This window comes from Vanessa cardui, chromosome 1 (assembly GCF_905220365.1).
Source record: "Vanessa cardui chromosome 1, ilVanCard2.1, whole genome shotgun sequence".
NCBI lineage: Eukaryota > Metazoa > Arthropoda > Insecta > Lepidoptera > Nymphalidae > Vanessa > Vanessa cardui.
The window spans coordinates 7351729-7632373 of NC_061123.1; the positions used below are offsets into that span (position 1 = coordinate 7351729).

Consider the following 280645-nt stretch of genomic DNA (forward strand, 5'->3'; position numbering starts at 1 on the left):
AAAACATGCGATCGCAGGCGGGTGCAACGCGTTATTGCGAAACCCACGCTTGTCAAATGGGTTGACCCGCCAAAATTAATCACTGAACCGTATTACGAAACCGCAAAAACGAAATCTTTGCAAAGTTTCAATATGATCTAACAATATATTGTATCATAATGTGAAGCACCAAAATTTTATACATTATTGTCCATTCATGTTAATCTCTCGTTCAATTTTATTAACAAGCAACAATGAACGAGTATAAAAAACTCGTTCAGAATGAATGTATACTGAATAGCCGCAGTTTAATTATTCAATATCTCAACGACGCATTTGGAATACGGTAATGTAACGTTTATGGAAATTTTACAGAATGAATGAATGAATGAACGTTACTGATAACGAATGTAGTATAATAATCATGCAGCACGGAATTAGAAGCGGCACGAAGCGAGGCTATCCTGGGGAGGCCGACTCAACCAGCACTGCACGGAAGTAGCTAACTGCCTGCACCTCCATTCCTATGTAAATAACTCTGGCACATCCGTCGCCAGATAATGCTGGTGCAATTTGCATGTCTCGTTGCTCTTTGTGGATGTTAAACCTTCACCTTGTATTACAATGACCTGTAAAATGGATATCGTTCACAGACCAGCACTATATAAATGATGAACTGATATTAATTGACAATAGATCCGTAATAAAATAATTATTATCAAAGATAAATACCGCAGATGATGAAGATATATTTATATATCAAATAAAATGATATAAAATACTTAAAGGTCCCGGGAATTCAAGTCAGTAGATTTTCCGGATAGATAATTACAAGTTAATAATCTACTATTTCTTTTAATGGCGGTGAAACATTAAACCAGATCTCGTGTCCCTCTTAGCGACTACATAGAAACCATTATAGGTTTTTTCCCCTTAATAAAATAGGCTGTGCATCCGGTGATCTTTTTATTTACAGAACTGGATTCCTTATAAATACAAAGACACTGTAACATTTTAGCATTTAATAAGTATATTAATTATAAATACAAACTTGTGTGTTTTAAAAAATAAAAATCATTGTTACTTGTAACATTAATTTTGATTATATACGTTTTGGTTATTTGTATAACTTAGAGTAAGCAAGAATATTAACTGTGACAATATTAACTGTATATACGTACACAATAATACTGATTATTTTGATAGAAACAGTGACAATCATTGCATTAACAAGAGCCTCGAGCGGTGAAGATAAAGGTATAACAGCAAGCAAGCCGGCTCCGCAAATTAAATCCTTCCTCCAACGGTCAACATATCTGCCGATTCTAAAATAAACACCTACAAACATTTAAATTTGATACTGTCTGGAAATAAAAATTAAACATACATACGTCTGCACGTATTAATAGAAAACATACACCAAATGCATCACTCACAAGAGCTGAGATGGCCGCGTGGTTCGAACGCGTTATCTTAACCGATAAAACCTGCATGAGTCTTTTTTCATAGAAATTCTACCACATGTATATTCCAGCAACCCATATTCCACCACATGGAATATGGAAACCTTCTCCTCGAAAGGGACAGGAGAAGCCCCAGCAGTGGGCTAAGGCCTATTTACAGGCTGCTGTTTAAATGCATCACTTGTCTGAGCATATTTAATGAAATAAAAAAACGAATATATATATTTGCCACTTAACGCCTCATGTTAAAAATCATTAATAGATAGAATAATATCGAGCCAGACAGTAGTCGCAAATGATAAGTGACATCTGACATGTCACTGGTAAAAACCAACATTACAACATTGGTGAAATAATCTGAGCCTTTTTGGCCAAATGAAAGCTAAAAAAAAATATGTTCTCTTGAAAATATCACACCGTGAGTGCCCATTGGTCAGCCCAGCGTCGAAAAGCGCACGTTTTCTCAGCTTCCTGTTACACAAAAGTCGTTCTTTTCCACCATGAATTATCTTCCAAGCATTTATAAATATATAATTAGATGGTTAAAAGTGTAGTAGAATTAGTGTTTGATGACTTGTATGCATTTTTTAAAAGTTGTGTAAAGAAAAATATAGGTATATAATATATATAGGAACATATTTTAAAAACAATATAAATCTCTATTGTCGGTAAAAGCTAGAAAATTACAAGTATTAAAATGTTACATTTCTATATTCTGTTACCGAAAGATTTAAATATTAGTTATAAATAATTCTTTGAACTTTACTTCTCAATCCTTTGATATTTGATAGACGGATAATTTTGTACATCATAAAAATAAACATAATAATATACCCACGATATTAAACCTTGCCTACTTCCAACTTTACCTTTTTAATTTTTAACTGTATTAAGGGTTAATTCTATCAGACCCGCAGAGTGGAGCGATTTCGAGCTAAGCCGCCGTGAAAATGATTCATTAGCCTCTATACGGGCCAGGATTACTTAGATGTACCATTAAAAACTAATAACGAAAATCAAATACTACGAGCTCAAATAAAACTGGAAATAATTACAATTTACGATTGAGAGGTAAATTGTAAAATATTTAAGACCTTATATTTTAATAATTGTAAATGACAAATGTTATTTAAAAAGTAAGTATAAAACTATTAAGAATAGTATTTATAATAAGTTAGCATTACATTGAAATTAGTTATTTGTTAATAGCCTTAAATCTGTTAGCTTGGTATAAATTGTATTTTCATTTTCAAAGGCTTAAACTATCTAACAGAACTTCATTGCCATTCAAACAGATTTATGTTCAGCTTTACTTGATCCTTAGACTCGACGTCACTAGCAAGCTTCGCTAGTCACATGTCGTTGGTTAAACGCCATAATATTGAACTGTCAATATACCATTTTCTATCGAGAAATTACTTGTCTAACTATTAAACATAAATCAATAATATTTCCAAAGCAACGGTACATTTAACTTGAAGTCTGTCGATATAAAATATCCTATTGAAAATGGGTTCTTTTTCAAGCTGATAGATAGTATCACATACTCGTAGTGGTTACCGATATATCACGGCACCGACACTATTCCTTGCGCTTTAAAAGTATTTTCTGTAGCTGGTTATTGAATCAATCATAGTTAAAACATAATATTTGCAGCAGTCAGATGTTACAAATGCAAAAAACGTTTTGAAATTAACAAAGTGTACTAAATACTAGCTATATGATTATAACACGTCATAGCTGCCTAAATCGTAACTACTATTTGACCATAAATAGCTCTCAGCTCATATTAATTATTCGTTGTATTGTGAAATGATATATCCAATTAATGAAATGAACCGTATCTATGTCTATTAATGCAATGACATCGTGTTTTAAATATTGGTCGAATTACTTCTAAAATTGTAACAATTATTTGGAAATACTTCGAAATACCTATTTATGCATTGATTCGGAGTACTGTAGAACATAAATTATGTCTTCTAAATTGTGTGAATGAAAATGTCCGAAAGTCCGATTTATGTCATTGATCGCAATGTCTCTATTCGGGCTGTGCCAGTAGTGCTGTCCTCAAACACTTGTAAAACATGGAACAGAATTCCAATGACCGATACCGAACCCCAGATAACTGAAATATCTTCAAGCATTGCCCTGAATAATGTCGGCCTTGTTTACATTACCCGGCCTAAACTATCGCTAACAATGTAACTACTTACGTGATGAGATTTATAACGAGAGCCTTTAAATATCCTTTGTTTACGTCTTAGCTTTTGACCATATTTATATTAAAAAAGTTACACATTACAGATGATGGACTTCCATGGAGGTGATGATCGAGATAATATTGAAAGATGGTTTGTTTGTGTGTGTCAGCTTACTACAAAAAACTTACATATTTCACGAGCTCCATGGATACACATAAGTATAACAGTATTCTTTTTTTTAATTAACTATAATATGCGAAATTTATTTGTAAATGTTAACAGAACAAAATAGTCTTAATTGTTTTATCAAATTGGGTGTAACTGTATCAAAAAACAACACACATTTTTTAAAAAGAATACTAAAAACACTTTTGCTAAAAATTAGAGCATAAATAAATAAGATTTTGAAATGAAATCAACTGATTATTTATTTATTATGTTTTTCTTAGTTTAAATCGTAACATATAATTATGTAATCGATATTATTAGTATCAATTACTCCGGCATCGCGATAAACGTAGTCGTGAATTTTAATTCATCCAATTACCTAACTTTCGGGAAAGGTCTCTCATTACGCCGTAGGTACTTGAAATTGTTGATAATTGAATTTAATGGACGAATTAAGTAAGCGTGTTGGTATTCAACTTGTACCAGATTAATGGGGAGTAGATACGGATTGTTGTCAGTTCTATCTTATACCGACATGTCGAGGTCAGATTGACCGACTCTTAGCTTGTCTGGCGTAAACATTTTAAGGTATGTGTTTTGTTATGCTATTTTCCCGCTCCGACTTCAATAATACATAAATATTTTACTCAACTGTGGATATTAATAAAATTTACAATTATTATTTTTCATGGGTTATAAAACTATTTTTTTTTTATTTAAGTTAAATTTCGAATACGAACAAAATCCAATGATCGAATAAAGTACTATAGCACCTGAATAATTGTACCTCGATATTCGTTACAAAGTGATGTTCTCCAAGTCTGATCATAAGTTGTTTAATAACTCCCTCTGCTATCAAACTTTTACCTACACTTAATAGATTTGCTATCGTATAATCATCCTAAAATGTTTGTGTTTGTAAAGTGTTATTGAGTCAAAAGTTTAATAATTTATTGCTAAGCAATTATTATATTGCTTACTCTTGACTCGGCGGAACCAATCAATATATCATGTACTATATTTGAAATGTATAAAGTATTTCATTCGTGGTAATGTTTTCAAATTACGTTAAAACGATTTCGTCTATATAAAAAGATACCCCAACAATACATCGAAGTATCTCTCATAAAGGACTAAACCCGTTTTATTAACCATTTTAAAGCTTTCGTATAAAAGCGAGAAATGAAAAGTATTTTAGGTAAATTGAATATTATACTAAAATGTTTTAACGTTTACTAAATAACAATGATATTACTGGTTTACTTTGAAATATTTAAATAACAATTTATTTTTTTTTTTTTTTTTTGAGCTGAATTATTCAGTTCTTATACGAGTATATTATAGTTGTGAATATTTTATATTTTTTGGACTTTTTAAAGGGGAGATGTGAGACTGATATAATTATTTATCTATTCGTAAATTCATGTTATTTAAAAAAAAAAAAATAATAGGAATCCGAGAACGAATCCGAAATAGTCAAAAGCATAAAAATCTTGGAACGCGGGTTCAAATTCCGTTTTTAAGCACCTCTGTCAAAGCTACGCTCTGTTTTCATGTACTTATGTTAGATTTATAATTCATCTCGTGGTTGACGGTAAAGTAAAACATCGTTAGAACCCTTCACGATTATGTCTGACAAATTTCTGCCACAATAATGTATAATCGCCCGACAGTACGGAGTTTCCTTCATCCTTAACAACAGAAAATACCTTTTTCTATGTTACTATAGAGACTATTCAAATTCAAATATATATAAAATTTACAAATCGACCGGCGTTTAAGGGTAACATTCGTACATCAAATATTTCCAATTTGGCACATTTGGTCCCCAAACATTAATAAACATTAACGTTCTAAGTTTAAAACAGCAATTGAAATAAATAAAAAAACTTTTTTGATCATTGAGTTTGTTCGATTTTGTTAAAAATGTTGTTGTAACAGTAAAAAACCAACTCGCCATGAACTTGCAAGGGCGGCTGCCGCCCGCCCAGTTCCCAACAAGCCGCCCAACGCGACGCACGTGTACAGGATACAGGATCCAATATCACCACGTGACTAGTCGTATGAGCAGTGAGTGAGAAGTGTAGAATATTTTTAATATATCGAGTAAAATAATAATCATATCAATAAGAAAGTAGCACAAACTTTAATTGTCTCTATAGTAATAAGTGCTTCTTAATTTAAACACATATCAATTTCATTTGATAACACTTAAATTAATCGAGTAATTCCGTAACAGTTACCTAACTTATAAACGTAAGAATTGTAAACAATAATAAAAGTACCTAAATACAGGAGGATGCAATTAGTGAATGTTTTCATTAAATAAACACTGGGGTAAGTTGTTTGGAATTTTATAATTATGTTTATACTTCTTTGTACATTTGCTATATTGTCATTAACAATTATACATCATTACTAATTCGCAGATGAGTTTGGCGAAATAATCTGTGCTTTTTGGCACAAATAAAAGCCAAGAAAAGTCATTAACAATGTTAATGCCAGTTGGGCGTTTTTTAAACGCACGTGAATTAATTATTACTCAGCTGAAAGCAGTACATTGACATCTAGAATTAAGTTTATGTTAACATTTAAGAAAAGTTTCAAAATACGCGCATTTCTTATTTACAATACTTAGTAATAATTAAGAACCAAACGAGTGAGACCAACGAACTGAGAAGCTACTTTAGCTTAAAAACTTTTTTAATACATACATACATGTGTTTTGGAGTTTACAGAATACATATATTTTTAATAATTAAGCAAACGCTAGGATAACATCATAAAGAGAAAAAAAAATGCTGATTTTTTGTATGTTTGTCCTCTGTGTGTTCCTAGACCATTCAACCGATTGTAATAAAACTTTGGTGAGTTGTGCGTGTACGAGAAGGTTCCTGACTCAAGCAAAAACAATATACTTTATTGTACGTTTGCCCTTCAAATATTGAACGTTTTATTACCCTTATTCTATTCTGAGTCAGCACGAGTAATGTATATAAAGAGTAACTAGTTGAAACTTCGAACAAACTCAATACAGCGTACAAACACTATAGTGATTAAATATTGCGACTATCGACGTTGTACAAATAAACAAAAAAAAATGTATTAGTTATTTCAATGTGATTTTACTCCTGTAATATGAGCACCTTTTTCTTTTTGCTTTCTAGAAATTAATTTAATAATTGTAAAGCATAGTTCTTTGTATAAGTAATTAATTTATAAAAGTACTCAAATATTGGTTGTCTTGTAATCAAAATGTTTTGGTAAATTATATGCTCGTGTAGACTAATTGGTTGTTGACCTGCCCTCTATGTGACTTTTCATAAATTCAACTTAAATAATTGTTTTTTGAATAATTAAAGAGTAATAAAATGTTCTATTCCGTGACACAATTTATTTTTGTGCCAAATTTTATTCGTTCGAATTACGTAGAAAATATAGTAACATACAAATTTTGGTATTAATAGCAGAATATATAAGCGTCATTAGCGCAATGGTTCGGCCGCCTAGCGATCTAAAAATTCGTAGATTCGATCCCGACCCCTTGTGTAAATGTCGTCCCTAACACAAGATTTAAGCTTAAATGGGGTAAAAGGGTGTATTAGAAATTTCATAATTAAATAGGCATTGCCACTTCAAAAAAGAGAAATAATCATTAGTATGGATAAATGGATAAACTACAATTTTTTTTTTATTTTGAGAAAATAAATTTTTGTAGCAAAAACATCATTTGCAATGGAGATTAGAAAAAAAAAATCAAAACAATTTCTTTTAGAATTTTATTGTATTGTGAACATTTGCATAGGAAGTTCGTGTGAAAGGTTGATGCAGTTTGCAAGTTTCTCTTCGCGAACTTTGAGGCCAATCGCCAACATACAACAAACTCACTTTCCCTCTTCTTACTCACTTCAATTACTCTGCGCTGTCTGTACAATAGCACATTAGTCGAGAAATATTAATAATACAATGTACTTGCTTTTAGTAATTATGATATTTATACTGACGGATGGGATATTGAGATTAACTCTAGCTGTAAAACAGTAGTAGATAAAATGATGTGAAATGATAAAATAATTAAAATTGTTATTTTTTTTAATAATTACAATAAAATAAATTTTAATTTAATATTATTTAATTAAAAATATAATCGCTTAATGGAAATATAATATAGATTTTTCGGATCTGGTCATACGATCTCCTACAAATAATTTGAATCCGTTATTTAGCCGCGGTCATCTATGTCACCGCGCTATCCACACTTTGGCGAGGTCGGTCATCATAGCTCAAGAGGCGTGGGAATACAAACAACAGCGTTCTCGTTAGCTGCCTCTTGTGTTACCCTCAACCATGAAACCTTGCGAACAGCTACTTACCAAAAAACACCTCTAATACCCAGAAATACGGCTGCAGTGTGTAAACTCTTTCTGATTGCTTGTTTCCGTAACGTTAGACAGGAATATGACTTGACGAAATACGAAAGCCGAATATTGACTCTCAAATATAAATAAAATGTTAATTACTGACTTGTTTTGCTAAATGGACGCGGTTCATTACATCAAAGTCACGTTGGATGGAAATAATATAGTATGCTTTAAAATAATCAACTAATTTTATAATCATTTAAATGTCTAAGTAAAAATAATATGGTAAAGGTAGATCTCCGTTTTTATATTTATAAAACGAAATGGATTTATTTTTACTCATTATAATGAAACATAAAGTCTTGTTTAAGAAATAACATTTTTCTTCATCTAATGATATCGTCACAAAACCAAGTACCATAATTGTTTAAATACGTTTGGATAACTTTTAATAACATTTATTAATATTTTATGATTGTTACCTGGACTCTCACTTTTGAGAATAATAGTATTTAATTGTTTTCTCCTAAAAGGGAGAGGAGGCCTTAATTCAGCATTGGGAAATTTACAGGCTGTTGTTTTTGTTGTTGTTGTCGTAGTTCAATCAAACATATTCTCCTTTCTCTGTCTTTATTTTGTTTCTTTGTTACAGACGAACTTTTTTCAATAAAACCAGTTTGATTATTTGGACAAAAACTAGATATTTTTATACATATTTTACATTGAGTGATAATCTTTTCTAAATTTTCTGGGATATTATAAACGTAAAACATGTGTCGCGTGAGTTGTATCAGGTAACAGTATATAAATAAAAATCAGAGATTTTAGTTGGTTATTAATAAAAGAATATGCTTATGATATTTTTAGGATTTCAGTATTATTTATAAATAGAACACAAATTCTGTACAGTATATACTGCGAATTTGTTTTATGAAAGGTATTCATTTAGAGCTTCCTTTTACTTTTTTATAGATCTATTAAGTACACTCAGATTTTACAAACTAAGCATAGATCGTAAAATTTTAGTATTAAATTTCACAATATCGTGAGCGCTCTAGGTCCGTAGTATGATAATAAAATAACATTGCCGAATATCGCTTTCGTGCGTTTATGAAAACATGAATTTAAATATTGTTATATAAATGACTTATTGAGTTTTTATTAAATAATAAAATGTAATATCAATTTTGATTTATCCGATACACTAACGAACAAAAGCTAGACTAATAAAACAACAGCTTTTCTTTTTCTGTTAAGGAGAAGGTTTTAAGATTATTCCACCATCCATCCAAACCGGTGGATTTAAGGTGGCATTTCATGCGATTTTTGTATGTGTATTATGTAATCATTTCTTTTATCGCTAATATATCGCCTTGGCCGAACTAAAATGTTATGTCCCTTGTTATTTATATTGGCTGACAAACCCTTCATATCAAAACACAACACTATTAAGTATTGCTGCCTTTTGATTGAATATCTGATGAGTAGGTAGCTAGAACGATGGGCTTGGACAAATACCATGCCACCAACCCGCGATGTTTTATTTGCACCAACGATTTTCAAAAGATCGGTCGTAGATCTTTGACTTGTAAATCGGTAATTACTAGTAATTACTTTTTTTAATAAACGTCATTAAATGTTGTAATATGTTTGATTTCAAGGAAAGTCGTAATATTCATTTGAAACTTTAATTAAATTTCTTGTAAACGTATTTGGCGTATTAAGCGAAAATGAAATGTTATTTAAATGATTATTATTATTATATATTCTAAAAAAATTGAAAGAATACGAGAAATACAAGAACTAATCTAAACGAGTCGTCTTGGTTCCAGTATTAATATTTCTCGTTCCCTATTCTAATAGCTGCACCGGCCGTGTCCATTTCCGTTCAGTAACAGTTTCCTTCCATCGCCCTAAGCACAGCCCCTTGCGTAAAGTACGTTGCGAGCCTCGCTACAAATTATATATGCATGAGTTTTAGTTTTGTAAGGACTAAAAAGCAACAATACAAAACCGGTTCCCAAGCGTAGCCGACTAGCCGACCACCGGATGAGAAAGACTTATTTCTGTTTCTTTTCGGTTCAGTGATCTGATCTACAGTATCGTTTATCTCCTTAGTTAGAGTGAGACGGAGAATTGTTGTGTTTAAATACGAAGAAATCCGACTAAGCCCGAAGCGCTCACGCCGGCTGACTGCGTCTACGATACAAGTCGTGACGTTTTTGTCTTATGACGCGAATTCATTGATATTTAAAGACTTGTATTTAGGTATGATAACCTAAAACTGTGTGTTTCGCGTCGTTGTCAAATTATTAACATCGTATTAACCATATCTACGTCTGAATAGATTACGTGGATTATGAAAGGACAAACTCACTCATCGTGAGGATCAAAAAACATATTTAAAAACATTATCAGTGCACATTAATTTCAATGATATGAATGAAGCTTGACCATACACTGCGTTACTTGTAAATGTTAGTAGTTAGTGTAGAGTTAGAAAAAAAAATATATCTGTTGGAACCAGTTTACGTTTGAAAGTGGGTGACTGTCAGAAAGTGGGAATAAGGCTGTGCTGTGTGTCGCTGCCGCAATCGGTGAATGTTGCACGACTTACAACGTAGCATTGAACGTGAAGGTAAAGTCAGATTGTATTAATTATGTAAGCTTCGGGCTTTAGAATTAACATTATTTTAAAAAATATCTCCCAAAACGCACCTACGTAACACATACAAAATAAATATTTACATATTGTTTATATACCAACGAATTATTAAATGATTACAATTCCTATTTTAAGAATTCACAATTTTTAGATTCAATAAATTTCGAGTGAAAGTATTTCCTTGAAATAAACTTTATATTTGAACACATTACATATTCCATTTACATCAATTCAATAGTATTAAAATAAATGAGAGAAGAAATAGTAATTAATTATTGAGGCTTTCAGTTGTAAAGACATAGTTCTATGTGAGAGCTCCCCCAAGAAAGTTTTGAAAGTTAAATGATACTATAAAGATCTGAACACATTTAAACAAAACATTAAGATCACAAAACCTCCTCCAACTTTGCGACAGGCTTAACAAGGGAAACAAACATTAAAATTATTTCTCTATAATGTAGAGTTAATGCTCTCGTTTCCTTCTGTTTGAAAGTTATTTAATTAAACTGTATTCCAATATCAGGGTATATATTAAATGGAGAAAATATTTAAAATTTTCAACGGACGAATTCATTGACTTGTGGATTGATACATAATATATTAAGAAAGGTCATGTTTTAAGTATAAGTTAGTTCACGCTTCATATTATCAACAGCTATTGATTAAAGCCGGTTCAAACTTTTAACCAGAGCAAGTTCGGACTGAGCCTGGTGAAAATCTTTCAGATTCGTGGATAAATAGATTCTGGTCCTTAGGTATGGACAATGGCAAGCTTTTAATTGAAGACTATTCGATTATTTCGTACATGTACCTTAGGTAAAATATATTCTAGTCTAAAGTCAAGATACTTACTGATTATTTAATCTTTGTGAATACAAATGTATTCAGTAAGATAAACCCTTCATTTAAATTTTCGGACGTTATGATTTGAAATAGCTCGCCAAAATTATTTATCCATTTTCCATAGATACATATAATTGGATCTCAGTTAGTTCATAAGTCAATTAATAAAATAAATATTCGATTTCTGTAGATAAACATTAATATTCATTAATTTACTAATATTTTTTATAATTATTAAATATAATATTACAATTCATTATTATTTGCGTTACACCTGACCTTTACATAGTGGTACAGCTCGAAAAGCTTTGTAGTGTTGCCACTGATGGATAACGTAATTTAAAAAAATAAAAATAAATTACATAAAACCTCACACACATGATAAAATCTATTCCAACCTCAGTTTTGTCTTTAAATCTACTTAAATTTGGAATGTTATTTTATGAATGAATGTGTCGCAACGCAACAATTTTGTAATACCCAATGTATTAGGCATATGGTAAGCTTTATCGCCGGTAGGACTTTGTATATCCATCTGAGTGGTTACCTCACACTCATAATTTATTCCGCTGTTGCTGGGTTTCAGATTGAAGGGTGAGTGAGCCGGAGTAAATACAAACGTAAGGGATATCCGTGATGGAGGCGCATTGAAGGTGTAAGGATTTATTTTTACCTTTTGCTCGCTTGCTTCCTAAAGTACAAAAGAGCATATCTCTATATGATTTTCATATTAATAAAGATCAAAATTAGTTTGAATTTAAATTAATTTGCTTTTATGTTTCATATTTTGGAATCGCTTCAATAGAAATGGAGCTACTGGTAGTGTTTCTAGTGGTCTCTCACATAGACATATAGTCTCATTGTTATCACTTTTTTTCAAAGCTATATTTTAAGAAATATGACTAGAAAATCAAAACATTGGATATTCAAAGTTTAAAGTAGAATTATATAGTTACTACCTTTTTTAAATAAATAAAATAAAAGTGCTGTTTCTAGACAACATAGAGATGCCACAGAAGCAGACGTAGTCCTTATTGTTTTTATGTGTTACAAATTTACATCTTATAGATCAATTTACGCTTTGTGTGCTACAATCATATTAAATTTGCAGTTGGTAATAGTCTAGTTTAAAAAGAAGTGTGGGAGACATAATAAATATATACGTTTATTAAAACGAATTACACAAATGTTGTTTTTCTTGTGAATAATTTTTTTTGTTGTTTCAATTTGAAACTAGGTAGCTTCAACTGTAATTTAAATATAATTGTGCACATGCGATGTCGGGTAAAGTAGCCAGTCCATATTTTCAACGAATTTTATGCGTGCATCGGCCATTTTGAATGTTAGTGTGTAATGACTCTGAATAACAAAGGATTTTTATTTGACACTGTTTTTAACGTTACATTTATATTTTTGTGCCAGTTTTATAACACATGCAAAAACAATTTTATTTGTCACGAGCAAATAAAATAGGAAAATCTGACTGTGAAATTTTATTACACGCGTGAGTAAATTGAGATTAGGTATTTTTTTTATAAATTCTATTTTTAAATCTTTCCTTCCGAAATATTTGAGTGACATTTGAATGTATTAAAAAAAACAAGTGACAAGAGATGAACAAGAAGTATTTTAAATCGAGTACTAGATTACTCGAGTACTCGATAGTACGACGTAATTTTAATTCTGTTTACTAGAACATCATTGTGTACCTTAAATAACATTGACATTAAATTCATATAAATATTAAAATACTGTTTCTCAGACATTTAATTTCGTTAGAAAATCGAGTTTTATCGAGTTGGCACATCACTGGTTACGTGATCGCGGCAGTAGAATGGTGAAGATGGGCTGTGACCCATGACCTCTTACCTACTAAACCATGCCTTCTTGACATTTGAAGTCATATCCATCTCGAACAACTCTCACTGTAATTATCTTTAATATTTATTTATATTATTATATGCTTGATCAAAACATTCGTTTATCGTTTCAGCTAGCGTGTTGTTGCCTTATTACGTAATCGTTTTAAACTAACACATACTCGTAGGTACGTAATAGGTACTGAGAACTCGACTTGTGTAATGTGCTAATATAATTCTGTCAACGAGATATCGATTAAAAACTCAACCATACAGAAATTGCTTTTTAATAAGGAAAAATTCCATTAATAATATAAGAAAGTATTTAATAACCCACTTGTTGTTTGTATATATATGTAATAAACTCCTACTTGTTCAATTTATGGAACATACAATAGTATGTTCGACAAGTGTTTACCTTTTTCCTTAGAATCGGATTCAAAGTTTTTCCGAAGGATGTATTTTTTTTTGGAAGTTCGTTCTTCTAAAATCTTTAGTCTATTCAGAAAATATATCTAAATAATTTAATGGTACACGTTATTGAAAACACACTTTTAGTTTCAATGAAATCGAATAATTTTATTAATTTATAAAAATAAAAAAAAAAGAATACATTATTTTAGAAATATTGATTGATATTTCATATGAAGGGCAGATCAAATTAAACTACTGTTTTGGCTCAAATTATGTTTTTCATTCCGTTTCATAGAAAACTTTTTAATGAAAATAGGTTATATTTACGCGGAAGTCCACGTTATATATAAATATTATCTTATTTTGTATTAGCATGCGTGAAGCTGTTGCTCACATGTTGTCATGTTGTGTGTGACGACTAAGAGTGAAGTATATTTTATTAAAAATTAATTAATTTAACGTGAAGGGTGCGCCTTCGTGAGTAAACAGATCGATACACCTAAATGGCTAAAATAATTATTTAAGTCTTTAAAATATACAAGTATAATTATAAATGTTTCATTTTAGCTGTTTTAATCTTGTTGTTTAAAATTGGTTTCGTGCAAACCTTTACGCTGACCTTTAGGGTCTTAATGTCTGGGAAATGCAACAGTTATAAACGAAAAATAAATACTTTTTAACTTTTTTATGAAATCATGATATATTTAAAGAAAGCTTACAATCACTGCACACTATTATATATACATATTCTATGTGTATTATAATGTAAACTCGTATACTGTGTATATGTAAAACTACAGCCCCTAAATTCACTTACTAATATTTTATAAATATATAACCTTGCATGTTTCTCCTTCCCTACCTAGCTAGCTGACCTAGTGATCATTTTACCGAACACTCGACGACATTTTTCCTAATGCGATTATTTCAGTTGACGTTTTTGACATCTACAAATCCCTTATACGACGTTTTCATTTTTTTATATATACACGCGTTATAGGTTTGACAGCATTCGTAAAATAAGAGCCTCGAATAAAAATACTTTATCGATATTTTATGTTAAACATATAGGTAAGCATGGTTAGACTAACGTCTGTGAAGTTAGCACCTCACGAATAAACTTCGGTTCTATTGGTATACAGCATAGTTCTACAATTTTTGATAAGTTTAACAATGGTTCCGTCGATTAAACTATAAGAAAAGCGCTTTGAAAAACAGAGCTACTTCGCTTATAGAAAATAGCATCTCAAAGAATTTCAAAAAAATTACTTAATAGTAGTCGAAATATGTCAAGTATATTGAAAAAAAAATTGTCAACGACTGGTCTTTAGCAATAGGTATGTTTTTTTTTAATTGTTCAGTATGAAATATATCCATACTGACAAGATGTCGCCTGCACTTTGTGATTTGAACAAGACTATTTATCGGAAGCCGAAAAAAAAATAAAAATATTTTTTGGTATGTCGTCTAAGAAATGTACGTTTTTGCCACATCTTAACCTTAAACCGTATACAAAGGTCGTGTACGTAATCCAGATGTCAGTATAATTCAGGCATATCCGGGGCAAATCTCGAGCTGTACAATGCCCTTATCGTCGCGATCTGACCTCGCGGGAAAGCGTTTACGTGATAATATTATAATAACGAAGCGAAAATGCACAGAGCATGCAGTTACCGCGCTACGTGGACATGTTAGCACATAGCAACTGTGGCATAACGAAGCCAGGAGGTTTCAATGTTACTGATTTTAGATACCAAGCACCAACCAAGCCTGTGCGCATTCTGTTCAGATTTTTTTATAGATATTACTCATTCGGAAGTGGCTTAAATTAACAGTAAACGTAATCAAAATAAAATAACAGGTTAGCGTGAATTATCGCGTAATTGGGTAAAAAGCGTTATATATACTTTTTTATTCTATTTTTGAAAGGTTTTTTTTTCTTATCAATTCTTTATCTGATCAAATGTCACTAGATGAAATATGTCACCTAAATATAGTTAACTTTTGTAAAATAATGTATAATTAGAGATGATTCATAATAATTTTATTTTTATATTCATAGTAGGCTTAGAAACTTTTATTGCCTTCTGATAGTAGATAGTATTTTTATGTATGATGTTTAAATTGATTATTAACTATATAAATGTAAGTAGTCTATATAAATTACTTCAATTAATAGCATGTTCCATAAAGGATGTTGACTATTTGCTAGGCGTAACTCTGAACGAGATTGTTCGAAGCAAATTCCTATCCTAATAGCAGGATAATTATGTAAGTATAGAACTATGTTAAACATATTACAAGGTACTGACACCTGGTTTAATTGTTCTCTACAACTATTTGTTGGTGTAATTTAATCCGCTGGAATTTTTTTCACACGTAATTTTCTGAATGAATTCTGGTTACGGCGGAGGAAATCAAAGTCTAGCCAAGTGCGCATGAAATATGAGAGTGCATAAGTAAGTGGGCAAACACGGCTGCATTCTCTATTCCGTCACACTCTTTATCTGACGAGTTGGCAATCTGACCGGATCAGTGATATCGCAGACGCAGGACTTACGACTTTATGTACTTTGAGCGTGGTACGGAGTGTAATACTCTTTTATATTCAAACACCTACGTGCTATTGAGAATTTCTTGACATGATCTTAAAATGTGTTTGTATGATTCGGGATTTGAAACCAATACCTATTTGCAATTATTAATAGCACCTATAAAAACTGTGACACCTAGGGGTCATCCTCCTCCTGGGAGCCAGTCGTCAAGGCCTCCTCTCCCTTTGTGGAGAAGGTTTGGAACATATTCCACCACGCTGTTCCAATGCGGGTTGGTGGAATACACATGTGGCAGAATTTCTATGAAATTTGTCATGCAGGTTTCCTCACGATGTTTTCCTTCACCGCTGAGCACGAGATGAATTATAAAGACAAATTAAGCACATTAATCAGCGGTGCTTGCCTGGGTTTGAACCCGCAACCATCGGTTAAGATGCACGCATTCTAACCACTGGGCCATCTCGACTCTTAATCATCAATCAGCCAAACGTATACTCAAATACTAAACAAGAGCAAGGCAGCAGGTACCCACGTAGGCCATTAAAATTATCTAACATTACGTTCTTAAAAAATAAGATTATGAAACGTTTAAAAATAAATATATAAATAGTGTAAAAAAACGCAATTAAGTACAAGTAATTACTGGTAAATGGAAGTCACTATAGACATAATAAAAGCAGTTGAACTTGGTCGGCGTTGGGTTGCACCTTTCTAATGAGCGCCGTATATATTTAGATTACATTAACCATGAGTTTTTTTTAATTAGGATTTATTTATAATGTTCCCCTTTAAAAAAAATAAAGATAAATGTTTTTATAAAACCATATCACCTAATCTAAAGATGAAGAGCTTTTGTATCGGAATTTTTTTAAACTGTTTGTATAAAGAAGTTCAGAAACGTTATTTTCGTATTTTGTACAGTTTTTAAAGGTTATGACATTTTTAATGAACATAGATATTATTATCCACGAATTTTTGAACATATGGTTATTCTTTTGATTGTGTATTATCGATCGATCTTTATCGGCGTCGATATTATTAACTATTGCGTTTATTTGAACTAGTTTAATTTCAACGATACAATGTCCATTGTTTGTTTAACAGGTGGTGAAGGTATATATTGGTATATTTCCAATGTACATTGTAACATAATGAAACAACAATTTGTTGACGGAGTAATATGACTGTTGACATCGGATAGTATGCTTCAAGATGACTATTAACATGTCAAAACGTCATTTTTGTCGCTATTGTTGTTCCAGATTATTCTGGATTATTCTTCGTATATCATTTAGTTACGAACTACCTATTATAGACTTATGTCTATAAAAGGTAGTTCGTAACGTAACTACATGATATACGAAGATTTTAATCATATGACGAAACAAGATGACGAAAGCTGCAACATTCAGAAAATTTTCCAAGAAATTTTTAATACGTTTTATATTAAAATCGTTACTATATTATAATCCTACTTAAATAATATATTTTAAAATGTTATTTTAATTTTGGTACCAGTTAAGAGTAAGCCATTATTCAATGTGATTTTAAATAATATTCGATTGTATTAAAATATAAATCTTATTTATTAATACATAACAATTATGTGGGAATAATATTTATTTTTCTTTATAAAATTAGACAAAGTTCTAGAGTGAGAATAACTGAGTTACATTATACCTCTTTGTTATTTTACTTAAAGTAGGTAAAGTATTCTTTCATATTAAGGATGCCAAATAAATTAGTTTAATATCGCCTAAAACCATTACTAATGTTTCCGGAGGCCACAAAAGTGTCTCACTGAATTCCCAATTGGATATAATAAGTCTCAAGCATAAATTATATTAGAAATAATACTTTACAATCGTACGAGAATGAATTCGAAGCGAATTATTACAAGGTTATTTAATTATTTTCTTAAATCTCATATTCGTATATCTTTAAAATTAATTTATAAATAGGAAAAGATTTCATCAAAACAGTTCAGTTTTTCATATCCATTCGTGAAAGGCTTTTCTTTATTTTTTGTTTCATAACTGTTGATGAGTTTAAGTGTTATCGTAACATATCAATTCATATGTAATGAAGTAAGTAAGATCCCGTAAATGTCTGGGCCGGACTAAGGCTTCCCTCTCTCCCTTCGAGAAGAAGGTTTGTAGCTGATGGTCCAAAAAATACCAGTTTGTGAATACATATGGCAGAAATTCATTGAAATTGAAGCAAGCATCCACACGATGTTTTTCTTCTTATAAATGATGAATTATGAACAGAAAATAAAGCAATGAAACTTTAGTAGGTTTGAACCCGCAATCATTGGTTAAGAAGCTCTCTTATCATTGCGCTACATGGGCTTAAGCACACATATGTTTTCCTCAAATTTTCAATTCTGATTATGAACGAGTTTCGAACACTGGGCGAACGGTAATTGATATTATTAATTAAATAAAAAGTTTTTATAAAATATTCATTTACATCCTAAGGTTGGCTGGTAGAGAATGCAGTAGCATTAAGCCCGCCTTTTGTTAATACTTTTGTATTGTACAATAAAGCATTAAAATAAAATAAAATTTATATGTATGGTTTTATACCAGTAATGTAATTGAGTAATATATTGTACAATTTGTCAATTGAGGTCGAACAAAGGTTTTTTTTTTAATAAAATACATACGTTACTGAAACTAAATGAAATATGTACACTTAATTTGATTAAAATTGCGTGCAATATTTACTTAGCGAATTAATAGTAGGTATTAAACTAAGGGATTTACTAACGTATACTACTCTAGATTTTGCAAACTTTTAAACAGGTTTCAGAAGCTAAGCAGTACACTTTATAATACTTAGGAAACTTCGTAAATCCTCGAGAAGAAACTGCACTAAAAATTTCTTTGACTATTTTGATTTTATTTAGAAAATAGTTGTTCAGCCACATGAATAAATAAATCGTTGAAAGTTGTTTCTATACTATTTAAAATAATTATTGCAACATGAAATAAAATATCAGATGATAATAAAGGAGCTTTCTCAATATTCCCGTTTATTGCTTTTTTGTCATTGGAGGGCTGTGGAAGCTTATTAATATTTTGTTAAAGATTTTATCTAAATTAGCACATCTCCATTAGGTTTTTTAAAAACACGGGATTATTCGCTTTATATACCAAATATACTGTACAGCCCACAGTATCTGGCACAAAAACTGCTACCAGGCTATAATTGGTAAAAAATTAAAACATACAGAGATTCCATTTTTAATCTTTCCTTATTGAAATGAATACAAACAAAGGGTTTTTTCCTTTTGTTTCATATAAAACTACTAGAGACCAGTCGTATATAGTCTTTTGTACTATAACATAAAAAAGGACATTAAAATGTAAGTAAAAGAAATATTTATACAGAATGTTGTATAAAGTATCCAAATGATATATTTCTGCATGTGTTCACAAAAGAAACAAGAGATTTGTTCATTCTGCCATGACATTGAATAGACGTAGACTGATGTCAATTCGTGTCAATAAAATAGGTCAATCATTTACGATGTTTGTGTTATTTATACAAGCCAATGTACAAACGTTAATGGGGATACTTGACTACGCATTCATATTGTCGTGACCATTTTAACATTGATTGTCGAAAACAAATGAGGTACCGCGTTACACCAACGCAGGTTATAAGATTATAGTTGTTGTTTTTTTCTACATGTAGGCAGATCTGTATGTAAATTTAAATAATTGCAAATCATATACAAGTACTTACATTTGTTGAAGGTTAATTATATATAATAACCAAAATTAAGGATTTTCTGTCAGATTATAATTGTATTTTAAATCAAAGCTTTTTTGCTTTCATAAGAGTGAATATCGAATTCGATTTGATAGCAAATTTCTATATAAAACTTTACTGGTGCACAAAATATCCAAAGAGAATTCCTTTCTTCTTGTAGCCTAATTGTAATAAATCCAAATAATGTCTGCTACCTTAGCATTACTCTCGTTTTGGCCAATCGACTGAGATTATGCTAAAGTCGTTGGCGGTCGAGCGCCGTATGTCAAATGGAACAAAGGCGCTCGCGTGACACCGCTCCGCTCAAGAAAATAGCACCCGAATGTTACTCACTGAGATTTATTTCGGGTACTAAAGTACCTACATCGATACTTTAGCAAAAAACCTCCACATTACGTAATAAAGATATAGTCTCTTACAACAATAGAAACAGACTGTAAATTTCCACTGCTGGGCTAAAGGCCTCCTCTCCCTTTGAGGAGAAGGTTTGGAACATATTCCACCACGCTGTTCCAATGCGGGTTGGTGGAATACACATGTGGCAGAATTTCTATGAAATTTGTCACATGCAGGTTTCCTCACGATGTTTTCCTTCACCGCTGAGCACGAGATGAATTATAAAGACAAATTAAGCAAATGAATCAGCGGTGCTTTGCGGGTTCAAACCCAGGGGTTTGAACCCGCAATAATCGGTTAAGATGCACGCGTTCTAACCACTGGGCCATCTCGACTCTCTATATTCTCTTACAACAATATAAACAGCCTGTAAATTAAACTCCCAGCAGCTATGGACTCCTCTCCGTTTGAGGGAAGGCTTGGAACATATTCTACCCCGCTATTCCAATCCGGGTTGGCGGATTAAACACGTGGCAGAATTTCTAAGAAGTTAAACACAAGGTTTCCTCAAGATGTTTTCCTTACAAACGCAAATTAGGCACATGAATATTCAGTGGTGTTGGCCTGGGTTTGAACCCGCAATCATCCGTTAAGTTGCACGCGTTCTAACCACTGGCCATCTGGGCTCCTTCCCTAATGCTCTAAACTGGTACTCGAAACAACGAAGCAAAAAATTATAATATTGAAAATACTTGCGATTTTCTATATTTAACGAAAAGATTAAAATCTAGCTAAATATACACGAGCGCTGTGATTTATAATTTCTTATTAAAAATAACAACCATGCCTTTTTAACCTCATTATAAAAATCTAGATATACTTTATTTAAATAGAGTAATCGATTACATTTCACCTTTGGTTGACCGAATGGCGTGTTTATAAAAGGAAATTTTAAAGTTTCACCTTAACTGACATTTCATGGTGTAATAAATTCTATGAGTCAACCATAAATACGTTTACCTGAACAAAATAGCAAATTAGGACTTACAAAAAAAAACTAGAATAATAAGTAACTTATGGAGTCTCATATAAGCGTAGTTAGAAGTAAAAAGCTCTAGGTCTACAGTCGGCGACTGCAAAATGTCGTTTAAAGAAAGTAGTCTCATCCAATTAAAAGTAAGCTAGATTGTTCCCTGAGTTTTTTTGTCGTTTTTCTAATTGTCTTCTCGTCCTTTACTTTTTACATTTGTAATACGTTTTCTGTGTGAAATCGTGACGGAATATATAGTCGACATGTTATTTTCGATCAGAACATACAACAGACGCAATAAAATGTATTCATGATTTCTGATTTTCGTTTCAACTTACTCGTAAAATTAACGTATAAATAACACCAGACACATCCCGTTAACAGACAAAAATTCGCGTATCATTTTTGTGTATCATGAGGTTTTTAATCTCATAGCGTTAATCACAAATATTTATAAAACTGTCCTAGTGCGAGACGGATTCGAATACTGAAATTTCCATGTCATTCTTAAGTTTGAAATTTTTATTGACTCTTATTGTTACGTATTTATCATAAGCATAAACACACACGGTTCCAAAACGCCATACAAATCTGCTAATAATTCCTTGTCTACGAGACCTAATTAACAAAGCAAAAAAATAATTGAGATAGTTGATATCATGCATATGTTATGATATATAACGCTTCAAAAGACCGTAGTATAAGGTTATAGAGTATTCAATAGCGGTAATCACCGCAAGCGATCCCTCTGATACCCATCAGTAGTCAATGCGACGTGTTAAGGTGGCATTACACGGCAGCGGAGTGGAGTATGCAAATGAAGTACTCGTAGAATTTGAGTTACAGACACCGAACAGTGCGACGATATCGGTGTAGAGAGCACCAAAAGGGTTACCGAGATTCACCTGTCTCTAATCTAGAACGTACTTAATACTATATCATATATTTGAATTATTCATATAATATCAGTATACGTAATTATACGTGATCTCGATTTAATTAATCAAAGACTGGTTTTTATAAGAAAATAGAGACGTTAAATTTATCGCAGTAAATTAATATCGATTTGTGTATAAATTGCTAGTTTAACTTGTTAATTTGTATTAAAAGCGTTTTCTTTGTAAATTTCACTTAATATCGATTAAATCTATGATAATTCGGTGATGCTATAAGATAAGCAAAATAAATGCTCGTAAATGTATCGCTAGGTAAAGGGCTGAGTGAGGATTAATTTGGAGAAGGTTTTGGGTTTTATTCAACCTCACATTCAAAGTTCAAGCGCATATTGATAGACGCACATATTGCAGCGAAAAATACTCAAAAAATACCTGCATATACCGAAATTCTGCCACTCGCGTACACAGGAAAGAGGCCCTTTGTCTAGCAGTGGAAATGTTGTACTTTTCCATAACATACACACCCCCATTCAATGAGCTGGGTACTTGGGAGTACATGTGTACGTTTGTGTACGACTACCGACCGCTGTCGACCGCATGACAAAACGGTATCCTTGGTTTTTGTTACGATATATGCATACGATAGCTGTACCGCTAGCGGTACGTATCTGTACGACCGAAAATAAATCATATCGTACTCCACTATTAAGATTGACGTTCCAATATGTGCGCATCGAATCAAATTGGAAGCGCTCATCTACGTTACCCAACCAAAAATAAGGATTAGTCAAGGGCTTATATCGAATGCAGAGCTTATATTCATTGAAATATACTCATGTTTGAGTTAGACTGAGTTAAGTTTTTTGTTTTCGAGACATCAAATAATGACATGTTTAATTTATTATAGGCCAGCTTTTATATAGCTCCGCGGTGGCATTTGACGTTTTGTTATACATTGAATAAATATGTACGTAAATTAAACTAACTGAACGGCACCTTGGAGTAGGTAGGTACTTTACAATGACACTTTTATTATTGAAATTTGTAATTTTCACTCGTTCTGAAGATCATTCCAAATCAAACAAACATTAAAAATAATGGTTGTTTGTAGCTATATTGACAAGCAAATTATTGTAAATCACAGATACACGTAGTATGTGGCCGTGGGTTAATTTTTTATATTTGTAAAGATATTTAAAATTAAGTCGTAAAGATGAAATGAGTAACGTGTTCTAAATCAAAAATAATATGGGTATGTTTTATTAATGTATTTATATAACTACTGAAGACCAAACGGTGGTAGCTGTGCATCAAACTATATCTGCAGACAGAAACCGTTAAAGCTCGCGCAGTCGTGCCAAATCTCTTCATTAAACTGGTCGGCCGGCGCGCCCGCTAGCGGTTATCCCGTTGTTTACATTAGTGCACTCCATCCACAAGGTTCATTATCTATGGCATTGTATTACCATGACATCGAACTTGCCAATTCGGCTCGAGTTTGAACAGCCTAAAGTATTCTACAATCTAGATACGTTCGTTTTGCTTTCTAGTTAATTTATATGGATGCTACGAACCGTAACATCTAAAGTCTACCGTTGAAACTTTTAACGGATAGTATAAATATTTTATTTTATTTTTGAACTGGCGACCCGCCCCGGCTTCGCACGGTTTACAATACCGATACTGATTATACTGCAGAATGTCTCACAATGTTCACAGTTTTTCAGTAATTCTCTACTATATTGTTATACATAAAAACCTTCCTCTTTAATCAATCTATTTATTGATAAAACCGCTTCAAATCCGTTATTATTTTAAAGATCTAAGCATATATAGGGACAGACAGACTTAAACTAATCTTGGAGTTAAATATATCTAAGTCTGTGCAATGGATTACTTATTTATGTAGATTTATAGTGTTGGTTTATTACTATCAAATAAACAATAGTACTGATACGCATTATTAGCTTTACATTTATTCGTGTTTAAACTCTTGCTACTGTGATTGTTATCACAATATCAGCACCGCGTCACGTATAAGCGTATATTTAATAATAGAATGAGTATTATTAACACACGTCTTGCCTTTAAAACAATTTACCTATTCTCAACAGGTTAGGAGGTAAACTGCCTTGCATATGTATTCATATGCTCCGTTCGACGCCATTGTTTTAAAACGAATTACTATCCAGAACATAAAATTAAATACTCATCCGTAGGCTGGATGGATGCCTCGTGCTTATTTGGATGCGTGTGAGGACTCACTCGCCGTCAGAGAGCCGGCGCCGTGGGGCGAATGCCAATGTGTAAATTATATTTAGCGTCCATTGCGATTACTGCTTGTTGAATTAAATAGAAACTGTGTCAGAGTGTCGACCCGACGACGAGCCGTTGTTCATAACACTTTACTACGCTAACAAAGTATACAATATAATGAGACTAAACCTGCTCCACTCATAATAAGACACAAACACTTGCAAAACAGAAGGCAAACAGAGTCAATTTACAATAACTATGTAAATATGCAGATGTTGTGCATAAACAAGATGTTTCATCCGAACTCAGCCGTTATATAAAAGTGAGACTAGTGCTGTAGCGTACAACACATAAACACGAAAGAGTGCTTGTCTGAATTTATAGGTCATTTATTTACTTTATTTGGCTATGCGTAGTTTGTACGAATTTTATAAAACAAACAGGACTAATTGAGCTCAAAGTGAATAATGATTGTCTAGCATTCCTTAGCGTTGTCGTGTGTTAATAACTACTTATTTAAATATTTAGTTTAAATAGGCAGAATATATAAATATACAAATGTATTTAACGAATATAACTTAGTATTTAAAATGTTGAATAAGAGTACTACTGAGTTTATTGCCAGTTTTTCTTCTTGATATTCCGAACGTGTTGTAGCTTCACTTATTTAATTTTTTTTTTTGTAAAATTACGACTCAAAGACCTTGTAAAAGCCTATTTTAATAAAGTATGTTTAGATTTTTTTAAATAATTCAATTAATAATTACGGAAAATAATTATACTTTTATTTAGTAGTAGTATGAGAGTATATATCAAGCAAAGCTCTGTGAAAACAAAAGGCACATAATTAATTATGTAATCAAGCGTGAGACTAAGATATTAAAACTGTTACTGGAACTAAGTAGCGTAGCTGTTCATGGAATATTTAACAAGACATTTATTTATAACATCGAAATAGTCCATAAAATTTAACAAGTAATTCGTTTCCATATAAATAAGTATACTGCTCGCTAAATAGGAGCTAATTTCAGTATGCATTGCAATGACCTTTGAAATGATTTTTTAAACAATTATACATGAGCACTCGCGAGGGATTTTGTACGTTGATGACACTGGGACACAAACCTTCACGCAAGTGTCAGACAATGTGTCAACGCAATTGGCTGAATGGGTTAGGAACAGTGACACATAAAGTAACATGCGTTGTGTACAAAATGCATATGGATTTTTCAATGTTTGTCGTGCTCTATCTGCCTTGTAAGTGTCTAAATAAGTTAGTCGATTTGTTTTGACATTTATTGTATCGTATATGGTATGCTCAGATTCAGTGCGATCGAAGTTTTCTTTGACGTTATTTTGTTTTACTTGTGGAAAGGTGAAAGGGTAACTATTTGTGGAAATCTATTTGGAAGGCAGCGCTTAGCCTTATATTGCCTGAGTACAGTTAAAGGGTAAGCTGGTGTAATTACTCAAATGACAACATCTTAGCTGCTACTGGTTACCGCTTTGACGACGTAAGAAGTTGTTTACGCGTCTTTCTGATGTTAAGAGATAATTACGATAGAGACTGTCTCTATTGTAAATATCATTTGACATCAGAAAGCCATATGTCAAAATCGCTTAATATAAGACCGTAGGTCTGGAGTTCCTGCGATTAAACCATCAAATCGGGCTCATGAAAGGTTATTGGGATGTTTTTCTAAAATTTCTAAGTCACAACTACAAGTCTTGAGGATGGAAGTCCGTACACTTCCGTGCCTCGGACGCACCTAAAGCCATTGGTTAGCACCTGATTTTTTTCTGGATCGTGGAAGTTGCTTTCCTATCGGATTATGGAGTGTTAAATTCAAACGCCTACGTAGTCGCGGGTTCAGCTAGTGTGATACAAATATCTAACACATCAACTTACATGCAGTTCTATTCTTAAAAACATATGGTGACACATCATAATATATAAACTGCAGAAATTGTATGATACTTTCGTATTTCAGTGCATCGTTTATTTTGGCATTTAACTATTATCGCAGTTGAAACGCAGTCGCATTTGTTATTCGAGTTGGCAGACGTCCATTTGTAACTATCAGACAAACCATCCAGTATTCGTAGTATCCGTACCATTGAGTGTGAGCCACTGGCACTCGATACCGGAGTAATGCTCTCCATGCTAACTACCAATACTGATTAATCTTCAAGCTTATACGAGTATTTGTAATGTGCCTCATTGGTTCCGTAGCTTACGTATGCGGTTGCAGATTTTAAGTCTCGATTGGAGTCAAGGGTCGGGTGAATAAAGTTATAAAGGTTTCCAGTCACGAAATTCAGCAACATTGTTGCTTGGCATTAGGAAGCTGGCAGTGTCACACTTCTAAGATTCTATGTATAACATGCTAATTGTCGTTAGGGGTTTCGCTTGCGTTTTAGGGTTTAGCCGTCGGGTGTTGAGCCTTCCTTCATTTTCAGACTCGCTTCAAACCAAATTTAATTTATTAGTTTCACCGTGAGTAATAGACAAATAGTACTTCCAAATTAGAGAAATAGTTTGTTAAGCGCCCATACTTCTCTTCGTTTTGTATATATTTCCTGTGTGATCGGACTATGAATATAATTAAATATAAGAAATATTTCACTTAGAATAATACCGCTTGTGTATATATATATAGATCTATTTAAATAATTATTTGTTTTTTATTATAATTTCTTCGAAACAATTTTAACAATATTAGATTAAAACAATCGAAATTTGGCCAAATAATTCAACGAAGACTTGATAAGTATTTCTCGGTTTGTTGTTGTAGTTGTTGTAGTTTGTTAGTGTGCAACTAATAAGGTAATGCACATGTGTGAAAATATATTGTTACTTAGTTGCAACTCCACTATAATAATTAAAGCTATCTTTAGCAGAGGATGCTCGCTAGTTGTACGAATTAACGACTTTCGTGTAACCCGATAAATATTAAATACTGTTTTGTTTGTAACACGTTATACAATCAGATCATTGACCGAAGAACTTTGTTATACTCTTACTTTAAAAATATTATATTAATGTATTCAGATTCGTTAAGTATTCAAATATCCTCAAACGCTTCTTATTCTATTAATTCATTTATTTTATAATAAATTGTAAATTTTTGATTGACGTTGATTAAATAAACGTTAACATTATAATATAAATTTATTAAATTTGGTTTTTAATTATTCGAAAAAAAACCGATACTATCTAAATACATTATGTAAAACTTGGGTAATCCTATATCGGTAATCACTTTAATATAAATTAATCTAGATGTTTTAGGATTATTTTATTTATTACTCCATTTTGGTGACATAAGTTACGGAAACCCAGTGTCTTAGAATCTCTGAATTAGAGAAATGTTTTACGTAGCCCAAGAAACGTGGGACAAAAGAGGCTCTTGACCCATTTTGAACTTTCTTTTGCACGAATTTAAAACCTTAAAAATCTAGAACGCGGTACCTAGCATTTGCTTTATAAATACCTATTTATTATGAGTAAAATGCAATATTTTCTATTAAAATTGCGAAAACTTATTTGATAACAGCCAAATTTTGTTTGATTATTTTACTTAACTACTGTTATTGTAGTAACCTTCATTTCTCATTAAAGTAAGTAGAAGTTAATAAAAAATGTTGGTAGAAGCGAGGTTACTATAAAAGTTTTTTATAGATCCTTTTGCATATTTATTTCAGTATGTATTTGAGATTAGCTACTTAATATAGTTAATTAAGATAAGTCTCGTAATTATCTCCAAGTAAAGACAACTGATTCATTAATTTGTTTCAATCTGAGATTAAAGGCAATTTTGTTACTCCACTTAAATAAGAAAATAAATAATATATCTTTTTATAAATTACAAAAGAAATAACAACTAATCTCATAAATTAACTCGCAATGTTTTATTTGTGAGATCACAATATAAATTATATTTCTGTGCTTGTTTTTGTTTTGATACGTAAAAACACTTAACCCATATATGTACTTTTTGTAAAAATAATTTGTTTAAACAATACACACAAATACTACCCCACACGTATAAACAAGCCTTAAGTCAATTCCTTCAGGTAAAATAATACCGGTTATACACGTGTCAAGAAAGACTGCCGCGTGCAGGGGGGGCGGTGCGCGGGCGACAGGACGTGCGCACCGCATGCTGATGTACAGAAAGAGACAGAGATAGAACTAGTAGTTATAACTTTATAAATCAAATATAAACTATAGCTAATGCCCTTAGAGTTTATATTCTATTTTATTATTGTCCTTTATGGCAGGAATTGTAATTTCGTATCTTTGTTCTCTATTGTATAAATTGCACTTCAGTTAGCGCACGAAATAACAAAAGTAGAAGTTATTCTACGTTTGGAGGTCAAAATGTTTTCGTTTTCTGTTACATATTCAAAATTCGAGAGTAATGTTACATGTTACAGTCGCCATTGAGTAAGCTTAACCTTACTTTCGAAATTGGTCTTCACACGCATGCCTAATTGAACACATGCATTACAACCTTTTAAATGTCTATTAATTACTTGTACAATTTTTCGAGCTTAGACGTAATGCGAACATGATTCTCACAAATACGGACAAACGCCTGCTTCAGTGCAACTACCCTATCTGGCACAACAAACTATCCTGTAAATACGCGGGTTTAACGTCCGTGCGTGGAACACGGCCAAGTAATAAAACTTCATGTTTATTGTGTCTGCTCCGTGCTGTTTATATATCAACTCGGTAATAACTTATAGGTAGGCTACACAGCCTTCTGTGGACCGGTTATGTCAGTATAAATGTCGCAACAGAACAAAATAGAGTGTAAATAAATAGGACCACAATATGTAACGCGGGAAGGGTCGACGAAATTCAATTAAAATATGTTTTTCAATATCATATCCCTCATAGGACGAGGGCCGGAGTGGCCGCAAGTGGGTTGTTATTGTTGCACGTAATGAAGCCATTGTTCTATGAGGCGAGGTGTCATCGGAGACACATTGTCTGTCAGGCGAGCGTTTTTTTATTTCAATCTATTGTCATAAAAGTTGACAAAAACATGAGATTCTAAATTGTAAGTTTTGTCAGTCCAGATTACGGTCTGCGTAAGTGGAGCAAAATACAATATTGTTAGAATTAAATTATAATACACAACCAAACAACTTTTAGTTCGAAATTTTCATCATCTAGTTATCATTCCAAATGGCGGTATAATATTCAGAATACTAATGTATTAACATAAATATGTTGTTCTGTATTCGTTAATGTTAATTTTATGAAGAAGATTAAATATTTGCATATAAACAACAGAATATCTTGTTTAGATAGCGGCAGGAACTGATTCTGCCGCCCACGCTCATAAGACCTTTATCTGCTAGCAAAATTGTCAATAATAAATTTAAATTTCTATTTATAAAATATCGTACGATAATTTTAATTTGCCGCGTTTGAGTAGTTTGCTTTGAGTGTTCATATTTTGACATTTTACCTTTCTGTTTTGCTGATGAACTATTTAAATTCTATTGAATGTCAAGCTACACTTGGACCATTTTCCTTTATGCTTTGTTCAATATTATATTAAAATTATTTATCACAAAGCCTATTAAAAGTATTTTCAAACAAAAAGCGCTTTACGAATTAAATACCGTAATCAATACAAAAACATGTTGAAAATAATATGAAAGTATTTATATTAAAGCGGCTGTGATACGTCTATCTGTTTTGTTTATGAAATGAGAAAAGCAATATCATTGAACTCAATTCGACCCTGATTGTACCGGAGCAACAACGAAGCCCATTTATATGCTGCGTGGAGAAAGTAAACACCGGCTTTAGTCTTACGGCGAACAACTATTGATACCATAATGGGAGTAACGGGAAGAAACTTATACAAAGAAACACGTCCTAATATAGATATCGTATTATCATAATGGCTGGTATTAGGAAAATCGTAATGTTATTGAAGATACTTTTTGTGAGTTATCATTCGAAATTCGAATGTTGTTTATAATGTAACCTTCATTACGATAACCTTTTTTTCAAATTTGAGCTCTCATAGTACCAATTTTTTGTCAGTTATTAAAGTTTCGACTGTAATTATGAATAATCTACAGTGAGAATAATAAATTCAAGGTTTTTTTTGAATAGCATAATTGTATAAGCTTGAGGTCAGATCTTTTTGTAGCAATGTTGTTTGAGATATAATCATAGTATAATTGTTAAACAAATATTTAATCGCTATAGCTATTTCGGATAATTAACTGTACCTATTTTGTTATAAACGAAATATGGCGAAAGAAATCAATTTTGTATTTATAAAAATCGTAGTCACCATTTTCAATATTTATGAATCGTTAAAACAGATGTTTTTTTTTACCTAAGACAATTAATATACACTGGAACTGGGCCCTATATTGGGGCACATTTGTGACGTACAAATATGTAAAAGTATCTGGATACTGACCCAACTCAATGGGTGGCCGGTTTATCAATTAAGAAGATTGTGTACAATAAAGACACATATTTGTGTGTTTAAAAGAGATAATGATTACCGCGTGCCTTGCACTTGAACAAACACGATATCCGTTTGAACTCAATGGCTAAACATCCAACCGCGACAATAACTCAGTACATTTGCCATGAATAAAGATTAAGTCTGTGACCATAAACAGAGCTAGTTGAACAATACAACAAAAGTCATCAAAATAAATATTAAAATTATTATGGAGTTTCTTCACGAAGATAAAATGAGACTACAGAATAGAGAGAATAGAGATCACATATCTCACTAATAAAACTATGAGTAGCCATCCTGGGGTCCATTACGTAGCGTTAACACCAGCTACTATACTCTTAGCCATACTCTTGGCCGCTCTTTTAAAAGTAAAATCCAATATATATCTTATTGGTCCAACTCTAAATTTAAACTCAAGTCCTCGCAATCAGTACCATATAGGCTAACCACAAGACCAACGAAGCAGCTAATATAAATAATATGAGCTGAAGTAATAAATATCGCCAGTATTTACGAAGTATCAAATACCTTCAGAACGTTGCTCCGTGAAAATGATATCGGGTTTATGTTCACGCAATTCATTACGCGCTCCGAGCGTTACCTAGCGTGCGTATACGAATTACGTGGCAACATTTAATTACTCTTCGTTGTGTAATAGCATCTAATGGTAAAGAACGATGCCAAGCTGAACCACGATTAATTACCGCTTACCCTTGCCGCGTCGTGATCTAAATAAGTCTGGCAATATAGATCATATTGTAACTCACACACAGCTTTTGAACTTAGCCTTGTATTTCAAATATTGTTCGGAATAATTGTATTGTTATTCTGATACACGTACTGGCTTGTAGCTTTAGCTTGAAACTTAATAGTGAAATTAGTTTATCTACTTAACAAATTTTCTAAAGTATTTTATGTTTTAAGTACAATGAGTTAATTTAAAGTTGCACCGTTTTTGTAGACAAGGGATCGCAGTTTTAAATTGTAGAAAACAAAATGGCCCTTTCAGGTCGACGTTTAGTTAAGCTAATAGCCGAGTCGCGTAGGTATCATGCTCGGCGCTCGCAATTTGTTCGAAACTGGTAATGCAAAACACTTGTAAATTTAAAAACACGTTTAGAAACTCTACGATTATTTGTAGGTATATATATTTTGCACCTAATACTGTGATCTGAAAACATATTCCCTAATACAATATGATTTATTGATAAAAAACCTGTCTAATTAGGTGACACCCACTCATATTCAACTCAAATAAAATCTATCGCTATACTAATGCAATATTATTTTTGCGTTTCAGTTTAACGGTTGAACCGCCAATCAGCAATTATTTCTGTATTTTGGGTTTGATGGTCGGATGAGTGAGCCAGTGTATTACAGGGACTAGAGACAATTAAGTTCCCATGGTTGGTGATACATTGAGGATGTGAGGAATTGTTAATATTTCTTACAACCTCTATCTATGGGCGGTGGTGACCACTTACTATCAAGTGGTTAATTTAGCCGTCCGCATTCCAATAACATAAAAAAATTCGAAATCAATTTAATTGCACAGAATATTTTATCAACATTTTCGTTATCGTACGAGATATAAAACCTTAACTGGTTTTGAATTTTATAAATAAATACTCAGCGGCGATAAAACTTGAGTACCTTTTATCATTAAGGACCAAGGCTCTCTTAAAGGTCTCGAAGAAAATATTCCTGTAGATATCATAATAATTTTTATTACTACGATTAATATTGGTATGTCAAATAAAAATCATACAAAATAATACGTACGAACGGTAATAAATTATATATATCAATCAATATGACTGCTTTAGTTTTCCGCACTAGTGTCTATTGCGTTTAAAAAGTTGGAATGCGAGCAAGTGATGCAATAGCAGTACATTCTTTATAATTATAATTCTGATGATAGAGATGTAAGATACGAATATCGAAGCGAATATTAAATAAAAATATATCTGATATTGAGTCAAGTTTTTAATGTTTTTCTATTTTATTTATCTATTGCTTGCATCGTTCGCGTGTAATTTCAGTTTCCACGTGGAGCTGAAACTAAAACATATCTTCCGGGAATCGTTTTACTTCCCGGAAAAAGTAACGGATATGATTCTTTACGAAGACCTTATCAATATGTCCATATTTGAAAAAGACCTAGCGGTAAAATACTTAGCTTAGTCCATTGAGTGGGTTAAATTAATTTGAAACAGATATACACAAGCCATCATAAGTTTTAGTTAATTATTAGGTATATTGTTTATATAGAATTATTGGATACGCTTGTTAAGTTGTTGTTTATTGTCATTTGATATATTTATTCATTATTTGTATGATTTATTTATGAGAGTCCAATATCTAATCTATCCAACAGATAGATGAGTGGGGGCGGACTGACAATATTGGTAAAATGTAGACAATAAATCATAGACAAAACATAAATCTATACTTTATCTGTCTATCTATCCGTCTGTTGCTGCTGTTTGAAGGCCAAATGAATAGATTTTAATTAAATTTGGTATATAATAAGTATAAATTCTAAGAAATGACATTCATACTACTTTTCTATGCCTAAAACTGACAGTGATACAGTCCACAAGAACGAAAAAAAACGTCAATCTGTTGCCCATGAACTCTATCTGGTTTTATTAGTCGATGGAATGATTATTGGATAATGACAGCCAAGGGCGATGTGTTTTGTGCAATATCATGTTTTCTGGGCAGTTATCTAATATTTCTGGAGAATGGCTGCCGTGACCCAAAGTGGTCAGACTGACACCAATTATTTTGTTATACATAAATATAATAACAGATGAACAAATTTGGGTAATTATCAGTAGTAATATATGTATATGTAAAATTTTTAGCAATTATTTTTTTGTTTGTGTACAAATAATAGTTGTATTCAGAAAAGGTCACCTCATAACACAACAAAAAAATTGCGAAAACCCGGTCGACTCGTCAAGATTAAATCTTACATACATGTACGAATGCGTATTTATTTATCTCCACACATCACATAATATAATAATACCGAATACTTTATATGAATCACGTAACAGTCATATATTGCAGTATTATATTAAAACATTGTCATCGTGTGCTATATTATGTTCTTATATCCCGCTAAAATATTGACTAAGTAAAATATAATGTTTGATGAAATAGTGTGGAAATTTATATATCTATAATTATGGAAATTTAGTCGGAGAGGACACCGTTGACCCTGGCGCTTTATTGACGATATAGTTATAATGAAACTTGTTGCAGAGCATTTGCATATTCGGAAAACAGTAAATAGAAATAGTGACAAGCTTATAAGTCACAAGAACGAATTTAAAAAATAAAATTTTAATAATAATTTTTTATCTGTGGAAAGATAAACTTTCAAATATTTTTCATTAATTCGTAGTCCTTCCTTTCAACGTAACCTATTACTATAACATAACCCTTATATATAAATTGAGCCATTTATTAAATATATTGAGAGAAAACCTCGATCGCAGTCCTCGAGTATTATACTTGTATCATTACATCACAAATATTACTTAATGATCAAACATACAACATAAACAACAGCTATGTACGAATTATGCGGATATGAAACATGGGTATGAATTGAATGCTACCCATGGTAACTGTACACCTGCGCATGCGACGCCAAGCGGTCTTCTGACAGCAATTAGTCTCATGTCATGAATTCCACGCAGTATAACGGCCGTGATTTAACATATCTAGCAATTACATCTGAGGACGGGCCCGCGACGAGGGATGTATAATTGCAAGCTTAGTTGATATGAAGATAGCCCACAATGAGGAAGACTGCCGTTGACTGCTAAGTCCCATAAACCGTACGAGTACAACACTAACAATAGAATTATTGCCTCAGACTACGTATATATTTTATTAATATTATTCAACGTATTCCGTATTTATGACTTTATTTATATTATTCTATAGAATTTCACTGTTAGAATTGATTTGATGTAGTTTATTTATATTTCTTTTATTTTAGCTCTAGGTTTCTTACTCATCTTCCTCGCAATAACCACTATGCCGATTAAATGAAGAATTTAATTTTAATCAGCACGATAGTTTAACTCGTGTGAGAATGTGATTAAGTCTATTCTTCTAACCGACGTGATCGTAATTAATCTTATAAGAACCTCTACATGACCAGACTGCTATCATTATTTCGTCATCACAGATTAAAAATAGTCAGCCAGTATTAAAAAAAAAAAAAAACAAAGTTTCAAACGCTGTTTTAATATTAAATATAATTTAAAAATCCAATGTACAAGATCGGAGGTTTTTTAGTGATTGTTTTAGCAGGAAAATCAATAACGTAAATAAAACATGGACGGTGTTTGCCTTCGTTTATAACAGGCAAAGATAAACATAGCAACAGCCAAGACCGTCGTACCAGTAGAATATTACATCGTTGCAACCTGCGCTTTAGATGGAGAAAATTCTATAAAGGATAATATAATTTCAACTTTATTTTCAATAGGATAAAGCTCAAATTATTTAGATATCTCCTGTTTATATTTCTCATATAAGGAAAAAAATAATACCATATTGGAACTTATGCAAGACTAATGAATACGCGAACTTGTTGTCACTATTACTTTTCTTTCTTTCTTGGAATTTTAAGGCTTTATGCTTGTTTACCTTTGTCCTTATTACATTTTTATGAGTATAATCTTTTATTTAAAAATGTATATAATTCTTGTTTTTAATTTAATTATGCGAGTCATATTGTAAATAATTCTTTCTCATAGTTCTCACTGTATTACTTTCAGTCGTGTTAATAAGAACGCACTTCGTATCTCACGCGTGAAATGATGAAAACCGAGTTGAGATGATACGCCATTGTGATACTTATAAGCGTGTGAGTTCTAGACAAAATTTATCGAAAAACAACCTTTATAGTTATTTAAATAATAATACGGTAAGTAATCATATTAATATTACATCAAATTCTATCTGAGATTATCGATAATATAAAAGATAAAGAAACACGCAAACGCTCCGCGTTATATAAGACCATAGATTTATGATTGCACAATCGATTCGTAAGTCGAATGAAATATGAAATTTGTTTTTAGAGTATAAACATTTCAAACAAGGAAGCAGAGCTTGCGAAAGTTAAGCCGGTAAATATCGTTTCTTTTTAGTGCTGATTGCGCGCCTCAGACACCTGCGCAGCTCGGCGTCAAATGAGACGCCTACAATAGCTCTTAGCTAATTATAATTCGTTTTGTCCGAAATTATCATAGAATTTGTCTTCTATATTCATGAATTACATTGTGATATTCAATACGATTTATATTTGATTGTACTCACTCTCGATATCGATTTTCTGAAACTTCTCCGATTTCAACATCCCATTATTTACTACCTATACTATTGTAGTTCTAAATAATATAGTAGTAATTGAAAAATATAAACTATTTTTTATTCTAGCTGATATAAAATTTATTATACAAAGAAATCTACAAAAAATCTTTAAATTATTTCAAATGTTTGTGACACAATATCAATTTTGAATTGATCCGATATGTAATATATTTTTTTAAAAACATCACTTGCCCACAGATTAAATAATACTATTGATAGTCGTAATAATTCTGCATGGTTTCCAAAAAGTATCGTCTCTTTTTAAAAGTAATCCTAAGTAATAACAATTAAAAACCACCGAAAATAATAATGACTTGATTGGAAGGAATGATGGTCCAAATTCGATTCGTCGAGTCGTAATGTGAATTTGACATTAAGCGTAATTACTACGATAAAAGTCGTTGGAACTGTGACCAGACGCAGAAGTAATTACATTCCTACTGGCTTTGAATTTTAATCGTTTGTAGGTTGTACTGTGGTCGCTTTCTTAGCACTTCCTATTTCAATTCATACCTTGTTTACCATATTTTTCCATTTGAATGTAAACACCAGCATGTTTATTAATATTAAAACATCAAAGGTATGAAAAAGTAACGTACATATATTAAATGTAAAAATAAACATTGTACTAAGTAAATTTCACATAAAATCCTATGACGTAAATGATTTCTCGTGTTACTTTTTATAAACGAAAATTAACGTATAAGTCCCTTTAAATGGTTACGAGTATTTATCAAAGATATAATTTAACAAATTATGTTCTGGGATGCTCCGCTCGTTTTCACCAGAATTGAGCGTGTCTGCTTCTCCCCCTTGGGTCGTAATATGATACGTATATAGTACAGTCACATTATATGTGACTGTACAGTATCACACTAACCTAACTCAATATATATTCTATCAAAGATAAAAAAAAATCATACTAGTTATGACTGAAATTAGAACGCTTAAACAAATAAACAATCTCTTAAGCTTATTATAATAACATAAACAAAAGAATGATTCCTTTTAAACAATCCATTGCCTTACTTTTATCAAGTCTTTCATAAGTATTTTGGGTTGGTTTCATTGTATTATTATTTAATGTATTACTGAGAACATTTTGGTTTCGGTTCAATAATTCCGGGTTTGAAACTCGGACAAGTACCATCAACATAAAACCACGTAGTGTAATATAGTCCAAAGCTCTTCGTCAAAAGAAGAGACTTTCGACCAGCCGTGAGAAGCTTTTGGACTGATGCTGATAATAATGTGTTGTAAAACTTGTCTGCCGTGCCGTTTATTTCCCCATGTTAAGTCCTGCTGGAATTGCGTTGGATATTCGCCTATTATTTGGCATTTGCCTTTGATATTCTCACGACTCTCATGAACTCCAGTTTAACATACATTTGATAGTTTCATCTGTCAGGTATTCATAGTAACGTGCATAGTATCAGTAATACTGGATATTATGCTAACTATGCCAACTAATCTACTACCGTCGCAACCCGATACGTAAATCCTTCTAGTAAATTCGAAACGCTTGCATCTTAATACAGTATTAGATAGCTCAGTTTAGCCAGGATTCTATCTATTGTTCTGCTTTTGGCACAATACATTGAATAGCATCCTACATACATTAATAATATTATTTTATTTTAGTTCCAAATAGATTGTACGACTAAATATATGTTTTTAGTCATAAGACTGACATGGCTGCAAATCCGGGGAACCGACTAAATCCCGGGTTAGGTCGAAATAGTCGTGATATTTTTTGTATTAAGCATGCCTGAAATTTTTCAAAGAGGCCTTTTTAGCTATAAAGTATCAACTCAATATGATACTTTACTCACTCATTATATGTACTTATATCAATATTCTCAATCGAAAATGAACTTGAAAATGATATATAGAAGTAGTAAACTGTGAGTTCTGTGTAATACTCTATGTATATATAGAATACTGTACTATGTATATTGTATATACATATAAATTGCATAAACATAGTACATTTTATTTTATTTTCAAAGCGCGATATTTGATACAAGCTAGATTTTCTAATTTTTTATATTGCATATAAGCAAATTTCATACCAAAAAATTGGATCAAATTTTGTTACCGAAAAAATAACAACAACGTAAAGTTAAAATTTTTGCTTTTAGTTATTACATATTATAATTTGAGATGCGATGCGGCTGGCGCACCTTAGTCGCACTTCCTCTACAGGCAGGTGCAAATAATACTGTATGTGTTAGACGCTCTCCCATTGGTCGAACCGAGTTGACTCGGGATGCGCAGGCGTCGATTTACGGCGGAGAATAACGCAGCTGCATCTCGTCTGTACTGTTACATCGCCTCCTGCTAAGGAAGTCACTGTTTAAATAATCTGCAAAAAAGAACTTACTAAAAGTTTCCTTGTATTAAAATAAATTGTATTCCACATTATATAAAAAATAAAATGTCATCACAATTTTTGTCTACGTTCGTTAGTAGATCTCGAAATACTTCATCACTGTAATCTAATTTGGGTCAAGATGTCTGTCTATCTGTCTGTCTGTCTCATGTTGGTTGAGGGTATAATATAATAGTCACTAATTAATATTGTATCATTGTTGTATGTCTGTTCGTTCACGAGTGTGTCGTGGTGGCGTGACCAGTAACATGACAGCGGCGACGGTCGAGACACCGGCGGAGCCTGGCACCGAGCCGTTGCCGCCGGCGAGCCGTTTCCGTCACGCGATACTTCACACTGTAATAACAATGTATCTAATAATATACAACACAACAGCGACCCGACTTCGACGATAAACTTGTTTATTTTTGTGAAGTTATTCGCCGTTGACATTGCACTACATATGTATGTGCTTTAATCAATCACACTAATTCTGTGTAAACTGTATAGCGCTTTCTCTCATTGCCTGTCTTCAGCCAGCTTACACTTGCTGGAAATATTTATTAATATCACCTTTTACCTGTAAGCAACCTTTAAGCAAATTGCGTAAAGATAATTATATCGTTCTTTTAAATATTTTTCCATATCGTATAAATGCCTGATCTGATTCGTAAAGGACAAATTTTTATTGCGTAAAAAGATTAAAATGTGGACATAATTTATGTATAACTATTTACCTTTAGTATTTAAAATGGACATTACCAGCAGTAGTTTTTACTTAAATATGGAACAAACAAACAAGAATTCTTTACAAATATCAGTATAATAATAATGAGTTGAGCATACGAGTATATTAGTATTTTTAATATTTTACTTTCAAAGACTCTAGCTGGGGATTATTAAATTAATTTTATATATTTATTTTTTTATTTCGTTTGCAATCTGTGCTTTATAATACGGTCTATTTTCATGATAACCTCATTTGTCTAGCTAACGACTATCATTCATTCTTTTGAATTAATTTTCGGAATGGCTCGCTCACTATGATAAATGTTAATAGCTCTTATATTTATGATTAATTCTAACTGTAAAATTCATATTTTACTAACGGTTTACCTTTAAAAATTTTATAAATATATAAAAAACAAAGTTAAGTATTGCAAATGAAAATATTTTATTCAAGTAGGCTCTTAATATCACTTTTAAATAGTCATTTAACGAGATTAAATTAAATTTAAGGTTATGTTAAGTTATTTTTTATTATAATTTTATGTCATGTTGGTAGGCGGGCTGTCAAATGGGCCACCCAGTGGTAAAGGGGTCATCACGGCGCATAGGCGTTGGTACAGTAAGAAATAATAAGCGTTCTGATATCAACACTATTGGTAACAACCAATCTTGGGGCTGGCTCTAATGCCTTAAATTCAATCATTCACTATTCAAACACTATTCACAACACTACTAATTATTGCTGTTCAGCGTTATAATATGGTAGTAGGTGGTACCTAACGAAGTCGCTCAAAGACTTACTACCAAGAAAAAATGTTATTTTTTTGTGAAAATTAAAAAACATACATTATTAATTACAATTATTATTCAATTTCTCTTGCATATAATATGAACAATACTAATTACATGCCTTCTATTATCTATGCATATTCTATATCGAGTATATTTTATTTAAATAGATTAAAATGTATTAATTGGCAACACTAAAAGTGGTTTATTATAACTGTAACAATAATTGTGACCCTCAAGTCAAGGCACCAAATTCAATGTCAAACTATTAGTTGATTGGTATAAATGAATTATAATCAAAGTTATTAACGTCAATACATTTATTTCTGCATTTTTATCTCGTTTACGAATAAAAAATGAATAATGGTAAGGTAAAGTAGAGAACGACGACCTCCGTGGTCGAGTGGTATGTACACCGGTTTTCATGGTTACGCCACTCCGAGGTCCTGGGTTCGATTCCCGGCCGAGTCGATGTAGATTACCATTAGTTTTCTATATTGTCCTGGGTCTGGGTGTTTGCGGTTCCGTCGTTACTTCTGATTTTTCATAACACAAGTGCTTTAGCTAGTTAAATTGGGATACTTAAATTGGGAGTAATGTATGTGATGTTGTCTCATATTTATTATTTATTAAGGTATTATTTACTTGAAGATTAACTAGAGACTTTTTATAAAAAAAAATTTCAGTAATACTGAAAAAAATATCTTTAAGGAAAAAGGGAAGGTCGAAATGCAATCTTGTGGTAAAACAATAAAAAACCCCAATAACCGTTAAATAAAAAATATTGAGTTACGTAAGCGTTATCTGACCCAGACTCGGTTCATTCGACACAACTTGCAACTTTTTTCTTTAACATCAAGAACCGTGAAATTCAATTAGCGATTACGGCGTGCGATCAAACGAAAACGACAGTTGCTTGAAATGATATGCAACTTAATATTTTTATACACTGTACAGAAAACTCGATCAAATAAATGCTGAACGAATACTTTCCTCAGCCTTCTGTTTTCACCTTAAAAAAAAAACAAGTGATACTACCAAAGTTAAACTATTAACTCGAATATAAAATCGTTACACTCATTTATTGATATTCAAAATAAAATTTACTAGCGGTATGGAAAAGTACATAAATATAAATACCTAAAAAGGACCGATGAAAGAAATCTAAGCATATTATTTAAAAATAAAAATCATAACCTTTTATAATTTTCAACATTTTAATAATATTCTTTATATTTATTCAATTTTGTTTTACGAGATATACAAATGTAAATCTACCAACTGTTCGAATAAATTTTACCGAAAAGAAAGTCGTATACAATTAGAGTATATTCAAAATATTAATTTATTCAAAAGATCCTTAATATTGCGATAGAAATTCGTTTCGTTTTTAATCTGTATTCCGTTTTTTATAATTAAATTTTAAAAGGGGTTAATTTGATAAAATGTAAATTATTGCATTAAAGTTTGGTTGCCCATATTTTATTTTATATCGAATATTTTTTAGGATAAATATTAAAAAGGTGGTTAGTCATATTTTAAAGTAGCGACACGCCCCGGCTTCGCACGTCTAAAACTGTCAGTGTTTCTATACTGTGCATTTATATAAATCTTCCTCTTGAATCAATCTATCTATTTAAAGAAACTGCATCAAAATCTTTTGTGTTATTTACATGTAAGATCTAAGCATACATGGACAGACAGCGGTGAGCGATGTTCTTTTATACTATGTAATTATTCATTGGCAACTCCATAAATAAATAGTAGTAGTAGTCAAACCGTTGTATATCTACTGATTGAAAACCACCTGATTTTACTCTTTTGATAACATTCAATAAACGTTTTGTCGTTAGTTTACATATTTAATATTCAAAGAATAAATTATGAATGCATATTCAAATAACCAACCTGAATTTCAAGGAGATATTATCAAAGAGAGCTTAATATTTCGGCGTAGTAGTTTTGTTTATTGAGGTTTTAATTATCATACTAAATATTACTACATAGTAATTCGACTTATTCCTAGTGCCATTTGATCTAGTGACTGGTATCTATGGTTGCAGATATCAGGCACGATTCCTGGCTTGGACAATAAAGTAATTGGGTAATTCCATTTAGAAATTCGCGGAAAAAGTAAATGGGGGGTAAAAGGAAGGGAGGATGTTTGCCCAGGACTTTAAGCCGTTGGTGCTGCGCTTGACTACCCGGTCGTGTCGTGTGGTCTGTAGGGCTATAAAAGTTAGATAGAGATCTATGCACTTTAATATGGCGTGCCTAGATGTCTAGAGATTGCGCCCGTTGTAAAAAATATGATACGGAAGTCATTTATGTAGTAATACATAAAAGTAATTAAAAAAAATACATATATTTTTTTTATTGTTGGTAATAAAAGCGACTACTGAGACGATAGATTCTTTATTCAAAACGGACGAAATGAATAAAAATAAAATTAGATTTATAAAGAACACAAACTACATTAAATAACATAATTTAATATATAGATAAACATATGGAATAAATCTATTTGTTTTTAACTACAAGAATTTTGAAAAAATAAGTAAACACAACAGAAGCCAACTAAGGTACAAATTAAAAAATCCTAAACTTTTACTCGATTCGATGAAATACATATGTCTTATATTAAAAATAATACAACCAAAAATGTTTTAGAAGAATATTTTTCATTAAAAATTAAAATCATATTATCCTTGAAAACGAGCTTACGTTGCGGAAACAGTGTCATAATCATAAATAAAAAAACAAATTTGCTTAATTTTATGTTATTGCTGATTAAACTTCTTGTAAATCTAAAAACAAAAAAAGCAATAAAGTCTCCAAACATTACTAACAAGTCAAGCAACTTATAAATCCAATAAGCAATTTAATACGTGTAATTATTTTCACGAAATATTCGTAAAAAAACTTATAATAAAAAAAGTTAATTAAGATCTCTGATATAATTAATATTTTTACTGAAGTACCTTATTTGTTTGGCACAATCGATTGAATATTTAAACGAATTCTAAAGGATTCAATTTAAATGACACAATTAAATGTGATATTTCCTTTCATGTTTAAACTTAAGCCGTCGGTATTATGTAAGTAGTCGTACTGTTGCAATATCAACGATCTGGTTATGAGCAAACTGATAAAAATGTCGCGAGTGTGTCAGGAAAACGTAAAACAGTTCTCACGTTAAAAACTTTTGTTTTATTTCTTTCACAATTGCAACTGGCAGTATGCGTTTTCATGCTCAAACATTTACGTATTTTATATACAAATTTTTGAATACATAACTTTATTTGCTGTTTCTCTTGTGCACTCTAAAGTAAACTAATTTGAATGAACCAAAATTATTGCTATCTCTTTCTAATGTAAGGGATTACATTGATGAACTCTTTTGCTCTCAGCGATATGACTTTGTACAGCATTCTTTCTTTTGTCTCATGTTTTGGTGTAAAATAAAGTGTAACTATATTTCGAAATGCATATAAACACTGTGTCAAACGCTTTCACAATATATTTGACTAACAAACAAGAGGCTAACATTGAAATAATGCTTTTAGTTGTTACGGTAACATACAAAACTGGGTGATAAACATCGGTAAATGAATAATTGTGTTGTGGGCGGCGGAGGTGGCACCTGCTCATTCATGCCCACCGTGGCGGGACAACTCACCCACGCGAGACAACGTCAATATAATCATTTGAACTGTATTAGATTTGCCCGAGTAGGCGTAGTGCTTAACGAAGTCGCAACTAATTCTATTATTCTTTTTAATTTTTGTATTATACGACCTTATTACACTCAAAAATTGCAATAGTTACAATCACTTCCATTTCCTTAGAAACGTACCATAATACAATAATAGGCTTTTTATATTGTTTTCATAGTAATTTTACGAGAATAAAAAGGTTTGAAGTTCGTTCCGGATGTTTTTCTGACTATTGGCTAAACCATTGAAAGCTACATTCATTTTTTTTTATGATAAATTTGTAGGTCGCCGTAACGGCTATAAAATATTGGTGCACAATAATTATTGTTGAATTCCGAAAAGTATTTGTTCTGCGTAACAAAAACATATTATTTTTATCACGTAAAGAGACAATAGTCGGAATAAAACTTTAATGCCATAATGTGATCATGCCAACTATTCCACACACCTGCGAGATAACCGCGAAACGCAACATAATAAAAAATGAATCATTTAATAAAACTTATCTTAATGTGTGACATAATTTATAAGGTATGGATTGATTGAAGCTATCTTGTTGGTCTAACTAGCGAAAAACACTAATTAATTCAAGTAAAGATTCAATTAGCATAAAAAATCTCTTTGTTGACAAACGAAAACATCGTAAATAAACTTTCTTAACGCTGGAACAATTTGTAAAATCTAAAACAATGAGGACTTCCTCTCTTAATAGTGTATCTTAATACATCTCTTCTACACTAAAATTCTGCTTATGTAGGTCACCCCTACCACGAAAGTGAATCGTAAGCGTAGTAAGTAACAATTTCTCTATGTTTATATTAATAATAATAAAATAATAATTACTATTATATATTTATTTGCACCCAATGAAATCATGTGCACAATTTGTCTCCAGTATTATCTTAATATAGGGTTTTTTACATTAGCAACTCTGGTAGTAGGAACTCCAAAACGAATACGTATAAAAATTGTTATGTCAGAGTCAGTGGCTCCGTATATTCTTTGTATACTCTTTCCTAATACTAATACCAATAAAAAAGCAACACTTAGCATTGTTGTATAACTGTTTGAATGAGTGAGCCAGTAACTACTGGCACAAGGGACATTAGATTTCAGATGCTTAGATTGTCAAAAAAATTGTCAATGTACATATATGGATAGAGGTGACCACTTACCATGAGATTGCTCATTTGCTCTACGGTATAAAATATAGATTATATTTGAGTCTAGTTGTCTCGTAAGCAAGGCAGGTGCAATTTGGTTCAATACAATAGTAAAAAATTGAGAGCGCACTTAAACTCCATTATAAGAAATAAAATACACTTTTGTTCTTTTTACCATACAAGGTTTTATAAATTCACCTTCACCTCGACTTGATGAATATTAAATCGGATTAGTGAGTACACCAGACTGCTAAGTGTTTGTCGAAAACAATACTTAGAATCGTTCTCGTACTTGAGATAAAAGATTTAAGAGTAATAATGAGCTAAGAGGATGAAAGCTGTTTGTTGAACAATCTGTCAAGAGACGTAGTGTCGAGACTAATCCGAGTTTATTTGACTTGTTCTCATGAAAGGTATCTCGTTGATAAATTTTCCTCTAGACGCGACAATATTATAAACTTGTTCTATATAAATATATAATGTACATTACGATACTTTTTGAATTTAAAAAACGAAACATTTCGACAACCGTCTTTAGGGTTTTTAAAAAAAAAAGAAATGTTTAGTGCCTTTAATGTGTATTTCCAGGGTAACTCCTTCCCTAATGAGAGTATTCAGAACGTAATAATGACTCGAAATTTCATTTGACATGCCAGCGTGTTCTCACGATACTTTTTGTTGAACGTTAATTATTATTATTATAAATGTTCTTGGTCTGATGTACCACACCAAAAATATACATTTATAATTACGTTGATCATATATTTTCATAGGAATTTTCCTAATTATGCCAGTTGAATCTCTTGCACAGCTCTTTATTTGAATTGATTGATGTATTTCAAATTTCAAGTATTTAATTAAATAGAAGGCTTTTATGTTAAAAGCCGCCTCTGTATACGATTGAAGTAGAATGCTCCAAGGCTAGCAGCTGACATCAGCCGCTAAAGTATTGCATTCATAGATCATATTAAGGAAAATATTTATTCACCGACTACTGAACCTATTTATTATAGACGAGTTGACGGCAATCGCTCAGAATAAATAATTAAAATATGATAATATATAAAATTATACTTTTTAAAATCCAGCTTTATAGATATTAACATATATCTATGTATATATTTTAACTTTTGTTTCAACAAGTTTTTGTCATTGGTAACATATGATGTTTATTATATGAAAGTAACTACTGATAACCACCAACGCCACCACTGAGTATAATTTATGTATCAAGCTTGAACCCTAAGGCATACAATATCTACGGTTGAAATATAGTCGAAACTGTACTCATTGGGACGGAAATAATTAGTTCGAAATGTGACAAAACCAATGTGTGTTCTTACTTTGTGTTACTAATTTTTGTTGTGAGTCTAGAAGTATCAATAAAATATATTGTGAAGAAACCAGATACCATTCCAACCAGATAAAATTCGTTAACACGTATATCGACAAAGCTTCTATGAAATAGCTTGTCAGTATAAGCTTTAAGCCTTAAAATAACGACATCAAACTTACTAATTATGTAACGTTAGCAATAAACTTCTCATATATATAAATACTTTTTGATAATTATGTTGTTTAAAAATTAATATGAATATTTGATTTTATGAACACCGAAACGTAGATTAGGAATTGCGAAATCATATCGTGTCACAGGCACTTCGGTTCCAAATGAGAAATCAAGAGAGGATGGAGGTCGCACCCAAATGTCAGCATTAGCATTCTCATTGTTATGTTCCAAGAATCAAACCATCCATTTGTCTGCGAAAGAGCACAGAACAAAATGTTTTTGAGACAAAAAGTTTTCACATTAAATACAACAATCAACTTTACAAAACTTCATCGGTCGTTTTGTTTAAATTTAAAACAAATACACTAAAACAATTGTCATCTATCACATCACAACAATTGACATTTATCAAAAACGTTTTAATTTTAGATAATTACCATCAAAATGAACACTAAAAAAGGAGTTTGTCTAGGACAAACTCCTTTTTTAGTGTTGTATGATGTTTAATATTTACTTTTTAAAGAATAAGTCATACAAAATATAATATTAAAATATCACTCTTATGTAATTAACGGATAAATACAAATATAAAAATAAATACAACAACGAGAGTACAGGTAATACAAAAAACAAACTGCACCATATTTACGCAAAGCTTTTCTCAAAACTATGAAAAATAGAAAATAATACAACACAAATGAGCATACAACGGTGAGGATAACTAGAATCAAATATTAATTTTCATATTCGTTTCGTATTTTAAAAGAACATTTGGGAAAACAAAATCATTATAATACCCTATTTTATTTTTTAATTCGTTTAAAAACCGTCCATATAAAGTTATTAATTTCGGGATATTTACCATGTTTTTTATTTTTGTTCGGTGGAGCTCGATATTTCGACATTATCTACGAATGTCTTATTCACGAGACTGAAGTTTGCGGGTAGATGTTGATAATGTTAGAAGTGTCCATATCGAACTACCTCCTTTCTCGTACGTTTGCTGCGTAAACACCGTAGATAATGTCGAAATATCGAGCAAAACATGGTAAATATCCCGAAATTAATAACTTTAGTAATAAAAATAACCATTTTAATTTAAAATCTTACATCCATATAAAGTCTCTTAATATTCCACTGTCGTTCTAAGGTCTACTCTCATTTGTTCAGGAGAAGTTTTTAGAACAAGAAGATGCTGTGGTGTTTGCTCAGCCGTAGCCGACTTACCTGATGATTCGAGTCTAGACTCAGAACCATCAGGTCAGTCGGCCATCACTGTATATGTACAGCATTTCATATAATTTATCAATAAAATCTACATAAACAACATGTTTCTCTAAAATCTACATAAACGAGTTCTCTTTTAAATGTGATTTGGACAAAAATGTAACTTTCATTATTTAGCATAATTAAAAACGTTATATTTAACTAAATATAATTATCACATTAGGTAAAAAAGATATAGGTAGGTAATTACAGTCAGTACATTATATCTTAACAGCGCGTACCGTGGCAGCAAACCAAATTACCAGCAAAAGCATTCCCAAGGATGGTTTAGCGTCACACAAGCGGCCTTCCGTAAAAGCTTGCCAAATCCTTTTTAGTTATAAAACACACTGCGCCGACTCCAAATAAATGGAATAGGGCCAAACGAATGATGATAATGATTGTACATTATACGCATACATTATTTATTATAGATATAGATGAAATGAGAATATAAATTAATTTAAAAAAACTACACCAATTAATTAGGAAAGAACGATTTTTCAGGCGCAGTAAGTGAATTAAAAATACCTAAATGAAGTTCGAGGAATTAAAGCTAATGAGTTTTCCTTGAGGTTCTTGAGGTGATGTTGCCTAGTCGAGCGATATTTTAATCGTACTTCTAATTAGAGGCGCGAGCTGAAAGCAGCTGCCGTTGCCACCTGCATTTTGTACTATCGGGGGACCACTGAACTCCACTGACCTTTCCGTGTATGTAACTCCATCTGACATTGCACTACAACAGCTGATGCATTTTATAAGCATAAGCCAGATAAAACAGATGGGATGGAATGAATGTCGGCCTCAATTTGCCAGTACTTTTAAAATGAAACCATCGTAACAACAGATATAGTATTTTTGTCGTAAAATATTTTACTTCCTTTGTGATATATACTACTAGCAGTTCCCGCGACTTCGTTCGCTTTTGAATTTATCAAATAAAAATATTCTTCATTTCGCAGATTTTTTATAATTTATTAATTCTGTAAGACCCAAAGTGATTTCACGGTAGCATGCGTAAGCGATCCCGTGGCGTCCGCCGAAAGACGGAGAGGGTACCGCTGGTTTTTTAGTGGGTAAACCCGGTGTGCTTGGGCGCACTCGGCGTTCAGGGCTCCGGGGAGTCCCACACACCCCCCCACTTTCCATCACGTGGGGGAAGCGCGCAAAGCGTTTTTCCAGCGTAATAAAAAAAAAAAAAAAAAAAAGACCCAAAGTGATGGCGAAGTGGTGGCATATGCGAGGGCAGCGCCCAATACTCGACAATATTTGGTCATTGCAGCGTGACTTTATTAGTATTATATACCTATATAATTCTAAAATCGAAGTAGCCTAAGTTACTCCTTAATACATCAGCTATCTGCCAGTGAAAGTCCCGTCAAAATCAGTACAGCCGTTCCAGAGATTAGCCGGAAATATTATTTTGGTATTTGTACCTTGTATTCATACATACACATGCATTTGGTAAAAAAAAATAACTTTAATATTGCCAGCATACACTCCAATTTTATTACATATATAGGTATAGAAGACATAGTTGTCGATGGGCGATGGCTACTACAGAGAGAGAATCGAATATCGAATTCACAGTTATTAAAACCTTTTAAGATTCACATTTTACGTTTTATTTAATAAAATTTTAAGCAATATATATTTGATTAATATTTACGATATGTTTTAATTAATATTAACGTTTTCTATTACTAAAAACAAATTGTAAATTAAAAATTCGTACGTATATATTTGTGCATTTAATTTCGCACAATTTGAATATAGTTCTTAATTTGCTTTACATTAGGAATTAAGTTACACTATAAAGGTTTGAACTGGTAAAACTCTCGATATGACATTGGCGCTTTTAGATCTGAGTTCAAATTTCGTTTAAAAAAAATATTAACGTTTATAATATAAATTGCTAAACGTTTGTACACTGTTACGTACAATTGAAGGTTTAATTACCATAATCATTTAAAACCTATTTGTGAATATTATAAATGAGTTGAATTTTTCTCCATGACTGATGACATGCGTAATGCAATACGCGATTAATGAGTGTACCTGATGTCGCAATGACATACACGCGTATTACACATCTAATAGAAACGCTCATGAGTATAAAATATGCTGCATTTATTTAAAATACATTCACGTTTATTTCCCGTAGTTATCTCCCCTAGGCACGACCGTACTCATCCCATCCTTAACTCTCGCGAGGCTTGGATACAGAGACATCCTAATTTGTATCCTATTTTGACGTAGCCCTTTGATCTAGAATATTCTCCGAGTAAACGAGCTTTAGATAAAAATACGTTTTTACTGCATTTTATATTGTGTCATCTCATATATATTATTACCTTGTTTAAATGACTCGCTCTTTAAGCTTGTACTTATATATTGTATGAAATATTAAAATACTAAGGTTATTAATCGGTATAAAAAAAACAAAAAGCGCATGCAGCTCGGTAGGTAGTCGGGGCGGAAGTGAATCCACTTTGCTGTGGAAAGGTTTTATTTTCGAATAATTGTATCTCCACAGATGCGTTGCGCTTTTTTATGTCTTTTCTGTCATTTAATTTTACATCATTTTAATATGACTACACGTTTTATAACAGTAGAAACACTGACATACTGACCGGCAAAACACATACCTACTAAGTATGAGCGGTACATTTGTAATAGCGCTCAGTACTAACATTATGATGATGGCGTAATGACGGTACGAGAGCTCTAGTTACTATTTGCATAAAAGTACTATGCACGCCGCATTAATTGATTTATAATATGTGACTAGGTAAATATCTCATAATGCTATGGCTATGTAACAGAAAAATCTAGACTGATTATAAGTAGACTCAAAGGTCTTATAGGAAATCGAGACGCATGCATATAAATATAATACAATATTAAACGTATATTACATTTCCTTCAAAATATTATAATATACACATAAAGATTGTGTGATTAAATTTAAAAACATCAAGGAAAATTTGTTTTTTGAACGAAGTTTATTCTTCACGGCTTACAGTCGAGTGAACTGACAGAATTAAGGAAGAAGGAAAAGATATGATTCTCTTTTTCGCTGTCTCTTTCTTTTACATGGAATACAAATATTTTGTATTTGTATTAATTCAGACGGGATTTTTGTAAATTTTATTTCTTGTCATTTAATTATTCTCAAGCGTATTTAATTTATTTCAATTTGTTTGTTATTTAATACACGATATATAGCGAAAGCAACTTCAGAAATCCCACGACAATTCTGATTTTTTTCTGTATTGCTTTAAACAAAATTAAAGGTGAAATACGAACGCTGTTTATTGAAAACCGTGAAGTATTTTCCGGTGGCAGCATAATAAGTTCTCAGTATCGATAATGCCGTAAATCAGTCACTGAAATGCATAATATCGTTCAAATAGAAGCATCTAGTTAAACGAGCGCCTGAAACGTGGTTACAAGAATAGCTATGCAGTTATGTTCAAGGGCGTCAAAAATTTACCGCCTCGACGCTGACGCCCACGTACCGATGCCAGACGCCGATTTAGAACTACTTTAAACAACAAGAACTAATCATTTCATATTCTAAGCACTACTTTGATCTTGAAGGACAACATTACCTGAAATTTGTAAACAATTATTATTAGTATTGGCAATTTTTATGCCAGAACCTTACATTATTATATACAATATCATAAAAGTTCCAGAAGGCACTGCTTAGAAGTGAACGCATCTTAAATACTATCATATAAGTCATAAAATACATTTTATATCATGTCATGAAGTCGTAAGAGCATAGTATAAATAAATTACAATACTCGCTCCGTATTCATACATAAATGCTCTTTTACTCACAGACAGAAATTGATTATGCAATTTTAATATCATATGATACTTTATTTCTATTTCTTGATGTTGAATCGAATAATAATAATGCTTATTTTGACGATTGAGTAAAATTTATTTTTTTTAATACGTCATATTTTGCTGGAGTACAACAATAGCCTATGTCAGGATCGAACCAATGACTGTCACATATCTACGGACCAGTATGGGAATTACGTGGAGTTATTCTTATAAAATGAGATATATGTAAAACATAGTATTTATCAAAAACGCTGTTGCGTAATGGTTAGTTCGTGTTTTGTAAAAAAAATACTAATTTGGTAAATGGAGATTGATATTATTGTTTGTTCGAAATTGTAATTGATATATACAAAACTACTAACGTGTTTTAAAAAAAAACGTGTTCTAAATTAAATTGTTCAAAATCGTTCAACTTTAAAAGATTAGTATGTTATGGTGTTCATAACCAGTTTTACGCATCAGGTCTTCGTAAAACGAGTTACAGCAGATCACACTTATTACGTGGGCTTTTTATATTTGAATCCTTTATTACATTCAAACAAATGCACAGTGTTAATGCCTATTTCATTTAAATTGAATATGTTATGCGTATATATACTATTTTATTTACTTTGATTATAAATAAAGTATATAAAATATTATATATAGATAATTATCTATTATTTATTATTTAATAATCTTATTAGATTTACTCCATGTTTGAATGTAATAGTAGAAACTTGTGTTTGACGTGGGTAGGACTTATTCTGGAATCCAATACTTGTATGGTATACTGTTCTGCATATCTCCTGTAAAAAAAATTATATGTAAAATTCTATAATACATTCAACATTAGTCCACGTGGCTCATTTTTATTCTGCCCCGTATCATGCCCTACAAATGAATGTGTGTCTACTTAGCGTATCTCAGCGCCTGTTCACGATCTCAGCTTATAATAGGGAGAAAGTCCCTTTCGTTCGGTCATTGTACTCTGTTGCACCATAAATTGATTACGTTATGCTAGCGGGTTATGGAAATCGTCAACTATTATACTAAAATATATAGTTCGAAAATAGAATAGGTATATATCGAGTTAAATTTACTTTTAAGACAGACGGTTAGTGGATCGTGGTCGATAACCGTGCGTCTGCACCGCTTTTATTTCTGCGGCGCCTAACCTATAAAAAGATCGTGAACGCGTTCGTCTACCGCTATGTCTCCACCCATCCTATCTATCTCATTTTCTTTATTGGAACATCACATTTATTTATATTTTGTGTTCAGTCGAGTCATCGGAGCACTTCGAAATAATGGACGCAGTCCGTTTAACTGGCACACTTATATACTTGATGTGGATAGTTAAACATTTATTGATATATTAATTGTTGGAAGAGCACTTTTAGTATAATCCTAGTATTGAAGTAGAAAAGCACACCTACATCCGACGCAAGCTTTTAGGAACACGATTGCTAGCACAGCTTTGAATATTAAACAAGACTAGCGCTAACACGATGGCTGGAATGCAACGGATCATTCTATTCAGCTTAAGGTATACGCGTTGAGTGCCTAATGCTTTGAGTCTAACCACAAACGGATGTATCTGAATACAGACAATCAATAACATTACTCGGATGAAGACTCCTCTGGATCGATAGCCGTACTGTAATAACACCGAAATAGAATCTCGCGAAAACATATTTTTGTTATTTGTTTCGCATTAACTGCTAATTCGAAGAATTCAACGATTACTGTTCCGTTTATTTTCGTTCCGCATAGTTTATCAATTATGCGCGCACGAATAGAAGTGCTACCATAATCATTCTCCTTTTCTGAGAAATTGATTTTATTGATTTATTTTAGAAAAGAAATCGAGCCAAGGAAAAAATGCAATGAACTGGTAAGGCGTCAATTTCATCTATAAATATTGTCACAGTGAGAGCTATTAATTCAACGCATTTTGTTGAAGATCTTATCTATCTCCTGCTCGTAATTACACCGGCTCACTCGCTCTCCAAATCTTAACACAAAAACACAAATTATTACGATAACATACAATAACAGAAAAAAAGAAATTCCAACTGTGAAAAATAACCATACTTTATCCATAACGTAGCATTTAACACAACATAAGGCTCTCATTAAGGAACCGTTTTACAATTTGCAATAACGAAAGGAAACACAAGACGGGAAACTTTATTGGCCTACCGAAAAGAGAACTTCATAAGATATTTACGCAACGCGTCCGGCCGTAAAACCCTTTGCATGCTAAACAAAGCTTAGACTTTCATGGATTCAAATAACGATTTAGCCGTTAGACTTATTGCCCTACGTAGTGTTTATTTCAAAGTCTGGTACTAGTTTTACGTTAATTTGCAACGGATCGTACACATATTACAAAAAAAATATATATTAATATTCTATTAAAATTTTTATTTAATTCATCAAATCAAAATATACATTTTTCAAGTAGGCTTTATAAAAATCATTCTAATATAACTGAATTAAGTGGCGCTACCACCGGTTAGGAATGTAAATTCTACTGAGAAGAATGGGTAAGAAATTCAGTAGTAACTATTTTTAAAGGTAAGTGTTATGGTATAACATCTTTGATAAATAAGAATTATTACACAATTAAATACTGTATCAATTACAAAAAATGCGTTTTATATATAGAATAAAAAATAATTTAATCGTATGTAAATAAATGTTAAAATACAGATACACTTTTGTATGTAATTCTACGTTCCGACCCGGCGTTACCTATACATTTAATTTAATCTTGTAACATGACAATTCAAAAGTGCTTTTAAAAGCATTCTTGAATAAATAATATTGTTATGTCGATTTTAACATAAACTGCAAGGTTATTAAGACTAGCCTATCAATGTAGTAAAAGGACTTTTAAATGAAGGGGTTGGGTAAGACAGTGCGTGGCTCGCTAAATGGCGCCGTCTGGACGCTTCAGAGTGACTCATGGGGCTCTCCATGTCGGGCTCCCCTTTCGATTTATATTATATACATATATACAAACCCCATTATTAATTCCCTTACATTCGGATAGCCTTATAACATACATAGAATTACTCATAAATAAATTTAAAAATAACAAATAGTACTTTAAACGGTAGTTTATTTATGATATCATAAACTTTGACAATAGGTAGGCTATCTGCCATCTTCCTACTATTTTCTTTTTTAGAATAGCAATCAATATTATATACTATTATTAATTCGGATGAGATTCAATTATTGCTGTATTACAAATCTTCTTTTAATATATTGTCAAGTAGTCATAAATTACATATATAAAAAAGTAATTCTTTAGGCAGATCACGAAAACAATACAATACAAGACAACAAATTTTACTACTCTAATTATTACATAAAAATGTTTTAGTATAACATCTTTGATAAATATAGGTGAGTGTATATTGTTACTGCATTTTAATATACAACAATATGTTTATATAAGATTTTAAATTAACATATTTCTTTTTCTTAAAACAATTATTAAAAACGGAACATTTACCATATTTTTTATTTCTGATATTATCTATGATTGTCTTGTTCCCGTGAACGGTATGTTTTTGAAATAACTAATATACATAATTCAATTTAGTACATTCGTATGTTGTACTTCAAATATGATATTAAACAGTATGACGTTTATGAATATGTAGTGGACTGCCGGGAGCACTCGCGTGACGCGCCCCTGCCTCCACACACGCGAACAGATTTGAATTCTCAATTTATTAAAACGTCAATCCACTCTAACATCATGTGTTAATTTTGACCTTCAATTTGAACATTTGTATTAAATATTTAAAAAAAAGAACATTACAAACTATAACCTCGTCGTGATACGTTCCGCTCGATATATTTATATCGATCACAATCAGATACGGATTATTGTTTATGGTCACACTGTCTGTCTTTAAAAAGATATTTAAAAAAAAAATATCTTGCTAAAATATTTATTACAAAGTTGGTCTATTTAAGTATTGTCTATGGTCTACTTAACTAAATACATAGTAGTTAAATGATAAGACAAATCTTAATGTTATCTTTGTGAACAAAACGATAAACATAAAAAATGTGGTTCTTTTTATTTCATATTTATTAGAGCATGACATCGCAACAAGAAGAATCGTAACGTTAGAGAATTACAATGGATACTTTTTATGACAATAAATAAATGATTTTTATCTATGTTATCCCGTTAGTACTGGGTTGCATATTTATTTAATCAAAAATATCAAAATATATTTTATTCAAGTAAATTTTACAGAGTTACGCTACCGGTACGGAATGCGAACTACTGTGAAGAATCGACGAAAAATTCAGCATTTACTCTTATCTAACATTTGAAAAACAAGTTCAAATTAAATAATTACCTAATAAAAATCTTCTTTACTGAAACTCTTAGTGAAAACTAATTTATCTACAACAATTACTACACGTCATGGCTTGGCGTCAGTCATATGTAAGTAGTTACTGGAATAATTGTTTACTCGAAATTCTAATTGTTATATATAAAGCTATTAACGTGCTTTACAAGTGTAGAAATTATAGTAAAAAAAATGTTCACATTATAATAGCTTCTAACAACGAAACGCCCACGCGAGGCACGACATTTCCGAGAGATAATTTACTTTTATAAAAAAAAATGATTCAAAAGTCCCAAGTTTTGTAACCGTAATATTTTAGTTTAAAAATTGTAATTTTATGCATTAAATTTACTATAAATTCGGAATAGAGTAATATGAAAAAAAAGCATATAAAAATAAGTTATTGACGGCATCATCCTTTGAATGAATGGATTAATTATTTCTAATATTGATGTTGCCATTTTTGCCGGTTTCGGTCAAGGAGGCCACTCATAGCTAAGTAGATAGAAGATATTGTAGTATCCTAGTTTGTTCACAAAAACGGGTGCAAGGGTATATTTATTCCCTGACTCTCACAAACCGACATAACGGGAGATCGTTCAGGTGCAGAACGAACCACTATGTGTGCTTCACCGAATAACGTGTCAATACTACTGACTTAAGTAATTGTTAATGAGCCGAGATGGCCCAATCGTTAGAACGAGTGCATCTTAACCGATGATTGCGGGTTCAATCCCAGGCAAGCACCGCTGATTCAAGTGCTTAATTTGTCTTTATAATTCATCTCGTGCTCAGCGGTGAAGGAAAATATCGTGAGGAAACCTGCATGTGACAAATTTCATAGAAATTCTGCCACACGTGTATTCCACCAACCCGCATTGGAACAGCGTGGTGGAATATGTTCTAAACCTTCTCCTCAAAGGGAGAGGAGGCCTTTAGCCCAGCAGTGGGAATTTACAGGCTGTTGCTTGTTGCAATTGCTAAAGTTCTTGATAAAAACAATTCAATATTTTTTCTGATCAAGTTTGGGATTTGAACCTAATTTCAAAGCCGCCATAGCGGAACGGAATTTCGAACCACTGGGTCTCCAATCTCATAACCTCGCCACTAAACCAACCAGGCCGCTAAATACCAAGGTATATGACGTATACTAAAAACTTAACTCTTACTATCATATCCGAGAAACCAATGATAATTTGCCTTCACTCTAGTATACAATTGATTATGGTAATACATGTTATCAATATTTATATGTAAAATGTACTTCGATACAATACTCGTTAACCTTAAAGTTCTGAACGCATTTTTGTCCCTACTTATACTATAAATGTATGATATAATTTCAATATAAATGACAAATAATATTAATGAGTTTGGAAATTGTAATATTAGCTTTTTATTAGCTTTCAAATATAAAATAGTAGTCCATGTAGTACCGTCATTTAATAAAATATTGATTATACCAAAAATTTGTGAACCCGCCTAGTTGATCTACCAATTCTACCATCGAATACTATACCTACTAAAGTCTTGGATTCAAATCGCTAGTCTGAGTTAAACAGAAATTCAGTTTTTCTGTCTGCCTGTCTGAATTTTTTTAGTAGCAAAGAGAAATTCAAAATTGGCAGTATTGAAAAGGACGTAAACTAGTCTAGTCTGCGCTGCGAATGGCTACAGAAGCCAAAATCAGCTAGACAGCGCCACATTTTTAATGCAAATTTGTAAAAATATTTCTTTCAATGTCATCATGATCACAATTTTTGTCTGATAATATTACCTTATTAGTATTGTAATCATATAGTACATTATTTATTATACATATAATATCATAAAAAAAAACAATAATTAAACATACTCGCAAAATTCACATTTAAAAAACCTAGGCTGTTTTTCAAATATACTTTTAGAGCTTTCATAATTTTAATTCTATATTTACGCATTTATATTAAAAGCATTCGCTTGTCTGTTAACTGATATGCTAAAGGCTTAATACCATTACATAAAAAATGCGAAGTCCCTGATGCAGCTTTTAAAACGTTGATTTAAAAAAAAAATCTTTTCCCGTACATTTTTATTCTATGCATACATTAAATGAGAGGAACTCCGACTTGATTAAAATAATTAAATTAACTAAAACGATGAAAGTTCATTAGAAACATTATAGTATCTTAATTAAAATCGGCATTGATAAGAAATATCATTTTACTTTTTAATAAAAATATAAGATATCAAAACGTAATTAAAAACATTATTTCATATATTGGAGTGAATTCCGTTACGTCAGATAGCGTTCGTTCTTAGAAAAACGTTTTCTCGACGAATAAATCGTAATATTAAATTAACTAGTTACTACAATAGTATTGTTTTCAGCTTCTTTGGGGATGAGTGTTTATAATTCATCTCGTGCTCGGCGGTTAAGGAAAACATCGTGAGGAAACCTGCATGTGTCTAATTTCAACGAAATTCTGCCACATATGCCAAACATTCTGCCAAACTCTCTCCTTAATGGAAGAGGAGGCCTTAGCCCAACAGTGGGTAATTTACAGGCTGTCACAGGGTTCAATAAAGATCATAAAATATCTGATACGTAATAAATAGTAGGTATTAATCATTAAGAAACTGTGTGTCGGTATGGCATTCGTTGCTGTGAAAACTTTATAATTTTGACAGAATATTTGGTAGACTTCACTCTTAATCCGTTATCAGTCTGCTCTTTAACCACTTTATATATTCATGATCTACTTAGTTACTTTTAAACTGCATAAGCGGCGCGATGGAGATTTGCATGTCGTTGAATTTTGCTACGAAAAAAGTTAAACCGCCAAAGGCAGATTCTTATTATAATTTTACTACTTTAAAACATCCTAGAAACTTTATCATTTTTTTTAGTAAGCATACTTGATTAAAGTGCTTTATTTTTTATACATATGAGTTTATTATAATAATAAATAAATAATTTTGGTGCTATTTCTTTTTGGTTATAGCATTAAGTTTTCTTTTTTTTTTGAACGTTTCAACTAAAGGATCAAGCTCGTAACCGGAGGGCTCTAGTGAGAGCGAGATAAACGGAATTAAGATATTACCCGCATCAGAACGAAATGTCTATTTCCCTTGAGGCCACTAAATCAAACGCTTCATGGACTACACTGTTGCTGATTTTGTGATTTTGTTTATATCTCAATTCTTGGTTATATAATATGCATGCACCAACTATCAAATTAAATTCGTATTCAACAACAAAACACCAATTACAAACCAATATACTCTTTAGTGTATAGTGGTTTTTTTTACGTTATTTATCGAGATATGATCAACATTTTTCTCAAAGATAAAAGACTTCAGTTCCAATCAGCTTGGAATGGAGAAATCGAAAACACGTTTTCGAATCAATCATAATCGAGAATCGGCTATAGTAAACTGATCTTTAGGAAGATGGACGAGCGAATGGACTATGTGATGTCAAGTTGTCGCCTGACCCAATAGGTGATACCGACAAAATTGAAAAACAACTCAATGATATGAATACAAATTAAATCAAAACACTCTTTATTTGTACATATATACATATAGACACATACTTTATTTACGTTAAAAAAGATTTGCTTATCTGCCTTATCCTTAAAACAACAACAACAACAATAGCCTGTAAATTCCCACTGCTGGGCTAAAGGCCTCCTCACCCTTTAAGGAGAAAGTTTGGAACATATTCCACCACGCTGTTTAAATGCGGGTTGGTGGAATACACATGTGGCAATCATCAGTTAAGATGCACCCGTTCTAACCACTGGGCCATCTCTGCTTAAAACAGCGATATCACGAAATATAACCGAAAAAATCTACCCCTGTAAAATAAAGATGTCGACAAATTAAATTAATTAATAAATGAAAACCGGAACAATAATACCTACTTATTTTATGAGGAACACTTATATCGTATATGTAAAGTATATCGTATTTATTTTTTATCGTAACCTTCAAGTAATAGCCCAAGTGCCTTTTAAATTTTTTTATTAAATCACTAATTGTATTCGTAGTAGGCGAATGAATACTGTCCGTTGCTAAACAGGCTATGATTAAGATATTAATGTTAAAGTAATTAAAATCTCTTTTGGAAATATTTAATTATTATTTAATTACCGCATTAACTAGTGAACACATTAACATAGTTGATATCACAATAGAATGTTACGTTTAATTAGATACTTAAAAAACTAATATAATGTTAATTTTGACGACCTCCGCGGTCGAGTGGGGTGTACACCGGTTTTCATGGTAACGCCATTCCGAGGTCCCGGGTTCGATTCCCGGCCGAGTCAATGTAGATTATCATTAGATTTCTATGTTTTCTTGGGTCTGGGTGTTTGGGGTACCGTCGTTACTTCTGATTATCCATAACACAAGTGCTTTAGCTACTTACATTGGGATCAGAGTAATGTATGTAATGTTGTCTCATATTTATATTTATATTTAATTTATTGGTAACAATTTTTACAAAATTTTGACGTCTGTTTATTCTTTGCGTCGTGACTTAGTAAGAAAATAAATTCGAAGTATACACCTGAGTTACAGGCAATTTAGAGCCAGCTATAAAATACGGCTGGCTTTAGCTGACGAAGGATGAATTCGTACATTTGGAGGTCATTCCCTTAAGGCGGCCGCTGTAAACTTCTTATATTATATTTCATAATGCAGAGTATTACGACGATAGTGCTTTTAGTTGAGTTACGATTCGTTTAACGGCGATATCGCACCTGTGATATGGACATTAAAATTGTTATGTCCGGGTGTAAGGTATTCGCTCACGATCCAAGGACTCGAGAATCCAGTCACAAGGACATACAAACATACATTTATACATGGTTTTAATATGAAATCAAAAAACGGTAGGCGTAAATAGTTATTATGTTTTTTTTTTTTAAATCGTAAACTGACTTGTGTAGAAATAACGTTCGAATAACGAGTAAAAGAGCTCCCCGGAGATCTGATTGGGTGTAAAATAAAACATTTCGACGAAACTGTTTCACACGTATAAGAAACGTTTGAGTCTACTAGTAAAATAAACCTAAAACTTAACGATGAATGATACACATAGTTTTGTTTAACTCAGATGCTAAATTTAACTGCTCTAGTTTATTGATCGAAAAATGATACAGCTATTAGTTTCAATTGCGTAAATCGGTGCTATGGAATGAAAACAAAATTCACCTTGATTTTGTTAAGGCATGTAAATTAATACCGTAGTTTGGCTTAAGCCGTTTATTAAAATTAAACTCGGGCTGGCGTGGAACTAGGAAGATTAATGATCCCTTGAATACGAAGTTATGTAAAGCGCAAATGGAGTGGGGCTCGTCGAGCCCCATCTTGGCATCATTCCAAAATCACTTGTCTCTCTTTATTTCGCTTTCGCAACTTAAGCTCTAGTTAATGCTGAGTAATTGACAACTATCAACTGCCACTCTTATGTCAATGAACATTACATTAAGAATCTCAAATAATTTGAATCCTCACAAATCAAACTAAATTCATTTATTGTTACAGATCATTGTTCCAGCGACTCACGATGGCCAATGGTAAGTTGGTAACAATTTCAATTTAGAACTCAAGAAATTCCTTACGTGTTAACAATGTATTACAAGCCCCAAAGAATTTATCATTGGACAATTTTGTACACTGTTCGTAACGTGACAAGAAGAAAGGGAAAAATCAAACAAAACACTGTATCATCAGCGAGAGACGATGCGACGTGCGATTCACAATACACTTGCCCCAAGACAAGTTGGTTAGTTCGTAAGTCTCAAGTTAAATTGTTCCTTTGGGAGCAGGGCAAATAGGAAACAAGCAAAAACAATAAAAATAGTTCCGAGCATTTGTCGACCGGGACGAATAGCGGACAAATTACGTGAGGAAATTAGACATTCCGGGACATTGTAGTTCAAATAAATGAGAGCCCACCGCCCTCTTGATCGCACAATTTGTGTCGCTACGGTCATTGGACAAGCTGACTTCATTCAATCTTAAAGTACCAATGTTATATTACCTTAAATAATAATATTCATTTTATAACAATTGTTATACAAGTAATAATTCACAGGCACATTAATTGTGTAATAAAAAAGTACGTTTATTATTTTATTACATCTTTATAAATTAAGACGGCTCAGTGCCCACTTAACTGAATTGCGGGTACAAACCCGAGTAAGCACCACTGAGTTTTAATGTGCTTAATTTGTATTTAATTTCCATCTCGTACTTGACGTTGAACGAAAATATTGTGAGGAAACCTGCATGTCCAACGGCGGTATTTTTAAACACAATCATAATGTTCTTAATCTCACAAAACATCGTTCTATTGTGGCGTTTTGTCAACGTATTAAGTATTTATGAAGTTAATGTATTCTAGGTTTACAAAATCCAGTTATTAAAGTAGTGCTCCAGTAAATACACTCGTATAAATTTATTAGTAGCTGCCAGCCCGTATTGGATTAGAACGTTTCAACTACGCTTACAGCTGCCAAAAAGATACCGAGCTGTTTGAGATAAATCGAATTAAACATTTTTAATAAATTGATATGAAAAATCTATATAAATAACTTGAAAATCATATCAACCTGTATTTATTAGATCATATAATATATTACAGTTGAGATTGTACAGTAGGTAGAATACGAATCTTTGAGGGTTGCTAGATCAAACTCGGGAAATCACCACAACAGAATTTACATGTACTTAATTGGTGTTTATACATCACCTCAAGCCCTGCGCCGAAAGAATACATCAGATGAATACCTCCTAAAAAAGACGAAGCCTCTTTAGACCAAAAGGGAGATATTGACGGGCTGATGCAAAAGCATCAGACAAAAGTCTTATGTAACTAAATCACCAGATTTTAGTTGCTTGTGATTCAATGTGTCAAATAACTGGAAGATGTAAAAGATAACGTTAATAATCGGCCTCAAAAGACTCGTTTCTGTTTCCTGTTTTATAAATTTGTCTAATTTCTAAACTGGTCGACTCAAGCACCGTTCATGCGCTCAATAAAAGGCAAACACTTCGTTCAATTACAGACACGAGTGCTGTCGACGGTAATAACCGAAAGTACGCTTAATCTCTTATTATGAAAGAGAATTTACTTATTATTATAATTACTACTATTAATAATAGTACGTCATTAATTTTCGTTTGCCAAAACTCTAATCTTTTATTTTATTTTAGCATGCTGAAAATTTATATATTTCAAAATATTAACTAACTAAGCAAAATAGACAAAAAAAAAAAAACATTCGTTGAAAATAAAATACATGTAGGTTACCATTAACACAATTAAAAGTAACTTCAATGTAATATAATAACATTTTAATTCATTAATAACATTTTGTTTTACAAATAGAATATTTTTATATGTTAATGTAAGGTACGCTGTTATGATAGTAACTCGACGCAGTTTCATTTCCAGAATTTTCTAATAAATCTAGAAAGTTCTCAAGGTTATAATTACAAACGTATACCCTAGAATAGAATTACAACCTGAACATGATTGTGAAAATCGACACATAATTCCCATCGCACGCCTATATATCATGATTTTTCCGGCTTAAGTCGAGCGTACCCGGCACGCATGATCGCCCATAATGAAAACTATCTGATAGTCTACAGCTCCTCGCTTCGCACATCAATAACAATCCGCCGGATCTTTCGCAGTCTGCAAAGGCTTCGCCAACAATTTGTCCCGGATCCTACCCACTGGATATTTTTCACAATACACTCTAAACACATGATTACGTAACTCAAAACGTTTGCGATATCATGAATACTTTGTTGCTTTGTTATAAAACGCGCGAGTATACATCGTTTGTTCCGTAAATATTCGACGGACCATTTTGTTATCTCAAATATTAAATACACATCACCGCAGGTTTTATAACATTTCAAAGTATCTTCAGCGTTGACTCTGTGGTTTTATTATTCGTGAATGACACTTGAAAAGTATTTGTTTAGAAAATGTCCTTTGATATCTGCAATAGTTTTCGATTACGGAAACCTGCGGTCTCTCCCGTTCAGGTCACGACTCCACTCCAAATCTAAAATTGATTACGAAAAAACACTTTGCTACCGACCGGTCTCGCAAAAAACGAAACGATCTGCCATTAAATATAATTTATTCATGGTCATTATTATTCTATTCGTATCTAGAAATAATTGTCGAAATGGTATAAAATAATATTGCAAAAACATTAAATAAGTATTATCATGATTTTAGATAAAAATTGTAAAATCGGACTAGTTTTTGCGTTACCAAATATAAATGAATTCAAGTGTAATCGCAATCTAATGAACGATATTTTTAGTTTAATTGCTATATTAAACATTATTAAAATATTTAGGAAATGCTTTATTTCATACGCAATTTATTAAAATCGTAAGCTTTAATATTTAATATAACCATTACCAACATAACCGAAAAAAAAAAAACAGAAAATGTTGCCACATGTAAAAAAAGTCTCGTTATTCAGGATATAACAGTAAAGATTGAAACCACGAGACCACATTTCTCTCTAAATAATACCAATAACCTTAGATGTTACGGTACAATGATATTTTCCGCATCCGTATTTTGTGGTTGTAAATACAAAACACATACTATAGACATCGAAGAAAATGTCAAGGAAATCATGCGCATCGTTAACTAGGATGAGCTTTGTTCAATACCTTTCATTCGCCATCTTTTTGAAATGCCACGTTATTGTGAAAGTATATATGTACATTCATGTTAAACATAAAGTTTAATTTATTTATTATCAGAACATACTTTTGACGAGTAATTTGATTGTAACATATTTCGAAGTTCTTTTTAGTTATTAATTAAAATATTCACAAGTTACAAATTTTCGTAATGAGTATTTTATTATACTTAAGAATTTTAGAAAGACGGTGTCTGTACTTTAAGTATTCACGAAAAAAGCTACTTGTTTATTCGAATCCCCTCCCTTTGTGTCTAATGTAATTAGTTCATTACTTTGTCTCGTCTGCTCAAAGTACTGTTCACTCAAAGTATCCGTTCAGATTCATGTATCATTGCTTTTTCTTTTATCTCTTAACGAAAAGTGCGTATACTTCAACAAAATGATTAATACTGTGAAGAAAAAAAACTAGGCAGAAAAAAATGATTTTGAAGAGACCGCAAAACGCTTAGAATATGTTATTTTTGTCGTTGTTCAAATTTGTTAAACAAAACATTACATGGACTAAATTTAAACAAAAAGAAATCCTGATTTTCTTAAGCTGATATAGGTGCACACAAATAATTCTTCATTTTTACAGTTACCAATACTGTTTTATACATTTCAGCTAATACCTATAATAAGTCTAAAAATAATGTCATAGTCTATGATGTGTCAGAAATATCAGTCATATTGACAGATCGTATTGTGCCTGACGTGAGCGATGAGGCTTTAGAAACGTTGTTATTGCAAGTTGTCCTTAACTTTTCAACGACAGAATAATCCGCCTACCTATCAATTAATTTAAAAGTTGTTTCCTATCAATGCCTTATTCGCGGTGTTAACCTACCTAGTCAATCAAGCGGCATTGTTCTACGTACTTTATTAACGCTTGCTTGTAAATATCGTTAAGTCATTCGTCATCGTATCGTATTGAATTATTCGTGTGATCTCAAATCTAGAGTACTCTCGTCGAACCGGACTCATCGTTGACATCCAATTAGCCCAATGCCCCTATACCTCTTCCCCCACTTCTATACCCCTCTAGCCCGCACTCCTGGACCCATCTATCTTTATCCGACAGGATTGCCCCGCACCTAAGCCCTCGAAGCGTATGAGTATTGATAGCGATTGAGCCCCATATTTGTCGCTAGCACACGTTCAATAAAACTGCGAACGTGTGTTCCACATTAACACCCTGAACATTTAAAATAACTACTCCTCCTTTGAAATGAAAAGATCATAAATTTTTTCAACCAAATATCAATATGTCATAAATTATTATGGCCATATTTTCGGTTTTACGGCGTTCAATCTAAATCCAGTGCCAAACGAACTATATTTCATGCTCAAATTTTGGAACGTAAAATCAATCACCAAATCAAATTGACTATACTTCAACGATAGCGTTGTTTTGGAAGGTATGATGAAGTTCGTCGAATAAAATAATTTTTATTATTCCTCAAGCTTAACTACGAGCCGTCATTTGAAAAAAAGATTGCTACGATTTAGTTTGTTCAATAAGCAGTTCTCGACTGTCAAGGTCATGGCTATTCTGAGAGTATCTTTTAACACCGTCTCTGACTCAGTTGGTTTGTGATTCAGCGACGGTATATTACGCTGATTGTTCATAGATCATTATTTGATGCATTATTCGAATCCTTTGATTCACATGATTGAAAAACATCGCGGAAAACAATATATTCTTATATTTTTTTTATCGATCAAACTATTGTAATTTTAGTAAAACTTTGAATTAATGTCTGATTCTTAAACACGATTCTTTACTGTTCCACGGGTGAACCCAACAAAATATCTAATAATACCATAAACATTAGGTATAAAATTTTATATTGAAAATTATATTATACATTATGTTCTATATTATACCTAGTAACTAATTAAAACAAGATGCAGACGTATCTTATCGTACGTTATTATAATACTTATTAATTGATATCAACAAACAGTAAACATTAACAATTCGTTTCAATCTCTAAGTTCTAAGACTAGACAGTTTAACTGATGTTTTGAATAGAGCCCTAAAGAGGCCGTGGCCCCGAAGTTGACATTCAGTGTAGCTGCAATAGAGTGTTATGCAAAAGCGGTTATGATGCAAACGGAGTGGTGGCTTCTTCATTCGGCGGAGTGTGCCATCGCCATGCCATTCACGTAGCCGGCCGCGGGCTCACGCGCTCAGCGGCTAAGCTTACAGAGATTAAGTAAACGAAAATAGAGCGCTGCTACATGTCAAAAGCCGTCTGATGCTTCGTATTGCATTACATTTTAGTCTCCATGTGTTTGTCTTAAGAAAATTCGAAGATTTTATTTCATTCCAATGAAAACAAGTTTTTATATTTTATTTATTTAACCTATTAAAACACATGTAAAGATATTTTTGAGGTTATTTATGAGAATAAGTATTATATACCATTCTCAAACATAAAGTGTAAGTACAAATATTAATTAATACTAAATTAATATCACTTAAATATCTATATTTAAACCAAAATCTTAATTTATATAAAATCACTTTTAAGGATTTAACAGAATTGTCTTATCTATCGGTTGACTGATCACGAAAATCTTGATACGCCATGAAAAGTAAATTCAACATTGAGTAATGGCTAACGCGGTCGGCTAGGAGACCAATATAAACCTGATTTTCCACAAAGAGCTATAATGTAAACTGTACACTGCTATTACAACTCTTTTAGAATGTACAGTAGCCTACAAAATATGGCACATACCTAAATATATGTAGTATAAACAATCGTGCGTCGGTCTTACGTTTTCAGAGGACACTACCATTAATAATAGTTAAGCAGTGATTATTCGATGGACAGTCAGCCTTCCGTCTAAAGCGAAACCGGGAGTATTGGCGAGGAAGGGCGAGGATGCGTTCTCGGTAACAAATGACACGGTCTTTAGGAAAGCCAAAAGCCCGTCTTGGCGAACTGTTCATATTCCATCATTAATTTTACGGGTCATTTTTTATTCCCTTTCATTAAACGATTTATTCAGATAACCGGTAATAGTTTTGCGAAACTAAATATAAGCTATGTAATGGAGGATTTTTCTCTACATTTTAAATTATGTATTACAAATATATTTGAACGTGTCTACTTCTTATTCGTCTAAATCACTATTTTCTTTTTTGGAAAAATCGTAAAATGTTATATTTTAGTACGTATAATGAAATATTAAAAAAGTATAAGAAATTAGAAAATAATTTAAAGTAACTTCATATACTTTCTCTAGTTTTCACCTGCGTTTTAGCTAGGGTAGTAGTCTGTTATAGTTAGAAAAAATAATGATAATAAATCCTTCTTTGGCTTTAAAGCTTGCTTTACACCAAATATTATTAACTAGCTGTGCCCCCGACCTTGTACGCGTTTTAATTTAACAAAAAAAATATTATTGTAGCCTAAGTTGCTCCCTATTATATCAGTTATCTACCAGTGAAAGTCCCGTCAAAGTCGGTCCCGCCGTTTCAGATTAGCCGGAACAAACAGGCAGTCAGACCGACAAATAATTAAAATTTTATTTTGCATATGCATTGGGTAAAAAAGGGCTATTTTAACATTACAAACAGACACTCCAATTCTACTATATGTATAGATTTTGATTCAGTGTGAAAACGTAACAGACAGAATTATTTTTGCATTTACAATATTGATATTGACCATCCTAAGTACGAAACGTTACGTCTACCCTTGAAGACAAATAGATGCGTTTAAATAAACAATCCAAACAAATTTCACATAAATAAACAGTACCGGAGAACGACAGTTCCCTGAACAATATCCACTTATGAATTACAAATATGGACTCACAATAAAATATTGGTCTAAGACCCGTTACAGGCTCTGTAATTATTATAATTTATTCTGTTCACATTTCTTAAGAGCTTTGGCACACAAACTCGTATAGCTCGTTGCGTAACGAAAACTGTAAATTTATTCGTTTTTTGATAAACAAGTTTGTGAGAGATATAACAAAATTAAAATCTAAGTAGGCTCAAGTAATTGTAAAGCTCTTACTTGTTTCGAAAATTGTTAAATAAATTATATCGAGAGGCATCCGCTTAAATTCTCAGATTATAAATTAAATGATGAGGAACGTCTATATATTTTTTGAATATTTTACGAATATATTCAGCGTACAAATTAACCATAAAGAATTCATCACCGTATACTTAAAGAGCATGAGCGTAGAAAGAGGGAGAGGAAGAGGACGACCTAAGAAGACTTGGAATCAGAGTGTGAGGAAGTTTATGAGAAAGATGGATCAGATGAGAAATAATAGATAATAATGAGACGAAAAGACTTGCCGCGCTGACACCAAATTGTTTGTAACCCTAGCAGGAAGATGAAGAAGATAGTTAATCAACTTTCGAGCATCTTATATTTTAATAAACATTAAATTATAATAATAATCAGCATAATGGTAAAGCTTCCGCTTAAATAGCTTACAATCTTACAAAAGATTAAGAATGACGGAAATTCAAATAATAATTTTTCGCAACTTCTATTTCAAACGCAAGTATCAAGGTCGTTAATTTCACTTGTTGGCTTCTATCTGATTCGAGTCGTCAAACTGCAAGTAATCGTGACCTTGCCAGGATATCAATGAAAGAAAACTTAACATACAACGCCTTCCGCTTAAATGAAACAATAATTTCACTATCAAACAGTAGAAAACAGTAATCAATCACTCCTATAGTTTGGCGCGGAATTGTGTCCGTGCACAAAGGAATCTTTTCTTTTATATCCGTTCTCTGATTGATGGTTTTTCTTTCTTCGTGACGATTTTAAAACATTATACGCCATATCGTATTACATTGCTATACTTTAATTCCAACAAGGCATATGTAAAAATAGAACACTCACTATAAATTATTATTTCTTAACCAATGTTCATATAATCATAAATCGTGGTTATTTGGTATTTGTACAGTAAAGGAACTTTGTTTATAATTTTCTTATTTTCTTAAGAGCTATAATTCTTATAGAAAAGAATGGTAATGTGGAAAAAAATGTCACAAGCCCTTTCTGTGAGCAACATAATGATAAATGACTCACAAAAATTTCACTAAATAAGGAATAAGGCCGTCAGTCGTGACCGAGTGACGAGTCCCTAGGAAATTTGGAATCCATTTGCCAGGTACGTGCGTGAACCGTTTGGTTGCATCTATAATATAATATCAATTATTTTCTGGAGATAAGTGGCTGTGTACGTAACTTCATTAAAGTACACACGAAATTATAATCAATATCGTAGAAGGGAATAATGTACATTATTTTAAATATTCTGGATCCTCACTTACTTTGTACTCGTTCATTCAATTTATAAATAATATTAAATTTTAATTTAATTCGCAGCTAATTAAAAGTAAGTACACAGTAATGTAAAAACATCTCAAATCACTCAATTTAAGCACATATATATGGAAGGGTTAAAGAAATATTAGTAATGCCTCAAACGAATAGCCATTATTTTTTTCAATATGCTATAACAATCAAATATTATAAGAAAATGCAGTGATATAGTGCACCTTCTAATATTAAGCTAACGGATTATTTTGTGCGGTGATCCGGAGAGAGGAAGTCGGCGCGACACGCTCCACGCTCACCTGTTTATACACACATACATTTTATTTACACAGACAAAACTTAACTAAATAACGTTCAATACGATTCACAAAATTAAATAATTAAAATTTTCAAGTTTTCATTCAATGTGCGATTCGAATCGTACAACTGAATCCATTCAGTCACTTGACACACATTAAATGCCACCAATGGATAACAATAATAACGTTAGTATATGTAAATTTTATTATACGCACACATAGTAATAAATTCGTTTTATAATATGTATATTTTTCTTATACCTCCGTGCTGCGTCTGATGTCCGGTCGTGTAGAGTTGCCGTCTCATCGGACGAACGCAACGAGGGAATAGATAGATGCATCTGTGTTTACAGATTTACATTTAACCTACACTATAATTTCGAACAGATGACTCGTTTTACGATTGACTGCACAGACCGAAACATGGTCAGAAGGATATCATTTGTATTTACTGCTCTTGTTTGAGATTATCGAATAAAGTTCATACAAATATTGTATACAAAATATATGCCTCGCATATTTATTATTATTGAATGTTATCCAGTTCTTAGTCATAACAGATGATACGTACACTCGTAATTTAGAATATCCCAACAATAACTTATTTTGTAGTAACAGATATACTGTTATACTAAAACCTAACGCTCCAATTATTTTCACGGAAACAAATGACAACCGTTATTTCTAAAATGAAATTGTTGTCAGGCCTATTAACTATTTAATAGTCTCGTCCTAATAACTTTTGAATTTAACGCTTAAGACGTAATAGACTGAGGAATACGGGGATCGTCAGGTACTGAGTACAAGCCACTTTGTCGAACGAATAATTCTACAAAGCCCGTACCGGCCTGTGTTCACGTAGTGTTAGTCACGAAACAAAGTTATAGATGTACATATATTTAAGCTCATTATTTATTTAGATATTATTATAGCAACAAGTCAAAAAAACTTTAAAGGACAAGGTCGGATACCTCTTGTGTCTTGTGCTGTTCTCAGCAATAGATTTTTTAAATATAAAATTCTTTAAGTATGTAATAATAATGTATTTTATTTACAAATATATCAGTAAATGCTCTAAACTTACTATGTAGTTTTATACAGGAAAAGGGTGCTGGTTCGTCTTCTAAGTAGCTGCATTTCGGCTTAAATTAAAGTTTTTTAAACAAAATCACTTGAAAGTGACCGTGTGAATCTACTCGTTTTTATTTTTATTACATCTATAGATAGTCGTGAAGTACCCACACTAAAAGCGATACTTATGAAAGACCTAAAACACTGCTTCAACTTAAATGTTTAAGAAAAATATAAAATCTACAGAAACGACATTCTTTCACGTAAGTTCTAAACATCAATTACTTTTAAGGGGAGAATGTATCAATTCTATAGCAGCAAAAAACTTACGCATACAGCATTCTTGGTCTTGGAAGTACAAAGATTTTAAGGTACAGTTATTTTATTAATTGAACTGTACCATGAGTATACTCTTAACATCTCAAAAATTCCAAATGTAAAATTTATAAGGTAACGTTATATGTAATTATCAACATATTAATTATCTAATAAATTTCTTCAGTACATAAAATGTCGAAATTTATCAGTAAGCATCTTATAAACACTTGAAAGCGCCTCTTGTTATGAGATCAAAATTGTTGTTACTCAAATTATTACATAATTAAGTCCTATCAGACGATCAGACTAATTCTAGCATGTCAAAAATTAAGTGCACGTAATAAGTATTTTTTGTTACACATTATCTCATAACTCAATGTAAGAGATCGCATAATAAGCAATCCAGTTAGAAAACACTTACGTATGTAGGGATTATATAGAATATTAAAATTATGTATGTATTATGTATTAAAACTAAATAATTTTGTACATTATGTGCGTAACGCGTGTAAGATAAATATTTGTAATGTTTTAATTTTCCTTGTTATATTATCTGTACATAATACTTCAAATTTATATAACATTAATTTTACATATAAAATGCTATCATTATGTAAAACTATTTTAACAACCGGATTAGAAATTATTACATTAATAAAAGTTAATCCGACTTTTTATACGACGATCGATCGATCGATCTTTTTAGACGATATTTAAATTTGTCTGTTATAAGATTTGATGTTGTGTAAAAAATTTACCTATATACATGATATATATATATATATTAATTGAACTGTACCATGAGTATACTCTTAACATCTCAAAAATTCCAAATGTAAAATTTATAAGGTAACGTTATATGTAATTAATATATATATATATATATATATATATATATATATATATATATATATATATATATATATATATATATATATTAATTATCTATATATATCTATATATATATATATATATATATATATATATATATATATATATATATATATGATATTTATAAATAAGATATATAAATTATAGATTTTGTTAGCGTTTATTACAAACCTGAATTTAGATAGCTAACGCTAGCAAAAAAAAATCTATAATTAATTTCATTTCGTTCGTAATTTTAAATTAAATAAATAAATAAACATAAGTAAATTGAGTAGTCACAAATGTTTATACATGTAAGTAGCCAGTTTCCCGATGATTACGACACTTGCGTTGTTAAAGTTTATTGTCACAGTGTGTGAGGCTATGGCGTAAGAGGAGACGTTCTAACTCGTCCGATGCATAAGCTATCAAACGGACTTCGCTGTGCACGGGTCGACGTTCGATTGAGTAACAAATTACAACAATTTGTTACACAATAACCATCAAATTAAAATCCGATACATTTTAAAAGGGCGTAACTATAAGAATAATAATACAATACGCACTATTACGTGACTTTGTTACATCGCATAGGATTATCGTTCCTAGAACCATAGAAACTTGTTGCAATGTAAACGTGGCAAAATGTAAACCGGCTTTATCGCAAAAACCCATCTTGACCATTGAATGATACATTCACCTGTCATAGAACATTTTACAAATTCCATACATCATTTAAAACTTGAACGCAGGCTGCATCTCGTGTGCCGCAAGAAACGGAGTTATGTGAATTGTAGTAAGCAAATGTAATATAGAACTTGCATTAAGAAAACATCAAGATGTAACTGTACGAGTGCATTGAAACTCAGAGTATGATATCATTTAAATAAATTATGACATAAAATTCATAATTCACCTTTGATATGTAAAACCAATTTAATTGCAACGACGCGAAACGTATGAGTTTTAATTTACGTGAACGTGTTAATCAAGAATGCTTTGGTATTTATTGACTAGTTTGATATCGCCGACGTCATTAATATTCAATATCAATGTAGCGTGAAATAATTTGAAGCATTTTCCAGGGGCTATCAATCTGGGCCGTTAATGAGATTCGGGCGGGCCGCGACCGGAGCCCGAGCCGGGCGACTGCGTCGACCAATTTGTGCCCCATTGCACCTCGCTAATTAAATGTTGCAAGCTTTAACATTATCCATAATACTCAATACTCTAAGGTATTACACGATAACGTTCCTGTATACCAGTATCGTTGTACATAAGTGACAATGTCAGTATTATTATGATAAATATTCTTTTGATTAAAATTACCAGTAACGACATGAGTAATCTGCTTGAAATTATATTAACGATCGCTCAAATAACTTTTAAATCAATGACTCATATTATTTAAACAACCAATGATTATTAAACGCAACTCATATTATGAATCTGAATTAATAACTGTTATCATTCCGAAAGGACTTGAAAGATGTGTATGAAAATGAGATTAATGATATTCTTTTAACGTGATAGTGTATAATTATATCTTTCGTAAAAAAACTAAAAGTGAGTAATGAGTGATATTTGAAGTCTATACTTATCATATCACATGTAACTGAATTCTGATGACTCATTTGCAAACAATAGACCCACCGGAAGCGATTGTTATGTGTTCTGTAACTTTCTCCAAAACATTGTTTCTGTCGCTTATTACGTGTATGCGTAGATAAGTTTTCTGTATATAAATATGTATATAGTGTTTGTTTCCTTTTACTTTTGGTTGACGAACGGATACAGACTGTTTCGCGCAATGATAATTATTAATACCTGTACAAAAGTAAAATAACAATTTACATTAACACTGTAAATTCAATTATTTTATACTAGTATATCCTAAAAAGTATATGCGGTGTGCGATTTAAATATCGCAACTTCCGATATCACTGATCAATATCTAAATTATGACCAAATATATTCGAAAGCAAAAATTAATAACTATTTTATAAATCGAACTGCATTATAAATATACATTTTATCTATTATTTTATTTGACACACAAAACAGTTAATGCCACAACCTCACATACCAACGTACGTGTACAACGTTTGCTCACCGGTGTCAGCCTACAGCGAGATCAAATTGATATGCTGCTGTTTACAAACTTAAGTACTAAGCAGTGAAAAATGTAAAACACAGAGCAACTTTTATGGTAGGAAGATATTTTCATATAATTAAAACATATCATCAATCCGTTATTTACAGTTACAGAATACTATATATAAAAAACATTCTTTCTATTCTGACGTCACAATCGATATATGTAAGATTATTTAACCAGTGATTGCAGACATAAGTTTCAATCTGAATATTTCCTGCGCCTCTGACGTCTCAATTGCTGCTCTTTTGTAATCAACAATTGTGCCAGCCGGAGAAAAGCTTCCGACACACTCAATAACAATCAGATCAAATTCCTAGTTATTTTAGTCTTGTTATGATTACGATGATTACGAAAACGATCTCCTTGAATGACATTGATATATATTTTTATTTTCGCACGCTATGTTGAATAATAATTGGCGTGTTAAAGTCATTGTGAACTTCCTCCATTGTTTAAAGTTTACAAAGAACTGAAACTAAAATATGTTTATACTACCGAGTAAAATTTTGGTATGATTATAAAGCAGCCAGTGATGGACCCATCGCTAGAATAAACCCTCCTTTTCGCATATGTATACACACGATATTTTCCTTCACAAGCGAACATGAAATGAATTTCAAATACAAATTAAACAAATGAACAAATGTAAACCCTTGAGGCTCGCTTGGCTTCGTACCTATCACCTTCGGTTGTCAGTGTTCTAACCACTAGGCCATAAAGGTTTCACGTATTCCCACGGCACACATTATTCTAAAACTATTTACCATAATTATATTAATTTTCTTTAAAACAATAACGAGTACCCGCTTACTAATACATATTTAAAACGATATTAATTAGGCGCATATTATTACATTATTAAAATTTTGAAACATGCAAGCTAAGTGACCTACATCATACGATCGTAGCACAGATTTTAAACGGTCATCTAGGCCGGCCTATTGTCTGTAAAGAATCCACGGTACAATTTATCTAAGTATCGCAATGTACACCGACGATTGCACGCCTAATAGGATACCGCTTCACAACATACATTAAAAGTGCATTAAATTCCATTTAACCGCGTACAAAGCAAGGCTTGTTAAGTGATTGAAATATGGCTCTCGTGTTTCATGCCATACTGCCATAGCCATGTGAAAATTTAAATCCTTACCTGAAGAATCGCTACACGGTTAGGTCATAATATTATTATAAGGAATATATATTCAATTGTAATTTTAATTATTTATAATTTAGCGTTCCTATACCACATATTCGATTGAATAAGTGATTAGGAATCACTAAGTTGGTAAGTTATTCCGTCTACCGAAAAGATTCCTAGCCCAAATAAGTATGAACTTTTCTTTTCCTATTTGTCGTTCAATATTTTTAAATGTAAGTAGTACATTTAAACGTTATTCTACTAGATACCGACACAGTTCGCTTTTTTCTTATAAAAGTTCTATTTACAGATTTTTTGTAGTATTTATCAATATTTGTGTAGATAAAATTAATAATGTCATTTATTTTAATGATTTGTGAAACTTTAAGTTATTTTAATTTATAATTTATTTAAAAAAAAATTCTCTTAGTCACTTTTGTTATGTCATACGTTTTATCTCAACCAAATTGAAATAACTTTTTATTCATTTGTACCTGAACATTTCTAAAGAATTCTTTGTTTCCATTCCATTGTTTTTCTGTATCTATTTAAAGTATTATTACGTTTGTATTGCATATTTTTAGATATTGTTATATCAAAACCTTTTCAAATATTCTATCCAAAGTTTGTCTAGACAAATAAATAAAGATAAAAAAGACTGATAGAATAATTTAATAGTTGATAAATCTGCTTTATTCGATGCATTTTAACATCCTACAAGAAGAACCGTCAATCAACAATAATTACTATTTTGAATCAAATATATACGTAACAAAAACAGATATATAATTTGTATGATATGTATAATAATGAGTAACATACGCTATATAAAAAAACATGTTTATTTAACCACCGAGATAGTTTAAATAAAGAAATCAATCCGCAATACTTTCACATTCATTTTTTTTTCTGTTTATCTTGCTGTCACTAACGCGAGCGCGCCCCGAGGATTGCTACGGGCGGCTCTTGAACAACATAATGGCTCAGCGAGTAGAAAATATGTCTATCAAAAACAATTGCTTTACATCTAATGATATTCTAAATAATTATGAATGTCACGGCTGGCAACAAAGGCGGCTGATAGGTCACGCAACGGAGATATCGATCATGGCCACACGTGCCTCTGAGAGTCGTCGATCCGACTAACTAACACTTTTAAACCTTTGCCCGCTATGATTAATTTAGAAAACAAACCTCGTGCAATGTTGTTAATCATTAAATCAATAGTTTCAGCAGGTATTACTTTCAACGCTTTTATTTCTTATGAGTATATCGACAGTATTATTATTAAAGATATACCCATTTCGAATACGAAGAAAGACTATTTATGTAATCATCAATGATCAGTTAAGTCGTACAATAAATCAATTATGTACACTTACATCGTTCTATATAATTTTTATTTATAGAAAATATTGTATCAGGTCAAAAAACTCATGGGGATAGAGAGTTGGAAGATTTATAGGAATGCCGAGAACCGGTTCCCACTTCCGATGGCAGAGCCGGCCATCTTCGACTACTAACTCAATGCGTCACTAGTAAATCCCGAACTGTAAATGTATCTCGATTATTTTCCTTTTATAACCTACTTACAACATTACACGACGAATATCCTCAAAGTTATATATTAATATATTTAGACATCATATTGGGAAATAAAGTTTGCGTTCGTCCGTTGTTACATAAATAGAATATCTGTTTTTGGTTATTAATAATTCTAAGAATATATAATTATTAATCACACTATATGAAATATATAAATTTAATATTCATATGTAATTTAATTAGGTAAAACTTTGAATATTATAATTAATAATTATTAATTATTGTCGATTTAAATGACATAGATGTAAACCTGGTTTATTTAGACATCATATGGTTAAAAAAAACTGTAAAAGTGACAAAATGTTGTTCATAGCTAGAGATATCAGTAGCTACACACAACTGAAAGTACTAGCAAGTTGCACGCTATTAACGGATGCCGTCGATCGTGGATATTTTGGTCCCGGAAAGTAGACGCATAAAGTGAAGTACGAACCCGCCTCTAGTCGCAGGCAATAATGCTCATAAGGAAACGCTAAGAACATCGCCTCAGCTCAAACGTTCCACGAACAAATACATTGTTTATATTACTTAGTTAAATTAAACAAACTTCTAGTACCCGCCGCTTAAGCCGCTGGCGAAATCTCATACGCTTACTTGCTAAATAAACAAGGTTAAATATTTGTTACAATAGCGTTTTCTATTTCAATCTAGACAAACTATCGAACACAAAAGGGAAACAATCTTTTATGTGTCTTTTAAAGATATTTGATTTTATATTGACTGAACTGCGAACACTACGACCGGTTTGTTTAATTTAATATCTGTTATTGAATTATTAATATTAACCTATTCATATAAACATTGTGTAACATTTTAAATTAACAAATATATATTTATAGAATTTCGTAATTTTTTATTATGAATTGTCACAAATGTTCTTTGATAAATATTGTTGTATATTATCAATAAGATATTCAATATGTAGCTTTAAAAATAAAATTACATTAATAATAATTGTCAATGCTGAAACTAGAACGATTTTAACCAACATGTGCGCAGCGTGAATGGACATAACTGATTCTCAAGGTCCACTTAGGGCCAATATCGTTGACATGCCCTGAAGACGGTCATTGGCGGTGATGGCTCGATAGGGCTCACAGGAAAGGCGTGATAGGCAATCAAATAATTGAGGTTAAACGGTGTACAGCTGCTCTATGATTTCCATACCGTTCCCATTCTTAACACACAAGTTACACGTTAGCCGACTTGCTTTTTTAAGAAGTAGAAATGAAATAAGTGTTACTCCATAACAAATTACGAAACAAACACTTAATCAAAATATGCGATTTAAAAATAATATATATTGATTTCAATATTTTCTTTTAAATTCTTTGATAATAATTATTATAATGTTCTCAAAAATTAGTCGGTATTATATATATTATTTTAAGTAGGTTCATACGATGTTCATACACTGAAATATAACACTTCTAAACATTTTACCAATTGAAATGATAAAATGAACTATATGACTATTAAGAAATATTATTTGATGCTGGGCTTAAATTTCGCTTACTCATCTGCGTCGGCCATTTTAAAACACGTAATATCCGTTAATTAAATCGTAAAAACAGCTTTTTCATTTAACTTTCGTTCGGTTTATGTCATCATAATACCTCGGATGTGTTTGTTACATTTATGGTGTTACTTTTATATAGTTATTGTTTAAAATAATTAATTGAAATAGACCGCTTTGCGTAATGACAGGAAATGTACTCTCAAATATATATGGATAAGATGCAAATAATAAAGTATTCGATAGTTTTCAAATATAGAACTTTAGTAAAAGTCAAATTATGAGTGACAAATGTGTTTTTTTATGACACCTATGTTTTAATCACACCATTCATTGAATTATATTAAACATATAGTCATAAGAATAACTATTAGTGTGTTATTTAAGAGTAAGGGTGATGGCATGATTTTTTTTAAATTATTAATAAGACGTATACTTTTTTCCCATTCCATTTTATTAGTCGCATAAAAAACTAGATTGTTTTTAATCCTGTTATGTTCTGTGTAACCTACTTCTAAATCAGAAATTGTTTATTTATGGTGAAAGGTCGCGATTGGGTCACCTAATTATATACGAGTAACGAATTATTTTCGGCCAGTCAAATCGAAGAAAATAAGCTGAGACCGAAACTACAGTTAGTCTATGGAAGCTTTATTTCATTTTATCATAAAAAAATCATGTAATATAAATTAAATCAAGCAATTGTCATCATCGTAATATAATATGTGTTATTATATATTGAAAAAACATTATTTCATTCGCGTATTTAAGTGATTTGTAAGAAACATTTTGCTTTTTAATATATAGCTATTTTCCAACTTAAGTCTATATGAGGTTTGGCACAACAACATATAAAAAAAAGTCTCAACTAAAAGAAAGCAAAGATGATTACATACGTAAAAACATATATATAATATTAAGATGAATTAATTATCAAGAAAAACTATTTATTAATTTGCTAATCAAAATTAATATTAATAGTGTCTATATTTTTCCAAGGCTGAATGTTAATATTTTCGTTCTGATGTCTCTAAATTGGATTTTTGGCTTTTAAAGACGTCTATCGTATATCCATAGGTATTTATGAACTAATTTTGACGAATATTTCTTTTAGATATATAAGAACAAATTATGATATCGGCAAAAAAAATTGTTACGACGGACATTGTAAATAAAATTGCATACAGCTAGGTTATAATCGTTTGAAACAGCAATACTATTTATAACGTAATTTTAGCATAACGGTGTTATAAAAGAATATTGTAATAGACTAATTATTGTACCAGTTGCGAAATAATGAATCGCCTGTACACTTGTACAAGCGGTTTTAATTAATTCGTTTCTATTTACTTAGGTATTCGCATTTAAATGAAGTTCAAATACGTTTATATATAACAATGCAATACGTTTCTGTTCTTTTAGCATTGTAAGTAAATTATTTCAGTACGGTTTTATTGCTTTCCAAGCATCAGTATTTCTGTAATTCCAGTGACGCATCTCATTACGGACATCCGCCGTTTGACGCCCGATTCCCGGCACAAATGTTGCAAAAGACAACAAAAACGACATCGCTACAGCTTCGCCTTTAAGTATTGTTTGTTTTTTAGCATTGTTGTTTGTGAAAATGTATATAAATACAAATCCTTGCATCTGCGACTTTCCGTTAATATTTAATACGGAGTTGAGATTGAAGACCGGGACTCATTTGATAGAATTATATACATATAGACTATAATACTAAAATCATTTTAGTCATATCAATATAAACGAACAGACAAGATACGACTAGCTAATAATAAATATATATGAGTTGCTATTTCCTCTCAATGGAAAGAGAGACAGTTATAACCAATATTTAAATATTTGCATCACATTTAAACTATTCAAAGGTTAGGTATACTTGAAATGTTGTAAAATGTTTAATATTTTCTTCCTTCCTTTCGTTTTGTTGAGTTGGCTAAATTTCTTTAGGTTAAAAAGCCAAATTAATTAAGATAAATTGCCTTTAATTTTTAGTAATTTAAAGTCCGTAGATCTCAGTTAAATATAATCTACTCACGAAAAATCATTTGTTTTAGCGGTTAATTTGTTTTTCTTGCACACATTTGAAAACTACGCACAGCAAAGGGCTCAGAACGCATAACAGTTCACAAGTTTAAATGGAAACAAAAGTAAACTCTATTGCTTCAATGTCACAATAGAACAGAAAATCAGACGCGGCTGAAAATAATTTTATTACCAACTTTATGTGATTTAGGTATGAATAGCTTTTTGTAATTTTCGAGTGCTGCCAACTTACAAACTGAACTATTATTGACAATTGCTCGACTAAAACCCCAACACTTATAAGTCCCATCCATAGATTGCCGCCAGGACTATGGGATTGGCACTTTTATAAGCTAGCCACAAGACCAACGAACATTTTACATAAAAATATTGTTACACTTAAATAAAATATTTTTAGAAACAAAACTGGAATACGAAAGCGGCACGCCTAATGTGTTTCGCCATCTTCTCGAGTAAGTGTTGATTCAACCACAGACGGAACTTACGAAAAACGATCAATCACATCTAATGCTCGTACAGGCAGACGTACATGCATAAGAGTATAACGCCCAATATAGAGCAAGGCTTTTCTGTTGTTGAACGAATGTTTGCGAACAGTTTATTAGACGTCTTGTCCATTGTTTTTGGAACGATAAAATAGTTCAACTAATTAACAGCACATCGCGAAACATTGTTGTTCTCATAAACGAAATCATTTAACTACTTAAAGAGCGTTTTAAAAAATAGCAGACGGTAACTTTTCTAGTCAAACATTCCAATTCCTAATAGCTGTTAGGTACAAAACCCTATTTAAGTTCTTCAATATATCGTGCGAAATCTTTCCATGGTCTATCGGATTGGTTGGAGGGATTGTGAGACGTGGGAATAAACTTGGTCATTGTCCTGATATCTCGTCCTAACTGATTAGTACCTAACACTGTGTTTTTAGTGACACAATGCAATTCCCAAGAAGTATTTAAATATCTTATGTTGCTTGTGAGAAATTGCGTTTTGCTTCTTGTGACGCTTTATTGTATGCGATCTCACGGCCATCTTTTATTTAACATTTATATTCACATAAGATTGATTTTGTTATTTGTTTAAATATAGCCTTGTTATTAATTAAGCCTTGTAATAAGCGGAAACAGGATATATATTCACACGTCTGCATATCTTTAATTAATTAAAATAGTAAATACTTTTTGTTTTTTTTTTAATTCGCTGTACAATTTTCCCACTTGTTTTATTCTTTTTCTATCGAGATAAGTAGTGAAAAGGTCGAACGAAACATTAAAGAAAACATCCTAGACAGGAACAAACAAACAAACTCATTATTACATTTATGTATCTAAACTTAAAATGAAGGTTAAGTACAAATAATTGTTATTAGTAATTAATTAACGATCGACATAATATACGAACGTGCGTTATTTCTCCCTCTAATTAAGTAAGAGAGGCGACAACCGCCCGGTCAGTGCAGGTCAAAGCGATTTAATTGTTTGTGATAAGAGCACCGCACTTCGCGTGGGAAGATTCAGCAAAGCTTGACGTCATCAAGACGCTAATTGTCACGTCTTGCACACGTCCGGACCCGCATTGAACACATTTATCTCTTAATTAATCAGTTACGATTAAATTTCCAAAGATATTTAATTAGTATATACAATTTTGCAAGTGAAAAACCCTAAAAATTAGTTTTAACGAATATATTTGGTGTTGTTTTTCAAGACCGATATTGGATAGAGTCGTCACAGGTATTATAGAGTACAAGTGGCTGTGTATGCAAAGATGCAATCTATATTTCCTCATTTTCTTAATCCGGCGGCAATCCAAAATTACTGGAGGGATTTCAAACGCCGGGCAGACTGCAAACGTGCACTGTCAAAAACTTCCAAATTCCTTGTTGCTACAGATAATAATTACTTGGCACAAAACTTATGTTTAATAATCATAATGAAAAAAATCAGAACATTTTCTATTATATTTCATTTCATATTGCAAACATACACATTTAGGTACATAGTAAACGCAGATCATTGAAAAAAATATTTTTCGTTGACTAATGATTATATCTGTCACAGATACAAAAGAACATACTACGATTGTCTTGACAATAGTACATTACACCTTTTATCCACGTATAACTTTCGTTTTTATTTCGAGTATTGTCAGCAACGATACCTATGTAAATAGAATTCGGATCTTGTAATACGAACTGTGATTGTGATACATATATCAGTCTGACCGACCGGTAGGCACGGGTCACTGCGACAACGAGTCACTTCCTGCGGCCAGCGAACATCAGCCAACAAGGACACGCCAGCTGCTGTGAAAATACGAACCGCAAAAGGCATTTCTACCATCGAATAAACAAATAATGCGGAACAAATTCGTATTAACGTCATTAATAAATACATGTTTGTTATGTTCGAAATGCTTTTATTCAGTCATATAGACTGAAATGAATGTTTATTTGTTTTGTAACTTCCTGGTAACTGATGAATATTTTATGATATTCGTAATCAGTAAAGACTAAATATGTGTGTATGTGTGCTCTTACTCTGTTAATATCTAGTTATTATATCTGTTCCATTTTTACCAAGGAAATATTTATTAGCACACTTTTATTAGCTTTACATGTTTGTATCTATGTAACGGAATCTTTCAATGTGATTTTCATAATCTTTAACTCGTCTGTTGAACTTGAAAATTAGTAGTATAAACTATTGAGCGATGATAATAAAATAATTTAATAATTTTGTCCTGTTTTTTTGGCTCTACCATCGCTAGGATAAAAAAAATAATAAAAAAATGCCTCGTATTACAGGTTACCTATGTACTAAGAGCACTAACATTTACCGACACTAGGTGTTTTTTTTTTAGTTTTGACAACTATGACTTTACATAGAAAAAAATATTCAATATAGAAGCTTACTTACTGACTGTCAAAAATAAAAAGTAAATAGCAGAAAAAGTGTTCTTTTCTTTTGTTTATGTTACGCATTGGAATAGATAAATTATCGCGCAACACAATTTAAAGCTAACGCCCTGTCGAGGCTTTTAATGAGGCTGGTCGCTAAAGGTATTTACTTAAGTAATTAATAATGATTATAGAATAATAACATATTCATTATAATGATTAATCGGTATTTAAAACTACTCGTCACGACTTACAACACAAAAAAAATATTTTGTTCGAAAAAGGGTATACATTAAATGGTTACGAAATCGAATCGGGATTTAATTACGTGTGTAATTGAATGTTACGGTTGAGTTACAATGTATGAAGGGACGCGAGATCAATCTGTCGCAGGATGAAAGAGTGGGCAACCCAGGTGAGGCTTATGACCGCGGTTGACCTCGAGCCAATTACCCGACCATTAGCGCTCCGAACACAATGCTCGCTATTAAACGGATGTCCAGTAAATGCCAGCGATGTACCTGAGGCCACAAAATTTACATTTGTTTGGAACTAAATCGACATCAATGACGAACGAGCTGTAAACATGCATGGAATGTGCTCTTGGTCTCTCTAATGACCACGTGTTAATATAAATGTATTTCATTGTATTTGTCAACTTTACCTTACAAAATCATAACCTTGAAAAAGTTTATCTTTTTGATGTTAGTTTGTAGAACATTTAAAATGTATGTCAAACAGAATTGGTAAGGAAGTGTTATATAGAGCCATGATTTTGTTTTGTGCTTTTTAATTATTATATTGTAGCTCAAAAATTGCATATACTCATACATATTGAAAACACAGTTTCAGGGACAATGAACGTAAAATTTTTTCAACAAGACCAGTTTACAATGTTTACATTTTCACTTCCTCTAACAGACATTATAATCATTTGTTCATATGTATTACAATGAAAATTATAAATCTATTTATTCTACATTTATTCATAAAGACGTCAAACCTAAAAGCATCAATTACATTTATATAATTATATGATTGAATAGAAGGCAATAGTTAGAAGTAAAATAATTTATAGGCTTAGAGCATAATGTATATTATAAGAAAATATAATGATTGAGCTTTAAAACGTCAGAATCAAGTAGATTCATTACAAGGATTTTTGAATATTCATATTACAGGATTAGAATGTGCTTTTAATTCAATTATAACATGACGATTCAATCGCACTTCTATGACCCTACTTAAGAATATTTTGGTTTTGTAAGGCTGTCAATGGTCCAGAAGGAGATTCAACCGAGAAGAATCAACAGTCATTTCAAGTTACACTATTCTCAAATAATATTACAATATACACAATAATAGAGATTATATTAATTATGGAAATAGACTAATAAACTACTACGCGCTTTTATTTTTTTTATATACTATTTAGGAACACATAGACAAATCAATTATGTTTCCGTCTTCACATCACATATACAATATATATTATAGGTGATTTACAGATTTCAACATATTAGTAAAAAATAATATAATGTGAAAAAAGGATAATAACAAATGACGCCTTATTCTTGTTATCTCTACGGGCTAAGAGGGATGTTAGAAGTTTGTGTTGGCGGACTGAGATATCCACCAATGTCGTTAGCCTACAGCCGCTATCTTTGGGACACAATATTTTTTTCCAGTAGATAATTTCATCTTATTTTATCAACCATTTTTACTTTGTAATCAAATTAATAAAACTTTACTCAACTGTTAGTGTTCGATGATTGATTTACAATGTTATATATTGATATCAGATACGATTATATAATAGTACCTAATACAGTTTTTAGAAGTAAAAATGTTTGCTCTATTAAATTAGGAAAATTATATCAAATGTAATTATATTAAACCTTTTTTTATCGGAGTAATAACAATAAGAATTTAAGCATAATGTTGTCGACTAGCTTGTTGCGCTCTGTGGAACCACACCCGCCACTGATATGCTAATAAGCTCCGCAGAGATCGTAAACCGTTTCATATCAGATAACGTAATTCGGAGCTAAAATATAATAAGTTAAGAGATATTTTAACGCCGTATCTTTTCTAACTTGAGAGTCATTTGTTTATGTAAGTCAGATTTTAGACAAAAGCTAATTAGAGTTTGTATAATTGAATTTACAAGCTATTCTTCTAACGTATTTCGAATATTTGATAGAGATCTACAATATATTAAAAGAATATATGTAAAATATAATGTTTAGAAAAAAATAGGGACATGTATTGTTTGTGTGTTGACTTTACATAAAACATATTTACGATTACACATTAAATAGTAATTTATGTTGGTATTATTAAAGGACCATAAATTGCAAATGGTAGACAAATGTTTCCTTACCCTCGGGGCGCGCGGTATCCGCTACCTGCCGGGCCTATCCAACATCTTTAGTGGACCTCTTTTTGCTTATCTTTCCAAATATATTATTCTAGCGAAGGACAAGCGATACTTGTAGGGCTCGTAATTTTTATTTTAAATTTCGACGTAAAATTCTTAAAATATTCATAAATTGACTCTGATAATTTATGATTATGGTACGAATAATATTAATACTATCAAGGTTTTTCGAAAGGACTTTTTACAAATTTTTAGATCCACTAACTCTAAGTTGTTACTGTGTGTGTGTGCACGTGTGTAAATTAATGTTGCTTTCGTATTCCCGTCGATCATTTAAATTATTCTCATTTAATTTGGTTATACAGACTACATAAAGAAAAGACGATCGTCTCCACAAAATTAGCGACATTCATTTTCTAAACTCAAGAATTAAAGGTAAACTTATAATCAAGATTCCGACTACGTAAGATATTTTTAATTAAAACATTCTTGATAAGGCGTATTACCCAATACAAGAATGCATAGTTAATAAAAAAGGCGTGGATTTAATATTCGTCGATTCCCATATAAGATATATCAATTTAATTATTTTTTATATAAATTAAAGACCAAAAGATCTTTATTTAAGGATATTACAAACACTTTTGAATCGTCATTTGACAAAATTGTTTGAACTGAAGCTACCACTGGTTCAGAATTTAGATTCCACCGAGAAGAACCGACAAGAAACTCAGTAGTAACTCTTTTCCAACATTTAAAATACAAAGGTATGATCATTAATTACAATTATAGCTTCTTGTATTGAATAATATGTAATAGGCTTATTTTTATCAATATTTATTATTTTTTTAATGCATACTGTTATATATTTTTAAGAATATGCAACTACTAAGTTTATTTCGTTCTTTTCAACCTTATGTTCTGACTATTAAGGTTATGCATGAAATAGGGTGTGATGTATTTTATATAAGATGGCCGAAACCGGAGGGTATAGCTAGTTCTGATATAAAAACATTAAAGTTCATTGACAATAAACGGAACCTATCTGACATCAAACATCACGATTGTAACGCTACGTAGTGGTTCTGGTTACCTAATTAGGCAGAGTGGCTTAGGACCGCCCACTGAGAACTTGTATATCTTTGAAGTTGTTTGCTGCAAGTTTTCTTGCGTCGTGTTTGTAGTGTATCCGATGCCAAATACGCAAATACGAGAAGCGCATCGTTGAATGTATCATGAACTTGAAAACAACCATCCGTGCCTGCTTTTATATACATATTCTTTTAAAAAAAAGCAAGCATATATTAGTACCTGTTTATTTTAATTAATATTTTTTCGATGGTAGCAGATGGCAACGTACAGATCGTAAAGTTTTTATAATATATTTAAGTTGTAAAGACCATTATATCTAAATCCGCTCTCTAAGACGTTAATAATAATGTTGCAGGTATAGAATAGACCCATGTGGTAGCACCTGACACGTTCCCTCGTAAGTCTGACACCAAGATAGAGCGTTCGTTTGCTCTTGCTTTGTAGAGATAACAGAAAAGCCTGTGTACCTGTATTTTTAAAATTTGTATTGCTGTAATTTTACTATTTATAATTACGATATAGCATATCTGTAATACGTTCATTGACTTTATTTTATCTAAAGGTATAGCTTTAAAGAAATCGCGCGGTAAAAAGTGATACCTAATTTACAATGAGTTTCGTAGACCAATTGAGCTTTGCATTCTAAATATTATTTATGTTCAGTTAAGAGTATTTTTCAATATATTTAGCTAAACTTCTAACTCCATCATTACCTACTAAACAACCCGACGAAGTGCATTTCTATTTTATGGCCCCTCATTTAGACGCGACAACACAAAACAAAAAATATTGTAAAACTGGCAACGTTTTGTAGAGAAGTAAACGTGGCAACGACGCACGCGCATATTATTGTAAGAGAGATAGAGAAACTAGTCGGGTAAGTTCGTGTAGTGGCGCCCCCCCGCTCTGGTTGTGGCCGCCAGTGCCGTTGCCGAGTGCGTTGCGAGTGTACGTCCGTGCGTCGAAATCTCCTCGACATCTAACGCCAACTGTAAACACTGCCCATAGCAGACGCGTTACACTTCAGTGTAGGAACCGGTTGCTGTGATCAAAGAGGTTGACTACGATTTGTGACACCGATGTGTTCAGTGACCTTTTTAACTGTGTTTCATTCGAGTTGTTGAGTGTTAATGATAAGTGTCAGTGAAAACAATTTAACGATGCGATGACCTGTGTTTCAAGTGGCATATTGGATTTTTTTACCGAAACAAAATTAAATAAATAAATAAGGTGAGTCCGAATTTGAATTACCTATAAATATTTTAGGCGGTCCGGCACAGCACGGCTTAACAAAAAGCTCAAATGTAGGGGAGAGAAGAGCGTACGCGTATATTGTTGGTACAGAACTCGTGTAACAATCAATTCAATTTTTTGACGGACTGTATTATATAATCGGCATGACCTACCTAAGACGCTCTTTTTTATGTTTACAAATAATCTAGAATAATATTGGAGTGTAGCGTTTTTTATCTTTAAGTTGTTAACTGTCTGAAATTGTTCAATAGCCAATGACCATTATATAGAACTCTTAGATGATTTCACTAAGAATAAAATATACTAAACTGTGGCACATTACAATTTATATTGCTGTATTTTCACTATTTATAATTAGGATATAGCAGATAAGTAGATATCTCATTGACTTTATTTTATCAAAATGTATGACTTGATAAAAAAAACGCGCGGTACAACTGTAGTACCTAATTTACAAAATACACAATTACATATATTAGTACATATATAATATTTTTAATTCGAGTTGTATTATTTACAAATCAACTAAGATAAAAAAAATTATAATTAATAAGCAAAATAACATGTAGTCCCAACCTATAGTCGTAAATATGGTGCACCTACTTTGAAGCAATTGGTTGGCCCGCTCCCCGGACACATACAAGTCGCGCTGCGGGGTGAATTGTACACCATAGCCAAACGACTACGCTTTTGTTAAGCATTCACGTGCTTCAATATGACATTTCATTATTAACATCAAACTCAGCTGTTATAATGAAGTAATAAATAATAATTTTACCCACACATTCTTTGCCCAGTTATATTTAAACTTCGTTTGAAGAGTTTTCGAAGAATAAGATATTAAAATTATAAAACTAGCTTTTATAGTCGTAAAGAAGCATAGTGTTATGACAACTAACAAGTTCAAGATAAATTCGAAATTGGTTACCACAATCTCAGCACATCTACTGATAACTATAAATTAGCTACAGGTAAACGCTAAGAGACCGTGCATTGAGCCATTTAATACCACGGGGACCCAAGTTTTGTTCCATTCAATGTTGTATAGAAAAAAAAGTCATAGCTCAAAATAATCAATAATTTCCGAAAAATACTATAAGAAATTGTTGCTAGATTTATTACTATCGCGAGTATAAAACCCGATTTTATTTTGAGTTTGTAACCTCCTCAGCTGGTTCACACTTCATTTGGTAACATTATTATAATCTAGGCCTAGTCATTAAGGCCTAGTCAATAGCTATAGCTTGTAATACTCATACGTAAACAAAGGTATAATATTGATAGTAAAATTTTATAAATATTAATTTTACTTTACGTTACGTACGAGTATATGTATACTGAATGTAAATCATTGTATACGTGCATGCATAATAAAAACATATTATTTTTATCAATTCGCAATTTGATACAAATATATTAATATCATATTTGAATGATTCACTTAAGAGATTCCTTCCGCTAACGTTATTTATAAATAGAAGTAACAATTACCGCGGTTACTAAATTAAGTACGTAATGAATGAACACATTATCAACATCCTGGGTAATTGCGCATTCATCATATCGAGTCAAGATAATATAAACTGTTGCCATAAGATAACAAACGAGTTGTAAGATGTTGTACGAATTATACCGTTTTTTATATGTCAAATCTATTTCTATATTGAATACAAAATCTATATATTACCACCACGATCATTTATAAACCGAATAGTAATAACCGAATATAAAGAATATAAATACATATTCTTTGTCTATTATGACCATATATATCTGGATTTATATGTGTTATAAATGTAACAGTTTTATCGACATAGCCCAACAAACATTTTAGTCGTATAAGAAGAAATTACGCAACTAATAATTGTATAAGCGTTGTATAGAAGTCGTTTTATTCTGTTGTACGACTTAGTGCCGCCTATAGTTTATTTGACTTATAGTCGGGTAAAAACGTCGTAGGAACGTCTATACGACTGTTTTATACGACTATTACACGGCATTTAGTCGTGTAAGCAGCGTTGTGGCAGTAGAAACGTCTTTGCGACTTTTATACCGACTATAGTCGTATTAGAGTGACGTATAAAACTCCTATACGAATTTAAGTCAATATGACTATTTCACGACATTTATACGACTGAATGTCCTATAAGAGTTTTAAAATACACTAAATATTACATACACCGCCATTAATTTGCGTCTTTGTTAAAATAATTTTACATAGTTGAAATGGATAGAAAAAGCTGGGCAAATATATAAAAAAGTAGCCACTTTAAGAGGAATGTTAAAAATAACTACGCTACATTTCTTACCTCCAATTGTATTATATCGAATATAGTAGCAGTAAGTACACGACAAGTTACCTGTCGATCAATTGGAGATGGTTCCGTACGAAATTTAGTGAGTTCTGAGCAACGTAATATTAATCGAAGCGCAGAAAGTGCATTTAGTTGTTCTATAATAGTTGTCATTATTATTTCAATATACTTATATAATTTTAATTAAAATAACAATTTTAGTAAGGTTTAGATTTTTAAATATTTTTTTTTAACTTAAATAACATGTATTAGTATGATTATTGATTATCGACACCGTATTGTGGGAATCCCGTCACTTCCTCTCGTGGCGTGGTGTGCCAAGTGTCGTAAATAGCCTTTTCTGCGCCCTGTGCGAGCTTCTATAACTGCGCCCTATTTAAGCAGACCCTTTGCCTATTTTACTGTCTCATTCACTAAAACTTAAACGCATTTGTGCGCTGCCAAAAAAATGAGCGCGATGTATATTTTTAATGATACTAGCATGTAAGTAAGTTTGTATTGAAATCGAGTACTAGAGGCTCAGCGGAATCTTAACAAGAGTAAAACGAAAAAACAATAATCCTGCCCAGTCTGTCTGTGAGAGTCTACGCCCTGTGCCTGGGCACCGGTGGCACCGCCCTATTTACGCCACTGGGTGTGCCGAGCTGGTACTGCTGGTACAAAAGGCGGTTGATTTTAAACGGAGAGTGGGGTAGAAGGCTAGATTGTGTATTAATGATAGTTCCGATTATGATAGCACAAATGAAGCCCATGAAAATGATATACTTCGTAATAATCTAAAAAAATGGGCATAAAATCTGATCAATTATATCACGTACCATTTTTTTTATAAAAACTGAACCAATAAATACTCAATAGTTATATAAAATAACAAGGTTTTAAACACTTGACAAATACTAAACTGAACTCTAATTTCGTTTTCTATGGCGGAATATTTACAAATCCAATAATGACATAAAATGAAACGTCGTTTAGAAGTTGTATAAAAGTCTTTTCCTGCACTTGAAGTCGTGTAAAGGTAATTTTTAAAACCTACTTTAAAAAATCTCAATAAAATATTATTTATTTACTGAATTACACTAGCGCGTTCATTATATAGACAAAACTAGCGCATTATACTCGATAAAATTAATTTCCCATCAGATCAATATTCCTTGAACTTGAGTTTCGAAGTAAACACATAGATGAATAAACAAAAAATAATGTTCACAATCAATGAAGTTTGTTCGTGACAGCTTTCAAATTCAATTTACAATTAATATTTTATCCAGTCACTTTGACAACAAATATAGTCTTGTAAGAAGCGTGTTGGATACTGCTATTCGATCAAATGTCGCAAAGCAGCGGTAATAAACACTATAAGTCTGCCGCACGACCTCTATACGACCACTATGCGACCACTATGCGACCAAAAAGTAACTTATGCGACCGCTACATGACTCTTATAGGACACTAAGTCGTATAAAATGGGCCTTTTCTTGGTGATGTCGACGTTATAGCGGCGTAACGGCGACCAGCTTATAGAACCAAAAGTTACTGGTGGCACGTTGTGGCGACCTTTAAAATGTTTGTTGGGAGGTATATGTATATACATATAATTGTGCTTAGTTTACTTGTGTGAACTGCACAAGAAATAATTTCATGAAATCCAATTAATTACCTCGAATAAAATGGTGTGTTGGTCGAGAAAGCCAAACCTAATCATGTTGAATGTGATCTGAAAAATTTAAATCGAAACAAAGGATCCAACGCAATTTTCAGAACTCTATTATGACTTGAAAATTTACACCGACATAAATCACAATTATTATCGTCTGTGATGATATAATATTAAAATATACACACATTATTCTGAAATCGATATAATAGTATTTTTGAAATATTATATTATCGAATATAAAATCGCTTTACAGCGGCTTAATGATTTTAAACATTAAATCATAATAAGCAAACATTAAAACACCTAACTCTCGCTATTCAAACAATGACTAACAACTATCATTCATATTATTTGCTTATTGATTCATAGTAATTAATGTAATTTGTGATAACGACTTGGTAATTAGTAAAATATATTTTTTTAATGACTGAAGTAAACTTAATGACTTTTGTACTGATATTATTCTACCTTTTTATTATTATAAGCTTATCTTCATAGTATAAAACAAAGTTGCTTACCACTGTCTGTCCCTATGTATGCGGATTTTGAAAAAGTTTTTTTTTAATGGATAAATTGATTCAAGAAAAAGGTTTATATGTATAATACATGCATAATATAGTAGACTTACTTAGTATTAGCATTGCAACCGTGCGAAGCCGGGGTTGGTTGCTAGTTTATGATATAAAAATAAAAAATATATTTATTTCAGGCGGACCAAAAATTGTATTTTTTACCCATAACCATTGATAATACCTTTCTATAATTCGAATCCATATTCACAGTATTCATCTAGGTACCTAATTATATGGAGTCATTGAGCGACATTTTTCCGACACAATGCAACACTCGAAAGTTTTTACTTGAATTATCGTCGTAACACCATTTTTAATCATCAGTGTGATTAATACATGATAAGGATGATATACGAACAGATAAAGAATGACTCGAAAATTGTATTTATTAAAGATCACGTATTTAATTTTCTAAGCAATCTGTATTATTTCGCTTAGAGTTGACTAGATTCAATTTTAATTGCGAAAACGGTTCAAATGATTAATTATCTTGCGTCATCTCGTTTTAATGAATTTGTAAGTTGTAAAAAATTAACAAACAGCTATTTTCGAATTTATTTACTTTTAAACATCACGGGTTTTTTACTATAGAATATTTAAAGTAACATTAGGCAAATATGCAGAAAACGTATTAAATAAATTTCGTTTAGTCAATGTACCTATATAAATGTAAAACTTACGTATTGATAAGTATATTCAAAACTATTCACCATATATTTAACTATGCACATATCACACTAGGTTGGATAAAATTATGTATAAAACCAGGCAAATAATCTCAGCATATTTGTCAACAATTAAACAATTAACAGATTTTTATTATTAAGGCTTTAAAATGTAGACTTCTTCCTTTTCATCAAATTCTGTTTAGTAATTTGTCCGTGAAAGAGCAACATATAGAGTTACTATTGAATAGATTATTTAAAAAAAAATTATAGTTAACTTTTATTGCATTGGCATAACATACATCATATATTATAAGTTAATGGCATCCAAACCTCTACTATTAACTAGAAGTCCGAAATTGTACGCTATTAATTTAAAAGAGCGTTTTGTTTATATTTGTGTTCAATCATTTTTAAAAATGTACAGAGTATATAACTATATGTACAAGGCAAATTTAATTAGGCCGATCATATGGTTGATTAAATATTAAACTGCATTTTTCCTGAACAAAAGTGAAAGGTGTTTAACTGAATTCGATTCCGCATTCTTAAAATACAGTACGTATAATGTGTATTATCGGGTATTTATGATAAATAAAGACAAAAATGTCAAGACATTTGCTATACTAATGTATTTAAGAATTTTGCATTGATACATAAAATACACGTCCAAAGTAGGTAAGGTTTTAGGTTTTGTTCTTTACTAAACGCGTAATGCACGTTATAAGTATCGATAAATCGTATAGTTAAAAAAAAAAGCAATTTTGCCAATAGAAAAAATTAGCCGAGTTAGCCCAGTAGTAAAAGTACTTGAACCCACAACCGCAGATTACAAGTTTATTGCGCGTTTTTCGTGTGCTAATTTCTATTTATAATTCATCTCGTTGATTCGATGTCGAAGGAAAACCTTCCTGTTCCCCAAAGAAATAAACAAAGATCTTATAAATTGATCATATGAATATATGATCATATCCACCGTTGTGTGATATTTATCTTGACATTATACGACGATACAACAAATACATAACAATACATACGCATTAAGCACGATTGATGATCTCCATTAAATCCTTTTTCGAGTCTCAACACGTATGTAGTTATCCGCTATCCAGTGCACGTTCGTTTATATGCCATACATTTCACGCGTGACATCGCCAGAAGCTGCAATAAATTATGCGCTGATACGAAAAAATACGATAAACTGTCTCAATATATTAGTCATATTCTTATGTAAATTGTTGGAAAAAGGTACACGAGAACCGCAGCTTCCCGCATAGCGTGGGATCGTTCGGATGCAGCACCACAACCACCGCTTCGGGCTCAAATGTCAACCACATCTATATAATTATAAGCCTACCTTGGTCACGCTACACGCATGTGAGCGTAATCCGGTCGAGAAGCCATCGATATGAAAATAATTTAAACCTGTATAAGTGTATATACATTTTTTATGGAGCTTTATCCTTTTTGGTAAGCGCAAATAAAATGAAACCTAAAGAACCGTTAATATATGTAGTAATTCATTCACATAATATATCAGCAATACAAAAGCCCCATATACTAATAGGCCTGTACTATTACCTTTTATTTATTTATTTTTTACTTTATTAACATTTTTATAAATTAGTGGTGTATTAAAAAAAATAGTTAGGTTGCCTTTAACAAACTAAAGTCGGATTACATAAAATAAAAAATACTTCGTAGAAACTCTATGAATACTAAAAAATAAATATACCCTTGAATTTTTATGACTCCAAAAGATAATACTAATGTAGTTTTATTTTAACAACATTTTGTCATTAATAAAATGTATAATTGAAATTTTATTCCTTTAAAACTTGTACACCTCTTCTTAATTAATTATTAATGAGTACAGTTCTAATTTTTGTATCTTATTTCTTAGTTTATTAACCAACGGTGTCATGAAAATGTGACACTGCTGATAACCGCTCATTTGGTTGATAAAGTAATTGTGTCGGTAGATGAGTTACCGATAAATTTCAGATTTGTAAGCGTAATATCGTAATATTACGCTGGCAACATAATCAACGCCTGACACCACATACAATAAAATCGCGATAGAATAACGATTTATCCTGAACTATACAGTAAATCTAAGAGTCTGATAAAGTAGAATAGAAAATATTGCATTATACACGCCCCCGATTCATCCTTTTGTGTAACATCTGCGCTGCGCCTGTGTTGAACAGCCGCCTTCTGTTACATTAAAACTGCCAACCCTTTTTGATATTACAGCAAATTCAATTGTCTATGATCGTTTCGTTGCATATAATTGTATTATATCAAATATAAACTCAAAGGATGCCATAATCTCGTATAATTTTCACACAATACTATGAAACACAAATGTTAATAATTTAACCGTAGAGTTTAAATGAGCTACGTAAATCCATACAAATGCTAATGAAATACTAAGATCAAGATACATTTTAATTAACAATGTATAATTAAGGAATAAATAAAAGTATGTCTGGTTAAGTTAAGTTCTCACGATCACAATTCTAGTTATCGTAAAAAACGAGAATGTGAATCCAGTCTGCACGGATGCATGCATGGCTCATTCTCGTTACACCGAACGGGTGGAATTATCGCCAGGCGAGCAGATTCATGTCGCATGCTTTGAATACGAAATTATCTCTTGTCTATGTGGAAAATTGGCGCCCAAAATTAGAAGAGGTTAAAAATATTGGTAGAAGATACTTTGACGATCATTTTCATGAATTCGTCCAGTATTCATTTTTATTACATGCACACTTCTTAAGATAGTAGACATGGATAACTTGTTATCTTTGAGTTACGATTAGCTCGGAAACGAGGCAATCGTAATGAAAACAAGTTGATAATTCATTACGTCCTTTACGTTATTTCTTTTGTTTTGCATATAATTTTACAATTGATAACGTATATAATATTAACTATATGATATTAAATATTATCTTATTATAAATATAAGTGTCTTGTTATTATGTATGTATTATTTGACAATTTCATAGTTGTTTTTACTTATGAATTCTTTATTAAGTATCTTCAATACTCTAATTATTTTTGGAAGTATGTATAATTTTTTATTAACAAAATGTTACTATTTTCAGAAACGGATGTGAAAATGGCGTGCTTCGAAATGGTTTTTAGGTTTTAAGCAATATGGCCGTCGCTCGCGCGGTCCTGGTGTTGCTAGCGTCCACAGCACAAGCGTGGATGCCCGATGCTAATGCTCGAATCCATGTAAAGTATGGTAAGTTGAAATTATAAAAACAAATTATTTATAGAACGAAACTTTCCTGCGTACCTTCGAGAAAATATCCAAGTAACCCAAAAATAATTGTAGGAATAGTAAACTGAGAATTTACCTGGGTTATTCGTAACATTTTGTTAAGGAGAATTGTAGCCATGTTATTTCAAAGCTATGTAATTCCACCAAAAAAGTCTACCACAATGTGTTCATTATGTGAGAACTTTAAAATGAATAGTTATGAAATCGAAGACTCTCATTGTCGTTTAAGCGTATACACCATTCTTCAAGTGCATTGTTCCTTTGAACGACTGCAATTACTGCTGCAATGTTTAAAAGCTACAAAATGAATTGATGAAAAATCTTTCTAATGGCTCATTAAATAATTAATGACATGATAATTGGGACATTATAATATATCTTAATTGTTTCACAGATTTCTATGAAAATTTAATTTCCATATATATAAATATCCTAAGAATTCGGTATATTTGTTTAACTGTCAACAATATAAAACGTTATAATATTTAATGACAATAATTGTAAAAAAAATATGATTGTTCACTTAATTTTATATTAATTTTAGTGTTCAAATAGTTACAAATTGGTTTATTACAGGCGATGACCTTACGGAACAGTTCGTGGGCAACACAACGGGACCAAACCACTTCCGTATTTTAGACAAAGATGACTTCTCAATTTTAGTCGGCGGCAGGTTAGTTTTAACGAACTTGGTAATAAATTTGAAACAATTTTTATCCGGTCATTGTTTATAATTATTAAGTTATCATAATAATAACGAGAAACAAATAAAAGCAATAAGACGTTTCTTTATTTTAGATGTAATTTACAGTAAATATATCAAAAATTAAAAAATATATTATTGCTATTTCGTGAACTGCGCTGCCCGGCGCTGTTTGGGTGCCCAACGCATTATATTACTAGAACGAAAAATTATTTAATAATATATATCCTATAAAGGAATGAATAAATATATCGTCGTGTAATTAATTTTTTTATTTATATAAAATAATACATACAATATATTTTTTTTAGGAGTACTGTCTTCAACCTTAGCCTGTACGATTTATCAGAAAATGTAGAACAGGTGAGTTATAAACAACTTTATTTGTTACAATTAAACAACTGACGTAAGTTGGGCGGAAATGAAGTTAACAAAGAAAAAAATTGTAGGTACTTACCGTCACATGTCAAACCAACAATTTTTACCAAAAAATAACCCAGAAAAGTTTTAATTAGCTAACAAAATACAGATTAAAAATTAAGTCCGTGATTAAAACCAATTGAAGTAGGTAGTGTTTGTTTTTTTAAATGATTGATGTTTAAACGTAACGAATATGTTTTTTCTTTACCAATGTTCTTTAAACTTTATATTTTAATACAACACAAAAATAAATCCCAGACATGCTATTATTATTAAGCAACTAGAAATCACCTTATCTTGTTCGTTATCAATTTTAAAACATGTATGATACGACAGCTTATAAACGGTAGCCCAGTTTATTTTTGCTATGTAGTATTTTTTACAAAAATCTAAATACACTTCTTGAGGTTAGGGCTAAATATTTATGATATGAAAGATATACAATATAATGTAATATAAAAATATAACTATGACGTTTCTTAATTATAGTTTTACAATAAATAATTAATAAGCTAAATTGCACGTGATTGAACATGATTTTACGTTAATAGTGCAGTTTCAATCATTGCTTGCTTGCATATATTTAAATCACCTATATAAATAGATATGTATGTAGTTGTTGATTTTTCGTGCCATCCGAGTCCGTTATATGAATAGCGCATTTTAATTTAATTTAATTTAATTTTAACCAATCAGCATTTTAAATAATAAATTATTTCAAATAAGAAATTATTACCGATACTGATTAGTGCTAATATAAATCAATATCCCTCTCTTCGTTGAATCAGTATGTTTGAAAAGTCTTCTATGAAAACATAATCAGCCTGAGCATAATGTTTATAATATGCGTATCGTAATAAAATTATATAATATAACAAAGAGGATATGCGTTAGTGCATTCTTTTGCGTGCGAGGAATAGTCTCTTATGAATACATTTCGCCGTAAGCCTCTACGAATACATACTTATGTACTATATACTTACAATTTGTTATTATTTAGTTATGTTATTTTTACTCATTTGTATATTAAACGGTTTAGACCGGCGATATCACCGTCATGCAATGCGAATAATTTGACAGAATTGTTCTAGTCACGTTATAAACTTGTGATGGATGTGCACGCGATCAAGTTTACTTATTTTCTTGACGTCATCGTTCCGTGGACGAATTTTTAACACTATGACATAAAAGTCTAACTTTTATGCACAAGTTTAACTTTTGTTAAACTAAAATGAATCTAAAAGTTTGAAAAAATATATATATGTAAAAAAAGAATACATAGAAGTCCCTTTGACATAAATTGTTATATATTTAGCGAGACATAAATAACAGATATTATTTATTAGCCGTACCGGAAATCAATTTTATGAAAAGATACATTTTTTATACACACATACATTAATTGACTTTTTATTGTCTCATCAGCGTTTAGAATGGCAATCTACGGATGCTCATAGAGAACTATGCCAGTTGAAAGGCAAATCTGCAGATGACTGTCAGAATTATCTTCGTGTGGCGTCGAGGTCACACGGACGGCTAATGGTATGCGGCACCAACGCATTCAAACCCATGTGCCGACGATACAACCGACACATGCCAAATCATCACCTCGAAGAATTTGATGGGACCGGCAGATGTCCGTACAATCCGCAGCATAATTCTACGGCAATATTCACTGGTATGTATTTCTATGAACTATTATTTGTATTACTACTCTATTTTACGTTCAAATTCATTATAATGTAAAACGAAGTTAATATCAGCATCGAATAAAATCATCGCATGTAATTATTCTTTTCTGTATAATATGTACGTAATCATGTACGTACGTTTACAAAAAACATGAGTCAAGTAAATCAAATATAAATTGCATTCGAAATTGAGTCTGTTTTTTGCTAAATACGCAATCAACGGGAAGACATTACTTACTGTATCAATTACAAGCTATAATAGTGACAAAATACGGACCAGACCTCGCGCCTCGAGCACGCTGAGGGGTTGTGCTAAGCACGATGCACGAAGTCAGCGATATTAATCGATTTTATTACCATTACAGTTACCTTCAATATCTATTCAGCGTTAAGTTTAAATGTGCAGTTATGCTTCGATGACAGTTATACGGACTGTTTTTGTGATACTAAATTACCTATAAGTTATATTTGTAGCTTTGAAATGATTAATCTGTTTATTATTGTTATAATACCGCGAAATTTTAAATCGATTTAAAAATGATCAAAAAAATTTAACTATAGTAAAATAAGGTTAAGTAGGTAACTCCGTAATTCCAATTATTCACGAATACGCTTGTTAAATCATAAAACGGTAAATTACCAACCAAAAAATGTGCAAAAAAAATTAAAACGCCATATTAAATATTGAATGAATTGTAGTAATTGATAATATTTCTTTTTTTGTAGATGGTCACCTCTATACGGCAACGGCAGCTGACTTTTCTGGCTCAGAACCTTTAATATACAGAGAACCTGTTAGAACTGAACACTCTGACTTACGACTATTGAACGATCCTTCGTTTGTTGGAGCAGTTGCGTCTACAAGTCATGTGTATTTCTTCTATCGTGAAACTGCTGTAGAGTATATGAATTGTGGAAAGGTCAGTTACTATACAATTTCTTTAATTATTTTAATAAAAAAGGCCTTTAAAAAAGTATCTTAACCCAATGTTTATTTTTAGGCTGTATACTCAAGAGTTGCCCGAGTTTGTTTAAATGATAAAGGCGGCCCACACCCTTTTAACGATAGATGGACATCATTCCTCAAAGCGCGTTTGAACTGTTCAATACCCGGGGAATACCCATTTTATTTCGATGAAATTCGTAAGTATTACACATGATTACGAATTAAAATATTTAACGGTAAATTTGAAACCAATTCGTAATGATGTAAATTTATTTTGCAGAGGCAACGACTGAAATAATAAACGGGGTTTACGGCAGTGGTAGCAGTCGAAATGATATTGTGTACGCAGTTTTTACCACTCCACAAAATGCCATAGGTGGGTCGGCTGTGTGTGCATTTGCTATGAGAGATATTTTAGATGCATTCGAAGGTCCATTTAAAGGACAAAAAAATATGAACTCGAACTGGTTGGCGCTGCCCAAAGAAAAAGTGCCACAACCACAACCAGGGTCATGCGTTGAGGATAGTCGGACACTCTCCGATTCAGCTATTAATTTCATAAAAACACACCCACTTATGAATAAAGCTGTCACGTCATTTTTGGCACGACCCATCCTCCTCAGAGTAAGTTTGCAGTACAGATTTTCAGCGATTGCAATTCACCCACAAGTGCAATCGATGAACGGAAACAAATACGATGTTATGTATGTTGGTACTGATGACGGGAGAGTCATCAAGGCTGTAAATGTAGCCTCTAATGAAGGCGTTTTCGATGCCAGTATGGATGAGTATAGCAAAAATCCTGTAAGAACAGCTATAATATCCGAAGTCCAAGTCCTTCCGGTGGGTGTGCCTGTGAAACAAATGCATGTCGCTCTAACTACCGAGAAATTAATCGTTGCATCCGGTGACATGATAAAAGCCGTTACATTATCACATTGTTCCAACATCCAATCATGCAGGTACAATATTATTGTTTCATTTTCTATATTATTTAAAATTATTTTTGAAAAGATTAAATTAAGAGTAATTTATCATAGAGTTATATAATTATCCTAATATCAGAACATTAATGAACTATATGGTTTTACATTTTAAGCGATTACTTAATGTATTAATTTATTTGACATTGCAGGGAATGCGTATCTCTACAGGATCCACATTGCGCTTGGGATTCGAAACAACAACAATGCTCCTGGGTTGGTAATAGACAATTTCCCAATCCTGAGAGATTTTTACAAAATATAGAAAATGGAAAGACTGAAATATGCAACAAACTTCCCGCCCTCTTGCCGGGCGACCGTCATACAAACAGAAACCCGGCTACGAAGAAACCATCGCAAACTGAAGCGAACAAACCGACTAACGACTTCCAAAATGAAATTTTAATAGAAGTCGTTGAAACGAATGTTTTAACTGAAGATAAAAGTTCGAGCAACAATAAGCACGAAACAGGTTGGTAGACGAGCCTGACTAATACCGAATCGGGTTTAATATGTTATTTTTTTGTATAATGAATACTTTGAAAGAGATTTTGGTATAAAAAAACCTTAAAAGATGAATGTCAAGCAGATTGAAACATAGTATTTATGTTTTAAATCTGCCTGCTATTTCTGTAATAAAAAGGTTATATTTAAAAATAGAAACCTAAGTACTTCGATCGCGTGTTTTATATTCAATTGCGGTGCGCTGGAAATATTTTTTAATAATCTTCATAAATTGCTTTAATAAGTGAACCTAGTCTCTGTACGAGATAATATTACTTTTTCTTAATCTTAATGTAAGACAAGAATTTAATGTATAAAATAAATAAATAATTATTTCTCTATCTTCAGATCATCTAACAGTGGAAGCAGCCGACGGAAATATCTACAGCGCGCAGGCTTTATTGACAGCGGTGGTAGCGTCGTGTTTGATTACGCTCATGGTGGGCTTTGTTATTGGTTATTTATTTTCCCGGCGATTTCGACACCCTTTTTTCACGGATACTTCACCGTTCAATGAACAACACAATCACCTAAACAGGTAATTACCTAATTTTATTTTTAATTCATCCATCATCCGCCGTCACTTTCCTAATATATTAGGAAAGTGACGGCTTTTACATTCGTTTCACCCTAGATAGTAAAAAATATTATAAGGTACAGTTATACGTATTTAATCTAAATACAAAACATGTTTTTGGTAACCCGAAATTAACCACTAATTAATTTCAATTACAAATTCAAAGTTAAAACTGTTTTAAATAAAAATAAATTTTCTTTTGTTTTTTATAGGCTAAGCCCTTTGGAGACGCCACTGAACGTTAACTCGGGGTACATGCCACCAAGATCAAAGAACGTTAATATGGTAGCCAATGTATGCCCGCTGGCAAAGCAAGATAACCTGCATTTAGAATTAGGGAAGGAACGTACGCTTGACCTACGAAACTCTACCGAGTCTCTGGACAAAGACTTAAAATGTGGAACCTTACAGAAAGTGAAAAAGACTTACATTTGAAACCTAACTCAACAAACTGTATACGGTAGCATTACTAAGTGACATTGACAGTTTGTGCGTCGTGAGTGCCAAGTCAACCGAGTCAGTCGGCTAGGACAGTGTGTTCGGTATATTTGTGTGAGAACTTTTGATTTTTGTAAATATTGCGTTGCATCTGTGTACAGTTTACATTTATCAAATAAGACTTCTGTTTTTTACCGCACATTGCATTTAAATGTTACGATACTAAAAAGTTTTTAACTTTTTCTTTTATTATGACTTTAAACATCGTTTGTAAATCCATACCATATGATGTAATATGTATTGTTGAAATACCCTGTAGTTTTAATGTTATGGAGATTATCGTAACTAGTGACATGCTATTACATTTCAATAGAAATTGTCCAAAATGTATACATAATATGTTAATTAATTTATACATGTGGAAAATAGTAATATCATGCCAGATTTAACTAAAATCGATGTCATTCTACACTTAGGGTAGACCGAGGCGAATCGGATCACAGGGCGAATCGGATCAAATTAAGAATTTTTTTGATAATTCAAATATCGCATTCACATAGAAAACACACAACCGGTGTTTTGCGTCCCTCCTCTCACCCTGCACCTCCCGGCATAAGTAGTATTTCGATCTCGCTTGTGAATCAATGACGAATCCGCTCGTTATCGACTTGGTCGTTTGTGTGTTTCGCAATTTTGGCCCTCATCTAAGGTACGTACTTACGATTTATTTGTGTCATATTACGGATTTGTTTTAAAACTTAACCACATTGGTTTATATTGTTAAGCAGGGTGTCTATATTAAAGAACCAATTTGCTTTTGAATGTAACCTTAGAGGTTAACGACTAAAACATTTATTTCAAAAGTCTTAATTATGGGGCTAATCGGATCATATCGTCAGGGGCGAATTGGATCACACTTTTAAACTGATTTATTAAATTTTTAAGGTTATTGATTCAATTTTTTTTTATTGTAGATGGTTTGCACGATCACAAGAAACCTTTGATACATCTGATACTGTTGGTAATGCGACAAAAGGCTTCAAAAAGACAGGAATATTTCCATTAAAAGCCAATGCAATATCTGACTACAAGTTCATCGGCGATCAAGAGTCAGACATGATCAGACAAATGTAAGCTTTCAGATGACACACAATGTCATCCGAAAGTTCACAACAATCTGACAAAGCCCAGTCTTCCACCTGAATAGATGTAGGACAAAATAAGACGAAGAATAAAGCAACGCTATAAAAATTAAGAATTCATCAGAGAATACAGAGAGTGTCAAGTACCCCAAGTTAAATCTACGAGTTACTAACAGGTGCAGCGACAAGCCCAATCCTCAAGTGTCCAAGCCACAAATACAAAACCCCTTGATAATATAGTGCCATCCACAAGTTCACAACAATTTGACGAAGCCCAGCCTTCTATCTGTCCTGTAATAATTAAATAAATTCTTCCATCACCTTAAAGTCTCCAGTTGCTTCTCAAAGATGTTTTTATGAATTTCAAAACTGTTCTTGCATTTAACATCACCTCAGAATAAGACTACTCTTCTCAAAAGAGAAACAAAAAAGAAATTTAAGGTAGACAATAAAACCAAGGAAAATAAGGAAAAGTTTGTCTGCAAAGAAAATACTTTGAAGAAGATGAAGAATAAAACAAAGCAAAATATAAAAATTAAGAGTTCATCTGCAAAGCAGAGAGACTGGCAATGCATTTACTGTTACGAAATATTCGTGAATCCACCCACAGAGGATTGGATACAGTGCAATGCCTGCGAAGAATGGTGTCACGAAAATTGTGCTGATATGGGGGGAGATAAGGACCACATATATCTGAATTATGTGTCGATAATTAAAATTGATCCCATTATTAATTTTTTACTGATTCCAAAGCTATACTATTAAGAAACTTAAAGTTTTATTAAATAATGTGTACGATCCGATTCACCCCGAAAATTGGGGCGATTCGGATATTTTTGTTTTTTTTGTTTTTAGTACCTAATTAAGAGAATATATTTATGATTTAAATTTTCCAATGTTTATTTTAGAGCCGATTGTTACTTTTGACATTTTAATTAATAAAAATAACATTATATAATCATTTAGTATGATTTTCTCAACTTCAAAGAAAAAGTGATCCGATTCGCCTCGGTCTACCCTACTATAGTAATAAAAAGTTAGGTTTTTTTTTCAAAAATTGCAATTTCGCAAAATTATGTGTATAATTTAAAGTTACTTTGGATATTTTCTATTCAAATGTTCTATATAGATTTAATACTAAAGACAATCGTCGCTGAGGATTATCTCTTTCCGCTGTTGATTGTGATGACCAAAGGAAGCCTATAAGTATTGATTGTCAGTTCAGTATTAAATCTATAAGTAATACATTCCAGACTTTAGATGTTTAGTAATATTCGCAGAGCAGCTCTTTGTTGTAAATATAATTGTGTATATAAAGCTATTATAGCGATTGGGCTTAAGTACCTCGACATAGAGATCGCAAAAAAAATATTGAATTGAAAAAACTCTAGGTAATTACGTAGACAAATTCGAACATTTAATCAATACAAATATTGTTGCGAGCAGTTTAAGAAACGGCCATTAACTGTTTTTGAAAGTCATTAAAATGAATATATAAAATTTGTTAAAGTAATATAAATTTATGACTATATAAAATTGCTGTGCTAACTGCATAGTGCCTTGTAGGTTGCCAATCTAGTGCCTAATGTAATCTAGGATTCATCAGGAAGAGAATATATAGTTACTTGTTCTACTGTTCTCTGTTTAAAGCTTATAAGCTTTGACAAACCCGTATTTATTACATAACAAAATTAGTTTTTAAATAGTTTTATATGGCTTATTCTGCTGACCTTAGTAATATTTATTCATAAGCAACGGTCTAAGTTTTACACCATCCTATTCTATGCGTTTCTATGTCGGTTATTATTTTAACTAATTTTAATGACTAAACTTTTTGTCCTAAAACATGACTTTGAATGTTAGGCTGATGAAACCACCAGAGATCTAAAAATTATAAAATATTCCCACCGTGAAACAATCAAAGTTGTTAGATAAGCGGAAACGATTTCTCCGTCTTCTTGCTATGTAAACTTTAGAAAGAGTTCTATTATTATAGTTATAGATGAGGCGAAATAAACTCTTTAAAATCATAGGAAATTTTTATTTTTAAAACTTTTATATTTTATAGATAAGTAATGAAACAGATGAAACATGTCAATACTAAACTTTTTGCAAGAAATTGTTACTGGAACACGACCTACATATATTGTACATACATTCAGATTAAATTCATTGTACTGTATACAACGGAATATGTATTATTTATATTCTTTGTAATAAATACATTTAAATATTGTCCGATTTTATCAATTTTCCTTGGTATTTTTGTAGTCAAATATAAGTTTTACGAAAATTGAAAGACTTTTAATACGTATGTAAACAATAAATATGAATTAACCCAGAAATTATTAAAATATTATCAAGTAAGTCCAAAAATTTGTATAAATTATAACGAGACATGCCTTGGGTTATCAGCCGTGGGCTGTTTCTTTACTTGGTAACATAAAAAGTATAGAAAAGCTTTTATCACCAGCAATTGACTTTGTCTCTGGGGTTTCTGCACTGCCTTACGTCAGGTAAATGGTGTTGTGTAAATTATATGTAACCGATAGTTCGATCAATACGCCCCAACCACGAGATTGGATATAGAAGATCGAATGTGCTCTTACATGTTATAGGCTCACTCCAAAGTTAGAATTTAGCAGCACAGAGCAGCGTTTGATGCAACAAAGTGGTATTTAAGGGTTAAATTAACTAATGTTTGCTCATTTTTGAACAATAAAGTTAAGGACTTTTGTAAATAATTGATAAAATGAAGGTGAAGGTTTGTGGGCTAAGTTTTATAAATTTTACGTACAAGTAATACCAGTAATAAATAAATGCACGTAAAAAAAAGACTATGATATGCGATATGATGTAAAAGTGCAGTACAATCATAGACCACTTTTATCAATTTTAAATTATTTTGATTATATCTTAAATAGCATAAATAATAAAGCATACTACTATAAAAGTATTGCTTTGATTGTTTGAAATTGCTTAAGATAACTCTTAGACAATATATCAATACAATTATTAATAATGTGAAAGTAACACTATCACAAATATAAAGAAGTTGACTTTTAAACATACCTGAAAGTTATGAGCCACAAAAACATGCAGGCATAAACAATAATTTGTGTATTAACAACTACACCTAATATATTTTTCTCCATTACTAAATTTTTTATAAATAAATACAATTTTGTAAAATAAAAATGAAATTATATTAAAAATATTCTAGGTTAATATTGCAAATTTTGAATATAATTTATGTAATTACATAAAAATTGTCGCTTCTCAAGTGCTGTGGTCACAACATTGGTGTCAATTGTAATCCCTTCATCGTTTGATACAGCTTCTTCTTTTACGGGACTACCTTCATGAAGAAGAATAAAATTGTGCAAAACACAAGCTGCATATATTAAAGCAGTGATAGATTCTGGTTTGCTTATATCTATATGGTTTAATTTCATAAATTTACCCCGTAAAATTTCAAAAGCTTGATTAATATATGAGTGGGCTTTCCAATGTATTTCATTAAATTTCATTTCTTCACTTGTTAAGAGTTCATCGCTAGTAAATGGTGTCATTAAATTTCTTCTTAACTTGTAATCTGAATCACCAAGGATATGATTGTCCAAGTCTAAAAAGTTCTTAAGCTCATGTGCTAATTGACTTTCTTTAAAAACTTTTCCTTTTTTTGTATTACCAATTTCTCCCACATGTATATCAGTGAACATAAGTGTTTCATCACAAACAGCTTGGAGGAGAATAAATTCTGGTTTATCTTTCATTTTCCTTTTTGAACCAATTTTGAGTCTACATGCATCGATAAAACCCACACAGTTTGGAAATCCATATCGGCTATTAACTTTCACTCTAGTCACATGCTGTTCCTCTAAAGACGGCCAATTGATAAATTGATACCTCTGTTCTGATAATAAATTAGCAATCTCATGAAATATATAACTGATAGAAGATTTGTGCAGACCAAACTTTTCTCCAACTTCTTTAAATGAGGAGTTACTGGCTAGAAGCCATAGAAATACATGAATCTTTTTATCAAATGGAACAATTGAACTACTGGGCTTTACATATTCTTTCAAAAACATAATTAAAGCCTGAAAAAAAATACAAAAAAGAAATCACTTACCAGCTAGTACTGATAGAAAGTTATACAACTATACACATTTGTGTCTTTCAACAATTCTTTTCATTTTAAAATAAAACAATTGGCTTAAAGTTAAATCTACTACAATTAATCTACATAAAAGCAATGGAGCCATTGTTTTTCCATTGTAGCATTTGCAATAATATAAAAAAAAAAATTTAGGCTGTTGGAAGATCCAATCATAAAAAATAATCTTATTATATTTTATTTCAACTTACTTGTACAGTAGCTTTCCTCATTTTAAATTTTTCAATATACTCTTGATCTGAAAATTTTTTTACAATTTTTTCATAAAAATGTCTACCTTCGCGCAAACTTTTGACAAATCTTCCTGATGCTAAAGGGGAAACTTGATTATGTTCTTTGAGTAGAATATCATTGACACAAGTAACATTTTCAAAATTTTCATTAACAACATTAGCCGTGGCAACTATAAGCCTGTTCATTGTTGAGACATTATCATCCAAAAACAATTCAGTTACAAATTCAGTTGCGAAGTTACTCAACATATTTAGTTTTTTAGTAAAATACTTATTATCTTATTTAATAAACATTAAAATAGTATAAATTAAAAAACTATATACTATTTTTGACAGACTTGACAGTTATCAGTTAAAGATCTGTCATCTTTCAGACCAACAATTTGACAATTTTGACATAAAAGTTGACTTTTTTTAAGGGTATGATGTGTCGGGGAAACACTATTTTTTTTACTTGCGCCACTAAATTAAAATTCAAAAATTAATGGGTAGTTGTTGACTCATTGTAATTACCAAATAATTAGCTAAACTAAAATATATATATTTTAAAAAAATAAATTAGGAGTGTTATATAATTTGTTTTTATTACATGAAATTTATAATAAAAATTATAAAAGAAGAAATGTTAACTCATATAAATAGTGTCTAATAGCGCATTTCTTACAATTTATAAATGATTGAACTTTTATTAAACATTTCAGTAAATATAACGAAGGGTCTTTCTTTTGGCAGAATATTTGCTTGAATACGATATTATGATAACCATTAATTAACTTTCCCTATCTATGCGCAACGACAAATTAATACATCTTGGAACAAGAATAATTCTCATTCCTCATTCCCATTCTCATTCATATTGACATAGGTTATCCTGACATTATCAAATGTATTCTTTATGTGTTTTCAATATATAAAAAAAAAACTAGGTTTGAAAGTTAATAATTTGTTTATTAAGAAGTTCAAAATGTTGAATTCCATTACTAACTTAATTATTCTATAATAATAGAAAAAAATAAAATAAACTTTTTAAGTTTAAAATTTGCAATTTACTTATTAACCATATCAAATAGTAGTAAATCTAATAATTGTAACTCATTTTTAATTGTAAGAAGCGGATTAAAAAATATCCTCAGCATTATTTTATTCCAGTCAGTATGTTTTAAAATATTTAAGAACACAATATATTTTGGTGGTTTTAAGTAATGTCCGACCGAACTTTCGGTTTCGGTTTCGGTTTCGGCCGAGTTTCGGCCAAAAATCAAGTTTCGGCTGCAGTTTCGGTTTCGGCCAAAATCGGCCGAAACTTTTGCCGAAACCGAAACTTATCTCGCAAGGTCACGCACGTTCGCATAACTTCGTTTTTCGCGGCAAAGCTGTGTCGTAAGCCGTCGGCTCTGTTCGGGAATCGTCGTGTGCCGTTCGGATAGCTCCGTAGTAATGCAATAAAACTTAGTCAGTGCGTGTGCGTCCGACGGAAACATTATTTGGAGGTTATGTTTTGATGGAACTGATAACATGTAAGTTTTTGTTTTGTTTCTGTACTTGAATGATTTATATAGTTAATTAAATAATATTTAATTAAATATTGAATAAATATTGAGTCAATAACTGTTTTGTTGTTATTAACAAATGAAGCCACATGTAAAAAAGAAATTGTAAGTAAGTAAATAAAAAATGTGAAGTGTTTAATTTCATAAATTACATTTTATAGGTAATCTTATTCGAGATTTGTTTTTCATTCCGATGACCTATTGTCCGATTGTTATTGTTACGGTTTTATTTTTAATTGTTTCAGAGTAAAATGTCACAACGAGAAAAAATAAAAAATCCGATTTGGCAGTACTTTGATAAAAGTATCAGTGATACATCAAAAGCTGTTTGCAAGATATGTAACAAGTGCTATTCATTAGGAAGCCACGAAGCAAAAAAACAAACATCACATGGACTGAAGTTGCATTTATCAAAATTTCATGACCATGAATACAGGCAAGTACAAAAACGTGTCTCAGAATTGAATGATTACAAAAGTGAAGCAAAATTGAAACGAACAGACTCGAGTGCATCGTTGAAAAAATCGAGCGCAGATCAGTCAACTCTTGTACAGTCAACTATCTTAAGTTTGACTTCTAAACCTAAAGTTGCACTATGGCCTGATGATCATGAAATTACAAAAAGGATTGACAAAACTATAATGGATCTGATTATCGTGGACATGTTGCCTTATAGTTTGGTGGGAGGTGAAGCATTCCGCCGTCTTAATTTATGGGACCCTCAAGGAACTCGCAAATATCGCTTAAAATCTGAAAAATATTTTAGGACTTCTCTAATGCCCCAAACATATGACAGAATCAAATCAAAAGTACAGGAGTTAATGGCACAGAGTAAGTGGGCAAGTGCTACTACAGACATTTGGACCAACGCGAGTAAAACATGTTCACTTCTTAGCTTCACAGCTCATTTCATCGTTAATGATAAACGTCTTAAAGTGATTTTAGGTGCATGTGTTCTAGAACAAGACCACACCAGTCAATATATCGAAGAAAAATTTACAAGTATGGTAAACGAATGGGGTTTGCAAGGCAAGATTTTTCTAGTCCTACGTGATAATGCCGCTAATATGGTTCGCGCGATGCGTGATCAATATGAATCTGTAGGATGTGTCGCACATACTCTACAGCTCGTAATAAAACAAGCGCTATTTTCAGAAAACGAAATAAAAGACCTCCTAAAGAAATGTAGGAAAATCGTCGGCCATTTCCATCACAGTGAGCCAGCAACCAGGAAATTGAAAGACTGTCAAAAGCAATGTGGATTGCCAGAGCATGCTTTGGTGCAAGACATTGATGTGAGGTGGAACAGCACCTATTTGATGCTGCAACGACTTTTGGAACAAAAAAATGCGGTAAACTTATACTCTGTTGAACATGGTAAGATTGATTCTCTTCAATCAAATGAATGGGTCATTGCAAAGAACCTCACATCCGTATTGTCATTTTTTTATGAAGCCACCCTTGAGTTATCATTTGATAATGCATGCATTTCGATTGTCATACCTTTGATATCGTTATTAAACCGGAAATTGCAAGTTCGCTATGAAAGTGACAACGAAATGATGACCAAGATGAAAAATTCACTATACGAGTCCATGAACAATAGATTTTCATCAGTGAAAAAACTCCCTTCGTTGATGGTAGCTACACTATTGGATCCAAGGTTTAAGTCTAAGTACCTCAATTCCAATGAAGTAGACATTGCTGTTACAGAGCTAATATCTTTCTTGACCGAGTCTGAAGGCAACAAAAAATCATCCCGCACCACTGATAATGATAACGCCAATGATTCTGTGGCTTCAACTTCAACATGCGTCCCGCAAGCTCACAGCATACAGCAAGAAAAAGAAAGTCTTTGGGATGTGCACGATAATACGTCTAGTCAAACAGAGACCACAGAATCTGAAGAAGGCACAAAACACTTTCTAAAAGAAAAGATTCAGTCTTACCTATCGGAGCCATTATTACAACGTAATGCTGACATATATAGTTATTGGAACTGCAGTCCATATCCTATATTGAGAAGTGCTGTTTTAAAATATCTTTCAGCTCCACCTACCAGCGTCCCGAGCGAGCAGTTATTCAGTGCAGCTGGCCAAATATACTCGGATCGTCGCAATAATTTACATGGCGAAAATGTAGAAAAACTGCTTTTCATGGCGTACAATATAAGACTTTTCAATTATGAGTATTAATAATACGAAAATCCAAAAAACAACCCTATATTAAGAAGTTTTTATATTTGATTTTTTAATTGTTTTCAATTTAACTGTTTACTATAGTTTAATAGTGAGTTACTTAATTTTAAATATACCTAAGTATAACTGTCCTGTTAATTGTGATCTAGTTAAGTATCTTTGTTATCTTATCTTAAAATATGTGATTTTTGATTATTTTTTTGTTGAGACTGAAACTGAGTGTAAAACTAATTTTAGTTATTATTATTTTTAGGCCTATAAGAGGTACCTAAAAAGACTGATGATTATTCTAAGTACAATCCAAAGTATTAAATAGAAAGATCTCAAAACTTAGTATTTAGTGAAACAGTAACAATTACTTATTTGATTATATTTATATTGTCAACTGACATACAATTTTGCTATGAGAACTTACTTTGAAAAAGTATTAAAAATGTTATTAAGATTTTTTAATATTATATTAAATAAATGATTACAATACAAAAAACTGAATTAATATACTGTGTTTCCACTTCATGCCCTAATTAATGCAAAATAATGGTAAAAAACACCAAATTTCAGTATTTTAAGAAATTTTATACTTGACCATGTGAGTTTCGGTTTCGGTTTCGGTTTCGGCCGAAACTGAAGCCACGGCCGAACATTCGGTTTCGGTTTCGGTTTCGGCCGGAAAACCAGTTTCGGTCGGACACTAGTTTTAAGCAAATATGTATAATAAATTAGGAAATATAATGATTGCTTAGTCCTTCTTCCATATTAAAGTCATGTTGTTTGCAGGCATTTCTATGGTATCTATTAAAGATAAATTATTTTCATCGCCTAGTTTTATAAGATCATTTATGTCTCTTATACCCCATAAAGGATTTCTTTCCCGTAGAGATGCATCAAAAGAAATATTACTTTGAGGTGTTATAACACCATCCTTGCTGTAGGGTCCATAAGTGATCATAAGAGCTTCCGATTTTAAGTAATGCCCAGCATTTTCAAATAACCCAATAGTACATTCATAAGGACTTATATGAATCATATTAGCATTATACATGTAATCAATTGAGTTTTCTTCAAAGCCATAGTGTGATAATTTGTTTTGAATATCAATCATTATAGGTTGAAGAATATTTTTCGTCGGACAGTTTGTAGCATAAAATGATAAACTACCAAATACATTTTTATCAACATCTGATGGTTGAAACTTTACTCCTGGAAAATGAGGTGCAAAATGTGATACATGCTGGCCAGTTCCAGAAGCTATTTCCACAAATAGAGGACTTTCATCTTCAACTTGATCTATATCACATATAATGAATCTTTTTAGAACTTGAAGAATAGGATCTTTATTCCTTGAAGCAGCGGGACTAATTAGCTTTTCTCCGTTGTATCTGTGCAAATGAAAACATTGGTTGATATTTACATCGCAAGAAAAATAATAGATATAATGCAATAAACTTACCCCCCAGTGCCATGATTAACGTTAACGTTACAGGCGATATCATTAGTTTTCGACATAGGTCTATTGATTACTTTTTGTATTTGTATGAATAACTTTATATTTAAGCTTTTTTTAAGCATGTAAAAAATCGTATCCTTGTAAATTGCAAAAGACAGTAAAGCACCAGTAAAGCAGATTATTAATATTTCTACTTAATTTATTTCATAGTAACTTTTCTACTTCACGAAAACTGCCTCTATTATTATATATAATGTGATTATATCACTCAGTCAAGTCAAAAATACTTAAAAATTGATGTAGGTACAAAGTAAAATTACTTTCGATTCAATCTAATGACACTTCTGTCAATGTCAATATGCCGGTCCGCCGGGATTTTACTTTTTTAACCTTCAAGTTGTATTTGATTACATAATTATATCTAAAAAAAATAAAATTAAAAGTATTTTAGTTGCCATATTGCGTAATTTGAGTAATATAATAAAACTCATTAATTTGCTGTTCCTGCATAAAAAAAGCAGTGACTTGACCTGCATTCCTTTGCACGTGATATCATTATTTTTATCATTGCATAGTACAAAACAAATTTGCTTACCACTGTCTTTCCCTACGTATGCTTAGATGTTTAAAATTACTCAACAGATATTAATGCGGTTTTTTAAATAGATAGATTGTTTTAAGAGGAGGGTTTTTATGTATAATATATGTTCAATATAGAAGAGACACACTGATCATTTTAGAGGTGTTAAGCAATACAGCGTTAATTCTCATCAAATTAAGTACCTTAAATATATTGAATGAATATTTTCGAAGATATTACAGATTTAAAACGCCGAGACATTGCAATTTGCATTGTCTAACGACAGAAACTCAGTGAACATTGTAAGAAATTCTGTAGTATAGTTAGTATAAGTATTGCACCAGTGCGAAGCCGGAGCGGGTCGCTAGTAGGTATTATATTTTTACTGAGTGAAACTAGTTTTAAAAATAGGACTTCAAATTATGACGAAGCTTTAAAAAAATATTAATTAGATTCAGATGCAACAAGTGCTGTACCTAATCCAAGTCTCAAATCTTGAAAAAAAAGTAAAACTGCTGGAAGTATTTCATTGAAACCTTTGTCTGTGCCTATAAAACATTTATCTATAGCTATTGTTTGTATCGAATGCACAAACTGTTTTAGGAAATTTTCGTTATAGGTTTTATTCTGAACCATGGGGATAAAGAACAGGAGAGGGATAAGGAACTCTTCTGTTAACGCTTTGGGCGCGGGTTCCACAGGTATCAATTTTATCTGTGGTTGTAGTTTAGAGCCTCCTTCCTGCCTTTTAACATTCACCATATTAAATTATTTATATTAAAGTCTTTTTAGAAATTATCAACAATGAGCGAGTTGAATACCGGTAGAATACCGCGCGAGCGAGCGTGACAACATTAGTTTGTTTGGCGCAACCTTTCCTCGCTCAGTAACGAACTATGGATCGAAAAATCGGAGATCTAGTTCGCGTAGTTCATCTGTGGGAGCGACTCTGTCGAACTAGTTCATTCGCGAACTACACAACTCGCAGGAGTCCTGCCCTTCGAGTACAGTATTAACTATATGAAAGCAGTAAGGATAGTCGAAAACAAGTCGAGTCTAAATTATCAAATGAAGCGGCTGTATTCAGTGGCCACTCGAAATTATACTGTATAGCCCAAAAAAAATATGATAATAATTACTTTTAAGATGTAATTTATAATCCTTAACAGCATTCGACGAAAGTAAAAAAAAATACAATATGGTACAATATCATAATAATTTATTTAGTATGAAGTACTAAGATACAAAACTACTCTACAATATCTTCTTTCTTGTTTTAAAAACTTTGTTTATTAAATTAAATACTTCAATTTCGGTCAATACTTTCGCAATTTGATTAATCAAAACAATAAATAGGGTTATAACTTGTACTATGACAAACTGAGATATAGATGTGCCTATCTCAAGCCAACTTCCAATGTTTTTAACATGGAAGAGCATGTAGAGCCCCATTATGTTTGAAAATATTAGGACAATCATATTTAAATAACCAACTGGAGCCTGAAAGAAAAACAGATAATATGTAAATGTTACTGGCAATGATGTTGTAGTAAACAGATATGTTATTAACGAGTAAGAAGTGAACACTAGAAAACGTCAAGTGAACACTAGAAAACGTCCTAATTGGGACGTTTGTCTTAAGTTGTTTTAACAAGTAATACGTTATAATACATCATAATTACGTAGAAATACGTTTTGCGTAATTAAAACATCTAGTTATCCCTTTTACTTTTAACGAAATGTAAAAATAAACTAAAATAAATGGTCCTCGACGCGGCACACTTTTTTCTGTTGTTTAATATGGATGGATGGATATAAAATATCTGTTTATTAAAATATCATTGGTTACTGGATAATTTGACTCATTATTGCAATATATCTAAGTATAACAAAGAATACATACGAGCCAAATAAAATCTATTAAGAATACCAACCTTTGTTAGATGTTGAATTGCTCTAAAAGTACAAGCTACACATAAGAATGGAGATAATGTCTTTAGTAAAATTAATGTTGTAATTACAAAAGGTTGGAATGAACTAGTAAAGCACAGAACCCATCTCACTTCGAATGAATTGAGAGATGCTATATTTCCAGTTCCAAAGTATGCTAAAATTATGTATAAAGTCTGTATATACAAATAAGGAAAATACTCATTATTTATTGAAATTTTTAAAAATTGAAAGATGCATGTTATGAATAATTAACTAGCTGTTTGCGTGTTTTAAATAAGTTTTAAGTAAGTGAATATATTTTGAAAAAAGTAGTAAAGGATACAAAAAAGAAAGCTCTTCTGAAGTCGTGACTGTTTATACTTCTTCCAATAGGAGCTAACCCTTTTTCACTGCCTCTAATAACATCTACTTCAAAGTCACAATCGGAAATCTGGAAAAAATAATTGTAATTGTATTTTGTTAGGTATGAATAAATTATAGATTTAGTATTAATTCAACAGAAATATTGGTAATGTACAAATAATTACAAATAAAAGTTAAAGTACCATGTTGGGTGTCATTTTAAGTTGTTATGAACATGATAATTACATACCTTAATTTTTCCTTCATCAAGGAGTTCGAATTCAATGAACATCCAACAATTTACATTTATTATTAAAGTAAGCATAAATAAACCTTCATGAGCCACCGATAATAGTAGATAAAAATTAAGTATAGAAGCATTAATACCAATAAGTCTGTTCATAATCTTTTTTGAATAAAACATTGGGACTATGGGTAATATTACTGAAACGAAAAGTATTAAGTTAAATACAGATGAACTTGTTAAATTATAACATAAAACATATATACTAAAAAAACACCATATTGAATAATATACCTGCTATGATCCAGCATAACAAATGAAGGCTCTGCGAAAGTGGTGCTTTTGTTTCAAACCTTTTTGATTGTAAATATATAACCAGGCAGGAAATGAAGAGAAGAAACTGTTGTCCAATAGTTATAATAATCTCTCTCCGAAGCAATTCGTTTTCAAAATTAACATTTAATAAATATTTCTTAATGTATAACATATGTAAAACCAACCAAATCAATGCAGCCAGTATACTGAAATATAAAATAGTGTTTTGTTACATCTGATTTATTTTATATTTGTTATTTTATTTTCAAAGATAGTAAATATTTTTCTATTTTCAGTAAAGGCATAGAAGCGGGCAATTAGCGTGTGGGTTACTTAGTGAAATCAAAGTGTAGTATAATTAAACCAATTTTAAATCACTTATAAATTAAGTTGAATGAAAAATCGAGTTGGTCTTATTAGAGATAATACATTAAACTAAGTAATAATTCGTACTTTAAATCGCATTCTTCCTATAATGCGTAAAATAAAAATGTATTTTTTTTATTTTATGCATCATTCTCTATGTAAGTACAATATTTTATAGCATTAAGATAAAGGTAAAGCAAATGCAAAGTGAGACTTTTAAACCAAACTTAATCTCTATCTTTAGGTAAGATCTACATGTTCTTTCCAGTGCTATCTACACTTTATTTAAACCTATCAAGTATTTTTGCCATACAATTAAGATTTTATCAAAGTCAATCAGTAGTTTTTGACATTAGTAATTATGAATAAATTATTACATATTACTTGTCAACCCATAATAATATATTATTTTAATGTTACTTACACTAATTCAATCCAAACATCTTTCCCCACTACTGGCATGAATGAAAAAATACTAAGTAGCAAGCATCCAATTGTCCATGCTATACTTAATAATTTATTTAAATGTACTGATGATGAGAAGAATGGCCATACACTCATGCCCAAAAGTGGAATACTCAATGCCCATCTGTGAGTTAATGCTAGCCCCTTAAAAGATACATATTATTGGAATAAGTATATATGTATATATTACTAACAGAACATTTTAAAAACTTACCAATAATAGTGATCCAAAAACATAGCATAATACTTCAATACCCAACATGTTCAGTTTTTTATTATTTTTTAACATGCTTAGAGTTTCCAGCCATATATTAAATGGTGATAATGCCAATTTCCAAAGAAAGATTGGCATCAAGAAATAAATATAATACTGCATTGGTAGACTTTGTACTAAAAAAAAGACTGAGGTTATGACTTAAAATGTAACAGCCACAACATCTTACAGCTAGTCAAGAGTGTTCTCTCATGTAAAGGAGATGATAATTCCACCTTATTTGTGTTTGTAAACCTGTATTTGCCAGAATTCTATCGGGCAAATACAGGTTTCATCAAAAAGATTTCTTTCAGCACAGAGCATGAGATGAAAATATTGACGTGAAACTCAGTATTTTCCTGGGTTACCGAGATTCCTAATTGGGAACCCACAGAGCGATTTCATTTCTTTAGCAGATATGCAAATCAATCAGCTGAAAGTAAATATTCAATTTCTTTGGTTCCAACAAATCTTACATCCAACCATCAGATTTGTTGAAACCATTTGGCTTGCACAAATCCTTACCCATATAATGTAATTATTATAACTCACCATATACTATTAAAAATAGTACCACAACTGTTATAATAGAGATATACATTATTGCAGTATCTATTAACTTGCTGATCCTTAGTCTGTACAAATTGTTATAGTTAGAGAAGTCTGCTTGTATAAACATTTTTTGCTTTATTATTACTCTTAACAAATAAAGTATCCAACCCATAAACGAAAGAGTCACTGTGATAAGTAATGGAACTTGATAATAATTGTGATAATAGTTTAGGCCCTTTAAGCTCAAATGCATAATTTCTTCACTTAAACTTATTACTTTTTCGTATTGTCCATCCTTTAACATTTTTTCCATAGTGTTAATAACTTCTTTAACTTTGTTACCATCAAATAATTTAAAAGGCTTGTATATTATCTTAACTGCATTAGCTTCAACATCCAATCTCTTTTTATTGTATTGTGCAATCATTTGCCTGCAGTTGCTATAAATGGCTTTGGCTTTATCTTGCAATGTCATATTAAGGAGTTCAATAGGTAATTGACCCTGAAATTAGATTTTTGACCCTGAATTATATCAAATATTTAAAAATACATTGCCATAACATTCCTTGATAGGGCAAATTACTTCAGGAGTCACTTGATACTTTTAAAATAAAATTAAAATAATGATAGATATATACCACCTGATTGATCATTGTATAAATTAGTCAAAAAATACTTCTGTAGAAAAATAAATTTTTAAATTAAAAATATATATTTTTTGTTTATACAAGTTTCAGTACAGTAACTTTGATGGTGATTCTGTCCAATTATTACTAATCTTTACTAAGAAGTTTTCCAATTAAATTCAAATATTAAGTACACAAAAAATATATTATTTTATAACATTAATTTTCATTACAATATTAAAACTTTTTATATTATGTTATACTTACAATAGAATTAGCTGGTACAGGAATTGAAAGTATAGTAGACATCAATGGTGTTAAATCAGCTTGATTTATATCAAATCTATGTGTAAGAGACATTGAATTAGTCATGAGGTCTAATTTACTTTCTTTGTCTTTAATTTGTTCCACTCCAGAGCCCCATAAAACGTAAGGAGTTTGAGTTTCATGATCATCTCCAGTGCCATGAGAACCTACAATGATATATAAGAAATTTGTTGCTATATATTTGAATATATTTACTTTAATAACATGGTGTCTTTTAAAATTCTGTTGCAGCATCTTACATTTATTTGATTTAATGAGAGTTTATCCAAAATATTATATAAAATAAATCAAATAATACTACACACATGTCTTGATGAATGCAATTGCATGCATGCATTGCTGTATTTTTATACCTAGCCAGCATGACAGGAAAATTATTGATAACAATAAAAATATAACTCTATACTGATAACTTGAGAGTGTGGTATTGGTCCTTAATATATAGTAGGATTATGAAGTATACTTCACACTTAAAATTTAACATTGCCTACCCCAATCAGTCATGCCATGATCCGATGTCATCAAAAATGTAGTTCTTCCATCATTATTGTAGAAGTCTTTGATTAATTTTTCAACTTCCTTTATATGCTCATCTACAAACTTTATAGTTGTCAGAAAGTTTCTGTGAAAGACTTTTCACTATCTTTAAGACATTCAAAATTATGTTTTAACATTATCATCTGACTTTAATTTGTTAACTTACTGTGTTTTTGGTTTGTGTGTATGTCCAGCTGTATCAGTACCTAATAAGTGCAGGAAAAATACAATTTTCTTACTTCTCAGTTTTTCACTAAGAATGTTATCATATTGTGCTTTTTTAAAAAATGATTTAACTTTTGTGAAAACCAAATCATCTAGAAGAGTAGTATTTTTGTTTGAACTAAAAGACTGGTCATAGGGATCAAATTTATCTATGGTAATATGATTTGTAGCTCCTTTTGTGAATATTTCTAATATATCATATGTTCCCCATGCCCATGTGTACAATGTTTGATTGAAAACGGAATCAAAATCAACTGGGTTTTCTTTCCAACCCTTGGCTATTGCAGAAGGATCTTCATAGAAACCTGCAATTATTGCCACATGACCAGGACGTGATTCTGTAGGAACTCGAGTGTTTGATATTCCCCACCTTCCGTGCGTATTTGCTACTTCTCTGGAAAATATTGAAATAATATTTTATAGTTGAACTCATCAAATAACAAAAATAACAAACTTCTGAAATGTACCTGAGATAAGGCATTGTCGTATAATTGACAAATGATTCAGCTCTCAGTCCATCCACGACAAATAGAACTAGACGATCAGCTGGAGCTACATGAGTCGGTTCATATACAACTACATTTTTGACTATCGGCGATTTAAAATATATATCAAAAATAGAAAATAAAAAGACTATATGAATAAAAATTGCTGTTATAAACATAGCTTTAACTAAAATAAATATTTTAGGCTTTGATAGCGTCCATATTGTAACACTTTTGAAATATTATTTTGTAATGTTTTTGTTTTAAAATAATAAAACATCACAAATTTTACTTCACTTTAAAAGCAGTCATGATTCATATTTTTATACTGTTTTGATATGACATAATGACATTGACATATCACTACGTTTGCTATTGTTAAAAAATATATAAACATAATAAAGGTAATTAGTACTGTTATAAATATAATTAGGTTTAAAATACTTTTTAATTTGTCGTAGCGATTTTAATTTTATTTTTATATTTACAATTGTTACAACTGCCTCATTGGCTAAATATAAGGCTATAGATCTCGAGATCTTGGGCTTAAGATGGGATGTGCGGATGGTTTGAGATGTTAAAATGTAATTGTATTTTTGTATTTATATGCTAAAAACTACTCGTTTTCTGGTTGAAAGTGTGAACAATCAGGTGACTTGGAAAGAATGTAAAGGTCTTGCGCCTAAACTCTTTCCTGTCATGTCGGATTTGCTTTGTTTTCGTACACGAATGTACACTGTCCTGCGGAGTTGCGAAATGGGCACGGCGATATCATCTTCAGTAATTAATTGGAGGTGATTAATTTAAAAGAATAGAAGATATTTAATGAATTGGTGCGAGGGTCGTGTTAAACCACCTCCGAAAAGATTAAAACAAAAGGATTATTATAATTAAAATATTATTTATTAAAAATTATCTTAAAAAAAATATTCTATTCCTCCATCACACCAGCTCCTAATAATTGAGCTAAATCATTCTCTTGAGTAATTTTCAAGTTTTTCAAAACCTCGTCACATGGAACCCTCTCAGCTGAAATTTCTGAAAAACTGAACCCGAGCGTATTGTAAAGACGTCTAACTTGTCCAGCACTTAACGATCCTCGTAATGCAGGATCGAAACTTTTAACAATAGCTTCCAGGTGCCTTGAACAATATTATTATCAGATGATAAAACATACTATACTTAAATTATCATTATTATTATAATATTATTATTATAATATTATTATAATAATATTATTATATTATTATTATTATAATAGTCAGGATTTTTCTATTTACATCAGATTGAGTTTATCAACTAGCTTTCAATTTTATAGTGGTGTAAATTATATTATATAACGGCTATATTTAATAGAAGACCGCAAGAACTTTGAGCAACTACTCTTTGTGTTTCAGTTTCAGTTCTCGCTCGTATGAGCGATTTTTAATTAGTTTAATTAGCAAATAAAGACATCTCGCCTACTATTATTATAAGACAAATCATCAAATCATTTTTTTAAATATTTAATACATATAAACTAAAAAAAAAACCTAATTTAGCTTTTTTCGAAAATATAAGTAATCCGATAATAGACACTTCTTCGAATACTTTTTTGTATTAATGCTTAACAACAAAACTGCTTAACAACAAAACTATATTTAATTAATAACAACAACGGCTAACATATAGTACCTATTTTCATACAAAACTGGTGGTAGACCATGTCCCGCGCGAAAGAGCATACAATCATCTAATAATTGTTCAAGAAAAGCTACAGGTTTATCCGGTGAATGAGCTATAACCTTCGTAAATAGGAAACGAATTAACTCAGGAATACGTCGTTCTCGTAAATAATTTTCAGTTCGTGTAACTGTTGATAAAATAAATTCTTTGCGGCCTGTTATATCTACATGTTCACTTATTGGTTCTGATATTGTTTCATAGCAAACACATTTATAATCACAATAATTATCATTAAAATAAGAATCAGCTTCTTCCTCCATTTCAAATAAGTTTCCGATGTAAATTTTCTACACAATAATATTTTACCATTTATGTGTCACCCCTTCACATGTCATATTATTTTTTATTAATTTTTAATTTTAGATTGATTCAAAAATGATAAATAGACTCAAAACAATTTAAGGAGTATCCATACAATAATATAAGAACCTAACATAATTGCGGGTTCATTACTACAGACGGAAAAGACTTGCGACAATTCATAAAATTCTGGAATAAGTGCGCAATAGTAATCACTTTAAACAACTCCTGAAAAATAGCTTACAAAATGTTTGACTGATAGTAGATCTAGATTTTTGAGTTCTCGGGTTCCGTTCGGACAACTTTCCACTACCAAAAAAAAAGTTATGTATTTATTCCTTTCCTTAATGGTCTTCTTATGAGCAAAGCTACCACCACTAACCTAATTAGCGCTTTGTTGACATAATGACTAGTATCTTGGAAAAGGCCTCTAAAGCACGTATTATTTATACGAGGACTACTTAAACTTGAAACTAGCTGGAGTAATGGAGTTCGACTTTGATGATTAACATCATACGTATAACAAATGTATATGTTAAGCCGAAACTCTGAACGCTTTTACGTCTAATTTGATAGATATCTCATCTGCTCCGGTAAGATCTTTATTGGAGCCTCTATTATTGACTGTATATATACAAATGACTAGCTGTTACCCAAGTACTGGAAACGCAAAATGAAATGATATGAAAAAGATGCTTTTAACTATCTACGGATGATTCCAAATTCATTGGCTGGTCTCATATCTCATATCCATATATATCCAGTAGTTTTCACGTTTTTAGAGCTGCAATTTTAAGAGCTGGAGTTGTATTGTAGATTAACATTTTTTATATATTGAATTGAAAATATGATATATTGATAATATTTATACTTTATGTTTATTTATAAACTAAGCTGTATGGTACTTGGCCTTTGCCATTGTGGAAAAGTTGAATTTAAAAGAATGACTAACCGACAACCGTCAAATTTATATTTAAACTGATCTTGTATGATTAAAATGTTTACATATTATTGTAAGATAATTTACGCTACAAATCTATACAAAAAGCTTCAAAAGTTAATAGCGAATTGTATTTGTTTCCAAGACCTCTTTTAATCATAATAATGGGAAAGGAAACAAAGGAAATAATGATTGGTAAAATTGATGACTGTAAGTACCGATCCTTCTTTGTTGTTTCTTAACAACTCCTATTGTTTTTGTTTATAATTAAAATTATTGCATTAATTCAGGTGATGACGATGTTCGTAAAACCGCCCAGGAAATGGATATTATTCGACAAAGAACGGTTGCATACGAGTATCTTTGTCGTCTAGAAGAAGCAAAAACATGGATGGAATCATGTCTCAAAGAAGAACTTCCACCAGCTGTTGAATTCGAAGAAAATTTAAGGAATGGCGTTTATTTAGCCAAGCTTGGAAATTTCATAGCACCTGACCTTCTTCCATTAAATAAAATCTATGACATTGACCAAAGAAGATATAAGGTAATTTTTACTGTTTACTATAAACGCTAATAAACCAGTATGATAAATGTTGTTTATATTTTTAAACTTCTTCCTAGTGCTTCCAAGAATATAAAAAAGGATAATCACACATAATATTTAAATGTAGGTATAGTAAAAAAGTGAAAATAAGTAATTGTTTTTTTAGAAGTCTCCTATTTTATTAACTGTATGTTTCTATTAAATATTTCGTTACTTTATTTTTAGATGATGGGATTGCAGTTTAAGCATACTGATAACATAAACAAGTTTTTGCAAATCTTAAAACGAACAGAACTTCCAGTGGTAAGTCACATTATTAATTAAGGGATAGTGACCCTTTATTATTATATGTTTGGTGATTGTTATTCTCTGTACCCTTTAACTTTCTTATTCTCCATATTCTCAATCGCTTGACATGTTTACATAACTCAAACTCAACTCAAATATAAACATACCACCTTTATTAAAAGTGGAAAATAATAATACTATTTATGTTAGCTGGAATTATATTTTATGAGGGGATGGTATACTACCTGATGGTAGGCTACCCAGACGGGTTTGCTGGTCTGTATTTGAACAGCAAATTAAAATAAATGATGTTATTATATATAGTGCTATTACCATATTCATGTGCTTTGCTTATATAGGTATATTATAGCTCTGCTATAATATCTAAATTAATGTATCTTAATAATTCTTCATTTACTTCAATGCAGATGATTTAGGAATAGTTGTGATTCTTCTCCAACCACAACTCTCGGATCTTAAAAGATTAGGCGTGGCCGTGAACTTGTGAATGTTGTTAGCACTGAGAGAGAAGGCAGCTGTGATAGCTTCATGCTACCGTACGCACAAGCGAAAAGTGCGGGGGCGAGAGCACGTTTAGCATATTATTTAAAATTAAAAATATCTCCTCGACACAATACGCAGCAGCAATGTAAAACCCTTGCACGGAACTCCTATTGCAATATTCACTTGATAAATAAAAACCGATGATTGAAAGACACTTCCTATTTTCCATATTTCTGTAAATTAAGCAAACAGGTCCTTCACACAATTGACAATGAGTTAGTATTAATGTGCGAAAACGTTACGAAATATTAAAAAGTAAGCAGATGTATATTAAAATTTTCAGACATTTCAACCTGAAACAACAGACATATATGACAATAAAAATATGCCAAAAGTAATTTATTGCCTTCATGCATTAAGTTCACATTTATTTAAAATAGGAAAAGCTCCATTAATTCATGACTTATTTGGTAAAGCCATATTTACAGGTAATTATTATTATTCAATGAAGTTATCCGTTTTAATATAACCAACTATTTTAATGTTTACCTTCTTTAATATAATTTATTTTGATTATAGATGAACAATTAGATTCTGTATCTAAAGACTTACAAAAGTGTAAACATCCACTTCCAATGTTCCAAAAGATAAGTGGGATACTTTCACACAATAACAGTACCACAAACAATAACATTTCTGTACATAACAATGCATTGATTGAACTTAATAATTTATTAGACTCTGAAAAATCTATAACTTCAGCATTATTAAACCCTAACTTAAAAGTTAAATATATACAGAATTGCCTAATAGATGAATACAAAGATGTTCTTAAAGCAGCAAAGTATGAAAAAATTCAGGTTGCTCACAATCACTCTCTCAATGATAGCTATGTACCCGATGAATATGATGAGATACTTACTCAAGTTGAAATTCAGGGCCATATCATTGCTACGAATTATAAATTTCTGTGGCAGAATCTGTGTTCAGCATGTAAGAGTAATGATGTAAATAAATTACACAAAATATTCAATGAGGAATGGGTCAAAATCAAAAATTACAACTCTGATAATTTGGATTTCTATTGCGATGTGGTTAAAGACATAATAGAGTCTTGTAAAGATATTGACGTAGAAAGTATTACAAACTGGCACAAGATATTTCAGAATATAATTAATGACGGAAATATCAAAGCTCTTGAACATACTGAACACAAAACTGCGATTATGAACGTTAACAGAGCATTAGATGAGGGTACTGCGGATGATTTATATCGAGCCTTGACAAGTCCCAAGCTTGGGTTGAATTTTAAAATAGATATACATGCTGCACCTCTTCTATTTGAAGAAATGAGATTAGAAAAATGTGAATTAGATAAGAATCTCAATGAGAGCGAAATAGCCGCATCAGCTTTGTATTTGAAATCTGTTGCATCGGTATCTGAAGCTGTGGAAAGAGGCGATGAAACAGCGGTATGGAATGCGCTTAACTCGAGGCAAATTCAGCTAGAAAGACTTAAGCCGCATTGTCGTCGCCGTTATCTTTCCGCGTTAATAGCAGCTTTACAAGTGAAGATTAGAGAACAGTGTGAATGCCCTTTGCTGACTCTTGAAGACATAAAAGATACCATAGACATGGTTAACATGAAAGATGATGACAATGACGAATGTAAGCCCCTTTTTCTGTATATAGAAATCATCTCATAGATATTATCGATTAACCATTATAAATTGCTTTTTAAATTTACACTAATCTGTAGATGTTAGTTTTAACATATTTTCTTATAAAAAACATTTTGTACATTGTTATTACATTCCAGTGTATTTATATATTATAGTATTTGTGTTTTTCCAGTGGTAGAAGTTATTGACAATATTAACAAAGCTGTTTCTGACGAAGATGTCGATTCTTTGATAGTTTTACTAAAAAGTTCATGTCTAAAGTTACCAATTTCTTTACACAAGGAAGAATATCATTTGTACATGAGGACTTTGAAGAAACGACTGCTGCAGAATGAATCGCAAAATCTCTGGTTTGACGATATAACTAATGCCATAAGTGATGTAAATTACGAATCGATAAAAGTTAAAGAATTAACTGACGCAATTGTTCAGCTCAATTTAGCTATATTAAAAAACGACGTTAACGAATTCTGGAACGCACTTTCATCACGCCACCTTTCTAGTTCAGAAATTATAGAAAGTTCTTGTAAAGAGGTTTACTTTCAAATGTTTTCGAAAGCTTTAAAGAAGAAAGGTCAAAATATCTGTCCCTGGATTGTATGCCACACGGAAGCCGGCAATACAGTATATATCGACGTCGAGTCTTATAGCTATAGTTGGACTACCCCTAAAGACTTTGTTCCGTATGCACGCTATTTAACTAGGAAAGACATAAACTCTATTATCGATCGAACTAACAAACACCACATCAACACATATAGACAAAAACTGTTGGAGAAGTTAATCACTAGATTTCAAGCTCGCTGTAAAGGGTTTCTAGTAAGGCAGTCATATAATAGAATAAAGTTCTTTAGGGATCATACCGAATATGTGGTTAAAATTCAAGCCTGGTGGAGGCGAATCCAAATCCAAAGAAAATATGGAACATTGATAAGAATGAAAACAATTGAAGCCAAACTTAAAAGAGAAAGAAAACAAAATCCTTGGGCGTGGTATAAAATTCAGGTACATTGTTATTTTATATTTCGTATGCTTCATTAAATGGATCTTTAATTTTTGAATTATTTTAAAATATTATTTTGATTTCAGGAGCATAATATTATCAAGATACAAGCTTTATGGCGAGGCCGGCGAGCTAGAAATGCATTTGTTTCATTGTTTCACTCACCGTACCCTCCATTAGGTGTTGTAAAAAAATTCATTCCCATGTTAGACTTTACAACTGAAGATTATAATCGAGAAATCGAATTACAAACTTTAAAATCGGAAGTTGTACAATCAATAAGGAAAAATCAAGAACTCTCTAAGCAAATAGATGATATGGACCTGAAGATAGGCTTATTGGTGCAAAATCGAATAGCATTACAAGAGGTTGCTGTTCATGGCTTAAAATTAAACAATCTAGTTAAACATAATACTACTACCAAATTAGTCATGAATCAAGATGGCAAAGGCCCACTAATGACTATATCCACAGCTGTGAAGGGTTTAAAATCTCTGACTAAAGAAAGTAAACGACTTTTGGACGGATATCAACATTTGTTCTATGAACTACAAACGAACCCAACATATCTATCGAAACTTTTGTTTTGCATACCCCAAAACAAAACCAACTCGTTCTTACAGAATGTTGTGTTGAGTCTTTATAATTTCGGAGCTTATGCGAGAGATGAGTATCTTTTATTAAAACTGTTCAGGTTTACACTGGAAGAAGAGATAAGTTGCAAGATTGTTAAACCATTCGATATAATTGCGTCAACGCCGTTAGTCTTGAAAATGGCCGTGAGCCTGTCCAGACAGTTATCTGGTTTGAACAATCTTCAAACTATAATAGGACCCCTCGTCGAAAAAATCATAAACGATAAAGAACTGAATATAGAAACAGGTCCAGTTGAAATTTACAAAGCTTTGAGAAATGAAACTGAGATGAAAACAGGACAAATATCGTAAGTATTTGAATTTGTAATTAAATCATTAGGAGAAAATATAAACATACTTATTCCTTTTTTATTTTTCAAGAAAATTACCATACACCGTAACTCAGGAGGAAGCGTTGACTTACCCTGAAGTTAAATCGAGGTTAGAAAAGGCTCTCACTCAACTGAAGACTGTTGTTACTATGTTTTTGGATAAAATAACAAGTTCAACGGAAATGTTACCATTCTGTATAACGTATATGGCTCGTGTCTTACATCGCTCTTTGACATCGAAATTTCCGCATACACCTGAAAAAGATATTCTCAAGGTATAAAATACAACAATAATTATTAAATACCATTTTATGTTACTAGTAATATTATGTGACTGCTATACAGTATATTATGTTTTTTAGGTTATTGGCAACTTGGTATACTATCAGTTTTTCAATGCTGCAATAGTCGCACCTGATGCCTTTCATATTATAAACATGCCAAATGGTGCGGGACTAACTACAGATCAACGAAAAAATCTAGCTTCTGTCGCGAAAATTCTACATTTTGCTGCTGCCAAGAAAGGAGTAAGTAACTAAAATGATTAAATAATACCTGCCTTTTATTATATTCATATATAATGATATGATATAAAAGAGTCGAGATGGCCCAGTGGTTAGAACGCGTGCATCTTAACCGATGATTGCGGGTTCAAACCCAGGCAAGCACCGCTGATTCATGTGCTTAATTTGTCTTTATAATTCATCACGTGCTCAGCGGTGAAGGAAAACATCGTGAGGAAACCTGCATGTGACAAATTTCATAGAAATTCTGCCACATGTGCATTCCACCAACCCGCATTGGAACAGCGTGGTGGAATATGTTCCAAACCTTCTCCTCAAAGGGAGAGGAGGCTTTTAGCCCAGCAGTGGGAATTTACAGGCTGTTGTTGTATATTATATTGCCTTAATGTCTTAATCATTTTTTATTTTATTTTTAAGTTTGGTGAGGAGTCCAGTCACTTGCGATGTTTGAACCCGTTCATAGTGGAATGTCACGAAAAGATGAAAGAATTGTTCCGGCGCTGCTGTCGCGGCCCCACTCTCGAGGAGTATTTCGCCGTGGACGAGTACACCGAAGCGACTTTGCTCCACCATCCACATATCTACATTACCGTTCAAGTAAAACATCATTGATTGCACAATAAAAATGTGTCATGCTTGCCACCTATTACTGTAACCTATACATATGTATAAATTTAAACTTGAGTCTGCTTATTTTGAGAACTTAATCTTTTATTACGACGACGATTACTTTGACATAATTAGTTTTATATGCATTAAATCTTAAGTTATGTTATACATATGTGTGGTAGAAAATCCAACTAAGATTAGCCTTTTAATTAAATCTCTAGCTTATTTTACTAAACGACGCCGTTCAATCAAAAGCGGCCTTAACTACGTTAATTCAATTCATCAAAATATGATTTATACTATTTTGTTAAATAAACATTTTCTAATTAATATTTCAGTACTTTTTCATTGATTCTACTGGCTATATACTATTGATTGAAAGGCTAATAAAAATCTGCAACACATATATTACTGTATATATATCAGATAGTTGACTCGAATTTCGAAATTACAAATATACCATTGAGCTGTTTATTGTAAATAACAATTATTTTATATTCCTCTCTTTTTATTAGGAAATAGTGGACACTCATGCTCTGCTTGTTGAATACCAAGATATTGTAGCACCTGATCCTAATGCTCGACTTAATGAACTTTTGGATGACTTAGGAGAAGTACCTTCAGTTACGCAACTTGCATCTCGCGATGTTCCCTCAGTAAGTAATCCGATCGAATTCAGTACAAAATACCTTTCAAAGACTTTTCTAAAGGCATAATTTCGTTAAAAGTTGTAAATAAGTATTTACAAAATTAATTTTGACACGCCACAATAATGACAAAACTAGAAAAATACAGTGTTCCTGATAAACTATTGTATTGGCTCAAATAACAATAAACGATCACAGCGTATTATCAAACTACTTTTGCCTTTTTCCTATATTTGGTTTTATTTAGATCCTTAATTTTTTCTGAAATTTATCGTAACGCATTCGGTTTAGAGGTAATAGTTTCTACTAAAAGTGGAATCTTTATTTATGATTCTAAATGCTATAAATATTGTACGTGCAGATACATTACGCCTGCTTTTATTAATTTGTTTTTTTCTAATAAACAAACACTAAGCATTTTGTTTATTTGTCATTACAATATTTCTTAATAGGTTTAAGCCATGAACTTGTGAAAAAATATATTTATTTGTTTATTTTAGCAAGCAGACTCAGAAGAAAATGCAAGGCTGGAAGTATGCCTTGCACTGGTTAATAAATTCCAAGCTCCAGCTGATGATATGACTGATTTAAATAAACTCTTCATCAAAACGAAAGAACTATGTGTGGCTATAATTCCATTTTTAAACGGTTAGTATTTTTTTAACAATTATTTCTTCAGTACTTCGTAATTCTTGTAATAATATTTAATATATTTAGGCGAACATCTTTTGGAAGCTCTATGCATTGGTACGACTCGAGAGCAACAAGAACAGTATAGTGAGAAGGTAAAGAGACGCATATACTCAGGACAGGTTCGCCCAGATGAAGCGATAACTCTACGGGAACATATCGCGAAACTACGACGTAATCTTCAAATGCTGGAAGATGAAGGATATGTTACACGTGAGGATGGCTATCAAGCACTCGTTACATCTATAGCCCTGGACTTATGTAACAAAGGGAAATATAGACAGGCTCAGAGAAGAGCACTTACCACGCTGACCCGAACGAGAGGGAGTTTGTTGGAAAAGACAAAATATTATGAAGAGAAATGCAAATCATATGACCAGTACATTAAGTCCTGTCTTGCTAATCTTCATGCTGGAAAACGGTATGTCTAAAATTTACATATATTTTTTAATTATAAATACTTATATTAAAATAGGCCATCTCGACTCATATTAATATAAATACTTATATTAATATGAGTCGAGATGGCCCAGTGGTTAGAACACAAGCATCTTAACCGATGATTGTGGGTTCAAACCCAGGCAAGCACCGCTGATTCATGTGCTTAATTTGTCTTTATAATTCATCTCCTGGAAACGTTTCCTCACGAAAACATCGTGAGGAAACCTGCATGTGACAAATTTCATAGAAATTCTGCCACATGTGTATTCCACCAACCCGCATTGGAACAGCGTGGTGGAATATGTTCCAAACATTCTCCTCAAAGGGAGAGGAGACCTTTAGCCCAGCAGTGGGAATTTACAGGCTGTTGTTGTATATTAAAATAATACATATTTTTTTATAATAGGAGTGTACACGCAAGCTTAAGAAGATCGGGAAAAGACATTCAAAAGTTGAAGTCTAAGCTGACTGTAAAATACTCAGCATCCAAACTCCTAGAAAGAGGAGTACTTCTAGAAATAGATGGTCTTTCTACTTCACAATTCAAGAACGTACAGTTTGAGATAACACCGACGGATCACAATGGAGTGTTTACAATAAAAGGTAAATTCATGGGTGTTGAAATGGAAACCATTGATATTGATATTCAAGATTTATTACAAAAGCAATATGAAGGCTGTACAATAATGGATATGTTTGGGAAAGCCAAGATAAATGTTAATTTACTAATTTTCCTCTTAAATAGTAAGTTCTATGGTAAATCTTAGAAGTAAATATTACTTTTTAATTATAACAATAAAAACTGAAAATTAGAATAAGTACGTATCTATTGTCTGGAAACAAATTACAGTATTGACTTTTCCTAAAACAAATTATGGTGAATGAAGAAAATATTTTTATTTTCTATCAACTAATTATGTTTAACACTTTGATCGATTTAGTAAGTTTGAGCTATCTTATAGCTAAGCCTATCTATTATAAAAGATTATGTTTATTGTGTTGCGAAGTTTGAAATTACTTTACAACCATTTCATGCTATTCCCAAAAGTTTAATAATTATCGATGTTTTTAGATTGTCATTATCAGTTTGGTTAATTGTTGTGATTATCCTCAATCTGAATGTTGACGATTATGGCTGGCTAAAAATCCGATTTGCGGAAAATTCATCTAAAACAATTAGACTAAAACAATTCGTCTAAAAAACAATTCGACTATTAGCAACTCGTCTAAAACTATTCGACTAAAATAATTTGACTAAAAACAATTATGCTAATACAATTCTTCGAAAACAATTTAGCTGAAAAGAACTTTACTAAAATTAATTGCACTAACATTGAGTTTTATACAAAAGTCAAGTGGAACACGTTCTCTTTTGCTTACTCTAAAAGCTTTGTTCGGTTCTGTTTATAAAATTCCTATCGTGTAGGTGTATCCACAATTTTTGAGATATCTGTCTGGAATTCGCTATATAGACTAATCATCAGATTGAAATAGACATGATCATCCTTAGTTCATAATCCCTCCCTCCCTTCACCTCCCTTTTAAAAATCTCCGCTCTTGAATGAATTCGTCCCAAAACCCAATTGGTCATGCCGGGAATGTTATAGGAAGCGTGTATTTCATTACACTATACGGTGTACAATACACCGCAAGAGGCACAAGTTCACAAGAGGTCGCAAATTTTCAATAAGATCGATGTAGACTGCAGAGTCGCGAGACTGAAGTGTAAAGGGGAATAAGCAAGGTTTCTAGTCGAATTGTTTTCAATCGAATTCTTTTAGACGAATTGTTACTAGTCGAATAGTTTTTTAGACGAATTGTTTTAGTCGAATTTTCCGTAGACGAATAATTTTGTTTAAAATTACACAATAAATTACTTTCTTAATCGCCAATAATCGCTTGCTTGCAAAATTAATATTAATCTTTGGGATACACATAAGCTTACAAAATCTGTAATAATTTTTATGTAGTTATTTAATTGATGACTTTTTTTAAACTTTATTCAAAAGCACCAAAAACGTAATCATAAGATATAAAGTATTCCTTTTTAGTGTTAATTGTCTTTGAGTTTTGTTTACAATTGTTAATTTTTATTTAAACTTATCTGTTTAGAATTTTATGTAATAACAACATGACATTAAATTTAAAAAAAACATATGAAATTAAGAGTAATTTAAATTGTCCGTTTTTATGTATTCTATTATATATGACAAAATAAAAATGGATTACCGTTGTAAATATGTGTCTAAATTTAAGTTATTTTGCACTGTGATGTATTTACATGTATTATTAATATTGCTTTCGAAAGTCGAAAAGTACAAATTATTATAAGACTTTTTCATTCTATAAATTCAATTTGGAAACAAATTAAATTTGCCATTATTTTCACAATTACAATTGTTATTTAATTCATTCATTATTTGTGTCTTATGATTTAGGTGACAAATATGCTACTTAATAACTCTTATTGATATTAATCATGACAATATGATTGTGTATTACTTTTTATATTGCTTTTTTTTTAAGTTAATTTCTGATTGAGGCTCTATTGTAGTTCTTAGTTTTAATTGAAATAAACCTTTTTTAAAAGCAGTTTTGTGTATTGAATTTTTGCATGCATTACCTGTAGTACTTTCAGAATTACATTGGCATTGATTTAATTTTCCTAGCTTAATAATTAACTAAAATATCACTTGAAAAAATTTTAGCCAATAAAACCCTACAGTATATCTATCAAAAACAATACGAGAATACTTTAACAAATATGTTTTTACAAATTACCTTTTACACAATAATATACTGGATCAATCAAGGTGCTCGTATCGCTTCTTTCTTTTGATTGTTGGGGCAAGGGCACCGTAGCTGACACCGGCTCCAAATATACCAATAATTATAACTACATTATATAATCGTAAATCGACTTTTAAGTAGTCTAATATTTTTCATTTCATTTTACATAGGAGGACTCTAAAAAATATGTAAAATATGCAATTATTTTTATTATTTTTTAGTGCATTTTTATTTGTTTTAAAATAGTGTTTTGTTTGAAGTCGGTTTTTCATTTTGTTAAAATTTTATTTATTTTTTGATTTTAAGTGAAACTGATGTTGACTAACTAATTTTTTTTTTAATATGGATAGATTAAGCGTTTTGTTTATATGAGTCAGAAACTACTTCGAGGACAATTTCAAAGGAAACTTGCGAATAAAGCAAAAATAGACTTTCGAAAATGCGGATTTAATACGTCATGCGGCGTAAACCACAAGGATCCCTCGAAAGAGCTGTAATCGACCTCAGCAAAAAAACTTTGAAAAAGACCAACTATATTTCGTACATCATATGACATCACATCACATACACAAAAATTGATTAAAGATAGTATGAAATTCTGCCCCATATCGCACCCTAATGTGAGCCGTATAGGAGTTCCATCACTACATAGTATAAAACAAAGTCGCTTTCTCTGTCCCTATATCTTTAAATCTATGCAACGGAATTTGATGCGATTTTTTTTAGAAGGTAGTGTGATTCAAGAGGAATGTTTGTGTATATAATACATGAACAATATACAAAAGAAACACTGATAATTTTAGAAGTTTGCGATGTGATGTCGTAAATAAACAAATTCTATAGTATATTTAGTATCAGTATTGCATCCGTGCGAAGCCGGGGTGGGTAGCTAGTTGATTATAATATTCGAAAATGATAATTACATAAACATAACCACATTACGGAAGGTGACTCAAATATCCAAATAACCTATAAATAAAAGATTCGACAGAATATCGCTAACGTGCTCCTCAGAATTGTTCCGCTCCCTTCCGTTCCGCTACTTTGTCATGGATCCTGTGCTCAGAACCTTACCAAACTTTCACCAAATTACCCTTGAAGTATATATTTTATAATAAAAAAAGAATTATCAAAATTGGTTAACGTGATTTACAGTTATTCACCTATTTGTCGCGCATATACATAATGCAAATTTAAGACTTATGTCGTTTTCATACGGATACCATCATCGGAAAAAAATTAAAAAAAAATGGGACCCCACGGGAAGCACAACCTTTCAAACAAAAAAAAAATATCAAAATCGGTCCACCCAGTAAAAAGTTATGAGGTAACAAACATAAAAAAAAAAAAAAAAAAAATACAGACGAATTGATAACCTCCTCCTTTTTGAAGTCGGTTGAAAAAGTCATACCTATTTTTTTTAATAGCTCAGAGACAAACTTAGATATACCTAGACGAGTAACGATCTCGCCTCTATAATGTATCATATTTAACGATATAAGTTCCCATCGGTACAGTTTCACCATAGGTTTAAATGTTTATAATATGGTTGTCTTACGTAGAATGTTTATATCATGTTGTCTTGTTTTATTTGATACAATATTGGGTTACAATTTAAAGTTAAAACATTACAAATTTAAAAGGTTTGCCAATTGCCAAGGGTGAAAATTCTTTTTTGCTTGAAACTTATAAAAAAATAGTTGAGTTAATACCTATTCTACCGCGTTAGAAAAAAAAACAAACGTGCTTTGATACAGTTCGCCACTCGCCGAATTGTTTCCCGAGATAATCGTGTAGATGTAGGCTAGTATAAGTGACATTTTACTTTCTTTGTAATTTTATTGCAAAGTAAATAATTTAATTATTAGGACAATCAGTCAATATAAGCTTGGCCCATCATCATCATTATCAGCCTGAATTTGTCCACTGCTGGACATAGGCCTCCCCAAGAGCACGCCACTGTGGTTTTTCTCCGGCTACTCGCATGCAGCTCCTGCCTGCCCTCTTGCATAAATCGTCACTCCACCGTGCCTGAGGACCTCCTACACTAAGTTTGGCGAAACGCGGCCTCCACTCTAGAACACGTTTTCCCCAACAGTTATCGGTTCTACGACAAATGTGGCCAGCCACTGCCACTTCAGCTTACTAATCCGGTGGGCTATGTCAATGACTTTGGTTCTTTGACGGATCGCCTCATTTCTGATGCGATCCCTCAGAGAAACGCCGAGCTTAACCCTTTGCATAGCACGCTGAGTGACGCCAGCAACTGGTGGACCAGCCTTGGCCCATTACTTTAGACCAACTACATGGTAACTAAGTAGTAGACCTTTGTGCAAGGCCCGTCTGGTTAGATACCACAAACATCGGTAATACCACAAGACTCGGTATTGATGTGTTCCGGTTTGAGTGAGCCAGTGTAATTACAGGCGCAAGGAACATAAAATCTTAATTCCCAAAGTTGGTGGCATATTGTGTGCCGTATGGTTAATTTCTAACAGCGCCAATGTCTATGGGTGGTGGTGACCACTTACCATCAGGTGCTCGTCCCACAATCTATAGCATAAAAATGATTTATTACCCATAGTCCCATATACTCCATTTCACATATTTAAAGGTGATATGCGTTATACTAAATTTATACACAGATTTATACATAAATATTAGAGAAGTAACAAAACATTACTTTCGCATGTGTAATATTTTGATTAGTATTATTACAAGAATGGCTTTGTTGTCTTTAAATAGTTTAAAACAAATACAGTCAATCTGTGTTTGAGACTTTATATTGATAATAAGTTTTGGATCTGTATTATTTGATGAGCAGTGCGGCTTAAAATTAGTTATCTCTTGTGGCAGCCCAGTTTTTAAGTTTTCAACTTCATTGAGACATTTCAAACTTCAAACATCAACAAAAAACTAACAACTTCTTAGTTTTGAAAAGTCAGCTTAATACTTGAAAATAATAACCTAATACGTACATATAAGTAGTTCTAGTCAAGGAATAAGATATCGCGATAACAATCATATAATTTGAAAGAAAGACGATAACGCGGAATATGTCGGTAACAGAACATGCGGCGAATAACAAAAAAGTTATTAATACTTTTTGGGGGGTTAATATTGATTGGTTTTTATTGTGAATGTCTTATATATTATGTAGTCACTATACAGGTACGTAATTCTCACACCCTCGACAATCTAGAAACCGATATCTTGTTTTTATATTCTAAAAAAATAAATAATTGCAGTGCAGTTGGCCTCACATAGAAACAAACCACAGTGAGAATGAAGTTTTAAAAGCGTTTATTCTAGCAGATACTCATTTACTAGGACCATATAGGGGTCATTGGTTAGACAAATGGAGAAGAGAATGGCAGATGCACCAAGCATTTCAAGCAATCATTACATTACACAAACCTGACATTGTTTTTGTTTTAGGTAAAAAATAACAGTATTATTAAATACACTAAATATATTTATTAAATTAGTTTAATGATGATATTAATTTATAAGTTCCTATTGTTTTGCAAGTAATTGTCGTTACAGTTTGCATTACTCTTAATTTACAGGAGATCTTTTTGATGAAGGAGAGTGGACTGATAATAAGCAATTTAAGAATTATGTCAAACGATTCTTTGATTTATTTTCATTACCAAGTAGTATTAAAATGTATGTTGTTGTTGGAAATCATGATATTGGATTCCATCATCGGTATGTACTTAACTTACATATTTAATTATTTTTCTTTAGAAATCACATATATCAGACGATTAAAAGTAAATAAGCAGAATATATTTTAAAAAAGTATGCTAATTTGTATGAATATATTGCTAACATAATTTAATTTAATAAAAACTTTACTAAACTTGCTTCTTGTTAGTGTTAAAGACAGAATCTAAGAATTTAGATCACTATTTGGCAAAAAAATCTTCAGGTGTAGACCTGAACTCTTTGAAGTCTCAAGTCAGATTGTCATTTAATTGGATGAGATTAAGGAATTTTTGAGTAAGTTAAAATAAATGCAGAACAGAATGAAAGCAGATGGGCTATTGGCTTCTTTGTCTGTAGGAAGTTTTCATTGTTTGATTACCAATAATTTCCTGATCAAATTAGTATAATATAGTATTAATTTACTATTGCAGAATAAGAAGAGGATTTGCTCAAAGATTTTCAAAACTTTTAAAGGCCCCATCTGTTCAACATATAGCAATAAAAAACAACCACTTTGTATTATTAAATTCAATGGCTCTAGAGGGTGATTCTTGTAATTTATGTACTGAAGCAAGAAAACAGATAGAAAATGTTTCAGGTAATTAAAATATCTCAAACATTTAATTTATCCAGAAGTATACAGCACAAAGCTGTTTTAATTTACATGCAAATCAAATTTATAAATACTAAAAGATTAACTATCTAAATAATATTACTTTTATAAATTGGCATCAATTATATAGATTCCAAAAACATCAATCATCGTTTAAGATTCATGGGTTCTAACCATTTGGCCATCTCGGCTTCCTTATCAACTCAGGTTTAAAATTGTATACCTTAAATACATATTTATTTTATAAGTAATTTCATAATTGTTAATGAAATATATATTACTTTTTCAGATACATTGTTAAAATGCTCAAAAAATTCAATGCATTGTTTCAATTCAGAAGGTACATATAATTACAGTCAACCTATTCTGATGCAGGTATGTTATATAAAGACTATATAGACTGGAATGATTAAACTTTCCCCATCAAGAAAGTCATTATTCTGAATCAATATTACAAAAAGTATTTAAGTTTTATACCATTTAAGTTCTCATAATTCTATAGATTATTTTATGATTTGAATTATTTACTATATCATTTAACTGATTTTTGTAATTACTGTCACAACACAATATATTTTAATTATCAATGCTATTTTGAACTATACTGATGTGTGAATTGATTAATAACGCGTAAGCGACACTTTTATAAGCCTATCATGCATACATCAACTACAAATATGGCTTACCGCCTGACCTATAGACCAAGTAACCGAATTTGTAAATGCAATGCTTCGTTAGTTCTGTACGCACCAAACTCGAATAACATTAGACCACTGACACTAGACCTGGCCTATTTAAGCTCAATAATTATCGCGAGGCGCCTCCTATTCATTTGCTATAAACCCCTGTGTATCATGTACTGTTTTTTGTTTTTTAACATATAGTTGAAGAAATTCTAACGTAAAATGTTGCGGTAGGTTCCTTGTTTTCGTGAGGTTAGTTCAAATAATATTCTTTTTCCATTTTATTCATTGTTTATTTGGCCTTTAACACGTTCAGTGCCAGCGACACGCCTAGCGTGTTCATGCGAATTTCTATAGCCACGCCGCGAACACGCTAGGCTTGTTCTAAGAATTTCAGTGATATCTTAAAAACTAGGCTAAATTATTCATTCAAACTAATTGTGTGCAATCTTCAAGCGATAAGCTACTGAGTTTTTAAGTGGCCCGTTAAAAATAATATTTTTTTTTTATTTTACAAAAAAATGTCTTTCGTAATGCCGGCGACACGCTAGGCTTGTTCACTTATTAAGGATAATCATAGATTGTCAAACTGTTTTTTCAACAAACCACATTTTATTTATGGCTTATTACCAATTTGTTGAAAATTGAACTAATTTTGTTATTGTTTTCTCAAATTTGCGGAACTTTGTTACATTTTTTTTTTGTACAAATATCTATTATTATAAAAATTTATACACCTTTGTAGTATAAATAAAAATTTTAACAAAAAGAAAAACCGACTTCTAACAAAACACTATTTTAAAACAAATTAATATGCACGAAAAAGTAATAAAAATAATTGCGTATTCAACATATTTTTTAGAGTCTTCCTAAGTTAAATGAAATGAAAAATATTAGACTACTTAAAAGTCGATTTACGATTATATAATGTAGTTATAGTTATTGAATCGAATTGATAACCTCCTCCTTTTGGAAGTCGGTTGAAAACTATATAAGCCGTAATTCTGCCATTCCTATTTAATGACAAAGTTTATACAAAATTGTCTTACTTTGTGTTATGTTGATACTGATTATGTATTACAAGTACCTATATGTTAGTTCGATTAATCATTAACTACCACATACATACACCAAATATATAAAATTAAACACTAAATAAGGCTGATTTACCTTAAAAATGTAAACTCATGTCAACTTCAAATTCGTGTTACAAGAATTGAAGTAATGAAACAATAAAACGAGTTTAGCTTACAAGAAGCTTGATTATTTTTTAATTATTTGTTTATTAATTATTACTTATTTAATTGTTCTTTATTATTATATCAAGACATGTGCACCGAATCGATATCCTATGACCTTTGAACATTTCTAGCAACTAATAAGAAAGTGAACGAAACAAGTGAGATAAAAATTGATTTTAGAAATTAATAAGTATGTATTTGAGAAAACAAAAAAAGAAGGTGGATTTTTATGGACACTTTATGAAGCGAAATTTAAACTCTGTTTTAATTTGTATTGAAAGTTCTATTTTATTTTATTTGATTATACCTTGCTACTTTCAAACTGACCCGCGTCCTTTGCAGGGATACAACAGTAGATAACAGGTAACAGTATATATCATGAACAATTTTTTTATTGAAATACGAACTAAATCATAACGCGATAAAAAGTATATATCAAATTCGACACCAATATAAATATGATATGTGGGAATTTATTAAAAAGTTTTACAACCACTGATTACATTATGATGTTTACTTACCATAAAAGCGGTTTTTTGTCATAATTCCAGGATAAAACACTGACAACATTATTCTAAACACCTTAATTATTGCATAACACAAGAAATATTAACTAACAAAGACCGTTTTAACAAAAAAATTATCATTTTTTTGTTCCTGTGCCAGTGGACACGCTACGCTTGTCCATACAATTTATCTAGCGATGCCGGGGACACGCTTAGCGTGTTCGCGGCATTATGTATGGCGGCATCGCTATGAGCATAGGAAAAATTTAGGTGGCAGTGAACGTGTTAAATCTGTTCTTTTTTCAAATGGCATAATTGATGTAAATTTCTGAATAAGATTATTTCATATTCTGTATATATTTTGTACTTTTCAGCACTTTCCTCTTTACAGGGTCTCTGATGCTGTTTGCACAGAACCTGATGCTCCACCATTACCTGAACGAAACAAATTGTTTCGATTAAAAATTGACGCATTGTCGTTAGAAGCAACAAAATATCTGATCAAAAAAATTAAGCCTAGAGCTGCATTTGGTGGGCATACACATCATGGTTGTTTAGTTGAACATTATTACGAGGATATTGGTGGATCTCGTTTTTTGGAATATTCAGTGCCATCGTTTTCATGGAGAAATAGACCCGATCCAAAATATATACTGGTAAAGTAATATGTATTTTTAAATTTATGGAGATGACTAAGTATATAATATTGAAATAAATATTGTTGCATTGTGCTCGAGTTGTTAAATTATTTGTTTCAGGCCACAATAGCGCCTGATGCGTATGAAGTCGAGAAATGCGGTCTTCCAAGAGAAACAACACTTATTCTCACTGCTGTAATAATGATTTGTGTTTTAATTCGATATGTACTAAGAACAAGATTAATAGGCAGGGGTCGTTATGAATAAAAATATGTTTTAACCTCAAGGATTATATTTCACAATAAATATGTTTTGACAAGATCGAGCACTTATTACACTGTACATTTAAAATGGAACAATAAACAAAAACCTGTGTTAAAAAGTTTGAAACATGAAATAAATAACAGATTTATAATATTTGTACATAGAGTGACTTTAAGATACTGTTCCATCTTACAAACATAGCACATACCATCCAACTTTTGAGTGAAAAATTGTCATGATACTGATTCACTCAATTATCACAAAAATACTAACATAATTTTAGGATTTAGCTGTTACAATAAATATTTGTAAAAAAATTATAACTAATAAAGTAAAATTAGAGGTAGATAAAACATATTAGAGATTCATTAAATTACTTAAAATAATGAATACTGATAATGGTAATGCAACCTCGAAATAAAAGAACATCAGTATTTATAATGTAGTTAGCAATTCCAGTATTGCTACAGGTATAATACAAGCAGTTAAGTACTCCGTTGAGTATTTACAAACATAAAATGTAATTTTTTTACATTTCTTCCTTAATTCGAGCACCTAATACTTATTACTAAAATCAGTCTATAACTCTTTAAACGAGTTATCTCAGTAACACCTATTCTTCATTTTCTAATGAGCATTGATACAATTAAAATAATTTTAAAATGTTATTTTGTTAAAAGAAGGTGTATAATATTTTTGTTGTCAAAAGGTAAGGCACTGCAATTTGTTTCAAGTGAGAGATCCTTTAGTGACATCACCTTCATTACACTGAGTTATTAAAATTTCAATTGATTCTTTATTGTGCCGTCTATTTGTTGTTTTACGACGAATACTTTTATGCTATTCAAAAAAAATTGATACCGACTATGCTAAGCATGGAATGATAAATAAGTAATCCTAATTCATCCGTCAATAATCAAATAGTCTAAATGGAGTTCATATTTAATTAAAAGCTATTCAGTTTCCCCCTAGAAATATACATTTCGTTATTCAGTACAGTCTTGGTAACCACAATTCCATTCCATTCCTTTTCCCGTAAAAATAAAGTAGGACAAAGTCGAATATCGACGATGTCCATTATCGAATTCTATAAAAATATGATTTGCAGCACTCTCGGCTGTTTTGTTGAGTGTTGTTTGGCGGGTAAGTCGTGAGAGCGGGAACGGGAGTTGAGGTTATGTGGAGGTCGCGCGTGTCGCGCCGGCGTTTGTTTCTGGTGGTAGCCTGTGTGTGCGTGCCGTGCCGACGAGCATATGACAGCGTGCAAGTAACGGTCGTATCTGCACAAGTTCGAGTCGCCGCCGCATGCTAGATCTAAGTAGCCATTGTTGGACGGCTCAGGTTTTGCTTTTTGATAAGACGTCAATGGCTTATCGCTCACAGTGTACGATCTATTTCTGAGCTTTTGATATTTATTTGCGATTTCTTCCTCGTTAACAACAGGATCAGGATAGGGCTTTCTGGAAAAAATAATTTAGTATTTATATGAGTACGAAGAAACATAAATAAGCGTTAATCACAAAACTTGTTTTTTGTTAGAAGAGATGAAGTTTTGTCATTCCTTTGTAAAGCATTATTTAAAATATATAAAAGAAATAGGTATGGTATCAAAAAACGGATGCTAAGAACATATAGGAAATGTAGAAAACAATACCAACCTAGATGCTTGAAAGCTCAGGTGATTTTTCTCCATGTTAGCCTGTATTATTTCAAGTAGTTCACGACGCTGCAAGCTCCCCGATCTTTTTTTTGCGTGCTTTCGGTCTCGAGCTTCTCTTCGTGCATGGCGGTGGTACCTTTGTCTTAATACTGGTGCAGGTCTTTGTGGTGGTTGACGATCACCCGAACATGAGGATTTAGACGAAACGTCATCGTCGTTAGATAGTCTATCTTGGTGTTCATCCTCACTGTTCTCAGCACACTCCACGGGTGTTGTGGTTGTGTTTGCCGGTTGTTCTCTTTTATGCCTTCTCCGTCCGTCCCTCCTTTCTCTATGGCTACGTGTTCGCCCGTCTTCCGGAACAACTGTTAAACGCACTTGTATCGTTTTGGATCCATAATGCGGAACCGTGACCGATTTTCCTATCGACTCGTATATTGTCGACACTATACCGGCTATATCCTGTCGACAAAAATTTCGTCAATTGAATAAGTACTTCATAATTTGTATATATAGTCTAATATAGCTATTGTATAAAAACTTACGTCTTTTGTCATTCTCCCGTGTCCGTCTAGGTCATAAAGGGTGAATGAGAACTGCAGCGGTTGCTGTTTGGATGATTCTGAATGCTTTAATTCTACATCGCATGTTAATTCCTGAAAAATAAATAGGGTTAACTTAATTTTTTAATTTACTGATAATATGACGGAAGGTATTGAGGGTTAGAATCGTGAGTTCATAATGAGGTATCCGCATTCAGCTAACGGAGATAACTAGTGGCGCCGAACAAACGCGCGTGTCCGGCGGCGAGGACAAGCGTTCTTATCTCAAACTTTAAAAGGAAACTAGTCGCGCCTTTACGATCAGTGAGATATTATAAGACAAAGCATGCCGCTTGCCCGGAGACTGATACGACACAAATAGATGAATCATCTCATTATTCAATAAATTGCTAACTTAGATAGCGTAGTCAACTCATGAATGATAAACACTACATACAGTCACCACAATAACATCGCGTATGCTAATTATTACGTAAGTAATAAATAGTAAACATTCTTAAATAAAACTATGTAGAATTATTTTGTAAATGAAAGGTACGAGAAATTACCTCAAATCTTAATCTAGGCTGCTTATCGTCTGCGTTATCTGCAGGCTTTTCCGTCGGTGGTAATCTTTTAGGAAAGTGTTCAGATTTCCGAGCGGGTATGGGCGGCGGCGTAGTAGGTTGCAATAGAGCTCTTGCTTCACTGGGTAGAAGGTCTGGTGGTGCGGAACATTGTGATGCCGCGCGGCCTACTAATTCTTCTGTGTCAGTTCGCTCGCCGTCAGTACCAACTGTAAAATAACAAAATATAAATAAACATATCGATTATACCATCGAAAACAGATCATTATTTATGTATACGTTAAAACGGACAAAATATTGGTAATTACGAATTCATTAGGTAACCTTTGAATTTACTTAAAATAGAAATATTAGTTATAATATATATTTATTTATATACACATATACACATTTTATATCTTATTATGTAATTAAGCAGAATAGCTGCTTCTTAGTTCGGGCATCGGAAATTTACGAATTGTTTCTTTATACATATATTCAGTTAAGAGAAAATAAATTGCATGATTTTTTATATATTGTACCTAATCACAGAAATACAATATAAAATATAAACAGAACCATTAATGTGATGACATAACATTAAATGATGTACTCACTCTAGTACGTATTGTAGACAGGTATAAAAAGCATAACTACATATTATCAGAAATTGAGGAACGATCGGCAAAATTCAAAAGATTTTTGTATAAAGCGAGCGGTCCCAGCCGGGTGCAGTAAAGGGGCTCGCAGGGCGGGCTTAGACTTATTTCTCGGAAGGCTCGAGAGATCGGCATGGGCCTAATGCTTTAAAGCTCTACCTTCGACGGCCCACATCTGCCGTTAATTTTATTTTATTAAAAAAAAGTTCTAAGAATTTTATCATTTTTGAAATTATTTTATAGTGTATTGTTAATATTATATCACATTACCCATACTAAAAAAGATTATATACTTATTTTTCTACTAGTGATAATGTAACATGCCCCAATGCCAAATTATATAATATGAAAAAAACATTAGGTAATATGGTTTTCAATATCGTGTTCATAATCTAAGTCCTTTCCGATGTTAATTTATGGAATGACGAAACGAAATAAGTAGGCTTTATGAGAAACGTTGCAATTTTTGAGAGAAAATCATCCACCCGAGTATTTTACGTATATAATGAAACACAAAAACTATTTTAGCGAAAATATAACTATAACTATATGTCTCTAAATCTCATTCTACTGATAAATCGAAATATCTACTTTGATATTATATACATACAAAAGAAAACATTTAGCTAGTATGAAGTTATAATATTACCACATAATATATGTTTATGAAAACAAATTATAAAACACATTAAAAATATTTTTTAATATATATATATATATATATATTTATAAATACACATAAATCATTGCATTATATAAAATTTTTACTTTTCGTTACATTAAGGGCGTACGTGTGTTAAAAAATATGGCACAGGATAGGCTAGCCAGACGGATATGGCGGCAGCGACGTCGGGGCTTAGTTCCGTACTGATTGTACTTAATTACTTTTATTAAAATTTTGCTTTTTATACATGAAGCTAATAAAGTCCAATGTGCATTATTTTAACAAATTATTATTTAATTAAATCATTATTTTTTAACATAGAAATAATTGTTTAAAAAAAGCCACAAATCAGTCTATGCCGAAATCGCTTTCTAATTTTTATGTAAGACATGGAATGTATACATGTACAGAAAGGTTAATATTTAATGTTTGCAAGATTTTATAGAATAAATAAAAAAAATAACCTAGAATCACTAGCTAAGCACTTTTGTCTTTTTTTACTCTGGCTTTCGTATCAGTAGACGTATAATCATCAAAGTTAAATGTCAATTACAAATGACCACATAGTCCGTGAGCAACAAACGCGTTCACCATATTCATGCCCTCATTACTGTCATTACGCTCTTGCGCCAGCGGCAATGATTTTAAAACTAGTCTACAAATAAATATACCTATTTAAAAATAAACAAATTGATATTTACTTCCTAATTCAATTTTTTTAGTGATCAAATCTTTTTTAAATAGCAGATATACAATACTCCAAAAAAAAGTTGATGGCTTTCAAGGCAACCGGCCTCAAGTTCAAAATCACTATTCACTAATATAAAACAATATGAGCCGCATACGAAGGGTACGTTAAATTATGCGACAAAAGCTCTACATCTCCAAAAAAGTTCTTTGTATCCGCCGCTTACTATAAATTGTAGCGGGCTATGCGTACTATTCACTCGAAAGAAGAGCTTAAAGCTCGGAGCGGGGAATTCTTTGATGTCAAATAAAAGGTATCATTGTCTCCGCTTCGGCGAGTGCTTTCAACTTTTCTCTTTGAAGTTAATCAAATGAGCGACGCGGCTTAGTTTGCATTTAAAATTATATTTATATTACAAACTTTGCTTTACGCCTGATGTGCGTAGATCGTTATGAAACAAAAATGCTCGTATCTTCTTCTAATTGAAGTGTTCAGTTTATGTATATTTCGTAACTAAATAGAACAAGATCAAAGAGATCTCTTTACTTTGAAGTAGTATCAAATAGATAGTTGTCTTCATAGCAAAAGTATTTTTAACTGATATTTAGTTAGGTATTATTAGCACCTAGTGAGAAATGAATATGTATTGAGCAAATCTATACAACTAATCTATTGTACATAGAGCAAGCGAAATAATTTTTTATCATCCGAAATTATTATTAGTAACAATTGATTATGCATAAAATAAAATGATGTTCTGGCACCAGCACGGATTTTATAAAAAATCTATTAACTTTGATTCTTTGCTATCGCGAATTGGTAATCTCAACTACAATAGAAAGCCTTGTATCCATGGCTTCAAATAGCATATTAATTTTGAATGAAGAAAATGTTGAACATTTTTATTAACGAACTAGCAAATTATCATTTTAAACCTTAATAACTATTATTTATTATTAATATAGTTATTTGATAGTTTATAAATTTCATCACTTTTATGTATTTAGTTAAATTTCTTAAGTAAACCATATATAATAATTAATATTTATTTTGTCTTGTAACTTGCAAATGATTGATGTTTTAGTGATGGATAAGGTTTTAAATTAAAGTACGGTCATTGTTATAATAAAAAAAATAGTTATTAGCTTAAAATGGTTAGGTATTGTAATATTTGTATCACGTACTCCAAATTTTAGAAACAGATGTTCTCACCAAGCCAAGGTACTACTATTCAGGTCCCTCGACAGCGTGTTACGCGGTTGTATCGTATATTTTGATTTTTACTTACTACTAAATTTCTTATATCCATTTCTAAACTTGTTGCGCCACCACTTGACAAAGTGGTGCGCCATGGGGGCGTCTGCGGCGGGTGCCGAAGCTCTCAACGTTTCGTAGCACGTCATGCGCTGCGCTCACGCACGCATCACGTACACTTCAAAAGCGCCGCTAGTTTCTTATTCCAGAAAGAATCTTAGCTCACTATCACTACAATCATTCACAACACTGAACAAAATATTTTGTTTGGTAAAACGCGTACGGACCTCGTGACCCAGTTGTCCGCGTGAATATCGGACGCCACGAGTAAGCGTACAACCGTCCCCTGTACGTATCATTGAGTGACTGACTGATGGATCATGGATGGAAGAAGGGAGAAGGCAAGCGCGGGTAGGGCGGCGGGCGCGGTGCGGTAGCTATGGTAGGGTTGTCACTTGTAGTACTTCACAAGTTTATTATGTTTTGTGATAGTGTTTTAAGACTATATAAAGTGTAAGGAATCTAACTTCTAGCAAAGTTGTAAATAAATATCAACATTTGAAATGATAGTGTAGATGGTATAATCTTTAAATTTATTTTTAATTATGTCTGTATGGAGTTTTAATTTTTTTATATCTGCATAGGTCCATATAATTTATTACTTAAAATGTTGTAACAAAAAATAAAGCTCGGTAACGTATAAATTTAATTTTTACTTAATTTTTTCTTATAAATTTGATACGCGATAATTTATAGGTGAGCTTAGATAAAGGTGAAAATGCAATCTAGTTTTCATGTGTAGTTAAAATAAATATTTTTTTCTTTCGATTCAATATGTGTACATCCTTATTTTTAAGAGAAGAAAATATTTATTTACATTTTTAAGCGCCAAACGTTAAATAAATCAATTTTAAGACTACAATAAAATTGATAGGTAAATATGGATAACATATGCTTAAACATAACACTAAGTTATTAGTTGTCTGAATGTCCTGTCTTTTTATAAGAGACAAAAACAATAAAATGTTGGGATATTGCTGTTGACGGCAAATCCTTATCTAAATAACTTTTTATTTTTCATTACATATCTAATTTTATGTTCTAAAAGTCCACTTTGATACATTAGGATATAGTACATAACGTGGTGTCAATAAAATATAATCTGTGCTTTACGCCGATCCGTACAATATAAAAATAATGTTTAATATATGTACCTACGTAAAAATAGGCTACTACATAGTAAGTACTTTTTCACAAAATAATTAAGTATTAAATTAGTATGAGTAACATACAAAATCAAATAGTGTTAAGTTTTATAATGCTGTAAGATTGACAATATTGTTTTGAAAACAACGATGACTCAAAGAATGTTGGCTGCTTTAATCCGTTTACAAAATCAGAAGCATGCCTTACAGTTTTTTTTGTTGTTCTATAAAATAGGGATTATCCACGATATTTTTTTTATTTTGCGACCATTTGTGAAGAGAATACATATAAAATCGTTACGTTAGTTTTTTTTTATGATTGTATAACCATTTACAAACTACTTCCAAATTATAAAAAAAGCATTTGTTTGTTTCCAATACTGTAATTACAAAAAAAAAATTATTGCATCGAATAATGTAATACAAACAGTTATCAAGTGTTTATTAATGCCTATTATTTAATAAAAATAATAATACAGCAGGGCAAGATTCTACTATAATGACGAGTTAAACTGTAAAATTATATTTATAAATATTCTTTTATCAATCAATAATACAATACTTAGTTCTTTATAAGCAAAACAACAAACATTTTACATTTACTGTTTTCTACACTAACTTTATTGTAGGCCAAAGAAAGTAGTAAATGTTTACTGTTTAGGGCAAAGATAGAGGAAGGTGCACGCACATACTATGGGCCCGCTACGTTGGCAGCCTCCAAGCGGTCGACGACCCTTACCCACCGATTACAAAAAAGATAATTGTAAGTAGATAGATACCTACTTACTGACTATGAAAGTTTAATGTGTGGAGTAACCATAAAAATAAAAATATTAAACAATTTTTTAACGAATTTTATTTATTTGATAAGTCATTTTTTGTAGTATGTAAAATTTGAAACGAACCACCGCAACGCATAGATTCAGGTAGCTCCTGTCTTATTTGCGCTCAAGTGAGAAAACACATTTACTAAATAAACTTAACAAATCTAAGTCTCTGACTAATCATTTCCTCAAACAAACCCAGTGTAAGATAGAACAAAAATGTATATTAATGCAATTAGAGTTACGTTTGCTGTTTGTTGTATTTTGTTTGAAATCTAAATTCGAAACCTCTTTTTACATTTATTTGTTAAAAGTAAAAAAATTGTATTTCAATGTTAATTTAAAAATGTATATTTACGTGCATAATTAACTTTATTAATATGTAATTGATATAAACACCACCTACTTACCTATGTATGTATTTTTCAATTTGCGCATACAATCTTTAATAATAATTACATTTTATTTTTATTATTCGAAATAGAGCAACAATACAAATTTTAAGATTGAAATTTAGATCAGCAATGTGCTCTAGTTATCTAATATACCGGAGTACATTTCGAAAGATGAAACTATTATGAGCGATTAAAATATTATGTTCATATAGATACTGTTTGTACGCGTACTGTAGTAGACATTATGATGGGCAGACGTATAGGTATACTTTAGATCAGAGTAAGATCGCGGGCGCCGCGCGCCGGCCGGCAACGTTACGCTCGGCTTGGAATTAGAATTTTACGATCTCTTCGTGTTAGGTTTATTGTCGACGATTTATCTGCGACCGAGATGAGGTCGTATTCCAAAAATGACTTACTAACAAACACTATTTTATATCCCTAATAAAATTTTTTTTTGGAAGACAACAATGAACAATATAACCCAGCGCTTTTCTGTGTTCAAATTATTACTAATTGTTAGTAAAAAATGCGTTATATTTATAGGTATCTATCCGATTTCGTATGAATGTTATTTAAGTTTTATAGGTTAAAAAATAATATTCTTTAAGGCAGTATTTACAAATTAGAATGACTATATATTATATAATCTCACTCAAATACTTCGAGGTACTTTTTCCAGATTTTACTAATAAAACATTAAATTTTCCGTAAGAACAAGGCAGCATTAGTGACAAATAAATCTTTAATAAGCAGTAAGGGATAAGGAACACAAAAATGTGTTAAAATTATTCAAACGATTCAACCTGGGTGGCATTTTTGAGGTTCGAGTAATGACGTTGTTGGTTGCCAGACGGTGTATTATGTAGGTAATCGATAAACATCGGTACCTACTCAGTTTTCTACAAAACGCAACAACGTGAGCTATTGTAATCGGAGCTGCCATTTACATTGCTGTTTCATCACTTTAAATGGACCTTCTCCGAAGGTCCAATTCACAATCGATCGATATTAGAGAATTGCTTTTATTTATTCTGCGTAACTATGTACCTAACATGGATAGTTAATTTTTACTTGTCATGATCATGTTTTAAATTTATTCGAGATATTTTTAAATTCGTCTCAAGAAAACTTTATAGAATTTACCTACTCGTTCATATTTAGAATTAATCGCTCTTGAAGTTTCAAATTCGTTCAAGTTCATATCAATCAATGAAATAAATAGATAACGCTTTATAGACATCGGCCCTCATTATGATTCCCTGCGTCTGGGTATCCGGAAATACACAGACATCGTACACAGATAATATAAGCATAAAGACGTAACGACAAATGCTTATATTCATCATAACGTTTATCTTGAGCGGGAATAGAAACTTCCAATTCTATTAAAGGTATCCATCGTAGATCTTTGTGACTTTATGTCGAGTTTACATATATTCGATAGTATTGGTTTATTAAGTTTTTAAATGACTGATTGACATAAACTGCACAGTCCAGGTGTTTCTAACTGAATTAAATTTTGCATAGGAATTCCTTCCAAATGTTATATTTTATTACGTAATTTTTGAGTGCATTTCTTACATAAGCTATGAGCTATAAAAGATGGCGCCAATTAATTAATGTGTCACACAGTCAATATCTTTGGTTCCTAGTATTTTATATATCTATTGGACACACGGCTATGTATAATAAATTAGACGCTGAACAAAATCACTCAACATCGATTGTAATGCAATTAGATTCAATTGTATGATGTATCTAACTAAAAAAAGGTCAGTCTGTTCTTATTGTAAGTATATTTTTGTAAACCATTCAGTTTTAGTTCCTTTACTCACGAAGGACATGCAATAGGAAAAAAACTATACCTAGCTGTAGCTACTAACTTTTTTTTTTAATTAATAAAATTTTTGTATTGTTTCTCTGAATTATCTGTGGAATGTTTGGCATTCTAATATTCTATCATGCATATGTTTATCTAGCGCTGTATGTGAAGGTCGTATGTGGTTAATAATTTATAACATTAAAATCATGATTTTAAAATACATTAAGTATTCTATTAAATTAATAAATATACTATAAAAATAACTGAGCTCGTTAACTTTAGTTTAAATGACAAATGCGTGTCTAACGCGAATCTACGTATAATATTCACAAGATTGCGAAGGTCAAAGATTAAGGAATATGATAAGATGCTTTCAGTTATTTCGATTCAAAATAGTCAAGGGAAATTCAAAATGTACCTACTTATATATAACCTTACATAAAATGCAAAAAAATACCTTAATAAATAAAGACCATTATATAAGGTTTGTGAATTAGAAAAAAATGATGTAAATATGTCCGCGAGTGGGCATTGCCCACGCAGGCGAAGTGGAGCGACCGCAGCTGGCGGCTCGCCAGCTAACTGAATAGCAGAAATAAAACCCCACTATCAACATTCCAGATCATTTGAAACGATTATCTTTTTGTTTTGAATACTTACGTAAAATCATAGAACTCAGTTCACACCGTTAATACTAAAAGTTATTAAGCACGTTACATTTACTAGTAAATCTCGTTTTCTAGCTTATCTTTAGAAAGTATTCAACGTTTGCTGAGAGCGATATGGAATTTACTCCAGTCTTAGAATGAACCATGGAACAATTTAATTTCGAATTTAAGTATTTGAATAATAATATTAATATAGAGTTTGCCCAATATATCTATTATAGTAACATATCTTAGCTTAGAGTAATAGTATATAATTAATGAAGTTCTGGTCAATATCTACCTGGAAACAATCTCTATAATCCAAACGAAATGTGAATCTAATTGTAGTAAAAATTTATTTGTAGTGAATAATTAAAATTCAAGTACACTAAATACATTTCAAAGATATTGGTAATCTTTTAACACAACAAAACATCTCTTATAAATAGGTGTATCTTAATTCCTTCGTCTGTTAGTATGAATCTGAATAATAAGTAAGTTGCAGGAATCTGCTCGAGTTGTAAGTCGTAAGCGACGTGGTGTCTCGATAATTATCATTTAATCTATGGTAAGCGCGCGGTATCGTCGGCACTTCAAAGAAGTAATAACATACGATTACAGTTCCTCCTCTGCCCCTCTCACCTGGCGGCGTGAACGCTTTTTACATCAAAACCAGTTCCCTCCCATGTCGGCCGATCTCAAAAACTGATTCCGTCGTAATAGCCTCGAGGTGTTATTATTACTATTATATAACGAAATACCGATTTAATTATAGAGCCTTGATGAAATTTAGGTGTTGGCCTATTTAGTTTGGATACAATTGCTAAAACATTTGGGGGTAGTAATAAAAAATAAGACCTGATTTTAGTTTGCTAGGCTTTAATTTTCTTACTTCATGTGATTATAAAATGATTTATGTTATTTATGCATAATGTGCCATATTTTTATTTATTCACTGATGGGTAGGTCGATTTTCACGTGGTAATGAAATTACAGGATGTAGAAGGTATCAAATTATTAATTTAATAACAATGTATGATATCTAAATTGTGCTTATATTTTTATTGTAATTTCATACCAAACGTCAAAGAACAGTTGTTTAATCATATATTTTTTTTAAACTTATAATTATAATTGTGTTATTTAGTTAGATTAGATTATCCGCTTAATAAAATAATATTGTCAAGATTTTAGCGTCGTAAACAAAATTGTGTTAACAGAAATCACTTGGGAATGTGCCAATTCCGTATAAAAAGTTTCACCAACTGTTACCAAAACAAAAACGTAATTTCAAGTAGCAAAATACGGCTTCGTTTGTAAAACTAGCTGTGCCGCGCGGTTTTACCCGCATCGAAGTTTACTGGTCCTCCTTCGAGGCACAAGCGTGACGTTATAATAAATTAGTACTCTACTTTACTCTCGTACTAACTTTTTACAGTAAACGGTTCGCTAAATGCAAAAATATTTTTTTCATATTGGAATGGTAGCTCCAAGCCATGAGCTCTTCAACTTTACATATATGACGATAGACGTTAATTACGTATGTTGTTTTATTCCTGGTCAAACGCGAAAACTACTACCCAGAGAGATTAACATGGAATGTACGTACTTTTTCAGCTTAGACATACAACGAGTGTATTTATATGCTTAGTAAATTTCGAATGACAATTTTATGACACAACAAATGCAGTCGAATTTTCATTTATATACTTTTATGTAGGAATTAGGAACTAGTATCCTTGTATAAGTAATTATTATTGTTTAGCTTATTTTATTATTATATGAATTTAACAATATTTTCAATGCTTTATACGCTAAATATTATATTACATTTAAGAATTGTCAATTAATCAACGAACTTCGAACATTCATGTCTTTTCCGAATTTCAAATAACTAGCATATATTTCTAAAGAAATATTTCAAGTAGTACAAAAAAACTAACCTCATGTTCTGAAAAAATAATATATTCTAAATAAATGTATAAAATAAAAAGTCATCAAGTAAGTAATTTTTGTATCCATTGACATTATATTATGTAGGTACATATATGAAATATACGTCAGTATCATTTTCATAACCGTTGCGATAAAGTTGTGTTACGGATTAGCTTTCATACGTTTTATCGAAGCTTCAGTGAATTGGAAATAAAAACTGTTGAGTAATGTTTAAAGGTTACCGAGGAAAAACTTATATGATTGATTATATTGAATTAATTTATTTTTCCGTTTCCGTGCGAGGAAGTCGAAGTCTGATTACGAATTACAATCTTCTTGTGTGTAATGCTTTACAGATTACTTTACGTTATTTTATTTTGGTCAAGAGCAATGTCTTATACATTGCTGTTGGCTTGTTGAATGCACTTAGGTATATGATTATGATCGCAAACACAAGTTATAGCGTCACCTCTGGTATTTAAAATTTTTTTTTTCAAATCTCATCTCAAAAACCTATGTAACAAACTATGCATATTTATTTATCTTTTTTTTGGTAAGAATAATTAAACTGAGCTCGCTTGGATGGAGTTCAACTATATTTGGCAAGGGTGAAGCGCCTCTTAACATAAAAAAATTGCAAAATCCTTCCTCGGTACGAAACATTGAGGACGTTACGAAACGCAAGTCTCCTAAAATTGACAAGTTTACAAATAGTTTAAAGTATACGTGACATTTTATAGGATTAGAAATGTCTTATAGCTAAAGCACTGATATAAAAATGTAAATTATATCGTTAGTGTAATGGCAATAAGGATGCAGATCCCGGGTATAGATCAAAAGTCGGACCGTTAAAATGTTATTCGAATTTTTCGTAAAGAAATCCTCGGTAGCAGAACATAATGTTTGACGGAATATTTTTTACATCTTGTTTTGATATAAAAAGCAGATGTTAAATCTCCGTCGCTCAATGCATACTCAATTACACGCTACACAATGAGTACGCTAAAAGCTCCGTCAAACGATTATTCAGAAAATTGAGAATTGCGTTAATAAACGTTAGCGAGGATCGGATCCTGCCTTTTTCCCACAGGGATGTTACTCGTCGGCATCTGTAAAAGGATTTAAATGATATCAATGGCTCTACGCTACCGCTACTCTTTGTCGGCTAAGCGGCTACAAGCTAGTGACAACTATGTCGATTGTTGCTAATACAAAAAGATTGTCAAACGAGCCGCCGAGCCTGCTATTAGCCGAAATAATAATGTTTAAGCTTTTTTACGGAATAATTTTATAGCTTCCTGAGAACAGAAAGAAAAATGTTTATAGTAATTTGACATCGATTAGCAACGTGCTTACTTACAGTACGACTCAATGTATTGCAATGCTTATTGAAAGCAATATTATTGTATATATTATTTTATTAGGGATTATATATAGATGTTCTATATATTTTTAAATAATTCATTAGACTTTTGAAATAATTAATCAGGAAGACTAAGTTTGAATCAAAACGAACCCTTTTTGTGGATGAATATTTATATCACATAAACCATTATAAAGAAAAAGTTACGTGTACCTATAGTGTATAGATAAGAAGCAAAACTGTTAAAATGTATCCAAAAATAGGGGCGTCGGCTCTCGGCCTGCGCCTGCGGTGATACTTATCTCTGTCTCTTTGATCTTCCCGCTACTACGTCGAGACCGCCTACGCCACATTGTCTCGGCAACGAGCAAAAGGTTTTATTTTATTTGATTACCCCAGAATTAAATTTCAGCTGCCTTGCTTCCTTTACATTGCTAGTATTTATTTACCTCGGGTCCTTAAAGTAAATAATCATATTTCATACGTGTAGTGAAGTTCCTGCATAACTATTTGGAGATTGATTCTTAAACGGATGTCGTTTTTAAAGTATATGATATTATTTTAATAAAATGAAATCGCTATTAAAAGCTGGTTTGTATTTTGTCTGCACGGTCATTTTATTTGTAAAAATAAAGTTGTAACTGAGTGTTTAACTCGCATTAGTGTAAACTTAGCTTTAAGCTACAAAATGCCTACTCGGAGCAGCCAAGCGAGTCGGAAGGTAGATAGCATCGCAGTCAACACGAGCTGCGCTGGCGTGCAACGCGCCTTCAAATTAATTACCTCTATATTTTATCCCTTTGTCGGTTACCGCAACCAAGAGCTGCCAACATCGTTTAAATACAGTTTTCGACTTCCAGTTCGTTATTGGACAGCGATTTAGTGATTTCAACTTTTAATCACAATTTAACTGACATTAGCGTATTTAATACGAAACTTGTTCATTTTAATGAAGATAACTTTTGTAATCATATTTAGAGTTCCTCCAATGTTTGGCTAATGTATTTAAATTAAAATATACTTGGTTATAATACTTATAATATATGGAATTCGTAATATTATGAATTTGTATTTTGAGCACACGGAACACGACAACGTAAATAATAATAATTTTATAAGTATCATTGATTACATTAGGATTCGATATCACTTTCGTTTCGAAAATAATGAAGATCTACTATTTAAGAAACTAAATATCAGAATACAATATAATGTTTATAATAAACTGATAATTTGTGAAAAATGCAACACCATATAAACCACTATTAAAAAAATAATACTTACGGCCTTATTATTAATTTAATACCAATATATTTAAACACAGGTAAAATATTATAATCTGTAATAATATTCCATAATCTTTTTAATTTTAAATGTATTATTTATTATCATTGGACTTTGAGAATGCCAATTATGTTAGTATAAATAATTTATTTAAAAACAAAAATTTATATCCCGCTCCGAAAATTACATACTTACTTTAAAATTATTGTCGTTTCACAGTCTATTTTTAGTTAGTATTTATTTTTTCTACCCAAAAAAAAAACAAAGCATTGTTTCGGAATATTACACGCACATAAATTTCTTTAAAATGTTGTTTCAATGGCAAAATAGTAAAAGTACTTCTACTTTAAATTAATGATCGATTCTTTATAAGGTAAGAATAATATATGAATATTGATGAACAATACTTGCAGAATTAAACATTCGTGTAACCTTTAAACACTTGTTCTATATTCGACTCGACAGTCAACAGCTGTTTATTTTAAATAGCAAAATAACTCAATACCTTATTAATATAGTATAAACATTTCATACTTATTTTTTGTCTTATATTTAAACCTCAGTTAAAAGTTTGCATAAAATATTAAAGTTGAAAAAAGGTTAAACAACTTAATTGTTATCTGTAAATAGTACTATTATTTTTTTTTAATGAATTGACATTTGGACAAATCAAAGTCAGTTTTCGAACTTCGAACAGATACATCTATGACAGCAAGGCCGTTGACGGCCCATACAGCGTTAATCTATTCACTATTATAGTAGCCTAGTCACTTTTGAAAGTGATGTTATTAATTATTATTTATTATCACACTAGTATATTAATGAAAAGCAACATTTCGAAATCGATTTTTTTTTCTGACATGTTGTAATTAATGAAGTAAATTCACCATCTAAAATATCACAATTGTAATTATTTTTATCAATTACTAAAAAATAAGACATTAAATTTCCCGCTGTTTATTGCGCTGTGCTGTTTATTTTATTTGTTTATAAATTGAAGTTGATAATAATTAATTAAAGGATACGTAAAAGACGCAAGAAAAACAAACGCGTATTATGTACATTAAAGTAATTACATGAATGAATGATAAACCTATGAGCAAAACATGATGATAAAAAGTCGAATAGACATCTCACATAGATAAGCAGTAGGTATTTTCATAGCGTTCTCATCTTCTATTTAGAATATATATATACATGTTTATGATAATAAAGGTTATAAAGATATGTATACTCAGATTAACAAAAAAAAAACGGCGTCCAAAATTGACTATTTGAAGGCATGCCCTGCGGAGGCGGCGGCTTTCAAAGGCCCGTCACGATCAAAGAGGCCGCCATCGAATAGCCGCGGCTTTGATCACACCGCTCGAAGTGCAAATTATGTTGTAAAGACAGTGAGTGCCGCGCCCGCCAAGCCGTGCGCTGGTAATTAATTCAATCCATTGTGCTGGGCTTGAATTGATATGTCCGTACCTAGCGGTTAACCATTAATCTGTGCACACGGCAGTACACTTGAGGGAAATTGCAACGTACGTTATTTCTTTCATTTCTAAACCCCGACTGCTACCTACTTATTGTTAGACGCAGACAATTGCAATGATCAGTGACATGTTAGCAATCTATGTACATAATGTGTGTATCAATACGATACTTTGGTGTTTTATTATCAGAAACTGTATTATAGTTTCTTTTGTAATCACTATAAACCTAAAATAGTATAAAATTGCTTGAAACATATAACAAAGCATTCTAAAAATAGTCATGACATTATAATGAAATATGTCACGAAATAGAGTTGTATATAAAACCAAATCAATGAAAGTGTACTATTTGAAGTCGACTATTTCTGTATCCGTTATGAAATAAGATGTAGCGTGTTATGTTTGTTTTGATTCTACGGAGGCAAAATCGACTCTACATTATGTCTGCCGCTTAAACAAACATTATCTTTTACATCTTAAACATAATCTAAAAGTTTTGTTAAAAGTAAGTCATACATCAATTCCTAATACATAATCGTTAGTGTTTTATTTATAGTTGATTAAAAACTATTGATTAAAAACTTTACACCGTCTTATGATCTTATCCGTTTAGAAGTAAATCTAATAATTACAAACAGTGTTCTTCTACGTTCCTTATTTAAATACGATAGAAATTTGTTTATTTTTTACTATAAGGGATGTATAAGTAGGCATAAAGCTTTCGGCCTTGAGCTCTTCATTTTTTTAGTAGAAACAAACATTATGTTAATTTGGCCATATAAACCAATAATAATAAATATGACTAATAATGCCAATAACAGAGTTTAAGTACTTTTGATCTTGAAACGAATATGTGTGTCTATGTAATCAGTTCCGAAATTTTCGAAATAAGCCAAATGTCTATAAAATAAATCATCAATATTCTCCAAGAAAAGACATTACAAAGACTTTATTGTGTTTAAATAATTATATACCTTTTGCTTTATCTATAAAATATTAGTAAACATCACTTTTAAAACTATTCTCAAGCTCAGGTTATTAACGACTCACGATTTGGGGATTAAAATTTGAAAGTCGAAATAATAGGTTTTTTAAGCTGCTTAGTTCAGCTCTGTCAAATTATGCGGAAGGAATACATTTCGAAGAACGCTAGGATATTTCGTTCGAGCAATTTACGGCCATTATACGTTGGTCGTTTGTAAACAATAACCGGTTCAAAGATGGTAAGTTTTCTTTGAGCGTATTTTGCGCGCGCCGACGCCGATCGGACGGGTCGAGTCAAGGGAACGAATCGAACCGTAGTTACCGTATATATTGTTGTGTAGATGTGGGGAAGGGGTGAGGGGCGCGGGACGATCGAGAATCGAGAGCCGCGTGCGTCGACCCTCGCGGGTTTGCTCTTTGATCTCGCCGCGCACGTCGTCGACGATGCCGCAAAGGTCCGAAGAGCGAAGATCCCGCTCTCCAGTTACCATGCACACCTGCCGCTTTTTAGTGTACCGAAAATGTAGAAAATGATGCGCCACAGATTTACTGGCGATTGTCGATCATTATAGATTTAACAAAGCTCTAACTGTAATCCTTTTATTCAACTTTCAATATTTTATTTATTCATAGCTGGAACTCATAAGCATTGTAATTTTAAAGTGGATGTAAAACATCTTAATTGATTAAATGAATAATTATACTAATTTATGTTAAAATATAGTCATATAAATAATAAAAATATACTTAAGTTTCATATAAATAATAAGCTTGCTCACATTAAAATTATTTTAGTTTGATGTTAACATTACGTTTCGTTGAATTTATTCAAAGATGTTAAGTATAAATAAAAACATGAGACGAGAGACAAGACATCGTATTTGAGTGTTACTCGGAAGCGCTATTTCCGACATTCTAGGAACTTGCAGTTTACATTTAGATGCGATTATGTGACAGACAAAACATCAACATTTCAGTTGTTATCATTATAATTGTAATGTAAATATGCAGTATAAACTATAACTACTTTCATTTTGAACTTTGTCTCGCCGTAGCTATAATCAATTTTAATGTGTAATATCAAATCACTAGTAGTTAACCAGTGATTTTTAACGATCGGTATCCAAGGAGCTGTTTCCGAATAGGGTTCGTTAACGAGCTAGTAGAAGTCGAGGCCTGGCCGCCTTCCATATTCAAATTACTGGTTTGAATTTGTACCGAACAGCGCGCCGGACCGCAACACTGCGGGAGTTTGTTCAATCTCGAGGAGGCCACTTTCTAGGAAATTTCTAAATTCTAGAGCGCATTGCTTGTTAGGACTTGTTTTGATTTTTTACCAATACTATTCTCTCTTGCAATATAATTGTTGGCAAAAGCATGTCAGATCGAAATTAAATGTAATTTTCAGTACATGAGAGTCGAGATGGCCCAGTGGTTAGAACGCGTGCATTTTAACCGATGATTGCGGGTTCAAACCCAGGCGAGCACCGCTGTTTCATGTGCTTAATTTGTCTTTATAATTCATCTCGTGCTCTGCGGTGAAGGAAAACATCGTGAGGAAACCTGCATGTGACAAATTTCATAGAAATTCTGCCACATGTGTATTCCACCTACCCGCATTGGAACAGCGTGGTGGAATATGTTCCAAAAACCTTCTCCTCAAAGGGAGAGGAGGCCTTTAGCCCAGCAGTGGGAATTTACAGGCTGTTGTTGTTGTTTGTTGTTGTTCAGTACATATATTTGAAAAACAAAACGCAAACCTGTACATTAACGCCAATATTTGTATTTGCATTTTGCAACCATTATCAGCATTAAAGATTGTTTGCCTGTAAGTTGTAAGGAGATAATGTCTGAAAAAGTAGGTCCACACAAATTGCTGTAATCAAAATTTAAATCAATTCACTAAGCCACATAATCTATTGCAAAATATAAGTAAGATTCATTCAATACAAATCATGAAATAAATCAATGACAACCGAAAACGACATTCCAATCAATTCTTAACAATTGCAGCAATATGTAGGTAGTAGGTACGTATAGATTTTCTGTTAATTTCCGCAAACAAATTGGGGGAGCGACGTCGAGGGAGCTCGATCAAACGCGGGGAATGGCTTCGAAAATCGAAATTGATTTATTTAGCAGACTGCTTTCATTACCCCGAATACGGTGCCTTTGGAGCGGGTTCGTACAGTTCCTACACCGTTTAATGTGGTCCATATTTTTTATCTATGTATACTTAATTTTAAACAACCTTTTTTAGTTTACAAAAATTCAACTTTATGTACTCGTAAACTGTCTAATTTCAGTGTGCCGTAAATGTTTGCTTTAGCAAAGCTACCCCTGGTGTTACACAGTCGACTTAAGAGCCGGATCTCTTTATTTATTTTGTTTTCTTTCTCATGACAAGAGCGCCGCTACGCTATCGCATTTTATCTATCAACTTGTGTAAATAAACCCGGAATCATTGCCCTAATGTAAATAAAGGAAGAAATATTATCAGCCAAAAGTAAACTTTGAAAGAATTATCGCAGTTAAAAATAGGAGAAAGAATATTATTGTTTCCGATTCCTTACAAATTATTGCGTTGCTTATCTAATGAAGTTTATATAAAGGTTTTTTTATTAATGAAATAAAACTTTACAATACTTTAACATCGCCAGATAAAAAAATTAACATAAGGGTTGCCAAAGGAAACAAACAAAAGAATGACATCCGACGGGTTTATTTGGACGGATATACATACCACTGCTTTAGGGCGACTATATGGCGCCATAGGGTGGGAAACAAACCCTTAGCGAGTAATTGTATTTACCTAACTTTTCCATTAAGCCACATAATTAGAGCGACGAGGGTTACATATTACTGTCGCAAACTTTACTCATGCTCAGAGTAAATATTACCTATTGCGAAAATAAATTATTTATGCATTTACTAAGTACGAATGCATTGGATTTATTTGGTAAATATAAAGTTCAATACATCGACTAAGTGCGAATATACATACTGACATAGAAGCATGTAGGATAGTTAAATATATTATATACACACAATATTGTAAAATACACATAATTGAGAATCTATAAACAGATATTCCCATAATCTCAATTACAATAACATCTAACAGGAAGTATAACAAGTCACTGGGATAATAGAATGTGACATATGGACGGATAAACATACACACTCATCGAAATCTCATTATTTTTACCTGTAGGTACGGAATCCTAAAAAAGAGTCCTCAACAAAAGGTTGAGATTAAGCCACGGAAGTATGCTTCAGTCCCATTCATTGCGAAATTGGAGCGCTATTGAGAAGACTCGCTTGATTTTCGATTCAATCGATCACATTCGAATGAAATAAAAAATGATGTTTTTTTAAATATTGTTTTGACAACTCGAGGAGAGAGGATTTAACATGATTCCGTCGAAAATCTCATCCTGTTCTTTAACTTTATTAGCGCCGACAGCGAACCCAATCGCGTCCGGTTGTATGCACTATAATCAGTTCTGTCTAAATATTGACCTTTTTTTTAATATCCTTTCCATTATTTTGAACGGAAGAGGTGGATTACTTTCGATGTAATCAATACGCACACCCCTTTATATTGCACATCAATGTTTAACGTCGGTAAAGCCATACTAATTTAATTGACGCACAGTTACCCATGTACCTGAAAAACAAAATACATTAAACTACTTTTAGTAGGTACAACAAATAAACATTGTCAAAGAAAAGTTAGAAAAAAGTTATAAAAGTAGATAACAGTCAGTTTTAATTAGATTTTTCCATTAAGTCAATTTTTTAAGCAAAAAATGAAATGTTTTAGTTTTACCTAAGATCTTATTTTTTATAATGTTATAGTACTGTTATCGTACATTCGTTACAAAACTTCTTAAATTATAACGCCATGTATCTACTTAATAGTTTTAGCACAATTAAACAAAGTTGCTAAATATGAAATAATTTGACAGATTTATTTAAAAGTGCAGTGTTTAAAACATTACAGTGAAATGATTGGATTAAAAAGTTTTACAATTTTAATGCGTACCGTTGAATGTTGAACACTGTACCTGCACTTATTTGTCATTACAGTGTAGTACAATAATGCTTTGCTTTTTTATAGACTAAGTGCATTTGTTCTGGAATTCGAAAACCCTCCCCACAAATTGTAACCGGCGGTGTATTGTCAAATGAAACGAGACGAGAGAGTCCGACGATAATGGAATTTCTGGGAACAACCCTTGTGCTTGTGGGGTTTGCCGTGGTGTTTGAGGGGTGCGGTGCGAGGGACGGGGAGGTCGGTCCATCCATCACTCCGCGGGGGTGCAATTAGACGAAGTATATGTGCTGACACGCCGTGCCGCCGACGCGCATACGGCACGTCCATCTCTTAATGCGTTTATGCCACTAATGAAAATGCTGAGACTTGAGAGTATGAATACTTAATGTTCATCATAAACTATGCCTTTTATTGTTACCGCTTTGTATAATTTTTTGCTTAATAGTAATGCAATCGTATGTACCTATTGTTTTCGTTTTCAGATATATGTGAAATTGTGAATCCATACGCTTTCTACATTTGTGTCGAAAATACAGTTAGGTAACTAATAGATACGTAGATTTATTCGATTTTGTTATTCATTCATTGCATGTCATCGCTAATTTGTTTTGAGACACGGAACGAATATTGATTAAATTTTAATAGAATATATAATCTACTTATACTTACTTGAATTCTTATTAAATTTGAATGGAAGATGATGTCAATCTATCGAGTGTGAGTAGGGACCGCAATTCATGCGGCGGTGCGGTAGCCACCGCCGATTATTATCCGTCGATAAGACACAAAAACAACTTTTTGATTTATGAAGAAAGCTCGAGAGGCGGCTACTGGGCGCCGCGCCGCCACGCCGCACCCCAGTTGCACTTAGTGACGTCATTATGCATTCCTTATATTTCGGCCCGTGATATTGATTAACTTATTTGGGTATAGAATGAAATTAACTACAATCTTATACCTAAGAACCTTGTACCTATTACCAAATACATCTAGAACTATTTACACTCACACATAAGCACATATACATACATATACGGATTACGCCGATGTTTTATTTTAACGGTTGCCTTCATTCAATAGATTTTATTTTTTGGTTTCATTTTTTTTAACAAATTTTGTTTGATTACTACAGCATTTTAATAGTATTAAAATTTCTCGGGTACGATGTCGTTTCATTAATTCCATATCATACGTATTTAATTCCGAAACAATTGACAATAAAATATAGAAAATAAATTAGAATTTATAGATAATTAATACTCTACTAAATAAGTATACCGTTTTTAATTCAACGTATTTATTTAAAAATCAAAATATTTATTTATTCAAGTAGGCTTTTACAAGCACTTTTAAATCGTCATTTAACAATTAAGCAGTTACCACAGCTTCGGAAAGTAGATTCTACCAAGAAGAACGGGCAAGAAACTCAGTAGTTACTCTTTTTCAACATTTAAAAAATACAGTCATGTTAAATATATATATGTAATATATCTTGCCTGGAAGTCAACAGGCATTAACTCCACGTTTTTTTTTATCATCTAAAACATCTTGTATCGAATAATATGCCTTTTTGGCAATGTTTTTTTTTCAAACGATTTGAATTTACGAAACGGCAAAGTTAAAAAAGTCTGTGGAATTTTATTACAGAAACGGATACCTTGCCCCGAGGTGGATTTATTGACTTTGTGAAGTCGGAAACTTGGCGATATAAGCTTATCCTTACTTCTTGTGCACATACAAGTGCACTAGTGAGTACTTACGAAACTAGATTATGTGGTAAAACTAGGTCTTTGATGGTTGAATTCCAACGTTGAAATAAAATCGCAATAACAGAAAAATTAGGCATTAAAGACATTTCTAAATTACTTTTCTATGAAGTGTTTTTATATTTCCGATTTTATAATTTTAATGATGAAATTTAGTTAGATTTGCAAATAATAATTAATTATGATCATCATGATGGCAGACTCATTCTGTTAAAGAAATGGATGCTAAATAAATAATTGAATCTTATTCATTTCATATTAGAGGTACTTCAACCGTAGCAATTTAAATCCGAAACGTCACTGTACCTAAGCTACGTAAAAAAGATTATAACCAAGAAGTTGAGTTTTGAAACATGATTATGTAAATGAGGCAAGCGGACGTCGCCGCTCAAAGGCGCCGCGCTGATCCCTTCACTTTGCTCGAATATGTAGAGATACCAACTTTCTGTACTAAATACCTATAACATATCTATGTTTTATGTTAGAAATATATAATTTAGGAATTTAAAAGGTCATATAAAATTTAATTTAATTAATACTTATTTGTTTTACAGATGGATTAATTTACTATATAATTTAAACTTATTTTATGTATACGGAATATATCAAGTAACTATGTCGTAATATATAGTGCACAGGGACCTTAACAATAAAATATACATAGTTTATTACTAAAACTAGATTTAACAGGTCTCAAACATATCTGGCGTTATCTCTAAATAGTATAATAAACTAACTTTCTTTTATTTTGTTTGGTTTAGCATGTAATTGTATTGTAAACCAGTTTCATTCAATCATTTGAGCTCAAGAATTCAGACACATTTGGGCTGGTCCCAAAATACAGAAATACGTATTATATGCTACGGTCTGATTTTTAAAATATGTCACCATAAATAGTTACTAAAAATATTTTCCAAATATAGCAAATTAATGTACTAACTACAAAACTGCTAAATATTTTCCGATATTTATTTGGTCGGATATAGGATATCAATCAAGAAGGATCGACGGATATACGGCCGAACATTGTCTTGCAACGTTTCGTTGATGTACTGAAAGGATATTATTATTGTATCTGGTGTGAATAAATGCTGCAATAATTATTTTCATTCGTATCATACACATTGCAATAATTGTAAGTTAAAAGCATAAGTGTAGGTAAAGTAGCGGGAATGTTCGCTGGTACTAGCTGTCATTATTACACATTCGTTATTGGGGCTTAACTACAAACATGCTGGTGATACAAATGAAGCAAATTTAATAGAAGTTCCAGCTATAGCACCGACTCAAGCAGTATAAGGTGGAAATCCACTTTTTATGTCGTCGAACGCCCGTTGGAACCAAAACAGGCTTTATCGCTGTATTTGGCACACGATGATTTGAAACACGATTAGTTGTGTTTGATGGAGCAGTAAATAAGCTCGGTAGGCCATTGATAGAAACGCATACTTTTACTATAACGTTGCTGTTTCGTATTTCGTTATATTACAAAAAATCCTTCTGTTCTGCATTATGAAGTATTTAGGTAATAAAAAAAGAATCAATCCTGACTTTCTGCAATACAGTTAAGAAAAGCCGAATAGCCAGAGCGAGAGTTATAATCCCATCAAAAACATAAATGTAAAATGAGAGCCAAGTTCAGTATTATGAAATATACCTTGGTTATTGACTTTAACGACATAAGAAGTGAGATCTAAATGGGTGCCAAGTTCGATTTTTCTTCCTGAAATTCATTTAATACTAGATAAAATAACATTTCTCTTTATAACTTAGAATAATGTATTGTAGACTAAGTTCTGACTTGGCTTGTTCTTAAATGTTTATGAATACGAATTATATTTTTAGTTTATACTAACAAATTATAGCTTAGAACATCTAAGAATAATTGAGGACAACTCCGTATTGCTTAGTAAGTATTATTTATTTATTTATTTATTTATTAACGCACATTGAGAGCTGCTATCATCCAGTCATAACAAAACATGAATCTTAACCAAGTATTGCGTATCCAGACAAGTACCATTGTTTTTTTTTGTTTTTATGAATTCAGTGTAGTACTTGTGTGCTTGTGTGTAGTAATTTGTGTTTATAATTCATCTCGTGCGCGGCGGTGAAGGAAAACATTGTGAGGAAACCTGCATGTGTTTAATTTCATCTAGAAATTCTGCCACATGTGCATTCCACCAAATCGCATTGGAACCCTCTCCTTGATGGGAGAGAAGGCCTTAGCCCAGCTGTGGGAAATTTACCAGGCTGTTACATTACTTTACTTGTGTGCTTATATTTGTAACAAGGTTAGCACTTGCGAAGGTTATAATATAATTCGTATATGAGAACTAGCCCAGTCAGAACTCAGTCTACAATACATTATCGAAGTCTACAATATATACCGAACTCGTATTTGCTACTTACTGACATTCTGTATACTGAGACATATATAAAAACATTATGTTATGAGCGCCTGATAAAAAAATCTGCCTTTTAGATACCCAGTATAACAAATTTGCTTTTATATAATTATTTTCGATTAAAGTTAAACAATTATAATACCAACTGAAACTGTTTAAGAGTTTTTTTAAACTAAATATACAAATGAAATACCAGTTTCTTATTAAAATAAACAGTGATATTATCTAATAACAACCAATTTTAACGCTTGACTTGCTAGAAATAAAGGTACCTTTCCACTAGCACTTAATCGTGGAACATGATACTATTAAAATACGCAATTCAATTCATCATAATCAGTAAATGTGAATAATTTTACCCTATTTCTTATAGATTACCTTGTTCCTGTAAAAATTAAAAAAGCAAAATCCATTCTATATTAGATGAACCTGCGGCTTTGGATGCTGTATAGAGATTTAAAGTTATCTCTACACTGCCGTCCTAATTGAGACAACCGTAACTGCACAAAACATGATTTCGAGATAATGGCGCTTAAAGTTTTTTACCGAAAATTTGGTGTCACAACTGTAGTTTAAGAAAAAATGAATATTTTTGATTCAATTAGATAGTAATGACCCTGCCCTTTAAATTAGTATTAATTATTTTGAGATATAATCTTTTGTTTATTTTTTTAGCAAATAATTTTTATGTGTAGTTAATTTTAATTTTATAATGTTCAATTCCTAAGCTTATGTGGCGTATGTGTCGAGGTTACGGTTCTTATATCTAGGAATTGCTGTTACGGTGCTTAACAAATAAACATTTCTAAATATTTACTAGTCACATAAGCGGTAACTTTACTCTTAATTACCAATCAGTAGTAGAAAAAAATATTCAAAAATAAATAAAAAAACTTTAACAAGTTTTCTTTAAGACTAAACATAAATAAAAAACATAAATTTTAGTTTTTAAGGTGGTGTTAGTCACATATTTTTGGCGTCTTCTTTATTGTATTGTTGTATTTGTCTTTTAACTTTTAGTATTATGATTTTTATTCTGTGCTTTCTAATTCTAGTGTCTTTCTCTTGGTTTCGTATTTCAACTCAACGCCTAAATATTTTTTCATATAATGTTTTCCTAAATGTTTTTTGTAAAATAAATAAGGACCCCTTTATTATGTAAGTGAATATTTTGTGTTATTTTCCACATTGTTTTTAAAATCAGATTAGCATAATGTGGAAATATTTTCTACACTAAAACATTTTTTTTATTTTTCCTGTATCTTTTGTGTAAGAATTAAGATAATATTAAGCTTAGTCGTTAAAGTATTTGGTCATATCGGTCTTGGGACGCCATTTGACGGCAACAAAAATATAATATTTTTATAACAGTAAAACATTTGAAACGAATGTTAATAATGTGCATAACACCAAAACATAAATTATTTTATACAATACTTACTTTAAAATACTTATAGCCTTATTATTACACTACTTACACTATGACAAACAAATCAAATTTGGCTATATTTACCTTTCTTGCGAACTAAAATACCATCATATTAAGCAATTACCTCCAAAATACAACAAAATAAAACAAATCCAATAAAAATATCTTCTGAATATCCATAGAATTAAGCTAATCTAGATAACAAACGTTATGTTTTCTCGTGCCCCTCACGTTCAAATAATGCACGCACAACCCACAAAATCTGACGATGCACCGACCGCTAAGCAGATATGTAACTGGGATGAGTTACATATCTGCTAATAATATTAATACAAAATATAACAGACGTATAACCGCGTTTACGGTTGTTATATGTAGTAATATTATAAAGAAAAGATATCAAATAGGTTATCGCACAATACATTTGAAAACGGTAAGATCCAATATCCTAGTTTTCAGTAGTAAATAAGTCCAATAATTATTACCATTACTAGGCAAAAGGACCGTAAATTGTTTGTTACTGTTTTTATGTTTAGTATTAGCCTGGCACAATTAATGAACATAGTTTAGATATCAGCGGTATATCAAGCTCATTCAAACATTTTAAGCATAACGAACGTAGGCGATCTTATGGTCTTTAAATTTAGGAACAAACATAAAAATATGTAATTACGGCGCTTATGATAGTAAGTATAGTAAGTTTTATCAAAAACATCACTAAGAAGAGATTGTAGATCTCAACACGCTGATTCCGAATCAATTATTAACTCATTTTTCATAAAAATTAGTTAGTTACGGTCATCTTAGTTAGGAGGGCAGTACACCTTAGCCAACAAAAGGATCTACCAAATTTCTATGTTTTATATGTGAGTAGGGATTACAGAGCAAGACTAGGACTAACATTGTCTCTTGAGATAAACTTTAACACCCGATCAGAAAAATATTTTGCAACTTTATAATATGCAGTGTTGGACACTCAGAAAGTAATCAATTTTTATTTTATTGTTTATAGTGCTTACTGATAATTTTGTACATAACTTGAAAAGGGAACGCAATTAATATGAATGCCCTTGTCACTGTCATAATTGTGGCACTGACGTCTGTCTACATCATAACAGCGTGTGATCTCACACTTTCTAGGTTATAAGAAGTTGTTTTCATACATTATATTCAATATTAAATATGGGCAAAATAAGGAAACGAAAAGCAAATAAGGGTGATATTATTGAATCTACTCCTGACGATGAAGAACTGCCAGTTGGTTCTAAAGAAAATGCAATTCAAACAATGATAGATCAAATTCAGGTTAGCGGTATTCATTATTATTTTCAACAATTAGAAGTATTCAATGATTGCTTTAATTAAATATATATTATAATTCTTGATGGTTCTAGACCGCTAATGTGGAAGAGAAGTATTGCGGTCTCCAAACGTTTGCAATGCTGATAGAAAGCCCGGGTAGCTTACAACAAATGATCGATCGAGGAATTGTGAAGATAGTCGCTCCACTTCTGTTCGACCAAGCTTCGTCAATAAGGAATGCCGCTGCTGGTTCTCTGAGAAACATGTCTACTGTAAGCCTGGACATGTGTGATCTTTTAATGGAGCATGATGTTATGACACCTTTGATTTGTTATTTTCACGAGGTAATGACACAAATTTTTTTTATTTCTAATTTTAAGTTTCCATTTTATAAAATTAACATTATTTTATAGTACGCAGAAACTTGGAGTCCTGATGTTAATTCTAAAACTAAAGATGAAGACACGGATACAATGATCCAATGCACAAACCTCTTGTTAAATTTATGTGAAAGTTCAGGTATGAATTGTAAAAATATTTTTAGTACATTTACAAAAATTGTGATGTGCCCCTACTATTGTTAATGTTGATTTTTCAGGTTTAGCTGTTAATTATGTGGGAAATTCACGACTTCTAGATATATTCCCGAGATATTTGGATATATCCACTTTTGGAAAAGAAATTGTTATTGATATCCTGCAGTGTTTGTTTGTAATAGTGGAGGACAACCCATTAGCTAAAGAAAAAGTTAAATTATCTTCAGAAAGACAATTGACAGAATTATTATTATTGGAAGACAGTGATCCTACAACTTTATTCATAAAGACACTTGCTGGAGGCGTAATCATAACTGTAGGCGGAAACAACATTGATGCTCTTCCCATTGATGTTATGAATCAAATCTTTGCAGTTTTAGCAAAAACATTATCAGTAGATCATCGAGTAGCCTGCAATCAACTGTCAAGTAGTGTGCCCCTAGGTGATGCAGCTGGAAAAGTGGAAGCTCTTAAAGGGAAAGAAGCTCTACAATTACAGAATCAAATCAAATCTGTTACACATATTTTGGAGAGCCAGAAGTATGCTATTGAAATAATTGCAAATATTTGCTCCTGTGAAGGTAGGGTATTGTCCAAAATATACTATATTTTATACTAACTTTAATTACATATAACCATTATATATACATTTTATATTTTTATAATTTGCTCAACTACTGTTACTAGGAGAGGCTGTTGGTTCTACAGAAGGACCTGACTCATCAGATAGTGACGACGAAACAGCCGATGATGTCTCTAGCAATGGCGAAGAAAGCTTACTCTATGAAGATGTGATACCCGCTGTTATATTAGAAGCCTTAATTTCTATAGATATATTAAATAAAGTATGGACTCGTACACAGTTGCCTCCAGAAAATGTGCTCATGATTTTGAATGAATATGAAGATACACAGTTAGTTCATAAAAAGTAAGAATATTATAAAAATTTAACAATACTTAAGATATATCTATATCTGTTTAATGATGAACTTTGCATAAAAGTTTTTGGTTTGCATATTCATCAGAATATAATTTCATTTTTGTTTTATTAAGCCATCTTTATTCTTAATAATAATACTCATCTGCTAAAAAAATTCTTAGCATAAGCATCACTCAGACTAATCCAAGTTAACAGATGTATACTGAATGAAGGTATTTTTATATTTCCAGAATACACAGTCTACAAGTACGAGCACTTCTATGCATGAACAATTTATTATTAGGCTTACCAACCGATTATTTGGGTGGCATAAATGGTATATATAGATTTTGGGTTGAAGCAGGAAAACTTGCTTTTAAACAGAATTCAAAAAATTTAGACTTGTTGGAAGCTGCAACAGCTGCTATGAGAGCAGCTTTGAATAAAATAACAAATATAAATAGAAACAAACCAGCTAGTGAAAGCAATTTATTTAGTGATCTAGCCTTATCAGACATTGAGGTAAGTTGTGCAAACAGAATTTAATATATACTACTTTTTGACTTATGTCTTTTTCCCTTTAGAGGGGAAGGTTTATATTTCCTTATTTCACAACATAGCTTTGGTTAAACATGGAGATTTTCATCCTATATTTGTTGGATTTCTTTAAATGTTTTTATTCTCTGCCAGGGACGAGATATACTTTTAACATGTTCTAGTTAATGGACCCATTTTTAATTTTGTTTGAATGCTTAATGCTTTCATAATCTTTCATTAGGGTTTTCATGATAACAATTTGTTTTTCAGATAATGTTAACAGGAATAAAAGAATGCCAAGTGCCTGCGATTCGGGCTAATCTCTTTCGAATGATTGGAATATTGGCTTTGTTACTAATAAATAATTTAAATGAAACCACTTCTGAAGTTATATGCTGCATCACTGAATTTATATTAGAGCAAGCTCACAAAGAAAATGAAGTATGGGTACTAGCAGAAGCAATCGATACATTGGTCGACATGTATGCAGAAGACGAAACTGATCAGCTAGCCGCTAAAGTTCAATTAGTTGATAAATTGGCAGTTTTAGCCCCTTTATTAAAAAATAAGGTATGTCATTTGTGAATATAAAAACTTTGGGTGTAATTGTATTCTGAAACTTATAAATTTAAATTAATCAATAATTTAATTATGCATGTTTCAGACAAGACAACAGAAAAATCTACCGAAAGATTACAAGGCCTTAGTGAAAACTGCAAACTCAAACTTACCAAGATTTATTAAGTATAAGAAATCGAGAGTTAGTATGTTGTAAGCCATGGAATCCTAATTTATATTAATCATAGTTAATCTATGCATACTGTTTATATTTTTATTAAAGTTACAATTTATTGACAATTTTTTTATTTTCATTAAATAAAATTCGTTTATCTAAAATAATAATTTAATAGTCAACATTTTTAACAATATAGCTATCCCAATTTTAAAATCTATATTTTAAAATAAAAAAACTAGTACATCACATATTGTTTTTCTTAATGAATATAAATGAATTATGAAAAATAAATATTTTATTGTTTATTATATTTTATTCACTTTTGAGGTAAATAATTTGCTAGCATGTTGTTTACATCTGTTTGAACTAATATTTCTTAATATATTATCTATCCAATATAATCAATAATATTAGTTTAAATAATATTGATGAACTCTGATATATTTGTTAAAATTATTCTTTTAAAATCAAATAAATTAGTTGTAAAATAATACACCCAAATTAATGATTTTGTAATTTTTACTATGACAGTCATATTATCAGTAGTTAAAAAAAAACATTTCAAGCTACATGATGAATTTCTTTCAAGTTATATTTTATTTTAAAAAGTGAACAAGATACAATATTCTTGAATATTTTTCCACTTTACGATAATAATAAGCACAGAGTAAATAACTTTGAGAGAGATATTTGATATTAGAAAAAAATATATTTGTATTAAAATCTCTTAAATAGTATTTGATCTTACAAAATAAATTAAATATGGAGAATAAACCATTTAATATAAATATATATATCACACTTTATTCTTAGCTTAATGTATTATTATGGCAAAATCTTTTTGGAGTAGGTAACGTGATGATTTACGTATATTTTGGTTCAATAAAATTAAGAAAGCTAAAAAAGAATATTTAGTATGTAGTGAACTGATGATTAAAATTTTATAAAATGTGAGTTTATGATATTCCACTTAATTATATTTATATATGTGGAAAAATTATTGCTTCTTTTTCTCTTTTTAATATAGTATGTATGTATTACAAGATTATTCCCATAAGTTATACTAAGTAGATTATCTATTAAATTAATTAAATAAAGAACATTTTTGGCTTCTGATATTTTTCTTTTAACAAATATATTTTAATTTTTGTTCCATAGAATAAAGAAGTTGAAAATTTTAACAAATATAATATTTGAGATCCTAATATTTTTTTTAAAACATATATGTAATACAATTAAATTATTATGAAAATTTTAAAGTTTTAAATCTTGTTCTTGACTAATGACCACCATTAAACCTTTAGATATTACCGTTGACTGTACTAGGCTCGCCATAGTGACTTCTTCTAGGCTTTGGTATCGGATTTGGTGAGTTAGCACCGTTTCTGTCAAATTTCTGCCTTATTTCAGAAACCGACAGTCTGTTACTATTATCAAAATTAAAATCATCTTCTATTAAGGCCGAGTTCAGTTTATTTATTTCTTTTTCCAATTCTCTCGTTGCCTTGTCGATCTCCAAAAAATCTTTTTCTGTACTTGAAATAGAATTATCTACGCTTTTCTTACGTGAGTCATCGTACACTTTACAGACAACCTTTTGAGGCTCCTCATTGCTGTTTATGTCGAAACATGTACTTTGATTTAAATTAACATCGTAAGCCACGTAACTTCCGTCGAAAGTATTTGTTAAACTTTTACTCCTTTTGTTTGATAATGTGTGGAAATCTTCTAAATTTCCTCGTCGCAGTTTAATGTCATCCTCGTTAACACTAGAGTTCCTTCTGTACTTTAATATATCAACTTTAGGGAAGGAGACTTGTGCAAGAATATCTTTTTCAGAATTTGATCTATTTTCAACACTTTCGTCAACTTTTGTTTCATTGGAATTAATACTATTCAGTTCTTTGGTTTCTTCACTTGCGACTATTTGACTATTTTCGTCAAGTTTATCAGGAACTTTAGTTTTTTCCGGTTCTATTGGTGTTATATTTTTATCCTCGTCTTCGACTATTTTTAGTTCTACCTTTAAATTCATTTCCTCAATGTCGTCATCAACATTATGAGACTGTTTGCTGTCATCAGGTTCTGTTATGCGCAGTTCCAAGTTCTCACTATTCATCTGAAAAATAAATACTTATTTGTTATGTTTCCCTTCTTAGAACAAGCACTTATTTAAAGTATTTATTCATTTGTCTTACTGTAAATTTTATTCAATTTAAGAATATGTATATTTGATGTAAATTAATTCATTTAAAACACAGTCGTGTGGTTTCTGTAATATGATAGAAAAATTGAAAGATAGAAACTTTGAGGTCCAATAAAAAGGGGGATATGATTCGCGCTCAAAAGCATTATCATGTCTGTCGTAGAGGCGTAAGTACCAACCTATATCTTTGGTATTGTCAATAACATTGTTGCCTCAGATAGACGCAACTAGCGTTATTAGTGAAATAATTACCGAGTCGTCAGCAGCTGATGCGGCGGGCGGAGGTGGTGCGCGTTTTTTCTTTCTTCGAGATGCGCGTACGGGCGGTATGGGTGCTTCGTCGAAAGGATTTGTACTCTCGACACTGAGCCTGGACCCCATAATATCGCTACGTGCCATACGGGGAGTTGGACTGAAAAAAATTGGTATATTCATTTTTTCTAATTCATGCAAGATTTTTGGGGACCAACGTCTTATTAGTACAAAATATTCTTATAGAAAACGTTACTCGTTATAAATAATCTTGTAAGCTTTTGGGTTTATCGTCTATCGCCATTGGCTAAAGAGATCAATGCAAGATAGGGAATTTTTGTAAAGTATTAATGTCATATGATTGATTACGATATGATACTCTGTAAGATAGATTACTCAGATCCCAAAAAATGAATTATTAGTGTATGCTAGATCGCGCGCAAGTTGGATTGAAAAATTGAAAAAATGATATAACCGGCATTCACTAAAATTATATTGAGACTTCTCAACGTCCATTCAATCACGGACCCGTCTATAGTATGTAATATGTAAGCATATTTTTAATTGCGTAGTTTGTGTAACATTTACAATATAGCTCATACGTGCGATAGTTGTAGTAAAGCAATTATATATTTGTTTGTCCATTTCTATAAGAAATACATTACGTAAATACCTGAGTGAACTGATTTCCTGTTGAGAACTACGGAGGCGCTCTTGAAACCGCGATCGCGGTAGTGGCGTGACGGAACCTCCGTAAACATAGCGGTCCGCACGCTCCGGTGATCCAACCGTACTGCGGGCTCCAGACATCGAGGAGTCTGTAATTTTCATTCAGTATATAAAATTTCTTGAGTCGAGATGGCCCAGTGGTTAGAACGCGTGCATCTTAACCGATGATTGCGGGTTCAAACCCAGGCAAGCACCGCTGTTTAATGTTCTTAATTTGTCTTTATAATTCATCTCGTGCTCAGCGGTGAAGGAAAACATCGAGAGGAAACCTGTATGTGACAAATTTCATAGAAATTCTGCCACATGTGCATTCCACCAACCCGCATTGGAACAGCGTGGTGGAATATTTTCCAAACCTTCTCATCAAAGGGAGAGGAGGCCTTTAGCCCAGCAGTGGGAATTTACAGGCTGTTGTTGTTGTATATAAAATTTCTACCCTTACAGTCTTCATATTTTGTAATACAATGTCTATTATATTTATATGTCAAGTATATTTCATTTCTTTCGTTATTGATAGCAGAAAGTAAGACAAATAAATACTACCTACTAATGCTATTCCTACAGTTGATATTCCAAAATCATGGTCGTCATATATAGAACCTCCATTGTTGAAGTTAGTTAAAATACTCTTAAAGCTAGTTTCCCGTAGCTGTCACGGGCCACGTGGGCTCGGTCAACGCGCCGTGGGAAGCGTGCCGGCCGTGCTGACGCGGACTCCTTATAAGAGTTACCGGTACCACTAGAAGTCGGTAATTTCAAAGGCCCATGTAATCGCAGGCCGTGGGAAGCTACACTGCTAATAATTCGATCAAATTTTTAATATGATAGCCCACAAACTGTAGCGCATTCTTTGATTACAAATGTTGCTTATTAGTAATGCAAACAGCAGCGAATCGACATAGAGATGTCCTGCCTAACTCCGCCCTACACCCACAATTATTGGTATGTTATGAATTAATGAAGAAATTTATATATATTAAATAGTCAATAATTCAACTCTGTATTATATATTCTGATACTTTCACTGTGTTTTAATTTTACTTTTTATTTTGACGTTTTTCCTAAATAAATATTTCTTTCGTTTAATTGATTATTATTATTCATATTTTATATAGGTTACCTACTATAATATTTTTTCCACTTATATTTCATTTATAAATGGTCGGGAATGTTTCAAGCTGAAATATAAGTAATAGCTGTACGATGAATTTCTTTGGCCAATAAAATACATATTTATATATTTCGTGATGTTATCTAGTTTTAAAATTTGAAATAATACATAATTCTATTTGAATATCTCCATATACAATTGAGTAAATTTTTACTGTATGATTATATTTTTTCGTGCGCTTGTTCAAATATCTAGTAATATATGTTAACACTATTGCACCAAACTTTCGTTACTCAACTAACTTCTTTATAATATGAATATGATTTAAAAGTACGCTGAATTATGTATTATTGTCTTACATTGCATAGCTCGCCTGAAGATAACAGGACTGTCGCCGCCATTCACTTGGTTTGATTTACTGTCTTGCAAAGTCGCTTGCTCGCCTTTCTTCCCTTTCCTCATGAAAGACCGCAAAGACCTGAAATTAGGATAAATTAACATTCGACTATATTAAAGAAAAAAAAAGTATTAAGAATATTGAAATCATTAAAAAGTATTAAAAATGTCTTTGTGCAAAGTTTCATTGTCTTTTATTAGTCATAATATCGTCCTAATTGATTTGGGCCACAGCGGCCATTATCAAGGATTACCAGCTCTAGTGGGCACTTAGTAATATACTATTATACAAAAAAGCGCACTATTTTGTCACTGTCATAATTTGACAAGTTGACACGATCGGAAAGATTTCAACCGAACTCAACACAGCACCTACGACTCTAAGTGCTCTACGGAGCACGTAGTGTTTTCATGTTCCAAACCTAATGATCTTTTATTTGCCTGACTTGAGGTTTGAATCTCAGGTTTTGCCTTATACATACAAGACCAACGAGGCAGCAATTTTTATATTTATACAAGCCGTACCCGTTAATAAAATTGATTCTGCATCTGTGCTTCGATACGGAGAAATGTTATCGAATAATTCGTTAATTGGATGCTTTATTGGAATGTGGGTAGATAATGATGTCTTTATATATTCGGTGGTCAAATTTCCATTGTTGCGTATAAAGATCTGTGCGGTGAGCGGATGTCTGTAGGCGCAATGGCCACAGACAAAAGTAATGGTAGTTTAGTGCACTTGATTCCACTTGAGCGGTCACAATTGTGCCGTGACGGATGGACGGATGAACGGCCAGCTCGCACACCCACCTTTAGTATTTTTTTTGTAAATATTGTAAGTGTGAAACCAACAAACTTATATGGATTAAAGTATTCGTTATTTAAAATGAAATAACTAGTTGTTGTAGATACTGGTATTCCTTGAGATGAGTATAATTTGTTTAACAAGCTAATGTGTTCAATAGATGAGATAGGTAGTAAAAGTTCGTAAATTTCTATTTGTTTGACAACAAGTGTGTCAACAGAGTATCCGAGAGAGTTCTATTCATAAAGATTTGTGCTCAACCTTTCCCTGTGCCATTGTTCACGATATGGATATGATAAGGCATCTGAAAATTCGTAGTGCTTGTCTAAATTCAAACGTATGCGCTGTGGTTAAAAATGACATGTTATATACATTATACATTTTGGATCATCTCAAACAAGATATCTCTTTTGCATGCCCTTGTCCCAAGCTATTTGTAGTCAGGGCCTGTCTTTCCCTTCCATTCTGCGGTATTCTTCGTCTACTTCCACATTCATCTCTCTCTGCTGACACACTCTATCTATGACTTCTTGGGGCTCAGATATGATATATAATGTTTAAAGTGAATATTTCCATCGGTTTTATAGGGAATGTCCATTTCAAACCACTTATTAGAATGTTGATCAGTTTTCAATCAATATTTAAATTAGGTTTAGTTACAGTTTCCGTGAGTAAGGCATCCTGCATGTTTCATTTTACACTGTGAAATAAGAAATGTAACCGTCATTTCTCTTTTTAGATCTGCGGTTGTTTATAATTTAATTATAGAATAAGGTTTTTTATATTTTAAGCCTTTAACGAGAATGTGTTATATTACGCTGTTATACAATTACTTTGATTAAATAGGATAAATATTTAGAATCGGACGAAGAAATAACAATAATTACTTGTAATTATATCATTGTGAAATGAAATCAAGTTGATAAGTTACATATGTATAGATGGGGACGAAACGAGAAAGGTCTCTTGAGAACGAGAATACTCTAGAGATTATATTCTTAGGAATTATTATAAAAATCGGAAAGAATATATTTCTATTCCGAATATATATAATATATCTATATTCTCCACAGACATCAGTGCACGCTTTCCCGTCTGAAGGGGCGTGATTATAATTGGAGAACAGAGAAGCGCACATCTGATCCAAATTTATTTTAAAAATATTGTATAAATAATAGCATCGTTCCTAATTACCCTGATCTGTCTGTAGGCCTACGAGAATCAGGTTAATAACTGATAATATTTAGCAATCTAAAAGGTAGAGTTTTGTTTATGCGAAGAGTAACAAAAGAATATCGTGACTTTATTTTAGGTGTTAATAAAGCAAATATTTATTACACCCAGAAAATTTGAAATTACTATTTAGATTGATTTGATGATTCATATTTCTTAAGCCAAATGCAAGTCGCCTTGGTATGAACCAAGTACCAGCAGTTTATTTGAAAGTAATGTATATTTTATGAGATAATCAGTGCAAATGGAATAGTACAGGAAAACGTAACAGCTTGTCATTCGTCCTACATGTTAGCCAGTTAATGTTTTACATTCGTAAACACACTAAACTGCACGCGTATGTCTGACATTAAATCGGCTAGGTCGTGGAGATAAAACGAGATTTGACCTGTTCTTGAACCAACATTATTACCCTTGATGCGGACTTGCAATCTTGCATATTATTTATGTTCATGACTGATAAAGTCATGCATTTTAGTTGTAGATTAACATAGATCTACACGATCACAAAATATAATCACGAATCGAAATGTCCTTAAATAATTTAAATGGAATATGTACGATTTGATACATTTTCGAAGATATTTTGTGTTGAATCCACCAAACTAATTCACTGCGGATTGACTCATGATATCATGAGTCAAACATGACCTATAAACTGAATGCTTACGTTTTTGGTCTAGTGGATAGCTAATAAGTCTGCCGATTCGATCGAGATCTTAAGTTCTGTTAAAAAGTTCTTCTCGCAAGAAATTATCAGTAGCACAGAATTTGATGAATGTACATATACACTTTTGCATTGAATTGTACACTATAATATCGCCTTAATTGAAAATGTTTTTGAAGACGTCAAATACTCAAATTTAGTCTTGATTATCTAATACGAATAGTATTTGAAAATAGTTGTATTATTATATTGACATTCGGTTATGATAATATAAGTCATTCGTGTAAAACAATAGTTTAATTTATTTTCTTTGAAAACAAAAGGTAGGTACAACACTAATTCAACTTATCAATTATTTTAATTATACCTACGAGTTACAAGTCAAGGAGTCGGTAAAGTATTATTTGTTCAACACACGATATATTAGATTAATAAATAATATTACACAGTAAAATTGTATGTAGGCTACTATATAGAAGTAAACTAAATTAATAAATGAGTAACAGAAAAAAATCTAGTATAATAATAAACATCAGAATTTACTATATTATTTTATAATTACGTATTAATTTAGATCTGTTGTTGTAAGTATTGGCCACGAGATTGCGAATGCATTTTTTTATTCTGCTGACTTAAAAACTGACGTTAGTATTCGAATTACCTTATAACTACAGTCACAGGAATATCGTAAAATACTTATTTTATTCATGATAAAGCAATAAAGACAAAACCACAAGATGGTCCAATTGAGTTATTTGAACGAAAATAATACAAACGAAAATCAATTTGTAACTACTCAAACGATTGATTATAAAAAAATTCCCTGCACTTTTTCAAGTGCCCAGAAAGTGACATTAGGTCCTGCTCACTCTTACACGCGGGCGCAAACTTGTATAATAATAAGTCATTTTCGAAGCAAAGCAATTGGGAAAACTATCTAGCCCTAACTAACTATAAAGCCCTACTTAAAATCAGGAAATATTGCATATTTCCTGATATTAAGTAGGGCTTTGGCCCTAATCTGGAAGGTACCATCCTGATGATCCTCACATATTCTATAGCCAAACAATAATAGGTACTTAATATTATTGTATTCCGGTTTGATAGGTGTGTGTGGTCCTAAGTTTGTTGGCGTATTGGCGATGTAAGGAATGGTTGATATTTCCTACGGTTCTGTTGACCACTATCATAAGTAAAACTAAAAGCGTATCCCGGTGGCCTGTGCGTTCTTATAGCATAGATCTGCAGATATCAATACAAGTGAAGTTTCTAATCGCATAAGTATTCGTTAACATCTACCGAGGCTGCGGCCTTCGTAAAAATAGGTAGTGTTAATGAACGACTGACGCTCTAAACAAACAACTACGGGTATCCACATGACCTACTTCATGTTTGTATTCTTGTTCTTATCTTAATTTTCTTTTATATTATTAAAATTATCTCTTTTATCTTTGATGATATCATTATTTTAACAGTGTTGATATCTGTTTCCCGATTCTAATCACGTAACTTCTTTTATTACTTTCAGATATATGTATAATGTGACCACTTCTTATGAATCAATGGGTACTTTTTAGTAGAGGATGCAAAATAAAATCGGACTTAAAGAGTACGCAGGTATCTACTTGTATTAAACATAAGATCATTTCAATCAATCAAAAATAAAATAAGCGTCGTTAAATAACAGTCATGACCTTCGTATTCCTTGAAATGAATAAAGAACAAGCGTGCAACATTAAAACATGTTTGTTGTGTATTTTAATTATTCTTTGTTTATATTATAAGTAACTTGTACTTTTTATTACGAATATAAAATATATTATATTGTTAAGAGACACTAAACGCTCAGAAATAAAACTGGCTTTGAGTCCTTTATTATCGTTTGGAAATCATATAAAACTGTAAAATATAATTATTAAATTTTCTTTCTTTCAGTACTTACCAAACACATACGAAAAAAACAAAATTAAGGTTTCATATATTTAATGTCATATAAACTAGTTTTGGTACACATTGTTGTAAGTTATGATACTTATATACGATAGAAAAAATAATTAGTTAATAATTTAAGTAGATATTCAATTATAAATAAAAATACTCGCTATTTTTCTTGATATATTTTCCTCAATCAAATGAGCTAGGTATTAATCATAAACACAATAAAGTTTTTGTCGGCCTTTAATTTTATAATTTATTTATAAAAAGTATATACACAAATTACTACATACCTACTACTACAATATGTATAGTAATCTTTGTAGCAAAATAAACTAAATAATCAAGAACAATAATTAGCAATAGGTACATTCGAAAATATTGTATTATTTTCATTCATCCTAACCTAGAAATTTAAGTTAAATGATAAATTGTTAGACACTTAAATTCACGTCTATAAAAGAAATCAAAACTCTTTCTAATTCGTTTTTTAAATAACGGTTGGCGCTAGACCAATTTAAATTGTTATTAGTGCCGCTATGGACAATTATTTTGTTACATCTTCATCGGCGAAGTGATTGCTTAAATTAATTTGTTAAAATATTGCGGAGAAATCGAATTCAACGAACACGTAACATTTAATTTTTAAATATGGCAATATTTTATTTTTTATGCTTGACTTCGTATAGATTTAACAATAAAATTTTGTGTAGGAATGTGCTTAATATAGGTATACACCGTTTGACACACAGTCTACGTGATTGCAAAATATAATAAGCATTGTTTGCATCAGCGTCGGAGTTTTCAATAAACATGAGTTGTGTTTGACTTGACTTTTAGACACTACCTATATCTACTACTAAACGTTACACAATACCAAACTTACAAAATTCCTTCAAAATAACAAAACCGTAAGAGAATGTTATTAATTAATTTAAAGAGTTGTAAATTAAAAATTTACAATAAAAATAAGTATTATAATTTGTTCATAAATTATTCGTAATTTTAAAATTGAAGATATGCAGTGTTCCTATTTGGTAAGGCAATATGAGTTTTTATTTACGCATATTAAAATATTCAACTATATGTAGTTATGTTCCTATCCATTAACAGCTTACTGTATATTGGAATATGAACACAGAAGTTGACGCTGCGGTGTGGTATTAGGTTTCCGTCGTTTGTATTCATTAAAAATAATAAAATGTAAAAAACACCACTACCGTATATACTGCGGAGGTCGTTAATAAATGAAAAGATCGCAAAACAGTGATTTATATTCCTCTCAAAGCCAACATGTGTCTATGGAACAGAACTGTAGCTATAAAATATTCATAAATTATATTTAGCGTGATCTATAATAAAGACTGGCCATGTATAACATACGAAAGTAATTAAATAAACAGAGGTGATCCTGTAATGAAATTCTTGGACTGATGCCAAGACACGTCCAGACTCCTGAACGTTTGTTGTGTTAAGGAACGTTTTTAGTATACAAATGTGTGACCACTAAATCAATATTGTACGGTGTTATAATATTCCAATAGAACTGTAGAGTTTCTACCGCTTAATGTAATAAGATAGATTAATTAACTGAGATGCTGTGGCAAACAGATTTATCCTACTACTATTATAAAGGCGAAGTTTGTATGTATGGATGTATGGATGTTTGTTACTCTTTCACGTAAAAACTACTGAATGGATTTGAATGAAACTTTACCACAATATAGCATATACATCAGAATAACACATAGGCTATAATTTTTGAGGTTTCTAATGTGAGGTCGTAAAAAAACACATTTTTTGCGCTTACATTGCAAACGCTGACTGAATCCTACAAGATAGATCAAAACAATGTACTACAGTATTGTACAACTTGTTTATCTTTTAGGAATAACCCAGAATAACCATTTTTTATCCTTTACTTTGTACGAGAAATAATGACTTATTTACGAAGCGATTTTAAGCGATTACTAGACTAGACGGGACGAACCTGAAGTCCACGCGAACGAAGTCGCGGGCAAAAGCTAGTCAAGGATAAAGTGAGCCTAAAAGACCAAATTAAATACTGCGACTAGTGCATATGGTACCATAGAGATTGTCCGGAGCTCTGATATAAAACAAATTAAGTAGCAGTCCGAGTGGGAAGAAGTACATCTAGCTAAATAAAGTTTAGTACCGTTAATGATAAAATTCATTTAAAAACATAAACTATCATCTGATAAATAATTAAACTGAGTATAAATAAATGCTAGTATAATTTAGTTATCTTTTATATTTATTCTTCTTCGCGGCTTGTGATACCTTCTCGTCAAAGGAAGAGGAGGCCTTAGCCCAGCAGTGAGAAATTTACAGGCTGTTGTTGTTGTTTAAGATAGCGCCCCATTTCAAACAGGGAAAACGCGTAATGCGTCTTTCCAACGAAAAAAAGAGGCCTATTTTATTTTGATAATTATTATTTTCGAATGATTTATAAAATAATTAAAAAAGATAACTCGCATAATCCAATAATTGTAAGTTGTTTGGTTGGGTTGTTGGCAAAATTGAATTCAGATCTTATCCACAAACAAATGTACCATTGAAACAGTCAAAACTTCCTTAGATTAATATCGTATCGTATATGATAAAAATATAGATCAGTATATAACATATTTAGTAGTTGATTACAAGATACGTTGGTACAGAAAGATAAATTAATTTACTTACATTATAAGCGCTTAATAATAGATTTAAATTAAATAAAGCTATTGCATCAATTATCGCGTATAACTTACTAATTGAATCCACTTCAAGCCCTATTTTCTAGTTGTTTAATACACTAGCGCCCTTGAAGCCAGTGTCGATAGATGTAGCCTAAATAATTCCAAGAAATTGTGCTGTAAAAATTAAATCAAAATTGGTTCGGACAATTAAATTGCGGACATTTGGGTTTCGATGTTTATTTCGAAATTGACTTATATTGTTAAATTTTGTTTCAAGGTTTTATGTATTAGTAATGTATCGAATATATTTTATTATTAACAAAGTTTGATGTTTTATTTAAATTATATGACAAATATTTCACTTCCAAATACGAGCGAAGTGTGTCAATAATAGTCAATAAATGATTGTTGATCCTTGTTTGTTTCTCAAGTATTATAATATATGACATCAACACTATTTATAAATGCTCGCTCGAATGACTCAAACTCTTTTTCCACGAGATAATTATTCTTCGTAATTATGTTAAGATAAAATGAAAATAACACACACACACACACACAAAAATATACCTACTAGAAATGGCCCAAAGGATACAAAAGCAAAAAGGTAGGTAAACATTAGGTCACGTGACAGATTACAGTTTTTTATTTAGTAATATTAAGATATTTTGACCCACGATTACTAGTATTGTAGGAGGCTGCTTATGAGCTTCCCATAATATGGGATGTGTTTTGTCATGTGCTCGTATAATAATTACACTGATTAGAACTCAACACAATGTGGATCATCAATTGGTACCTACATTGCTTTAAGGTTATATAAATTATATACGCTAATTGGAGATTATGGAGAGATAGAGATAATTTCAAAGCTAAGCTAAACGGGTCATACGGCATAGCTACACTATAAAATCAATCAATATACGTAGAAAAAAAATTATCTTTGTCATTTATATAACATTGAGTTAAATAAATATGATTTATAATATCAATTTTACCAAGAAGCATCTCGAAGGACAGGAAAGTCGAACTGTTTATTAGTTTAGGTATATATCATAAGCAGTATCTGCATACTTGTAAACATCTTTCAAAAAGTAATAAATATAAAAAGTTTTAAATTCACATTACTAAAAATAAACGCAACAAAACGGTCAGAAATTTTAAGTTGTGTTTAAAATTTCTATTACGGAATTTTATACTCCTTTTGAGGTCAGTTTCACAAAAACTTACCGATTGTAAAGTATTGAATAGAGTCGCGAATGTAAATCGTACAATAATCCCGGTTATATGATCAATCATGATCATCAGATGAACTAGAATTGCTTCAATTAAAATATTTAAAAAAGCAAGTAATCGAAAGCATTTTTTAACATTTATTGATCTGGATAAGCATACATACATACAAAATCGGACTCTACCTACAGTATCATAGAGTTGATATACGAGTGTCTGATTATTTTTATTTGTTATTCATATTTAAAATAAATACATCAAAACTATTTCCTTCGTGTTTATTAAAAACTCATTGAACAAAACTCGTTCAATACTGAATTCATCAATTTAAGTCGGTACAAGGCCGAGAATTTTCCCGTTAAAATGTCTTTTTTATATTTGGTTACGGTTAAAAATAATAAGATCGAGCCAAGTCGTGAGAAATTCAAATGAAAGTAATTGTGAAGTACTGATTCATTTTGTTAAAAAAATATTTTATTTAAATATTATAATCTATTTATTGTAGAGTTTGCTCCTTAGTTTACGATTAAATATAACAAACGTATTAATATTAATTTAAATATTTGCCGTTGTTCGTTTAGAAACTAGGCGTAGATGTATCCAATGCCTCATTATATAACATTCAGCGGCCAGGTATTTCACTTATAACTCTCAGTTTGATTTTAGTGTTCCCCTTCGTCCTGAGTATCAGCGATGCAACATGTTTGCATATAACAGTATAGGAACGTTTGTGTGCGCTCGTTATTGGTAACAATATACTTCGGTATTGCAAGAGTCTCAACAAAATCAAGACATTATAATAATTTTCATTGACCCTGAGACCAGTAGGTCTTTTGCATATTATTGACCCATACGCCACACGTGTGTTTGACGCAACGCTAAAAACTGTGTTTCGGGTACAAGCTATGTAGGAACCTGCTAATCAAAATATTGCAACGGACAAAAATAGCTCTCCTATCCCTCTCAATGACAAAGTCATCCTTCAAATCATCAGTAATATAATGTCCGAGATATTTGAATAATGACACATTCTTAAGAAGAGTGATATAATTATAATATCACGCAGACCTCTGATATTCATAATCATAAGATTATTAATATCGGACGTCAAGAGTCTAGATCACTGGTACAACATTTGAAGTGTTGTACTGACACCTTTGTCTGTACAAGACATTTATTAGATATCAAAATGCAGCTGCATTTGTGATGTTAAACTTGTAATTTGCTTAATTTTCATTATAATTGAAATTTAATTGTGCCATAATGACTGATTTCGTCAAGCGATATTATTAATCGAATACTCTGTTTTAAGTTTTAATTAGTCATTTATATAACACAAATATTTTAAGAGCTATTTTAAAATGAGAATATTTTTAATAAGTAAACAATTATTCTTATATAAAAATACAATACGAGTAGCTTAAAATATAATTCGGAGTTCATTTGTTTCCTTAAAATCGGGTAACATTTGACAGTCTGACACGATGTTACTGCACTTCGCAATAATTTGGTAATAGTGATAATTGAATTGAAAAACACGCATATAAATCATTACACAAAGTATTATGTGCAAGCTACACAAGGTAACATTTGAGATTTAACATGAACTATAAAAAAAATGTGATACAATAGAAGATAATACTCAGAGATTAAATTCTCAATGAATCCTACAAAGATTGTAAAGAAAACGTGTCAGGCGTATAGGGTTTATAAAATAGAAGAAAATCTTGAGTTTGAAGATATTTCTGGTACAATAGTTAATAAAGAGGTTAAAAGTGAGACATGATTGAGTTTGTGGTGATAAAGACCGCAAATTCTTCATTAAGTTCTCACTGGTATGACACATACTATTGTTGAAATGTCTATTGTATCAAAACAATTTAAATAAGTGCAAAGAAAACCATCAGATCCAAAAATAAATACAATATCGTTTTGAATTTAGTAAATATTTACGATTTTTTTAAAATGCACATAATAGAGGCCATTATAAGAGTTTACGTAATTATACTAAAATGTTCACAGGCAAGATTTAAATATACATAATGATCGTCATGACTCACCATGATTTTCTTAGGTCCTTAATTCCAGAAAATGTAATGCTGTTGGATCTGCTTAATCTTCGACCGATCGTCCAGAACCTGATCTTATTGTGATTGTCCTCTTCCCGGAACGGATTCAGGTGTTCAGGGTAGTCGTGAACGGAGACCGTCTTACGAGACCCCGCCATCGTCGTCATAATTGCACCACTAGTTAAGAAACTTCGACTTTCAGAGTTTTACATAATATGTAAGAACACTAATACAGGCGTCGGCCACTTCGTTTTTTTATCAGGTATCACACTGTTAACTTATCACAAACTGATAACGAGCTGTATCGTCTTATCAAAGGGAGATAATTGCATAGTTTGTTTTCGCGGGACGTGCTAAGTACGCAGCGTCGCGGCGCTCGGCGTCACGGCCAAAGGAACACTAAACACTACCGGCGGCAGCGCACTCGCCGATACCGCTATCACATATAAGCTAAACATACAGGCGATGCAACGTGTACAACAAACGATTAATATAATGTGCTTTGCATGCAGCGCATTTAGCGATTTTAAAAGAAGTGAGAAGGCAAATCTGTTCCACAGCAGAAACTTTTAATTATCAACGCTAATTGATATCGACTCTTTAAATCCTAGAAACAAAAAGTAATATGTACAGTAAGTAAAAAAAGAATAGTTTAGAACACGTGTATTTTAAATAAATGCTGCAATGACCAGTGTCCTATAGTCAATTCGTAATTATTTACTTTGATGACGTCAGGCGAATATAGCGTTCCTACGTCTTGAAGGCCAAGCAAACTTCAGAAAATATCACACCTTGGAATATTTTATTAGAAGTGCTATGTCAACTTCATGAATTACGTAATCTTTTAGCTACTGAATATTTACATTGTGTCTTCTGTATAAGCACTTGCATATTAAAAGTACTTATGAGTAGGTATTGATTAGTAATCTATTAATAACTGCTCGTTAAGACGGATGGCTACAATAGTATACATAATTAAGCAATCATGTTTAAATGTGTATAAAATAATATTATTTTAAAGTAAATAGGAGCTATTATAATTTGTTATTTACGCTTAAAAAGATTATATTATAAACATAATCGAAACTAACGATTGCAAGTAACCTAATTTCTAAAATTCCATCGCATAACACGCTATATCGATCCATTCGCGTAACTACAACAGAAAACTCAATGACCTTTGTGTTATGTCCTAATACGTTTCTGAGTTTTATATCTTGATTTGTAGATATAAATCGACAATAATCTTCGTGGTTCTTTTAAGAATTGCCTGATCGTCTTCATATAAAAACGCCTTAGTCATCGCCTTCTTTTGTTCTTTCAATTTATTTACGCATACACATTATATTGTTTCTAAACTTTGAATATTATAATTAGTGTTACATAAATCATAGTTATACGTAACGGAGAATTTTGCCGAATATCCTTATGGGTTAGTATGGGATGTTATAATTCCAAAGCTCTGTGCTCAAGTCTCGGATCAACCTATTAAAATGTTATTGACTTTTTCTGTTCTTTCTCAGTAGTAGCTTGAAGTCTACATGTGCTCCTTGATACTCTTTTCTAAATCGGATTAAAAACACTTCTAAATGTGAGTGAAGAAATAGGCATCTTGGATTATATAACAAATATGCTTTATAATATCTCCTGAGCTGATCACCATGGAGGTTATCCATTGGCTGACTTTTTTGTAAATTGAAAGCACCTGTAATAATGATAATATTCAGTTTGAAATATAGGATTATTGAGTTAATTTAGAAATTAGATAATAATTAATACAACACAGTATTATTTGACGATACTTTATTTTCAACCACAACTCTGAAAAAACATATTTTTTTTCGTTTGTAACAAATAAAATAAAAAGCAATGGCAAACAAAGGAAAATTTTCACACTAAACAGTATTGTAGGGATTATAATTCCTATTGGACGTTGCAGCTTTGTTCTAGTATGCTCTTTATTTGTATTATAGCTGAATATAATTTTGAAGATATTACGGGTTAAACCTGCATTTTCATTATATTTAAGCTTAATTTCAAATGGATTTCCATAACATTTCAACTTTGTAAATGTTTCGGCTTCACCCAAATGTCAACTAAAGGTGATACCTATAAGTTTTAAAATATTTCGATAAGAACAATGGAATAATGTATATTAGCGTATATAAAGGATATAAAAATGAAGAATAATTTCTTAAAATAAATAATAAGGGGCCAGTGACCTTGTTCTAACTAAAGTCTTCATAACAGGCGACAATTTATTGAAGATCTTTTGTGCTCTCCTCTGACGAAGCATTGTTGTGGAACAGGATAGGATCAATTGCATTGTGACATCAATTGCACTTCGTATCGCCAATTCATTGACTCGGCCACTTATTAATGGATGTTATCATTACTTATGCTGTGTAATGAAATAGAGTCTTCATATTTGTTCATCCTTGTTTATATAATGTAGCTTCCCCGCCCGACTCTATATTAGTTATATTACTATTTAATGTGGTTTAAATCCTCATATAATTTTAAACAATATTGAAGCAAATACCTATAACGTAAATATAAAACTAATAATACAAAAACAACCAAGTCAAGCGATCTACCTGTTTTATCTGTAATATTCGTATGTCACGCGTTTTATTTGAGTGTCTTGTTACAAATTCCAAAGAATAAAGGCAATTTCTTTATATATTCAAAAAATAAATAGGATACGAAAACCGTAAAAAATCATTTACGCGTTTCGTTTAAACAAATTTGTTACTGGTCGGTCCTCACTCCGTCAATTCGGGTGGCGTCACAAGACTAATAAAGCCAACTTTACAACTTCAACCCTGTATCTCAACAACCTATAATATAATAAGACGGCCAAGTAAAGTAGCATATTTTATTAATAATGGTAATTGTATTGACATAAACGAAAAATAATTCTATACGTTATCTGTAAGTTGATATTATACAGGTTTTAACATTTAGTAGGTACTCTATAATATTACTCATATTTTATTCGCTTCATCATACCGAGTCGAGATGGCCCACCGAGTCGAGATGGCCCAGTGGTTAGAACGCGTGCATCTTAACCGATCATTGCGGGTTCAAACCCAGGCAAGCAATGTGCTTAATTTGTCTTTATAATTCATCTCGTGCTCAGCGGTGAAGGAAAACATCGTGAGGAAACCTGCATGTGACAAATTTCATATAAATTTTGCCACATGTGTATTCCACCAACCCGCATTGGAACAGCGTGGTGGAATATGTTCCAAACCTTCTCCTCAAAAGGGAGAGGAGGCCATTAGCCCAGCAGTGAGAATTTACAGGCTGTTGTTGATATCATCATAAATGTAATTGTTTACCATATGAAAAACACATAATGCCCGATCAATCAAATTTGGATTTTATATGCCTAAATTCATCTAGTTACTAATGGTACCTATTTTAAGAAAAACTAGGTGATCTCATTCGGTAGACAGTATCTATAACACGAGTTGAGTGAACTATAGTAATATTCAAGATCATGGACGAAATGTAGTAGTACTTAAATTATTATAATTTATCAATAAATATCATGGTTTATTATATGTATTGATTTCAAGATTGCTTCGATGGATCGTGTATTATTATCAAAATCCTTTCTCCAGAACGAATAAGTTTTTTTAAAAAAAATTCATGAATGATGCAACTACATATGTATTTGTTTTAGTAATAGTAAGTCCTAGTAACTGATGGCTCGCGTATGGTTAGATTGATACCTTTCATCTATAATTTCGTATATAAAAGTATTAAAGGATTTTTGTCAAAAAATAGAAAGCGGACAGAAATAGGAGAGAGGGAGAGAGGATTCTGGAAGTATACCTTAAAGAAATTCTAGACATTTACAAAGTTAACAATAGATGTTTATACAATCAAACTCTCGTGTTACAAAGCTGCGCAAATAAAGTGTTTGAAACCAGAACAACTAAATTATGTCGAAGCCTAGATTAGACACGTGAAATGAATATAAAAGTACTAATTGTATCTACGATACACGGTTACGTTTCTCGATCTTTATAACTTGTTAAATACTTCTTGTGTTCAATGTGAAATTTCATCGTTTTCATTTTAAAACAATTCCTTATTCTACTGAAAATAAATAAATGTATGTTTTATAATTTTCATTTTTTCCCCAATTTTGCGCACAACCTTATCACTCCGCTCCGAAATTTTAGAACCGAATTTTTTATCATGATAAAACGGACGCGTATTACGTCAATGTAATAAATAGCTTAAATAGTCAAGTAATTAAAATGGTTTCGTTTTACCGTTCATTTGATTCATTATTGTAAAAAGACGTTTTTTATGTAATGTCCCGTGTATACGACGGAGGAAACAGCAAGTTACTTCGGAATTGCAAAGAGGATGCTCTACTAAAGATGACATTGAGCACCAATCAGGTAGAGTGGAGATAAATGGCGTTTCAAGTCTAAGCGTTGCGCATTTTTTAACTTACAATAGTATAATTTTCAATCGACTAAATAAAGAAAATGTTTGCTTCTACTGGTTATGAATTTAGGTTAAAAATTGGATTTGAAATCCTTTGTTAAACAATAACACTATATTTTATTATTTAAGTACTTGATTCATATACTAGTTTCGGTCTGCGGCTTCGTCCGTCCACCATCATCAGCGGTATGTATTTTCCCTATAGTAAAATATTTTTTATTGAATTTGACGATGCTACATCTAAGTTGTGTCTTACTGTATATAGTAATTTTAAATATTTTAAAAAAATGGAACATCAATTAAACTTGAATCAAATCTGCCTTGTCAAACGGTTACCATAGCAACGGTAAACAATATATTGTTTCTAAAGCGAGTATCGATGAAGCTGTCTATATTTATTTGAAAGTGATTTCACTTCTTTATACAGGTTTACCTTAAAGTTTTAACATCATGGGAACTAACACTCCTCCTAATATTTCTGCACGAATATTTTACGGATTAAGAACCGACATTCAGTAAGTAGATGCATGCTGGGAAGTACCTAAATAGTATTAAACAATTGTCGCCGTCATTTTATCATGTAAATAAAGCCAGTGGAAGGTTAGCGAACTCGAGTAAATTTTTAGGTCCATGTATATCTTAGGTAGTGTAGTAAAATGTGATAGACAACAATATTAAAAAGGCACGTTTATACCGTAAAACGTATAGGTTTTGTCAAAGTAAACATAATTAGCCACAAACTACGTCCCAGCTCCATCATTACATTAGTTAAACGAAAATATGTTATTATAAATCGAATTACGTAATTACTTATGCAAAGTTGTATATCTATAATTTTAACATAGGTAAAAAAATTCAAATCTGCAGGTACAATGCTCATTATATGACAGATTCGGAGATTATCTACCCCGCTGGAGGCGTAATTGTAATTCACAATCACATTCAGAAGAAACAAAAGTTTATTCGACTTCAAGACAAACACAAACCAATTAAATCTATAGTGTTAGCACCTAACAGGTAATTATACTAATTATATTCTTCTTTTGTAACTGTTTTTTCCTTAAACCGTTACAATGAGCAAGGTATATATAGAATATTATTCATTTTGAATATAATATATTGAAGTATGTAGTTTCTTTTTCATTATTCATATACCTACATTAAAAAAAACCACGCTGTTCCACGCTGCAACTGAGTTGTCCGTCGATTCGATTCGTGTTTGCTTAGTACAGTCGATGTCAACGCGCACGTTATGTAAAACGACAAAGTCCAATCCAACTCAGCAACTTAGATTTTAACCTATGACCATCGGCTCAAGACTACCGCTGATACTTTGTTCTACAATCAAAATATTTTTTTTTTTAACAAAAATAACGAAGCTAGTGCCGAAGTGTATGATGCTTTTCAACCGACTTCCAAAAGGAGGAGGTTATCAATTCGTCTGTATTTTTTTTTTTTTTTTTTTTATGTTTGTTACCTCATAACTTTTTACTGGTTGGACCGATTTTGATAATTTTTTTTTTGTTTGAAAGGTAGTGCTTCCCGTGGGGTCCCATTTTTTTTATTTTTTTTTCCGATGATGGTATCCATGTGAAAACGACATAAGTCTTAAATTTGCATTATGTATATGCGCGACAAATAGGTGAATAACTGAAATTCACGTTAACCAATTTTGATAATTCTTTTTTTATTATAAAATATATACTTCAAGGGTAATTTGGTGAAAGTTTGGTAAGGTTCTGAGCACAGGATCCATGACAAAGTAACGGAACGGAAGGGAACGGAACAATTCTGAGGAGCACGTTAGCGATACTCGGTCGAATCTTTTATTTATAGGTTATTTGGATATTTGAGTCACCTTCCGTAATGTAGTTATGTTTATGTAATTATCATAGTCGAATATTATAATCAACTAGCTACCCACCCCGGCTTCGCACGGGTGCACTACTGATACTAAATATACTACAGAATTTGTTTATATACGACATCACATCGCAAACTTCTAAAATTATCAGTGTTTCTTTACTATATTGTTCATGTATTATATACACAAACCTTCCCCTTGAATCACACTATCTTTTAAAAAAAACCGCATCAAAATCCGTTGCGTAGATTTAAAGATATAGGGACAGAGAAAGCGACTTTGTTTTATACTATGTAGTGATGGAACTCCTATACGGCTCGCAGTTAGGGTGCGATATGGGGCAGAATTTCTTACTATCTTTAATCAAATTTTGTGTATGTGATGTGATGTCATATGATGTACGAAATATAGTTGGTCTTTTTCAAAGTTTTTTTGCTGAGTTCGATTACAGCTCTTTCGAGGGATCCTTGTAGTTTACGCCGCCTGACGTATTAAATCCGCATTTTCGAAAGTCTATTTTTGCTTTATTCGCAAGTTTCCTTTGAAATTGTCCTCGAAGTAGTTTCTAACTCATATAAACGGTACGTTTAATCTATCCATATTAAAGTTAGTCAACATCAGCTTCACTTAAAATCAAAAAATAAATAAAATTTTAACAAAAAGAAAAACCGACTTCAAACAAAACACTATTTTAAAACAAATGAATATGCACGAAAAAGTAATAAAAATAATTGCGTATTCAACATATTTTTTAGAGTCTTCTTAAGTTAAATGAAATGAAAATAATTAGACTACTTAAAAGTCGATTAACGATTATATCATGTAGTTATAATTATTGTTATATTTGGAGTCGGTGTCAGCCAATAAAACCCTACAGTATATATATATCAAAAAACATTACGAGAATACTTTAACAAATATGTTTTTTACAAATTACCTTTTACACAATAATATACTGGATCAATCAAGGGGCTCGTATCGCTTCTTTCTTTTGATTGTTGGGGCAAGGGCACCGTGGCTGACACCGGCTCCAAATATACCAATAACTATAACTACATGATATAATCGTTAATCGACTTTTAAGTAGTCTAATTATTTTCATTTCATTTAACTTAAGAAGACTCTAAAAAATATGTTGAATACGCAATTATTTTTATTACTTTTTCGTGCATATTCATTTGTTTTAAAATAGTGTTTTGTTTGAAGTCGGTTTTTCTTTTTGTTAAAATTTTATTTATATTATTTGAGAAAAAATAATAGATTTATTCGACTTGGTAGGTTTTATTTTGGCCGGTTCTGAGTGTGGTCACACATCAAAAGTTTTACCGCCAAATAGCAATGCTTAGTATTATTGTGTTCCTTGTAGTTTGAAGGCGATTGAGCCCGTGTTATAACAGGCACAAGGGACGTCTTTGTTCCTAATCACGGTGACGTGTTGGCTATGTAAGGAATGGTTTATATTTCCTACATTTGCGTATCATTTGCCTGTATAACTACCTATTTTACAATAAGTATTTATATATAAGGACAATGAAAACTAAAATTAAATAATTTATTAATAAACAAACGATATTGACAGCGTAAAAAAATAGCTATATTCCGCTTCCGTTTTAAAATTCAGATGCGAACTTTAAAAAACCTACCGAACAAAGAACGTTTAAATATATTATTACACAATACTATTATTTGGTTTGCAGACGTTGGTTGGCTTTGAATGAAATTTCTGAAGAGGGTCAAAAGCCAATAATAACAATATACGATCTCACCACTTACAAGAGACGTAAAATACTTACCGTTCCTTTCGAAAATTCGACGGCCTGTGAGTTCGCGTGTATCCAATTCACATACGACTCAAAGTATTTGGTGGCAATAACTGGCGAACCGGACTGGTATCTGTATTATTACAACTGGGACAAGGGAAAAGTGGAGAGCCATGCCAAAGCTCAAAATCCTAGCGGCCAGGGAATCGTCGAAAGCGTAAGAATTTATAGCTTCGTATTCGCACATTATGCCCGCATAAAGATGATATTTGTGTGCTATTTTTAAACTATGTTATTAGGTACAATGTAATCCGTCCGACGCAACGCTCGTGGTTATAACAGGGCCATACACTTTTCGTATTATGAATGTTTCTGAAACTGTATGGCGTCAATGGGGTTGGTGTAAAGCTGAAAATGTGAGTATACATAATATTTAATAATAATAGTAGATAGAAGTTGGAAATGGGTCGATATGTTGTAGTAACTTATCTAGGTTTTTAATTGTTTTATGGTATTTATTATAATGATTGTAAATTAAAGTAGGTATGTATCAGTAAGAGTAGCGTTGGGCTATCGATCTTAATTCTTAAGGGAACTTCTTATGTGATATTTAATGTTGTGTAATGTTAATACTATGGCGTATTATGCTCACAAAAAAGTTTATTTATGAATACTGGTACCTACTGATTATTAGATACTCACTGCGAAATTAGTCAAAAATTATTCATCATAACGCCTAAATGTTCACGAATATTTAGTCCATAATCAAACAGAAAAAATGGTGAAAGCTTTTTCAACTTTCTACTTGTTTATTAAATAATTTTTTTAAAGGATTTTAGGAAAATATTAAATATCATAACACTTATTAAAAAATATAATAAGTATATAGGTATACAGCGTGTATGAAATACGTTTAACACTTCCTTGTAGATCAATATTACCAGTTGTATGTGGTTAACATCTGATCGCATCATGTTCGGAACGGATACCGGAACCCTTATGGTAGTAGAAAACGGTGATTTGCGTCAAAATTGTATATTTCGAGCCGCTGAAGTTACAGAAATGTCACTGAAGAAAATCGAAGCTGAGTAAGTATTACAAATAAATACTTAAAAAATGAATTTCTGGTAATCAAACATAATGGTATTTGGTTAACTTTACCATATTATAATATACATATATTTAAAACTCAAAATGGAGGTAAGTAATTCTATGGAAAGGAATGAAGTGTTGCTTGCTCTTTAATATTTACGAATATTTTTTGTGTATAATATTTATTGGATTTGTTGTATGTTGAAAGCTGTTTTGTATATACTACTATGTACAGAATGTAAAATTAAAAATTGTATCTACTTAAAGGTCAGGCGAAGGTGAAAAATCAAGTTCAACGAGTGCTGAAGGTCCTGCAAGTGAGACCGGTATTGTCGAAACTGAAAACTACCCCGTTACGTGTTTGGTAAACTTTTCCAAAGGTAACATTTTATTGTATTAATTGTCAACAAAAATAACTTTTAATGATGATGATAAAAAAATAATAATAGGCTATTTGACAATGCGAAGAAAAATAAATTGTGAATTATTGTAATCAGCGTAGATTATGAGTTTAAAAATGGTTATTTACTAACGAAACTTGAAATTAATACTGAATTTATTCAAAAATCAATAAATAAAAATGCATTTTTTCAAACGTTCGTCACGTGACACAAAACGCTCCTGATTGGCCGGGCTTATGATGAAGTCACTTTCTTATAAACCTTGAGTTTCTACTATATGTACCACGGATTGAAATACAGCAAAGTGACGTCACCGACCCCATCGCAGCGCCATATTGTCCAAGTAGCGTTTTCGCGCGTTATTTAAATATGGAATTTTTGATATGATATTTTTCGGAAAACATGTACTAGAATTAAAAAAATCTACTTTTACTGCGTTCCTTAACCTCTACTAAATAATATAAAATGGATTTTAAAAACCAGTCAAATAGCCTATTATGTAGATTGTGCTTGTAGTTACACCAGTGTAACTTCACTTTATTCTTCTCTTTCACATTATTTATTTAACGATTTGAACAATATTAAGTATTGCTATAGATCTTAGAGCCATGTGGTGTTTTTCGTTAATAGGTTTCGCGTATGCATGTGGTCAAGGCTATGTACACATGTTTGAGAAGGAGACGCCACATAATTGGCGTAAGAGGAACTTATTTCGAATCTCGAAAAAATCATACAAGTAAGTTTTGTAATTAGAAAATAATTAAGAAAAATCGTTTTTTAATAATTGTTTGATGTTATCTTTTAGACACACCCGAGAACACCCATTGTGGTCACCACTCGACGCTATTCAGCACATAACAATAGATCCTAATCAAGAAACACTTCTTATCACAACTCTCAGAAAACAACTGTACTACGTCAAATTGTTTGGACAACATATGCTTCAGGTATTTAACAACAAGGGTCATTACAAAAGCTTATAATTTTACAGTACTGTTATGACCTTTTAAAAGGTATTATAAAATTATAATTTTAAAGATAGCTAATACGCTTAAGAGTCGAGATGGCCCAGTGGTTAGAACGCGTGCCTCTTAACCGATGATTGCGGGTTCAAACCCAGGCAAGCACCGCTGATTAGCACATAAATCAGCGGTGCTTGTCTGGGTTTAATTTGCCCTTATAATTCATGAGCACGAGCTCAGCGGTGAAGGAAAACATCGTGAGGAAACCTGCATGTGAAAAATTTCATAGAAATTCATGCCACATGAGAATTCCACCAACCCGCATTGGAACAGTGTGGTGGAATATGTTCCAAACCTTCTCTTCAAAGGGAGAGGAGGCCTTTGGCCCAGCAGTGGGAATTTACAGGCTGTTGTTGTTGTTGTAATACGCTTATAATTTTACAGCACTGTTATGACCTTTTAAAAGGTATTATAAAATAATTAATTGTAAATAAATATAATTAATATAAATTTTTTGTTGTCTTTTAGAACCCAGAAATAGCATTTACAGAATTAGGTCCGGCGATGCATTATGGACGAATAAATTCCCTCTCGATGTGCGCTTGGAAACCAATATTCATGACGTCTGGTGAGCAGGACAAGAGCATACGAATATGGAACTACATGACAGATGACGTGGAATTAATTAAATTGTATCAAGAAGAGATACATTGTGTATCTTTACATCCCACTGGTGACATCAGAAGCCTTATCTAGTTAATTAATTCAATTTATAAATTTTGATATTTATTAACTCTTATCACTATAGGGCTTTTCGCTATAGTGGGATTTTCAGATAAGCTGCGATTCATGGTAGTTCTAATAGATGATTTTGAAGTTATGCGAGAATTTCCAATTCGTAATTGTAAACGTGCACAGTTTAGCACCAATGGCCATCTCTTCGCAGCTGTTAATGGTCAAGTTATACAAGTTTTTTCATCGGTATCTTTTCAAAACGTATTTAATTTGAAAGGACATAATGGAAAGGTAATGTAATGTACGTTGATCATCTTTAATAGAAAATGTTGATGTTATCGTTGAGTCTTTTTTCAGATTACAAGTTTGGCGTGGTCTGCTCAAGATTTGACTTTAGTATCATGTGGCTCAGAAGGAGCTGTGTACGAATGGAATATGTCTTCAGGGCAACGAGTTGGTGAAGTCATACTTAAAACCAACCAATTTAATGCATGTGCAGTAAATAGGTACAATCATTATAAAAGCTTTTCGTCAAATATATTTCTAAACGTTTGTTTAAATTATTCAGTGTGTCAGATCAAAGAAGCGAGAATGCAACTATGTTTGTGCATACACACTCGATCAAAGTAATTTCTCATGCGCAGTTAGCAAGTTTCCGTTTCGAATGATCAACGTAGCCGGAATCGGTCAGGAGGACGATGTCCGTTTGTTTATTCAATAAGATAATTTTTGTTTACTTTTTAGCAATGGAAAAACGACATACGGCGTCGGAAGCGATGGAGAAATTAAAGAAATTGGTTCGAACACAATCCGTAGAAATTTAGCTTTAATTGGATGCGCTTTGGATACCATCTTACTGTCACGTTCCGATTTAATGTTGTTTATAACTGGTGGTGAAGGAGGTGTCACAGCCGTACAACTACCACTACTAGATAAAGCTATTTTTAATGAATTTCATATGCACAATAAAAAAGTAACTGGCATCGCTTTATCGTATGATGACCAAACTTTAGTGTCAGTGTCTGAAGACTCTTCGATCTGTTTATGGAGACTGACTAATGCTGACGGACGTGCTATAGCTCTTGACAAAGATTTTGCATATTCTAAAGAGATTTTAATTAGTAAGAAAGACTTACAAGAAAAAATTAATAGCATAAATGTTAGTATATTGAAACATTTTTTTTAATATACTACGACTGAATACATGGCGATCAACTGTATAATTGTTTTAGCTACTGAGTACAAGAATGAGTGAACTGGAAACTGAACATACGTATCAGCTGCGTCAAGCCGAAGCTGCTCAAGCCGAGAAACTAAAAGAAGTGCATGAAGGATATTGTGCAGCTATTGAAGAACTCAAAGAAAAAAATGAGGTATTGCTGATTAACAGCCTGTATTAAAATAGTGATAAATATTTAAATTTTAATATAATTTAATATGATAAGCTAATATATTTTCATGCACTGTAGCAAATGGAAAACGAGCACACTCATGAAATTGGAATGATACAACAAGATATACAAAAATTGCGATCAGGCCATGAGAGAACCCTTCAAGCCTTAGAAGCTGATTTTAATATAAGACTCATAAGTGAATATGATCGATATCAGGTAAATTGTAACGTATTTGTTATTATATTTCAAATAACTCATTTTTATAACTACTATATAATTGGTATGGAAATTATTATAGAGTATAAAAATTAAACAATAACTTAACACATTTATAGAGTCTTGAAGATAAAACAGCACGCATGAGAAAAGATTACGAACAACGATTGGAAGATCTAGCAGAAAGTAAGCGACTAGCTCTGCGGCAAATAAATGATATGTTTGAAGCGAAATTAGAAGAGAAAGACCTAGTTTTGCAAGAGGTTACTTATGATTATATTTATTTTGAAGTATTGATATTACTAATAGTTATTATACACAAAATATTTATGACTTAGTTACAAGAGCAAGCAGACATGGAAAAGAGAGAACATGAAACAATAAAGACATCCATTGAAGAAGACGCTGATCGCGAAATAATCGAAATAAGAACTGCGTACGAAGTTCAACTAAAGGAAGAAAAGGATGCCAACGTAAGATTAAAAGGAGAAACCGGGTTAATGAAGAAAAAACTTATATCTGCTAATAAAGAAATTGATGAATTCAAGCACCAAGTATCTCAACTTAAGGGTGATCATACTGAACTTCTATTATCTATATATTATGTAAAGTATTGATATACATTATTTTACTGATAGCAATCATTTTATAGCTGAACATAAACAGTTCCAAAAAGTGATATCCACACTTGAGAGGGACGTGGCAGATTTGAAAAAAGAAATATCGGAAAGAGATGGCACTATTCAAGATAAAGAGAAGAGAATATATGAATTGAAGAGGAAAAAGCAGGAGTTGGAGAAATACAAATTCGTCTTGAATTTCAAGATAACTGAATTGAAAAATCAGGTATTTGATTACTTTGAAATAAATTAAAACCTAGAATTGCGTACTCGTTACATTATAGCATGTATTTATAAAAATCACGTTGATATTTTTTACATCACATACGGGTTCGTCATATATCTACATTTTATCATGATCTAAATATTTAAGTCAGGGCCACATATATTGTTTAATGCCTATTTGTACTGTTGAAATTATATCAAGTAATTAATAGAACAATGTGTCCGCGTATTCTTTATTTGAGTTGCAAATCGACGGCCGATCGAGTAGGAGTGGTCACTGTAAAACCGAGTTTAGGAACTGTCATTTCGCCACTCATGGGGTGACTGATAATACAGTTTTGATGATTGACGGTAGAACACACGATGAGTAAGCAGAAATCCCTAATATTATAATCCTAATATTATGTGATTACGTACAGTTAGCCAAATTATATACCTAGCTTAGCTCTTTATAGAATCTAATTGAAATTTCGGCTATGCATTAGATTGCCCCTAAGGAAAATACAATACGAGAATTAAAAGTTCAGATAGACGACATGGAAAACGAAGAACTCAAACTATTGAACACTAAACATGATCTGGGTATGATTTAGCTTTGAAGGCTTTCCGATAGACTTAGTTTAGAAACACTACACGTCAAAAAGTTACAGCTGTTTTAATTATTCGATCGTTTTGACCGCAGATAGAGCCATTAGAGCGCGAAATTAAAATGAAAAAGTTACGTATCCTTGAGCTGGAAGTATCTTTAGAAACACTTCTAAAGCAAAAAGATTTTCGCGGTAATAAAATTAATATTCAGTTGTAATTTTTTAAATTAATCACATATTTCATTAACTGCACTTATTTTATTTATATAATATTACTGAACGTAGTAAAAGTAGTAGATTTCCCCTTCAAATGGAAAGGAAGCCTTAGCCCAGCGCTGGGGCATTTACAGGCTTCCAAAATTGTGCTTTACTGAAAACATTTGTATAGATGTGTGTTATAGTGCACCTGGTATTTGAGCACTATGCACTACAATATAACTCGTGCTTCTTAGTTCTTTGAGATTATTGGAGATTATTGTAGTTAGATTATTAATTGTAGATTAGCTAGATTATATAAATATATATACATGAATTTGCTGTTTATTATTATAATACACATTTCAGAACTAAAGATCAGTCAGTTAAACGAGAAGTTGACATCGGCGAAAAAGGATTTTCTGAATGAAGCGAATAGGAATTTAACTTTAAAGAACACGTTGAAGAAAATCAAAATCGATCTTCATAACATGACGGCTAATTTTCAAGATCCGACTCAGTTGAAACTTAGCGTTAAGGTGAGATTGTTAATCGTATTGTATTATTTTAATAGCAATTACAATTATAAAAATAATTAAAAGTTCTTTCCCAAAAAGACCAACAGTTCAATATTTCTTATCTATAAGACATATCTTTAACATAATTTATGTAACTTTAAATTGAAGAAAAAACATAAAAATAGGTCCCATTTATATCAAGCATCCATTTCTTTTTAAGAATGAACCAGCTATTATATATTATTAAATTAGAATAATTCGAACGTTCTCTACCGTTTATTTTTACGTTTTTGTATGTTATTAATTTTGTGTCACTTTCTTTTTTTGTTCTTGTTGGTGGTGTGCAATAAAGTATAATTAATTCATTCATTTTTTATGCCAATATTACATAGAAATAAATGTAATACCAGTAACTTCAATTACATACTAACTTTTGCATATGCTTATGTAATTGTTACACAGGCACTCTTTCAAAAATACGTCGAGGACATAGATTTCGTACGAAGTCGAATCGCCGAGGACGAAGCTATAAGAGAATTCAACCGACAACGTGATCACCTCGAGAAGCAGGTGGCCGCGCTCAAAATGCAGCTGTCCAAGTCTTTGGATGGATCGAAGAGCGATATTCGAAAGATCATGGATGTACGTACTTGGAACATTATAGTATCTAGATTTTACTCGATGTTTCAAATCAAATCAAATCAAAGTATACTTTATTCAAGTGGTCTTTTACAAGCACTTTTGAATCGTCATTTAACAATTAAGTGAAGCTACCTACAGAAAGTAGATTCTACCGAGAAGAACCGGCAAGAAACTCAGTAGTTACTCTTACATCACATATTCTACCGCCACGAAGCAATTGGTATTGTTGTGTTCCGGTTTAAAGGCGAATGTTTTAGTCTAACCTGCACAAGGGACATAACAATTTAATTATTCTCTTTGTCACCAAAATTAAAGATGTACCTACCTTCTCTGTAATTTGGCATAATATTACTCACACTCCAGGGTGACTGGAAGAGATCTCTCATAGAGATAAGCTTTCCTATGTATCACTTTGTTCCTTTGTTATTCATTTTTTTTTCTGTGTTACTTGTTTTTGGTACATGGATAAATAAAGTAATAAAATCCATAGGTATAATGTAACATGAAGTATTGGTGCAATAAAGCATAAGTATAAAAATATTATATAATATAAATATAAAAACGATCTCAGTTGCAAAGGTTGGAGCCACTATACTATGAAATAATAAAGTAATTTCCTAACTTCCTAAGTTTTGCTGCACACTCATAGGTTTCCACAATTATAGACTTTATATATTTTTTGTTTCCTTTTTGAAATTAATAATTAATCCTGTTGCTGACACACATTGTATATTTTGGAGATAACTATTGTCAATTCCTTAGGCGACGAATTAATTTATAAGAATGAAAATGCGTCAAACAAACTTTAACTATTTCTTTCTTTCTGCATTAACCACAGCATTTGTTTTACTCTTTGTATCCGAAAACATCGTACACTTATCCAAACATAGCATGGTGGAATAAGCTTCACACCAAGAGCATAAGAGATGACGCCTTTCCCAGCAGTGTGACGCTTAAAGGCATTCTTAAATAAAATTTCAAAATTAGTTAATATCGTTGAATTATTTTGCCTTTATACCAACAATAGTAGTCTTATTTTATTTACTATATTTTTACAGGAAAACTGCACGTTACTATCAGAAATAAACAATCTGCGCACTGAACTTAAGTCTACGAGGACAAAATGCTTTCAAATGGAATCGATTCTTGGTCTGTCGGCGCGGTACATTCCGCCCACCGCAGCGCGCGCCAAGCTCAAACACGTCACAGAAGACCGACAACATCTTGATGAAAAGTATAAACAGAAAATTGAGGTACAAATTTGTTCATATAAAAATATTGTCTTCTTAACCAAGACGATAGTAACTTTAATCCATAGCGATAGGAATTAAATAATGAAATAACACTCATAAGAAACTGAGAAGATTCTAATTTTAAAATGAATCTAAATATTACTGTAATGATTTTTTTTATCGTCAATGATTTAAATCTATTATGTAAGTTGAGAGCTTATATCGTCCCAGAAAAAAAATTATACTATTTATTTCATACTAAAAACAGCATTAATTTAAAGAGTCAGAAAATAAAAAAATGAAAGGCGATAGTTAGTAATATCCACTCTTGAAAACATATTTGTAATATTGCACAGTTTTAAAGTAAATAACCTTGCGAAGGTCATATTTATCGAACCTTGTAATTTTATAGCCCTTCCAATACATTAACAGATACATAATTGTGATAGCAACAGTTTATGTAATATTTCAAAATCATCTACATAACTATAACAATAATCAAGTCACTGTGAAGACATTGAGTGAGATAATAATTTCAATACAATATCTTTCAGGAAAGGGAAGAAATAATAGTTGCCCTTAAAGAAGAAAATGAACGTCTTCTCAGCAAGGCTCGTTGTGTCGATGAAAAACAAAGCGGAGACAAAGAACATGATCATGAAAAAACAGAAAAGTTGTAATAAATTTTGTTTTAAATATAATGGCTTTTAATTTTTTAGTGACTCATGTTTTTCCTTTAATGAAAACAAACGCTATATAAAATAAATACAAATAATGGATTCTCATATGTAAAAAGTAAGTTTGTCATGGTGTCGCTTAAATTTTTTTCTGTATATTGTATTGTTAACAAAATGAAATCTATTGAATACTAAATTTGAAGCATCTACAATATGTATGCAAATTTAAAATTATACTTTGTAATTCTGTTATAGGTATTTTCTTCATAAAAATCTTGTAATAAGTCTAAGATTTATTTAAAATAAATAATATAAATCTACAAATGTAAATAATTATCTATTTATTCTTATATATAACAGTAAATAAAAGTACCAGATTAAAAAAGAATTTATAAATGCCTTTATTTTACTTAAAATAATAAATTATGATGTACACAAGAACATCTGAACAAAATATTAACTTGAAATATTACAAATTAATAAAGCAATTATCCATTCTAACAAAAACAAAACAAGCTAACATAATATATTAAAGCTATAATTTTAATAATAAAATTCCGTCACCTCCCAAGAAGACCGAAATAATTTCTGTTTACTAATATTTAAATACCCATTGCAGCCCCAAGATCTTAAGATCATTTGAAGAAAACATTTCATCTATATTTCAGCTCATGAAGTATATATTAATACACAAATTGTGTAACCCATTACGTAACATACTACTTAGAGAATGAAAGGCAAAATAGCTTTCCGACCTTTCGGGTAGTCAGGGAATTCCTTCTTGTAGTTTCTATGCTTACCGAGGGCCCATACTGACATCTGATATAATCCAACCACAGCGAATATTCCAGCTGTAAAACACAACATTGTATCTATACATTATTTGTACACATAATATCATCAATTGACTAATAGTATAATTAGTACATCACATTAGTGTTGAGAATTTTAAATGGTAATTGTTTAAAACTGAATTGTTCAAACACACAATTTGATAGATTCATAGAAAATAAAAGTAATCATGCATTAAAAACTGTACAAATTGTCATTGTATTAAAAAACAGCAGGCAGACAAATTAAATTCTTACAGAACTGTATATTTTTATCAAGGACTGTTAAAAAAGCACACAAACTACATTCATTAGTCAATGTGTGTGTGATTGAATATTTTATTAAGGCAACAAGGACTTAAACCAGTCAAATACTTTGTTTTCACTGACATAAATAACAAATGGTTTCATAATAAGTCTATATAAGTTCCACCAAGGCAATGTAGATTATCAACCACCTATGGTTATGGTAGCATTTTATTTATAAATATCATTAATTCCAAATTTGTTTAATTTCAATCAGAGACCGTTAACTCATGGACTACTTAGAATATTGTAAATGATGTATATTTAACCATGCTAAAGGTCAAGATAAGGCCAGGAATCAAAAGTAGTTTCTTGTTCATATATAACAAAATGTTTTATAATTAATTAAAAGTAAGTCTAAGTGTACATTATCTAGTACCTACCTGCATAATAAAGAAGTTTATGATAATTTAAAAAAGGTCTTTTGTTATCAATTTTGCTTTCTAGTAAGGTAAAGTAACTCTAATCTAATTAGCTAATTTTGTATATTAAGTCAATGAAATTAAGTGGAATTTAATCTTGATGAGAGTTCTAATAATAAGGGAAACAGGTTTTATTATATCTTTTTGTCATTCTCTTTCAATTTACAGATAACCAATTCAGTAGATAGTAGTGATTGAAAAAATTATGTAATTCTCTATTAATAAAATGTAGAACTTACCAGGTGCACATTTTGTCATGATTGTAAAGAAGAGCCATGATCCAAACTCATAAGTGTAATTTGGACAGGAAACATAATTGAAGAGTATAGAGAAAGGATTTCCATCAGGTTTCGGAATACGCCTCACTTTCGTGCCTGGTGGACGAAGGTTCTTCAAAAGAATGTGAATACTGAGATTACCCAGTTCGCAAATCTGTAATACAGTTACAACTTTATGATTACTTATGCAACATTATTTAAAAGTTATAAAAGTGGTATTATATATTTTATTCCAACACTTAGTTAATTTTATATTGTTTACTTTGCGACCTTGTTAAGTTAAACATAAATTTATACATTGACTGTGTTGAAACTTCAAGGTAAGCCACAAAAAGCTGGATAATAAAACTTTATATATATATTATTTTTTCATTTGCAAAAACAATTTACCACATATTACAATTTAATTAGTATTTAAACTTACTGTAAATCCAGCTAACCCGACATAAACACACATATTGCATGGAGCAGTGAACAGAGGATGGTTGATGTGGTATGCAATGTACAGGGTAAACAACCAGTAATATGAACAATTCTTGAATAGGTTCCGAAGAGGCATTGTGCCATGAGAGAATCGATGAACAAACAATGTTTCAAGTATGCGTTTACCATAATGAACTGACCAACAAATTGCTGCAATTCTGAAAATATCAATATAATTTATTACTAAGTACATAATAAATAATTTATTAAGTTGTTATTCATATTATTTTGTTATTATTTATTGATATGTAATCATTTCATAGTTAATAAGGAAAACAAGTTGAATATTTTGTTAATATAGTTTATATATAACATACGTGGCCACACTGCTTGGTGCAGAGTCAGTTTCATAAAGAAGCCAGGGTCTCTGGTATACCCATAAATACACAAATAATGGACCAGCGTACTCCGCTAAGAACACATTCTTCCAAGATACTTGTGGTCCGAGATCTTGTAAATATAATTTCACATTACTGTCTATATTTAAGGATTTCAGAGTGGCTTCATCTTTAAGCGATCTTCCCTTAGCCTCTAATTTTATAGATTGTCTGTCAGGATATAATGATTTTTTTACGCTTTTATGAATTGTTTCTTTTACATCCCTAATAGTAGCGTCTTCCTTTACATGTATTTTTCCCAACGATTTTAAACCGGACACGCTTACGACTTCAATCTAAAAAAATAATACAAAATAAAAAAATGAAATGCATAAAATATATTTTTTTAATAAATTGTATTACATACCTCCATACTTGCGTAGTCTTATGTACTCAGTCAGTATTGAGCGAGTACCTACTATTTTGCCACTGTGGATAATGCGGTAACCCTTCCCTTCGTTCAATTTCAATGTCACCGGGCGCTTCAATTGTAAATTCGAACAAATAAAGGCAAAGGTCACGGATATAAAATTAAAATTTCTCGCCACGCCACTAACTCGACGTTTTATAATTCCAAATTCCAATTACCTACTTATTACCTACTTTAAAGTTCAGTTTGCCGGTACTGATTTTTTCCATTACCTTAAAGAGCATAGATTAAACAAACAAGTATCAATGAGAAACAGAATAAAATAATATTATATAGTCTGTGTTATTGTCTTTAGCTAGAGGCTTGTAAATTTTTCTGAATTAAATTTCGGTATTGTATATAAGTCAAGCAATAATATTAAACATGTAATAAGAATTGGGAATCTTATTACCTTTATTTTTTATATTCCAAATATAAAATTGGTATTCAACCAAAACAAGTCATAAAAAATATTTTTAATTTTAACTCGTAAATTTAACCAAATAATTTTTAAACAAAGTTTATCACTAAATTTTAACAAAATAAAAAATTAAACGATACTCCTATAATTAATTATTTAACAAATTAATAAAATATTTCTTAAAATAAATAAGAAATAAATATACCCGAAGTGAAATATTCGTTTATTTATCCATGGAAATCCTAAATTCTCGCTTATTAAATAATTTTATCGAATGCATCTTTAATACGTTGAAAATTCAAAGAGATTTGTTATATTGGTACATAAATATGATATGTAGTTGTGTGTGTGCAATGTTGCGTAAAATTGGTAAATGTTGTCAATGTTTCTTTTTCATTTTGCGGTGTATGTGTACAATCCTATAATGTCTATATGTGTTAGTAAGTTAAATGGCGATTCGTGAATAGATACGTATTTTCACAAAATACCATTTTAAATAAGATTTAAAGACATTTATATAAAATTGTGCGGTTTGTTCATAAGTTGGATTGTAAAATATGCGTTCCGTTGTGGAAATCGGGGCTAGTGTCCCAGCTTTTTTGGGAAAATTATGGAAATTGGTTAATGATTCTGAGACCAATCATTTGATTTCATGGAGTCCTGTAAGTGTTTATTTGTAAATTTGACGACTTATTGTAGCACTTTATGTAGGATACAATAATTAGAATATGTTTCTCCTATAATATTGGACATCATTTTGTAAGAAAGTCGCTTAAAGACAACCTGTAACATAGGACGCAGCTGACAGATCGTCATTGAGTATTCCATTTAATAAATAAATAGATACATGTCACGTTTTGTACCATGCTTACCTTTTTACTGGTATGCTACTTCGTACGTACTAAATGTACTTTCACTGTTAATACATGTTTATGAAATGTGTAATAAATAGAGATCCCATGTACCGATTGTTTTCATATTTTTATAAACAGCAGGTATTTTTCCACTATATGTCATAATATATATTTTTTGTTTTTATTTCTATATGAATGCACTTTAAAGCCAAAAGTTATATGGAATTATTGAAATATATTAACATAGGTATTTTTTATCTCTATATAAAATTATTATAGTAACTGATATGATTATTAATTAAAATCATCAGAATGATTTTTATATGTGATCAGTGAGTTGATTCGATAACTTACTAATATATTGTTCATACTGTATCATCAAGGGTTTTTGTATAGCGTACTATAGTAACAAAATATTAAAATATTTATTTTTGTCACAAATACATTATATAAATATTATTTTATAGGGTGGGAAAACATTTGTGATAAAAAATCAAGCAGACTTTGCTCGAGAATTGTTACCACTTTATTACAAACACAACAATATGGCAAGCTTTATTAGACAGTTAAATATGTATGGATTTCATAAAATAACATCAGTAGAAAATGGCGGGCTACGCTATGAAAAAGATGAAATAGAATTTTCTCATCCATGCTTTATGCGAGGACATGCTTATCTTTTGGAACATATTAAAAGAAAAATTGCTAATCCTAAATCAATAGTTGCAAGTAATGAAAGTGGTGAAAAAATTCTTCTAAAGCCAGAGTTAATGAACAAAGTACTGGCAGACGTGAAACAAATGAAGGGTAAACAGGAGAGTCTTGATGCAAAGTTCAGTGCAATGAAACAGGAAAATGAAGCATTATGGAGAGAAGTAGCAATTCTGAGACAGAAACATATCAAACAACAGCAAATTGTAAACAATGTAAGGCCTTTTTGGTTAATTTACTTTTAAAACAATTAGTTACATAAAATACTGTATTTATACTGTGATATATTGTTTCCAGTTAATACAATTCCTGATGTCCCTCGTGCAACCTACAAGGGCTCCTAATTCCAGCAGTAACAATGTTGGCGTAAAGAGGCCTTATCAGTTAATGATTAATAGTGCAGCTCATAATTCCTCATCAGATGGTTCATACCCAAATAGATTAAAAACTATGAAACTCGACAAAGATGTTTTGGATGATCTGAATGAAGACAATATGGTCTGTTGTATTTCTAAATAGATTATATAGTTTTTATCTCTTATTAATTTTGATTATATTAAGTTGCATAGATTTCGTTTATAAGTATATTTAATTAATATTATGTCTAAATATGCATTATCATCAATGTTATAATTTCTTTTCTACTATTAAAATAAATCTGATTTTCAGGAGGATGGTCCAACTATTCATGAACTGGCTCATGATGATATTGTACAAAATGATGCTTCACAAGACTCATTAGATCCAGCTGGATTCGTGTCTGTGGACTTAGCTAGTCCGATTATTTCCAATACTCACAACAATATTGACCCCACAACGTCAACACAGTATCATGTTACAATGGAAGACGGAGACGATACTGAATCAGGTATGTTTTATCTGGATTTATATTTTACATTGCTTTTGCTATTTAAAGATGAAATGCATGCAAAAGCTTTATATGCAATAAAATTTTATTTAAAAACATATGATTTTCTATATGCATTTATATCAAAAGTGAGTCATGTATATCTACTGGTTGATTATTTATGTGATATGCATCCATTGAAAGAAAAACAGAAGTATCATAAATACTATGTAAATATTGTGTGACATAAGAGCTTGTTTATTGATATCATTGTAATTTAATAAATTCGAATGTTCCTAGATCGTACAAGATTAGCATTTCCCATAATACATACAAATGGCTTCTTAAGGATACCTGATTCTACACCAATAGTTACATCACCTTCCCCTACAATGGCATCTACATCTCCAATAGGTCAGCCAGCTATGGAGCAGGTGCTTAATAATGTGATTGCAGCATCTGCAAGTACATCTAAATCCAAGATGAGGAATACAAGTAACAAAAATACATCTACAAACAATAAAAGTCTTCTGTCAACCAGTAATTTTAATGCAATAAATCCATCAGCCGATTTTAAGCTTCCAGCTGAAATATTTGCAAGTGATGATTCTGTGAGTGACACTGGTGTTGCTGCAGCGGAAGATATAAGCACACTTCAAGATTCCATCCTTGCCGATCAAGGAGTTTCCACATCTAAAGATAAAATGCTCGGAGGGATTAATATAAAGTTGGAGAAACCATCTGAATATGTCAAGACTGGAAAGAAGTCTAAAAAATCAAAGGACAATATGAATACGTGCAATTTAAATTTAGCAGATATAAAGACTGAACTTCAGGATGATTTTGACTGGAATCACATGACATTAGCAACTGTCAACAATAACACAAATAGGTTACAGACAATGTAAGTAAATTTTTTTATTTGGGAACCTCATTAAAGATTTTTCTCTTGCCAGGGTACAAGACATTGCGCATTGTAATGAAGGTTGATTTAAATGTGATTTTGATGTTCAGGTATAGAAGAGATAACAGTCAAAATAGAGAAGATTATTCTTCTCACTTTGGATCACACTCAAACAAGTATGTAACAAATGATAAATATTCTGAATAAATCTTTGCTCCAGCGGTCTACTATTAATATTTATTAAAATTGTCCTTTTTGTGAGGATATTGTTACCTTGTCACAAAGCGATTTATGTTGTTGTTTTTTTGACAATGTTTATATTGTTACATTTCAATTCTCACCTATAATACTGCTTGCCTGCTTCTTTTGAATTCAAAAATATGGTAGAGGCCTATGAATTCAAAGCCTCAAAGCTGAGCAAAAAATCTCAAGTAGAATATTTGGATCTTGTTCACAACACTGCTCTAGGGTGTGTTGTGAGTACACATGTGCCAGAATATTTATTCATCTGACACATGTGGGTTTACTCATGATGTTTCCCTTCATGGTACCGCATAAGATGTATTATAAATACCAATGTTGTACATGAATGTGGTGTCTAGCCTGTGCCCAAACTGCAATCTGGTGAAGATATATTGTATATGCAGGGTAACCTTACTTTACTTTATAAAACGAATGTTAAAAATAAATATACCTAACCGAACTACAAAGTGTGTAATGCAAAATACAATCATGGTAATATTTGATTTCAACAATACTTAAATAGATAGAATGTGTGAATGTGAATTGATTCAATTTATGTTATTTGTATAATTTTTCATTGGAATTAAATGAGGAATGTAAATATAATTTCAGGAATGACATTGATGATCATTTAGATACGATGCAAACAGACTTGGACTCCTTGCGAGAGCTGCTACGAGGTGACACCTACTCATTGGACACCAACACATTATTAGGGGTGAGCATATTTAAAAAAAAAATGTAATAAAAAAAAAATAAAGCAATATTTACGAAGGATTGCGTAAAGTATGTATAGGTTTGGCGCGTATAATTCAAAGTACCTAGTTAAGCTAGTATCGGGTCACGCACACTAGCGCGCGTCAAGTAAACAGTGACGTTTATCGCGGTTAGGTTGGTAGCAGTGCTCAAGTCACGTTGCAGGCAACGTGTTGTTAGCGCGTGTCGGGCCTCGCGCCGCTCGACGCTCGCATAACGAGCCCACGGCCGGCTACGTAATAACGCGCCTGCGCTCTGCCGTGTTGTACTAATAATAATAATATGCTTATCAACACATTCCCTAGCAATTGTAGAGCCATCGATTTTTTTTACAAAGTAATTGCTTGGATTAAATATTTTATAAAACGATTCTTTCATTTTTATTTCGTACGGATCAATATGTTGTTATTATTGATTTATAAATTATAGAATATTGTACAATATAAAATTAAACTTCTGTATTGTCCTCAGATTGATGAAAGCGTAGGACCTACAGGTTCCCACCGTACAAAACCAAATGTAATAAATATGTTTAATAAGAGAAATATTAATTACTTTTAAGTTGTTTACAAGAGTATGTTTCACATTTTAACCGCATTCCTGATTAATAAATTTATTTTAATATCTGAACCTTTACTCATAAAATACGAACCAGTCAAAATTATTTTGTATTTAATATAATGAGTTACCATCATTATATTTAAAAATGAAAAAAATATTCAAAAACCAGTCTAAATTAAATTTTTCGTATTTTATTAACCAGTTTTTATATATAAATATCAATTGCATATATGATCGTGTTGCTTTCATATTCATCAAATGCTTTTATTTATGTGAATTATTTGAATGACGAACATAATATAAGATTAATCGTTTTGTGTTACAGCTTTTCGGATCTGATGATCCCTTCTATGGGCTATCTTACAATACATCGGACGACCGGACTAAAACTTGCAACAATGGTAAGTTAAATTAATAGATTAAAATTAAATATGGCATGCCACGGGAACTTTTTTAAACAAAATGAAAAGAGAGGAGATCTATGCGGCAACGAGTTAATGCGGTAATTACTTAACATTCTTTTATATCCTAAACATAAGTATAAATATAACAGACATGTTTGTATTTTATTACTTTATGTATTTATCAAAACTCGTATACTTCGTTATATTGTATAAACAATATTTCAGTAGTAAAAGGATCCTCGAAAATAGACCTGATTTCGTCCAGAGCATCGAAAAGCCATCTTCTATTGTAAAATGAAACGAATATGTCAACAGATTTTTTTTCACATTTATGTTAATTGTAGATACAACAAAACAGTATCCGATGATTGATTTTGATTGGCTGATCGGTACCAGCGATACAACGCCAGCAAAGTAACCCGTACCTCCCACACCTTCAAATACGGGAAGCTGACCGGTGCATTCCAATTTGATGTTGGATATTTTGGTAATGGGTGATTATAGTTGGGGGGGGGGGGAGGTTTAGTGGTACGATCGACTATAAACGCTAGGATAGACGATGTCGTAATAGATCTGAATCTGAATGAATCTTGAAATTCTCTGTGTTTTAGAGAGAAATCTGTTACGTCATCACTACTATAAATTAGAATTAAGGTAATTTACCTCAGTAAGAAAAAATTATATTTTAAGGATAGGCTATAGATTGTTCTATGAAATGATACCGGTATCTGTTATATGAAATGTATTTGTTTTATTGTTAATTAAAGCGAAGAAGCTGAAAGGTGATATTTCGAATGTAAGCAGTGACGACACTCGCGCGATGAGCCCGTTCACTGAGGACGATGGTACTGATTATATTATTACAATATGTCGTATTGGTCATAGATACTATATGCACGGTTACAGTAGTCTCAGCTTAATATTATATATTGTTTTTATTATCGCTTGTAAATGTTAGCTATTTGAGTAAATTTATTTAGATGGTGTCGTTTAAACTGTAGACTAATAATTTTAAGTTTAGTAGTTTTTATTGTATTTGCGTTGCCGCTACCGTTCTATAGAATACGTCTGCTTACATCCCTCTTTGAGTTTTACATACAAATACATTTGTGAAATATTATTAGTGAATAAGTTTTTTTTTAATAATATATTTTGTACATAAGCGAGAAATTAGTTATTAGACGGGACTATGTAAAATCTGATAAAGTGACAAATTTATTGTCGTATTTTGCGTTGTCGTTCGTTGAAGTTTTGGATATTTTTTTATTCTTTTATTAAAATTAAGTAATTAAAATATATTAAATGCAAAGAGTTTTGTAACTTGACTAATTAAAGTTTGTCGGTTATTCCGTTCTTACATGGTCAAATTATTTTAATAAGTTACTAATAAACCGTTTTGGAATTAAGTAAATATTTAGAAAAAAAAGCAGTTTTTAGATATGTACGAAAACATTGACTTTATAGTGTGCTGAAAAGATTAGCACTTTATAAAAATAGGTATATTCTATATTTTTGTTTTGCATGGAGTCACATTAGTATCTTATTCGCTTGTATTCATTGTAGTAATGTTAAAACTTCTAATTATTTCAATATTAAGATAAGAGTATATAATATTATTGGACTAACAAGGGTGTTTTTGTATGGATTATTATTGAAGCATTTATTTACTTCGATATTTTTTAAAAATTATATTGAATATTTATAAGTACTTAAAAAAAGAATTTTATGTAGATATTTTATATTAATTGACGCTAAATATAATTTGTTAAAATGGGCGCCATTGTTGTCAATTTAATGTAATTTTTTTTTCTTGGGTAACTTTCAGCTGAGGGGAGTCAGCTAATATCGTATACAGGGAATATTCCAGACTTTGAGGATATTAATATGCCCGATTTGGAAGGCGAGAATTCTCAGGAGCCCTGTTTGTCTCCGAGTCCGAGCCCGAGTAGTACGACGCTCAACACGCCTCAAGTGCAAGTACGATCACCACTCTTCACTCTAAGGCCATGAGAGAAGTCTAAAGAAGAAATAGTCATGTACTGTTTCAATATACTTACGTTATTCTCTCAAGAAACCTACTGTCTAAAAGTAACTGTAAAGCAATTTCGTTTAAAAATAGAATAAATCCTGCTTCTTACTAAGACTTAGTATTGCCATTTATATACTATTTAGTTGATGTAATTGAGGCAACACTCAGCTATTTTTAACGTAACATCATATGCATTGTAAATTAACGAAGATCAAGGAAGACGTTTTTGACTGATTCCCTTTTTTGAGAGATAAGAGTATAAACATAACATCTTAATATTAATGAGAATATTCATTTTTTAATGATTCAAGTAATGTATGGACTACATTATTTGTAATTTTTAAATAATCTCGATAATGACGCACTAATAAAATATGCTTTATTAAAATTACATACTTCCATATAGTAAGCAATAAAATTAAAAAAAATAATGCTAATAATGTCATACTAGAACGCGAAGTTCAGCATTTAATATTTTTGGTTTAGACATACACTATCTGTGTAAAATGTATCAAAATACTATTCAATCATAATATAGTGAGCGTTTAAATAATTCATTTCTTTCCATTACAAATAAAATAATATAAAGCATATAAGTTAAAATATATAGATTTAACTTATAAATGTTTGCCCCGCTTGGTGCCTTAACAGATGAGTATTTGATATTTTTGTACGGTGTAACTGGAAGCTCATGACAGTTTGTAACGAGCACACATGTCATATTTTAAGTATATAACTGAAGTATATACAATTACAGAACAAATTATATTTTACATAAGCTGATATTTGTAAGTTTGGTTACAAGTAACTAAGATAATTACTGCGATTACCTACCGTATTAATGTTAAACATGAGAATTATTCTACTATTTCACATCACAAAAAACATTGTAAATTTAAAATATCATTTTAAATGTTTGTACATCATTATTGTATTTCATAAGAACTACTGTTTGTTTTCAACATTGTATAAGTTAAGGGAGGCATTGATGGAACTATCTTTATCTTGATATTATATTGTTATTACATAATGTACATAGTATATAGTGTTTAAATGTATTATATCATATTTTAGTTCATAGTGCTATGTTAATAAATTTGTTGGTATTACCTAATTTTATGCCACAAATCATAAATAAATTGTCTCATTTATGTTTTGAGAGTTTTTTTTTATTGAATTAATGTAAAATATTGATTATTGGTTTGGCTTTTGAAATTATTGAGGATTACAGTGCAGTTATTTTATTGATTTTTCAAAATTATCTCAACTCTCATTTGTATCTAAAATGTTTGTATTTTTTGTAAATATATCTATTGTACCTTATTGAATGTATTTGCTCTGATACATTAAAAAATAATGACATGTAATGCAACATGAAAGTTTACCATTTTTTTGATGATGAATGATGATTCTGTACTACTTTCTTTTAAAAAACTATTAAAAAAGAACCGAAAAATGACTGACAATGATGATGTTTTGGCTTTATTATGCGTACCTTATTGTTGAGGTTTATAATGTTTTACTAACTGTTGCGTTATTTGTAAATTATTAACAGAACTGACAAGTTTATTGAACATATATTTTAAAAGCTTAATTTCATAATTAAGTATGTAAGATGTATATACATTTGTATTTGAATTATAAATAAAAAAAACACTGGTTTGTTTTAAATTTGATTGGATTTTTTCTAAAGATGGATATATTGTATATGATAATAAGAACGTGTTTTATATATGTTTGACTGTTACTTGTACAAAAAGTGTTTTAAAATTAATATATTGTTGCACTTATGACTTTCGTTTTTCTTAACTCTAATTAATGTTAAAGGAGACAGACAGTGTTTAACTTTTACTACTAGTGTATCTATCATTGTATTAAAACATAAACTGTGTTAAGTACGAACAAAGATTGAAAGGGCAAAATAGAATATAATATCTATAGGTAAACTATGAATTTATAAATTATTTTAAATGCAATGTAATAAAATATTTAAAAAAAGAAGTTTTATTAATTGAGTTTCCTTTTTTTTTGTAAATTATATATTTAGATAGTGGTATAGATGATAACTATCATTTTTGGACTCCTTGGATTCTGGTCATATCACAATCATAACTCGCCTTATTCGACCATTACCAAACTTGTAACTCTGGTTAAACAGGAATTTAAATGTTGTTTCTATAAAAAAACAGTATGACCATTCTTTTATTATAAATATAATCATTTATTTATTAATAAACATAATTAACAGAACCTTTAAGAATTTTTTGTACTGCTTGAAATCTAAAAAATAATTATAATAAGGTTTGTTTTAGATTAAAAGTATTATCGGCATACAGTATCATGGTATACAATTTGAATAAATAAAAGATACATTGTTCATTGAGTTAATAAATAGTTTGCTTGTATTTGTTGGTTTATAATATCGAATGGTAGGTATGTATCTTCAAATAATGTCAATATTAATTTTAAATTAATCTCATATCTCTTTAAAATCTTAGCCGACTTTAAGCACGACATATACGATATCTATATTTTTAAATAATTTCGGGATCAATATTACACATTAAATTAATTAAAATATATTTTTTACAGTTTATTATATATACAATATTTAGAACATAAAAATACAACGAATTAAACATATATAAATAAGACAAATAGTTAAAATATAATACCTAATTAAATCTATCAAATCAAATAAATTAGTAAATTACATAACAAAAGCTTGATATAAAGACAAAGCTAGTTAAACAAGTAACGTTGTGACCATTGCTTTAAGTATAATAAAATTGTAATTGTTCAATCGTGGAATGTGAAATTGGATTAAAATAGTTAAGCCTTACACTGTTGTACATTTGTCTATTTATCGTATTAATATTTTATATTCATTTTCTGTGTATTATTTCATTAGAAGCCTAAAATAATAACCGATGATATGAGATAATTTGTAATATATTAAATATGTAACTTTAATTGCAGTTAATTTTGAATTAGAAGAACAAATAAAGAATCCTAAATTATTAGTTGGGCGATTTAAATTTATAACCTATCCGCTATAATAATTGTACAATCTTAGTGCAAACGTAGTTTTCGTAATAAAGAAGGTAAAAGGGGTGGTGCCGGTGCTCTATTCTTCACTCCATCAGTAATGTATGGTCCTGGTTTGGACATCAATACAGTATGAAGGGTAGGTAAAGATCCTATTGCGCATCCCAATTCCGCTGATATGTTGTGACAACCTTGAACATCCAAAACTTTAAGTATTTTGCAATGATCTTTTATCGCCTCCAAAGTTTTATCAGTTAGCTGGTTACAACCCTGAAAATTAAAGAAATAATTATTAATATTTGTAAAGTAATCTCATACTACGAAATTGTGCAAAATGTAAAACTTACCCTTAATTCAAGATATTGTAACCTCTTTAAACCTTTTACAATCTCGATCACAGCATCGTCTTTTAAATTGTAACAATCATTTAGATTTAAATACTCAATGCTTGGACAGTTTTTGACTAGATGTTTTATGCCATCAACTGTTATTTGTTGGCATCTACTCAAATTAAGACTTCGAAGTTCCTTAAATGAGAAGGCATATGTTAAACTAACATCTGTGATCCTGTTACAACCACTGATATTGAGTTCTTGAAGGGATTTCATTCGAGCTAAGGAGTAACCAGTGTATGAATCCAAGGTCAATTTTTCACACATCCTCATTACATCCCTTTTTCTTCTTGCATCACGAATAATTTCCTCTTCAGCTCTTGAACCTAAATGTATTCTGTTAGGCATACTGACTTCATTGTAATTGGACATGACTGGTCCTTCATCATCGCCTTCTGTTTCGATTTTCCCCATGCCAGTTAAACCAGCATCTGAGACTTTATCACAGTAACTTATTTTTAATGTATGTAGAAGTAATTGATTTTTAAAAATTACTTGAATTGACGTGTCAGTCACGGCATTAAAACAAAAACTTAAATCTATAAAGCGCAAATTTGTTAAAGTTTCAGAGATCATTATAACACCTGTTTGTACTAAATTTAAGGAATTGATATCCAATTCTTGTAATGTGACATTTTCTGACTTACATATTCCTTTCTCAATGCCTTCTCTCGTAATTAGTTCACATTGCGAGATATTTAAACGCTTTAGTTTTTTCAATTTATATAATTCAGCTATGCCCATGTTAGTGACAGCTCTGCATCTTTGAATGTTAAGATACTCTAAATTGATCAGATTTTCACTGATATACATTAGAGATTGGTCAGTAACCCGAGTACACAAACCAATATCTAATTCTCTGAGAGTTTGCTGATGTGTTGTTAATGATATAATACCCGCATTTGTGAGCTGATCACAGGTATTTAGTTGAAGGCTTTCCAACTTCAGGTTTTTAATTTCTGATAAGGATTTCAAAGCGGCTCCATCTATCAAAGTATTAGAAAATACCATGCTCTTTATGTATTGAGCTCTAGATTCTATAAATTGTAGAACAAAATAAAATGTAAAAACACACTCTGATGGATTTTCAAAAATATCATTTGTATTAGGATAGAATCGCTTTATAAAACCTCCATGAAACTGCAAAGGGCATAAAGATAAGCACAAATCTTCTAATAGTGGAGCATTTTTAACAAATCTATAAAATAATGCATCTGTTATGTATTTGTTTTCTGACAAACTAAGGCTTTTTAAGTTTTTGAAACTATTTGCTATCCAACTGTTAGTCTTCTCTAGTAGACAGCCTGACATAAACAGTTCTTTACAGCTTTGAATATTTAATGTTTCAAGCGAATTACATTGGTGTAAGATGTTATCTATAACTTTTTCATGTATATCACATTTTCTTATAGTCAAACTTTTAATATTTTCCCCTACTTTGTCCCAGAATCCATTTAATTTTTGTGATATTTCTACTTCGCTGAATAAAAAATTAAAATAAGGTGTTATAGAATTTTCAATTATTTGAAGTGGTGTTGTTTCCCCATTTAGATCAGTTTTGTAGAGTACAATTGTTTTGTTTTTAAGAAAACAATAATCATTAGCAGCTTGATACCATGCATGGCATGTTTCACTGGCAGCTTTTCGATCAGAAGTTGGTAAATATTTAAAAAGGTACACTAGAACCTGTAACAGGAAAATATATTTACATTTAAAACATTAACTATACTTTAAAAGATTAATATATAAAGATTATTATTTGGAAATACTCAATATAGACGTTTCGTAATAAAAATATGAAAAATATTTTAAATATAAAATATTGTTAATTTAATTGCATAACAAGTTTAATAATTAATAAATGTTTGTTGGTTGTTGTTATTGTCTCTAGTTTTTCTTGTGATACTCTAGTCCTAAAAATATTGATTCTTTTATCATTTACGAGTATGTTTGATCACGTGAAAAATTGATAACTATAACACAAAGTACAAACAAAGAAAATTGGGTATTTGCAATTACGGAAGTAAAATTCACAATAAATACATACCTCATAGGGAAGATCTATAGCTGCCATGATGTCTCAGTATATTTTTGTAAAATAATAAGTTTATTTCACATGGTAAAAGATGTTCTTTATTTTTAAATTATTTTTGTATTCTAACACCTTTAATTTGACATTGATAGTGGAAACCTGAGAACTGACAGATAAACAGCTGATGAAAAACGTCACACTGTCCTAGGTCAATGACAAATAAACGTTTCATTCTTTATTTTCGTTTCGTTTAACATAAAATTTTAAATATTGGACTATTAAAGTGCTAAAATAACGCCTATTAGTTTCAATTTACATAATTTATTAAATGACAATTCATAATTTCTAAAATAAGCTAGCTTTTTTGAAATGGTGGTAATTATAAAAAATATTATACTTGTCAATCGAAGAATAGTAGTATATATATTATAGTAGTCGCATATAATGTGTAATATCTTACATCTCACCTTGATCATAAGCAATATTAATATTTAATCCTTTCGGAAAATGAGGATTTGACGAACATGCCGCGGTGTTACAGCGCGCGTTAATTGGAAATAGCGCTACAGACATCGGTCCTTTTGAAAGGAATCGCTCCCAGATACACGAAAACTAGAGGAGAAATGTTTAATAATAACTGTTTTTTTGTCGTACACATGCTACGTGTATTAATAAAAATAACTAAAAATGGATTTCTTAAAGAAGAAGAAAAAGAAACTCCTTTCCCTTTCTGTATCATCATAAATTACTCCTCCGTTACATATTATTTAGGTCATTGAAGGTTTTAATTAATACTGCACAAAAAGGATTTGTTTTTTTATTTTTAGTAGACTTTTAGAGGTGGTTGCGTTGCATGATGCTTGGAAATACTCTTGATACGTAGGATGCATTTTAAGTTTTGGTTGGAACGTTGGAAGGAACACAATTAGAACATTATATTACTTTTTATTGTTTTAAGTATTCACCACGAATCCTAATTTTTACATTCGCTAAAACCAGTTATTTTAACATTTATTCCACTCTTAACTTGGGTGTTCAAAATGGCTAACTTGATAGCGTCGAATGCTTTTTCACCGGACTGGAACCTACGACCAAAAATACTTTCCTTAATTTTAGGAACTGTAAAAAAATCGTTAGGGCTTAGGTAAAGATTGTGTAGGGCATGGCTATGAATTTCTATCTTTTTCTGCTTCAAATACTCAATCGTTTGACTAGCACTATGTGAGCTTGCGTTGTCGTGGTGCAGGACTATGCGTCGCTTTGAGCGCTGGATTTTCGAAGTTCGAAAATGTCTTTTAGTAAACAAAGGATGGTATACCACTCTTCGTAAACCATTCTACGATCTTCAAGTGCAATAGTCGCAACATGGCCGGTTTTTGCAACGAATGTCACCACCATCTTCTTTGAAATGCGTCGAGAACGAACAACTTCAGTCGGTTTTGGCTCGTTTTGAAAGACCCAGATTGTAGATTGTTGTTTGTAATCAGGATGGTAGGTAGAAATCCAAGATTCTTCTCCACTGATGATATCGTAGACGTTATTTGACTCTCCTCGGTGGAACCTTTGCAGAGTTTTCTTACTCCATTTGACGCGGGCCTCCTTGTGATTGACGGAAAGCGAATGCGGTATCCAACGGCAAACTAGCTTTCTCACACCAAGCGCTTCATGCAAGATCTTCGGAATGGTTGTCCATGAGATGCCTAAAAGAGCTTCTATCTCTCGATATATCACTTGACGATCTTTGAGAATTAGTTTTCTCATAGTAATAATGTTATTTTCAACGAGAGCGGATTTTGGGCATCCTTCACGAAATTTGTCATTGACACTAGTATGTCCGCGCTGGAATTCTAAATACCAGTGTTCGACAGTCCGCACACATGGGGTTGCATCACTGAACACAGATTTTAGCTCTTCAAGACATAAAGCCGTGTCAGGGTCCTTCTAAACTTGTAGAAAATTACTGCACGAACATTTTCCTTCGAAAGATTCATTTTCCTATGTAACCTGACAGATCATTAATCCTAATACTTTTAACTGTGTTGACATTCAAAATGTACACACATTTGATTATAAAAAAAGTTCCAAATTCAAAGTTGCCGGGAAATATGGAAACGACAGAACTTAAAAGGCATGCCTAGTACTCTTGACACTAAGGGCTAATAGCATGCGCTTGATGGTCGATGATTACTTTGACTTGGGATTACATACCGTACAAACTTCCCAATGATTTGTTATTAGTCAGCAGTATGGACTTATTAGTAGACTAGACTAATTTAAATCTAGACTAATTTAGTAGTGAACAATAAATATAGTATCCCAATGTAGTTATGCATTGAATAATATTGCTCAAAATATTAGTTTTCATATATTTACTTAATTGCTTTATAAATTATACGTATCCATCAAATTCAATTGAAATTATGGATATAGAAAAATGCATATTTAAAAAAAATCATTATTAAAGTTATTGATTTTGGGATATATATATTGGGATATAAATATCCCGAAATCAATAACTTTAATAATTGAAATAACCATGTTCATTTAAAATCTTAAATAAAAAAAATTCTATATAAGAAGTAGATTAATATTATTAAATATTTTATAAAAAAAATCTATGTACATAAATCTAAATAAATATTAAATAGTTTAGGTATATACTAACTTTAAATTTATTTTGTCTATCAAAAAACAATATAATTGCTATAACATTTTATTTAGCATGTTTTATTTATATAACACAACTCGGGATATAATTTAAAATGTATCTATACGAGTTCGATAAAAGATGACAATCTCTGTCAAAATTGCTTGAGATATTAATTTTTTTTACTATTCTTTGAGATATTAAACACGTCAAAAAGCAGAAAAATAATTTAAACATTGTAATAAGTATTTATATTTGTCTACTTACAATACTCCGATTACTTTATTTCTAAATTTATTTTATAAAGGATTCCTTTAGTTAGATAGATTATATTTATAGATTTCAATGTCTGAATACAATTTTCATATCAGAATACAATACGAACAGGATCAGTGTAAGTATGGGTGCTAGGATCAACTTCAAAGCGGCGTCTTATTTGAGTTTGCGCGGCAGCTTGCAATATTGTTATTGCCACTTGTTGGGCGCCAGTAAGCTCAGTGAATGCGGGGTGAACCGTCCGTTCTCGCGTGTCTTGTTTTCATAACTACACGTACGGAGTTTTCCGAATAAGTTTTCCTTATATTTATCAGACGATAATATGTTAATTAATTATATATCATAGTTTTTATTTAATGACGTGTTGTTTGTGTAGTGTTCGAAGAGTATAAACTTTGAAGATTTGACTGTTAAATAACTTTTAGAACAATGTTTTTAAAATAGAACATGTCTAGAAGGAAACAAGCGAAACCGAGATCTCTTAAGCGTAAGTAAAACAAGTAATTAGTATCTACTTATAAATTAAAGTTATACTTAAGTTAAGTTGTGTGTATGTTAAGTAAATTGTCATTTGTTATAAAAAATCACAGTTCTTTATTTCTTCTTAAGTTCTTCATTCACAGTTTGTTATCAAAATTAATTCAGAAAAACTATACAAATAAAATATTTACTGTAAGTGGTAAATTATTTAATATTTTATCAAGGTTCGAATTAAATTGTTACAAATATTTAGATGTATATTCATTAAATATGAAAATAAAACTTAATTATTTTTGAAAATCATGTAAAATAAAAATGTACTTACGAAAATTATTTTCTTTTTCTAAACACGCAAAGATTTTGAAGTAAAATTTCAGAAATTAAGTATGTAAACACTAACTTTTACACTTCTGATTGTAAGATAGTCTTTTAATAGTTAAATGATAGGAAGCTCGACCGAGTACTTATGGAAACTGTGAAAAGTGTTAGGTCGAGTGTTAAGTATTAACGATCACGTCAGTCTGAGCTTTATACTGGCGTGTGATGGACACACTGCGCCGTAACAGCCGCGCGTCCTAATATCAGCATTTTATCAGCGACCGCTGCCTGCGGTCACGTGTCAGGCACAATTAATCCTAACCTGCCTCTTGTTTTAAACTTAAAATAACTTTAGAGTAATTCAAACGCTTTTTTTTGTTTTTATTAAAACAAGATATGATTTTGAAAATTCATTTAACTATAAAAAATATAATTAAGTTTATATATCTGATTAAATCTGATTAGAAAAATTTCGGGAAATGACATAATTACTTTAGTTCAACGTTCAAAGAATTAATTTAAAAAAAAACAAAATGATAATTTAAATTTACTAATTTATTTCCACAAACCTATATATCCAGATATGTTAACAATCATTAATTGTTATAACAAAATATTTATATATGATTAATAATCATAATGTTATCATTACTAAAATCGAATTTGTGTAAATATATAATTTAATATTATTATTCCTTTATAATAAATAATAATAAACGTCATTTATCAGCACACAATTGCTTATTATGGCACAATGATTGTTCCAAATATGTCAATAACAAAGATGTGTATCGTATAGATTACTGTTGTTAGTGGTTGAACAGCGATGTAATGTTGTTAACTTAAGGTATCGATCTGGTGGAGTCTAGTGCTTTCGTAATGCGTCCCGCGGGGAGCGCGAGGATGCTGCGACTCTCCGGCCTGCTCCTGGGATACCTAATGCAATACCTCCCGCTTATTGCTATCTGAACTTAGCTATATCTGCCGCAATATACACATAACTATGATGTATGGCTATGCGAATTTAGACAATACAATTATATGTAGGTAATATACAATTCGATCTGAGATCGAATTATAAATATGAAATAGACAATATGCATTGCGCCATTAAGATTTTCCTTTAAGGGAAATTATTCGATAACTTTTATTCAAATTAAATAACTTTAGACAAGAGTTACTTTCTTGGCTGACATCAAAATATTAATTTACAGCATTTACAGCAGACCTAAGGAATAGGATAGGATCTCCAAATATATCTCGATTCTTACACAATTACGTGTGATATAAATCTTTAGAAGATCTTAAGAATTATTTATGCATACGCGAACTTTTACGTACAGATTTCTAAAAATATAAATGATATATTTAAGTGAAATTCAGAATCATGTCCGAAATCCGCCTGTACGTGCTCTTACTGGTCCCACTGAAAGCCTACGTTAAAGCCTGCAGTCTACGTTAGATCATCATTTCATCTGATCCCATCTTACCGCACATTATTATATTTAAAAAAAAATATGTTTTTTTATTTTAATAGTCATAATAAATAAATACTTATAAGTCAAATAACTTGAACTAGAGGTATTGTTAAGTTGAGTAATATAAGTTGCGACAATATAAGTGTCATTGCAATACCCATACGCTGAATAATATAAAATCGATTTTGAAAAAAATTATTACAATACTTTAATTTTTAAATAGGTACATAACGTTTAAATGCATTAAATAGATGATCCAGAAATTGAAAAATAAAATAAAACCCATGAAGGCCTTAGTAAAATGAAAGTATTAGCAGTCTTAAAAGCATACTTTTATCGAATTTTATCAGGCCGTTTCAAAATATATGGAAAGCACCTGGTGAATCACTTCAATATATATGGAAGTTCTAACACACTATTTTGTTTGGCTCAGCCACTTTCGAGTAATTGGAGAAAATATATAAAAAACTTAAACGTATAACTCTCTCAACAATACCTCACAGATCTTAAAAAATTAATAAATAAATTAATTTAGAAAATATTCATATATTATATCATAATTAACAAATCAAAACAACTAAATCAAAATTAAAAGACATGAATTTTATCTGTGCAGTTGAAAAAAGTTATTATATAATCTATGGTGTTCGTTAAAGTAAAGCTTTAATTACTAGTTAATCCACAGACTCAGTGATTTGTTTAATGCCGCTACATCCGTCGGACTTTGGGACACATGGGTACAATAACACGTCAATTTCAGGTTGTCGTGTACCGTCCTTCTTGTCGGGAAATTAAAATTTTACATTCAACAAAAATATTAATCCTTCGACGCCCCAGGTAGACAATAAAAATGAATTATCATATCTTGAAACGTTTTAAATAAAAGAAGAATTCATAAAATAATATTAAGAGTCCTTGGGTTTAGTTTTTAAGATAGAATACACGAGTATCTTACAAAACCTAATAGAAATCTTGCTCACCAGCTCAATAGGCCTGACAAGTTTTGCATTTAATTTTTAATCTGTCAAAATTGATAGTGATGTTTTTGCACAAAGTTTTGTTTATAATGCCAAATTAAAAAAACGAAATTAATTAGTCGGTTACTATTAAAAGAGAGCTGAAGAAGAATACTAACGTGAAATTAATACTTAAGATGCGGCCAAGTAATTATGTTGCTAGCGTTTACCGGCAGTAGATGTTATGTGAAGCGATAAGAAGTTGATGGCGGCTGCGGGTGTAGGGTGAGCGGGGTGTTGCGCGTCCATAAAACTTGTAGAGGCCCACAGAGAACCGCTGCGAAATTTCCCCTGGGTGGCGCGCACCTCCGCCCTGCGCTCTGGGAAATACGGTAAAGCCATATCATAACAGTTTTATGTTGATGTCGACCTCCCGGCCAAGCCGGGCCATTCTTACTTTCCTAATCGACCAATTTACTCTAATGAACTGAATAATAATTAGGAATTTTTATATCCACTTCCTCATTAACAAATCAGATTAACGTTAACTCTTGGAATTAAATACCTAGTTTTATTAATTAAAAATATATCGCAATTCAAAGTTGTTAGACGAATGACTATACTAGGATCTAAATCTTTTGGTATTGTTTTGTTATATTTATAAGTATTGAATTTTAAATAATTTGTCATTCCAAAAAATGGCTTGTCACAAAGGCTGAAAATTTTCCGTAATATGAGAATGAAATTTCAAAGAAAATATATTAATGCAATCTGTTAACACAACCAAGCATTATTTTTTTGCTATTCCCAGTAGACTTCAATAAATCACTCACGTGTTTTCACGCAAAAAAATCCATAACAGGTAAAATAACAAGTCTGCATGAGTATCTGACGTATCTCTGAGAAGATGTATTAATCTATATGAATACATTATAATATATTACACATATTGATCTTTGTGGACATTAATATCGAGACAATGGTTCAGATAAAATTTGAAGCAATAATTGTCAGAAGAAAACCAGTGGGTTAACTTTATATGTAGATGGAGGGATAGTTTTTGACCGATTATAATAACATTGTGAATTCCGCCTTAGGAAAACTGTTATTACTAAAAGATGTTATGATATTACATATTGAGTTTTGACACTATATATTACAGAATAAAGTCGTTATACAAAAGATTTCCCTTATTTTATTAATCTTTTAATCACACATATATAGTTTCCAAGGACTTTCGTCTGGGATATTGTTTAAAAATATCACGGTCTCCCCCCATAGAGGGTGATCCCTGTGGAGCGAAGTTCTCGCCGCCCACGCCGCGTCCCACGGGACCTGGCCCAGGCAACGCCGCCTGCTCTCTAGAGACCCTCATTCCCTCCTCCCCGTCTCCCTGCAGTCTCCCAGGAAAACAGTCGAGATGTTCGACTTTTAATTGATAATCGGTTATATATTCGCTTAACGCTAATATAAGTCAATAAATATTATGTTTTATTAGTGCTATAAATTCAAAATTACTTTAAAAGAAATATATTTATTTTTTGACAAAAATGTTTATCGGATTTCATGCGCACTTTTTAGCCGTCATTTTACACCTTTTACGAATTATTTAATGGAATTTAAAAAAAAACTGTCAATTTAAAAATGAGTTTCTTGATGTTCTGAAAATTGATGTCTAAACCATAACAACCTACGCACGTAACATCAACATGCAATTGATTTCGAGTTTTTTTTTTAAATATCATAATCAGAAGTAATAAGACAAAGTGATCTTGCCGTATACAGTCCAATCGGTTCAATAACTCTAACCCTTATCTTTTAACATCTTCATATCTTTTGGTCCAAAATACAAGGAAAGGTTGACGATTTTTAATAACGCGAATGATTTCTGCATTATATCATCTATATTGTTTACAAAAAAATATGTAGGCGCTATTCTTTGATTATAAGAATATAAATACTAGTTACGACTTAGTTACCTTTGGTGATTTTTTTAAATTACGTATTTATGTAGTAAAGAGCAAAGCATGGCACGAGCGACGATTTTTTCATGTGTAAATAAAATGAAGTTTAAGATTTAAAATTATAGATTACTTTAAAAAAAATGTGTAAACTTTACTTTACTTTATTACCATGATTAATTTTATATCTCATGGTCAATTTCGGCTATATGCGTTATATTCGGCTTTATCGTTTTGGACTTCGGACTCAATATTCTCTCTCAACGATATTATAAAGACAAAATGTAACATTATGTATAATATATAATAATTTATTGAAATAGTTAAAATTTTCGTTTTATTTGGACCAACGGCTACTGTGGGTCGACTACTAGGTATTCTAATCCCTGGTGTATTTGCACTGACGCCCAGAATACATTAAAATTACAATTTCTAAGGTACTCAGGGAAACGACCTAGACTGTGATGGGAGTTGTGATATTATTCCTTTGTGCTCCAATTCGCTTGCTCCTTAATCATAGTTATTACCTACATATAAACAGCTGCCTGTGGAATAGGTCGACTCTAGGGTCGTTTGTTACCCATTAACAGAATAACGACTCATGTTAACTCTGATTTTACATTATTAGTGACGTTACTTTTTATATCTATCTTATTTCTAATACCTATTAAATTAATTGGAAGGTAGCATTCATTGTGAGGTACGATGTTAACATTCTATTTTTTAAAATAAATTTAGTTTTACTATCAAAATTTCAATTACATTTATTTTTTTCATAATTTTAGACCTATCTTACGATTATGTATAAACGTAGCCATATTAATTCGAATGTTAAGTCATTAATGACGGCAAATTTTTGAATCACAGTTAATGCCAAAAAATATCAATGTTAATAATTTAAATAATAATTGAGTTGCGAAATCAAATTTCAATGAATTTAAATACAAATTATATATTTTATTTCATTTAAGTGGCTTAAGCTGAGCAATTATTTTTAAGTTAGTTAAGTCAATAAGTCACTTTTAGCAATATCTTATATTAATTATATGAAAAAAACTTACTTTAATATTGCTTAATTACGTGTAAAACGTAATAATATGGTCAGCAAGAGAGCTGAATTGGCAGCGTCGTGTGGTTCTTTGGTGCTGAATGCGTCCCGAGCGGCAAATTCCGACTAGAGTTATGATGGTCCGCAGATGCCTCATGATGCCAAACAGTTACGCTGTACAAACAATAAGCACTTATTTTTGTGGTGATGTACAGTTGTTTTTTTTTTTTCAATTGTCGACGTTGTATTATCGTGTTTTGTTTTGCGTCGTAGTAGCGCTTTAAATGTACTTTATATTGTATTGTATGCTAGGTGGTACCTGGAGTACATACACCCTATAAAAATTATATCTACCTTTGTTTAACCGCTTCAAAAATGATCCTGGACAATCGGGCAACCAGACAACTTGTAAAAAACCGTTAATTTGTAAATCACAGACAGAAATTTCAATTATATTTATTTATATTGCTTTAATTATATCAATGTTTTAGGGTAGAAAGGAATACACCTCATTTCTCTTTACAAAGCACCAGTAACGGACTGTTTCCTCAATTACATTAACTGATTACATCGACTTCAATTTCAATGCCAATAATGAATTAGGCAACGTTGATGTATAAGGCTAAACTTACAGTCATACGAATAAATTTCTTGATTAAAATATAATTAAATAACTAATCTCGTTATAGCCGAAGTAGCCCAGTGCTCAGAATGCGTGAATCTCAAACAACGATGGCGGACTCTAATTTAAGAAAGCCACACCAAATTTTCATTTATTGATAGTTAATTTCGTATTCGGCGGTAAATAGTAATATAAAGAATACGCTATCTACCGCATTCATTTCATTTCATGAACTACGATTAAGAATTTCTATTAAAATTTTTCATTTATAGACTTTAAATAATGATTTTATATATGTATTAAATACATTACACGAATTATTGTGCGAGATTGTGGTATTCATGTATTTACAATTCATCAAGTTACACCTCAAATAGTTTTAAACAACATAATCACGGTGTTAATACTAACATGATAGTCTAAAACAGTTCCGCATATATTACTTTGTTAAAACATTTGAATTACGATTTACTTTTTGAATGACGATTAAGAATTTCTTTTAATATTTTTCATTTATAGACTTCAAAGAATGATTTTATATATGAATGTATTAAATACATTACACGAATTATTGAGCGAGATTGTGGTATTCATGTATTTACAATTCATCAAGTTACACCTCAAATAGTTTTAAACAACATAATCACGGTGTTAATACTAACATGATAGTCTAAAACAGTTCCGCATATATTATTTTGTTAAAACATTTGAATTACGATTTACATTTTGAATGACGATTAAGAATTTCTTTTAATATTTTTCATTTATAGACTTCAAAGAATGATTTTATATATGAATGTATTAAATACATTACACGAATTATTGAGCGAGATTGTGGTATTCATGTATTTACAATTCATCAAGTTACACCTCAAATAGTTTTAAACAACATAATCACGGTGTTAATACTAACATGATAGTCTAAAACAGTTCCGCATATATTATTTTGTTAAAACATTGGGCGCGGCGGTGCGCGGACTGAACGAAATCACGCCACCCGCGCCCTCGCTGCGCTAATTATGTCACTAAGCGTACGTAATAAGGATATTGCTTTAGCTTTTTACATTCAAAGATATCATTACTGTACCATATAATACAGGCAACGTTTATTGTACATCAAACAGTGAGAACATTCGATAATTGTTATTTTTTTATACATATTTTATTTTGTTGTTATTTATTTGTCTTTTTTTTATTGTTACAATGTAGAATTTATTATGTCTCAATAGATATACATTCATGCATAATTTGAAAGAGAGTAAAATTTTAAATTAGTAAGTTTGTTTTCTATAGATACCTATCGTATATCGAAATACAGATATACATTTTAATAACATCAAAAGTATATCATAATAATGATCTATCATTATTAATGTGTACTTATACTGAGATGGTAAGTCGTATCCACATTTTGATGTCGCTACATGGAGTACCTGCAAGCCCGTGATTTCTCGTCCCCATGGGCGCGCACCTAACTTGCACCTTCCATGTCTACACTGCGATGCTTGCATTATCCTAATTAGCTTTTATTTCAGTTCGCTTTAATGTACCTACGTTCTACAACCTACATTATCTAATTTTAGTTTAGCTTCTCGATATGTTTGTTGGTGCGTATAGCAACACCTTATTAAAAAAACTATTATAATAAATATTTGTAAAACTCACGGATATGTACTGATTAGTTGATTGATTCTTGCATTAAAATAATATAAATATAAGAAAACGTTGTCTATATCTAGAATAAAAAAGTCATCCATCCATTGTGTAGTTTATGATTTTTAAAAGTATATGTAAAAATCTATAATAAAACGCGGTAAATATTACAGCTCATTGGTGCCATTGACAAAGGTGTCTTCTCTTTAAAAAAGTTTTGGAACTAATTCCACCACGTTTTCCACGGCGATTACATGTAGTTTGGTGATTATATGTAGGTAGTATTTCATGTGATTTTAATGCAAATTCGCATTTGCTCCACATGAAATGGAGGGTTGTATGTGCGACTCGCCGTTGCTACTACTTAGAAACAAGCGGCGCCCTTCCCTGTCTCATCGTGGGGGTTTCGAGGTTATTTTAGCATGCTACCGTTACGGTCTGTAGTATCCAGGATCCAGGATCCACTAGTTCAACCAACTTTTACAAATTGGAAACCTTCAGATACCCGTACGTACCTGGCCGCCTGGGGATGAGAGAAATCGAGTTATAGGGAATTCTTTCCCACTAAAACCACTCCGGTGGCCTTCCTCAGCTCGCATTGGAGAAGCAGGGTCCCTCTAGTGCAGTGTTCCGCTTATAGTTTGGTCCTCTTTTCAGGGAGCTATGGTGATCTCGCCCCCTCGCACTACTTGCTAGTGCTCTCGGTAGCATAAGGCTATCCCGGCTGCCATCCTCCTAAGAGCCATCTAAAATAGAAACTCAAGACCCCACCGCACGCATTTACAATAGTTCAACCAACCCAATTTATCAATAGAACAGTGTATCGTTGCCATACATACATTCAAGCTTTCATATTTTTATAAGAAACCTCTACTAAGTTAAAGTCTAAGAACTTTAAAAAAATTAATATCCAAGAGAAAGTTTCTTTGTAATCGTATGCAAACGTAAATATAAATTAGAACTTACATTATTAGTAGGATCTATGGTGCGGGTTTCTATGGAGTATGACAGACATATTATTACAGCTCCGTATTTGCCAATTTATAATCAGCTTATTTCACTAAAGTTAATTACTATACTGTTTTTACCCAAGTCACTTTTCAGTCTAAATATAATTTATGAATGTTTAGTATAAATTAGCTAATGTTGCACTTGATTATATTTTATTTGCCGCCGTAATAAATCGAAAAAATCGAGCCTCTAGAGAGCTATGGCGTGCGCTGCGGAAATCGATAAAGTTATATGTTAATAATATACGGAGCAATTGTTCCTCTTAAACCCTTACTAAAAAAGTCCTCACTGTTAAACGACTTTTGTAAGATTGACTTGGAATAATATAAAATAAATAGTCTTAAAATACTAGTATAATTAACATCTTTGTGCGGCAAAATGCTTTTCAGATTAACTGTGATCGAATTAATATATTTTATTTACACAACATACTTTCGTCTTATTACTTTATTTATTTAGTCTTAAATTAAAAATACTTTACGTTGAAAACAATACAAAAGTATAACGGATTATTCGTAGCCGATGGTCATTGCCGGCAATGCCTGAAAGTTTTCCGAAGTTAAGGATGAATAGGACGACGAAATTCCGTAAGACATGTTATTACAATGGAATATTAAATTAGATAATATTGTTATGCTACTAAAATATATCTAAAATTCACTTTGTAATTGACGTCATATAGAATGCAAATAAAAGTAATGATCATATTTTTTAAATTAAGGCAGGCCAGAGGTTTCCTTGCAATTTTCCATATACAATGGAAATACAGATAATTATTCAAAAATCAAAATCAAAATAATCTTTATTCAAGTGGTCTTTTACAAGCACTTTTGAATCGTCAATTAACAATTAAGTTAAGCTACCACCGGTTCGGAAAGTAGATTCTACCGAGAAGAACCGGCAAGAAACTCAATAGTTACTCTTTTTCAACATTTAAAAAGTACAAAGTCATGTTAGTTAATACAATTATTTAAATTTAAAAAAACATAATATAACCATATCCTGAGTGGAAGTCAACAGGTGTTAATTCCACGCTTTTTTATCAATCTACAAAATCTTGTATCGAGTAATACGCCTTTTCTACCAATGTATTTTTTATAATCGATTTGAATTTCCGAAGAGGCAAAGTTAAAAATGTCTACAGACATTTGCATTTGCATTAATAGACAATTTGTAGATTTCTTTATCCCCCTATCCCGAGATACAGCTAACTATAGATTGTTATTTAATATTTATTCACAAAATAGATTATTGTAATTTTATACAAAACAGCATATACATACGTACGATCTGTCAAAACTGTTTATGGGGTTGCTGCTTCAGGCTCAACAGCTTATTGGACCTCTCTAACGGAAAACTGTGAAATAAAGTGTACAAAAGACTAAATCTTTACCCGTACATGATACAAAATCACCCAATCTCAAAAGACGATGACATCTAAAGTTGTTAAAAATATTCTTATCACCAAAAAGTTACCCTTCCATAAAGTTACATCTAGGTTTTAGCTATTAAATTACCATAATTGCATCCAATGTAAGGGCGATATTACAGTGCCCACTCTATTTTTGTTAGTCTTACACATAATGGCGACATAAATGTACAGAAAATCCTTCGTAATAGTTACTGTATCCATAAAAATTGTTGACCCGAATTGAACATTTCGAGCATTAGTACAAATTGCCTTTTTGTTACTGTTTAAGGTTTACATTTGAATAAAAATATCGAATAAAAAATCCACAGATATTTTTAACATTGCTGCTTAATAAATTCAAATCATCTTTTAAAAAATATATATTGGTAAAGAAGGCATATTATTCAATTGAAGGTTATACACACGATAAAAAAGCGTATCATTACGTACATATATAATTTGTATTTAAATAACATGACTGTATTTTCAAATAAGAAAAAAGCCACTACTGAGTTTCTTGCCAATTCTTCTCGGTAGAATCTACTTTCAGAACCTAGCTTCACTTAGTACCTACAGTTGTTAAATGATGATTTGATTGATTTGATTTAAATCCCATTAGATATTGGGCTGGTTAAGTATTTTTAGTTTCGAATAAAAAAAGTTAATGAATACACTTGTTAATTTTGTATATTTCATATATTTTTATTTTACAGCTGAGGAAGAGGAGTGGGCGGAATCAAATTCTGACAATATACAAGATGCCGTGAATTCTTCAATAAATGACGATGAAGAAACACCGAAAGAATCCAACATCGATGATAAAACCGAAATGGCTGAAGAGGAACAAGATATGGATGAAAAGTTTGAAGGTAATAAAACGAATCTAATTAATTTCAAAGGTAATATTTTAAAGCCAATATTGTAGTGGCCTGCCAAAATATTCCATAGAGTCTTTATTAAAGTAGATAGAACATTTGCATTTGTGGTTAGTGGCATCGTAGAGCGTGTAGGCGGGTGACACTGACACACGGCTGCGGATAAGGGATGACGTACGAGCGAAGGTTCGACTGCAGTGGGTGCACGCCGATTTGCGGATGACAGATCGTTGCGTCGCTGCCTCTATTGCCGCGTGAACAGAACTGCATTGAGTCGTCAATAAAAGTCAGATCAATCGGCTTCTATTGTTTTCAGAGGTACTCTTTCATACGATGATTTCGCTATGAATGTTTTATTTATGGACTTATTAATATTACTCTTAATAGATATTTTGATTTCAATAGGTACAACGTACAGATTTCATATTATTTTGACTGTTTTAGAAACAAGCATGAATTGTTAATTAATTATGTTTAATTCAACATCGACGAATCTGATATCAGGTCAATTGATTAAATAAATCAATTGCTCAATAATTTATCGTATACAATGTCCTTAGAATCTTAATAGTAAAATAAATACCACTGAGGATGGAACATAACAGTATTGAAGTTATTAAAAATGTTACGAAGGCTGATATAAATAAGGATATAGCACGCCAGGCCGTTGCAGTAATTCAATGGAGATTGATTGAGTCGCCGCTGCGGTGGCGTCTGCACCCAGCACTTAGTCACCTGTCAGCTACATTCGCGGCTGCACACAATTCAGTGGCCGACCCGTCCGAGGTCATTTATCGTCAGATTAGTCACTCGCGTCTACTCATATAAGACCGACACAAGCTGAAATATACCTATACGAATTATAAGTTCTGTAAATTTCTCATTAATATCATCAAATAATTTATGTTTGCTTCTATGCTTTTATCGTAAGAAATAATCTGAGTTTGAATGAAAAATGTTTAAATTGAAAAAAACAATTGGAGATAATAATTACTTATAAATTTTGTAAATAATTTGATATTCCTTATTATATCAATGTAGTTATACTATAATGATAATATATAATAAACAATTATTGTTACCTTCTTAAAATAGGTTTTTCATAAAAATATATTCATTGTTATAATACGTTACGTGTTCTAACTACTTTGTTACATATGTTTTTTTTTTAATTTATAGACTTATTTACATAACAAATGTTTTAAAGCATGCACATATTAATGTATACAATCGTTATGATTAATAAGAATTGGCACGCATCACAATACTCAAAGCCTAAAAGAAAGAGCCCGTTTGTTTCAAGCTTCCTGTCATACGCTCAAAAAGACTCGCTTTCGAGTGGTTCGGCTGAAAGGGGCGAAACGACAGTAGCTTGAGAGTTCCGATTTATATTATACTAGCTACTCGTCACGGTTTCGCATGAGTAGAAAAGGGTCTATATAAAATGCTTATATTGATATTTGGCCTGATTTTGAGTCAGTAACTTTTGGACATACACTAACACTTCAACAGGGTTTTATCTCATTAGGATGAATGCTGTAGGAATGCAACGAGGACAATCATCTAAACATTCATTTTTTTTTTATTAAAGGTTCCAAATTTATTGTAAATCTCGATATAATTTATTGAATATGTCTCAAATAAATAAATATTCTATACTCAATTTTATTGCATATATATAAATATTATATAAATTATATACCTACCTACTATAATGGTATCAAAAAGAATGAAAAAGAATTTTTTTCAACTATTCTAAGTCCTTCAGGTTTTTAAATTCAATGCCCAATTAATATTTATTATTTTTAAATTAATCGGTTTTGCTTTTTTCAATTTATTTAATCTTTTCTTAAATTACAAATGTGCAAGTAACTCTGTTTGTTTTTTCCCGATCAAACGGCCTATTAGGACGTCCTGTCGTCCAAACCCTAAACGCGAAAAAAGCCGCAGGAAAATACTAGTATAATATATATGTTTGATATTTGTCATGTTCTACCAAAGCGCAATATTTATTATCAGTACAATACATATTTTTATTTATCCATAGTAGAAATAATAATACATAATGAATATCTTTGTTTCAGATGATGTGAATGATATCAAAAGTCCTAAGAAGCACTCCGAAGATTTCGACCCCGAAGATGTTGCTGGTAAGTTAATTTTTATTTAATACAGATGAAAATAAAACGAAATATAATGAATAACAATACAGTTCACTAAAATCCAACTAAAGCTTTTTTACGTATTACTTACTATAAGAACAAATGAATTGCAAAAATGTACCTGAACTTTTAATTTTAGAATAAGTACACTCCACAAAGCGAGATTTAATAGCGTTGTTTGAAAGCGAGAGCGGTTCATTTAATCGAAAACTTCGTTAAAATTCATAAGGTCACTATAATAATAAGTTTTTCCCAAGCGATGTTCTAAGCTGTGACGTTCACGATGCGTTTTTACTGTGGTTTAATGATCTTTTTACAACTTCTTCAAAGGGTGTGCTGCGGCGATGGCTGCCTCGCGGCGCGCCTCTGCTTTACGACCCTGTCCCCGCTTATCTCGAGCAATTTACGATAAATCTCCACCAGACTCCTTGGACCTCAAATATTTACATGCTAATTCGTAGCCAATTCTGAACCCGAGATTATAAATAAATTGGCCGCCGAGGCCTATCATCAACCCGCCACCTCCACTTTATCTTTCACGACTCTTCGAGTTTTTAGAGCACTCCTTTCGTGCACAGTTCTTATTATAATTTAATGTTCCCCAGATTAAGTTAGTTTTTACTTTTTACGGTACTCAGTTGGAAATGCGAAGGCTGTGTACAACAATTAGAAAACTCTGAGGTCAAGTAATTATGTATAAAGCTCGTACGTACGAACGCCGTACGGAAGTAGGATTTGATTGAATTGTTGAAAATCACAAATTCAGTCCTATAGTTTATTTATTCTAATCAACAATAATTAAAAACACTTTTCATCGAATTTATTACAACGCGATAACAAACCTAAAACGCAGAGCTTGTTTGCCAGTCATATTTAAATAAATATATGTATATGTGTTATTTTTACTATATAATTATGCCTCCTCAATAAAATACGTAAATTTAAATGTTATCGAACTATTTTCAAATACTATCGTTTACTTTTTATGTATTTCTCAAAGAGAACGAAATAATAGAACGGGTACTAAAAAAACAATGATAATACAAACAATACTACCATCCTGCGCCACCCCGATGCCTCGTAGAGAATTATATATTGTTCGTCTTTACTGTAAGTTCTGAACACATTGGTTTTGTCGTAAATTCAGAATTTTGAATTGTTCTCTTCAAAGTATGTAAGTTAAATAGCTAACAGTAATCGGAAAATAAGTAATTTTTCCATAGCAGATCAACATTGTCGCAGTACCGTTGTTAGGCCAACACGAGTGGAGCGCAAATGTATTCTCTGCGGGGGTGACAGGGAGGGGGATGAGGGCAGTCGGCGCCGCTGAGCCCGAAGTTGGGCGCGTGGGCTCGCTCCCGAGGGACTTCACCGCAGGGACTGCACTCGGCACACTTTTATACATTGACTAAAAAACAATAGCTAAGTTGAGTACCTAGTGAAATGTCACGATTTCATTGCTGCTGAAATAGTTAAGCAACGCTAAACATCCAAAGTTATCCCGACTGGTTGACTTAACCGAAACAACAATGTAAATAATGTTGCCGAGCAAAGGATCGCCTCGAGCTGGCACGTGGCTAATTAAATGCCGATGTAGGATGGACGGCGGGGGTGCATTCGGAATTCCGTTCGGCGTTAGGCGCGTGCCCGTCGACACCGCGCCGCATACCTCGTCGCTAAGTCGGCAATCCTGAATTGTTTCGAACTCGCCTTTAATTGTGTTGTGACGACAACAATGTATACGTGACAACATTGTTATAATTACTGTATATATTTATTGAACCTGGAGCTCTCCAATAACAGATTCTATAGTCAAATAACAAAGTGTATGAATTGAAATTATACTTTTATAAAGAAACAAAAAATGTCGTAACTGTGAAATAGAAATAATAAATAAAACTAAATTGTATTTCGTCTTCAACTTATTTTTTAATAAGAAATATTTTTTTGTACATTATTGTTATTTATATAACAAGGTAAGCCAGTAAATTAAACTGAAAAAGTAGTAATCGGTGCAATGTAAAGTAATTTTACAAAATTTCCGTTTTATGTTATAAATATTTTAGAATAATAAAAAACTGGAGTACGGCTCTGGCTGATCCCAGGTGGCGCGGCCGCAGCGTTCGGAATTATCACATAGTGGAGAGGCGGGGGGCGATACATTCGTCACAGGCCCAGCAGCCATTAGGCATTTAGATATTATCAGCACCCGTTGGGGATGACCCGCGACCTGAGCCGCACTGCCAATGTTTAATTACTAAAAGTGTTTGTTTACCAAAGGGATTTAGTTAATAAACTATCAGGAAAAAATTCAATTTAATAATCACTTTCGACATAATCATATCTCGGACATTGGAACTGTTAGTTCGACTGAATACTTTAATCATACTCAGAATTCAAAATTGAATTGATTATTATTTTTATGGAAAGTTACTTTTTACTTTCTAATCCTCCCTATCTCCACGGTCCCAGGTGGCGTCGCTTCGGCCACACTTCCTTCCGCCTCGTGGGGATTCCCGACCCGTATACACATATAAGCAAAATACTCACACATTCATCGCTCATGTTAGCCAACAGGAGTGCTTGGAAACGTGGAAAAAGGAACCGATTCCCTCGACATTTGCACTAAATGATATTGTCTAGAACGTATTTGTTAAATTGCTCCATATAAATATACTGTTTTATTTTACGTTAGTTGCAGTATCTTGTTTTATGCGGGGAATTTAAAAGCAAAACAGAGTTTAATTAATTGTATTTAATTAATTATAAATATAACAAATGGCTGTAGAGAGCTTATCAGTTGTGAACAAGCATATGCAGCATATAAACCCTAGAGAGTCAGCGGCAATCAGTTCGAACCACCGGAGGCTGCATTAATCACGAGTCGCACCACAGCCGCTGTACAATGACCTAAATTACTACTATAAGTATGTTTTCTAATGTTAACTGCGACTTATAATTATACTGAAAGCTTAACATTTCATTGGATCGATAAATAAATCGGGTCAGGATATTTCAGAGCAAGTAATGCCATGTTAATGTTAAGGAATCATTATTGTATATCATGTCGTTGTTATACGTTAGAAATCGTTTTTATAGAGAGATTTAATTATGACATACAATTCTTATCTCTATTCTTTAGTAGTAAAAAGAAATCAGTCATGAACAAAATAAACGCAAAATTTCCAACCTAGCTGCGATTGACTGTTATTTCAGTAGGCGGGATTAGTCAAACATACTCATTCTTATAAACAGTATTGTGAAGAAAAATACGCATTTATATATTCAGATTTTTGAAATATATTAATATTATTAATAATATTACATTTTTGTATATCATAATGCTTAGATAAAAATCAACAAAACAATATATACCTTTAAGCCAAAATATTTTGTTATGTTAAAACTATTTATTATAATTATTAGTTAACTTTTGGTTATATTAAAAATTATCTCATATACGATTTTTGAGAAACTTTTGCTTTTTACGCAGCACACACTACGGAAGTTCTCAAAATACATCATTGTTCGCCGTTTTGTAACATTTCTTTTGCTTAAAGCAAGATACCTATATGGCGTCTATAGCTTTCCTCGATAAGTGAGCTGTTGAACACTGCTTTTGCATTTTGGATCAGTAGTTCTTAAGATAGGCGAACAAATTACAGCTATTACTATTAAAAGTATAAATATTTTAAATAATAATAATAGAACACAATATAAGTAAACATATAAGATTATTTGCGTATAGAAGTTATGCAGGTCGTTATGCAAGGCTGTGGTGTGATTCGTGATTACTGCAATCTCCCGTGGCCCGAAATGATTGCCGCTGACTCGCCAGGGAATCTTCATAGCGTACTCTTGTTCACAAATATTTTGATAATATCTCCGTAACCATTGTTGATATTCAAGACAACACTTTCATTTCTTATATCATTTTTAAATCTACATTCGTTTGTGTTATATAAATATTAGGTGTTTCTGTTCTGGTATTGCAATTGAGATATTGTTATTTTAGTTTCTTACATTTGTGAATAAAATCGGTATCTAACTTAGATATATAGTTTATTTTTGTAGTTAGTTGTTTGTACGTATGGATCGTAATTTCTACTTTTATACAATGCTTACATTGAATTGAAAATGAACAAGAAATTAGAATTAATGTATAAATAATTTGTTGGATATTTAACTTTACAAAGATACTTTTGTGAATACTTATTCATTATAAACAAACTTAATAATATTATAAATATAGTAGGTATGTCCCTAGAATCAACATTATTATTTTTAATAGCAAGTAGATAGTTCAAATACAAATTTTTATTCTCCATTTATTGTCGTAATATTTTTTTTTCAGTACAATTTTTCCAATTTTTCGTTTGAAAAAAAGTGCTTGATTGGATAAGTTTTTGTTTTAATCTGTAAATCCGATCAGTATTGTAATGGCGTTTTGTACACAGTTATGAAAAATAAAATACAGAGCGAAATGCGATTGGAATAATACAAAAAGTGCAGAATAAACTTTTAATGGTATTTTATACTGGTTTTGTGCATTTTTTTTTAAAGTATTAAAATTTATTATTTTTTATTCAAATTTTACTTTTGTATAGTAACTTATTGGCATGGCGGGTGAATGCAGTCGTTTGTACGTTCAACACATTGAAGACTAGCTGTGCCCGCGAACTTGTACGCATTTGAAGTTAACAAAAAAAAAAATTGTGTTCTAAGTTACTCCTTATTATATCGATACAGCCTTTCCAGAGATTAGCCGGAACGAACAGACAGACAGACAAAAATTGTAAAAAATGTTATTTTGGTATATGGTCCGTGTATAAATACATACATATGCATTGAGTAAAAAAGGGCTATTTTAATATTACAAACAGACACTCCAATTTTATTATATATATATATGATAGTTAATGGTAATAGACGGTACGACTTTTTTTTAATATAAGGTTAAACTGAAATTATTCCATACCTTTGACGAAACCTGGTCCTCCATTGTAAATAATTATTAATAAATATTAAAAAAATAGTGATGGCTGCCGCCTTTCTCTGCACGTGCACTCGCAGTGGGCCTCCTTATAAATATTAAGCGCATGTAGAATTTGCACAACCGTCATGTACATTTATCAGTATACATTTATGTATATTTTTCAAATGTACTAAGGTAACGCTTTTCGATATTAAGTTTCAGTACAAATAACTTAAATTTATTTTTTAATAATTTAATTATTTAATACTTTATGTTAACGTAAATTTTTATTAAATAATAATTAGTAATGAAAATCATAATGTCATCATTATCATCAATTATCATCTCTCTTCTTGGTTAGTATGATGTTTAGTTTAGGATTAGGTTAGTGTAGTACAGGTATTTTTCAAGAACTGTTTTAAATATTAAAAGAGACGGTTTAATGTTGACGACCCTATGTCGACCCTTATGAGGTAGTACTATTAGATATTTTTAAAATTACTAAAGGTTTCTCAGGTTATGAATACATTTTTAGGTATAATCAATTAGTCAAATTAAATAACGATTTGAATAGCCGTAATTTTATTTTTATAGCTTTATGTATGTGTATCGGCATTACTCAGTGCCACTGGAATAACACCTCAGCCTGAATGGCTCCGTGAAAGGTAGCGCCCCCTGGGGGTAGTATGCTCAAGGCGGCAGAAAATTAACGTGCCCCCGCGGGAAATCTACCGGCAGCCTTAGAGCCTTCGCCGGCCGCGCCCACTCCGTCGGGATATATTTAATATCTCTGCTACTGGTGACGTGCACCTGCTACGATGTGTGTACTAAAGTAAGCTTTATCTTATTTTTTTTATTCAACAATATATTTGATAAATATTTTTCTTTCTTTTATCAGAATATTTGATATATTGTGCGTTGTTGCTTGTAAAGTTCAACGAATACATGTGTATATAAGAATTTAGTTAACAACGGTTAAAACTGGAAAGGAATTCATGATCATCACTTATAATGAAAATAATTATATCAAATTTTAATCACATTTGAATTCCAACCCATCGATAAACATTAACTCACATCCCTATTTGGGATAAGAATATGTCAAAGAAGGAATAAAAAACTAAGTTATTTACATGCAATTAACGTTCCGTATATTATTTACGGAACAATTATAACTTGTTATTTATTTTATTTACGTTTTTTGTGTATCAGTTTGATGATTTATGTTATTTCTATGAATTTTGCCGCAAATCGTTAAATATTATGTTCATGCAGCAATTTAGCTAAGTCATGAAATTAAAATTATCTTGTGTTGATTGCTAATTATAATATACATAGTATTAAACAAAGTTGCTTACGGCTGTCTGTCCCTGTGTATGCTTAAAATTAGGCCACGGATATTGATCGTTTTTTTTTAAAGATAGAGATTATATAGTGGTAGTGCCACGTTGAATAACTTCGGGGTAATTCAAGTCAATTTTGCGCCACTGTGCGGGGCAAGCGGAGCAGGCAACATAAGGCAACCCCTACCACCCTCGCTGTGGACTTCTGCAACAAAAGGGACTCAACTCCAACATCAACGCCATTCACTAACATTTGGAAACGAAGCCAGCCTTGCTCTTTCTATCCGAGAGCCAGATATCTTTCATACCCGGGTACAAATTCGAACATTCCTTTGTACCACGAGCTGGGGTATGCGTTTACGTCAGAGGTGATATCTGTTCTCGACGCTTCGGCAGCCTTGAAGGGGAAACCTATAATATAACCTGTCGGCTCACGCACCACCGATGGTACGGGTAGATCTATTATGGACTTCGATTTAGCATATGATCTGACACAACTGGTCAACTCGCCAACGCGAATACCGGATTTGAAAAATCATACACCTTCCTTGTTGGACCTTCTGCGGACTTCGCGTCCGGATGGCTATAAGGTTATCGTCGATCATATGCCTCTAGGCCCGTCCAAAACGTGATTGCTGGGGTGAAGACGGAGTACATTGGCAGAATTGGCGAGAGACTGGTGTGCCTCCCTTCAGGAACACGTACTTTCTGGTCTCTCGCTAAGGCTGTTTTAGGGAATTTCTGTCATCCTTCCTTTCCATCTCTGCACAGGGACGGTGAGTCATTGGCCCATACCGCGAAAGAGAAAGCTGATCTTTTAGGCTCTCTCTTCGCGTCGAACTCGACTCTGGATGACCAAGGAAAGTCTTCAACAACAATTTCGTGGTATGATACCACGATGCTGGAGGTTAAATTCCGGAAAAGTGCATTCCGCAAAGCACTTCTCTCCTTGGATATTCATAAGTAAAGTGGACCCGATGGCATCCCTCCAATCGTGCTACGGTCTTGTGCTCCCCAGTTGGCACCGGTCTTAACGCGTCTTTTTCGGCACATCTTACACATTGGGCGTCGTCCCGAACTCCTGAAAGATAGCTTTGGTGATACCGATCCCTAAAAAGACAACCGCTCAGATCCATCCAATTATAGGCCTATAGCCTATAACTCCCACCTCCTTGCTCTTCAAGGTAATGAAGTCCCTTATTACTGCCAGCTCGTGCGGTATCTAGAGGAGAATCAGCTGATCAGTGACCGCCAGTACGGTTTCCGCCGGGATCGCTCAGTCGGTGATCTTCTAGCTTACCTTACTCACAGGTGGGCTGAAGCAGTTCAGAGCAAGAGGGAGGCATTAGTAGCCAGTTTGGACATAGCGAAGGCTTTCGATCGCGTGTGTCACAATGCGCTTCTTTCGAAGTTCCCTTCCTATAGGCTTCCCGGGAAATTATGCAATTGGATAACCAGCGTTCTGGCAGATCGGAGCATCAAGGTCGTTGTCGACGGTGCGTGCTTAAAAAATGCTGGTGTTCCACAAGGCGGCGTTCTATCACCCACTCTGTTTCTGCTGCATAACAGTGGTTTCTTGCAGATCGGTAACATTCTCTGCTATGTAGACCGGCTGGGCTAATATTTCTCGGGAAAACGTTGAAGAGAACCAGAACAAACTTATGTTGTGTGGTTTGTGTAAAAAAATCACCATTTATAGTATCTCCTCTATTTGAGAACATTCCGATAGCTGCCACAGCTAGTATCGGAATACTTGGCGTGGATGTTTCGAACTTTGTTCAGTTTCGCGGTCAATTGGAAGGCAAAGCCGAATTGGCATCAAAAAAGCTCGGTGTGCTCAGCAAAGCAAGACAGTGTTTCAGTCGGCCCATCGACTAAAACTATACAAGGCTCAAATTTAGCCCCACATGGAATACTGCTCTCACTTCTGGGCGGGTGCTCCCCAGTACCAGCTCTTTCCATTTGACGATCAAGCCCTTTCCGATCAGCTTGCTCCCTTGGCTTTGTGTAGAGATGTTGCTATCACTCACAATCACTCAGCATCTTCTACCGATTTTTTCACAGAGAAGATTCCGACGAATTGTTCGGAATAATCCCGGCTGCTGAATTTTACCTTCGGACATCTAGTCAAAATTCGAAATTCCAACCCCACCACCTTGTTGTCCGAAAATTCACAACAGCGCGATTTTTAAGACATTTTCTACCTCGTACAATCACTCCGTGGAACTAGCTTTCATCGGCGGTTTTTCCGATCGTTTTGGGAACCTTCAAAAAAAAAGAGCGTACTCGTTCCTTAAAGGCCGGCAACGCACCTGCAAGACCCCCGGTGTTGCGGATGTCCTTGGGTGCTTGTGATCCCTTTTCATCAGGTGAGCTCCTACTCGATTGCCCCCTATAACATAAAAAAAAATCGAGAGGTAGGTTTTTGCATATAATACTTGGACAATATAGTAAAGAAACAATGACAAATCTGTAGTATTTTTAGTATCAGCATTGCACAGATGCGAAGCCGGGGCGGGTTGCTAGCTAGATGCATATAAACAAAAAATGTGTCCTAAATTATCGTTGCATTGTTAGCTATTATTAAATTAAAAATGTACTTGAAGTTTGTTATTTATTGACATATATATTTTTATCTAGTTTAGTTACAGTTATTATGTACATTTAATTTAAAAAAAAAATAGGCCATCTGTGCGTAACACTTACGTAGATTAATTTTCTGGCAAGGCTGTCGGGCGCGAGGTTACTAATTCACAAGATCCAATCGCGGCTCTGAGGCGCCTGCTCACCCACTATCATCAATTTTGCATGGCCCTCGCGTCTGAGTCCTATTATTTATGTCTGCCTCTGATGCTTATACCCTATTACATTGTGTATCATAGGGTTTAAACGCAAATTGAAACAAATATACATACTAACAGACTGATAATTTTTACGGTTTTCAATGTCAAGTTTTTTGTCTGTATCTTACCTTCGACTTTTTCTTTTAAATTAGCATACCGAAACGCAGGTATTCATTGTAATAATTCTATGATTACTTTTTTGTTTTAATTGTTAATTTACAATATCAGTTAATGCAAGTTACTAATTAATGTAGGTATTTGATGAGAGCCGAGGTGGCCCAGTGGCTAAAACACGTACATCTTAACTGAATTTCCATGTGCTTATATGTGTTTATAATTCATCCCGTGCTCGGTGATGCAGGAAAACATTGCGAGGACACCTGTATGTGCCTATTTTATTTCAAGGAAATTCTGCAACATCTGAACATACCAACCCGCATTTAAGCAACGTGGTGGTAAACCTTCTCCTCAAAAGGGAGAGGAGACCTTAGTCCAGCAGTGGGAAATTTACAGGCTGTTGTTGTTGCATAAATTACATATATTAGATACATTTTATATGAATGTAACAATTCATTTTCACATATCAATAATGTATTTAAATATTATTTATCATGCATCATGACATTCATGATATAAGTATTGTTTTCTGTGAATTCGATAAACTGCAAAACGATTTCCCGAAAAAGCAGAATTATGTTTTACGCCTAAGCAACATTTTTTCTGGGCACTTCTTGTCTAATCGACATACCATTGGGTTTACGTTTTGTTCCCAGGAACTACATTACTATACATTATTTATGTTTCATTTTTTACCGTTAAAAGGATGGAAAAATTAAGATGAGTTTCACTATTATTTCTTAATACTGTATGAATAAATAGAATAAGACCATTGACTTATCAATGCTTTCTGACAAATTCTATGTAGAGCTGTCGCGTGAATAGAGCTTCCTAGCGAAAGGTCCGTCAAACTATTAAATTGGACTTTGTGAAAGTTTAAACAGGATCACCTATTCGAATTCGGAATTTAAAACAAGGGGAAAATTGTCTCGGTGTGGCGAACGGCTCACAAGTGGATTAGAGGGTCCAGCCGCAGGCGACCTCGCTTTCATAGGACTCGTTCAACTAACTCATTCGTCATTTAGCATTTTAAATTCGTCAACATATGACATCAAACTTAAAAAGAAACTCAAATACTGTTTTTTTTTTTAATATTACTTAACTTACATTTGCTAAATTAATATAAATACTTTACATGTTTATTAAAATTGTCAATTTTTGTTTCAGATATTAAATCAGAAAGCAATGACAGTTTTGAGTCAGGTAAGAGTGCACGCATTATTGATTTTCTTAGACTGTAAGTAATTGTCTTATGATTGTTTTGTTATTATACTAGCTTACTCTGCCTTAAAACTGGAATAGACCACTACAGACAATGGCTGTTTGGCGGTAAAATATATGTATGTAGAGCGAGTCGCTATTAAGTCTGCACATTAATATTCGTCCGTTAAAGTATATCATTATATAATTAAAAATATACGTATACTACAAAACTGAATAAATATACAGTGTATATTTGAATTGTATACTTTGAATTGTTTGTTTCATCTGTGTCCTGTTTAAGAGAAATAAAAGGTTTAAACATTAATAGGCATAAAAGTTTTAAAAAAAATAATAGCGTCGTAGAGTCGTTGTTAATATTTGAATAGTGGGAAGTGTGTAATGTAAGTCAGAGGCGGCAGGACAGGCCGCGGTGTTAACGGAGCTCTAGAGGGCCCTTGCCGAGTCCCCGCTTCGCAATACTGCCGAAAAGATAAAATGAACATAAACTTGAGGAGCAGATATTCGCTCGGAGGAATCGTAGTTTCTCTCCCGGCGACACTAAACCGCGGCTCGACTAACACGCAGTTTGCTCAAGTGTACCGACCTCGTTCATAAGCCCCTCATCTTGTAATTGAATTTTATATTTACCGTCGAATAAACTACTATTGAATTAACAGATAATCACTGCATTTATCATATACAATTTAACTTAAATCTTACACTACTCGTATATATTTTGCTTTATGCCATAAAACAACGTAAATATTGAATTTACTTTAATCCACATTAGAAATGGATCGATATGATATGCAACTTGGGCCAGCTAGTTTATATTTTCTATATTATTACAGTAATTAATAACCGGTGTTGAGTGGCTACTTAATAAGGTATCTGCTGCCTAAGGTGTGGTCATATTTTGTAGCTCATTACATTTAGTAAAAACATTTATAGTTAAGACTCATAAAGCGTTATTATTAGTATATATTTAAATATAAAATATAAAAAGAGTAAATAATATTTTTATTTTTCGTAACTTACATTTGATTAGGTTAGTTTAGATCAGTAGTTTTCTAGAATACGAGGGAAATAAGGACATTTAGTATGACGACGTATACAGGAACATTCGTCTTCTTTGTCCAAGTAGCTCAGATAGTAATTTCTACTACGGCCCTCTTTATTCTGATTCTTATTAGTCAGTCAAAGTATTGTTGCCACCATCGACATGCCTGCTCTAACTGAAATCATCTGACTGACCCTAGTTCCCCAGGGACGGGAATAAATGATGAAAAAAGTGGTCTCGCTAGAAAAACGTATATAAGTGTTTCTTCAGCATAAAAGGGGAGGTAGAAGGATATGGCATGAGTTCCAGACCTGAGTGCACTGGAAAATTACCGGTATCCTCTACAGGGGCTACCACGGGATCGCTTCGTCGTACAACGACATCTAGCTATTTTGTGCTGGTACATCTTGAAACACTCATGTACGATAGCCACATAAGCCTTAAGGTTGACTTGACTCAATCGGTGTCGCCTACATTGACCTGTTGATAAGGACACCGGGAGCTTCTTTTAGTTGCTTCTCAGGGCTCGCTAGGGTGCAGCCCATCTTTATCCCACCTTTTTATTACAAATGTAACACTTGGACTATCGCGTAATCCATAATATAAATAATTTCTGTTGTTGATAATTGACCGTAATTTAAAATATACCATAGTAAAAATTAATATTTGATCTTTTACAAATAGAAAAGCATTGTAGGAGATATGAAAAATTTCAACATGATTATTTTTAGAATGACAGCCAGCTGTCCCCGCATTAGAGGCTCTTAGTGAGAAACTCAAATCATAATACAAATAGTATATTTATATTTTTCGGTTTTTTATAGATGTTATATACTATCCGTTTGATATGAAACCTTTTTGTATAGTTTTGATATACTCATACCAAACAAATCTTAATAAGGGAGTTTCTCCTCACAGGGTAAAGCAGACTGCTATAAGCAGCGTCTGTTTTCCGGAATGGTGGTAGAGTTGAAATCGCATATACGATTCAATAGATATGATAGAATATGCCATTTAAAGTAAAGCAAAATTAATACACATTATTTTTTCCGAAAATTTCCAGATACACTTTGCTTAGTTCTTGGTTATTCTATCTATTAAAAAGAGGTAAAAAGAAATAAAATATCACATAAATATCTGGAAAAGTTAAAAGTAGAGATTTCATTTTTAAATAATGTACGTTAAACTGTCATCTCTGTTTTAAATTTGAAACATTTGACTATACACGTTATAAAAGCTGCAAAAGAGAGGTTCTGGTGGAAAATGAAAAGCCAAAATTGCATTGCGGCGACGAGTGCCTCCCGAACTTACAATTAAAACGGACGCTTCAAATTGTTGTACATCGTTCGTCACTTAGTAAGCAGTGGTCGAGACGCGTCACTTTACGTCGACGGCTATATGTGATCTTAATTACGCTTAATGAGATTAACTTAATAATTAAAAAAAGCAATACACTTTAGTATACAATTGAATTGTCGTCAGCCCAAAAGTGAGTGCTAAATTTTAGCTCAATTTTTAGATTGCAATTGAAATTCAGTTGCAAGATTTGATCGCCCATACTTGTACTAACACGTTAATAAAAAAATATTAAACTAAATTATAATAAAATAAATAATGTCAGGAATTTTATGATACTAAGTAGGTATAGAAACTTGATGAAGCGATCTCTTTGTGTATGTGTGGACCAATTTTGACGGGACTTTCACTGAGGGATAACTGGTATAATAAGGAGTAACTTAGGCTACAATATTGTTTTTTGTTAAATTAAGCATTTAAATCGAGCTGTGCCCACAGCTCGTTTTAAATAAAAGCAATTGATAATTTTAACCTTTAGAGCCCTTTGTATAGATTTGTCTTGATGGCATATGAAATAATAATGATTTATAACACAACTAAAATCTCAATCAAAGTATTTCAAATAACTATATTGGTCGAAATGGTACTGTTTGTTTGATTAAAGTCGGTATTTTTTTTGAACCAGAACTAAATTAAACTAATTAATCACATAAGGTAATGCAAATATTATATAATAAATAATAGAACAAGAAAATAATTAGATCAACTTTCCCTACGATAACTACGAAAATGTGAATCAAACTACCGTTACCGGGCTATGGTCGGCTCGAGAGTCAAAAGTAACACATGGGTTGACCTTCCTGTACCCCGCGCTTTACCCTCGCTGAAAGTGAGGTGGAGCGCGGGAGGCTTACTGTAACTGAACTAAAACTATATATATTTTAATATTACAATTATTTTATTTCTTGTTTATACGTGTTATTCATAATACGTAAATAATAATTGTAAATATTCTGATATTGTTTTATGTGACGTAGGAAAATTTGAAAAATATTTGGAAATCCAAAATAGCGGCAAATTACATCAAACCTTGTTATTAACTTGCATACAAACAGTTCAATAGTCTTTGAAATAAAAAGGTAAAAAAATTGATAAAGATATGTTATTTTAGAAATAAACCTACATACAAAGATTTTTGAATCATAGTAGGTATAGATTTACTCGTGAGTTGTTGTTTCTACAATTTTTCCTAGTTGTCAATGCATAAAATACAATTATTATTCTCATTGTATTAAGGAGTCAGGCTTCTACTCATTTCGTGTAAGTTTTTCATATCAAGATAGAATTTTTGACTGTCCCCTGGGAACACCATCATTGGGCGGCAAAATGGCTTTCTATTTGTATATTTATGAAATCGGTTATCATTGTAAGTTTTTAAAAAATCCAGTGATATTTGAGTTAGGATTAAGAGAATTGTATCGACAAAAGTAAACCTATATTATAACAAGAAGTTGTTTGAAAGTAGCTGCTGAACCGATTTAAATGAAACTTGGTTTAGATATAGTTTGAGTTCCAGGGAAGGACATGCACTGTGGGTCAGCTAGTTAATTAAAACATTTAAAGGGTACTGTCATCAACAAAAGACCTTACCGTCAGTCTACTTTCAATATTCTTCTATAAAATAAATAATTTTTGTGATAGCCCAGTGCCTAGAACAAGTGAATCTTAATAGAAGCTTATGGGTTTAAGCCCGCGCTTTTAATATACACACATCAACACTGTCTAGGGATTTTTTAATTTACTCAATTATTTCAAATTTATTAAAGTTTAGTTATTTAGTTGTTTAGTTTATTAAAGTTTGTCTCGTGAACAAGACGTTCGTAGACAATGTCGAAATATCGAGCTCCACCGAACAAAAATAAAAAACATGGTAAATATCCCGAAATTAATAACTTTAATAATAAAAATAACCATGTTAATTTAAAATCCTATATCAAATTTATCAAAAACAACATGCAACATGTTTACATTTTTATAAAGCCCATTTATCTGACTCTACTCCAGAATAAAAAATAAACATAATTATTTTGCGTAAACAATTTTATACTTAAATAAAGAAAACACGTAAAATAATGGTAAAACTATCAATTAATGTTTGTCTCAAGAAAATGTGAAAAATATAGAAAAGTTATTGTTTTTAACAGTCATATGAAAAATCTGTAGTCTGTAAAACCACCCAGGACAATTATAACGGTTCTGCAACAATTTTTCATACTTTGGATTCAGTTATCCAAATCTTGCTACAGCATATTGTGTCAGGTCCGACTAAGATGCAAAAAAATATGCTCTCGATTGTATTTTTCGTTTGTAAAATTAATCTCTAGCTCGATGGTGAAGGAAATCATGAGGAAGGCATGTGTCGGATAAAATCCCCCGGCCGCGTTTGAGTAGCGTGATAAAATAAGCTTCAAGCTTGTTCTGTTTAAGGGGAGAGGTGGTATATACAGTAGTTAGACATTTGCAGCCTGTTCCTTTTATAGCACTATGCTGCAATTATTTTTAAATTAAGAATGCTATTGAATCATAAAAATGAACTCGACTCGAGTGAACAAATTAAACAGCTTTACGGAATCGAAATAGCAGTCGCTGATTATTAAACCAGAATACATAATAATCATCTAAAATACAGTGACAGGGCCGACTTTTATTAGCCTGAATAGTAACATGGTTCTGCAATCAGGTGCAGTTTAAAATGTGCATTTGCGATGTGGCGCGGTGCAACGGGCGCAGGGCGCGGACAGAAATGCATTTTCAATAATTGAGGGTCAGACAGGGTGGTGGAGGCACATTAAAATGTTCGCTAAACTTTCCGATTGTCAGCGAGCCGATGTACTACGACATTGACTTCCGGCATCGGTGGACTTAGCAAAACATATTGCACGTTACATTATATTTTACTGGCATCCAATTTTGCAAAAATTTGAATGAAGATAAATAGGCAGTGCCGTCTCCACTATAATATATGTGGCCACAAGTTCACGTAATTGTTAATTTTGAAATAGTTGCTGGTTTTCGTTATAAACAGAGGCACAAAGTCCTTTATCTGCCTAGCAATGTCACTGTTCAGTGCATGGATCGAACTCGTACTTGGTCAGTTTTATGCTTTCCAAAAGGATCCCATGGGTTTGGTGTACCCACACGAAAATATAATACAGCCTCCCGCAATGGTCTAAGACAGCCCTGTGAGAACCAAATATATTCTGTTTGACCGACATTGACAGAATAATAACCATTATTTAATTTAAGGACAAAGATTTTTCAGCTTAGAGGACTCGTCATTTATTACAATAAATGTTTTCCTTTCATTGAAAGAACATTCATGATTCTATCAATCAAATGAAACAGCGTAGTGAAAAAGCTACACACATACTCCTTAAAATGTTGAACGAGCTACATACTTAATACAAAACTCAACTGATTGTTACGATGTTTTTCTTTGCTTACTGTTCCAGAAAGTGTTAAGGATTAGAACATAAAATTTAAACCCCTTGTGCTTAGTTTCGAACCGTAGAATTGTTTTCGAGGTTTAATTTAAAATCAGCCCTGTAAAACATTTTGTAAATTTCGTTCATAATTTAACGACTCGTTACTCGTAAATCAAAACTGTGGATTAATTTAATTTAGTAATCGGTCACTCTGTTATCATTTTGTCTTGAACTTATTTTAAATTACTATATATACGTAAATGTTACTTTCTTTTTTATTTTAACACGACGATAATATTAATGATAAATGATTGAAACTGAAAAAAAAACAAGGGTCTCGATTTCTTTTTGTATTCGACTACGGAGAGTATATGATTATAGTGCGTATCGCGGGTGCACATTCTCTGAGCAGTACTATGATAATGTACATATTAAATTCAATTTTAAATTGTCTACTTGTAGTTGATAAAAATGCCTGTCAGATTATTTTGGAAACGTTTTTTCATCTTTATACTGTTATGATAAAACATTTTACACGTATGTGATACGGATTAAAGTAACAGTGCATTAGATCAACATTGTGATTTTTTAAATGTTAAATAAAAAAACTCTTTGAATTATTTCTATTTTAATATTTGTAACACATTATGTGATTTTCGAAATACTAAGTTTAAATCAATAATTTATATTTTAATTTTGTATTAGATATTAAATTTTCGCGAATAAATGTTCTATTTAGTTAATCCCAAAATCAGTCTCACTACTTAATAAATCACTATTCTTAAGCAAGCGTCGTTTCGTGAGAAGATCTAAGTTAATTTAAATGTTACTTGGAGCTACACATTCTCTTCTCAGTCCGTGTACAGTTGCGAGTCTGTCAGGCTTCCAAGAGATACCTTCTAATTAGAAGTAGATTAAGATTCGTTATAAATTAGTTCGAACACATACACAAAATATGTACCTATGTCTTTAAGCAATAGTAATGAGAACAAAACACGGAGAACACTATTAATTTTATTATTCGAAGCTTCGAAAATAAAAAAGGCAATAAAAAGTGTGGTAATATTATTCTCGTATCTCGCAAGATAAAGACAAACAAAGAAGTTTTGCACAGTTATTTTCTCGGGGAGATCACGTAGGAACGCACCTCATCTGCGGCAATCCCAGTGCGGCGATAAAATTTAAAATTCAAGGCCGCGTTAACGAACCGACTTCGCGAAGAAATAGATATTCAAATGTGAGATCCCATATTAACATTTATGGCAAGTTTGCGGGCTCGAGACAAAGGCTGGTTGGAGGCCACCGTGGAGTGTGTGTCGTTGTCGGTCCGCTCGAGTGAAACCTCGCCTTGCTATAGTATTCAATAACGGACAAGTGAATATGTAGCGTCACTGTAACACCGACGACACTGACATTTCAATATATCTTGTAGTGTTATACACGGTAACAATATCGATTGTTACTTACAATGAAAACTTTGTCCCTTGGAGAAATTTAGTTTTTCGAAATTCATTAAATTTTCTACTCGAACAGTTCATAAGTAAAGCTTTCAGCACCTTATTCTTCGTTGAAGACAGACAAAAGGATAAACATAAAATATGTTTTTGGGGTAGTTCCATTTTATTCAAAGACAAATAAAAGTTTTGAAGAAAACAAATCAAAATCCCAATTTCACTGGTTGCATTATTTATGTCATATTGCTCGGCAACTTCGGTGTTGGCTTTCCCCTTTCTTTTCTATGAACTTGTGGTGTTTCTCGAACAATTTATATCGGAGCAACTTTAACTAGTTATTATGAAATATGGATCAACCATTACAAAGATTATATGAATTTATTTTGTAGTTACAGGCTATTTGAGGGATAAATCAGTTTCTAATCTTTCAGTATATTATTTTTAAGAAATGAAATTCGAAATATATATTAGAAAATGAAATCGGAGCTTGACTTCAGCGAGTTATACGGCATGGCACACACGTTTCTTATTAATATCGGGCGGTTGGAATGGCCGAAGATGTCCCAAGTGCCCGTTCTCTCCCAAATAAAATTGCCGCTATCTAAACAAAGAGCCCTAATTATTCGGCCGTGGCGGGCGGGGTCGCTCTCTTATGGGTGTTCTGGGGCCCATTTCGCTTCTCGTATAGGACCCTGGGGACCAGCGGGCGCCGCCTAGCCAATCGGTGGATGGAGAAGCGAGCGATCCGCAACCTTTTTATGTGCGATATTGGCGTTAGCGCTGGACTTCAGCTTGCCCGAGGTTGTATCCTTCACGGTAATTAAAACTTCAGGAAGCAGATCTGATTACAAGAAATACTCATTAACGTTTAGATAAGGTACATATTATCCTAATTTATTGCTCGACCTCACCGAAACTTAACAAAGTATTGCACGCATATTCAGGAATGTATAGAGGCTTGTTCTTATAATCCCTATTGTGCTTGTTTGTTTAACGACTCCTTCGCGTACGAATAGGTAGGATATCTTTTATAAGGTTTTCGATGTGATGGGGTGTTTAATAAAACGCTGTACCCAATGGTTTTACACTCCACAACTTATTTTAATTTGCACCCGATTTTATTTTGAGACAATAAATTGGATATAAAGGGTTTCCGAGCGGTTTTTGCCTCCGGGCGCATTGTCTTCGCCCTACGCCTTTGCAGCGTTCTTATTGTGTAGAAATTATGAAGTAAAAAGGCGATATCGTGTGTCGGCGCGGTGCCATGCGGCGTGGGCGACGCGACATACGACACCGCGCGCCCGGCGCGGCCCGCGCCTCCGACCAGTATTGTTTGCCGCTATTCACCCGCCGCCCGCCGCCCGCTGCCCGCCGACTCGTATTCGATTGCAGTGTTTTAAGTATTCGATTGCCCTCGCCGATATTAAAGGGTTCCCAAGAAGTACGTATAATATGAGTTTTTTTCTTTACGTTTTGTGGCCTTTAGTCGGGCGAAGGGTAAGCTTATTGTTTCTATGAATTGTGGCGAATGAATGGGCTTCGAGCATTCATGTGCTCAACGTTTGGAGATCGCAGGAAGATAATAATGAGGCGGTTTAGGGCGGTACAGGGTCGCTTTAGGTGGCAACAACAAACCTCCCACACATTAAGTAGTTCGAATCTTCTTTAATGAACAATAACCGTGATTTGATTGAAGTTTTATTCTTCTAACGTAAAAACTCAACTTCAAGTCGTAAGAAGCAGTCATGTTCTAAGTTTAAATAAATGAAAAATAAAGAGTAGCAATTGTTAGCGTCTTAAAAATTTGCTCGTAAGAAAAAAAAGCTTTATTGAAATAATAAAAAATTACCTTAATTATACAAATTACTAACTACTAATATGTCTATAAATGTTACAAACATATGCAATAAATATTATATCGTAGGTACATAAGTTACACCACAAGCACGTACTCATGGATGTAACAATTCAAAAAAATTAATATTAATAAGGATTAACTGAATTAAATTGAGATTGGAATAAATGATAAACTGACTGCTTCAGAAATTACCCTTAAATATGGTGATATCTTGATTAATATTCTCAGATTTTGAAAAACGACAAGACCAGTAAAAAGGCCTTGATAATCACAAAACCTACTTTTATACCACTGGTAATGAACCTAAATTGTCTAAGGCTAACTGTTTATTCCACAAATCAAAAACTTAATAAGACGTATTAAACTTATACACAGGAATGCAATAAAAGATTGAGTGTTAAAATGTAGCAATGTCTATGAATTTGTAACCTTACACAGCCCCCAATGTACAAATTCTCGAGCTATTCTTTAGAAATAAACTTGTAAGTCACCTCAGAATTGAAATGTCAGATGGTGATATACATACGACATTGACTATAACAATTATAAAATGTTCATATATGTTATACGTATCAAAATCGCGTATCACCTTAAGACGGTGGTGGACATATCACGATGAGATATCTATAGCTTAACTTACTCCTTATTAAATCAGCTTTCTGTCAATGAAAATCCATGCCGTCAAAATCGTTCCAGAGATTAGTCGGAACAAACTGACAGAAAACATACAGAAACTGTTAGAAATGTTATTTTGGTATATGAACCGTGTATAAATTTGCATTGCATACTAATTTTATTATGATTGAATTAGTCGTTTTTTATTTAAAAAAAAAATACCACTATAGAGATCTCAGATAAAAACAATTATGTTTTGGGGTCGAGTCGTACATATATAATTCAGTACAAGAAACAAACAGACCACAATTAAGATGACAATGACAATGTGTACACAAACTTTATCTAAATGATTTAGGACTTACGAAGCCAAAACGTACTAATTAGTTTATAAAAGTACGTTTAAAAAAAAGTTTTTTTTTGTCTTTCGTAAGTATCTCTAACTTCACTGGGGTGAGTACATCCGGTGGATAAACGAAAACTTCACAGGATTATAGATGTCTGTCAAAATCGACTTCACGAAAACTGATAAAATTTGGCATTCAGTGACCAAATTACAAAAGTACAGCGTTTTCATTTAAAAAAAAGATACGTGTTTTGATTTCAGGTTTAAGGTTATTTTTAGGGTATAAAAGTGGATGTGAATTATATCTTATAGGAGCATTGTGTATTCTATAAAATCAAGGAGTTTGCTTTGAAAATACCAATTGTCACTAAGACAACGTGAATCCTCAATGTGAAGGTAACTTGTGCTTTATAATGGCTGGCTAGGTATATAAATTGTATTCATACAGTCACCAATCCATCCACTGGACAAGAAGTTCGTGCCCGGGGAATACTCCGATATTGCGTCAACACTTGGAACAGATGCACTTAACTTATGCATGGACAGAGATACTGGAACTCCCAAACCTGAAACTTGGCAAGTTACGTAATATAAACATAATCAAACAATATTCCAAATGCTTATTATATAAAAAATACAATACAAGGAGATGGCCTACCGAACAATGACTATTTGTCGATGAAGATAATAGTTTCGCTAATCACATTAAGCGTAATGATAAAAGCCAACAATTCGATTGGAATTTGGAAATAATGATGTCAACGGCGTGAAATTACAATAGACATCGATTTTCACCTTGAATGATCATTTGTTTGCGTACGGTACGCTGTTTGATGGCTATTCGCTGGATTTTGCTTCACTGATCACAGTATCGGACACGCATTTGACAGTGAGAATAGTAAAGCTCACTATCGCTAACAATGGCGCCGCGGCGGGGTCGCTCGCTCTGGTGAAAGCGACGCACAGCGGCGTGGGAACTGAGAGGTCGTGCGGTGTTCGACTAACTGTCAATTATAATCTACTACTTTAACGAAGAACGGCAAACTTTTGTAATAGATTTGCGTAGAGATGAAATGTGAGATGAGCAGCTTACTTTATCAGCGATTAGATGTAAGGCGCGTGGCCGCTGCCCGCTACGGCGGCGAGGTGTCGCAAAGCGTGGCTGATTATATCGAGAGCTCCTTCATCTTGCCGCCGCTGCCGTCACCGCCACAATCCTACCGCTGCCGCGTACACGGTTTCCTTAGCCTAATCTAAATGTTACAACTGTTGTTTTAATAAAATCAGTAAACACAGTAGCAATAACTAACAAATATTTTGCTTAATATATATTTTATAATTAAATATTATATAAATTTGTATATTTATATTTAGAAATGGTTTGTAGAAGGACATACTGATTAAGGTTACTAGCGCTCTCTATCGTGTAACAAAAAAAACTTTTATCACTGCGGGTTCATTTCGAGGGTGTTTCTCATCCTGTTGTAGTACTGACATCTAACGGAAAACTAAGGAATGATGTATAAAGTAGTGTTAGTAGAGACGCTTTACAAGCAAATTGTATTACGTTTTTGTTAACGGACACCTGCACTTACTTTAATCACCCGAAGATATTTAATTACCTTGTATTTTATTTAAAGAATAATGTGTTAAACAAATCACTTTAAAAATTAATAATTTATTTTATGCACTCAAATATAATGTAGATTATATTTATAAAAAGAGATATGCGTCTTGTCTTCCTACGTATCCTGGTTTAGTCATAGGGTATCCTACTTTAGTCGGTACCCATTAAAGAAAGGTCTAATTTAAAAATCTACTGTAACTCATTAGTTATTGTAAATTATTTAATAGTATTGCTATTAACAACTTTACATAAACAACATACGTAATTAAATGAATACAACGACTTAATTTACAAATCATTTAATAATTTTCAGAAATCAGAATACTTGCATCTGAACTCATAATTGCGGGTTGTAGCCGAGAAACTCTGCACTGATTTTTATGTGTAATTTATATTTACAATTCATTTCATACTCGATGGCTCCTTATGTCTAATTTAAATGAAATTTTGCTTCATGTAAACGCTAACACGCGTTGGAACAGCGTGTTATAATGAACAAACCTTCACCTCAAAGGGAGAGGAAGGTTTATTCCAGCAGTAGGATATTTAGTTTATTTAATTATAAATTAAATTAAAAATTTCAGAAAACCCCGCCACAAGAAACATAAGCTACCTTTTAAAAAGTAAAAAATAATAAAAAACACTAATTAATTAGGAGCGGTCCCCCAATGCGAAGTTTTTTTAAAACACCTATAGTACCAAAAAAACTAAATTGAAATCGGTTCTTTCGTTCGGGAGCTATGATGCCACATACAGACAGAAACACAGACAGACAGACAGACAGACACGTCACACTTATAACACCCCTCTTTTTGCGTCGGGGGTTAAAAATGTTTTCATGTGCATTTTTCGTTTTAAAAGACCAACATTTATTGTACCGTACTCTTAAGAAGTGTATTTATAATTTCGTTTGAGTAACATTGATTCGCAGTAATATAAAAAGCAACTTTAAAAGAATGTTTATTATTAATTAATAGCAGAAATATACAAAGTACCCTCTGAATTTTTTGTATCTATTAAAAATAAATCTATGATATAATAAAATATATGTATAAACCACTGTTCTATTTTTAAATTAACATAGAAATAATATAATATGTTACTTGGGTGGTATCTTTATTACCGTCATTAGAATTTTCATATATCATACTAAAATGACACATTCTATTCAAACGTCACTGCAATAACAAACTATTTTATTAATTGCAAGTATCGATAAATATCACATAGAGCCGTCTCCGTTAATGGTCACCGAGGCTCCTGGACAAAGAAGTGTTCAAATCAATGGGATAATTTGTCATCACTAGGATTTTACACTTCAATAGGGAACATGCAAATATCATATTTATGAAAATTTTGCTATTAAAATGTTACAAATATTTAAAAGGACACTGCAAGGTATACGAGTATATTTGATATAAAGTTGTTTTTTAACAATAATTACGAATTAAAGTACCTTAAAACGAAACGTATTTCAAAATACTAATTAGCGTTCAGTGACGTCATGACTACTTATTTGAGGTTATAGTTGTAAAAAAAGGGAATATTAAAATAAAAATTAATTGCGTATTTCGAATAAAACTGTAAGTTGGGTTTGTCAAAGCAGACTCCTGACTCCTCTTTTCAGCTTGAAACCTTGTGAAACTTGAACCTTGTTGAAATTTGTGTATCAGAAGGTCCACTTAAAAACCATTTATTTGAAAACATTGTTGAAATAGATGAACCCATTGGCACAAAACATACTTCAATACGGCTTTCTTCTGAGTATCGAATAGTTAGTTTTAAATTTTTACAAAAATGTATCTCAAAAGTCGGTAAAAAATGCATAAGTATGACAGCCAGTGAGGACAAGTACGATCAATTGGCCGGTGATAGACAGGAGTGACGTCATACGAAATAGAGATCCGTTTTTGCGCGAAAATTTAATTTTACATTTTGAAACCGCATTTTTTGCAGTAAATTAGAGTGTTTTGGATTTTTAATATACTTGTGGTCTACCCTATATGGAGTTTTTTTTAAATAAACACACTAACAACAACAACAAACAAAACTAAAAACATTGCATCTTCCCTATTAGAATATATTAAAGACCGTCTCTGAAGAGACGAGACCGTCATTATCACAGTCTTGGGGGAGGCCTACGTGCAGCAGTAGAATAATACAGGGATGATGATGAATGACCGTCTCAGAAAAATCATATAAAAACCAAATTGGACAAATAATTTTAACTAAAAATTTAAATAATAATTAATGTCATTGATAAACGTTCATATGGACAATTACATTTACAAAAATAAAATAATAAATGAGTAAAACTTATTTATATATAATAAGCCGAGATGGCCCAGTGGTTAGAACGCGTGCATCTTAGCCGATTATTGCGGGTTCAAACCCAAGTATGAAGTAAGTACCACTGAATATTCATGTGCTTAATTTTAATTGCTTAACTTTATAAATTCATCTCGTGCTCGGCGGTGAAGGAAAACATCGTGAGGAAACCTGCATGTGTCTAATTTCATAGAAATTCTGCCACATGTATATTCCACCTTCAATGCGGGTTGCATTGAAACAGCTTGGTTGTTGTTAAATGTTCCGAACCTTTTCCTCAAAGGAAGAGGGGGCCATAGCCCAGCAGTAGGAAATTAAAAATTAGGCTCTAGTTGTTGTTAAGTTAGAATAAAATGATTTCTTTCTAACATTTTCGCAATTATATTAAATTTATTTATTTATTTATTTTAAATTTGATTTTATAATAATCATAGATACAACACATAGAAGGGACACACCTTGTAACTATTAATTATAAGGAAAATTCATATTAGAATATGATTAATGCGTGTATATTATCTATAAATTTTACAATATTAAAAGTCAGACAAATCTTCATGAACAAGCAAACAATAAGACCGTTTTCAATGATCAAAATAAACTTTATTCAAGTAGGCTTTTGCAAGCACTTCTGAATCGTCATTTTACAATTAAGTGAAGCTACCATCGGTTCGGAAAGTAGATTCTACCGAGAAGAACCGGCAAGAAACTCAGTAGTTACTCTTTTTTTACATTTAATGAAAATTTTAACAAAAAGAAAAACCGACTTCAAACAAAACACTATTTTAAAACAAATGAATATGCACGAAAAAGTAATAAAAATAATTGCGTATTCAACATATTTTTTAGAGTCTTCCTAAGTTAAATGAAATGAAAAATATTAGACTACTTAAAAGTCGATTAACGATTATATCATGTAGTTATAATTATTGTTATATTTGGAGTCGGTGTTTTATTTATTTTTTGATTTTAAGTGAAGCTGATGTTGACTAACTATTTTTTTTAATATGGATAGATTAAGCGTTCCGTTTATATGAGTCAGAAACTACTTCGAGGACAATTTCAAAGGAAACTTGCGAATAAAGCAAAAATAGACTTTCGAAAATGCGGATTTAATACGTCACGCGGCGTAAACTACAAGGATCCCTCGAAAGAGCTGTAATCGAACTCAGCAAAAAAACTTTGAAAAAGACCAACTATATTTCGTACATCATATGACATCAATTCACATACACAAAATTTGATTAAAGATAGTAAGAAATTCTGCCCCATATCGCACCCTAACTGCGAGCCGTATAGGAGTTCCATCACTACATAGTATAAAACAAAGTCGCTTTCTCTGTCCCTATATCATTAAATCTACGCAACGGATTTTGATGCGGTTTTTTTTACAAGATAGTGTGATTCAAGGGGAAGGTTTGTGTATAACACTGATAATTTTAGAAGTTTGCGATGTGATGTCGTAAATACACAAATTCTGTAGTATATTTAGTATCAGTATTGCACCCGTGCGAAGCCGGGGTGGGTAGCTAGTTGATTATAATATTCGACTATGATAATTACATAAACATAACCACATTACGGAAGGTGACTCAAATATCCAAATAACCTATAAACAAAAGATTCGACTGAGTATCGCTAACGTGCTCCTCAGAATTGTTCCGTTCCCTTCCGTTCCGTTACTTTGTCATGGATCCTGAGGTCAGAACCTTACCAAACTTTCACCAAATTACACTTGAAGTATATATTTTATAATAAAAAAAGAATTATCAAAATTGGTTAACGTGATTTTCAGTTATTCACCTATTTGTCGCGCATATACATAGTGCAAATTTAAGACTTATGTCGTTTTCATATGGATACCATCATCGGAAAAAAAATGGGACCCCACGGGAAGCACTACCTTTCAAACAAAAAAAAAATTATCAAAATCGGTCCACCCAGTAAAAAGTTATGAGGTAACAAACATAAAAAAAAAAAAAAAAAAAATACAGACGAATTGATAACCTCCTCCTTTTTGAAGTCGGTTGAAAATCTTCTAAACGAGCCAGGATTGTTTATCAGTGTTTGGTAAAGTCATATAATAGTGAAGATTATGATCAACATTGCCATTGAGGTCTCAAATAATTGAGAAAAAATGTATGAAGCTATTCGCCAAATAGTAAAATATATTTATCCATAAAAAACAATTGGTGGTCTAATTTGTATACGTATTAATTATTATTAGCATTTCATTTATGAAATTAAGCCAAAATACAGTCCAGTGACTCACAAAGCTGTAGACTTTAATCTTTGATGTATAGTGGAATCAAAATATAAAGACTACTTGAAACCTCTTTGCTCGACACTTTCCTTTTATTATATCGACGGAATATCGGATATCTACGGAATCTTAATTGCAGCTATATTGACTAGGGTGGGATTGACGCAATATTTTATCGTATTGACTGATACAATGTATGAATTCAATTTTGTTTGTTATACTTGAGCATCTGAAAATTTATTTTTTGTATTGTTATATGGGCTTAAATACTTACTAATATAATTAAAATATGTACAGCCAGGGTATTAAAAGGTTCGTCACCTTAAGATCTATTTTTGTGTGCTCATTACGAGTATGATAATCTGCTATACTGATTAAGAATGACATATTGAGACGCAATGATTTGATGTTTATATTGAAAATGTACTAAGTTTAAGTTTACTAAGTTTAAGACTTGTTAAAGGAATAAATTTAAAAAATGACGAAGGTTTTCTTTCTCTGACTGTACAAAATAAATGTTGAGGCGAGGTAAAACATCATCGTCTAATACTTTATGTAGACTTTCGACAGGCAATTTAAAGTACGATAAACTTTTTCACAGCCAATTTTTTCTATAAGTAATTTTCAATCAAAAATTTGAATTTTTACGAGTCAACATTGAAGTATTTTTAAATGAGAATATTTGATCGATGTGTGCAGTCAGAACGTAAGTGTAACGTCTTAACCCAGGGTGTAGGGGGTGCTAAAACACGAACTTCTCTTCAATTATAGTTAAGCATGAGATTATATGAGAGGCGCCGAGTTATATCTCTTAAGGTCTACAGTTAAGATAAGTAAGCTAGCTATTTTATGGACAAAGTCGTTCTGCTCTATCAATGTAGAATTGTATATATTATATAAATCCGGAATGGTAGTAGAGTTGAAATAGTAATATTCAAAAAGCTTTTATATCTATACTTGAATAAAAAAAAATTATGTAAATTGATTGTTGTATATCGTTTTTAATAAATATACGATTTGTAATTGTAAAAAATCTTGAAAAGTTAAAATACCTAAGCACATTCGAGTGTTCATTTTAAGCTCAATCGTGGGCGTGCCGTACAGGCGGTACAGAGGGCGGGCGTGGCTCCGCCCATCGCACCCATGTCTGCACCCAAGTGCCTTTACAATTCACTTATAAATAAACTTTATACCATAAACATATCATGTACCAAAGCTACCAAAAGTCAGGATTGGAAGCAACAAACAAAGTTTGCTTCGATTATAAAAACACTACAAAAGATCTCATTTAGCAATTAATTGAATAATGGCAGTTAGTGGGATAATGCTGTTTAATTGTGTTTATTCAGATATGGTAGGCTATGCTTGAGTCGGTAATGGTTGTTAAAACGCGTGAAATGAACGTCGCCCGCGCTGCGACCACCCAAAAATAGGATGTTCATCCGCTACGTACCATCATCGGTAGGCACTGATTTAAAAAGTGTATTATAAACACCTTTTACGTAATTGACACGGTGAAACACTAACACGGCATTCGTGTTTATAATTGCATTGATTTTAATATTAAAAATTATTGTTCGCTTTTGCAGATTTATTTAGTTTAACAATAAACTTGTAAAACAAAACGTGATTTAATAGGCCAATAAAAATGTACGCAAGTGTATTTAAAATATATAAGCACAAAAATTAGTAACAATACTTTAAGGTAATAGTTATTTTATCTATAACAATTAATACCCAGTCTGTAAGTGAGTCAGTCTGTTAAAATCTCACAGGTGAACTAAATCCTCCTTTCTTATTGAGACTAGAGACTGCATATTGGAACCTACTCATCATTATTTACTGCATATACTTTAATTTACTTCATGTACAATTTATTCCTATTTTTTAAATTGATAAACTATGTCTTCTTTTATTTTTAACTAGCGAATCCGCCCCGCCCCGGCTTCGCACGGGTGCAATACAGATACTAAATATACATTAGACAGTACAAACCGCCTTGCATTTTTATTCCGTCATATATTTAAAATACATGCTGTAAAATGAATATTATTGTATATGAAATGCACAATGTTTGAGGTACTTTATTGGATAAGGATTAATGATACATTGCTTAAAATTCCTTCGAAGATCAGCTATTACTAGCATGATAATCCACCAGGTATATATTTTATATATCCTTTTTAAGGTGTAGAATACTGTAGTACATTATTTTGATCTATCTCATAGTGTGTTAATTTAAGATATAGATTAAATGTCGTAAATCGACATTACATTAGACACTTAAAATTATCAGTGTTTCTTTATTATATTTTCCTCGTTTAAAATAAAATACACAAACCTTTCTCTCGAATTCCTCTATCTATTAAAAAAAATCGTGTCAAAATCAGTTGCGTAATTTTAAACATCTAAGCATACATATTCGATTCGACTACCTTTATACAGGATGGATTAACTAAACATTAATGTATTACTTAGTCAAATATATTTAAAAAAAAAAATATCTTAACAGGAAAGGATACAAAAATTCAACGTAACGAATTAATAATTAAGAATATTATAAGTAACGCGCATTAGGTGCTTAGTAAGTCGTAGCGGTCACTGAATCAACTCGGTATTATCCGCGAATAGTCGTAAGTCAAGAAATGATATTTTCGTACGATTTTATGGGAACACGTAATTATAATGACTTTGCGGTCAACGCCAAAGTGTCTTCGTCACGATTTTGCTTCATAAAAAAGAACTTCCATTTTTTGATTGCTCAAAATTTCTTTCTTTGTGACGAAGATTATATTTTCCATTAGATTGAAGATTCCGAGAACGATGATGAAATCATTTCACTTAATGTTATAAATTGCATTACTATACAATATTTGTATTCTCATGTTGTTTTCGATTTTATATTATTATAAAAAAATCGTTTTTATAAAAACAAAAGAAAAACTATAATTATATTTTTTAAGAAAATTGCGAACTCTATTAAGTGTTTTCAATCGATGATTATACTAATTATGTCATAACATTTAAATAGGAAATTAGTATTACAATATGCTTCTAACAAAAATAGCCCATGCAGTTTTTACTACATAGATTACTTTATAAAAAAAATTAATCTCATTTATTTCGACCTACTTCTTATGTAAATTACTAATAAAGAATAAAACAGTCTTGTCTCGTCTTAGCTCGTTTAATCACGCTGTTATAGTTTGTTTGCGGGTTTGTGGATAGGAAAGATCCTTACAAATCTTTTATTTAAATATTTAAAAGGTTTTAATTTTAATATTTCGTACAATGTAATGTTTCCCGGTTATTTAACATACGTACACATATTAATTATTAATATTAACATAAATGGATGAAATCTAATTTAACGTAACTTTAAAATTAAGGAATAACTATTTTAACTAACCTTTATTTGTATTTTAGCTCATTTGGGGTTAAAGCATTGTTTCACTTAAATAATTGGTATATTAGTAATAAAATGCAGATTGAGCGAATAAATAAGAAAAATGAATCTAAAATGAAAGCTCAATAAAAACCTGGTGTGAAGGTGTGAAACAACATGTCTTGTTCATAAGTCAAAGTCATTGTAAACCAATTGTAAACTACAACGTCTGTATGCACATTATATTTTTTTTCTACAGCCATAGCGCCACGTTCAATCCTGCCAGTTATTCTTTATTTTTCTGAACATGACTGAAGCTCTTCAAAATAAAACCATAACCGATATTTTATGTGCCTAAATTGGGACAAAAATCGGCTTAGGGTATTAATACATAAGATTATTGGATTTTTCTTTCAGTCTTATTGCTCGATCGATGACAGGCTAGTTTATTGATATTATCACTATATCGTAACATTTTACAATGATTTTTTTTTATAGATTTTTCCTATAGTTAATTAAATTAATTTTACTACGTATGTGCCATCGATAACTAGTTACCTCATTAAAATAGTATATGAATATATTTTTTACAATACTGTCTTAGTATGTATATGGAATGTGTTAGGAGTTTATTCCCCATAAAGTAAGTGTGACAAGTTTTAAATTGGTATATAATTAATGGATAAAATAAGTCATTATATGGATTACGAGCGGTTAAAAGTATTGAGATATAACTGCGGTTCGAGCCAGGTGGATGGCGCGAGCGATCATTAAGCAGGTGATAAATAAACCTGTGACGTCTTCTTCGGCGCGTGCGCAGCTAATATTTTTCGCTCCCCGTAATCGATTTCCGAACAATTTGTAATTTGAATACAATCTGTAATTGACTGGCAATAGTCATTACACTATCGCAATAGAACGTGATTGGGATGGCGTTAAATTGTTTGATTTATTGCTTGATAGCTTTATACCTGATCGAAAATTTGATATTTTCGACTTTTGTTAAAACGTGATTCATGTTTTGTAGTCTACTTCTAAGATTCATCTCCATTGTTTGTTATTGCTATTGTGCGTGATAGTTAAGCGGTCTATCTTGGCTTCCCCGGCATTTCCTGCTCTGCCTTGCGTCCGTTGTTATTATTATTGTCTATCTAGGTATTCATTGTTAGGTACGTGGGTTGTGACTTAGTTTACATTTGGAAATTTATAATATTTGCAACATTCTTCACCCGCAAAATGTAACTTATAATGAACAAAATATCTAAGCCTACCAATATTCGTTAATGTATCGGTCGAAATAAAATTTCACCAAAGTTGTAGTAACTGTGTTGAAATAAATGAAAATGTAAATAACTCGTTCGAGTTCGCTCATTCGAGTACTTTCTCTATTTCATTGAATAGGACATTAAACGTATAAGTTAGGCTCACAAATCACAATAGTTCGTGTTGTAAGCACTGCGGGTTCTCGTTGTTAAAAGGCGGAAGTCCATCTAAGTCAGAATTCAAGCGGCGCCGGACGTGCGCTGTAGTTCAGAGGGCGAGGTTTCCTGTCCGAGTCCCAGTGGATGTTTCTTAGAATGCTCTATGCAAATAACTTTAAGATTTAACAATTTGACGTAAATTTTATACCCAATCTAATGATATATATTATGAAATACTAGATTACAGTCAATGTTCGATTTGATTTAATATTTGAACTTTAAGGACAAGTAAACAACATTTTGAAATGTAGTAGGATTTTGTAACCAATTAAGATCTCAACGGTGCTTCAAGTCGAGATATATTTATGGTAAATATGTTATTAGTTAATACATTAGGAATTAGGATACAAGCAGGTGCAAGTAGGCGGCGGAGCGCGACCGCAGCATCTCACCTGCGTCTGCGCTGCCGTCGCCACAAGCCGGAACTACGTGCCGATTCGCCTACCGCGCCTGTCCAGGCCCCTTCTATTTGCTTGAAATGGGGGAAGAAATTACTTTATGCGTTGTGAACCGAAACATATTTTTTTATAACAAAAAAACACTTTTAACACGAATAGATAAACAACAAATTATTTTTGTAAAAAAGTCTTTTTTTAAAATGAAATAATTATATTCACTTTACGCCTTAAAAAGGTATTTCAAATTAGTGTGGAGGCCTTTAATAAATGGATGGATCCAGTTCTTCTATTAAGTACCCCAGTTATATAAGTAGGCATTTCAAGCCGAGGCTGGTACGGTTTATTTGACATCAGTTATAAATTATTCAAGGTCGTGGTGTTAAATAAGGCATAACTCACCAAGAGCTGATAAAAAGCTGCTGAAAGGGCGTGACGCAGCATGCCATTGGAATCGAATATCACGAGCGCACCGCGCAGGCCATGGACAATTTTATTTCTCGCAGAATTTTGTACAGTGACAATACTATCGATGAAGATTTTATTCGAGTAATTTCTATTTTGACAATTTCTAAGGAAATTATACTACTTATAATAACAAACCTATAAATAAGTTTACAGTAACGTACATAGAAAGCGTACATATAAATCGGGAGACAGTAATAATTTTATTTATGTAAGTATTTTTCGCCTGAAAAAAATTAATAAAAACATGTGTAAAAATTGTCTTTGTCATTTATAAGACACATAAAGAAACATGAGCTAACAAGCAAATTAAAAATAATCATAACTGTGTGACAATACCAGTCTTTTGTTAATGTGTAATTAAAAGTAATACTATTTTCATTCAGGTATCGCTTGAGATAATGTGTAATCAATTTCTCTATCTATAAGTCGAATATGAATTGTACTATTGATTATCATTTTTATATCGATAAGTTTTTGTCAATGGAAGTAAGGGAGTCGATTTTTTTAATAAAAAATATCGAGACATTAACAGCCTATTAAAAAACCGGTCAGCTGTTATACGCCTTCATTATTATGACCTAATTTCACAGTATCGTAAGTTATATCAGTATCGTTTAATATTTCAAAAGCAAAAAGGACATGACAATATCAACTTACAATGACTTCGATAATTAAAACATTTCTTTTGAATATCAAAAGCCACCTTTGAGCATTATTGCGAACGAGCACCACTTAAGTCTTCTAATTGACTTATTATTATTATCTTATGCTACTACTTCTATTTTATACTACTGTCAATTTTCGTTCCCTACGTGAAGTAGGAAAGTGATCGGTAGTAAGGGACTGTACATGCCTTGATACGCTGGCTCTGTCTTAAAGGCAGCTTAGCCGGAGCCGCGGGAAAAGCAGAAGTAAACAAACTAAGTATGCAATTATTCGCCGCGCCAGAAAGATTATGTCTTTGTTCCGGTCGGTTAGTTTTTCGCCCAGAGGACGGGTATGGCTTCCACACATGAATTTTAAAGGACTTAACTTGTTTTTAATAAGATTGTTTCTTAAAAAATCACTTGAGTCTTTAATTACCAAAATAATGATACTATTTCGTAATCCTCAGAAACCATCCGATTTTTTAAAGTATTATTGATATTACATTATTAATTTCGTTAATTGGTACCTGGTCACCCTATTGTAGAGCGCCTGGGTGACCTCAGCGTAGTAGGCGCTGAGGCCGCGGAACTGTCACCAAGCTGAGCATGCTTTTCGGTTCGCCACACCGCCTCACGCTTTGGTCATGCTACCTTATCAGCCTCAGTATTTACCGCTATCTTTTCCTTTTCCCACGAATCAATTCCTTTATACAACTGACAATATAGTCATATTAAATTACTTTCAAATAAACAATTATAAGGAACATTTCTACTTTGTATGTAAAAAACCGTCGTTTTACTTAAGATCATCGGCTTTTGTGCTAGCGGGTATTCCTGATAACATCCGGAGGGTGAAGTGATTTTGCAATCACGCCCGAATCGACTTCGCTATTAGAAAGACAAATGTTTTCTGTACACGCACCTTTGTAAAATCTATACGAATTCTTTTCTGACTATTTTTAGTTATGTCATTATGGTAAAATTATTAATAAATTGTGATGTTTAATGTTAAAAAGAATTAAAATAAGGCGACAGGTCTCATATAAAATAATTACAATTTTATGTTTGTCATTATCTACAAAATAAAAAAAGTTATTACTATTTTTCTAATAAAGTAAAGTAAAGTAACAGCCTGTACGTTTCCCACTGTTGAGATAAGGCTTCCTCTTCCATTAAGGAGAGAGTTTGGAACATATTCCAAACCCTCTCCTTAATGGAAGAGCGGAAGAGAGGAGAGGAAAAGGTGAGATGGCCCAGTGGTTAGAACGCGTGCATCTTAGTCGATGATTGCGGGTTCAAACCCAGGCAAGCTCCTATATTTTTCTAATGATTATGAGAAAATAAATTCTATTATTCTTTTATTCTCTAAGAATCTACAAAACAAATTTAGTTCAATAAAACAGTTCTCTAAAGAAAGGAGAGCGCAACCAATGCTTTTTTTTATTTGGTACGTTTTCCAATGAGTTTCTATTCTCAGGACGCGCATAAAAGTGCAATGGACATTTTGTTCGGAAAGTCATTTAAACAAGATGATTTGATGTGTTTACTATATTGTTAAAAATACGTAAGTTATATTATTTTTTTGATATAATAATTTGAAAAAGTGCAATGAGTAACATATGCGACTTTTTAATATATTTCTAATTAATCTAGACGCATATGACAGCGAAGCCATCTCTTACAATAAAATAATTTTGAACATTGGTTAGTTGGAGACTCTTCGTTTCCTTAATTAAGACTATAAAAAAAACGCAAGTAATTATATTATATAAAATTAGTTTTTATTACATTTAAGACATCAAATAATGTAATAGAAACCGAGTAAAATTTATCATTAGATAGTCATAAGTAGCACTTTCTCGCCTTTAATCCGAAGAAACCGGCTTGATTATCTCTAGGGCACACATGAGCAGCAATTTTAGATAAATAAAGGCGTCAAACATAGCACCGCGTCATATCGTTTACGGGGATCAGGCGTTACGGTCACGTATCGTTCACTCCCACGTCTTAATTGACCTATTTCGTGTAAGATGTACGCGTAAAGCGCACCGCGTCTGGGATACAATCGCCGCACGACGTGACGCCGTGTATCGCTCTCTCGAACTATATTCTTGTCACACAGCCAGACAATAATGTTACTATTGCTCTAGTTCCAATCTTATTACAACAGATTATGTTGATATTGTATTCTATTTAGAAATTATATTTGCTAAGATACTTTTATATGTATATTAGTGACCCACCCCGGCTTCGCTACTAATATATTGTCTATGTATCATCCACAAAAACCTTCCTCTTGAATCACTCTATCTTTTAAAAAAACGTTATCAAAATCCGTTGCGTAATTTTAAAGATCTAAGATCGACTTTGTTTTATACTGTGTAATGATGAAACCTATTGCATGAGTTATGTCGCCTGCGAGCAAGATTGGATAGAATATGGGAATGTAGCGGGAACAAATGTGTTACAAAATATTTCGGGCCTACGCGAGTATGATGATATCAACGTCAAACGCATTTGTGAAGGAGAGTGTTTATTGCTTGGATCTACGATCGTGTCGGAATCTCGACATTTGCGGTCGAATGTGTTATGTTTTGTCACGATGTGTAATGATTATTGTGACCAGTTAACAGTGTTAATGTGCTTTCTTTTAATACATATAACTTGTGTTTCTATCAAATGATTTAGCACCTATTTTGTTTTGTAGAAAAATGTAACATTTCAATAATGCGGACCACCCTGCTGTTCGTATCCCACGCTGCGATCTCTGCATAAAAACGTCACAACAATCTGTTTGTCTTGTGTGGCCTTCATTTAACGCTCATTTATACCTGTGAAATTGCTTGTCCTAGAAGGTCATGTAATTTAACTATTAATGTTCTGCTTTGCATCAAATTAATTTATATAATTAATCTCATTTAATTTCAACAAAACAATCAACTGTTATACATTGCGTAATATTTTTAATGTTATACAGTTGCTGTGTAACAATACAACCCAATATAAATGTATAAACATATTGTGATATGTGTGAATACAAAAAATATTTCCAACATATTCCTCGCTGCGCGCCGTAAAAGACATATTAAAGATAATAAAGACTAATCCACTCTGTGGAATGATGGCTGTCTCTCTGATTTATTAGGAAGAGAACAGACAGACGTGTGCGTGTCCCGAGGGCTCGAGATCTTGACGACCACAAAAAATGTTTTGGGTGTTTGTTGACAACGCAAATTCGTCAGGGTGTTGGGTCACGTTTTTTTGTTCATATTTTTTCACCCATACCTCGATCACTGGTAAAAAATTTCGACCAATTTTTTTTTAAGTACTTTAAAATCAAAAATCAGTTACGAAGAAACTTGATTTTAGTCTATGTGTATTTTACAACTCATGACTTTCAAAATTATCATGTAACCACAGTCATAAAGGACGTAAGTACATAACGTCTTAATTACTAAGGTTTTCGGTTTATTGACGGTGTAATGAATGGTTAATATTTCTTACGGCGCAAATATCTGTGGACGGTTATGACAACTCCTTATTAGGTCCATTTCCTAGTTCTACGAGCTACAAAGCATACAAAAAAAATATAGATGGACCCCAACTAAAAATATAGTTCCATGTTTTATATTGATATAAGGGGAAAGTATTACAAAAATCAGATAGACAAAAGAAAGACTTGATGAATAAGTAAGAGTGATGAAATATTAATAAGGTCCATCTAAAGGGATCATGGCACCCGAATCAACGATAAGTCGTGACTTGCTGTCAACCTCGGTAGACTTGCATCATAAAATATGAAGGTTGCATATTTAAGAGAATTTTACTTGACAATTATCAAATAAAGCAGTCTTGGTTGGATCTAAGTTTTACATTAGCATTTAGCCTATTTATGCACTGACACATTATGACATAGATATACTATTTATGTATATATTTATTAAGTATCTACAGCAATCATGAAAGATGGCCTTAAAAATATTCAAAGCTCATATAAAAAAACACTAATAAAAAAGGCATATTGTTCAACAATAACAACATATTATCATAATAAAGGTATAAAAGTGAGGATTTAGTATTTATTTACTTCTAAGCAGGATATATAAAAAAACAATTGTTGTTTACTGACATACTCTGTGGTGATAGTGAAATGGTGGAAAAGAGTAGTAACTACTGAGTTTCTTGCCGGTTTTTGGTAGTATGTACTTTCTAAACCGGTGGTAGGTTTAAATTAAATTTACTAGTGTAACATGACGATTCAAAAATGCTTCTATGAGCCTACTCGAATTAAGTTAATCGAATAAATATTTTGTTTTCGATTAAAGCAATGGTAGCTTAAGTAATTATGTTGGATTAAACGGTACAAAAAATATTTTCCATTGCGTTGATTAAAATATTATGACATTGGTTTATTCAATAAAGAGCTTTTGTTATAAGACCGTTTTAAAGGGTAAAGACAGCTGTCCCGAAACAGTCACTTTATACGTAGTGCGAAAGAAACAAGTGCAAAATAAAGCCGAACCCTCATCATGGCGGGTGGCTGTCGCAAACGAAGCTTTTTAGATAAGGAGCAGATACTTTTTCATAATACTTTATTCAGGGCTCGGAGATTTGGCTCAGTGACAGACTAATCGGTCATGTCAGGACCGAGGTGCGGGACGTTTAAGTATTAATGTTTAACCCTTTTGTATCAAGTCGTTGCTGCGCCCGACAACTCCGTGTCAATCCCATTTTGGCTCGTAACATCCCCTGAATATTTAATGTTCATTAATTTGTCAGTTACTGTGCGCCACTTAGTTTGCTTTGCACAACATCGCGATTTAACCCGTTATATGTCTCAGTCGCGCCTGTAAACGAATATACACAGATTAACAATTGCCTAGACAGTGTCTAATATTTATTTAAAAATAAATAATTACTTTAACTATGTATTATTTCATAAAAGTGAAAAAAATATTCAGAATTCAAACAAGGAACATGAAGAGTTTATAAATTTATTTTGCCATCCAGCTATAGATTTTATTTTAAGGTTTTTAAATAGAGAACGCAGAGTTTTTGTAACAGTAATTAATAGAAGATAAGAACTTAGTACGCAGAGTACTGAAAGTAGTAAATATGTCACCTGTCAACTCCAATTGAAGTCATTGGCGTTGTAAGAAATATTAATCATTCCTTACATCGTGAATGCTCCACCTTCGGAACTATGTTTTGTATGTAACTAATGTTATGTCCATTATGCGTCTCTAAAGTCACGTGCTCACTCACCCATTTAAACAGCAATACAATGATACAAAGTATTTCTGTTTAAGTGTAGAGTATATGCTAAGTAGATGGTACCTACCATACGTGTTCGCACAAAGCCCTGCCTATGAGTAAAAGTTCAGTTTTGTTAGTAACGTAGCTAAAAGTAATTGTTACCCTGGACGAGCTTGATTATATTTTTACAAAAAGTAATATTATTAAAATTAATGACATATTATTAAAAAACGCAAAAAAAAAACATTAAACAATTTGATTAATATAGGTTATATTAATAAAAGTTACACGTTATTTTTGTTAGAAATGAAGTACTATTAAACCTATATAACTTAATAAAAAACCTAATCTATATAACTATACATACCAAATTATGTTGAAACATTGAAACGTTGAAACAGGATTGGAGGGTTTTATAAACCTTGCAGACTATTGACGGTTTCGCTTGTAAATAAATATATACTTCATATTAATACGTTTTAATAAACAATCGCAGCAGTTTTGCTTATATTATAACAATTGTTTTGACAAATCACTTGGGTGCACTTACATGCAGATATTTCTCGAGTTTATCCTTAAAATTACAGGAGTTAGAGTTGTGTGTAATCCGGGTAATATATTCATAACTAAAAAGGTAGCCGCGAGCGGAGCCCATTAGGCCCCGAGGAGCGATCGCCGGACATCGGGTGGCACTTACTTATTGCTTTAAACTCATGTTTTATTTACTAAGTTATTTTATTGTTATTGTTCGCATTACTGTTTAAGCGGAATCTTATTTAATACCGTACCGCAAAATCTATAAATGATAAAACCTAAGTATTTAGTTATTTAACTTCCTGTTTCAATATATATATATTTTTAATTAAATAAATATAATTTCTAATTTTCGTATGTTTTTAGTTATTACATTTTTTAATGTTGGCAAATTTATGAACTAAGTAAGATACCTGATCAGGTAAATTAAAAAAGACAGTTAGGTACAAAAAATCCTGTAATTAATAATATTGCCGCCATCACAGACAATAAAAGGCAAACCAATCACAGCAAAATATTAAAAAAGGATAAAAAATCCAGCGTTAGGCT

At 31.8% G+C, this 280645-nt stretch overlaps 15 protein-coding genes across 26 annotated transcripts; 7 read left to right on the top strand and 8 right to left on the bottom strand.

The window, feature by feature from the left end:
* The first annotated feature begins 62046 nt into the window (after nt 1–62046).
* LOC124537415 (semaphorin-1A-like) lies at nt 62047–104457 on the top strand. 2 transcript variants are annotated; one of them, XM_047114370.1, is made up of 11 exons: nt 62047–62066; nt 97545–97687; nt 98303–98399; nt 98741–98792; nt 100275–100527; nt 101267–101460; nt 101542–101683; nt 101767–102448; nt 102622–102941; nt 103322–103511; nt 103763–104457. In XM_047114370.1, the coding sequence occupies exons 2-11, from the start codon at nt 97597–97599 to the stop codon at nt 103983–103985; spliced, it is 2244 nt and encodes a 747-aa protein (XP_046970326.1). In that variant the 5' UTR covers nt 62047–62066; nt 97545–97596; the 3' UTR covers nt 103986–104457. The 2 variants fall into 2 exon arrangements, with proteins under 2 accessions (XP_046970326.1, XP_046970245.1); XM_047114289.1 differs by lacking the exon at nt 62047–62066 and adding an exon at nt 88875–89195.
* Nucleotides 104458–108318: 3861 nt separating this feature from the next.
* Nucleotides 108319–109882, bottom strand: LOC124529912 (protein ANTAGONIST OF LIKE HETEROCHROMATIN PROTEIN 1-like). Its single transcript, XM_047103853.1, has 2 exons — nt 109502–109882; nt 108319–109233 (listed from the first exon to the last, which is right to left on the bottom strand). The coding sequence occupies exons 1-2, from the start codon at nt 109790–109792 to the stop codon at nt 108355–108357; spliced, it is 1170 nt and encodes a 389-aa protein (XP_046959809.1). The 5' UTR covers nt 109793–109882; the 3' UTR covers nt 108319–108354.
* A 588-nt stretch (nt 109883–110470) lies between these two features.
* Nucleotides 110471–115114, bottom strand: LOC124544359 (methyltransferase-like 26). The gene is made up of 3 exons (XM_047122879.1): nt 114742–115114; nt 113994–114670; nt 110471–110743 (listed from the first exon to the last, which is right to left on the bottom strand). The coding sequence occupies exons 1-2, from the start codon at nt 114858–114860 to the stop codon at nt 114031–114033; spliced, it is 759 nt and encodes a 252-aa protein (XP_046978835.1). The 5' UTR covers nt 114861–115114; the 3' UTR covers nt 110471–110743; nt 113994–114030.
* On the top strand, nt 110750–114013 carry LOC124544353 (zinc finger BED domain-containing protein 4-like). The gene is made up of 2 exons (XM_047122867.1): nt 110750–111060; nt 111339–114013. The coding sequence occupies exon 2, from the start codon at nt 111345–111347 to the stop codon at nt 113286–113288; it is 1944 nt and encodes a 647-aa protein (XP_046978823.1). The 5' UTR covers nt 110750–111060; nt 111339–111344; the 3' UTR covers nt 113289–114013.
* A 1406-nt stretch (nt 115115–116520) lies between the features above and the next one.
* On the bottom strand, nt 116521–122338 carry LOC124530660 (GPI ethanolamine phosphate transferase 1). The gene is made up of 12 exons (XM_047104913.1): nt 121991–122338; nt 121465–121917; nt 121253–121383; nt 120702–120907; nt 119809–120310; nt 119218–119393; nt 118963–119147; nt 118152–118378; nt 117864–118057; nt 117594–117701; nt 117253–117444; nt 116521–116818 (listed from the first exon to the last, which is right to left on the bottom strand). Exons 1-12 carry the CDS (start codon nt 122185–122187, stop codon nt 116573–116575), a joined length of 2817 nt encoding a protein of 938 aa, XP_046960869.1. The 5' UTR covers nt 122188–122338; the 3' UTR covers nt 116521–116572.
* Nucleotides 122339–122939: 601 nt separating this feature from the next.
* On the bottom strand, nt 122940–123993 carry LOC124542871. Its single transcript, XM_047120797.1, has 2 exons — nt 123683–123993; nt 122940–123150 (listed from the first exon to the last, which is right to left on the bottom strand). The coding sequence occupies exons 1-2, from the start codon at nt 123991–123993 to the stop codon at nt 122940–122942; spliced, it is 522 nt and encodes a 173-aa protein (XP_046976753.1).
* A 1018-nt stretch (nt 123994–125011) lies between these two features.
* On the top strand, nt 125012–133866 carry LOC124533616 (ras GTPase-activating-like protein IQGAP1). The gene is made up of 14 exons (XM_047109015.1): nt 125012–125183; nt 125264–125517; nt 125743–125820; nt 126653–126797; nt 126889–127977; nt 128164–128996; nt 129081–129937; nt 130011–130236; nt 130324–130488; nt 130903–131082; nt 131610–131750; nt 132242–132389; nt 132459–132852; nt 133279–133866. The coding sequence occupies exons 1-14, from the start codon at nt 125138–125140 to the stop codon at nt 133637–133639; spliced, it is 4917 nt and encodes a 1638-aa protein (XP_046964971.1). The 5' UTR covers nt 125012–125137; the 3' UTR covers nt 133640–133866.
* Nucleotides 133867–138469: 4603 nt separating this feature from the next.
* Nucleotides 138470–143375, top strand: LOC124530570 (metallophosphoesterase 1 homolog). The gene is made up of 7 exons (XM_047104783.1): nt 138470–138833; nt 138911–139100; nt 139232–139373; nt 139805–139971; nt 140276–140361; nt 142791–143072; nt 143175–143375. Exons 1-7 carry the CDS (start codon nt 138735–138737, stop codon nt 143319–143321), a joined length of 1113 nt encoding a protein of 370 aa, XP_046960739.1. The 5' UTR covers nt 138470–138734; the 3' UTR covers nt 143322–143375.
* Nucleotides 143327–149708, bottom strand: LOC124530562 (protein naked cuticle homolog). The gene is made up of 5 exons (XM_047104769.1): nt 149386–149708; nt 146090–146316; nt 145524–145634; nt 144977–145440; nt 143327–144778 (listed from the first exon to the last, which is right to left on the bottom strand). The coding sequence occupies exons 1-5, from the start codon at nt 149498–149500 to the stop codon at nt 144406–144408; spliced, it is 1290 nt and encodes a 429-aa protein (XP_046960725.1). The 5' UTR covers nt 149501–149708; the 3' UTR covers nt 143327–144405.
* A 22255-nt stretch (nt 149709–171963) lies between these two features.
* LOC124531708 (HEAT repeat-containing protein 3) lies at nt 171964–175106 on the top strand. The gene is made up of 8 exons (XM_047106211.1): nt 171964–172262; nt 172352–172603; nt 172673–172778; nt 172858–173376; nt 173483–173723; nt 173966–174236; nt 174522–174821; nt 174916–175106. The coding sequence occupies exons 1-8, from the start codon at nt 172140–172142 to the stop codon at nt 175024–175026; spliced, it is 1923 nt and encodes a 640-aa protein (XP_046962167.1). The 5' UTR covers nt 171964–172139; the 3' UTR covers nt 175027–175106.
* Nucleotides 175107–175545: 439 nt separating this feature from the next.
* Nucleotides 175546–190789, bottom strand: LOC124530980. Its single transcript, XM_047105357.1, has 5 exons — nt 190314–190789; nt 179645–179763; nt 178119–178263; nt 177446–177605; nt 175546–177106 (listed from the first exon to the last, which is right to left on the bottom strand). Exons 1-5 carry the CDS (start codon nt 190487–190489, stop codon nt 176288–176290), a joined length of 1419 nt encoding a protein of 472 aa, XP_046961313.1. The 5' UTR covers nt 190490–190789; the 3' UTR covers nt 175546–176287.
* A 4178-nt stretch (nt 190790–194967) lies between these two features.
* On the top strand, nt 194968–207933 carry LOC124533720 (cilia- and flagella-associated protein 57). The gene is made up of 22 exons (XM_047109175.1): nt 194968–195307; nt 195660–195809; nt 198354–198633; nt 198716–198832; nt 199347–199504; nt 199776–199888; nt 200540–200645; nt 200715–200856; nt 201400–201604; nt 201680–201897; nt 201964–202112; nt 202351–202765; nt 202839–202979; nt 203076–203216; nt 203336–203479; nt 203555–203786; nt 203869–204062; nt 204744–204840; nt 205213–205382; nt 205824–206003; nt 207062–207256; nt 207790–207933. The coding sequence occupies exons 1-22, from the start codon at nt 195243–195245 to the stop codon at nt 207913–207915; spliced, it is 3738 nt and encodes a 1245-aa protein (XP_046965131.1). The 5' UTR covers nt 194968–195242; the 3' UTR covers nt 207916–207933.
* A 356-nt stretch (nt 207934–208289) lies between these two features.
* LOC124531911 (probable very-long-chain enoyl-CoA reductase art-1) lies at nt 208290–211263 on the bottom strand. The gene is made up of 5 exons (XM_047106482.1): nt 210976–211263; nt 210549–210904; nt 210173–210389; nt 209710–209902; nt 208290–208763 (listed from the first exon to the last, which is right to left on the bottom strand). Exons 1-5 carry the CDS (start codon nt 210979–210981, stop codon nt 208636–208638), a joined length of 900 nt encoding a protein of 299 aa, XP_046962438.1. The 5' UTR covers nt 210982–211263; the 3' UTR covers nt 208290–208635.
* A 533-nt stretch (nt 211264–211796) lies between these two features.
* Nucleotides 211797–218932, top strand: LOC124533445 (heat shock factor protein). Of its 11 annotated transcripts, none has more exons than XM_047108755.1 (11): nt 211797–212100; nt 212760–213218; nt 213301–213501; nt 213673–213871; nt 214265–214754; nt 214865–214930; nt 215610–215715; nt 216225–216272; nt 216640–216715; nt 217486–217563; nt 218544–218932. In XM_047108755.1, the coding sequence occupies exons 1-11, from the start codon at nt 211996–211998 to the stop codon at nt 218726–218728; spliced, it is 2013 nt and encodes a 670-aa protein (XP_046964711.1). In that variant the 5' UTR covers nt 211797–211995; the 3' UTR covers nt 218729–218932. The 11 variants fall into 11 exon arrangements, 9 of the variants coding, with proteins under 9 accessions (XP_046964711.1, XP_046964662.1, XP_046964674.1 ...); XM_047108706.1 differs by having other exon boundaries at nt 211799–212100; nt 214151–214754; XR_006966696.1 differs by lacking the exon at nt 217486–217563 and adding an exon at nt 217063–217205 and having other exon boundaries at nt 211800–212100; nt 214151–214754; nt 218544–218586.
* A 2447-nt stretch (nt 218933–221379) lies between these two features.
* Nucleotides 221380–224406, bottom strand: LOC124530701 (F-box/LRR-repeat protein 14-like). The gene is made up of 3 exons (XM_047104959.1): nt 224235–224406; nt 222143–223873; nt 221380–222065 (listed from the first exon to the last, which is right to left on the bottom strand). The coding sequence occupies exons 1-3, from the start codon at nt 224259–224261 to the stop codon at nt 221820–221822; spliced, it is 2004 nt and encodes a 667-aa protein (XP_046960915.1). The 5' UTR covers nt 224262–224406; the 3' UTR covers nt 221380–221819.
* Between the last annotated feature and the right edge of the window lie 56239 nt (nt 224407–280645).

Excerpts from the sequence above, each read along its gene's own strand:
- LOC124531911 (XM_047106482.1), bottom strand. Across the intron at positions 209,903-210,172 it reads TCGGGTTAGCTGGATTTACA|ATTTGCGAACTGGGTAATCT; the intron begins GTAAGTTTAAAT and ends ACTGTATTACAG. Across the intron at positions 208,764-209,709 it reads CATGACAAAATGTGCACCTG|CTGGAATATTCGCTGTGGTT; the intron begins GTAAGTTCTACA and ends TGTGTTTTACAG.
- LOC124544359 (XM_047122879.1), bottom strand. The coding sequence starts at position 114,860 with ATGCTTAAAAAAAGCTTAAATATAAAGTTATTCATACAAATACAAAAA. Across the intron at positions 114,671-114,741 it reads GTTAATCATGGCACTGGGGG|ATACAACGGAGAAAAGCTAA; the intron begins GTAAGTTTATTG and ends TCATTTGCACAG.
- LOC124530570 (XM_047104783.1), top strand. The coding sequence starts at position 138,735 with ATGCGGCGAATAACAAAAAAGTTATTAATACTTTTTGGGGGGTTAATA. Across the intron at positions 138,834-138,910 it reads ATTATGTAGTCACTATACAG|TGCAGTTGGCCTCACATAGA; the intron begins GTACGTAATTCT and ends AAATAATTGCAG. Across the intron at positions 139,101-139,231 it reads TGACATTGTTTTTGTTTTAG|GAGATCTTTTTGATGAAGGA; the intron begins GTAAAAAATAAC and ends CTTAATTTACAG.
- LOC124531708 (XM_047106211.1), top strand. The coding sequence starts at position 172,140 with ATGGGCAAAATAAGGAAACGAAAAGCAAATAAGGGTGATATTATTGAA. Across the intron at positions 172,604-172,672 it reads TGATTTGTTATTTTCACGAG|TACGCAGAAACTTGGAGTCC; the intron begins GTAATGACACAA and ends ATTATTTTATAG. Across the intron at positions 174,822-174,915 it reads CCCCTTTATTAAAAAATAAG|ACAAGACAACAGAAAAATCT; the intron begins GTATGTCATTTG and ends TGCATGTTTCAG.
- LOC124530980 (XM_047105357.1), bottom strand. The coding sequence starts at position 190,489 with ATGACGACGATGGCGGGGTCTCGTAAGACGGTCTCCGTTCACGACTAC. Across the intron at positions 179,764-190,313 it reads AAGGACCTAAGAAAATCATG|GTCTTTGCGGTCTTTCATGA; the intron begins GTGAGTCATGAC and ends TCCTAATTTCAG. Across the intron at positions 178,264-179,644 it reads CTTCAGGCGAGCTATGCAAT|ACTCCTCGATGTCTGGAGCC; the intron begins GTAAGACAATAA and ends TGAAAATTACAG.
- LOC124533616 (XM_047109015.1), top strand. The coding sequence starts at position 125,138 with ATGGGAAAGGAAACAAAGGAAATAATGATTGGTAAAATTGATGACT. Across the intron at positions 125,184-125,263 it reads GATTGGTAAAATTGATGACT|GTGATGACGATGTTCGTAAA; the intron begins GTAAGTACCGAT and ends GCATTAATTCAG. Across the intron at positions 127,978-128,163 it reads AGATGATGACAATGACGAAT|TGGTAGAAGTTATTGACAAT; the intron begins GTAAGCCCCTTT and ends GTGTTTTTCCAG.
- LOC124530562 (XM_047104769.1), bottom strand. The coding sequence starts at position 149,500 with ATGACGTGCTACGAAACGTTGAGAGCTTCGGCACCCGCCGCAGACGCC. Across the intron at positions 145,441-145,523 it reads ACGGGAGAATGACAAAAGAC|GATATAGCCGGTATAGTGTC; the intron begins GTAAGTTTTTAT and ends TTTTGTCGACAG. Across the intron at positions 144,779-144,976 it reads CTGAGCTTTCAAGCATCTAG|AAAGCCCTATCCTGATCCTG; the intron begins GTTGGTATTGTT and ends TATTTTTTCCAG.
- LOC124533720 (XM_047109175.1), top strand. The coding sequence starts at position 195,243 with ATGGGAACTAACACTCCTCCTAATATTTCTGCACGAATATTTTACGGA. Across the intron at positions 195,308-195,659 it reads GGATTAAGAACCGACATTCA|GTACAATGCTCATTATATGA; the intron begins GTAAGTAGATGC and ends TCAAATCTGCAG. Across the intron at positions 199,889-200,539 it reads TTTGGTAAACTTTTCCAAAG|GTTTCGCGTATGCATGTGGT; the intron begins GTAACATTTTAT and ends TTTCGTTAATAG.
- LOC124533445 (XM_047108706.1), top strand. The coding sequence starts at position 211,996 with ATGCGTTCCGTTGTGGAAATCGGGGCTAGTGTCCCAGCTTTTTTGGGA. Across the intron at positions 214,755-214,864 it reads ACAAATAGGTTACAGACAAT|GTATAGAAGAGATAACAGTC; the intron begins GTAAGTAAATTT and ends TTTGATGTTCAG. Across the intron at positions 216,716-217,485 it reads GACTAAAACTTGCAACAATG|CGAAGAAGCTGAAAGGTGAT; the intron begins GTAAGTTAAATT and ends TGTTAATTAAAG.
- LOC124542871 (XM_047120797.1), bottom strand. The coding sequence starts at position 123,993 with ATGGAGGAAGAAGCTGATTCTTATTTTAATGATAATTATTGTGATTAT. Across the intron at positions 123,151-123,682 it reads CCAGTTTTGTATGAAAATAG|GCACCTGGAAGCTATTGTTA; the intron begins GTACTATATGTT and ends ATATTGTTCAAG.
- LOC124530701 (XM_047104959.1), bottom strand. The coding sequence starts at position 224,261 with ATGGCAGCTATAGATCTTCCCTATGAG. Across the intron at positions 223,874-224,234 it reads CTATAGATCTTCCCTATGAG|GTTCTAGTGTACCTTTTTAA; the intron begins GTATGTATTTAT and ends TTCCTGTTACAG. Across the intron at positions 222,066-222,142 it reads TACAATATCTTGAATTAAGG|GGTTGTAACCAGCTAACTGA; the intron begins GTAAGTTTTACA and ends TTTAATTTTCAG.
- LOC124529912 (XM_047103853.1), bottom strand. The coding sequence starts at position 109,792 with ATGTTGAGTAACTTCGCAACTGAATTTGTAACTGAATTGTTTTTGGAT. Across the intron at positions 109,234-109,501 it reads TGAGGAAAGCTACTGTACAA|GCTTTAATTATGTTTTTGAA; the intron begins GTAAGTTGAAAT and ends ATTTTTTTTCAG.
- LOC124537415 (XM_047114370.1), top strand. The coding sequence starts at position 97,597 with ATGGCCGTCGCTCGCGCGGTCCTGGTGTTGCTAGCGTCCACAGCACAA. Across the intron at positions 101,461-101,541 it reads AGTATATGAATTGTGGAAAG|GCTGTATACTCAAGAGTTGC; the intron begins GTCAGTTACTAT and ends GTTTATTTTTAG. Across the intron at positions 102,449-102,621 it reads TCCAACATCCAATCATGCAG|GGAATGCGTATCTCTACAGG; the intron begins GTACAATATTAT and ends TTGACATTGCAG.
- LOC124530660 (XM_047104913.1), bottom strand. The coding sequence starts at position 122,187 with ATGTTTATAACAGCAATTTTTATTCATATAGTCTTTTTATTTTCTATT. Across the intron at positions 119,394-119,808 it reads ACTATTTTTAATAGTATATG|TACAAAGTCTACCAATGCAG; the intron begins GTGAGTTATAAT and ends TCTTTTTTTTAG. Across the intron at positions 118,379-118,962 it reads GATGTTTGGATTGAATTAGT|TATACTGGCTGCATTGATTT; the intron begins GTAAGTAACATT and ends TTTATATTTCAG.
- LOC124544353 (XM_047122867.1), top strand. The coding sequence starts at position 111,345 with ATGTCACAACGAGAAAAAATAAAAAATCCGATTTGGCAGTACTTTGAT.